A 245000-nucleotide genomic window follows, 5' to 3' on the forward strand; every position below is an offset into this window, starting at 1 on the left:
GAACAAGGCCCCATCACAATGAATGAAAAAACGATCCTCCCCAAAACCCGTCTCCAACAAAGTCTTGATCACTAGGTCTAAGTCATCTACGGCTCCTTTCACAGTAGTCCCTGCAGATAATCAAACTGTGACAGATCAACAAAACCATAAAAATAAATACGAACATGCGGAATATCCATTACAAAAAACACACCATTTCCCAAAACCTTACCAATGTTGACATTAAGGATTGCAGGTTTGTCGTTCCTCTCCTCCAGCTTTAACCTTAGATCAGTGCAATCAATCTCACCAGAAACAAGGGTGTCCACCTTGACTACTTCCATTCTGTACATCCGGGCAGCCTTGAAAACGGAGTAATGAGATTCTCGAGACGCATATAAGATTCCATCAGGAAACACCTCCCTCCTGTGCATAGTCAAAGATATTACACATAAAAAGCCGATTATTGGCTCAAAAGAAACAAAAAGAAGAGTGCAAACCGAACCAACTGAACTCTTCCGCCAAAATACAGGCCAGTCCTAAGTTGAGGACAAGCATTGTCCACCTTCTCTTCCTGTGAGGAGACATCATGCAACTTACCCAACAAGAATGCCATGAAGATTCCCCTCTGTGCCACAATTGGTAATATAACCCCAATACTCATCCTTTTCCAGCTCCCATAGCCGGGCAAACCAGTCAAGCACTCCAACCTCAAACTGTCTTGAGTGAACACCGTAGTTACTTTCAATGAAAGGATCCCCGAGATTGTTTATGGAGAAGTGTTGCAACTGCGCCAATGCTCCATAATCAAAATCCAGATTGTAAGGATACCCTGCCAAGGTAAGATTTCAGTCCTCGCATTATGTCCTTGTACATTCTCCTGTATGTAACATCTACTTGGTGTTCAATGCAGGAAAAAAGAGACGCAAGGTTATTGCAAATATCATTTTCAATAAGGCCTTGTCAACCTTAAGAGTTTTCAGCATCAAGACTTGTCTCAAGCCACTCAGATTCATCATCTGCCATGCTTCAGAAGAAGCCGATGGAACGTATACGTCATCACGTGCCACAATTGTCCAGACATAAGGTTTCATAGTTTGCCCCAGTGAGTCAACTAGAAAGTGCCGACTTCAGTTGTGTGCCAACACAGCCAGTGAGCAAGCAGGTACAAAAGCGAGCTTTTGTGAGTCCCATAATGACTTTTGAGCGTCGAGTACTTGGGTAATGGGGTGTGTGGTGCTGCCCCACAGCCAAAGATTGCCAAAGAATCACCCAGAGTGAAGGCAGCAAAAAAATCCCTCAAGGTGCATTATCAAGGCAATCCTTGAAGAAATCCTTGGATTCAAAGAGAGCTTCTTGATTCACATCAACCAGAACAGAGACCTCTTTGAAACATTTTATACAAGAATAGTAAGGCACCCAGAGCACCCCTTCCAGCAGCGGTGTCCTAGAGCTAGTCATTAGAACATGCATATCTGTTGATTCCTAGGTTAATTTGAGCAATCATCTTTCCCATGTGATGGGGCAACAAGCTCTACAATTTCAACCCAAGAGTGAACCAAACGCATGAAGTCATATGAGTGGAGGGTTGGCACACACCCTCTCCAAAAATTACAAGATCCAAGGAACGTGCCCTTCCTTGGAATAATACTTTTGTTCTTGTAAACATAGTACCATAGATTTGTGAGCTTGCTTTGAGTAATTGGATCCTCATATTTGTCGAGAAAAGTGGTGCCAAAGTGTACCACTGGGAGATTAAACCGGAGGTCTTCCGGTTTTGGGGTCTGGATAGCTCGACCAATTTGTGGAAACCCCAATTAAGTGCGCTCCCGGGACTTGGTCCCCACCCAATTTTTACAATAGTATGTTATATTTCTTGTAAACACACAATTATTAGCATGTAACTACCTCGCGTACACAGCACTTCTCTAGGCAGACGATGGCAGCCGTGTGTAGCCCAAAAGCTTGTAGAAAAAAATGCAAAGCAACCCCCACAAAAAAGCATGGCAGACTTCGGTTTAACAGCCTACGCACGAAGGTGGAAACGGTACAACTGTGCCCTAGTTGTAACACTTGTGTATATATGACCAAAAGCTTTGCAGCTGGATGTCAAAGCAACCAAGCCCTCCCCCCTCCTTCCACTTTCTCTCCTCCCAACTTGTGCTGCTGCACCCTCCAGCCAGCCCAAGCCTGTCTCCCCTTATGTCAACTCCTCTAGCTTTCTTCACCGGATTGGAATGTAAGAGAATGGCTAAGTAGGAGAGATTGAAAGTAGAGGGGCAGTGGACGTTGGTCGGCAATGAGCAGAGCAAAATCTAGAGAGAAGAAAGCGACCATAGAATCTTGCAGCTAAAAGACGACTTATGCTTATTTTAGGACTTGTGACTGGCGTTGAATTTTTTGCGCCTATGCTACCTCCGTCTTTACCCTAACATAATGTACGTTACCGCATCTCTCTCTCTCACACACACACAGACACACACAAGCGTACCAAGGTGATAGTTTGTTAGAACACACACACACACGCACACACAGAGAAGCGTACCAAGATGATCTTTGTTCGAAAACACACAGAGACAGAAGCGTACCAAGGTGATACTTTGTTCGATCGACCAGTGTGCGGCGGTAGCGGGCGAGGACGCCGGCCATGTAGGCCTCCTTGTCACCAGTGACTTCATCGTCGAGGTCAGGTTCAGTGATGGATAGGCAGTTATGGAGCATGTTGCGGCCCAGGGTGAAAGAGACAGTCTCATCGTTGCCATCGCGATGGCCATTGCTACTCCGATCTCCACCATCATGACCGTTTCTGTTCGAATATCCATCATTGCAGCCATCACCAGGACCACTTCTGTTCAAATTTCCATCACCGCAGCAATCCCCATGTACCTCTCTGTTCAGATCGCTGCATTCAACCCTTTTGAGATCTCCGTCAGCATTGCCATTGCTAATCAGATAAGCATCACTGTAAACATCGTTGCGGCCATTGCTGTTGAGCTTTCCGTCGCCGCCGCCGCGGTCTCCACTGCTGTTCACTACCAGACGGCACTCACAGAGAAGATCGGAGATGGAGGGCTCGGCAGGTAATGGAGAATGGAACGCCTTGAGATCCAAGCCCTTAGGGCGCGTGGTACTGTTCTCTGTAGCAGGAGCCATTGGGACTAACATGTGTAAGGGTATCAGAAGGCTTAGCTATACAGTAGTCTGAAACCCTTTGTTGGCGGTTTTCCTCTTGCCAGCTTTGAGATCAACGTGGAAGACTTAGGGTGTCAATATGGTACCCAAATTCTCTTTCACATTAATTAATTAGACAACGCAAGAGTAACCTTAGGCCAAATTTTTGTTAAGGTGAAGGAAAAACAATTTACTAATCTTATTAACCTCTTGGAATGTTCCGTAACCGCCTCATGCTGGCTATAAAAGGTGTTGGGTTGGTTTTTTGTTCTGGGCGAAAGCCCATGTGACAGAGGATGATACGATGAGAGGGACAGGGAGAGAGATGATACGCACGACCGTAGTGAGAGAGACGATATGTTGAGATGATGCGTTCAAAGGGAGAGCGATGATGCGCTGAGAGAGAGAGAATTTTTTTAATAATGTTGATTTAATAAGGTCGTAACTTAAACTATTAATTAATTAATACATGTGATAGCTTGCATTAATTAATTAATATAGGCAATGCCTGAATATGTGTAGTATAATGTGTATAAGTGATAAACCGAATTAAGGTAAATATGTATTGGAGTTATTAAATAAATAGTATCTCGGCTAAAAACCATCATCCTTCAATTCTCAAAACCATAGTTATTTTTACAAATGGCATGCACAATTCCATATTTAGTATGGATTCATGCATGCCATCTGTTGTCTTTTGTCAGAAGCTTCTCTCTGTCTCTAGATTTTCTTTCCTCTCTCTGTCAAATCACGTTTAAATTTTCTTTTGCTATCTCTCTCAACCCGCCTGCACACCGTAGTTGTGTGTCTTGCCTAGGAGAACCTCTTGCCTTCGCCTACGTCTGTTTCCGTGTGTGCCCTCTACCTTCGCCCTCCTTCGCGCAGCCTTGCCCCCGTGTATGCCCCTTGCCTTTGCCCTCCTTTGCGTAGTGTTGCCCCTACCTTCATCCACTTCCCCTCATTGGGGGGCTTTATCTAAGGTTATGAACCTTAGGCTCACCTAACGTGTGGGCATTAAATAATTAATGCCCATAATAGTAGGCATTTATTATTTAATGCCCCACGAATAGGTGAATTGACATCCTTGGAAGACTTAGGGTGTCAATATAAAGGGAATTTTTTGTGTTAATAGACTAAAGGAAATTTTTCCCTTTCTCCGGTGGGCAAGGACAAAAGATGGAAGAGGGAGACTCCCCATCCGTCATGGCTTTCAGTCAATCAATAAGGAAGCCTTCTTTTTGCTAAGAATGTTGGAGATGTCACCAACTTAGCCTGCATAATGCATTCCTCATAATGTTGACGTGGCATTTCAAAAGAAAATTGGATGTTGTTGTCGTATAGGCAGAATGGGCTTGTTATCATTGTCACTAGTCTATTTGAAGGTGTTGGCTCGCTCTCAAAAGCCATGACAGCTAGAAAAGGCCCTAGGTTGGCCTTTCTGTTTACAGTTATATATTTTATCATATTTTTGATGAATTAATAATCGAAGAAAAATATGCTTGATTTAATGTGTGCAGGAATCAGCTTAATGGAATGTGAAAATGTGCACAAAGTTATTTTATGTAACAAGGCCCACTAGCAATTATATTTGGACAAAGGTTTTTATATGTACAAACCTTAGGGATTTTCATGTGATTAAAAATATGTAAAGCAATATCCCAAAAGTGGGAAAAAGAAGCCCAATTTGTACGCTCATCTATTCTTAGCTCCTTGGGCTATTTTTATGAATAAAATTCTCAAAATACTCAAGTCGTGGAAGGGGAGCTACACACTTGAGGGGGGAGATTGCACCCAATCTGGTTTACTGTGTGGTATTCTCCACCCAATCTAGTTTACTGTGTGGTATTCTCTATCCTTTACTTTTGACGGTGATGTTATTCTAATTCTTTTGCTTTGTGTTATGCTAAGTTATTTAATTATCAATTTCAAATCAAGTCTTTGTTTCAATTATGATGTAATTTATGATATTTTTAATTAATTCTTCAAGAAGTACAAAGGGACCCGTGACACTTTCACTAGATGGGGGAGGGGGGGGTAACCACCACAAAGGCCTTTCACTACTCCATAAGAATAGGTGAACAAGACCTCCCCTTTTTGCAAGGATTATCCCCCTTTTCCATGTGTGTGTAAAGATACTTAGGGTCAGTTCATGAAGGCGTGGGTACTAGCCCTTCCAAGTTCCCACACACAAAGGGATTATGATGTTGAGATATCAAGCTCATCTAGTGAGGCGGTGGACACTGATGACCCGCCTGGGGGATAGGCCCTACACTTACACCACCACTGGCATGGTTGGTGAGATCATGGGTGATATGCGGCCAGTGGGATAACAGCCTGTGTGACATCCATTCTAGTTGTAGCGCCAGCTCATTTAGTTGGGTTCACACTATAGAGAACCCTAGTATGTATTTGGTTGAGTACCTTTTCATATGTGTGTACTCTTATCTTTGTATATGGTGTGTTGAGTGTTGAGTGAAGGAGAAGAAGATTTTCAGCCTCTCACCTTGTGTGTTCTCTTTTAGGGTTTTGTGAGTGTGTGTGTGCTTGTTGCAAGAGCTCAAGCTCTCTTCTCCCCTGTATCTTTTCATGGTATCAGAGCCTGGTTCATGCTAAGGGCTGAGCTGCAAGCAAGAGAAGCACAGGAAGCGATACGAGGGTAAGAGCTTCAATTACTCTTCCCTATTTGTGTTGGCGACTACACCCTTGTGTCGGGAGCTCTACGGGAGGCACCGACAAACGATCTCTGATTGAGGAGCTTTCTTCGTGGGATTTAAACTATAGGGCAACTATATTGTCCTATAGGACATAATTTTTCCTGGCCGAAAACGTGTTTCGGGCGCGTTACGACCTCCGTTTTTCAAAAAGCAGGCGATTTCTGCGAGTAGTCATCGATTCTCTGCAGAACTCTGTTTTAAAACCTGAAGGAAGATAGATTGGTTGTGCAGACATTGTGCAAGGAGGTCAACAGTTGCCACTGGGTGTATGTATGCACATTGAGGTCAACAGTTGCCACTGGGTGTATGTATGCACATTGAGGTCACTGGTTGTGACATTTGAGTGTACTACAGTACCGCTGCAGAAAATACAGCAGTTTGTGCAGGACAAATCAGAGTGCTGTTTCTGGTAAATTTGTGTGTCTGGCAAGATGTCAAATGATGGCATAAACCAGATTGTTGCTGAGAAGCTTGATAAGAACAACTTCCATGCTTGGAGGTTCAGGTTGACGAATTTCCTGATGGGAAAGGGTTATTAGGACTATATAATAGAAGGTGAGCATGAAGAGGCATCGGAGATACCGGAAATCAATCCGACTGCAGATGTGAAAGAGTTCAAGGATTGGAACCAAGGAGCCAGAAAAGTTATGTATTGGCTCTCTATCAGTATATAGGACACCATGATTGGGCACATACAGGATGCCAAGTCCCCCAAGGAGGCGTGGGACACCTTGGTAAAACTCTATGAAACCAATACCAAGGCACGAAAGATACAGTTGAAGAATGAACTTCATACTATGGAGAAAAAGAGTATGTCTGTGAATGACTATGCATTGAAGATAAAGGGTATTGTGGAATCCCTTGCATCTATTGGTGTTTCAGTAGATGATGATGATAAGGTGGAAGTCTGTCTACGTGGTCTCGGTCCACAATACACCACAATACACCACAATACAAGACGTTCAAGACGTCTATTCAGACTCGGGAAAACATTCCCAATTATACAGATTTGGTGTCTATGTTGATTATAGAAGAGAAGAGCTTGGGTGAAGACCAACAGTCTTCACAAAACAAAAACAGTTCAGAGCAATAGGCCTTCTACACAAGTTCAGAAAGAGGACGAGGTAGAGGAGGCCGTGGACGCGGTCAAGGAGGTGGCCGAACAGGTAATCAGAATTATGGCCACCAGCACCAGCAACAACAACAGTCCCAGCATTCACAACACTAACAACAACAACACGTAGGTGGAAGAGGCCAATTCACAGGTAGGGGGAGTCAAAGAGGTCGTGGAAATTGGCAAAGGTAGCATAATGATACACTTGCTTTTATTGTGGTAAGCCTGGACATGTGCAGGCAGATTGTTATAAGAAGTAGGCTGACATGCAAAATGGAAAATTGCAGCAAAACAACTATGCATCCTCGAGCAGAAACAATGAGGATAATGAAAGGTTGTTTGTTATGCAGCATGTCGTATGCCATGTTTGAAAATGTTGAAGCAGCACATAAAGATGACACATAAAGATGATGTATGGTACGTTGATTCAGGTGCTTCGAACCACATGACAAGTCATGGGGAGTGGTTCAAGAAGATGAAAAACCTTGAAAGACCAGGTTTTGCGGAAACAGGGGATGACACTGCTCATCCAATTGCCCATGTTGGAGATGTGCCATTGTCTATGCAAGATGGCAAAGTGAAGTACCTTGTAGATGTACTTCATGTTCCGAACATAATAAAGAATCTGGTTTCAGTTGGCCAAATGATTGAGCAGGGTTTGCAGGTTCGGTTTAATCTTGATGGTTGTTCTATTGAAGACTTTAAAGACAAGTGCAGGTTGGTTGCAAAAGGCAACAGAGTGGGCAGAATGTTTACATTGAATGTAAACATGCCTGAAGTGAGTGCTGCGATGTTTGCAAATGGTTCAGGAATTATTGCAGACACAGACATTTGGCATAAAAGAATTGGACATGTGAATGTGCAAAGAATGAAGTCTATGCAGACTAAAGGAATTGTGACAGGGCTGCCAAAGTTTAAAGTTGAAAGTATGCAGAAAATATGTGAAGCATGCCAATTTGGAAAGCAAACAAAGCATGTATTTCCACGTAACAGAAATGTGAGCAGAAATGCACTAGATATTGTGCATTCAGATGTATTGGGTCCTACGAAGACCATGTCTATGGGAGCCTGGTACTATGTGACATTTATTGATGACCACACAAGGAAAGTGTGGGTATACTTCATGAAGGAGAAGGGTGAGGTGTTCACTCACTTTCAGAATTTCAGAGCTATGGTTGAAAAGCAAACAGGGAAATATGTAAAGTGCCTAAGGTCAGATGGAGGGAGAGAGTACTTCTCCAATGAGTTCTCTGAATTTTTTAAGAAGAATGGTATTCGGAGACAGTTTACATGCAGATACACTCCGCAACAAAATGGAAATGCTGAGCGGAAAAACAGGCACATTGCTGAGATTGCGCAAGCATTGATGGAAGAGAAGAATATGCCGCATAGCTATTGGGCTGAGGCTGTTTCTACAGCTGTTTACATCATGAACAGGACTCCAACTGCAGCCATACTCGATGTAACTCCAGAGGAGAGGTTTACTGGTGGCAGAAAACCTGATTTGTCTCATCTGAAAGTCTTTGGATGCATTGCATATGTGCATGTGCCAGATGAGCTGTGAGAACTAAGCTGGATCCAAAAGCTGAAAAATGTGTGTTTATTGGGTATTCCCTTGAGCAAAAGGGGGCTGATGTGAGTGGAAATGTGGTTGCACAAAATGCAAGTCAGTAATCACAGTCTTTGAGTGGACCACGAGAGTCCTCATCTAGTGGTTCAGTTGATAGACCATGGAGTGGCAGGCTGCGTCATAATACCAGTCCTGCAAATGTGATTAGTACATCACATAAAGGCAAAGAGAAACTGGTTGAGCCCCTTAGTATGCCTGACATTTCTGCAGGGCATTCTCATGTTGATGGAGAGTCTAGTGGCTCAGAGATGAGCCTTGATGAGGAACTTGGGATACCAGCTATGAGAACACCTGGTGTAAAGAAGGCTATGGAAGCTATGAATGCAGCTGCGAAGATCTGGGAGAGTGAAGAATCCTGTGCAGAGATTTACCTATGATGGTTATGTGGCACATCACTATGCATACATGGCAAAAGTTCTGCAGGTTGTAGAGCCCACATGCATTGATGAGGCTATTGGAAATGTGTGTTGGGAGAAAGCTATGGATGAGGAGATGAATGCACTATATGGAAATGAGACTTGGGATTTAGTGCAATTGCCTGAAGGCAAGAAAGCCATTGGATGCAAGTGGGTGTACAAAGTAAAACATAACAGTGATGGAAGCATAAGCAGGTACAAGGCTAGATTGGTAGCCAAAGGATATGCGCAGACATATGGCATTGACTATGAGGAAACTTTGAGCCCAATTGCCAAGATGGCAACAGTGAGAGTTGTGATAGTAGTGGCTACGTCAAAGCAATGGTCTTTACATCAGATAGATGTAAAGAATGCATTCTTGTATGGGGATTTGTAGGAAGAGGTGTACATGCTGCAGCCACCTGGCTATGAGGATGTGAGCCACCTGGCTATGAGGATGTGAGTCACCCCGAGCATGTTTGTAGGTTGAAGAAAGCCTTGTATGGCTTAAAACAAGCACCGAGAGCATGATCTGACAAGATTTCTGAATATCTTGTCACTATTGGCTTTCATGTAGCCAATGCAGATTTCTTGTTGTATGTGAGACACAGTGATAGAGGGGTTGTGCTTGTTGTCATCTATGTAGATGACTTGATCATTACGGGGGACCATGATGTAGGAATCCTTGATGTAAAGATCTTGCTTAGACAGAAGTTCGAGATGAAGGATCTGGGGGAGTTCAGATATTTCTTGGGCATTGAGGTTATTAGGTCACCACATGGTATTGGATTACTGCAGAAATAGTATGGCTTGGACATGTCTAAGTATGGTATGACAGGCTGTAAGCCTATCTCAGTGCCATTGGATCAGAGAATGGCAAGTTGAGTGCAGATTCAGGAGAGATTTTGGAGGATTCTACTATGTATAGGCGCATAGTAGTAGGAAGCTTGATCTACATGACGATCACCAGGCCAGATTTGAGCTATGTTGTTGGGTTGGTGAGTCAGTTTATGCAGGTTCCTCGGAAGCCGCATTTGGATGCATTGAGACGCATACTGAGGTATGTGAGGTCTACTTTGCATTGTGGACTATTTTATGAAACTGGGACAGAGATATGTGTACATGGGTACACAGATGCTGATTGGGCTGGTAGTATCTCAGATAGAAGATCTACTAGTGGATTCATGTTTACTTTGGGGAGTGTTGCTGTGACTTGGAGTAGCGAGAAGCAGCCTACGGTTGCTCTATCTAGTACAAAGGCCGAGTAGAGAGGTGCTGCTATGGCAGCATGTGAGGTAGCTTGGTTGAGAAAGCTACTTGCAAATTTGGGTCTATCAGTGGATAGACAAGTTATCATTTTTTGTGACAACATTAGCAGTATACAGTTGGCCAGGAACCCAGTTTTTCATGCTTGCACGAAGCATATAGAGGTCCACTACCATTTTGTTAGAGAGAAGGTCTTGGCAGGAGACGTTGACCTTGTTTATGTGAGCACACAAGATCAGGTAGCTGACATCTTCACCAAATCATTGGGTACAGAGAAGCTCCGCAGATTCAGGGCTTCGCTTGGTGTATATGAGATGGAGTTGAGCTCGAGGGGGAGTGTTGAGATATCGAGCTCATTTAGTGAGGCGGGGTGGACACTGATGACCCGCTTGGGGGATAGGCCCCACACTGACACCACTGGCATGGTTGGTGAGATCATGGGTGATATGCGGCCAGTGGGATGATAGGCTGTGTGACAGCCATTCTAGAGACTGGCATAGTTATAGCACCATCTCATTTAGTTGGGTTCACACTATAGAGAATCCTAGTATGTATTTGGTTGAGTACCTTTTCATATGTGTGTACTCTTATCTTTGTATATGGTGTGTTGAGTGTTGAGTGAAGGAGAAGAAGATTTTCATCCTCTCACCTTGTGTGTTCTCTTTTAGGGTTTTGTGAGTGTGTCTGTGCTTGCAAGAGCTCAAGCTCTCTTCTCCCCTACATCTTTTGTGAGTGTGTGTGTGCTTGCAAGAGCTCAAGCTCTCTTCTCCCCTGCATCCATTCATATGAGTGAGCTCGCATCTACGGCTCAACCATTGGGTTATTCTTCCCACCCCACTCCATAAGGGAAAGGGTTTATTAGTGACAACTTCTTCCTCGTAAGAAAATAAAAAAGGATTATGAGTGAGGGACCCTATTCATATGCGTCTAGAGGACAACCTTGAGGAGAGCCTGCACATAGGCCTTGAAAGCTTAAGAAAATTGAGTAGCTTGTTGAAATCAAAGAGAAGTACATCGAATAGGAATCGCCAAAGTTCATTTCTCTCTTGTGAACACAGCTAGCTACACCCCCACCAACATCCAACAAATCATAGTGGCTAATCCACACAACAATGTCTTAGGCTCTCCTTAGGCTTAATAGAAGGAAGACTAGAAATGTTGATTACCAAGAGGTTGAGGTGTGTACCCCACACTAGGCCGACATGGCTATGGTATATTTAACTTTAGGTCAAATCACGTCACCATTACAATATGATGGTGACCTGATGAAGACGTCTTTGATCGAATTAGGTTGGACATTGCGATTGTAGATTGTTGATTTGTGTTAGTGGAGCACTCCATTGCGATTGTAGATTGTTGATTTGTGTTAGGGGAGCACTCCATGTTAGACAAAGTGGTTAGCATACTCCCCTTCCTAAAGTTGGTTAGTGGAGCACTCCATGTTAGACAAAGTGGCTAGCATAATCCCCTTCCTAAACTCGGTCACGTCTTCATGATCGGTTGAGAAGAGGAGTTATGATGATGATGATGTTGTAGCAAAGCAGTAGCAACTATGCAACAGTTTGTCTATGTCCCTCCTAAAAGAAATGGGGTGGGGATGTTAGTGATAAAGGAAATATGTTAGTGTGATAGGTCTTAGTGAACATATGGGGAATATTCAATCTTCTTAAGGGTAGACATTAATGTAAATAGTGATTCCTAGTAGATACTCATTTCTTTTGAGAAGATTCATTTTCTTATGTCCTGTCTTTCTTTTTCTTTTAAGGCCTCTTTGTGTTGCGTTATGCTTTTGCTTTTTTTTTAAAAAAGGCTTATGGAGTATCGATTCTAATACTTGAAGCAATCAATCACCAATTTCCATGTTAGTGTTTGAAAGGGTTAAGAAGGGGTGTTAATGAATATGGGAATAGAATTGTAAAAAGAAAAATGTTATTTGTGATTGATGTAGTGTGTTCTATTCTTCTTTTTTCTATCTCTCCATTATACACACACACACACACACACACACACACACACACACACACATATATATATATACATTGCCTTCTCACAGGACTAGACAAATATGTCTACAAGTGGGATGCAATATTGGACTTGAGGTACCGTTTATTGATGATATGAGAATTACTCTTGTTTATTGGGAATTATATTTCTTATTTTATATCAGGGACGCCCATGTGTGCAGTGCTTGTTGGTACGTGTAATTTGATTTTTATGGTTCCCGCCTCCTACTCCATGCTCATGTGTACATGTGTACTCCGTGGCTATGTGTGTAGGAGCATGTGTGTTTCTCCCATGTTAGCAAGGTGATGCTAACACAAACATACATGATCCATAGTGTAAACCCTTCTTCTCTTCACTTGCTGCACCATATAGTATGGAGTTTCTTACCGAACTATATAAGCTGACGCTATAACTATGCCATATCTTTTGTTCACAACACCCTTCTTCTCTTCACTTGTTGCATCATATAGTATGGAGTTTCTCACCCAGCCTAAGTTCTCTCACGCTTCTCTCTCTCTCATGCTCATGTATACATGTGTACTCCATGGCTGTGTGTAGGAGCATGTGTGTTTCTCCCAATGTATTTCCACGTACAGAAATGTGAGCAGAAATGCACTAGATGTTGTGCATTCAGATGTATGGGGTCCTACGAAGACCATGTCTATGGGAGGCTGCAGGTATTATGTGACATTTACTGATGACCACTTAAGGAAAGTGTGGGTATTATGTGACATTTATTTGATGACCACTTAAGGAAAGTGTGGGTATACTTCATGAAGGAGAAGAGTGAGGTGTTCACTCACTTTCAGAATTTCAGAGTTATGGTTGAAAAGCAAACAGGGAAATATGTAAAGTGCCTAAGGTCAGATGGAGGGGGAGAGTACTTCTCCAATGAGTTCTTTGAATTTTTGAAGAAAAATGGTATTCGGAGATAGTTTACATGCAGATACACTCCGCAGCAAAATGGAGTTGTTGAGCGAAAAAACAGGCACATTGCTGAGATTGTGCGAGCATTGAATGGAAGAGAAGAGTATGACGCATAGCTATTGGGCTGAGGCTGTTTCTACAGCAGTTTACATCATGAACAGGACTCCAACTGTAGCCATACATGATGTAACTCTAGAGGAGAGGTTTACTGGTAGAAAACCTGATTTGTCTCATCTGAAAGTTTTTGGATGCATTGCATATGTGCATGTGCCAGATGAGCTGAGAACTAAGCTGGATCCAAAAGCTGAAAAATGTGTGTTTTTTGGATATTCCCTTGAGCAAAAGGGATACAGGTGTTATAACCCTACTACACGTGAGTTGAGGGTAAGCAGGGATGTTGTTTTTGATGAGATGAGCAGCTGGTATGCTGCTGAAAAAGAAGCTGTTGGGGCTGATGTGAGTGGAAATGTGGTTGCACAAAATGCAAGTCAGTAATCACAGTCTTTGAGTGGACCAGGAGAGTGGACCAGGAGAGTCCTCATCTAGTGGTTCAATTGATAGACCATGGAGTGGCAGGCTGCATCATAATACCAGTCCTGCAGATGTGATTAGTACATCACGTAAAGGAAAAGAGAAAGTGGTTGAGCCCCTTAGTATGCCTGACATTTCTGCAGGGAATTCTCATGTTGATGGAGAGTTTAGTGGCTCAGAGATGAGCCTTGATGAGGAGCTTGGGATCCCAGCTATGAGAACACTTGTAAGGGTTGTCATAAAAAGGTTGACTTTTTTTATTCCTAGTTACCTTTTTGGAAAAATGTCCATATCTCCTTAATTTTAAATTCAAAAAATATCCCCCCGAAATTTCGTATTTCCCTCTAGGCTTAACTTCACGGCCTAAGGTTTCACGCCCTAGGAGTTTACGTCCAAAAAAATTTTGAAAAATGGTTCACGCCATGAACCATTCTGTAACTTCACAGCCTAAGGTTTCATGCCCTAGGAGTCCATGCCAAAAAAAAAAAATAACTTTTTCGTGAAGTCCACTAAGGGTTCACGGCATGAGACCCTTCATTCACACGGCAAAAATAAAAATAAAAAAATTAAATTTAACTTTTTCGTAAAGTTCGCGTTCACGGCGTGAAACGCTAAGGGTTCACGGCGCCTTCGTTCACGCGACAAAAAAAATGAATTTAACTTTTTCGTGAAGTCCGCTTCAAGGCGTGAAACGCTAAGGGTTCACGGTGTGAGACCCTTCGTTCACGTGGCCAAAGAAAAAAAAATCGAATTTAACTTTTTCATGAAGTCCACTTCACAGCGTGAAATGCTAAGGGTGCATGGCATGAGACCATTCACGCGGCCCCTAAAAAATTTGAATTTAACTTTTTTGTGAAGTCCGCTTCACGGCGTGACCTGCACCCTACTAGTTCACGACGTGAAAGGAGGTCTGTCGGCCAAAAAAATAAAAAAAACTCCTCTGGAAAACACCCCTGTTTGGAGACCCGTATCTCCTAAACCGTTATCTGATGAAGATGCTTTAGGGTTCATAGGAAAGCTGACATCGAGCTCTTCAACTTTGGACTCGGTCATCCAAAGTCAAAATCGATAATTTTGACCTCTGACCAGCAGCCTCAAAATTCGACCCGAAAATTGAGACAAAAAATAGCAAAAAAACCACAAAAAATCATAAAAAAACACATCGTGAAAACGACGATGAATATATTCGAGTTACATTTTTGAGGATCTAAACGACAAAATCACGGATGACTCAGGGAAACAAAGTTATACTCTAAAAATACTACAACTCTCTCATATAGAGTTTTTCAAAATTCCTTTTGGAACACCCTCAAAAGCATGCTACGAAACAGGGAAAAAAATCATGGGAAAATTTTTCGTCTTGGGACAGTGATGGAAAATGGGTTTTAGGACCTCTTCCATTTGGGAAGTTACTAGCATACACTTTTTTCGGAAAATTATCTCAGGTTGTTCACGTGCGTATAGTGCCTAATCTATTTAGGGCAAACGAACACTTTTTTGACCCAACAAAGAGTACACTAAGCCTCTTGAGGCTGTAACGAGCTGTGAGAGAATATAAAAAGCAAAAAAAAAAACCATGTGTTGCTCATTAAGGAGCACTGAGGCAATCAGACATGGCAATGATAGAGGGATTGTCAGGGATTACACAAGGAACTGAACCCGATGGCTGACATCTTCGAGCCATTGAGATCTATGCTGCAAATGCATCTCCCAATACCATTGGCCATGCCCATAATAAGCGTGTCATCGAGTTTTCTACCCCATGTCACTCCAATCCCACCAGGCTTTGGTCCCTTACCTACCATCTCCACAAATCCTATAGGTACCAACCCTTTCATGGATGCCCACACCTTGGACATATTGACTAGTCTAGGAAGGGGGTAGCCCAAGGACTCAGTGAGTCTCTCCCAACAAGAGCACTCACATATGGCCTCAGTGACATACAAAAATACGGTCGTACAAATTTTCAAAATCATGGACAAATACACGGAACACAGACCCTATTCAATTCATTCAAATATTTGAACATAAATGTGAAGCCTTTGGAAATCCCAATTGTCCCACCAAGGTACATGTGTTAACCTATGCTTAGAGGGAAAGGCTAGTCGATGGTTCATCACATTGATGCCGACAATCAAGACCAACTTCAGAACCTTGAAAAAAGCGATTACATGTTCCAAGATTTTCCAAGACGAGTTGCTTCAATGCAACTTGTCGCACAAAATACAACTCTTAACATCTTAAGTGTACAAAATAAGAAATTATCCACGATACCCTTGAAAGTGCTTACATGCTTTTTACAAGCCAAGGCACAAGAGACGGTCAAAAAGAATGCAAAGATAATACCTCAACATGGGTAGAAGAACATGCTTTAAAGCAGAACCCAAAAGAAAAAGCAAAACCTTCTAAACCCAAGAAAAACGAGGGACAACAAACTATCAAAACTAAGGTTGAATTAAAGGACAGGTAAGAAGAGCCTATGGAGGACATAAACCCAAAAGAGCCAAAGGCTACAAAGGATGCTGAAGCATCCACCTCAAAGGCCACCACCACACAAACCACAAAACCCATATCTGCGACACAGGATCCAAAAGCCCAAAAGAAAATTCGATCTCGTCACATGGGCAAACATAATGAAAAATTGACGATCCAAAGAATGTCAAAAGATGAAACAAGTTCTAGTACGTCACTTACTGAGGATGAAATAAGTTCTGATTCATCACTCAGTGCACCTCGTAGGTCAATCAAGAAACTAGAACCCACCCAACCACCCCAAATTGATAGTAATGTTCACATGACATATGTGGAATGCAAAAAGCAAGCTCAGGAGAGCATGCTTAGCTTGGTTGAATGTCTTACAAGATCACCAGTTATGATTGAGCCCTCATAATGCCAATCCTAAAAAAGCAACCAAAATACAAAGCCCAGAGGAGTACCGCTTCCTCTTTCAAGAGGAAGACATACTCTGTACAGAAGTCATTTGAGACAGATTGCACGAATTATATGCTTGAGAAAGCACGTGAGGAATTCGATAATTCCCTTACAAAATTAAAGCAATCTCTCAAAACCTCATTTAGAGGAATGCTATTATCTCATGGTGGTGAAGCCAGCATAACATCAGAACTTGCACCTTTAAGGGCTCAACATAAGTTATACCAAGACATAAGGAACTCCATAGAACAAGACTGTGAGGATTCGCAAGTTTCCAAACAGTCCTCATTTAGAATTGTCAAAGGACCAAGTGTACCAGTGTACACATTGGGTACTCTTGAAAAAGCTGAGAGCCGAAAGGAGGATGAAAGTGAATGGGAATATGAAACAGAAACGAGATCTGAAACTGAAACATCGATGGTTCCTTTGGAAGATTCTATCATGGTATGGTTGGATTTCCCTCAGGCAATGATGTTAAGCGCAAAGGCGTTTCAGTAAGATATGTTGGAAGTTTCACCTCCTCCAAGGTTTCTTCCTCCCGTAAAAATAGCAATTTTACATTGCTTGCAGGAGTATTCAAGGTGATTGTTTACATGGATTCATCTATTGAATACAATGATTCACCTATCCAAGGATGACATCATACTCAAGGAAATCTAGGATAACATGGAATGTAAATTCCATATCGCCACTGATTGTTTGAGTAGTGTAGCTAAAGTAACATGGAACTTCAATGTTTTGTCCATTGGCTCCTCTTACAAGACTATTGTCTATAGGGATGAGTTTAGGTTGTCCCAATGACACGCAAGTGTCGATTGGCTCCTCTTACAAGACTATTGTCTATAGGGATGAGTTTAGGTTGTCCCAGTGACACGCAAGTGTCTATTGTCATGATGTTACGACTAGCATGGGGACTAATTAATCCTACCATCTGCGTCAACGACCGACTCCGATAAAGCATCTACCCCTTCAAACCCATCCTCACCAGCAAAGTTCAATGCCAAAACCTCGCAATCAACAGCCATTCCCGAAGAAGTTCCCCCCCACGCAACCATCGATCTCTAGCAAGGAACTTAAAGGAAAAGCCCCAGAGCCTATGCCACTTCATCGACAAACCTCATCAAAGGAGACAACTACATGCTCGGAAGCCTCATCATGTCGTGAGACAGCCACTCCACAAGAGACTCTAGCCTCATCATCGTCAACAATGTCCATGAGTCTCAAACCTACATGCTCAGCACCAACCAAAGTCAAGAAGGGCCCCAAACCTTCCACATCAACCCAAAAGAAAACTCCACCATGACAACCACAGTCAAGGTATCTTAATAGTATCAAAATGTGGGTAGAAAAGGAGCTACTTTAGCTTAAGGCTACTATGAAGGTGCCAACCAAATTTGGGTTCCTCGACAGTCAAAGCATGTTCCTTAACACAGCACTTGGAGGCCAAGGAAAAAGAAAAGTACTTCACAACACCGTCCATAAAAGCCTATGCGAGTTCCTCAACCAGGTCAACAAGTGTGGGTACCAAAAAGATTACTGCAAGCACAAGGATACTACCAAAGTACTAACGAAGCTTGGATTCCCAAGTGCATCACAAAGTCCCCTAAGATTGCACAAAGAATGAAGCCTCAGCACCAAGCACATCCGCCACCTGTTTATAATGTTCATCAAAGATGGGTGCATGTACATGTGCATGTGCTTCAACAACAAGGATACTATGATGGCAATCCCATCGTATAGTTGCCAAAATCGAACAATGTGAAGAAAGCCTCACCACCAACTTCAACCCCAACAACTTCACCTAAAGTAGGACAAGAATGCAGGCCCAAGCAACAACAAGCAAATCACTCAACCACTCTCGTGCATTTAGCACCTCCACAAGAGCTTGTGTGTTCAAGCAAACAACCAGCAGTCTTGCCTATTGCCTCGACAACATTTGAGCAACAAATTCAAGAATCAATACCCATGTCCTACAAACGGAGGCTTATGAGTGCATCAAGGACAAAATAACAATGCTCTTGTCACCCCTCTGGATGTGAAAAATAAGTGCACAAGAACCTATTGCTCGCAAGTCATGCCCTAGCTGACCCATAAAATCAATTAAAATAAAAAACCATCGAGGTCAAAACCTGCAACTTCACGGGGTCAAAACCTACAATTTCACGGAATTCCATCTCACGAAATTATTTTTTGGACTCGAGTCACCATGTTCCTTTTAGACTGCTGCCTAGTCTACCTTCTACCCATTTTTGTTGCCTTCAGTAAAACCACTTGTAAGTCTATGTCTAGCCAAATAAACATTTGTTTCAACATTCTGTGTCTAGTCAAATGAATATTTATTAGCAAAGGAGTTGGGATTGGGAGAGGGTTGCTCCATATGCACTCGAGGAGTTGAGGGTGTTGAGCTTTTGAGATGGCTTTTGTTACTTTTGTCTCTTAGACTCCTCCTTGTAGGTTGTATTGTGTGCTCTCTATCTCATCTTCATCATTATCGAACTGCTCTTGCTGCCTTTGAATGTTTACCCATCTTAGAGTGTCCCCTCCTAAGGAAGCTATTTTTTGGGCTTAAGTCACCATGTTCCTTAAGATTTCTTCCCAATTTACCTTCTACCCATTTCTACTATCTTCTTTGAGTTATAATTTGATTTGTTGATGCTGGCATTCTTTGCTAATAGACACACCATATATAGGTAGAACCTTATCTATTTTTGGCAAACTTGGCCTTCTTTTATGGAGACAGAATATTCTCTATCGAATTTCGTGAGCTCAAAAGTAAATGTTTTCTTCTAATGCATATGCATTGGTTATGCCTTGAGATGGGAAATGGAGGGCCTTTGCCACTATCTCCTTAGTGATAGAGCACCGCCTCTTTTCTAGATATCTGTACCTTGTCATTCTTGGCCAGTAACTCCACCAGCTATTCTTCTTTCTTCCACATTATTTTCCACAGTGGGAAGGGAGCCATGATAGAGGTTTGGCACCTAATTGCCAATAATGGAAAATGGGGCTAAATTTGATGACATGGTCATCCTAAAAAAGATGGGGGAAAATTTGATGACATGGTCATGCCAATAATGGAAAATGGGGCTAAATTTGATGACATGGTCATCCTAAAAAGAGTGCCACCATAGGGTCATATACTCACCTTCCTCACTTTAGAGGGCCCTCTAGAAGGCCCGAGACCTCTGCCACAATAGGTGGTCCCTTACCATCCTCGCCAAGCTGCTTTCTGACTAACTAATAAATTGGGTTGAAGCCTTCACCATGAGCTCCATAGCTCTTGCAAGAACTAGGTATGCAAGGTACATTACATACGTATGCTCACTAATAAGAACCTATGCCATGCCATTAACAAAGAGTTTCCATCCCTAATGCTGTCTCAACCAACCCATTTCCAATCCTTTATGTGGTACAAAACCCTTGTCTTGGGGTATCACATATAAGCTTCCTAAAAAAAGATTCAAAGAAAACATAATGAAAAGTGTAAAAGAAAGTAGTATGTTGGTTTTCATCAAAAGAAGCTTTTCTATAGGGCACATCTTTTACCCAATGCCATACACACCACTTATAATATATACACGAGCTTTGCATGTAAAAGACATGTATGCACTGTTCTCATTGAGCCTCATTGTCAACACAACCATCTAGGTATATCTCTAGATAGGCAGACCATGGTGGTGGGCGCAAGCCTAGCCCATGATGGTAAATTCTTGACCTTCCTCAAATCAGCTCAAATTATCAAATACCTTTTGTAGCCTCGTCTTTGACCACACCACCCATTGATACCTTTTCCAAGTGTTAGTGAATGCTAAATCCATCAAGCCATAGAGGCTGCCTAGCTCCATTGAAGTTGTGGGCATAGCTAGGTGTAAAGTCTGCCTATGCCTCAATCTTGACTCCTTAAGAAAAATGATGTCAAAGAAAACAGAATAAAATGTGTCGAATAAAGCAGAATGTTGAAGTTTTCATCAAAATAAGCTTTTACACAGGCACACCTTCCGTCCATTGCCCATGCATGTCACCTACTTTTATTTCACTACGGGCATCATAATTTTTTTCACTTCTTGCATCTTATGGCATACGCAAATTTATATGCCTGCAACTAACCTCATGAATTCCAATGATACAACTCATTGCCTAGAGATCCCTCGACCTTGCTGCCTGCTACTACTGATACCTCCAACAAGATTCTATGCATGTAACCTATGATTCAACTCCAATTCTTAGCCGACACAACCTTGCCCTAGCTTATGTTTTTGCCACAAAGAAGCCTTATCTATCATCATCATGTTGTGAGATTAGGATCTACTCTCATGTCACCCCATAAGGATTTGGACCACCGTTTACCCATGTAAATCATTTCATGGTGGTCCTAGCAATCATTTCACCAATTATAGGGCATGGACCACTTTGATCACCTACCTAATGCGGAAGGGTCCATGCTAGTTCCATAACCAATGGAGGCCTAGCATGAAGTCCCTCTATATCATCTATCACTTTCCATGTCGTCTCACCAAGTTGCCTACCATCAGGGCTACCTAAAGCTTCCCACCACATTGCCCTACATCTAGTTGTGGATCAATCCCTAACTATACCAATTAACCTCGGCTCTGCCTACTTCATGGCATATCCTAGACTCTCCATACCTATCGACCCCGGTAGTAGTGAGTTGGGTGGTGCTAGGACATAATCACCATTAGGAAGGGGATATGTTACCACTCCATAGGTTAACGTGATTTCACTCACACGACCTACCGTAAGGCGCTTTGCCATCTTACCCGCTCAAATAGGAACTTATTTTGTAAGACAATGCTAGAACACATAAAGCGGCCTTACCTTATGGTTAATGTCAAATAGGGAAAGTCTAATAACCTAGTTTACATACTTGCTAGTAATAGAGGCCATACCATTTTTTAGTTGGTCAACCTAGTGTGAAAACTAGTCATTTGTATATAAGTAATTTTTAATAAGAAGTAATGGAAAACAAGTATTCCCTTGTGATAGTTTACTTATGACCTCCCCTTCTTCCCTCTTCTTGCTTATTTGCATGCTATTGGATTCTTACATGCTAAATGAATGCTTGTTTGAATAGGTTTAATTAAGGTTTTTCTCTTCCATTAGATTCTTCTTCCCCACCTTTTATGAGAGAGAACCATTGCAAAGTAACATCTCTTGTTGTTTCCATCTAGATATAGAGACAACTCTCCCTTCACCCAATTGGTAAAGGAGCATTCCGGTGTGATAATAAAGTGAGCTAGCGCACCCGCATGTCAAATGTAACCATTGTGGAAGAATAGGGCATATAATGGCCCAATTTCATTATCGAAAAGAACAAGCCCAAGCTTGTATATGATACATGTGGCAAGGTAGGCCACCTTGAGAATTATTGATCAAAGGAGAAGAAATCAAATGTAATGGTGGAGGCAACTCTTGATGAGGTTCTAAAAGAACATCTTTTCTAGATATGATGATGTCTATGATTACATTCTATGTCTATGTTCATGTTATGTCTCATGTCATGTTGATGTAATCACCTCTAGCCATACCACCAATGATGTAGTCTAAGTAATGTATATGTGTCTCCATGAAGAGGAGGTAAGTATGTCATGTTATGTATGTTACATCCTTATCTTGGGATGAAACCCATTTGGGCACCAAGGGGGGTGTTAAAAATGTGGTGCGGATATGCTATCATGTATGTGTCAATGTATGGGAGTGTGTGAACCTTAGGGAAAAGGTTGTCAAAGGTTAGAATGATGTGTGAATTGTAAATGGTGAAGAAGAGTCTAGAAGTAACTCAAAAAGGTGAAATCTTGATGATGTAAGGGGTGATGTATGTCATGTGGATGAGAGCAAGTGAAGGATATCTATCAAGTGGCTACAAATGGCTGTATAAAGCTCATTTTCATTAATGCAAGTCATTACTACTAACTTACATCTTAATCATTATAATTAAGGTTAATACTATGCTCTAACTATGTCTTTCTTCATCTTCATTCCACCATAGCCTTCATTTACAACCTTTATATATATGCTCTAACTATGTCTTTCTTCATCTTCAATCCACCATATCCTTCATTTACAACCTTCATACACTCTATAGCCATCATTCTCTTGCATTTTTATCTTCACTTCTATCATCACCCTATTTGTTGATGCATAGCTGCCTTATTGCAACTTTCCACTTGATATCATTCTACTTTTCATAGTAGACCTTTGCCATGTGTCCTAGTTCGCCACAGTAATAGTACTCTATACTATTTGCATTTTGATTTTTTTGCCAACCACCTTGGTTCTCTAGCTCCCCTTATCTCTAGAGTGGTTTTTTTCACCTATTTATACATTAGATTCCTATTGTTCTTATTGCACCCATGATTTCTATTTCCAAAATAGCTAAAACAGTTAGCACCTCAGTCTTAGATGATGATGATGATCTACCTCTATCTCCACCTATATTGAGTATAGAAGGCCTACTCATGTGAATTTGCAGAGGATAAACACCCATTATTCATTTGCTCAACGAATGAGGAGAGCAATCAATTCCTGAAAGTCAAGAAAGTTATCTTGAACTCCAATGGAGATTTGAAATGGGTTGTATTCCTTGGAGTTCTCTTGAACTCCAATGGAGATTTGAAACAGGTTGTTTCCTTGCCAAGACCATTCATCTCCTCACTGAGGGATAAACCCCCAATATTCATCTCCTCACTGAGGGATAAACCCCCACAGATGAGGAGAGCAATCAATTCATGAAAATCAATAAAGTTCTCTTGAACTCCAATGGAGATTTGAAATGGGTTGTATTCCTTGCCAAGACTATTCATGTAAATTTCGAGAGGAATATTCATCTCCTCACAGATGAGGAGAGTAATCAATTCCTAAAAATCAAGAAAGTTCTCTCAAACTCCAAATGGAGGTTTAAAAAAGGTTGTATTTCTGCACACTCTCAAAACAAAAGAACCCCTTTTAGTGCAAGAAAACTAAGAAGAGAGGGGAACGTCTACAAGAGAGAGAGGAGAGGAGAATTAATGTTGATGAGTAAAGAAATCTATAAGAAGCTCTTAATGTGGAGTATTTCATGAACACACACCCTGTGGATCCAAAGCAAGGGCATCTACAAGTAATCATTTATAGTTATCTTCCCTCGGATAGTCACATTATGCAACTCTTGCTTTAGCTACATCTTTCAAGCTTAAGTGCGTGTACCTTCAATAAGGTGTCCTAGCCTCCTTAGGCATTTGTGTATCCTATATGCACAATCATAAAGTCTGTCACACTGACAAGCAACCAGTACAACACCTTGCTGGCTCTTTCATGCCATGCTTTAACTTGTTGTGGGGTAGGACTTCCTTCAGCAATCTATGGTTCCCTTTCATCACCTATGAAATGAACTCCCAATATCCTTTCCCCATAAGGAAATTGGTCATTTTTTAGGGAAGTTATAGCTTCATAAATAAGCATTGTCTTCACAACAAAGAGTACAACCCTTCAAGAGCGTGTGAAATACATTAAACATGAGAATGGAAACCTCAAGGGGTGTCAAACCCTCAAGCTCTACCAATCCAATGTTTGGATCCTTGTAATCTAATCACTCTCATGAGGGAAAAGCTAGCAAGCTTCCTCTCTCTCTCTCTCTCTCTCTCTCTCAATCACACTCCATGCCTAGTTAGTCACAAGCAAGAATCAAGTAAGCTTACCTCAAGCACACACACACACTCAAGTACTCACACATGTAAGTAAGCAACTTATCAAGGTTCCATAGCTAATGACAAGCGTAAACATGAAAGCATGCCAAAATTAAGAAGAGATCAAGACAAGAAATAATAAAGGAGCTCCCAAGCTTGAGCTCAAATATAGATTGTATTATCAAAAGTGCCTTTACACACTTCCACAAGTCACTTATATACAATTGGGCTTTGTCCAACTACCCACACCCATGGGGTGCCCAAAACATGTTCTCATTATAAACTCAAGCCTTATATGGGCCAGCTTTTGTTTCAATGGTAGGCCTTGGTGGCCTCCTAAGCTATGGCATGGATTACAAAGAGTGTATAAAAAGGAGTAAACCCCCTGCCTAGGCTAGCTTCCATCCTCGGAAGCATTGAAGACCATTGGGTTAGCATAAAATTTATGGTCTTCTGAATTATGATGTTCTTCCAAAAAGAATCTCATCACTTGCCAGATCCAATCTTCATCAGCTCTGCCCGTGGCATTGATGGTAGCTTCAGAAGTTTACGAAATATTCATGAAATATTTATTGTATTAGTGAGTACTCACTCTAGCTATAGATCCTAGGTATTGGCATGTATTGTGGATCAATCATTTGGGCAATAGGGGCATTTCTATAAGTGTCTATAAAGGTGGCTCTTGCAGAACTAGGGAAGTCACCATAAGTGTCTGTATTGTGGATCAATCATTTGGGCAATAGGGGAATTTTTATAAGTGTCTATAAAGGTGGCCCTCGCAGAACTAGGGAAGTCGCCATCTTGGTGGATTTTGTATATAAATGTCTATAAAGGTGGCCCTCGCAGAACTAGGGAAGTCGCCATCTTGGTGGATTTTTATAAGTGTCTATAAAGGTGGCCCTCGCAGAACTAGGGAAGTCGCCGTCTTGGTGGATTTTGTATGGTGCATTAAGTATATAAATTCTCCTTTATGGTTTGCGTGAAACCCACCCTCATGTGCTTTAGATTTTTTTCCCACCATTCTTTCTAGTCCTACGCACTCTCTGACTATTTTGCAGATAATCACTGCCAAACATCTAATAGTGTCCATGCACTAATAATCCCCATGTTGGATGCAACTACGCTTCTCTTTCCTATAATCCACGAGATTGAGCGTTGTGTAATAGCTTGGTTAAAAATGTAGAAATGATGAAAAGCTCCCCAATTTTCTAGGCATAAAGTGACCTATCCACTTAACAATCAAAGTGTAGCACACACTCCAAACCACTACACCTGCAAAAGAGTATATACTTGCGATGTGCCCTATTCCTTGTGCACCCCATGTCTCCACCAAATAGATAGCCTAGCAATTAATTTTAACCACTACCGGAGAATCAATCCAATGAAGATAGAATAAAAAAATTACCTAGTAGTAGAGGTGAAGGTCGAGGAGACAATATGTAGTGAATCAAGGAAGCTCTACTCTGCACTCTTCGATCGCATTGCGAAGATCGCATAATAGTTGGCAAGTTTGGGTATTTATACTCAGCCAGATGATGTGGCATAATTGTAAGACAATCAATTTGGAGTCAGGCGATTGGATCACTCAGCTTAACTAGTGGATTTCACCATTGTATGTTGGATTGGCCGATTGGACTTGAGGTGATTAAAGACAACGATTGGTCGAGAAGATTTGATGATTGAAGTGGCCATCGATTGATGATTGGTCTTGTCGAACAATTGGAGGCCGTGCAATCCATTTTGGCAATTGGCGATTGGAGGTGTAGAATCGGCGATTTAAGAGAAGGATCAATCAATGGGAGAGTCACATAATCTGATTAGACCTTTTAATCGACAATCGGGCTCTCTTCTTCTTCTTCTTCTTCTTCTTCTTCTTCTTTGTTTTTGTTCTTGTTCTTGTTTTTTTAAGTGTCCAGATGCATATATCCTTTATTGTGGACGCTCCTATGTATTGTTTGAATGCATGAAAGTACACTTAGTTAGGGGGTCCATGGGCTTTTGATGGCTAGGTCCATGTGTGCTTTCTTTGTGTATTTTAAAGATGTAGCTCCGTTGCTCCTCCTGACTCATTTGGACTCGACTCTTATACCTACCACATCTCGCACATAGGCAACTTAACTGGACTCTTATGCTTGTCTCTCCAACACAAGCAACTCAACTTGTGAAAAAAGGAATTATGCACCAATGTACCAGTCATGTGGCTCCCAAAGGAATTATGCATGGGCTCATTTTGACGTTTTGTACCCTGACTCTTGACTCTTATTCCTTAGGCTCATTTTGGCTTTTGGTGATTTGACTTTTAAACTTCTATGCCATTGGTGCATTTGGCCTCCTTGGACTTAACTTAGAGTCAGATGCTACTTGATGGAATTCCCTTGTTTCTATGCTTTATGAAACGACACATTTAGCTTTATTATCCAAGTTAAGGGTGTCTATATTTAGGCAAGATGCAACGAGCGCATCATTCCTAAAAGATGGATCAGTCAGGGGGGGCTATCCAAAAATTATAGCATATACATAGTGATGTATGTGGTCCCATGAGAGGACACCATCAATGGAGGGATATCTCTACTTTGTACTTTTATTAAATGACTACTCTAAGCGCACCTGGGTGTATCCGTTGAAGATAAAGTTAGAGGTTTTACTATGCTTTAGACACTTTGTTTCTATGGTTAAAAATTTGTCTACATGTAAAGTTGGCACCCTTCGTACAGATTGAGAAGGGGAGTATATATCAAAGGTGTTTTATGTATATATGGCTTAAAGAGGCAAAAAACATCAATGCTCAGTTCAATAAAATGGTGTGGCTGAGAGGAAGAATAAATCTATCATGGAGATGGCATATTACATGGTTAAAGACCACAATTTACCTCATATTTTTTGGTTAGAGGCAATTATGTATGCTACTTATGTGCTAAGCAAATGTATGCTACTTATGTGCTAAGCAAATGGGCCTTGTAAACAATTACCCCTTATGAAGCTTAGAATGACAAGAAGCCTTTTGTGGCTCATTTATGTGTTTTTGCTTGTATTTCTTATCCTCTTGTACCTAACTGAGCAACAACATAATAAGCTAGATGATAAGGTGGTTAAATGTATTTTTTTGGGATACAACTCAAAAAAAAGCAAAGGGTATAAACTCTACCATTTGGTAGGAGATATTATCTTTGTTCAGTTCGTGCTTTTATGCAAAAAATAGCAAAATGTATGCTCATAAGCCATCTTGATACACTCCTACCTTTATACAATGCTCGATGGCCATATGTGGAGCAAATGAATGCTAAAAAATGTGTTGCAAATCAGCCCATACTAGTTCAAAATCAACTCGAATTTCAGCCCACATATTAGTCTATTGATGAGGCAATTATGGATGAGAAAAGGTAGCCATCCATACAGGCATCCAATAGTACCCTAAAATAGTTGGTGCAGATATTGTAGGACAACAAATTAGCTACTACTTTACCTAGTGGGACACGTGCAAGTTCTCATCAAATATCTCATTTTTTTATGGATCTTGCTTTCATTTCCAACATATGCAATGAAGAGAAACCTATTTCCTTTGAGAAAGCGCATGAAAATGATCATTGGATGTTGGCCATGCAAGATGAGTACAACTTAATCCTAAAAAATGACACTTGGTATTTAATAGATTTGTCTTCTGGGGTAAAAAGGCCATTATTATGAAGTGGGCTTATAAGCTAAAGCGTAAAGTTAATGGTTAGCATTGATCGCTATACAAGGTAAGGATTATTAGGATTATACTCAAGAGAAGGACATAGATTACGATGGTACATTTGCACCCATGTCTTGTATGACTACAATCAAAATGTATTATCGTTATTAGTAGTGCATCAAGTTCTATGTATCTCATCAGCCTTATGGTTTTGTTGAGAAGGGGTAGGAATCTAAAGTATGTAGGCTAAGAAAATATTTATATGGCCTTAAGCAGACTCCCAAAGTATTGTATGAGAATATACACATACTTAGTTACAAATGGTTTTTGCAACAATCCAAATTGAGAGTACCCTCTATGTAAAGAGGACTAAAGATTGTTTTTTGGTCATCGCTTTATATGTTGATGACAACTTACATGCTCTAATGAGAAGAAGATTTCAACCTTTAAGACTAAATCACATGTATCATTTAAGATGATAGATTTGGTCTTGTTGCATTATTATTTAGGCATACAGTTTATGCAGCGTGATAATTGTATTGTGATATACAATCAAAGTACATACAGAGGCTTCTTACATGGTTTCATCTTAAAGAATGTAAGCATGTCACTACACCCCAATACAGAGGCTTCTTACATGGTTTCATCTTAAAGAATGTAAGCATGTCACTACACCCCAATAGTAGAGAGACAGGTTTTAGGCTTAGTCTCCAAGATGTAGGTAAACCAATTGATGTATCACTTTATCAATAGGCTATTAGATGCCTTACCTATCTATGTAATATGAGGCCAGACATTCAATTTGGGGTCTCCTAGTTGAGCAGGTTTATGCACAGTCCTAGAAGTAAGCATTAACACACGTTACCAGGTGAGTATTCAGATACTTATAGGGTAATCAATCCATTGGCTTATTCTATGCTAAGGGGGGTGATATTAAGCTAAATGCTTTCAATGATTCTGATTGGGTTGTTTTTATGACATGCAAGTGTCCACTAGTGGTTTTTGCTTTCATCGTGGTGATTCATACATATCATTACTCAGCAAGAAATAGCCAACTTTAGCTGTGAAGCTGAGTATAGGGTAGCTTTTATAGCGACTGCAAAGTGTGTATGGCTTAGACGCCTTTTGGTATAACTTGGTGTTGGATAAAAGTCCAACACCAAGATCTTGGTGTTGGACAACAGTCCACCTCCATCTTCACTGACAGAGCCAAGTGCATTAGCCATTTTTGTGAGGAACCCAGTGTTTCATACTCGTACAAAGCCCATTGAGGTAGATTATTATTATGTTAGGGAGAGGGTCATTGTAGGAGAGATTAGCTTGGCTTATGTCTTTACACACGACAATGTGGTAGCAAATATGTTCACGAAGGCTCTCTTATAAGAAGCTTTTGGCAAAGCTTTGGGGTTATTGATTGATCAGCCCATAGGATCCTTGTACATATTCACACCATCATTATAGGGGGGATTTTTAACCATTTATATGGTAGTGATGTGTGGAGGTAGACTAATAATGGGATGGGGCATTTTTTCCCTCTTTAAAAGGTTTTTTCTCCCAAGCGTATATATGCACTCTTATGAGTGTGTGTAGGTACCTTATCATGTCACTTCACTTGTACTTCACTCATTCTCATCTATCTACTTTGAGCGTTGTGCTTCCATCCATCTCTCCTTGCTTGCTACATCTATGTGTGTGTTACTACATTGATCTCCATGCCAACACCAATATCGATATGTCAATCAAAAAATGTTGGTCTTAGTTGAAGTTCTTGCAGCTCAAGAATACATGCCCTTTTTATAACTTTTATGTCAAAGTACTAGATCCGTCGTCACCGTAATGGCCAACCTGCTACTTTTTAAAGCTTATTATCCTCATCTTAGCGAAGGTGCTGAAAGACGAATGGGCTAAGTATGAGAGCCTTATCTTCAATCTCAATGAAGACCCAATTTTAGACATAATAGGTAGAATAGTACTACGGGATGGTCAAATACTTCTATGGACACAAGATCATCACCTTCAAAGACATGTTGAACATAGGGTTCTAAAAGAGTCGCACTATCATGTGGCACATGAGGGCCTGGTGACTTTCTCACAAACCCTTCATCAACTCATTCCACAAAACCAATGGCATCCTCAACACCTCCAACTACTGGTGATGCAGTCACTTTTAGGAAGAGGGATATGTTAACCACTTCACTTAACATGGCCTCGCCTATCCTAGCTTTTGTACGGTGTTGCACCATCTTTTTGTACACGAAGCTTAACTTTTGTAAGATGACATTGGAACATCTTTTTGTACAAGACGCAATGGCATTGGAATATATAAAGTGGCCTTACTTTGTGCCTAATGCTAAATCCATAGATATACCTTTTTGGCTAGACTAGAGTGCCATGGCCTAATTTTAATCATGATCAACCAAGCGTGAACACAAGCCATTTGTATAATATAAGAAATTTTGACGTTAAGTAATACATGAAATCGTTCCTCTTGTAATATAATATAGGTGAGCTATAAGTCTGAGTACTACTCAGACCCAGATGATGACTCGGTGCTCCCTCCATGATCAGATGAGCTCACATCGGTCAGAATGTCCGATGAGTAGTGCTCACGTCCACCCTCTGCAGTGGCGGCGGCGGGTGGATCATCAGCAGCTTGTGCCTGTTCAAGTAATATATAGTATATAAGTATATATATATTTAATTCAATAAACTAAAATCATTCATTTAGAGTTTTCAAGTACCTGTCGACCGTATGGTCTCATGGCCATATCAAACTGCGCGTCCGTAATATGTCCCTCAGCTCTGAAGAGGGCCCACGTGTCACGTCTGCTATGTCAGGCGAGCATATCCAGTATCGTGGGCTGTGGGCTTCCTCCCCGTAACCCGTCGCTGTATCATAATCAACACAATTTGTAAGATTAAAACAATCATAGAATCAATGAATTAAGTAAACAATCAAAGAAAGTGGCAAGATACTTACGAATACTAGCTTTAATGTTAAAGCATAAGAGATACTAATAAAGTTTAAGAGACATTAATGAAATGCTAATCAAGCTAAGCACTAGAGAAAGAGAGAATGAAACCATGTATCTTCTTTCATAAGGGGGTATTTATATAAAAAAGGTAGGATTAGAGTATTCCCACTCAATCCTAACCCTAATCACCATAAGGGTATCATCTAGGGTGGTTCAGTGAGGGGAAGCTTTCTAGCTCACATCAATGAGAGCAACATGTGGGCTAGTGCTCATCGTCTCGCGATGCTATTAGAGCAGTGTTGGGTGGTGGTAAAGCCCATGATGGCCCCAGTGGAGGAGATGGTGTGGCGCTATAGTGGCAATGATGGTTGAAAAAAATGGGCAAACTGGGTGTTGCATAGGAGATAGCGACAACACGATGATGATGGCTTTAAAGTGGCAACGCTGTGGTAACTCTGGGGCAGAAGGGTGGCGAAATGAGCAAGCTTTAAAGTGGCAATGCTATGGTAGCATTGGGGTGGAAGGGTGGCAAAATAAGTAGGCTTGGGTGATGTTCTCGTGGTGGTGTGGCTGATGATGAGGATAGGAAGCAAAGGCTGTTCCAAAGGTGGAGGGGAGATGGGACTCACCCTGTAGAGGTGGATCTGTGTGGCCATGGTGGGTGGCAAGAAGTGCTACACGAGTGATGGAGAGCAACACTTGGCTCTAGTGGTAACATAATATGAGAGAGCCTATTGAGGCGGAACATAAAGGAGGAGGAAAGTAGGGGAGAGTGTGGGAAGGATTTTTGGATTTTTGAAAATTGAAATCAAGGTATAATTTTTCATGCTTGGGAAAGTATTTTTTGCTATATGGCATGGCCACAACAATGTGCGGGCCACCTACTTGTTAGTATTAAATGCCCTCCCTTCCCCCCTTGTGTTCCCTTCACCTTGATTGCCACGTGGCATCCCCCCCCCCCTCTCTCTCTCTCTCTCTCTCTCTCTCTCTCTCTCTTTCGATGATCCCATTTTGTATCATATAGCTTAGATTTGACATTCCCAACTCGTAGCTCTAGTTTTTGTTTCTTTTGTACCATAATGAGATTACATGGATGCTATTGTATCACTTTTGGTCTCATAGACCCATTGAGCTTTTGAAGACGTTTTCTTTCCCTCACACTCACCCTTTTGCTACCGTGTTCCAACTCGGCCATCCCTATGCAACACTAGCATGCCTCCATTGCCCACCCTTTTGCTACCGTGTTCCAACTCGGCCATCCCCATGCAACACTAGCATGCCTCCATTGCCCCACTTTATAATGTGTGTGTGTGTGTGTGTGAGAGAGAGAGAGAGAGAGAGAGAGAGAGAGAGAGAGAGAGAGAGAGAGAGATCTTTTAATGTATCGGAAGGCCAAAATGGCCTATGAGGCCCAATATATATAATAAAGACCATAACGGTCTAAGCCAAATTTACAATCCAGAACATGAAAGCATAGTAAAAAACGAAAAGAAAAATCCTAGACATCATCAACTATTACGCCCCTATGAGACATGAATAGATGGCAACTTTACTCATGATGATGAGATTTCATTGGTATTTGTTACCAGTTGGGAAACAACTGGTTTTGGCTTGTGAAAATCTTGGATGAGAGCTTTTCCATCGCAAAAACAACCCATTTGCCTTCTTGACGTGCCACTCAAACTTTTGCAAGTTCAACATCTTTTTGCTTTAGTTGTACTAGGGTAAGCTTAGATTTGGTATTGTAGGTCGTGATTGCCAACTGTTTCAATTTTTTGTTATTGTCTCTTCGGTGGTAGCACTCACCTTGCCCCGAAACATGTGTCATGGAAAACTTTACCAACCAGGAAACTTCCTATTGTGGGTGCATGCTAGCGTGTCGTTTGGATCTTCTCTCTATTGTCACACATCAGATAGCTCCATGCCAATGGGGTATGGAGAGAGAGCTTGATCTGCCATTGTAGATGGCTTAAATGGGTATCATGGGTCTCATTTAGATAGTTTTTGGTCTCTTCTGGTATCATTTAGATAGATAAATATGGGTCTCTTGTGTGGTATCATTCAAATAGACAAATACGAGTGTCTTGTGGTATCATTTAGATGGACAAATGTGGGCTTATGGTGATTAGGGTTAGGGATGAGTGGGAACACCCTAACTATGCCTTTTTGGTGTAAATATCTCTAAAAAGGATAAAATAAACACATGGTTTTGGTTTATTTACTTTGTTTAGTATTCTCTCTTGTGTAAGCTTAGTGTACATGTAGATCGTTTTTAGGTCTCTTGTGTTATCATTTAGGCAAACAAATGTGGGCTCATGGTGATTAGGGTTAGGGTTGAGTGGGAACACCCTAACCCTACTTTTTTGTATTAATATCCCCTTATGAATGAAAGAAGACACACATGATTTTAGATCATTTCAATCTTTTTACTCTAGTGCTTAGCTTGATTAGCATTTCATTAGTGTCTCTTAATCTTCATTAGTGTTTGTCATGTTTTGACATTAAAGCTGGTATGTAGTCTTGTCTAGCATCGTGTTTAACCATTGCTTAATCTTTATTAGTGACTTATGATTAATACAGTAATGGAGAATATTTTTAGAAATCAAAAGTTGCAAAATATTGATTGTATGTAGGTTCATGCTTGGAGCAATGGCAGATGACAATTTCAAAAGATGGATGCTGCATTGGCATCTTTATCGTCTATGCATGCTTCCATGATTCACAGCCCGAAGTCGTTTGCTGTAAAACTCGCCGTCGCCAACTCTCCTCGCACCATCTGCTGCAGCACGAAACAAAACAGAATAGATTTCTTACAGGTGTAATTGAGCACCGTATCATTCCGGCCTTGCATTCTCAAGCTCAGCACTGTAGTTTTCTGTGTTTCAGGGTTCGAGCTAGCAGATTTTAGGTTTTCATGTTCTTAATCATATTTTTAGGGTTTCTCAAAGGGTTTGGGCGTGCAGAGTTTAGAGGTTGAAAGGGTCTGAAGGTAAATAGTAACTTGGTTTGGTTTGTGAGTAGGTTGAAGGAGTAAGCTACCGCCCTCCTGGCACTGAAGTGAACCTGTTGGATCACGTGACTTTTCGCCTTCCTGAGAACAGGTCAGATTGATTTGTTTCTTTCAATTTTTTGGATACATTCTTATACATACATACATGTGTGTGTGTGTAATTGCAATGCTGTTATCTAGATTTTGTTCATTCATATATACATTCCGCTGAAATATATTTGCAGACTTCAACCTAAAGGATTTACATTTTGGCTGTGGCTAATTTTCCTTCTCAGTTTAGGCCTTATATTTGGACGCAGTGGAAGTGGGAAAACCACCCTTCTCCAGGCATGCTTCTATGGCTTGTTCATTATAAACGTTGTTTTAGATAAAAAAAAAACAGTTTTACTATGTCACAGGTTCTTGCTGGCTTGGCTAATCCATCTGAAGGCTTTGTGACCATAAACAAGCAAGCACAAAATGAGACCGAACAAGGGTTAACACAAGGAAACACCGGCATTGTCTTTCAATTTCCTGAGAGGTGATTTGCTCGAAACAAAGTGCTTTTTGAGGGTAATTTGTATAGATCTTGCTTGATTGGAGTATTTCTCATGCTTGGCTAGGGTGTATTGAAGAATGTCTTTACATTGTGATGTTTGTAGCTGTTTTCATTGTAGAGGCTTGCGGACCACTGTCATTGGGGTTTGCAGTTTTTGTTGTACAAGCATACCTAACATTGTGGCTAGGGGATGCTGTTTTTGTCATATAACCACGCCTCACATGGGGTATGCTGTTTTTATTGTCCTTTGGGCCGGAAGTGACAAAAGAGTAGCGTGGGCCAACGTTACATCCGGACAGGCCTAGGATTAGGTTTGGCAAGATTAGGGTTAGGGTTAACCCAAGATCAGAGGTAAGGCTTAGCTGGGGCGTGGGGACTTGGAGGGTGCACACGTGGCCTAAGGGTGCTAGCAAAAAGAGGTCTAGATTGGCTAAGAGCGTATAACTAATAGCCCAGGGCTAATATTGGCCAAAAGCTTATAAATAAAGCAAGAAAGCCAATAAATAAAGCAAGGGCCAATAATAGCTGGGTTACTACTATATAATTGATCTTGGGGTCGCTTATTAGACACACGAGGTCAAGTACTTAGTCACCCGGTGGCCTAGGACTAACATGGAAGCATGCGGGATCTTGAGGCCATGGGATTGCAAGGTGGGTGGTTTGGCCTAGTGGTATGGGACGTTAGGCTCGGGAGTGGTTTGAGGCATCGAACCTACAATTGGGTGGTGAGTCGCTAGCCACAATCCATTGTGGTCATGCGATGCGTTCCGCGCTGTCGGTGCAAAGGTATCCTCGTAGTCGATGCCTGGCCGCTGAGCATAACCTTTAGCCACAAGCCTGGCTTTGTGTTTGTCCACCGACCCATCAGACGCATATTTGGTCTTAAAGACCCATTTGACACCAATGACAGACCGTTTCGACGGCCTCGGTACCAACTCCCAAGTGTGGTTCTTCTCGATGGCATCAAGTTCCACCTGCATGGCTTTCCTCCAAGTATCCTGTGCAAGGGCTTCCTTTACGGAAGTGGGCTCTTTGTCCCGCATGATACGAGACATCAAAGCATAGTTCACCTGAAGAAGCTCTGCTGTGTTGCTTTTATCTCGGACTCTATGTGATCTTCGAGGGCCGTCCTCTGTGGTCCACTCGGAGGGTAGCTCCGTGACACCTGACTCCCGAAGGGTGTCTAACAACCACCTAGGTACTCGAACAGATCGTGGAGCCTCCTGTGGTCGCGGGGGCTCTACTCCGGCTGCGGGCTCAACCTCCTGTGATGACTGAGGTGGCTCAACTGGAATGATAGTCTGGGAATCATCATCAGACTCCTCTGGATCTCCAAGAAGTGGCAGCTCCTCGACAGTGGATGCTGGAACATGCTCGTCAAAGACCACATCCCGGCTGACAACAATCTCGTTCCTTTCTGGATCATACAACTTGTATCCCTTGGAAAGAGAGTTATACCCCACAAATACCAACTTGCGGGACTTGGAGTCAAGCTTCCCCCTCTGCTTCTTTGGAATATGTACATACGCATCACTCCCAAAGACACGGAAGTGCGAGACATCGGGTTTCCTGGCAAAGTATGCCTCAAATGGAGTCATATGGGGTACTGAAGTCGTCGGAGATCGGTTGATGGTATGGACAGCCGTTGCCACAGCCTCACCCCAAAGTGGATGAGGAAGATCACGATGCTCCAGCATGGTCCTCGCCATCTCCACCATAGTCCTGTTCTTGCGTTCAACAACTCCATTCTCCGAAGGCGATCCAGTATTGGCCAGTTCCCTTTTGATGCCATGATCTGCACAAAATCTGAAAATACAGTCGAGGAGAATTCACCTCCTTTATCAGCCCTGAGAGTCTTAACCTGAAATCCAGACTCTTTCTCCACCATCACGTGCCAATCCTTGAACCGAGCAAAAGCTTGGTCCTTCTGGGAAAGAAAGTAGACCCACGTGAATCTGGTACAATCATCAACAAGCAGCATAAAATAGAGAGATCCTCCCAAAGATGGTATCTGCTGAGGTCCACACAAGTCAGTGTGAATCAACTCCAATGGTTTCGAAGCCCGCCTGGAAACCTGCTTCGGAAAGGATTCCCTGTGTTGCTTACCACGTATGCAAGAACTGCAACGCCCTTGCCTACTGCCAACATCTGGCAAGCCAACCACCATCTGGTCCCGGAAAGCTCGCCTCAAAGCATCCACATTTAAGTGGCCAAAACGAAAGTGCCACAAATCTCCGACCTGAGAACCTGTCAATGAGGAGAGTGCAGAGAGCTTGTAGATACCATTCTCCACACCGCCTTCCCAAACAACCTGGCCAGTCTCACGGTCCCTTAGAGCAACTGAATGCTGCTCCTCAAATTCCATCCGAAAGCCAGTCTTGCATACCTCATGCACTGACAGAAGATGAAAACCCAGAGCAGGGACACAAAGAATACGGGAAGCATGCTTGCCCCCCTTGCCGTCGGGAATAATCTCCATCCGGCCCTCACTATGTATCGGAATAGTGGAGTTGTCGCCAATAAAGATGCGACCTGACTGCCGTTTCAGATCTAGAAAGAAGTCACGGGATGGAGTCATGTGCCTGGAAGCACCACTGTCGAGAATCCATTCCCGGGTATCCTTCGCGGTGAAGCCAACTGCCTTCTCGCTCGAAGATGATGAAGCATCGGAGTCCACCATCTCTAAGTGCACAAATGCCGGAGTCTTTGCAGCTGAGGCTGAGGAATAAGCACTCTTCCCTGTCCGCTTAGGGAACTTCCTCCAGTAGTGGCCTTTCTCGCCACAATCATTACAAGATCTTTCGGCCTTCAGCTTCTCTCGTTCTGAATAAGGCTTCTTCTCTGAAGACTTCTCCGTGAAGCCTTCCCTTTGCCCTTGTTGGTATTCCGGCCTTTCGACCGTTGGCCAGTTAAGGCCTTCGAACCTGTGAGGAGGGTTCGTGAAACGTTCCTCCTGGTCCAAGACCATTGGCACAAGCTCCTCCCAGGTTATGGTGCTGAGCCTGCCACTCGTAATCAACGAGGAATAGAAAGCAGAAATTGAGCCGGCAAATGGGAAAGCAAAGTGATGGCCATATCTTCAAATGATATCTCTTTCCCAGCCTGTAGGACTTCCCGTTGAAGGGCCTACAGCTTGTTGATGTGTTCCCGCATCGTCGAGGACTACCCCTTTCGGAGTGACTCCTGTCCCTTGAAGGACGGTTGGTTTTCAGCCTCCGGAAGCCTTCGGAAGTCTCCCACACACATAGTGGATGGTCAGATTGCGCTCTGGAAAGGAAGTGCGTTTTCCTCTATGGCGAGCTTTGACGACGAGAGAGACCAAGAACCTCGGGACCAGAGTGCACCAGGCAGCCCAGCTAGGGCACCAGGCTTGCGTGTTGCAGAGATGTTCCAGTAGATGATGCGAGCAATCGCAGACCAGACGACCAAGTTGGAAGAGCAGAAGGCACAGATTTTGGCTCTAGAAGAACGTACCCGTTCTCTAGCGTCGCGTTTTCCATCTCCTCCTCCCTCTCCTTCCGTATCCCAGATTCCAGATCCTCGACACAAGGACCCTCTCGTGGGGCCACAACCGCAGCCGAGCTCTTTGCTTCAGTTGCATATGCGTGCATTGGAGATCCGACAACGTGAAGACGAATTGCGACGCGTTGAGCACGAGTGTTACCTAGCAGCTTTGGACGCCAGATTTGACACCAGCGGTGCCCCCGACTCATTTTCCTGAGAAAATGAACTTCAGTAAGTATAATGGTAAACTCGATCCCACAACTCTTTATTCACGGTTACATCAGTTTGAAGCTTACTTTGCCGCAGTTAGAAAGACAGATACTGACATAGTGATCTTAGCTAGTTGGTACTTGGAAGGTGAGGCCATTCCTTGGTGGACTCAGTGGGCTCATGCCCACACCAGATTAGGTATGGCAGCTTATGTGGGACGAGTTTGTCCGTGACCTTAAGCAGCAGTTTCTACCGCCCCACTACCTTGAGTGACTCGAAGACGAGTTCAGGGGAGCGCGTTTTGACGTGCAACCAGTCCTTCAGTTTGCCAATAGAATTTCGACTTTATGTCTGCAATTAGGCTTATCTGATGCGGACAAGAAAGGACACTTTTTGTATGGACTTGACACGCAAATCCAGTGGGAGGTGCGTATGTTTAGGCCAACCACCTTCGAAGACGCACTCTCGCTTGCACAGAGTGCAGAAATGAAGCATAATGGTGGCAAGTCCAAGACTTCCCAGCCGGCTTCTCCCAAGGCTACCGCCTCGGGGGGCAAAGGCCAAAACTAGACAAGGTCTTCCCTAGGACAGAGCATGGGAGCCTCTGGCTCCAAGAACTCGAACAATGCGTCTAAGCTTACTCCAGACCAAAAAGCGGAGGCAGGCAAGACAGGTGGCAAGTTGAGTGCTGAGAGGAGCTTTCTCAGTACAAGGAGGAGGGTAGATGTTTCTTTTGTCATACAAAAGGACATACTTCTCGGGAGTGTCCTAAGAACCCTCCAAAGCTCGCCGTTGCTGCCTCCACAGCTTCTGTGGTGAGCACAGCTCCCACACAGACCCCCCTAGTTCTTCAAACCCCGGTGCTTCAGCTGGAGCAATTATTAGCCGGGAGCTCGAAGATAAGCAGAAGGGCGTCCATGACCAGGAGTATGAGCACAACGAATTGCTCAAGTCCTTTGGCTGCATAGGTGGCTAGAGAGTTGTTGTCTTGTTTGACAGTGCCAGTACGGAGGATGTGGTTATGGAACAGGCCACTAGGCGTGCCCGTTTCGTCCTGACTTTGGTGGACAAACAAGTTGAGGGTTTTAGCACAGGCATGACAACGAGCGTCAAGTATGAAGCTCTAGGTGTTAAATTAGTTATTCAGGGCATAGAATGTGTGCGTGAAAGAGGACAACAAAGGCAATTAGCATAAATCGGCTCGCTGAAGCTCCCGCCGTCACCCCCCTGCTCGCGCTGCTCGCCCCTCGCCTCCCCTTACTCGTGCCCTGTCCCCCGCCTACCAGCGCATTTGCGCCCCCCCCCCCTCTTCTCGCCATCGCGCCCCCCCCTTCTCCTCGCTTTCTGCGCTTCGCTCCCCCCCCTTCTGTTCGCCTTCGCTCCCCCCCACTTCATTTCGCCTGCGCTCCCCCCCCCCCACTTCATTTCGCCTACGCTCCCCTTCAGTTCGCCTTCATTGCGCCTACGCTCCCCCCCCTTCGGTTCGCCTTCACGCCCCCTCCCCTCGTCAGCGCCCCGTCCCCCCCCCCCCCTCCGCCAGCCCTCTCTCCCCCCCACCGCCTCTCCTTTCGCGTTGCTCCCGCCCCCCCTGTTTCTTCGTCGCCTTATCCCCCCCCGCTCTTTTTTCTTTTCCCTTCCTTTTTTTTAAAATTAAAAATTTTTTTAAAAAAAATCCTCCCGCCTTCCCTCTCTGCCCTTCGCGTGCAGCTCGGTTCTTGCAGGTATCGCATTCGCTCCGCCTTCGCCACAGCTTCAGACTCTGATGGAGGCTCCTCCCGCCCCACCTCAGAGGGACTCTTCTGTAGCCCCCTCGACCGCCCCTGAGGATACCCCCATCAGGCTTTCTCTTTCGCCAGAAGAGGAAGCGAGCCTCGCCGCAGAGGTGGAACGCCTCCAGGCACATTCCACCATCTGCCGTATAGTCGGCACTCGCCCCAGCATAGGGGAGATCCGGGATCTTCTTCAGGCCCGCCTTCTTGCAGATGTGGGCAAGATCCTGGATGTACAGCTATTGGACCGTGGACATTACCAGATCGAGTTCGAGGCCGCCCAGAGTGTTGCCAAGGTCCTTGCCATAAGTCCCCTTGACATCAGGGGTGCTCGGGCTTTCTTCAGACCTTGGCAGCATGGATTTGACCCAGCAGCGGCGGAACAGGGAGAGCGCCTTTTTCATGTTACAGTTTGCTTCCCTGGACTCCGCCGGGAGTATCTTCCGCTCCTCCCCAGGCTTGGAGCATTGGTGGGCTCGGTACTAGAGACTGGCCCCTCAGCTGCTTCAGTGGTGGCCAGAGCAGCTGGGCTACCTTCGGTCAGAGTGTTGGTGTCTGACATCTCCTCCCTTCCTAAGGTCATTCAGCTACCTAGGATAGGGGGGGGATGGATAGATCAGAGAGTGGAGTTCTCGGGGCTCCCGAATCAGTGCTTCATTTGCAGACAGGTCGGCCATCTGGCCAAGGCCTGCCCTCGCAGGAGACCCCGACCCTCACCACAGCAGGCTACTGATGGCCCGCCCACAGATTCGGCTCGGCAGGCTGCCTCCGGGACACCTGCTCAGGCCACAGAGGCCTCGGAGTGGCAGCCTGGACAGGGACGCCGCCGAGGGAGACAGCCACAGCAGCACGTCCAGAGACCGCTGCAGCAGCAGCCACAGTCTCAGCCTCACTGGGTTCCCGTGAGGAACAGCTTTTCTCCCCTCCAGGAGGAGACCCCCGCGGCGACGACTGAGGACCAGGAGATGCCAGCACCCCCTCCTTCACCCCCCCCACCCCCATCCCCCCCCCCACCGCCTCGCTTCCACCATCGCCTCCTCCCGCCTCCGCTCCGGTTTCGGCAGCGGCTCCCTCTCCACCCCCCTCGCCTCCCCCCCCTCCCCCTCCGCCCGCCTCACCTTCCCGGGAGGCCCAGGCAGTTCCCTGGCGTTCACCTGCAGTCCGGAGAGCGCTGAGCATTGACCTCGCTCGAGCATCACAGAGGAGACCTATGCCGATTAGGGCTTCACGGATTTCATCTATCCGCAGTCGGCTGAGTCGCCTTAACATTAGACAGCGCTCGGAGGCTTTTGATTATACCTTCACACGGCTTTTTGGAGCAGAGGGCCCCCATGAGCCAGCACCCATCCGAGTTCATGTAGTGATACCTCTGGCCCGCGGGGAGGAGGCATTAGACTCAGCGGTGGCCTTCTCGTTCCCTCTATGTGGCCCTTGCGACCGGGAGTGGACTCTAGAGCTCGCTCTCAGCACTTTGAAGACTCAGGCAGTTGAGTTTTCTCATCACATGAGCGATCTGGAGGTGACAGATGTGATAGGCCGACTTTGGGAGTTGGCTCATTTTTTCTTGGATCCCGGGAGTGTGGATACCTCAGGGATTCGGCATTTGGTCGTTCGCATAGTGGCAGACTTAGCACGCGACCCTGGATATGTGTGTATACACGAGGTTGCTTTGTCAGAGCGGGAGGCAGTCGCCATGGGCCACAGCCACTGGCGCCTGATCCGGGATTCTTGCAGCACACCGGGTGGGCAGATTCGCAGCCGCTCGGATGGGGACTACTCTCCATCCAAGCCGCTTGCGAAGGCCCGCCGTACGGCTGAGACAGCATCCACCTCAGCAGGGCATCCATGAGGATCATCTCATGGAATGTACAGGGCCTTGGCGGAGCACATTTTATACGCTATCGTGGTTGCTTGAGGCAGGAGCTTCAGAGATGCCTGGTTGGTGGCAGCATTGATATTTTGATGATGCAGGAGCACCACTTGGGTGAGAGCAGGATCCGGAGATATGGTTCGGTGATGCCTGGTAGATGGGACACTTTTTGGTCTGCAGGGTTTGGTCCTTTGGGTGGACAGGGAGGAGTATGCATGGTCATTGCAGATGTATGGCGGCAGGCCATTGTGGATCGAGGGATCATTGTGCCTGGTAGAGCGCAGTATGTCATTCTGAGGATGCATGATGAGCTATTGGGCGTGCTCAACGTCTATGCGCCCAATCATGCTAGTGCCAGAGCAGAGTTCTGGACCCAGGTTACGGATGCATTGCCAGAGGCCGCACATTGGTGTGTCGGGGGAGACTTCAACATGCTTGAGGACCCGGCAGATAGGGTGGGAGGCAGTCATGTTATAGTGCACGGCACGGAGCTTGCAGCTTGGGACCGGTTGTGCATGTCACTGAGGATCACTGATGCATGGCAGCATGGGGCTTTCTCCCGGTCTCAGGACAGTCTTAGTTTCTCCCGGTCGGATCGCCGACAGGGAGGGACTAATCTATCACGGATTGATCGCTTTTATGTGGGCGACTGGTTAGGGGAGCAAGGGGGCTTCGTCGGCATTCTCGCTGGCACCTCATTTTCAGATCATGCGCCAGTTATCTTGACATTGGAGGAGAGGACACGGGAGCCCAGCTTGCAGTTGAGGATCCCAGAGAGGGTACTTATAGATCCCAGTCTCGCTGAGGACATTGAGAGGATCTGGCATGATAGTCAGTGCTCTGACCAGGATGCAGCGGGCCAGTGTGCCCAGGGACTCATCGATCTTAGCTCTTTTTTGCATGCTGCAGCTTTGACACGGTTGGGAGAGATTCGCGAGCGGGAGCATCGGCTGAGACGCAGCCTTGCTTCGCTACAGCGCCTTCAGGAGCAGCAGCCTGCATGTGAGTGGGTGACGTCCCAGCTGAGCCAGGCACGCCAGGAGGTTCGAGAGATAGAGGAGCAGAGACATGAGTTTTACTATCGTCGTCAGGCCTCTCAGTGGACGCAGCTTGGCGATAGAGTGACTGAAGAGTTTTTTGAGATCACTGGGCCCCGTCATGCGCGAGCAGGAGTCCGCCAGCTTAGTAGACCGGATGGATCGGTAGCTACTGAGCTAGGGGAGATCAGAGCCATTGCCACTGCATTCTATAGAGACCTGCTTTCAGCGGAACCTGCCCACTGAGGATCGAGATGTTTGCAGACAGACTGTGTGGGCCCATGTGCAGAGGAGGGTCACAGACCGTATGCGTACAGTTCTAGGTGCGCCTCTGTCAGAGATTGAGCTTGCCGAGGCCTTGAGGGTCCTGCTGCGACATAGTTGCCCAGGGGAGGACGGACTGACGCCGGCCTTTTTTATGCGCTATTGGGACCTTTTGGGGCCAGGCCTCCGCAGGGGCTTTCAGCATGTTTTGGACATTGGGGTGATGCCGTAGAGCTTTTCAGAGGGCTTGATCTATCTTATCCCCAAGGGGGAGGGAGTATCAGTGATATTAGGCATTGGAGGCCTATTACGATCCTCAATACTGTCCACAAGGTCTTAGCAAAGGCCTTGAGTTTGAGGATCCAGCCGTTCCTGGGGGAGTTGATTCACGCTACTCAGACAGGATTTGTCAAGGAGCGCAGTATCCTTGACAACATCTTTACTTTCTGGGAGGCGACGGCCCGAGCTAGATTTCTTGGCGAGGACTTGGTCGTGATGCTTCTCGATTTTGAGAAGATCTCTCTCCCAAGCTCCTCCCATCTAGACCAGAGGACTACAAGATTGACCTCCTTCCAGGCTCGGAACCCCCGAGCAAGTTTTCGTATCGCCTTTCCAAGGCAATGGAATCGGAGTTGGACCTCCAACTCCAAGAATTGTTGCAATTTGGCTTCATCCGCCCAAGCGTGTCGCCATTTGCAACACCGATCTTATTTGCCAAGAAGAAAGATGGGTCTTCTCGATTGTGTGTTGATTATCGTGCACTCAACAAGCTGACTATCAAGAGTATATTCCCGATGCCTCGAATAGATTATATTCTCGAGAGGCTGAATGGAGTAAAGGTGTTCTCGAAACTTGATTTAAAGAGGGGGTACCACCAGGTGAGGATTGTGGAGATGGGACATCCCCAAGACAGCCTTCTGTACGGAACGGGCCCACTATACAAGGCAATAGTTGGCTGCCTCTTGCTGCTCCATGCAATAGCTCCTGAGCCAAGGGTAAATCCGTAGCTTGATGTAGATCTCCTCGTGTCTGTATCTCCTCCCCAATCTGAGTCACTCCAACGTGGAGTTTGACTCCATCCGTCATTCCCCCTCTAGTGTCATATTTAGAAGAGTCCAAGATCCTTCGTACCCTGTAGATACTGCAAAATCCCCAATCCTACGTCCCAATGAGTCTTCAAAGGCGTCTGCATGAATGAGCTCAACAGCTCCACTGGAAAGCTCAAGTCCAATCTGGTGATTAGCAACCAAATCAATGAACCAACAAGCTTCTGATACAAAGAGGCATTAACCTGCTCACAAGGATCATTAATTGTAACTTTGGTGTACTAAGTCATGGGAGCATGCTGAAGACCATACAAGGCCTTCCGTAACTTGTAAACCAACCCTTTGATTCCGGAACCTCAAAGCTTGGAGGCTGCTCAACATGCATCTCCTCCTGCAAGTCACCATCTGCCACTTGCATGGCTTTCCTCCAAGTCTCCTGGGAAAGAGCTTCCTCAACTGCAGTAGGCTCTTTGTCCCAAATGATACGAGACATCAAAGCATAGTTCATGTCACGTTTATCCCGCACTTGGATGCCACGTAGACATTTCTGTACAGAAGGTGCAAGACCTGGGATGGTGAACTGGTCCCATGTGAGGACTGTCCGGGACGAGTCAGCCAAGGATCCATTTGAGTCGTCCAAGGTCAGGTGTGCTTTGCCCTGCACATGAGTACAAGGTCAGGTGTGCACTGTCCTGCACATGAAACAGTGCCCGTCCGTGCTGTGAGTCTCCCTCTAGAATGATGTCAGTGGTTCTGTGTATCTGGTATGGTACCGGATGACAGATCACTGAGTAGATAGTGGTTAGGACAAGGGGCCAGCCCATAAGGCTACCCCGGATCTTAGTGTGGGCATTGGGGTGGTGTGAAACCACCCCCATGAGGGCGAGGAAGGCCCTGGCTGTACCCACCAGCCATGGGTAGGCCATGGGGGGGCTGTAGGACAGCCCCAGGGGCAGGCCAGGGGTAGCAGGCCAGGGGTAGCCGACTGCTTATCCAGCTCTTGGAGAGGTTTAAGGCAAGTATGGGGCAGCCCAGCCTCCAAAACAGGGGGCATTCAGTGCCCAGCCTCCTAGGCAGCAGGCGCCTAAGTGCCCAGCCCTGTTTCCCATGCGCATGAGTGCCCAGCCATGCATTAAAGTGATGCGCAGCAGTTTATGTATTTTTTCCAGCATTTAATGCTGTGATCTCAGTCGTGGGCAGAAATGGAACTGGCCGACTGCTCATGATTGGGTAGTATAAAAGGAGATGCCCACAATCCCATTCATTTATCTCATTCTCCACCAAGTGCTCAAGCAATCCAAGGGGCCAAGACAGCCAAGGGCTTGCTAACGCAAAGGGGTGAAGGACTGCAGGTCAAGGGCAGAGATTTCTCAGCCAAGAAAAGGTCCAAGCTTGCTGTATTTTCTTTCAGATTTCTCATCATTCTAATAAAGCAAATACACCATCCGTGGTGGGGGCCCTACGGAGGGTAATTGGGACCCAATGTTGTGTCCTCTCCATCTCTCCCTCTCTCTCTCTCTATTTTCTGCACATCTCCTTTCAGTTTGTGCGTTAATTTCCGTTGTGAAAAGAGTGCTGAATTTTGAGTTTTGAAGTTACCGATTCTTCTCCGAAGCTTCCGCATATTACAGTTCACCTATAAAGGCTCCTTTGACTGATGAACGCAAGAACTGGAATGTCCCTGCCTGTTGCTAACATCTGGCAAGCCATCCACCATCTGGTCACGGAAGCATGCCGTAGCATATCCACATTCAAGTGGTCATGATGAAACTGCCACAAATCACCTGTAAGAGAGAGTGCTGAGAGTTTGTAAATCCCATTCTCCATTCCGCCTTCCCATACAACTTGGCTGTCGCTTTGTCTTGGAGAGCAACAAAATGCTCATCAAACTCCACCCGTACGCCAGTCTTGCAACCTCACACATTGACAATAGATGAAAACCAAGGGATGGGACATAAAGAACTTGGGAGGAATGTTTCTCCCCTCTGCCATCGGGAACTATCTCTAACCTGCCCTCACTGTGAATAGGGCTAGTGGACTTGTCACCAATAAGGATGTGACCTGCGTGCCTTCGAAGATCGTGTAATAACTCTTGGGAAGGACGCATGTGCTTGGAAGCACCACTCTGTGGAATCCAGTCCCGAGCATCTCTAGCGGTGAGTCCAACCGCCTCCTTGCTCGAAGAAGATGAAACTTCGGTGTCCATAATCTCCAAGTGCACAAAAGCTAGAGTCTTCATGGTTACAGCTGAGGAATTTGTACCTTTCTTGGTGCTCCGTTGAGGACGCTTCCTCCAATAGTGGCCTTTCTCGCCACAATGGTTATAGGTCCGCTATGCCTTCAAGGCGTCACGATCCAACTCGGGTTCCTGCTCAGAAGACTTCTCTTGGGAAGACTTCCCTTTGCCCTTGCTACGGCCTTTCGACCGTTGGCCAGTCAAGGCCTTAGAACCTCCGCCTTGTGGAGGGTTCTTAAACCGCTCTTCCTGGTGCAAGACCATAGGCACAAGCTCCTCCCATGTGATGGTGCTGAGCCTCCCACTGGTGATCAAAGAGGAATAGAAAGCTGAATACTGAGAGCTCAGATGAGATAGCAAAGTGATGGCCATATCCTCTGAAGATATCTCCTTCCCAGCCTGAAGAACCTCTTGCTGAAGAGCCTGGAGTGTGTTGATGTGCTCCCGCATCGTCGAAGACTTTGCAGGATTCATCACTCGCATCTGCACTTCCAAGGAAATCCGCTTCATGGGTGATACTCTATTATACAGAGAAGCCAAGTGTTGCCAAATCCCTCTGGCCAGCGTCATGTGTTTGATATGATTAATCACCTGGGGTATGCAATTAAGGAAGATGAAAGAACGCACACGGGCATTGACACGATTCCATAACTGTACCTGAGCCTCCCGTTCTTTCCTAGTAGAGGGTAAAAGCTCCCCGTCCTCCAACTCTGGCCGTGGAACACCAACCACAATGAAATCAGCCAAGTCATAAGACTCTAATCATTACCTTCCAGATGCCATGGTTGGTCCTGTCCAACTGTCGATCCATCGGGAATGTGGGGAGAGTGGGGATCTTCACGTGCTTCTCAGCCATCCCAAGCAAATTTGCCATCTCAAGGGTTCACAAGGTCTTGTGAAGGAAGGGTGGGTGGGAAAAAAAATGAAGAAGAGGCTGCAAACACTATGCAAGGTGGCTGTCCAACAGTGATGGCTGCCTTTTACCCGTTCTCCAAAAGTCCCAAACAGCCCAAGAAATCTCCAATCAGCACCAAAAAACAGCAAACCCTCAAGCTCCCACTATCTTGAAGCTTTAAGCCACTTGGGGCTTTGATACCATGTCAGAATGCACAATGGAAAATGAGACAACTGCTGTGAGAAACAAAATGCAGAAGTGTAGAGAGGGAGAAGGTGTATAAACTCTGCTATACACACGAAGATCCGATACAAAAATGAGTGTGGGGGCAAGGGTGGTATTTATACTACCCTATGGTACTGGTCGGCCAGCCTAGAAACAGCTGGCAGGCTGATTGCATGTCCATGACTGGGTGGGAGCCAGTCAGCCAGCACAAGTACAGTCGGCCAAGAGAAAACAGGTTGGCCATGACAAAATGGCCAGAACAAGACAGCCCCCACGTCAAAAAAACAGGGAAAAAGACATGGAAAAATGGGGAAAAATGGAGAGAACTCCTGGGCGGGCACACCCACAACAAAGGCCCTCACTGAGTAATATGGTACAGACACGAGATGACTGCTAACAAGTAAAAGGTCAAGAATCAGAAGATTTTATAGATTTGCATCATTCTAATAAAGAAAATACATCATTCATGGTGGGGGCCCTAAGTGGGTATTCGGGACCCAATATTGTGTTCGACTCTCTCTCTCTCTCTCTCTCTCTCTCTCTCTCTCTCTCTCTCTACGCATATCTCTTTATCTTGTGCGTTATCTTTGTGACGAAAGATTGCCGACTCCGAAACCCTAACTGAGGGTGTCTTGAGAAATGTTATATGATGAAATGATAACCGTCCTTATAGATGAAGACTGCCGCCTCACAAAACAGGAGAAGGCTGCATTCTAGCCAGAGAATGCCATGTTTACATAGGGGAAAGGCAAAGGGAAAACATCTAGGTGCAACTTTCGTAAGAAGTTCAGACACATAGAGGACCAATGCTTCAAAAGGATAGCCAAAGAACAAGAAAAGACACATGCCAACCTTGTTCAAGAAGACAGAAGATGAAGATGTAGTAGCAGGTTTCACAGCAACAAAAGACAAAGCATTCACATCAATGGATAATCTTTCTCTTGACAAGGAAGATTATGATTGGGCCTTTTAAGTTGTTCTATGTATGTGAGTCAAGGGTTCTCTGTGTGGGAAGCCCCCCAAAAATTGAATTAAATAACCTCTGTGTGTGTTTTTCATTTTGTAATTTCTTAATGTAATAAAAGGCCTTGTTTCCGTGGCATACCCTGCTTAGAGCCAAGGGGTTTTACCTTTGGGTAGACTAATGTAGACACATTCATGTTTGGCCAAGCTCTTATATCAGGCTCAACCTGAGAGTTCGGGTGTAGGTACATTGTGTTCTTTTGTATCACATGTTGCAGTTTAGAGCCCAAATCACCATGGCTATTGAAAGTCTTCTCAAACATCTCCACCTTCGCTCCGAAGGGGGCTTTGTTGGGATTTAGAGTCTTATGTGTGTGTGAACCCTTGTTTGTGTATGTGTATGTGTGTGAACACTCACGTATGTGTCTAGGTGAGTAAGTGTGTGAACCACATTTGAGAAGGCTCAACGTCACAAGATGAAAGGCAAAGGGGCGGTCTATACAAAGTTGTTATGGTCTTTTCAAGGTTATGAAGAAGATTAGTGATGTGGTTTTCCGTTGCAATTGCTAGATGATTGGAGAGTTCACATTGCTTTTCATGTGAGTCTTCTAGGGAAGTATCAAGGACAAGGCTCCACTAGAAGCAGAAGACCAAGAAGAGATTATGGAAGCAGATTAATTTTTTTTTCATTGAGATTGACGAATGAAACAAGAAGCTTGATCAAAAGTTTCTTGTCAAGTTCATGAATCACGCCTCTACAGATGTAGGTTTCTTTCAAGGAAACACCTAGCAACGCTACATGATGTGACCTCTCAATTGTTGATTTAACGAGTAGGAGATAGTATGGTATGTGTGCCTTCACAAAGCATCGTATCCAGATTTCTGGAATAAAATAATGGACTTGTTATTGTTTAAGTGAATTATTAAGATCTTATAGAAAAACCCTGTCACAGAGAGGCTGCTATTCTAAAAAGGGAAGAAGACAAATTTGCATGCAGGGACATTGTGCCTCTGTTAAGCATTGTATCCACATTTCTGAATTAAAAAAAAAACCCGGGACTGGCCCATACTTTGGTCCCTAAGGCAGTGCCTGTGCACAATGCACATCCACATGCATAGAGAAACTATCCTTGCTTATCGTACTTGCATTTCTCCTAGTGAAGCTCCCAAGTCAAGGCTAACTTCATTCTTGACATTGGAGCATTGGCACGCAAACTTACCGTCTCTCCTTCAGACCATGAGCAGCCACATCAGCAAGTTCCTCTCCCTTCTCATCCAGCATTTGCTCTGCAGACAGAGGTTCTAGTGCAACTTGGCTTGACAGGGAAGACTTCCTTTAGTAGAGACTAGAATTTACTCTGATTTCAGCTGCAAGCAGATTTGACAGGCTTTGTAAATAGAGCTTCTGCCCAGCAATATAATAGAGAACAGTTGTTTAGGTATGTCTTGCTTGCATTTCTTGTTGAAGCCTTGTATTGTTCTTTAATCTCTCTCAAACACTTGCATTTGAGATAGATAGGCCTTACATCTGGTATTAAATCCAAGGTCGCAAAAAGCAGGTCTTCAGGCAAGTCTGGGTATGGTGATTGCCAACTGCAAATAGGGTATGTACTATGCCATAGACTGCTACCAAATAGGGTATACCATAAACTGCAACCTTCCTGCCGAGCTTGAAGTCCTGTATTGGTTTTTTATCTCTCTCAAACACTTGCATTTGAGATAAATAGGCCTTACATTTGGTATCAAAGCTAAGGTCTCAAAAAGCCTTGCTTCAGCCAAGCCCTGGTATGGTGATTCTCAAGAGCAAATAGGGTATACCATAAACTGCACCTCACTGCCAAGCTCAGTCAGAGGGAAAGGCGGATGCCCTTCACAATTGGGAACAACTACCAGTTTGCTCTTCTTTGTTTTGCTAGGGCTTCTCAAAATTTTTTTTTTTCTAGCGGTTCTTTGCTGCCAGTTGCCTATTTAGGGTCAACCGGTAGTGCTATGATAACGCTGTGATTAGGGACAAGTTTTCTTTTGCACCCTAGCCTCGTCTTGGATGTTGGGCCAATCAGACCGAACACAAAATTTTCCAGGGAGCTGAACCAAAGGCTCAAAAGGATCAGTCAGCCACAATCAAGAGGATTGAGTATAAGGACAATGAACAACAAGATGAGCAGCAAGAAGCTGAGCAGGATAAGCACTGAGTACTGTTCCCGGTCTCGTGGAAGGTGCTCATATAGACACCATTCCAGTCAACATGAACAATGATGCTCCCCCTCTTGCACTGGGGAAGGCTTTGTTAGCAGTCATCTCCTGTCTGTACCATATTACTTAGTAGGGAGTGAAGGCCTTTGTTGTGGGTGTGCCCGCCCGAATTAGGACTCCATTTTTCCTCATCTTCCGTGTTGTTTTCCGAGTTTTTTGTAGTCGTGGGGGACTTCTTGTGCTGGCCGACTGATCTGGTCCTGGCCGACCTGTTTTCTCTTGGCCGACTGGTTTTATTCCAGTCGTGGACATGTCTGCAGCCTATCGGCTGTTTTTGGGCTGGCCGACCAGTAGCCTAGGGTTGTATAAATACCACTCTTGCCCCCCACATTTATTTGTACCGGATCTTGATTGTATATAGTAGAGTTTATACAGCTTCTCTCTCTCTCTCTCTCTCTCTCTCTCTCTCTCTCTCTCTCTCCTCTATACTTATGCGTTTCCTTTCTCATGGCAGTTGTCTCATTTTCCGCTGTGCATTCCGACGTGGTGTCAGAGCCCTAGGTGGCTTGAAGCTCGGAGACAGTGAGAGCTTGAGGGTTTGCTGTTTTTTGGTGCTGATTGGAGAATTCTTGGGCTGTTCGGGACTTGGAGAATGAGTAGAAGGCCACCATCATTGTTGGACAGCCACCTTGCATAGTCTTTGCAGCCTCTTCTTCATTTTTTTTCCCACCCACCCTTCCTTCACAAGACCTTGTGAACTCTTGAGATGGCTGAGAAGCACGTGAAGATCCCCACTCTCCCCACATTCCCGATGGATCGACAGTTGGAGAGGACAAACTATGGCATCTGGAAGATAATGATTGGAGTCTTATGACTTTGCTGATTTCATTGTGGTTGGTGTTCCACGGCCAGAGTTGGAGGATGGGGAGCTTTTACCCTCTTCTAGGAAAGAATGGGAGGCTCAGGCACAGTTCTGGGATCGTGTCAATGTTTGTGTGCGTTCTTTCATCTTCCTTAATTGCACACCCTAGGTGATTAATCATATCAAACACATGACGCTAGCCAGAGGGATTTGACAGCACTTGGCTTCTCTATATAATAGGGTATCTCCCATGAAGCGGATTTCCTTGGAAGTGCAGATGCGAGTGATGAATCTTGCAAAGTCTTTGAGGATGCGGGAGCACATCAACAAACTCCAGGCTCTTCAGCAGGAGGTTCTTTAGGCTGGGAAAGAGGATATGGCCATCACTTTGCTGTCTCATCTGACCTCTCAGTATTCAGCTTTCTATTCCTCTTTGATCACCAGTGGGAGGCTCAGCACCATCACGTGGGAGAAGCTTGTGCCTATGGTCTTGGACCAAGAAGAGTGGTTTACGATTGCCCAGCGGTCGAAAGGTTGCAACAACAACAACAATAAGGGCAAAGGGAAGTCTTCATCGGAGAAGTCTTCTGAGAAGAAGCCCGACTTAGAGCGTGATGCTTTGAAGGCCGAGCGGACTTACAACCATTGTGGCCAGAAGGGGTCACTATTGGAGAAAGTGTCCTTAGTGGAGTACTGAGAACAGTGTTGATTCTTCAGCTGCTGCAGCTACAAAGACTCCAGCTTTTGTGCACTTGGAGATTATGGACAGATGCTTCATCTTCTTCGAGCAGGGAGACAGTTGGTCTCACCGCCAGGGATACTCGGGAGTGGATTCTTGATAGTGGTGTTTCTAGGCACATGACTCCTTCTCAAGAGTTATTACAAGATCTTCGACGGTAGACATGTCACATCTTCATTGGTGACAAATCCACTATCCTGATTCACAGTGAGGGCAAGTTGGAGATTATTCTTGATGGCAAAGGGGGGAAGCATTCCTCCCGAGTTCTTATGTCCGAGCTCTTGGTTTTCATCTTTTGTCACGGCATGAGGTTTGCAAGGCTGGCATACGGGTGGAGTTTGAGAGCATTTTGTTGCTCTTTGGGATAAAGCAACAGGCTAGGTTGTTTGGGAAGGCGGAGTGGAGAACGGGATCTACAAACTCTTAGCACTCTCTTCTCTGACAGGTACTCAGCTCGGTGATTTGTGGCGTTTCTGTTTTGGCCACTTGAATGTGGATGCGTTGCGGCGGGCTTTTCGAGACCAGATGGTGGATGGCTTGCTAGATGTTGGCAGCAGGCAGGGACACTATAGTTCTTGCATTCGTGGTAAGCAGCACAGGGAATCTTTTCCGAATCAGGCTACTAGGCGGGCTTCAAAACCTTTGGAGTTGGTACACACTGACTTGTGTGGACCTATGCAAACCCCATCTTTGGGAGGTTCTTTATACTTTATGTTGCTTGTGGATGATTGTGGCAGGTTTACATGGGTTTATTTCTTTCCTAGAAGGACCAAGCCTTTGCCCGGTTCAATATGGTGGAGAAGGAGTTTGGATTGCAGGTGAAGACTCTTCGGGCTAACAAAGGAGGGGAGTTCTCTTCTAATGCTTTTGTGCGGATCATGGCATCAAGCGGGAGTTGGCCAATACAGGTTCGTCTTCAGAGAATGGAGTAGTTGAGCGTAAGAACCGGATTGTGGTGGAGATGGCGAGGACGATGCTGGTGCATCGTGATCTACCTTGTCCACTTTGGGGAGAGGCTGTGGCCACGGCTGTCCATACCCTCAACTGATCTCCGACAACTTCAGTACCAAAGATGACTCCATATGAGGCTTATTTTGGCAGGAAACCAGATGTCTCCCATTTTTGTGTGTTTGGGAGTGATGCCTATGTTCACATTCCAAAGAAGCAGAGGGGGAAGCTTGACTCGAAGTCCTAGAAGCTTGTATTTGTGGGATATAACTCTCTTTCCAAAGGCTACAGGCTATATGACCCAGAGCGGAATGAGGTTGTTGTTAGCAGGGATGTTGTCTTTGATGAGCATGTTCCAACTTCCACTGTTGATGAGCCACCACTTCTTAGAGAACCAGATGAGTCCGAGGATGACTCCTAGGCTTAGTCAGTTGTAGAGGTTGAGCTCGAGGCTAGAGATGAGTCCCAGTAGCAGCAGGAGGCTCCGCGTTTTGTTCGAGTACCAAAGTGGATGTTGGACACCATTCGGCAGTCAGGTGTTACAGAGTATCCCTCCGAGTGGACCACGGAGGATGGACCTCAAAGATTGCACAGAGTTTGTGATAAAAGTCAATCAGAGGAGCTGTTACAGGTGAACTATGCTTTGATGTCTCGTATCATTCAGGACAAAGAGCCCACTTTCGTTAAGGAAGCTCTTTCCCAGGAGACTTGGAGGAAAGCCATGCAAGTGGAACTTGAAGCCATTGAGAAGAATAATACTTGGGAGTTGGTTTTGAGGTTGTCAAAATGGTCAGTCATTGGTGTCAAGTGGGTCTATAAGACCAAGTATACGTATGGTGGATCGGTGGACAAGCACAATATGCGGCTAAGGGCTATGTTCAGTGGCCTGGCATTGACTATGAGGATACCTTTGCACCGACAGTGAGGATGACCACGATTTGGACAGTTCTTGCTCGACTCTTCTTAGCGGTGGCCGGTGTATCAGATGGATGTAAAATCTACGTTCCTTAATGGTGACTTGAGGAGGAGGTGTATGTTAAGCAACCTCCAAGCTTTGAGGTTCCAGGATCAAAGGGGATGATTTACAGGTTACGAAAGGCCTTGTATGGTCTTAAGCAGGCTCCTAAGGCTTGGAATCAGAAGATTGATTCCTTCTTTCTACGGAAAGGTTTTCAGAGATCAGTTGTATATCCTAACTTGTACCTCTTTCGGGAACGCGGTATGGTCACTTTGATTATCCTTTATGTGGATGATCTTATTCTCACTGGCGGTCATGTGGAGCACATAGCTATGACAAAGGTTGTCTTGTCAAAGGAGTTTGAGATGACCGACTTAGGCTAACTCTATTTCTTTTTGGGATTGGAGATTTGGCAGACCCAGAGGGGGTTCTTTGTTTCTAAGCAACGGTATGTTCATGAGTTGCTAGAGACCTTTGGGATGGAGAACTGCAAGCCTATTTCTTCACCGATGGACCCGAATACCAAACTTACAGTAATGATCCTTGTGAGCAGGTGGAAGCTTGTTGATTCATTGATTTGGTTGCTGAACACCACATTGGACTTGAGCTTTCTAGTGGGGCTGTTGAGCTCATTCATGCAGACACCTTTGAAGACTCATTGGGACACAAGATTGTGGATCTTGCGGTATCTGCAAGGTACGAAGGATCTTGGACTCTTCTACGACACTAGAGGGGAATGAAGGACCGAGTCAGACTCTATGGTTGGAGTGACTCAGATTGGGGAGGAGATCCAGACATGAGGAGATCTACATCAGGCTATGGATTTACACTTTCATGCTGGCCGACTGATTTGGTCCTGGCCGACCTGTTTTCTCCTGGCCGACTGGTTTTATTCCGGTCGTGGTCATGTCTGCAGCCTGTCGGCTGTTTTTGGGCTGGCCGACCAGCAGCCTAGGGTGGTATAAATACCACCCTTGCCCCCCACACTTCATTTGTACTGGATCTTGATTGTGTATAGCAGAGTTTATACAGCTTCTCTCTCTCTCTCTATACTTCTGTGTTTCCTTTCTCACAGCAGTTGTCTCATTTTCCGCTGTGCATTCCGACAGCCTTCTTATATGCCCCATGCTTGCAAGTCAACGCTGTGATGCTGGTCAAGCTGCAGGTCAAGGCTTTCATGACTTGCGTTTAAAAAACACATCACAGTCAAGCATTAGAGTGTGTTCCATCTGTTTCACGTATGCCGCCTGGCCTACCTTCCCTGCCCACAGGCATTTCCTATCCTGGGCAGCCCATAGTGAGGTGTGTCACAAGGAACTGGTGTGGAATAGTTCAAGAGGAAGGGGAGATTGCAGAGACTCAAGCTTGATACCATTTGAAAGCACAGCACAGTGCACTCTATGAGAGCAAGAAGACACACAGCAACTGAATTTTATGTACTTCCATATGAAAAACAGTCGGGAAATAATTTAAGTTTTTCGCACAAGCACTTGCACAGTGGAGGTGTGTGTGCATGCGTGCGCACCCCCGTGCTAGATACTCAAATGTTTCTTAGCTCTTTATAGCTTTATAATTTCCAACTTTTCATTGAATTTGCCTTGACACTTTCCTAATATGTAAATAGCTGTAAACTCAAATAGACACAATTAATGCAAGACTTGAGAGTTGTTTTGTGCCATCATCTCAATGTCTGGGCTGTTTTCTCTATGTTCCGTTTGTGCAGGTACTTTTTAGCCGACTCTGTCTTGGAGGAGTTGACATTTGGACTGCCCCACCGATCCCAAGATCCTTTCATAGCACATCAGCTTTTTCTTCGGCTTCATCAGGTGGCTTTAGCGGTATGGTAGCCCCCTTATGCTTGTTGTCTCTACGAGGACTTATGAATGAACTGAAAGGTAATGGTAAATCATTTGAACTGAAGGTTGATTCTTGGTCAAATTCTGAGTTGAAGAATGTTATGGGTGCCTTGTTTAGCTAAAACACTTTGAATTACTTTTTGTTTTAGGACATCCATGACTCGTAGAATTGATTAAGATAAAGTAGTGACAAATATCAATGTCACTACTTGACTGTGGAGCTTTAGTAAGGATCATGAAAAACATTATGCTTTTTGACATACATCTGAAAAGGTTGTCTTATTATGATAATGCTTCTGTCAATGGGGATTTTAATCTTTCTCACCATGTTGATTAGTCTAAGTAATTTCAAGGTACATGAATGCTAGTGTTATTGGAGAGCAGCCAAATGTTTATGGAATAGGAGCATTTAAAATAGTTTCTTTCTCATAGTTACTAGTGCAAAAAAACCTGAGTTTAGTGTAATTGGAAAAAGAAAATGTACCCTTCAATTCCAATTTGAAATTGTGAGATTTTGAGGGATTATTATCGTCAAAGCCATCCAATTCTTTTAATTTCTTTTGTTCAATAATGGGGAATGAAGATACAAGGTAATGTTTAAACCTTGAAATTGTTAAAAATCAATAAATTGCGTCCTTGTTGATCCAATAGGTTGGTCTTAGTGGGATTCCATGGGATGCAAACCCTCGCTCTTTAAGTGACGGTTACAAGCGCCGTCTTGCATTGGCTGTGCAGCTCGTAAGTGTTGTGATATTTTACCTCACTTCTAATCATGCTTTGTAGTATTATATGGCATTTAACTTGCTAAATTTCTCTTCAAAAATGTTGTGTCTATGTAAAACTCATCCATCTATACATGCTCATTGCTTATACAATGTAATTATTATCCTGATATTGTTTTATGTAATGTAGTGGCATAATTGCCAGTACCTGGAAAGTAAGGAAATTCAATTAAACTCTAAATTTATCCTTTCGGTTTCAGAATCTATCTGGTGGAGTGTGATGGGTTGTTGCCATGATTTTTTGTAGGTACGCAAGCCGCATCTTTTGCTACTAGATGAGCCTCTTGCTGGTCTAGGTTGTTTTCCCCTCCCAATAACAATATTTTTGTTTGGATAGTGTATCAAGATAATCAAATTTTTTGAACTGTGATTATATGGTTTGGTGTATGGAACAATTTTTCTTCAGAGGGGTGATTTCCTGCTGATCTATCTTTGTTGGAATCTGTAATTTTTATGGGCAGACTGGAGAGCCAGAACTGATGTTGCAAAAATACTTGCCAGCCTCAAGCAAGAATTAACACTAATTGTTGTCAGTCATGACTTGAAGTAAACATTCTTATTTTTAATTCTCTGTTCCAGTAATACTGTGATGTATGATTAATGCTAAGGTCCCCCATAAGACATTTTACACTAGGTGGCATTGTCTGTGCAGAGAGCTGACTCCATTTGTGGATAAAGCTTGGCGCATGGACCCTGGTGGTCGGCTGACTGAGGCATCTGTACCTTTGTAATAGCAAAATAAAGGACAAAGTAACTTGTCAATCTGTTTTCAGAGAGAGTAATAAGGTAAACAGTGAAGAGGAACTGTGGAGAAAGAAACTGTGTAAATATTATAAAGGTGGTTTGCAACTCCTGTGGCGTTTGCAAAGATTTAATGGTCCTTCGCACAGGGGAGGTGAACAGTAGTGCATGGTATGAAGCACAGATTTTAGGGCCTGTTTTTTGAAGTCAATGTGGAGGAAGCTTTTGTACCTGCTGGAATAGCTTCAACTCAAGGAGAGCTCCTCTTTAAGCAACAACAAAGTGATCTGAGGATGTCTACACATTTTCCAACTCGGTGTGATTATCTTTATTAAGTTTCTCCAGTGTTAGCTTAATGGATGTGAGTGTGCTTATTTGTCACATGCATGCCTTAATCTGGATGCACATGGACATGCTTCTTGGTTGCAGTTGCCTGAAGCGTGGGTAGACTTGGAATGCGATAGCCCAATAGAAGTGCCCTGCACGTGCACCAATGGGCATAGTTTGAACATGTTTGTTTAATGACATTAATGATAATATTGGGCATAGCATGAACATGTTGAATGCCATATATGATAATATTTTGTGTCTGAAAAGTGCTGGCCAAGAGTATACAACCAGCTTCTCAGATGCTTATTTATAGGTAAATTCAGGGTCATGCATGGATCATCTTCCAAACTTAGAGACACGGTTCTCAGTCAGAGCTCCTCCAGTAGCATACATGACATTTGGAGCAGGAGGCAGCCTTTTCCACAAGTGTATCTCATGTGTAGTGGAAGACATGCACATCATGCAGAGTAATAGACTTCACACAAAATGCGTTTGCAGAGTCAATGTGGATCTGTAATCATCATTGGATACATTCATATTTCGAGCAATATACAATAGTTTGAATCGGATCTCAACTTCTCTATTGTGTTTTGGGAAATCTTTATCTGCCTAGCATTAATCAAGGTTAGCTTTTGCATCCATGTCACGTCATCATTATGAGCGTTATGAATTTTCTTACTTTATGTGTGTGCATAATTTGCATATGGGTGTGGGCACTTTGTGAGGCATGCATAAGCTAGATCTCTTATCTCATGTTGAGTCACGGTGCTTGGATAAAACTTATCGGTCAAGCCTCAAGGATACAAGTCAGCAAAGCAGCTTACATAGGAATGTACATGCAGGAAAGATGAGATCACATAGGTATATATAGAGAGAAAAATGAGATCAAAGATATTTGCATCATAACTTAAACTTGGTAAACAAATGTGACACCCAAGATTTTGTCATTTTCTATCTGGTGAAATTATATGTGAAAGTGAAGTGAAAGAAATGAAAAATTACAAGTAATTTGTACTAGAAGTTGTGGTACATCAAGAAGAAACCCATGTGGGGGAAAAAGAAAGGAAGGAAGATAGTATCAATGCGTGCCAAAGACTTGTCAGTCTACGGGACCGAAGGTGTAAATGAAGATATTATCTATGTGTGCCGAAGACTTGTTGGTCTGCGAGACGAAAAGTGTTACATATGTTCCATGTGTAAATGGAAGAACATAAACATGGAAACCTGCCATAGAACAGCATTGCCTCGAATATTAGACATTGTCCCCTTGCATGTTGTCATAATAGAGGACAATGACACATGATGAGCCTCACTATCCTCACTCACTTTACTACTTACTCCCTCCGTCCTTTATTGTCAGCTAAGGCGATCTAAAGAAGTATGTAATGGAGGTTTGGCAACATACCAAAGGAGAAAACAAAACCCAAGCACTTGGTTTTGGAGAAAATAACATTTTATTATTTAATGATATGTGTCTAACGACTTAATAGTATATGGTATATTTTTTTTTTCAAATCATCTCTTTGTATTCATTCACACTGAGAGAAAACAATGGTGGTTACTCAAAGGTGCCCTATCTAGGAGGATAATTTGACTTAACTCTCTCTCTCTCTCTCTCTCTCTCTCTCACACACACACACACACACACACACACCCCCAAAGGAGTTCTTAACTTCGCGAGAGCTCGATCCATTCTATGAGCCAAAACACCATGCACCCAAAGCTTCAGGACCCTCCACCACAAACATATATGGAAGTTTCTCTACTGACATAACATGCTCTCATCATAGAGGCCTCACACACTTTTTCCCAAAGACTAGTACTACCTGAGGAGGGATCTATATCTCTTTTTTGAATGTATACACACATGAGTGTGTTTTTTTCATTTCTTTTTCAGTTCTTCTATGGTCACATAGACCCTTGGGGTCTTCCATAGGCATCAATATAACTTTTTTTCTTTATTTCTTGTTCACACACACACACACACACACACACACACACACACACACACACACACACACACACAAGGATTATAAACAAAGTTACTTTTGGGGTGAAAATCAATAATTTAGCTTATTGGTTCAATGAATGAGTTTTTCAAAGCTTTCCGTGCATTTAGATAGGCAACCTTCATAAGGTATCTATTGCTTGAAATCATGGAGGAAGGAAAGGCCATTGGGGATGCCTCTTTTATAGTGAAGGGAAGCAGAACCATGGCCATTCCTCACCATCGAGAGGGTTGAGAATTATGCACTAATGATGACTAGTACTCTCTAGCATGCTAGAAAAACTCGTATATTTGCACTAATGGTGACTAGTACTCTCTAGCATGCTAAAATTCTTGTGTATTTGCAATGAGCTAGGGGTCCTTTTATACTTGAAAATGATGGCCAGGCACTACCACTACACTCTCACAAGACTAATGCATGTAGCCCGCCAAAAATCCATGTAACTAAACCTTAATATTCATGTTGTTGCTCATTTTTCATGCAATTAGCAACTCCCACATTTAACTCTCATATGCATCTCGATCTTACACCAAGTTAACTCCCTCTCTCATGCACGGTTGGAGTTTTCTAGTAGTTCCAAAGTTTATCTCATTTAATTCACACCCAAAAATTAAACCATAGGCTTTACACCTTATCCGTTCAACCTTAGCCTAAATAATGTGCACTCTCCCATTTACAAGTCCCAATTGCTTTCACTCTAAGCATATGCTTTATTTTTATTTGCATAGAGAGATTATTTTACTTACTAATTTTTTTTGGATTAACCCATTTATTTATTTCATAATATTTTCTAATGACAATTTTCTATAAAATGTGTTAGGGGGGTGCATGTACACATGGGAAGAGGCCCTAATAAATTCTGTGCTCACACTAGGTTGGGGCCGTCCCATGTGCAAATTATGTGCTCACACTAAATTGTCCAAATAACTTAAATTATTTACCTTATTTTATTTTCTTGGATTCTTAAGTTTTTCTCATTAAATGCACATCTTCTCTCTTTAAACTTGTATACTCTCACTAGAATGTGCACTATAGAAAACAATACTTTAGGTTAATTTGTTACATAGGAAGACATATCTTACACTTTCTTCTTGGATAGACAAATACCCTTCTTTTGATAGGTAAATATGTGTACTCTTTCTCTTTTAGTGGATGCCCCATCCCTTTGATCAACCAGTGAAATCTTTCTTCTAAGTCAAACATACCCTTCTTTTGATAAGTATGTACGTGCACTACTTCTTCTAGGATAGGCATCACCTTTGTGTTCGAAAGAGATGTTTTCTTTTTTTGATAGGTTGATGCACTTACTATTAATCTTTTAATCAATTTACCCTTCCTTTCACAATTTAATATAAGTACAATTTCTTCTAGGTCAAATGCTTTGATAAGTTGGTATGCATATTCTTTCTTCTAGGCAAACGTACCCTTCCTATACAAAAGCAATATGCATACTCTTCTTGTGGATCAATATAGTGTACTTTGGTTTGAGATTTAGTTTTTTTTCTCTAGTCAAGAACGAATGTACTCGTCTTGATTGGGTAGACGTACTTATCTAAAGTGGCATTCCCATCTTTCATGAGATACACTATTCTTCTAGGGTATATGTACCCTAGAGACACACTTATCTAAAGTGCATTTTGATTGGGTAGATGTACTTATCCAATTGCATTCCCATCTTTCATGAGATGCACTATTTGTTTTATGGATTGATGGATGTACTATTCTTCTAGGGTATACGTACCCTTCCTTTGATTAGTCAATACACATACTCTTCTTTTCGAGATGGATGTACCTTTCCTTTGATAGCCCGATATGTGTACTTTTATCATGGATCAATGCAATTTTCTCTCCTTTTTGTATTGGTACTTACATTCTCTTCTCTTGATCGATTTTGGTACATGCATACATTTTGACTCGAGTAAGTATTACAAGCTATATCTTAAAGCTTCTAACCTCCTTAAAGCCATCTATTTCCTTTTGACCTTAGCAAACTATAGTCCTCTACTTTATATATACATGTATGCTTAAATACTTATTTTTACAAGTCGAGAAAATTAGTATAGATCACATTGAGTAAAATACAAGGAAAAAATTAATAACAAAATAGAAATTTTAGTCTTCAAATGCATTATTGGCCCCTCTATCATCCTTCAGGACAGACGATGCAATAGAGTGGAAATTGTAGTCGTTCAAACCTTGTGTTCATAGCCTTATCAAGGCACATCATAGATTAAGCTAGTATATACATATATATATACTATTAAAATAACGATTGCTTTGCCAAAAGAAACTTAAAAGCTTTCATTTTGAACCATTTGTATAAGACTCAGGTCATCTATATTTCCTTGAGAATATGGGTGTTGATGGTTAGTAAGAGACCTTTAGATAGAGATACTAATGACTTTAAGAGGTTTAACGTTTATGTCTATTTAAATTCCCTTCAATAAAACCCCATAGGAACCAAAAGACACTTCTAATGTAGCGTGGGGGGCAACACATGTAAAAGAGGTTCTAACCTTTACTTGTTCTCTCGGCTTACACAACAAAATGTGGATTTTGATGGAACCTTGTTAGCACAAATTTCATGAATGGAACTTTGCTTTAAAGATCATACAAACCTTAAAGTTTGACCTCTTCTCTTGATCAGTTTTGGTACATGCATACATTTTGACTCAATTGATTGGTGCACACATATGCTTTTTTTGGATTGGCATTGCTTCACTAGAATAGAATTAACACATTGATTACTTTTCTTTGGGGATCACATGGACAAATCAAGGTAATCTCTGTACAACTAATTATTTACCATAATAATAATATAACTTAGCTATGATTAGGGTTAGCAAGATAAATATTCAACAAGCTTAAATGAAGTCGCATAAATTGGTACTAATAAAACTGAGAAAACATTATGACAGCTATCTAAGCACTCTAGTTCTACTAATAAAAGGATCTTATTTGGAGAAATGAACACTATTGTTTTATGATATAATAGTACATGATATTTTTTTCTAATCGTGTCTTTGCATTCTTTCACAATGAAAGAAAACAATGATGGTCAAAGGTTCCTTTATATTCATTCACAATGAAAGAAAATAATGGTGGTCACTTAAAGGTTCCTTGTTTAGGACATTTTGACCTTCCTTTGTTTCTCTCTCTCTCTCTCTCTCTCTCACACACACACACACGCACACACACACACACACACACACACACACACGCACGCACGCACGCACGCACATGTACATGCACCTACACACATACATGCACGTGCACACTCCCACACACACATGCACATGCATGCATGCATATGTTCTCTCTCTCTCTCTCTCTCTCTCTCTCTCACACACACACACACACACACACACACACACACACACACACAAACTATAGACTTCTCAGGTGAAAACCAATTATTTAGATTAATTATTCAATGAGTGAGTTTTTAAAGACTTTTCTTAAATTTAAATAGGTAAACCCATTGTCATATTTATGAGGTATCTATTGCTATAGATCTAAGGAGATACATTGTTTACACCGATTTGAGAACATTGAGCCTTGAACAATAGAGAGAGGAAGAGGAAGAATGCAAGGGTCTCACTAGATTACACCTCTAGAGCCACTCTTAGTAGAGCAACCCTCTCTTGTGGAGCAAGGAGAGAGAGAGTTATGGAAAGATAAACCTCTACCTCAATATCTTGGTGAGTGTGAGAGCATAGGGGACAAAGGAGAGAAGGAGAGAGAGAGAAGAGAACTAGAATCATCACACCATCACTCACCTACACAGTCCTCAAGCAAGCATGCAATAAAGAAAAGAGAGCATACAAGCAAGCATCAATCACAAGAGCAAAAGCCTCATATTTACAATGCTGACCACCCAAGTAATGTATGGGGGCCCAAAAGTTAGTCTAGGCTAATTTTCTAGTCTAAGCATATACTACAAGCATTACACAAGTTATAAGCTCGATTTTAACTATCTTTCAGCGCATTATATAAGTCGTAAGCTCATAGATTTCCCATAATCATTTACATGAAGTGTTTTTGCATGGTACAAAAGATATGGCTTGAAAACGTTGTTGCACATTTGGAGTAATGTTAACCAATGTGGTTAACATACCCCCCTCCCAATCATGGTTTCGTCCCCAAATCAATAGTAACCTCAATGGGGGTTAGTGTGGTAGAAGTCCCTATTGCTACTGAAGCTCAACTAGAAGTTGAACCGAGACTTCATATACTAAGTGGTGTGGTGGAAAGCTTTGTAGGATGTCTAGAAGACGATCTTGAACATGTAGTCGAAGGTCAGTAGCCCACCAACCTTGCCTACATTGGACTCACTTGTAGTAGTTGAGTATCTATTGAAGAGTGGGACCTTTGTTGATGTCTGAGGCCATGCCCTGGAGAACATAAAAAGATGTCAATTCAAAAAATCCGCTAGTAGGAAGAGGAGGAGGAGGAAGAAGTGAATGGTGATGAGAATGTCAGGGTCAGACACCTCGTCATAATCTTGGATGAACTTGTGCATGGTGCAAAGTATCTAGGCTTCATTAAGAAGGAGGGGTGGTTGAGGTGGAGGTATCTGGGGGAAGTTGAACTAGGTTCTTCTCCAGCTTTTTGTCAAAGAGATCCCAACCCAATCTTTGTTTGATGGGGGAATATATATAAGATTGATGTGGAGGTACTTGGGAGCATAGGTAGCAATATTCTTTCCAATATTTGGGTTGGACAAGGTAAGGCCGCACTGCCAAACATATTGTTTTCCCATGAGTTCACTCACAATAGGGGCAGCTCTAGCTTGTGGCCTTATGTATCCATCGTAATCCCTTTTATGATGAGCCCTCGACCCCATTGGTCGAACTGTTCTTCAAGATAAACTTTCATCATGGAGATGTCTAGGTAATCTGTGTTTCCATTAAGATTTAGCATGGGGTTGGGGTTGTGTTCTTTGCTTTAGGATTCAAATGGCTCTCAACGCTGATCCCATCTAGTGGGTCTCACCAGTGAAAGGACAGCCAGGGGGAACATCTGTTTATGCTCTCTGATTGGGGGTGGTGTGATTTCTCCTTCGTCTAATACTCCCAAAAAGTGAATCTGTTGCATGTGGGGTGGTAATCTTGCAAAATGAAGGCCTTGGTCAGCCCATTTAGGGCATCCCCCCTAAGGAGGTAAGTGGTGGGGGTGGTTTGAGAGACAAAAGGGGGGATTGTGGTGTTGGAGAGGCAAGGGGTGTAATCATGGGAGGAGTGGTGGGTGTCAAAAGCGGAGGCGACAGGAGGGGAGCTAAGGTTGAGCATTGGGTGTGAAGTTCTTTGGTTTTGACTTTGGAAAAAGCTTTTGGAGTGTGTGTATCTGAAGATGGGCTTGATGAGGGGAATGGTCTTGGAAAGCCTTGCTCGGGCCCCACCAGCTTTTGAACAACCTGCTGCCAACGTGCTTCTCTGCTAATTTGGTCCTTGTTTGTTGCTTGACTCTCATATCCTTTATCTTTTTCAACTTCTCCAGTGTCACTAGTCTCCTCCTCTCTTCCTTCATAGAGGTTGTTGGTCTCATGGACCTACAGAACTCATGAATGTCTTGGGGGTAGGCCACATGGATGGTCACTGGGCTAGTCTTCATGAGCTAAAGTTGCTTCCAAATCCTATGGTACAACACCAAGATGCTAATAGGCCTACAAACTACACCGCTTCTGATGCCTATATGTACTATCATCTATACTGTGCGTGCCACCCATTGGTGTGCACCACTGGATGATGTTGGTGATGAGGGGGTCATCGATGTTGGGTAGGGGGGCAGAGGTCTTTGGGGATGAACAACTCAATGAAATCGCCCTCTTCTAGTAGGCAGTTGGAGAAGGTGAGGACATGGCACCATGATTGGAAGTTGAGGCATAGGACATGATGGGGGAGATGGAAGATGGTGAAGGTCTCTCTCCTCTGAGTGGGATTGTGTTCTAAAAAAATAGCATGATGATGGTGGGGTGGGAGGCCCATGGCAATTTGGAGAGGATGGTCTAGAAAGTTGACATGGGGATGTCCTCATCTATGCAGATGTTATGCTGAAGAAGGTTGAGCTAGAGGCTACAGTGCTATAGCTCAAGGAGGCCAAAAGCTAGTCTAGGCTAGTTTTTTAGTCTAAGTATATACTACGCACATTACACAAGTTATAAGCTTGATTTTAACTATCTTTTAGCGCATTATATAAGTCGTAAGGTTGGAGATTTCCCATAATCATTTACATGAAGTGTTTTGCATGGTACAAAAAGTATGGCTCGAAAATGTTGTTGCACATTTGGAGTAATGTTAGCCAATGTGGTTAACATACCCCCCCTCCCAATCATGGTTTTGTCCCCAAATCAATAGTAACCTCAATGGGAGTTAGTGTGGTAGAAATCACTACTGCTATTTCCACTAGAAGTTGAACCGAGACTTCATATAGTGAGTGTGGCGTGGTGGGAAAGCTTTGTAGGATGTTTAGAAGACGGTCTTAAACATGTATTCGAAGGTGAGTAGCCCACCAACCTTGCCTCCATTGGACTCACTTGTAGTAGTTATCTATTGAAGAGTGGGACCTTTGTTGATGTCCAAGGCCATGCCCCGGAGAACATAAAAAAGATGCCAATTTGGAAAATCCGCTCTTGTAGGACGATGAGGAGGAGGAAGAAACGAATGGTGATGACAATGTCAGGGTCAGACACCTCGTCATAATCTTGGATGAGTTTGTGCATGGTGTAAAGCATCTAGGCTTCATTGAGAAGGAGGGTTGGTTGAGGTTGAGGTATCCAGGGGAAGTTGAACTAGGTTCTTCTCCAGCTCTTTGTCAAAGAGGTCCCAGCCCAATCTTTGTTTGATGGGGGAATAGATATAAGATTGATGTGGAGGTACTTGGGAGCATAGGTAGTAGCAATATTCTTTCCAATATTTGGGTTGGACAAGGTAAGGCCACACTGCCAAACATTTTGTTTTCCCATGAGTTCACTCACAATAGCGGTAGCTCTAGCTTGTGGGCTTATGTATCCACTGTAATCCCTTTTACAAGATGAGCCCTCGACCCGATTGGTCGAACTGTTCTTCTAGATAAACTTTCATCATGTAGATGTCCAGGCAGCAATTTGTGTTTCCATTAAGATTTGGCGTGGGGTTGGGGTTGTGTTCTCTGCTTTAGGATTCAAATGGCTCTCAATGCCGATCCCATCTAGTGGGTCTCACAGTGAAAGGAAAGCCAAGGGGAACATTTGTTCGTGCTCTCTGATTGGGGATACTGGGATTTCTCCTTCTTCTAATACTCCCAAAAATTGAAGCTATTGCATGTGGGGTGGCAATCTTGCAAAATAGAGGCCTTGGTTAGCCCATTTAGGGCATCCCCTAAGGATGTAAGTGGTGGGGGTGGTTTGAGAGACAAAAGGGGGGATTGTGGCATTGGAGAGGCAGGGGGTGTAATCATGGGAGGAGTGGTGGGTGTGAAAGTGGAGGCGAAAGGAGGGGATCTAAGGTTGAGGGTTGGGAGTGCAGTTCTTGGGTTTTGACTTTGGAAAAAGCTTTTGGAGTGTGTGTATCTGAAGATGGGCTTGATGAGGGGAATGGTCTTGGAAAGCCTTGCTCGAGCCCCCACCAGCTTTTGAACAACCTACTGCCAACATGCTCATCTACTAATTTGGTCCTTGTTTTGCTGCCTGACTCCTCTCCTTTATCTTTGTCCTTCTCTAGTTTCACTAGTCTCCTCCTCCTCTTCCTTTACAGAGGTTGTTTGTCTCATCATGGACCTATAGAACTCATGAATGTCTTGGGGGTAGGCCACATGGACAATGTCGAATGAATGAGCTAAAGTTGCTTCCAAATCCTATGGTACAACACCAAGATGCTAATAGGCCTACAAACTACACCGCTTCTGATGCCTATATGTACTATCATCTATACTGTGCGTGCCACCCATTGGTGTGCACCACTGGATGATGTTGGTGATGAGGGGGTCATCGATGTTGGGTAGGGACAGAGGTCTTTGGGGATGAACAACTCAATGAAATCACCCTCTTCTAGGCAGTTGGAGAAGGTGAGGACATGGCACCATGATTGTAAGTTGAGGCATATGACATGATGGGGGAGATGGAAGATGGTGAAGGGCTCTCTGAGTGGATTGTGTTCTAAAAAAATAGCATGATGATGGTGGGGTGGGAGCTCCATGGCAATTTGGAGAGGATGGTCTAGAAAGTTGACATGGGGATGTCCTCATCTATGTAGATGTTATGCTGAAGAAGGTGGAGCTAGAGGCTACAGTGCTATAGCTCAAGGAGGCCAAAGGGTAGCAGAGGGATGGCTAGGTTCAGGATGTTTGTGGTTGCATCCATTAGGATATCAACCTTCTTTTTGAATTTGTGGCCTAGATTTTTCTTTTGTCAGTTGTGCTGGTCCAACTATGCAATGGTTGTATCCTTGGCTTTCATGGCTCTCCTAAAATACTTGTGCTGTTTAGAAAGTCTGTTTTAGAATTCGTCCACAAGCTTGAGCCTTTTTGTGCACTAGGGTGTCTCGGTGGTCTCTTGCAGTGCAGTGTGCTTGTGAGCTCTTCTTATTTAGGAATGTGCCATTGCTCTAGCTCCCTCAACTTTTGTGTGCATAAGTTCTAGCTCTCTTGGTCTACGGGATGGATCTTGGAGTCAACCTCAAGATCTTGTACATACCACCTATTCATTGAAACCTGTTCATTGAGTGCAAAAGCCATGTTCCTCTGTGTCTCCAGCTTGGCACATTTGGCTTGGGGCAATGAGGAGTGCTTGTTGGGCCTCATTAGTTTTCTCTTTCTATCATGCCATGAATTTGATCAATTGAAAGCTGCTAGGAAATTTGGGAGGTGGCCATGAGAGTTGGCCTTCATGGATCCACTTGTGTGTCTCTATGATGTTCTATGCGTGGCTTCATAAGAACTCAAGAATCTGGTGCACTCACGAACACCTTCAGGCACCTCTAGGGCATGGCTTCCACTTGCATTAGCCGTCCAACTAGAAAACCACAACCTAACTTCCACTTGCATGAATAAGACTCCGCACTGATGTTTGCTTCATATAACAAATATAATTATATTATGAAATTTTCTTCTATTCTCTTATCTTCTTTACAACCATAAACTAAAAAGATAAGAGTACATATTATAAGAGAAAGTACTCTCCTACTATAACATACAAAGGTCGGTCCATAGTGTACTATAACATACAAAGGTCAGTCCATAGTGTGAACCCCACTACATGAGCTGGCACTATAACTATGCCATAACTCTAGTACACCAAAGTGGCTATTTCTGATAGGAGATCTACCTAGCAGTTTTATGTTTCTTTTGGAAGTGATGCTATGACTTGGAGTAGCAAGAGATAGACAATACTTACCTTGTTGAGTACAGAGGTCAAGTATAGGGGCGGTGCTGCTACTATGGCAACTTGTGAGTAGCTTGGTTTCAAAAGCTATTAGATGATATTGGTGAGCCCGTGGGGTGAACGATAGTGCCATTGTCATTTATTCTGCTCTGTTAACAACATCAATACCATACAGCTAGCTCATCATCCACCAGCCTATCATGGTAGGACGAAACACATTGTGGTGCATTATCATTAAGGTTCTAGCATGTGATATGGATCTGGTATATATCAGCACAGAGGATCATATGGTTAACATCTTCATGAATGCACTAGAGGTACAAAGAAGTTCCACAGGTTTAAGAGCTTACTTGGAGTACAATGTGTGGAGTTGATCTCAAGGAGGAGTGTTGAGATATCAAGATCAAGTAGTGTTGCAGGCGGTCGTCTGGGTGATAGCTTCCCCACACTTACACCACTAGCATGGCTGGTGAGATTATGGGTGAAATACTGTTAGTGGTATACTATGTGACCAGTCAGCCATCTGTATACCCATGTAGCTATACCTCTATGCCAACCTCATAGAAAAGTCCATACTCAATAGTAGACTTTATGTATATGAGAATTTGTCTAGCCACACCCAAGTGTGGCTTCTTGGGAGCTTACATAAAGTGACTCACAAGTCCAACATCATAGCTCAGATCTAGCCTAGTAATGGTCATGTAGATCAAGCTACCCACCCACTATGTGCGTGTACTGACATGATTTTCATGTAATGATATGTACTGACGTGATTTTCACCTGAGAAATCATGTTTGGCTTGCTTATTACCGAGTTGGCATGCTTCATATACTTTGTACATACCGTCAACCTTAAACTTTGGCAAACTTGCAATAATATTTTGGACTTGTATAGAGTTCAGCTTGCTACGCTGGTTGTATATTCATATATGACCAATGTGCTTATGCTATATGTCAATATTTGTAATGACACATATCCCATGTGTAAACATGGTTGCCTTCACCTTAAGCATGGTAACATCCCAAAAAAGTAAATATCTTGCTATTTATGTTATCCTTTGTATCCAAGAAACACTTATTTTTGTGGTCTTCCATAAAGCACCCTTGACAATTGAACCTCATTTTGCAGACCTCAACCATCCGTCCAGTGAAAACTAGGTTTTTTGTAATATTAGGAACATATAATATATATGTGAAGTAATCCATTTTACAATTGTACATAGACAATGGCACTTTAATAACATACATAATGGTGTGTAAGTATCATTACATGTTTCCACATGTCCTTGTTTTTTCATTTTTTATACATCTCTAAACTACTCACCCATGATTGATCATGGGGTTAGAGGTGCTAGAATCCAAATACCAAATATCTCTCGCTCCTGGCACATCACCTGTCATGGAACTAAGCATACACTATATGACAAATAACTACTTACTTCTATCATCACCCTATTTACTTGATGATATGCATAGTTGCCGTGTAACTTTTCACTTTTGATATCATTCTACTTTCTATAGCAATTCTTTGTAATGTGCTCTGTTTTGCCATAGTAATAACACTTCATACTATTTGTATTTCAATTTCTTTGCCGGCCTTCTTGGCCTCTTTGGTTTACCATAGTAATTGCACTCCATGCTATTCGCATTTTGATTTCTTTACCAACCACCTCACCCTCTTAGGCTACCCCTATCTCTAGAGTGGCCTCTTAGACCTATATGAGATTGATTTTCTAATTATTGTTGTTGCTTCTAGTTTTGATTTCCAAATCAACCATCACCACAGCTTCTGTGTGATGACGATCTGCATCTACCTTTAGCTGAATCTGATTAGAAGGAATGCTCATGTGAATTTTCAAAGATTGAACCCCTAATATTCATCTCCTCATCATGAATGAGGAGAGCAATCAAATCTTGAAAAATTCTTTACTCTAAGCCCATTCAAGGTCACCGATACCATCTAACTAGTGATCCAATAGAAGTAAGGGCATCTACAAGCCCTTTAACCTCTTTACTAAAAGTAAACATTTATACTCATCTTCCCTCTGGTCACATTATGCAATTACTGCATTAGCTGCATTTTCCAACCTTAAGTGTTTGCATTGTATATCTTCACCAAGGTGTCCCAAGTCTCCTTAGGCACTTATGCATCTAGTATATGCATAATCATAGAGTCTATTACGTTGACAATAACAATACATCACCTTTTTGGCTCTTTCATGCCATGCTTTATATGTATGCACACTTGTGGTGGGTGTGGGATTCTCTTTAGCAAACTTTAGCTCCTTTTCTCATCACATTTGTGATGAAATCCCAATATCCTTTTCCCATAAGGAAATTGTTCATCCTTAAATTCCAAGCCTGAAAATTATTCTTGTTTAGTTTCTTGTTCACAAATTGTGACATGGTATCAGACATCTTTATCTACAGTGCTTATAAAAGCTTCTAATACTCACAACAGACCTACAATCTCCAACACATCTTGTCGTAAACTTGTTATACTATAACTATATATGGAACAATCACACAAACATAAATCCAATAACAACTTGTAAATCCCATATTCTTTGCACAAATTATCATACAACCAAATTTATGTTGTAACTGCATTGAACCAGAAATTAGGCATACACAATCGAAATTGACACTTTTACAGACTACTTGCGAAAAACTTGCAGAACTAAAATAAGGTCTAAAATGGCCTCGAATCTAAATTATTGAGGTCCTATACAATTCTCCTGCACAATATAGTGCCTCTTTGCGTCATGGTGAAGGGCACCTTAAGATGTGACAGTGTAAGTGTGTATGTAAGAAAGCCCCTAGTATATAAGTGAAAGCCTTAGCAACTACCTATAGATATTTACTTCCAAATCAAAGGGAAAGAGATGAAGTTACCCTTACCTATGTACTGCTTACTTTGCTTGCCTCTTGATCTCTTCACAATACCGTGAGAAGAACATGGCGAAGAGGATGAGCTTGAGATCCTTGTAAGCAAACATATATACACACAAGAGTAGACAAGCACACAAGAGAGATGAATGGCTGAATTTTTCTCTATTATCTTGTCTTCTCTAGAATCATAGATAAAGAGATAAGAGTATATTCATAAGGGAAAGTACTCTCCTATCATAACAAACGTACAAAGGTTGGTCCATAGTGTGTAAATGAGTTGACACTATAACTATGCCATAACTCTAGTACACTAAAGTGGCTATCACATGGCCTATAAACCATTGGTGGCATATTGCCCATAATCTTACCAACTCTGCCAATGGTGTAAGTGAGAAGCTATCACTCGAATGGGCCATCAATGTTCGCAGCACTAGTTAAGCTCAATATCTCAAGACACTGGGAAGTCAAAGTGGGAGGCACAATGGCTGAACGCAGCAAGTGTAAGCATGGTGGGGGTTAGCACATAGGTCGTAGATGCATTAAGTAGCATAATGATAACAAGGAGTAGCAGAGAAGTTAAAGTGGTGCCTTATCAAATTATTCTTAGAAAATTTTAATTAGTCAAAGTTAGATGTCGATAGTGAATATTTTCTCCCAAGTCTTCATAAAGTGAGATTTAATGTTATACGTGGGATAAAAGCCTAGCCAATGATGGGACCTTGTCAAATTATTGTTAGATAATTTCAATTATAATCAAATATGTAGACGGTGATTAATTTCTCCCAAGTCTTGATAAAGAGCTTTTTTAAAGTCAATAAACAAGTTTCTCTTAGTACTGCATGAGCTTGGGCATTACAAGTACTAAAGATATGTCAACATAGTATGTTGATCATTTACCAAGATTAAATCATTCATATAGATTATTGGAAGACCAAGTTACTTAAGAAGATTATTGGAAGGTCATCTCACATGTAACTTAAACTTGCTAAGATGTCTTTTGAAAGGTAGCACTATGACAAATGGTCTCTAAGTCGTATGTACAACATCTCACCTTTTAGGTCACCATCATGAGTGCCATTTTCTCAACCATGGCTACTTGTAAGAATGGGAGCCATACAAACATGAGGGAGCCAATGCCTAGACTTCATGAGGGTAGAGCATTGATATTCAACAAGCTTCTCTTTAGAGTCTAAGATTGTGAGAAATGATCATGGTGGTCATGGGCTTTGCACCCAATATTATAAGAAATGATCATGGTGGCAATGGGCTTTCCACCCAATATCTTGAGCATATATTAAGGATTTGAACAAAACTAAAAATATGCCTCACTAAAAATGGTAAGATTATCTCATAATATCATGTCATTTCAAAATTATTTACATATTATGTAGCTATAATAATTCAAAAATATTCACATATCATTCATGTAGCTAATATTTAAAATGTGAAATACATTGCTTGAATATTCTAAGGTTACCAAGTCTTTAACTAGATTTCAAGTTTGTAAAATGTTTATCATCAAGACACATATCCCTTCATTTTAATTGTGGTAGCTTATTCAACTATTTATGCCAAAAAAGAGAGACCATGTAACTTTTCTTGCATGGTTAAGTAGTGAAGCAAGATGAGGCTCTACACTCAACCTACCTACTAAAAAACCATAAACATAGCACTACAAGCCAAGTTATTGTGAACATTTCACTCATTTTACTAGCTCTCATTATCTTAAATCATTGGATTCATGAAGAAAATAACATAGCCAAGTATTGTGTGGGTAGGTTAGAAGACTCTCCAGGCTCACTCAATACCTATGATTAATGCTCTACATGTGGGTAGATTATTAAAAGACTCTCATAGGTCCACGACGCCATATGTGTGGGTCTGTGATGGGGGTGGGTAAGCATAGTTCCGTTTAAAATTTTACTTTTCTTGGATAAATATGCTTATAGAAGTTTGCTAGTAAATCAAATTAAAAAGAGTATTATATGTTTTGCATTTTATTGGGGAGATGGGTAAGGATTATCATTTTATTTCATTCTACAAGCATGAGAAATGGAGATGTATACAATGGACAAGCTAAATACATGAAAAGTGTAAAGTAGAGATAGTAAATGACGAGACTCAATGAGTAAATACGAACCTTGATGAAAGTGAATAAACGTGAGTTTGAGTCGGTGGGATTGAAAAGCATAAAGGAGGAGGAGGTTAGTTAAGTAAGCTCCTTTTTCGAGCTTACACAACGACGTGGAAATGCAAAGTCATTCAATTTAAGGTGGTGTGTTGTGTTTGGACTAACACTATAATTTCTCCTTTATGTTTGCATTTTAATATTCTAGACCTTACTCTGGAAGAAATTTGCTTAGATATCTTATCCATTATTAGATTTACAGCAAACACAAGGTACAATATGTAGGATCTTTCACAACACAAAATCTGCACAATAACAAATATAAATAATAATACTTTATTGCCAATGTGATATTGTGGATGGCAAAGCCCCATACTAGTGTGCTCTTCTGAAGAAAGCTCTGATAGTTGATGCAAAAATGCTGAGATGAAGACAATACTAATACAAGTTGAAAGGTAAACTCACAGTGATGAGAAGGGATTGATAGTGTCTCTATAAAGGCCTGGAGTGCAAGGTGTAGGTACAGAGTGTCGAAGTGCAAACTCTATGTACTCCTCTATGTGGAGACAATTATGGGATACTTTCTCTATGTGCAACATGTAGTCTTTTTGACACTATGGCAAATCTTATCTAAGTTGTCTCTACAACATCTAACCTTTTAGGTCACCATCACAAATGCCAAGCACCATGTTGCTCAAGCATGGCTGCTCGTAATGGGAGCCATACAAACATGAGAGATTCAACGCTTCGAAATCATGAGGGTAGAGCTTTGACATTAAACATCGTTCCATTTTAGAGTTTGAAGGTGTGGTGGTTAAAGGAGGAGATCAAGGTCGTGACAAATGATCATGGTGGTAACGGGCATATATTAAGGATTTGAACAAAAGTAGAAAGATGTTTCGCTAAAAATGGTAAGATTGTCGTATAATACCATTTTATTTCAAAAGTATTTACATATCATGTAGCTAATATTTAAAATGTGAATTGTATTGCTTGCATATGCTAAGGTTACCAAGAGGGTATTTAAGTATATTTCATGTATCCCTTCATTTTAATCTTGGTAGCTTATTTAACTTTCTATCATCACAAAAAATAGGGAGATCATGTAACTTTGCTTACATGGTTAAGTAGTGAAGCAAGATGAGGCTCTACACTCAACCTACCTAAATAATCTTACACATCATACTACAAGCAAGTTATTGTGAACATTTAGCTTGTTTGATTAACTCAAATGGCCTTAAATCATTGGGTCCATGAGGAAAATAGCATAGCCAAGTTTTGAAGAATCATGTGGCTACGTGATCAAGCCTTATTCAATGTAATGCGTAAGTAACCAAGGACCCTAGCTCACCCCCACAATGTGGGTGGTTATTTGCCTTTATCCAACACTCCCCCTCAAATAATTATCCACAACAACTAAACAAGAAGTACTCCAAAAATTAGAGCCATACAACAAGACTTATTTGGATATTTACCAAGCACACTTTTAACTTTGGTTTCATTAACTTCACCAAACAAGGAGTACAACAAACAACTTGGATAAACAAGGAGTAGGGAGAACTAAGGGTGGCAAAGCCTTTAAAAAAGGCCCATTTCCTTTTGACAAAGTTGGCCTCTTCTTTGAAGTCTGGATCTAAATCTTCTTCATCAGTTTTGCAAAGCTTTCTTTTGACAACTTCTTCTTTAATTAACAATCTTTTTCTTCATGATTAGACTTTCCACCAATGATTACACTTTTTCTTGTTATAACAATCCTTTTCAATATGACCAATTCTGCCAAAAGAATGCATTTTTTACCTTTGCCTTTAAAAGAACCTTTGTTGGTGTAGAAAGCTTGATTTGCACCTTTTCCTTTGAGCTTCTTTTCTTCTTCTGGAGGGAGCTAATGGTCCCTTTAAGAGGTTGGAGAAGACAAATTCTTGAGAGAAGTGACAAGATTGTTATACTCTTCATGCATGCTCTTCAAGAGATGCACAACAACAATTGTCGTGGGGATGAGCCAAGGTCCTCAATTTTCGGTCGTTATTTATCCCACATGGGAGTCTTTTGATGTCTATATAAAGACCATTTTTCTAATGGAAAAGTAACAAAGTCTTTTGGTCATTTTGCATATGCTCACTTGTGAAACTCTAACTCTCTCTCTCTCTCTCTCTCTCTCTCTCTCTCTCTCTCTCTCTCATGTTAATCACATCATTAGTGTTAAAATCTTTATTAATCACCATTGCTAGTTATCAATTACTTTCTACCCTAAGATCCTCAAACCATATTTTCTATATGGTATCAGAGCCTTGATGCCTAATTAATCCATAATCTTCACTAATCCCTCATCTTCCCTTTCTTGCCAACATGTAGTTTTTTGCTCTCTCTCTCTCTCTCTCTCTCTCTCTCTCTCTCTCTCTATATATATATATATATATATATATATATATATATATATATATATATATATGTAGTTTTTTGCTCTCTCTCTCTCTCTCTCTCTCTCTCTCTCTCTCTCTCTCTCTCTCTATATATATATATATATATATATATATATATATATATATATATATATTGGTGGTGTATCAAATCCAAAAAAAGTAGCTCATGTTGTGCTAACATAGAGTGCTATCTACACCGAATAGGGCTTGCCCTCTTAGGCATAGCTTAGCAATGGTAAGATCTACTTGATCAAGAAATTGGTACAAGGCTTCTTAGGCATGGCTTAGCGATGGTAAGACCTACTTGCTCATGAAATTTCTTGCCAATTGGTGCATAGTGGTAGCCAGGAGTAGAACAATACAAATGCAAAAATAGCCATCTCTGCTTCAAATTGGTTGAAGTCCTTTGGAGTGCCTACTACACATGGTATAAGCTACACACAATTCAAATTTCAAGGTGATCCATCTACCACACATTGGTGAGATTATATTGTTTCCCCAAATTCTAATGTTTTTTGGTAATTATAATAATTAATACTAACTGCAATACTAATCCTCACCATTGAGGGTTCAATCTTGCCATGGGATACTGCTCCATCATTATTTTGCTTGATTTCATAAAACCCCTTTGATTTGGTGCATGAACTGCATCCTTCAAAACCCATTGGTTTTTTGCCTATTCTAATCAAGGGGGAGAAATTGCATAATCATCTTGTTTGGTACCTTTTAACCCATTAATCTCTGTTATAAAGGATTAGACACTGGCCCACTTAGCATAACTAGAGGGTAAGATCTTCCTTCATCTTTAGAATGGCATCTCAGTCCATGAATTTAGATAGATTTGATAGAAATGGGTTCCACACTTACTAAATAAAGGCCAAGTATTATCTAATGAGGGAGAATCTTTCGAGTGTGGTCAATGCAAAGGAGAAAATGCCTTCTACTAGAGATGTTGAGCTTACATGGATCCCTAGAGATGATAAAGCATTGGCTATTGAAAGAACTCAAAGATTGCATTGCAGATTGAGTTTTTTGAGTTAGCTGAAAAAATTGAATTCAGATGTCTTTTTCTACTTATTTCAATCATATGATGAGTCTTATGACTCAACTCTTGTCCATTGGAGCACTAGTTGTGCCCTTGAAGAGCATACCTGAGGAGTATGATGACAATCTTGTCACTACTGTCAAGAATCTATCTTCTCTAACCCTTGATGAAGAGACCATCAACTCCCTCTAAAGAGAAGAAAAGAGACTAAAGGAAAAGGTGCAGATCAAGCTTCTTTATGCACCAACAAAGGTTCTTTTAAAGGCAAAGATAAAAAATGCAAATTTTGTAGTAGAATTGGTCTTGTTGAAAAGGACTGTTATGACGAGAAGAAGTGTAACCATTGGTGGAAAGTCTAATCATGAAGAAAAATATTGTTACCTAAAGAAAAAGTCGACATCAGCAAACTTTGCAAATGATGAATAAGATCCAGATCTGACCTTCAAAGAAGAGGCCAACTTTGTCAAAACTGAACGGGTCTTTTAGAGGCTTGGGTGATCTTGGCCACCCTCAGTTCTTCCTACTTCTTATACGTACAAGTTCTTTGTTGTACTCCTTGTTTGGTGAAGTTGATGAAACCAAAGTGAAAAGTGACTTGGTATATCTAAATAAGCCTTGTTGTCTGTCCAGGGTTTGGAGTACTTGTTTGGTTATTGTTGTGAATAGTTATTTGAGAGGGAGTGTTGAAAGAAAGCAAATAACCATCCATGTTGTCTTGGTGAGCCAAAGTCCCCAGTTTTTGGTCATGTTATTTGTCCCACATGGGAGTCTTTCAATGTAATATTTTACTACCTATATAAAGGCCAATTTTCTAATGGAAAAGTAACAGACTATGCCAGGAGGAGGTTGAGAGTGAGAAACATTATGTATGCAGATACAGAGCATATAGTGTCATTAGAGAGAGATACACCACCATCTTCAGTGGACATCCCTCACTCTGCCAGATCATAGAGTCTGCAGACCAATGCAGATTTGGCCAGTTCTTGCTAGAGACACAACGCCACAGAGAGACACTGTTACGGACTCATACCACAGGGAGAGGTGGGCAACAACTCCAGCTCACTGATTTCTTCCAGAGATCTATCCCAGTGTCTATCCTGACATAAGAGGGGATTACACTTCAACGCGCTACGGACCTCCGAGCCAGACGAAGACTAAGAGCACCAGGCTATCATACTCCCAGACTACATTAGAGGGAGATCACAGAGATACGAGCTCGACATCAGCACCATATCCAGGAGCGGCTAGCCCACTTACACTCACACTCGGAGATCATGCTCCGAGGTATTTTTGCCTCGCCATCGCCTATGTATCACATATTACAACCCCATTATGGTACTGGTTAGAGCTAGACAGATCTGCATTGCATTCTTATATACCCTGCGCATATAGGTTGCATACTGAGCCTCTAGCAGTAGTGCTCCATCCGTCACACCCCCCCACTAGCTCAGTACTTTCATAGTTTATTTCATGTTCATTTAGTCCTTTTTTTTTGGACATCCAAAAGACATTGACAGTTGTACATTGATTTTGTCTCATAGGTCGAGTTCGACCTCTAGTAGACGTTAATACAGCTTTCTTCTTCTTCTTCTCTCATGTTAATCATGTCAGTGCTAATCTCTTTAATAATCACCATAACTAAGCATCATTACTTTCCATCCTAAGATCCTCAAACCATATTTCCGACATGTATCACATAATGATTTTATTTTTTGCTACATTTATTACACATGTATATATTATAATTTGTAAAATTCTAAATATACTACAAGTAATAGATTTAATCATGTAATATTTTACCATGGTAAAAATATTTTTGAAGACCTATAGCTATCATGAGTTTTTAAAAAATGTATACAATGACAAAACCTATTATCAATGGCAACTTGTGAAAAGCAACACTTGGTGACGTATTGGAGTTTTTGTCATACTTTGTGAAATTTTGAATACACTATAAGAAATGAATTTAGTCATGTAATATTTATCCTGGTAAAATCATTTTTGAATATCTATAACTATCATGCATAAAAGGTTGTGTACACAATGGCTGGACCTATTGCCATTAGCAACTTGTAAAAAGCAAGACTTGGGTATTAGAACTTTTGCAAACTAAAACATTTTTTTAAATATTTTTTTTCTTGCATTCACAAAAGGATCCATGCATGAAGCTTGTTCTCCATGGGCATACTCGATGGCATGAGTAGTAGGTAACACATGATTGTCCTTGGTTGTCCCAACATATATTTACACACACACACACACACATATGCATGTGTGTGTGTGTGTGTATAGCGAAGGCAGGTCCCTAGAGAGAGAAAGAGAGAGAGAGAGAGAGAGATTAACATCTTCAAAAGACCCAAAGGATTTATGAGACCAAAGAGGAATACAAAGTGCCAGTGGGTGAGGGGAGTGCATATGTCATCGAATAATAGTACAATCCTCCTGCATAACAAAGTGTGGTGTCCACCTCCTATGATTGGACCTCTCCATGTGGCATGAATATGTTGTGAATCTGCAACTTGCAGCTAGAAAGACACACTCTATAGGAGTGGGGTCGTCCAGCTCTCAAGAGGGATCGTGGTCTCTCTAGTAATTCCACGAGTTCATGGGGCCGAAGTGTGTCCTGCAATCTGGTATGTAGTCAATGGACTATGTGGTCATGTTATCTTTGTGGAGCCTCAGTGGCATCCTCAGTCACAAGCAGATGCAATCAAAAGAAATCCGTAACGGAGGTCTGGGAAGCATCTCGGCAGTTGTGACTCCCTCTACACATAACTTCCTCTTGATGATGACGAAGCCCCACTAAATACAAACTCAAGCATGTCTGATTCTCATACTGCATAACTTGTGAGAGTGTCAAATCCATCTCTAAAAAGACAAATCAAATCTCTGACGTATCTCATAGTAGGGTGGTCCTCTTCTGCACCTCCCTTATCATGCATACACGTACCTCTTAAGGAATGCTCTCTGCTCTACTATACTCAATCCATAGATTGTGAGATGACACTCTCAACTGTAGCCAATGGCAATCTACATAGCATGTGACATGTGCTTGTGAATGTATTTAGAGCTCACAATGTATATATCTTCAAAAACGTGCAAGAAGTGTTCTCTATAGAAGTGGAGCTTCATAGGAAGCTTTGGTGGGGACAACCAGGCTCGGTTTGTGTGAAGCCCTATGAGGTAGAGATGAATAAGATGATTGACCTCTTGCCTAGAGCAATCCAAAAAGGAGTCCAGAATATACAAAGAGGGGAGGTGGTCCATGTGAAGGCCATTTTGGTCAAACAAGTCAACTACCCATGAGTAATAAGACCTATTATGTCGCTCGTGTAAGCTACATGGAGGACTCAAGGGCCAATAATGGAAGGCGATCAGCACCCAAAGTATACACACAGCGTATGTGGTCACATGGTCTCAAAAAGTGCATCTATGGGGGATGCTTCATACTCAACCAATACAATGTCATGTGACATTGATGTCTTACTATGGAACATGCATAAAAGCCTCATCACCTACAATCTCTATATCCCCCTCCAATCATTCTCACCTAGCTATGGACCCTTGGCACCATATATCACTGGAAAGCACACCAAAGTGTCGAAGAACCAAAGTGGGCCTAGAATAGTATCTTTTCAGACAGGCTAGAGCCACATATCCTCTTGCAAAGCAGGCCTGGGTAGTTATTCTCATGGAAAAGATCGAGCCTATAAAGGTCCACTCCAAGGTAAACGTAACATAAGACGATCTCCTTGGACTCCTGTATATATGAAAGACTGGCCAGCTCTCACATGGTAGGAAGTGTTAATATCATAATCTTGGTTTTGCCAAGATTAACTGTGAGTCTCTCTCTTCATAAAACATCTACAATGCATCAAGATGTCTGTGTACCCCCTCTTTAGAATCAAAGATCATGACTATGTCATCCGCATATAACAAAATGACAGTCTTAAGCCAACCGTGAAACTATCCTTTGGACCTGTCCCACAAATAATGATATCTCATCTATATAGAGCCCAAACAATCAGAGACTCCTTTTTGACCCCAACAAAATGTCTCCCAGGAGGCCTCTTGGTGCCTGGACCCCACTACTCACGACCTCATATAAAGCCATCAACCCCCAGATCATGTTGAATGGAAACTGTTGAAAGCATCATGTGCATTGCTATTTTGTGGACTTCAAGAAGGCATTTGATTCGGTCCCTCGAATCTGACTTTTACATGAACTTGCCCTCGCTTCATCAATAATGGCTCTAAAAGTGAAGACATAATCCAAAGGAGAGTTGCTTCTACTGAAGCATGGCTAGCATGGGACTCTCTGTTCCTATCTCTCTGCCACAAAACTAATCTTAGCCTCCAATACTGCCCCAGTAATCTTGGCCATCGCATGGCCAATCATAATGGTCCTACAGTTATCAGGGTTGATCAAGATTATGCTTTATAGGTAAGGACCATGGTGTTGGTGATCCAAGAGAGGGGGAAAGCTTCACACAAGACTATTGAAGGGTCTTGCAAGAATGGAAGCTAAGATGTTATGCCCGTGTGCAAAGTGTTCCGCATGGAGATTCTCATGATCCTTAGCCTGGCGATTATGCAACTTTAATAAGTCCCTGGTGACATTAGTGGCATTTAAGAGGATGGCTGATTTAGCACATCATTTTTCAGGGTTAGTCCATAGGCTTCCCATATCAGACGATCTGTGATGGGTATGGATGATTTTGTTTCTTCAAGGATGCATCATGCGTTTAAATTGTTATCACTCAATACGAGTTGATGTAACTCCGCCTCACATTTGGCCAAGAACACATGCCTCTTTTGGACGAGTAAGGCGGCAAAAGGATCTCTACATTTTACATATAAAGAGGAGGCGAAGTCATCATACCACTCATTTTTGTGGCTCTAGACCCCAGGAGGCTGTTAGCAGTCATCTCTTGTCTGTACATTATCACATCAGGGCCATTGTTGTGGGTGTGCCCGCCCATGTAGGTAGTTCTCCATTTTTCTCATTTGTCCATTTTCTCTGTTTTCTGGCTGTGGGGGAGTGCTGTCGGCTGTTGTATTGCTGGCCGACCTGGTATGCCCTGTTTTTTGCTGGCCGATTGGGTTTGCCCCAATGCTCAATGCTGGCCGACTGGAGTTTTCTCCCAGTCGTGGGCATATTGGCTGTGCTATCGACCTGTTTTGGGCTGGCCGACCAGCAGCCTAGGCCATATATATAGATGGCCTTGCCCCCACACCACATTTGTATCATATCATTGGATCTACTGTATATAGCAGAGTTTATATAGCTCCTCTCTCTCTTTTCTGCGTTTTGCTCTCTACAGCAGTTGTCTCTCATTTCCACTGTGCATTCTGACATGGTATCAAAGCCCCAGCTGGCTTGAAGCTTGGAGACAGTGGGAGCTTGAGGGTTTGCTGATTTGTGGTGCTGATTGGAGATTGCTTGGGCTGTTCAGAACTTGGAGATCGGGTAGAAGGTGGCCATCACTGTTGGACAGCCACCTTGCATACTATTTGCAGCCTCTACTTCATTTTTTTTTCCTAGACATCCTCCCTTCACAAGACCTTGTGAACCCTTGAGATGGCAGATTTGCTTGAGATGGCTGAGAAGCACGTGAAGATCCCTACTCTCCCCACATTCCCGGTGGATCGACAGTTGGACGGGAACAGCTACGGCATATGGAAGGTAATGATGGAGTCTGTCTTGGAGTCTAATGACTTGGTTGATTTCATTGTGGTTGGTGTTCAATGGCTGGAGTTGGAGGACGGGGAGCTTTTACCCTCTACTCGGAAACAATGGGAGGCTCAGGCACAGTTGTGGGATCATGTCAATGCCTGTGTGCGTTCTTTCATCTTCCTTAATTGCACACCACAAATGATTAATCATATCAAGCATATGACACTGGCCAAAGGAATTTGGCAACATTTGGCTTCTCTATATAATAGGGTATCACCCATGAAGCGGATCTCCTTGGAAGTGCAGATGCGGGTGATCAATCCTGCAAAGTCTTCGGCGATGCAGGAGCACGTCAACATGTTGCAAGCTCTTCAGCAGGAGGTTCTTCAGGCTAGGAAGGAGATATCTTCAGAGGATATGGCCATCACTTTGTTGTCTCATTTTCCCTCTCAGTACTCAGCTTTTTGCTCCTCTTTGATCACCAGTAACAGGCTCAGCACCATCACATGGGAGGAGCTTGTGCCTATGGTCTTAGACTAGGAAGAACGTTTTACGAACCCTCCACAGGGTGGAGGTTTTGAGGCCTTGACAGGTTAGCAGTCGAAAGGCCGTAACAACAACAACAATAAGGGCAAAGGAAAGTCTTCATCGGAGAAGTCTTCTAAGAAGAAGCCCGACTCAGACCGTGATAAATTGAAGGCCAAGCAGACCTATAACGATTGTGGCGAGAAAGGCCACTATTGGTGAAAATGTCCCGAGCGCAGTACCGCGAAGAGTGCTGATTCTTCAGCTTTACCTGCAAAGACTCCAGCCTTTGTGCACTTGAGATTTTGGACACACATGCTTCATCTTCTTCAAGCGGGAAGGCAGGGAAACTCGGGAGTGGATTCTCGATAGTGGTGTTTCCAGACACATGACTCCTTCCCGAGAGTTTTTACAAGATCTTACACGGCAGTCAGGTCGCATTTTCATTGGCAACAATTCCACTATACCAATTCACAATGAGGACAGGATGGAGATCATTCCCAATGGCAAAGGGGGGAAGCATTCCTCTCGTGTTCTTTACGTCCCCACACTTGGTTTTCATCTATTGTCAGTGCATGAGGTTTGCAAGACTGGCTTCTGGGTGGAGTTTGAGGAGCATTCTGTTGTTGTATGGGACAAAGAAACAGGCTAGGTTGTATGGGAAGGCGGAGTGGAGAACGGTATCTACAAACTCTCAGCACTCTCTTCTCTCAGCACTCTCTTCTCTTATAGGCAGTCAGATCAGTGACTTGTGGCACTTCCGTTTTGGCCACTTGAATGTGGATGTGCTGCGACGGGCTTTCCGGGACCAGTTGGTGGATGGCTTGCTAAATGTTGGCAGCAGGCAAGGATGCTGTAGTTCTTGCATTCGTGGTAAGCAGAACAGGGAATCTTTTTTGAAGTATGCTTCTAGGCGGGCTTCGAAACCTTTGGAGTTGATACACACCGACTTATGTGGACCTATGCAGACCCCATCCTTGGGAGGTTCTTTGTACTTTATGCTGCTTGTTGATGATTGTAGCAGATTTACATGGGTTTACTTTCTTTCCCAAAAGGACCAAGCTTTTGCTCGGTTCAAGGAGTGGCATGATGAAGGAGTCTAGATTGTAGATAAAGACTCTTCGGGTTGACAAAAGAGGAGAGTTCTCTTCTAATGCGTTTGTGCGGAACATGGCACCAAGCGGGAGCTGGCCAATATAGGTTCGCCTTCAAAGAATGGAGTGGTTGAGCAAAAGAACCTGACTGTGGTGGAGATGGCGAGGACGATGCTGGAGCACGTGATCTTCCTTGTCCACTTTGGGGAGAGGCTGTGGCTACGGCTGTCCATATCCTCAACCGATCTCCGACGACTTTAGTAGCAAAGATGACTCCATTTGAGGCTTATTTTGGCAGGAAATCAGATTTCTCCCATTTCCGTGTGTTTGGGAGTGATGCTTGTGTTCACATTCCAAAGAAGCAGAGGAGGAAGCTTGACTTGAAGTCCCAAAAGCTTGTATTTGTGGGATATATATCTCTTTCCAAAGACTATAGGTTGTATGATCCGGAGCGGAACGAGGTTGTTGTCAGCAGAGATGATGTTTCTGATGAGCATGTGCCAACTTCCACTATTGATGAGCCGCCACTTCTTGGAGACCCAAATGAGTTTGAGGATGACTCCCAGTCTATTGTTCCAGTTGGACAGCCTCAGGCAATCGTAGAGGTTGAGCCCGTGGCTGGAGATGTGAGCCCCTGCAGCAACAGGAGGCTCTGTGTTCTGTTCAAGTACCAACGTGGTTGTTAGACACCCTTCGGAAGTCAGGTGTTACGGAGTTTCCCTCCGAGTAGACCACAAAGGACGGAGCTTGACGATCGCACAGAGTTCGTGACAAAAGTCATTCAACAGAGCTCTTACAGGTAGACTATGCTTTGATGTCTCGTATCATTCGGGACAAAGAGCCCACTTCTGTGAAGGAAGCTCTTTCTCAGGATACTTGGAGGAAAGCCATGTAAGTGGAACTGGATGGCATAGAGAAGAATAAAACTTGGGAGTTGGTTTCAAGGCCATCAAAACGGTCAGTCATTGATGTCAAGTGGGTCTTGAAGGCCAAGTATTCGTCTGATGGGTCGGTGGACAAGCACAAAGCCAGACATGTGGCTAAGGGCTATGCTCAGCGGCCTGGCATCGACTATGAGGATACCTTTGCACCAACAACGAGGATGACCACGATTCGGACCGTTCTTGCCTTTGCCTCTTCTCAACGGTGGCCCGTATAACAGATGGATGTAAAATCCACGTTCCTTAATGGTGACATGCAGGAGGAGGTGTACGTTGAGCAGCCTCCAGGCTTTAAGGTTTCGGGATCAAAGGGGATGGTTTACAGGTTGCGGAAGGCCTTGTATGGTCTTAAGCAGGCTCCCAGGGCTTGGAATCAGAAGATTGATTTCTTCTTTCTACGAACAGGATTTCAAAGATCAATTGCAGATCCTAACTTGTGTCTCTTTCAGAAACGCGGTTTGGTCACGTTGATTATCCTTTATGTGGATGATCTCATTCTCATTGGTGGTCATGTGGAGCACACAGCAGTGACGAAGGCTGCCTTGTTAAAAGAGTTTGAGATGACCAACTTAGGCTTACTCCATTTCTTCTTGGGATTGGAGATTTGGCAGACCCAAAGGGGGTTCTTTGTCTCTCAGTAGCGGTATGTTCATGAGTTGCTTGAGGCCTTTGGGATGGAGAACTGCAAGCCTATTACTTCACCGATGGACCCGAACACGAAACTTACAGTGAATGATCCTTGTGACAGGTTGATGCCTCTCTGTATTGGAAGCTTGTTGGTTCATTGATTTGGTTGTTGAACACCAGATAGAACTTGAGCTTATTCATGCAGACGCCTTTGAAGATTCATTGGGACGCAAGATTGCAGATCTTGGACTCTTCTATGACACTAGAGGGGGAACAACAGATGGAGTCCAACTTCAAGGCTGGAGTGACTCACATTGGGGAGGAGATCTAGACACAAGGAGATCTACATCATCAGGCTATGGTTTTACCCTCGGCTCAGGAGCTATTTCATGGAGCAGCAAGAGACAGCCAACTATTGCCTTGTCGTCTATAGAGGCAGAGTACCAGGGTGCTTGTGGTGCTGCTTGCGAGGTTGTGCGGCTGCGGAGGTTGCTTGGCGACATTGGGTTTCCACAGAAGGAGCTCACGGTCATCCAATGCGATAACCAGAGCTGTATCGCTATTGCTCGGAACCCAGTCTTCCATGCCCGGACCAAACACATAGAGATACAATATCACTTTGTTCGTGAGAAGATTTTGGTTGGGGACATCTTGCTAGAGTTCTGTCCGACGGAGGACAATGTGGCGGACCTCTTCACGAAGTCTCTACCTCAGGCTATGCTCTGGCAGCACTCCAGCTCACTGGGGTTGTTTCCAAATCCACGAGCTGAGAGGGGTGTTAGCAGTCATTTCCTGTCTATACATTATCACACATCACGGTCATTGTTGTGGGTGTGGCTGCCCATGTAGGTAGTTCTCCATTTTTCCTCATTTGTTCATTTTCCCTGTTTTCTGGCTGTGGGGGAGTGCTGTCGGCTGTTGTATTGCTGGCCGACCTGGTATGCCCTGTTTTTTTGCTGGCCAACAGGGTTTGCCCCAGTGCTCAGTGCTGGCCGACTTGCACTATGCTGGCGGACTGAGTATGGGCTGGCCGACTAGAGTTTTCTCCCAGTCGTGGGCATATTGGCTGCTGTTGGCCTGTTTTGGGCTGGCCAACCAGCAGCCTAGGGCCATATATATTGATGGCCTTGCCCCCACACCACATTTGTATCATATCATCGGATCTACTGTATTTAGCAGAGTTCATACAGCTTCTCTCTCTCTCTCTCTCTCTCTCTCTCTCTCTCTCTCCCCACCCACGCTGCGCTGCTGTTGGCATCCGCCTTCTGTTCGCTTCGGGCCGGTTCTCCCACCCACCCTTGCTCAGGCCCCCAAGGCAGCAACATAACGCTCTCTCTCTCTCTCTCTCTCTCTCTCTCTCTCTCTGTGCCCCCCCCCCTCCCGCTGCCTGCCTGCGCCCCCCTTCGCTCTCTCTTCCGCTGCCTGCCCTTCGCCCCCCCCTCTCTCTCCTGAAGGTCAGCACCATGTTGAGACCAACCCTGGTCTGCTGAAGTAACAGTCACAGCCCACAAGGATTAACGACAGAAGAAACGTCATGGAGGCACGTATGGAAAAGCTCGAAAAGATGCTGAAGGATTTGAAGAAAACCACGGACAGCAACCTCAACACTGTCCAGAAGAGCCTCCTCGATCGCATTGTCAAGCTGGAGACCGAGGCAGAAACATGGAAGAAAGAAAAGGAAACAATGCAGGAGGAGATTGCCCAGCTTAAAGGCCAAGTAGCTTCACTGCGTGAACGCCCAGAAGAAGGGGAAATCGTCGAGGCAGACAAAGAAGCCATGAAGGAGGAGCTCACCCAGACGATTACCAAAACCCTGGAGGGCAAGATGGAAGCAGTAAGAGAAGGATGGGTGGAAGTGGTCAAGAAAAACATAAAGAAAGAAGTACAAGAGGACACGCACATGGTCCAATCCACACTAGATGAAGAGAAGATGAGGAGAATCCGTCACCTGAACATACGCATGACAGGTATTCCAGAGACAGAGGGGTGCACCCCTGAGGCGGACAGCCGAAACTTATGCATAAAATTAGGCCATGCGGAGGATGCACCACTTCCATTCACCAAGATATGGAGGACAGCCCCACCCAAGGACCCCACCCAAAGTAAAGCCCTAGTGCTACAGTTCACAGACGAAGTGAGCAGGCAAACCTTCATGAGAAAGAGAAATATTCTGAGAAACCTACCAGGGGACCCCATCTACTTTGATGATGACCTAACTTGGATGCAGAGACAACATAGGAAATCATGCATGCCACAAATTAAAGCAACACGTGCTGAAGGGAAAAAGGCACATTACAGAGACGGCCATGTATACATAGAGGGCAAGCTGGTGGCATAGCGCCATATGGCCTATGGGACACAGAAAATTATCAAGAAGCACAAGGAGATATATGCAGCAGTTTGGAACTGCAATGGGGCTCTACGGACACATCCAGGCAGACTAGAGGAGGTTATGGAGAACTGGGACATCATGTTTCTGACAGAGACACATGAAAGCCCAGAGAGAGGCTTACCACGGGTAGCAGGGTACCAGTGGGAATCAGTGTATAGACAAGGGATGCGACAGGGCACTTCCAGAGGCTCAGGTGGGATCGCTATACTATTCAGACGAGCACTACACCAGCGTATCAGGGTGGTGTCGAGAGACCCAGAGGCACGCTGCATGTGGATTAGCCTACAGCTCTCAAACTGAGAACAGTTTACTTGGCAATATGCTACTTCCCGCCGAAGGGGTCGAGATTCAACACAGGTCACATGGAGGACCAGATTGGAGGAGGAGAGGAGAGAGGGGCCCTTCCTAGTGAGTCTCCATACGCCACTCTATCCGCAGATATCCTACACTATTCGACCATGGGGGAGGTTCTCCTGATGGGGGACTTCAATGCACGCACACAGAATCGATAGTGTGAATCATTCGACTTCACAGATCCCCTCATCCTACAGGCACTAGACGATGTAGATGCAGGGACCATGAGGATGTCAGAGGACAATGGGCTAGCCAGTACAGGTTATGGGCAACACCTTCTGGACCTGGGAGCTAGACATCATCTCGTTATTTATAACGGGATGTCACAATGGCCAGAATCGGGAAGACTCACATGTTTCCCATCATCAGGAGGCAGCAGCACTGTGGACTACATATTGGGCTCGCGGGAGAGCACAGACCTGATAGACTCTTTCACTATCCTGACATGCCCCATTGGTGCGGACCATACTTATTTGGCTTTTTCTCTTAGGAGCTCTCTTGATCTGCCACCCCCGACCACTCGGGCATCTCGTACCATCTTCCACTTTACCCGGGAGCTTGGAGACGTTTATGATTCAAAAGTACATGATGGCCTCTTTGGTATGGACCCTACAGCACCCATCGATGTACTGACGGCCCAGCTTTCACACACACTGCACACAGCAGCTAGCCACAGCTTTCCACACCATCTCCAGACAGGGAAGCCACCTAGATCCGGGGACATGCCCCAGAATAGATGGTATGATAATGAGTGCAGAGAGCTTCATCGACATCTCCGAGCCCAGATAGCGAAAGGGGAAATAAAACAGCAGCAGGCCAGTAGACAGATGCAGTCTCTTACACGCCGTAAGCGATGCACATATGAGGAGGCTCAATACTGGGACATCTACCACATGCGCATGAGCAAAGATGCAGCCACTGCTTGGCGACGACTCAGAGAGCCACGCCCCCCCACCCCAATTATTGATCCTCAACACTGGCAGAGTTGTGCAGAAGGGCTTTATGATGTTCCGCACCAGCCACTCATCCCTCGCCCCACCGAGACTCCACCGACCTCATCGGTTTTCTTTACTACCGATATGGTATCTCGAGCTATACATAGATTCCAACATGGGAGAGTTGAGGATCACACCGGCTTACAGGGTGAGCATTTCATTTATGCAGCTGACACACTCTCTCCTTTTATTGCTTACCTCTTTAACAGGGCTCTGGTAGAAGGTTTCCTGGCTGAGTGGACGATGCACACTATTGTACTGATCCACAAAGTTGGGGACATGTTGGACCCCGGTAATTACAGGACTATCATGATTGGTCATACCTTGGCCAAACTCTATGGGGCTATCTTGGAGGCAGAATTGAGCACACATGCTGAGAGGGAGGGGCTTCGAGCCCCTGGTCAGGCAGGTTTCGACGAGCCTCTCTACTATTGATCACATTTTCACCTTGAGATGCCTGATTGTTCAGCATATAGAGATGCATTAGTAGCCCTAGTACTCCATCCACACCCTCTCGTTTGTACACCACCATTGAGTCCCCTATGGTCATGTTGTCATACTTGTACATTTTATTCTCACTCCACATTTTCCTCTTGATGACTGGAGGAACATCATTGTACTACTTGTTTGTCTCATAGGCCAATTTCGGCCTTTTGCAAACGTTAATATATCTTTCTTTCTTTCTTTCTTTCTCTCTCTCTCTCTCGTTTCTGCGTTTTGCTTTCTACAGCAGTTCTCTCATTTCCGCTGTGCATTCTGACAGAGGCTTGGCAATGGAGTAAGCAATGTGCAAAAAGCTAGCATGGGTTGATTGAGAGATAACGATATGAGGGTGGGGATGGGCAACATGAATCCAAGTGGGAGGTGCAGCAAGATAGCTGGTCCTCATAGCCAGAATCTAGGTCGGGATGAAAATGAATACGGGCGAAAGTAGATACGGGGGGGGTTAAGAATGTGTTGTAAGGATGTGCAAGAGATAATGAAAGTGAGGAATGTGTGCCAACAGGTGGTGGTGGGATGGTAAAGTCACGTCTCACAAAGGAGCAAGACCCCATTAAAAAATCCATAGTGCTCACCCCCCTCCATAGGGCGAAAACAAGTAAGTTTGTCCAATGTGGGCCAACATGACACTGCATTAAGTAGCGCATAAACTGCTCCGAAATCCTAAAAGTATAAACTATGTGGTAACATATCCTGTATCCTGAGATTACCTCTATGGCCCCATCTCTCGAAGGTCCATCTCTGAAAGCATGACTAAGTCTACATGGAAATCATACATGTGAACCTGCATCCCAGATGTCCATACTTTGTCACCCAACACAAACACACATGTGCGAAGGCGCCAAGGGATAGAGAGAGTTGGGGCCGCGGGGGGGGGGGGGGGGGGGGGGGGGGGGGAGATTGAGAGGGAGGGGGAGGAAAGGGGGGGGGTCTTCTTTTGGGCTTAAACATACAATTTTTGAACACAATTATTTTTCTTAAGCCTTTCTCAAAGCAAATATTAGAGGATTTCGTAGTCCTACCTTTCACAAAGGCTGGCCAAAAAGTGACTAGTCCGTGGCCGGAAATGAGCAAGACAAATGAACCCACTCTGCGAGCTCTGAGTGACTGATTTCTGAACAACATGCGTTCATAGCAGGCGCAAAAGGATTTGCCTCGCCTTATGGCGTTTGAGGCGAATAGCCACCTTGCAGGCGACTGAGGGAGGGAGGAAAAGGAAAGGGGGGAATCTTCTTTCGGGCTTTTACATATATTTCTTGAGCTGTTCTAAGCGAATATTAGAGGATCTCTCAGTCCTACCTTTTACAAAGGCTGACCAAAAAGTGACTAAAACCTCTCTCTCTCTCTCTCTCTCTCTCTCTCAAAATCCCCCCAACCCAACAAAGGCAAACCTCTTATTTTTTTTTCAAAAAGTATTTAATCAACATTGCCTGCTCATCAGAAAGATTGAAATCAACTGCTGCACCTTCAACTCTCTTAGAGGAAACTTGGAAAGTAACAAATCCAATGGCTTGAAAATTTGAGAATAAAGCACTTGCGATGAACCATGTGTTCCCTGCCTATCAAAAATTGTACAATGTAAACCTTGTCACAAAATAGGAATGGGATCCCAGAGAAGTAGCATAAAGCAGACCCCATAATCCAAGGTGAAAAAACTAGTTCAAGTATAAAACCAACATGTATGATGAAAAGTTGGCCACTATATGAGAATATATATGTCGATCATTCAGCCATTGTTTCAGGTTGCATGCTTGATATGTTTGGCAATATTTTGAGGTACAGAGTCAACAAGCACCTGCACACCAGAAAACCAAAGATAGGGTGTTAAATGCATCCATATAGCACCAAGAGGGTCATCACTTGAAACATGCAGGCATGTGGAAGCACGGCAAGATGATGCCAGAAGAGTAGCCTCCTAAGAGGAGAGAGAAATGTTGCAGGGCATCATCTGATAACAAAGAGGAGGTACACATGTTAAAACGTTTTCCTAGCCCATTTCCACAAAACGTCGAAATATTTCATGACCCTAGAGTGCCAAAAAGATGTGGGGGAAGGGGCCTGTGGTGGTGCACTGCGCTGGGGGGTGGCACAAACTACAATACAGAAATGGCGAAACAGCATGGCCTTGGCTTTTCCTCTATTTGTGATGGCGATTTTTTAAACATTTGTCATCCAGATGTGTAACTTCAAAGTTTATATTGCAACTCATGGAGAAGTGTGGCATGTGCTGGTCAAAGAAACCTTTTTTATTTGATTTTGTAGAGTTATTACATGTAGTTTGCATTAAAAAAACTTCCATAGAATGCTGCTCTCCCTTTCTCCTTTCCCAACAGGGACCATCTTATTATCGTTTCTCTGTTCCTTTCTAGCAACTATGGCAAGGGGTGCTGTCTTAGATGAAGGCAGGGAGGACAGGCCCCACAATCACTGGGTGGAAATGTCTAGTCTGCACAAGTGCCATGAAATAAGCCAGCAATGCCATGGCTGCCCTACAACGTGGACCTACTGTCCTTGCCTATCTTAATGCAGCCATATCCACCTGAAGATCAGGGTTATAGCATGAAGAGGGGATTTTTAGTGCCATCTTCATGCTGGCTGACACACCTCTATTGTTTGGGGTCCACAATCTTCCTCCATCAGGGTCCTGCCCTCTCGTCTCCACCCTGTTTTCAGACAAAGAAGGGAGGGGGAGGGGGAAGGATTTTGTCATTGCAAAGGCTACACCAAAACATACAGTTAAAAGGTGTGGGTAGTCCACAGCCTATTAACTGATGAGATGCATGCTACTCCCTTTTACAGCAGTTGGACTGGAGCAATGCATTTTTTGTGATATGCTGAAGGTTAATGTCTCAAGCCCCAACCACAACAAGAAACAGGGCAGAAAAATGGATGGGCAGGAGCAGGGGAGCATACAGGCTGCATGTCAGAAACTCGCTTTGGTGGCCAAGGAGAACAGATGCAGATCATGTGAACTAAACATGCCTGCATTTTTTAAAGTAATATATCATGGATTTCTGGAGAGATTATTTCCACAAGAGCAATAACTAGGTTATATTCTCTTAAAAAATAAATATGATTCAAGTAAAAACTTGCACTTACTCGTCCATCATATGAAACAGAGGCAAATATCCATGGCTCTCTGAAACTCCAAGCAATGCCTGATACAAATCGAATGAAAACAAAATCAAAAATAAAAATTAGGTAGTTCAAAAATGAAAACTGTGAACACAAAATGGTGGTGTTATACCAAACATGGCATACCATATACACTATCTTCATGTCCATTATAAGATCGCAGGAGTGGATCTGCATGAGCCCTTGGCGAATCCTCAGGGCTGTTGTACCAAAATGAGGAAATCAACTAACATAGAACAAGCAATTTATGTGCTAACTACATAGGAGTTCAACTTAAAAGAAGTTGTCAAGGTGCAACATGATGGGAATCGGAGCTTCATGTGTATGAAACAGCCTTTGAACATGTGTGTGTGTGTGTGTGTGAACCACCTCTAGTGTGTTAGTGTGCTTGTGTGTGTGAACAGCCTCTTAAGGGTAGATTGTGTGTGTGTGTGTATGTAAGCAATGATGTCATAGCCCATGCCATGTGTCATTGTCTGTGTGTGTGAGACTTAGTCAAAGGATAAGGGTCTAAGCCCATAAAAGTGTTGTACTTAGTGAAGGATTTACATATCATTAATCTAATTCTCATTAAGTCATCCAACATATTCTCTCTAGAGCTTTGTTCTCTCTCTATCTCTCTCGAGTCTCTTCTCTCACTGCACACGCACACCATGGATATCTTCCATCCCACATAGCTCCTCCTAGATTCTGTGCAAACCCTAGGGTCAACATTAGCTCAGCATCTATCATAGCATCTCATGAATTTATTTGTCTAAGAGCTGGCTGACAACAGGAACATTTGGCCGACCAGCAATCCTTCATCATATATACACATAAGTCATTCATTTGCATATTCATTCAGCACATTCAGTAAGGTGTGTAAGGCACTATGCATTGATGTTTTATGCCATATAAACATAAAACTCCTTTGACATATATTCCCATCTTTATGACGGGTGCCAACTTTATATGCAAACACATTTTCAGCCATAGGAACAAAGTGTCTGAAGCATGTAAAAACCTCTGCCTTTCCTTTCAATGAATAAATCCAGGTGGGCCTAAGTAGTCATTAATAAAAGTCACAAAGTAGAGATATCCCCTAATCGATGGTGTCCTCATTGGATCACATATATCACTATGCATAGGCTGTAATTTTTGGACCGCCCTTTTACTAATCCATCTTTCAAGAATAATACTTGTTGCATCTTGCCCAAAATGCACCCCTCACATACATGTTTGATAGGGGACTTAAAGCTTTGGCAACTTTGACACCATCTCTTGCCTTTTAAGATGCAACAAACTGCCAAAATTCAAGTATCCAAAGCAGGCATGCCATAGCTCCGCATCACTTAGTACGTGTGGCAATAATTGAACAAGCATTATGTGCCAATCTCTCATACCTATATGCTGAATATATATAGTGGCAATGTGTAAAAACCATGTATGAACCCTCCCTTAGGCAAAATATGTGTAAGTGTGTGTGAACACACACGTGTGTAAATGTGTGTGAATACACCCTAGTATTATCTAGATTTTATTATTTTGTGTGACGTAGACCTCTCATTTGTGTCGACTCACTCTCCTCTCTCGTGGATCTTCACCCCCTCAACTCACCCAATAGTGGTATCAAAGCTTCTGACCCTGGCCTCTCTTCTGCTCGCCACTGTCTTTGAACTGCTACCCTAAGTGCTTGTGTCAATAATTATGGCCTCCGAGATTCTTGGATTTCTTACAACTGAGGACGGGTTGGATGGCACCAACTTTAGCCCATGGAGTTTTATGCTCCACAATATCCTCGTCGCCAAAGGTCTTTGGGGGATTGTCTCTGGCAATGAGCCTCAACTCTCTTGTCTAGTTCCCAACCACCAAATAAATGAAGGAGAAAACCAGCTACTTGCATTAACTATCTCTGAAATACCTGTCTATCAAATCCACGAAGTCACCTATCAAGGAACTAGCTCAACCAAAGCTGTTGTTCCTCCAACAATGATCATGGGAACAAGACAAAAAATAGAACCTTGTCAGGTCCTTGACGTAACCATCCTTTAATCCTCCAACTCATTGAATTGGAAACCTTAAGACGCCGAGACAAATATTTGCTAGCTGTAACATAATATCCATCCTTTTCACGATCTGGTAAATCCTCGTACCTAGGGGATATCATACCTCCCTCTCAAAGACTTCTAACTATCAGGCACCACAACCGTGTCTCCTTCAAGCTATCAAAGTCTTGGGGAATCTAGGGTTTTAACCCAACCCCTAATAAACATATTCTAGCTATTGCTAGAACCATATGCTCAATAGCACCATAGGCAAACTTGACCATAGGGATGTACCTCTTCCAACAAGTGGTCGCTTGGAGCTGTATGCACAAAGCATAACCTCCAAAACTTGAACCCACCCTCTCTGTCTACCCATCGGATTGAGGATGATCAGAAAAACACAAGTCCGTTGAATCTTCGGATGACTTGTTGTAGGAGTGTTGCAACAATCATAAGAGATCACTCCCCTAATCTTGGCACAATCTGTTACACAGACTAAATCATCACAGAACAACAGCCGGTTCCGAATACAGTATTGACTACCTTCCACCCTCACAAGTGGAATGATCCCGGAGTCCTCGTCTAAATCAATGGACTTTCCCGCCTGGACCTACTGCCAATACCGAATGAAATGCCCATTGGCCCAATATAGCCCTCTCAAGGAATCATATAAGTTAGCACAAAACTAGGTAAAAGATTCACCCACCCAATCCTAGCAACCTCATCCAAATTACCCTTCTAATTTCTTTGTCAAGTCTTGCATAACTCTGTCTACCGTAGGGTAACTACCCATACCACTAGGATACATACCATAAAAAGTTCCCTTGAGACTTTTAAAACCGAGTTAGGGTGATCAATCCTTTCCCAACTAAGTCTTGGTTCACTACACCTCCACTCCATGTTACAGTCCACCCTAAAGGTAAACCATTGGAATAACAATGAAATGATTCACACAAGTCCACACATCCAACCACTCTCATCCTAATGGAGCTCCCATAGGGAAATTGTATGATCTCTCCAGCAGTCAACCTAATACACAAGCATAAACAAAATTAGAGAAACCAAATAAAAGGGGTGCAAGCAAGCTCACCACCCAACCGTAGGTTCGCGTCCACAAACCTCCCCTGAGCTAGGGGCTAAGGTTCCACTCCCAGAGGTCCATGCCAATCATCCCTAGCGTCCCATACCACCAAAGCCTCCTTCCCACAAGGGCCCTCAACAAGACTACCCGTGATCTGCCATGTCCATAGCAAGAGCAGCCCCTTGGTCTAGGTCTAGACCACGATGATCAATAGTAATCCAACACTCACTTATATACTGCTTATTGTTGCTATAAATAACAATCTAGTCATAAATATCCAATAATCTTGGATTTATTAATATTGAACCTTGGCCCACCATCCAAGCTTGCTTTCCCTAATCCCACGGCTCCCCTGACCTTGCTGGATTAGTCCCTAACCCCAAGGGTTAGTGCTAGGTACATAACAGAGCTCTTGGAGTTTGTAGCTATGATGGAACTCCTTTATCATGCCTTGTTGACCTGAGGTCCAAGTGTTGGCAGAGTCTGGGGGGCATCATTGTTGTTGCTGGAGGCCTTCTCAAGCACTACACCCCATTTGCTCCAAGGGGGGGGGGGTTGATAGGAATCAGAGCTTCATGTGTATGAAATATCCCTTCGTATGTGTGTGTGAACTACCTCTAGTGTGTAAGTGTGCTTACGCGGTCGAGCGAGAGAACCTGTCAAGCGTCTGTGCAAGAGAACTCTGTGCAGCTATGTGCAATCACATGCACGCGCACGCGTGCAATCACATGCACGCGCTCGTGTGTGTGTGTTGTGTGGAGATAGTCCCCTATCTGCTCCTGTTCGAATACCTTTGCCAGGCTCAGCACTTTTCTTAGTCCGCCGTTGCCATTGTGCCCCCTGTCGTCTTCAATCCCCTATCCTAGTTGCCTTTTGTGGAGAGACGTGTAGCCTCTTTTCTACGTGCGTGTGTGTGTGAGAGAGACCCGTTGCCCTCTGCCTCTTCGCCCATGCTGTGTGTGTGTGTGTGTGTGTGTGTGTGTGTGTGTGTGTGTGTGAGGGACAAGCCTGTCTGAGTGACAGTTTTGTCAGAGTGAGGGATTCTCTATGTTTTCATCATGGGTGATTCTAGCAATCAAGTTTATTCTCCTCGTGAAGGAGAACACAAGAATAAGTAGCTATGTACAGACAAATCGGTCAATACAAAAGTGGTTGTTTCTGCTTTTAATGATGTGCTTGTTGAAGGTTTTGTAGATAACAGAAAGAAGTGGAAACGTCCGGTGCTTGAGCATCACTATGACATACTTGTGCCTTCGATTGTCACCCATCTCAAGCGTTATTCTGAAAATGCAGTTGTGATTTTCTTCCCTGGGAAAATGCCTCGGGCTCAAGAAGTGGCGCAATGGTTGAAATCAGTCCTACAAGGGGGTTTTGTTGATGGGGTACTAGGCCTCTTGTGGCTTTTTTGAAGTGCTTCTCTCAGATAGCATGCATGGTGCTACGCTATTGGAAATGTCGCCATTGATGTATGGCACACAGACGGTGCATGTATTGCCCTGGTCACCTAATAAGAACTATCAAAATGTGATTAAGCATAAATGCTAAAGTGGGTGGAAGTGGTGCACTTCCCACAAGAATTCAAGGCTCATCTCCCACGCATAGCAACATCGCTAAGTAAGGTTATATGCCCACCTAGACCCACATGAAATGAAAATCGTTTTTGTATTTTGTGGGACATTGATTGATAAACAAACTATCCCTCACATTTCTATGTTGGCTGATGTGAGTGACCTCTGCAAGAGAACACACACAAAGACACACAGAGTCGAGCTCAGAGAGAAACGTGAGAGTGAGACGTGCTGGAAAAATGTACTTGATGATAATGAAAGTACAAAGTACTAAGTACTAAATACTCTAAGGCTCAAGGCCCAACACACAAGGGTGTGTTCCCACGAGAAAAAACCTCTGTCCAGCCAGAGTTAAAAGTGCTCGTGGATAGAGGTGTTCACACCACGACTTCTGAAACCGATCCCGTCAAGTGGGAAAGACTCCGTTGGACACCCACACGCTTAATAGCACAACTTTAAAACCACAAATTTGAAATGGACAACTTAATACAACTTGAAATTTAAATGAAATGAAATGGAAAGATGGACACCAGCACTGGGGCCGGAACGGGCCGATCCCCCCCCTCAATATATGATATATTTATTGGGAGTATTTAATGAATACAATGCTCCATGGGTTCCAAGAACCAGATGATGTCCATGTACATATGAAAACAGTACCAAACAAATAGGCTCGAAGTCGAATTTCGATGTAGAAGCTCGAAGCAGAACGACCACTAGTGTGGTCCAATCTCTATGGTCCTGTGCTTTCACTAGACTCCGCGGAGAGCGCCTCACTGGTGTTCCGAGACCACGCACAAACAGGCGCTCTTGTACTAACGCATGGCTCTCCCGATCTCAGCACCTTTGGACCGAGGTTCTCCAATAAAGCTTGGACAACCCGGCACCGAACGGGTGTTGGCCGTATAGGGAGTCGGGAATCCCTTACCAGATTTAAACACAAAATACTTTACTTAAATCTGAAATTCACTTACTTGTGGATAGCTGATAGAGAACCAATACCCGTGGTATGATGAAGCCACCCAAGAGATGTGAAGTCCCCTTGTAGATCGCCAGTGGAGAAGATGTGCCACCTCTTTCAAAGTAGAAAACAGAGTGGTAGCTTTAGAAGATATAACACCTTGATGAAGACACAATCACCTCGTGGAGAACCATCAAGACAAGTACCACCGCAAGAGACCACAGCCGCCTGCTGTGAAAGGAGGAGTACCCACTTGCAAGGGAGAGGATACCCGATTGCAGTGTGGAGGAGCAGTCGGTTATGAAGAGAGTGTACACACACAGCTGCCTGCAAGAGAAAAAGGGCAGCCAACTAAGAAGATAGTGGGCAACCCTGCAGGTAAAACAGGCGCAGCCTGTAGAGGGTGGGCAGCCTGCAGGTAACGCCAGCGCAGAGGAGAGGACAACGCGGCTTGCTGGTATTCAGTCGCCTGTGGGAGCAGCCGCAGCAGTTCAGAGTCGCCTGGAAGGGAGTACGCCTGGCTGCTGTACACAGGCGCAGCCCACCTGTAGGAGGGTAGAAGCAGCCGCCTGTAGGAAGTAGGAACAGCTGCCTGTAGGGAGGTGAAAGCAACCGTACAGTAGCATGCGCAGCCTGTATGGAAGAGTCAGCATGCGAGGAGATGGTCGCCGGTTCCCCCACGCAAAAAGGTTGATCGCCGGGTGATGAACAAACGCCAGATAGAAGCGATTGGTGTCCACGCTTGAAGGAGGGAGCCTTTTTAATAAAATTAAAGTGGAGTCTTCTCTAGTGAATTCCACGCTTGCATGTGGGGGGACTAGTGTGGGTAGGTGACCATGCCCACCCCCACACTCACTTAAGTGGGGCTCCTCACCTTGGCCCCTAAGGGGGTACCCAAAGGGGTGCCCACATTTAAGTGAATGTGAACACTTAACCTTCTAAAACTAAAGGTTAGAAATGAAATAATAAAAACAACATGTACCATATACTTACCACCTGTTCACATGCACTAAAACTCGTCAGAATACAACGCAGACTTCACGACTCACTGGCAGGCGTCCCCGCTCAGTAAGTAACACGTCAAGCAGGCAAACACACAAATACATGTCATGCGAAAACAGTTTCAAACATGCAAAATATGTGTGCATGTGCAAATAGTAACATGGACATATCTCCCGTTCATGGAACAAGTACAAAATATCTGTCGGCACAAAACTGGCACGACATAAAAAACATAAAAACCTGGTCTTCCTATGGAGTAACAGTCCCATAGGTAAGACACAGTTCCAGGCACAAGTCTCCCTATGGTGTGACAGTCCCATAGGCAAAACACGGCACAAATACTGGCTCTTCCATGGCATGACAATCCCATGGGTCGAACACATTCCAGGTCATACACGGGTGGCACTAGTCTGGCTCCCGTCCATACGACACCATCCTGCTAACACACGGGTGGCACCAGTCTGGCTCCCGTCCATGTCAGCAAAATACTGGCCTCTTCACATGAGACACCGGCCTGGCCTCAAGTGAACGAGACGCAAAAACTGGAGATGGACCAAATGGTCGGCCAATTGGTGACAACTTCCCAGAGGCCAAATGGCTAACAAATCCCCCTGAAGCGAATGGTGTGAACGTGTACAGGGTGTAGCAGACTACCCTGGTAGAGGTAATAAATTTAAAGCTTTGTGGAAAGCTTCAAACTTCTCTCTCGAAAGAGACTTGGTAAACCCATTTGCCACATTTGCCTATGTAGGCATGTAGGTCACAGCTATCTCTCCTCCATGGAGCCTCTCCCTCACATAATAATAATGCACCTCAATGTACTTTGTCCGCGCATGAAAAAACAGATTCCGCGCCACTGCCAATGCACTCTGGCTGTCAGTGAAAATGGTGGTAAAAGACAGTTGTCTAATACCAGGATCTGCCAATAGACGGCGGAGCCATACACATTCCACATTAGCTGTCTGCGAATGCTGCCCTATACTCAACCAGTGGCCGCTGTGGCTGCTTCTTGCTGAGCCATGAAATGCATGAACTTCCAAGAAGGAAACAATTACCACTAGTTAACACCCTAGTGTCATAACATCCTGCCTAGTCACTATCAGTGTAGGCGGTCAAGCATAAAGAAGACGCATTGCCATAAAACAATGCAAAGTCCTGAGTGCCTTTAAGATAACGAAAGACACGCTTCATTGCTTGCCATTGCCTAGTGCCAGGGCAATGCATAAATCTGCTCAACTGTGACATTGCATACTGAATATCAAGACGGGTAGAGCATAGGTAAATAAGGCATCCGATAGGTGGCAACATCAAATGGCTCGGAAGAGTCCTCGAGTGATAGTCGTAAGCCTAGTTCCATAGGCGTAGAAGCAGGTTTGCAGTCTGTCATTTGGAACCTTTCTAAGAGCTGCTCAATGTATCTTCTTTGAGATAGCATGATGCCCCCACTGGGCCTTTTGAAGACGTTTAATATAACTTTTCTTTCTTTCTTTCTTTTTTTTCCTCTCTCAGAGGGACTGCAGAAGCACATGGATGCCCTATAGGACTTATGTTTGCAAACGGGCTTGTCAATTAACCTTGGTAAGACCAAGGTCATGGTATTCTATACTTCCCCTAGTTTGAGGAAACATACAGAGAGCACCTACATGAGCAGCCGTGTGGAGGTAGCAAACTCATGTCTACTTGGGGGTCACTTTCACGAGCTCCAGCAGACGCTTCTTCATGAGACACACATCACAGGACAGATTTGACTACGGGGTACGCTGCACTTGCCCTCCTAGAGAGATAGTGCTACCAGACACACTTCCAAGAGCCCAAGACGAACGGCTGGCTTTTTGACACACTAGTGACTCTGGCAATGATGTATGCATCCCCATTCTGGGCACCAAGCTTATCAGCGGCAGTTTGGCAGTGCATAGAACATTCAAAGATTTTGATGCTATCCAGATTGATACGCAGCAAACCATCTCTGTCCCTCACCATATCATTCGAGCAGAATTTGCTGCAGCACCTATGGTGGTAGAGGCCTTATTCCAGACTGTCACGCACATACGGAGGATATTGGCGATGGATTCGTCACGGTTGCCATACCTGGCACTACAGTCTTCTCAAGCGATAGCGGAGAGAGGAGTGCATCCACCCTAATATGCTTCTATCCTCACATGGTTCACCACCATGGACTACAGATTAGACGACTACCCCCATTTCAGTATGAACCCAACTCCCCCTACACCGGACTCACACGTGGATAGGAACCGGGTAATTCGATATGACTTGCTACAATTACACATTCAAGATACATGGATTACCCCAGGGGAGCCCCTACCACCCAAGATGCAGTACTACAATAACCATTTTCTGAGGCTTATAGAGGATGGATTCATACAAAGGCCACGGTACCTGAGGCTTATAGAGGATGGATTCATACAAAGGCCACGTTACCTGAATGTTTTCATGTCACATGCCATGAGGATAGCATTTGGTTACCTCAGGGCCTCATCCCATAGGCTCGAGACTGAGGTTGGCAGTGTAGCAGGGATCCCTAGAGAGAGCAGACTATAGATTATGCCATGGAGGAGTAGAGTCTGGGGAGCACTATATTTTTCAGTACCCAATGTCTTATGAGATCAAGGGGAGATTCTACTGCCTATTCAGAGAGGGGTTTGGGCCATTATCTCGGGTTATGGAGTATCTGTAATATTGTCCCTTTTTTTCCATCATGAGATTCCATGGACACATTGTACATCTTTTGTCTCATAGACCCGTTGGGTCTTTTGCAAGATGTTAATATATCTTCTTCTTCTTCTTCTCTTCTGCACACGCACACCATGGATATCTTCCATCCCCCATAGTTCCTCCTAGCTTCTGTGCAAACCCTAGGGTCAAGACAACACACAAAACATTGTGTTTCTAATCACAATGACCAGTCTTGGATCCCGCCCATCGTGCCTAAGCAACCCAGCAGCAGTACTGAGCCCGAGGTGGCATTCATGCCTCTTAACAAGAGGACATGAGATGACGTGGAGACCTCCCGTGAGAACCCCTGGGATAGCATTCATCTTCCTCTGCTAACATAGTGGTAGGGTGCTGTGAAAGTCACCAGCTATCACCTTCTCACTAAAATGAGCGTCTGCCCCACCATTTTAAGAGATGGCGGTGCCCAAAAATGGCTCTGTACGGCTGCTTCCCCTGACATGTGTCCTCCCACTGAATGCAGGGCGCAAGGAGAGTTTCAGGTTGCACAAGAACAATGTGATGAAGTGGTGGGAAGTTTCAAAGCTGACAGATTTACTGGCCACGCTGAATTATATCTTGGCTATACCGGCTGAGCTTACTGTTATCTAAAAGTTTGATATGCAGTTTCTAAACAAGCATAATACTTATCTAAACATTGCTGAATCTGTACCTTCTGGTTCCTACGTCTTCACCTTGAAAGGCCCCAACCATCCACAAGTTCACCAAAGAGTCTGTACCTGAGCTCTACCACAAAAAGAACACATGAAGATAGACAAGGAGCCGTTATTAGAAGAAGTGGAGTTCAGTGGAAATATTATTTCAATGACAAAGAAAAACCTCTTAGTAAAGGAAATTTAACTTTTTGTAATAGCTTTGCATAGATAAAAGAGCATAAAGCTGGCTACTTTGATAACTTTTTCTTAAAGGAAAACTAAGTTTTCATAATAGCTTTGCATAGAAAAGAGCACAAAAGCCAACCACTCTGATAACTTCTTCTCGAAGGAAAACTTGGAGCAAAAATTTAATCCTTGTTTTAGCAACCCAAAAGATGATGTTCAAGGTAGAGCGCACACACGCACACAAATAGTTGTCAAAATGTTTCAATGGAATCCCAGTACCATGTCATCATGAGACATCATATATTTAATGTATGTGCAAGGTTACAATGCAAGAACGAACTAGTTGACGGCACATTGCACACCACAATGTCAATGGCATCGCTATGCTTTCACTACGCTTACAATCTTTCCATTGACAACTAGGTAGGGCATAAATCCAAGCTTGATGTGATGTAAAATAAGGCTCACAAACATAAGTGGACTGAATACTGAGTACAGCAGATTATGATTTGCCAACCATTAATGCTCATCATTTGCCTAGTATATAGTGCTAGCCTAAGCTACCAGCCTAGGTGGTGAGTTGGTACATGAGCATCTCCAATCACACCTACTATGATTACTCACTGACTAAGGTGGCCACTAATCATGAAGTTAAATTTCTCCCCCTAGAAAATTTGTCATTTTGTCCTTATAAAGACTTTTGGTGAAGATGTCCGCCACATTGTCTGCATTAGGGCAATAAATGAGGTTGATGTCACCTGCTTGCAACCTTTCTATAATCTAGTGATAGTGGACTTCTATATGCCTAGTTCTAGCATGAAAAATTAGATTGCCTACAATCACAATAGCACTCTGATTATTACAAAAGATAGGAGTTGTAAGTTTTTGTGTATGCCCAAAACTATGCATCAACTTGTCAAACCGAATGCATTCTATAGTAGTCAAAGTGGCTGCCGGTATTCAGCTTCACTTGATGAGAGAGCTACTATGGTTTGTTTCTTACTAATCCATGAAACATAACTAGAGCCTAGTGAGAAACAAAACCCGGTCATATACCTCCTAGTCTCCATCACTTGCCCAAACTGAATCTGACTAAGCAAGAAAATGTAGATTATCTACATGGTTAAACTGTAAACCATATTGTGAAGTATCATGTAGATATCTGAAAACCCACTGCAGTTGTCCAATGGGAGACCCATAGACTACTCATAGATGCCAACAATATACCGCCTTATTTAGGCTGCCCGCAGCTTGTCTATATAGAGTTGCATTTACTAACTCTTCCATCTCTTCTTGAAGCTTAAGACCACTTTCCATATGTATTGCTACCAGTTTGCTATTTCGCATGTTGTATTAGAGCCACCATAGTTCGTTTGCAACATGAATACACCTTCCTTGGCTTGTAAAAAATCATTTCCCAAGCCATAATGCAATTAACCCAAATATGTCGTCGCAAAAGTGGAAGAAAAATCAGCCTTTACTATTGCAAAGCAATCTTTATTGTTGCCCAAAAGGATAATGTCATTCACATAAAGATCGACAATCACCGAACCTGACCCATCCTTAAAAACATAAGAGTGTAGACTAAATGGGATTGTTTGTAAATCCCTTTGAAAAAAAGTAAGTGTATATCTTTTGATACCAAGATCTTGGAACTTGCTTGAGCCCATAAAGTTCTCTCTTGAGCTTGCATACCTTACCTTCTTGTCCCACCACCTCAAAATCGCTTGCCCCACAACCTCAAAATCAAGTGGCTGCTCCACATAGACTTCTTCCTTGAGATCATCATTCAAGAAATGTAGACATCTATGTCATGGCAATCCAATAGGACGAGCCAGGGCACTTTTTACCCTCCATAAGAGGGATTTTTTTCCCCGTGCAATCTAGGTGTGAACCCACCCTTATTTCATTATAGGGTTCATTTTATGTTGTACATTTGGCACTTATCATTGGGTCCGGCCTAGTGGTCCATTTTATGGATGACAGCTGCACTGTACATGATTGCAGTGATGGGGATATTATTGTTACCTCCGATACATTATGTCATGGTCTTTACATACTTGATGCATATGAGAGAGTTGCATGTGTCTAGTACATCCAGTGTGACAGATGCAAAGCTATGACATGCTCGGTTTGGTCACCTCAACTTTGCTACTCTGTTATGCCCACAAAGGCATGCTATGGTCTCTGCATTGCCGCCACTTGATGCACCTGTCAAGCATGTCCATAGTTGTCAGGTACAATACCGTATAGTTTGTATGACACGATACCGTACGGAAAAATACGGTACAATATAAATTTTTTTCTTATCATACGATAAAATACGGTGTGTTAAAAAAATACTTATAAACTTAGGTATTTCCAAGTCCAGATATGGAGTAATTTAGAAAGGAGGGAAGCATCATAGTACAGAGGAAGCTCAAACAGCCATAGATAAGCAAAAGAAAGACCATTACCTACCAAAAAAAGTTTTTTTTTTTGTTGGCAATAAAAGAAAATGAAAAAAAAAATCTAAAAAAATCGCATGAATCCGTACGATATGCCGTCGTACGCCGTACGGAAACAACCATGAGCTGCATGTCTGTGAGGGTTGCATTTTAGGCAAGATACATCAGGCACCATTCCCCAAGGATGGTTCAGTGAGGGCTGCCCAAAAATTGCAGCTTATACATTGTGACGTATGTGGTCCCATGAGGACATTATCCATTGGAGTTTCCCTCTACTTCATTACGTTCATTGATGACCTTTCCAGATTCAGCTAGGTCTATGGTATGAAGCAGAAGTCAAAGGTACTTATGTGCTTTAAGCACTTTCAGCACATGGCTGAAAATGTATTTGGATGTAAGATTCACAATCTATGTTCAGATAGAGGGGGGAAGTACATGTCCGAAGAGTTTAATGCATACTTGTTGGAAAGAGGCATTTAGCATCAGTGTACCGTGCCTTATACACCTTAGCAAAATGGTGTTTCTGAGAGAAAAAATAGGTCTCTCATGAAGATAGCACGATGTAAATTTGCCTCATAAGTTTTGGATGGAAGTTGTTATGTGTGTAGCATATGTGCTTGATAGGTGTCCAACAAAGGCTTTACAGACCATCACTCCTTACGAAGCTTGGCATGATAGCAAGCCATCCGTGGCTCATATGCGTGTCTTTGAATGCTTGGCTTATGCTCTTGTGCCTGAGCAGCATCACACAAAGCTTGATGATAAGGCAATGAAATGCATTTTTGTGGGCTATAGTACAAAGAGCTAAGGGTGCCGTCTCTACCACCCTGCCTCATAGCGGATTATGGTTAGCAGAGATGTGGTTTTTGTTGAGAATTCATTGGCTCATATGCGTGTCTTTGAATGCTTGGCTTATGCTCTTGTGCCTGAGCAGCATCACACAAAGCTTGATGATAAGGCAATGAAATGCATTTTTGTGGGCTATAGTACAAAGAGCTAAGGGTGCCGTCTCTACCACCCTGCCTCATAGCGGATTATGGTTAGCAGAGATGTGGTTTTTGTTGAGAATTCATCACAGCACTTGCTTGAGTGAAAAGATCAGCCACATGTAGGCTCACAGATATCAAATTGATACTCTTCTTCCTTTGTATGGTACACATTCACCAAGTGTTGGTGGGCATTTGAACACAGCCTATGGCACCTATGGCTGGAAATCAGCCCATACATGCTGAAAATCAGCCCATAACAGCTCAAAATCAGTCGTGAGACATGCCTGATCTTGAGCCCATTGGTCACATAGATGTTGATGATGCAATGGCAAAGGAAAGGAGAGCTATGCATGAAGCTAAAGCACTGCCTCGTTGGCTATCTGAACACTCTCGTATGACCTTTGGAAGTGTTCCTATCAAGACCCTGTCTAAACCAAAACACCCATGATATAACTCTTCTATTGTACCATATCCTCTGCCAAATGCACAACTATAGAATTGGCAGTTCAACAAGTCAATTCTTTCTAGGACTACACCTAGAACTACATCTTCAAGTTCTAATTCTCAAGGGAAACTTGGGTTGACACCCATACCAATATTATCATAGGTAGATCCTAGCGAATTAAATGATTTCTTGGTGTTGAACATGTGCAATGTTCCACCAGAACTGATTTATCCTCTCTAATGCACAACAAATTGAGAACAATCATCATGAGTAGGAACCTACTCAGTCTTTGACTGCCTGAAGTATCAAGAAACTTCAAGTTCCAACTCAGCCTATTGGGTCAAGGTAATGAAGATGAAAGCAAAATCTGCCAACTGTTAGCCTTTGGCCCCGGGAAGTCCTTGTGTGCATAGTCACTTACACATGGGCACTTTTTGCCAAGTACTGGCTTGGGTTGTGTGAACACACCCTTGGTGCATTGGGACACTTATCCCTAGGTGTATAGTACCTTGTACTTCCACTCATCTATAGTGTACTTCTAGCTATCACATCACGTCTCTCTCTCTCTCTCTCTCATGCAAGAGGAGTGGGAGAAGGAAAAGCTCGCCATGCAGGAGGAAATCAACCTTTTGAAGGGCGAAGTGGCATCCTTACGCGATCGTCCACGGGAGGAAGGAGAGACTCTTGAGGTGGACAAAGAGGCGATCAAAGAAGAGATCACCAAAACCCTCACCCACACAATCGAGGGGAAAATGGAGGCGGCCCGCGAAGGATGGGTAGAAGTGATGAAGAAGAACATCAAAAAGGAGATGCAAGAAGATGTACAAGTGATGAAGAAGAACATCAAGAAGGAGGTACAAGAAGATGTACACATGATGCAGTCTACTCTTGATGAAGAGAAGATGCGACGGATCCGGCGCCTCAACATCCGAGTCACAGGGATACCAGAGAGCACTACCTCCACGCCCGAGATTGACGGGCGGAACCTATGTACCAAGCTAGGACTAAAGGAGGATGAGCCGATCCCATTCACTAGAGTATGGAGGACAACCCCAAAGGACTCCACCAAAGGCAAGGCCTTAGTGCTACAATTCCCGGATGAGGAGAGTAGGATGAGCTTTATGAGAAGACGGGCTATCTTGAGGAGCTTGCCAGGGGACCCCATCTACTTCGATGATGACCTCACATGGATGCAACTAGAGCATAGAAGATTATGCATGCCGAAGATCAAGGCGGCACGCAAAGAAGGGAAGAAGGCACATTATAGGGATGGTCACATCTACATTGATGGGAAGAGGGTCGAATAGCGCCATCTGGCCTATGAGACACGGAGGAAACAACATGAGGACAAAGAGATACACATAGCAATCTGGAACTGTAATGGAGTCCTATGGACACATCCAGGGAGACTTGAGGAGGTGATGGAGGGCCGGGATATCATCTTGTTGACAGAGACACATGAGAGCCCGGAGAGGGGCTTACCACGGGTTGAGGGTTATCAGTGGGAGTCAGCTCACCGACAGGGGATGAGACAGGCCACCTCCCGAGGTTCAGGGGGTATTGCAGTGCTTTTCAGGCATGGGTTACATGAGCATGTTCGAGTCGTAGCACGAGACTCGGAGGCGAGATACATGTGGATTAGCTTACGCCTCTCGGCGACCAGATGGATTTATATCGCCCTTTGCTACTTTCCTCCGAAGGGGTCGCGGTTTGCCACCACCGAGGAGCCGAGTGGAGGAGAGGCTAGTGAGTCTCCATACTCTGTCTTATCTGAGGAGATCTTACACTATTCGACACTGGGAGAAGTCTTCTTGATGGGGGACTTCAATGCACGGACTTAGAGCAGACAGTGCGAGATCTATGACTTTGAGGATCCCTCGAGACTAGAGCCGCTAGCTACAGAGGATACAGGGACCACTCGGATCTCCGCTGATGGAGGAGCTGACAGCACTGGATATGGGCAACATCTGTTGGAGCTTGGGGCCCGACACCATCTCGTTATTTATAATGGGATGACTCAGTGGCCAGATTCAGGTGGGTTGACTTGCTTTCCAGTGGGAGGCGGCAGTAGTACAGTGGATTATGTGATGGGATCCTGGGAGGCAGCAGATATGGTGTCTCACTTCACCGTACCACCATGCCCCATTGGGGCGGATCATACATACCTATCCCTCACTTTCAGGAGCTTATTGGAGACCCACCCACCCATCATACAGCCACCACGCACTATTTTTCACTTCACTCAGGATCTAGCCGAGGTGTACGACTATCATGTTCATGATCAGCTATTTGCCTTAGATACATCGGCACCCATGGCCATGCTCACCTCCCAGCTCTCACATGTACTTCACTCCGCAGCCGCGAGGAGTTTCCCATACCACATACAGACAGTACATCTGGGAGCATGCCCCAGAACCGATGGTATGATGATGAGTGCAGAAACCTTTACCGCAGTCTCCGAGTGCAGAGGGCTCGCGGAGAGATCACCCGGAGGCAGGCAGGCAAGAGGATGCATACTCTCACCCGCCGTAAGCGGCGAGCTTATGAGGAGGCTCAGTACTGGGACACATATCACATGCTCATGAGCAGAGATGCTGCTGCTGCTTGGAGGAGACTCAGAGAGCCCCGTCCTCCCACACCTATTGCCGATCCTCAGACCTGGCAGACATATGCAGAGAGACTTTATGATGTGCCTGCACAGCCCCCTATACCACAGCCCACAGAGCCATGCCCCACAGTCTCCACCTTCTTCACCCCACCTATGGTTAGGAGGGCCATATGCCGACTCCAACATGGACGGGCAACAGATCATACAGGATTACAGGGAGAGCATCTCATCTATGCTATTGATACATTGGCACCATTTCTTGCTCATCTCTTCAACAGAGCTCTGTCCGAGGGGTTTCCGGCGGAGTGGACGATGCACACTATTGTGCCGATCCATAAAGCGGGAGATGTACTAGACCCCGGGAACTACAGGACCATCATGATTGGCCATATATTGGCCAAACTATACGGGGCAGTTTTGGAGGCAGAGCTGAGCACTCATGCAGAGGTTGGGAGATTGAGAGCAGCAGGCCAGGCAGGCTTCCGTCGAGACTTCTCGACCATCGACCACATTTTTACATTGAGGTGCCTGATTGATCAGGCCAAGGCACGGAGGCAACGGCTCTATTGTTGCTTTGTGGATTTCCGCAAGGCATTTGATACTGTGCCCAGAGAGCGCCTCTTTCGGCGACTACAGACACTAGGCATACCTTCAGACATGATGTGGGGCACATACAGGCTATATGAGCAGGTCTTTGGGAGAGTCCGATGCCCAGGAGGCTTGTCCGACACAGTTGCTAGCACCATTGGTGTGAAGCAGGGGTGCCCGCTCTCCCCCACGCTCTTTGGGCTCTATATTGATGAGGTGGTCGACTACATCACACAGGGAGGAGGCTCTGGGGTTGAGCTATCAGGTATTACTGTCCATGTTATGCTTTATGCTGATGACATCATCTTGGTATCCGATACGCAGGTTGGGCTTCAAAGACACCTTGTGGCTCTTGATGACTTCTGCGCACAGCAGGGGCTCACAGTGAACCTTGGGAAAACCAAGGTTATGATCTTCCACACTTCACCCGCTGTCAGGAGCCACACTACTCTCACATTAGCAGGAGGGCGGGTCAAGGTGGTGAGCTCTTATGTTTACCTTGGCATCACATTTACTAGCTCAGCTGGACGCTTCTCCATGGCTCAGGCAGTCCGAGACAGAGTGACCCGGGGGTATGCAGCTCTTGCTGGCCTTGAGCGTCAGTGTTATCAGGCACATTTTCAGGAACCCCGCACGAAGGGGTGGCTCTTTGATACATTAGTGACACCAGCCTTGATGTATGCAGCAGCGGTTTGGGCACCAGGGCTTGCAGCCTCCACATGGGTACAGTTGGAGAGACCACAGATCTTGATGCTCTCGAGGATGATACGCAGCAAACCATCCGTCCCGCACGACATTGTTCGAGCTGAGTTTGCTGCACCACCTATGGCAGTGGAGGCATTGTTCCAGACGATCTCCTTTATATACAGGATGAGGGAGATGCCCATGGAGAGATTATCCCGCCGAGCTTTTGAGGCATCCAGACAGCTGGCCGAGGCTGGACACACTGGATCTTGGTATGCACAGATGCTACAGTGGTTCTCACATCATGGTATAGACCTTGAGCGGTTGCCACCTTTTCAGTATGATCAGTCTGCTCCACGGGGTTACCTCTCTCTCAATGAGAGGAACAGAGTGATGAGACAGGACATATGGCAGCACTACATACAGGAGACATGGATAGCACCAGAGAGCCCACTACCACCGAAGATGCTGTACTACAGACACCACTTTATGAGCATCTCAGGGGATGGGTTTATACATCGACCGCGGTACATGGATGTATACATGCCACACAGCTCTCGCGTTGCTATTGGACAGCTACGAGTCTCATCACATCAGCTAGAGATAGAGGCTGGGAGAGCGGCACGGGTTCCTAGAGCTAAGCGGATATGCAGATTGTGCCGCGAGGAGGTGGAGACTGAGGATCACTTTGTATGTAGATGTAGAGCCCACCAGGGGGTCAGAGATAGATATGCGGGATTGTTTGAGGAGCTCTCTTCACTACATCAGTTGATGGAGGCCTCGGACCAGCGACAGCTTGGCAGACTACTACTAGAGCTTCATAGTTCTCGAGAGAGACTCCTCCAGACACCCGCTCCCACTAGGGGTGGGAGACAGTCCCAGCTCACAGATTTCTTCCAGAGAGCTATGCGAGTGCCAGCTGATGTACCACGTGGGGTGACCGCACAGAGAGCAGAGGAATTGAGAGCCAGGAGGAGACCTAGACAGACTGGATATAGAGCACCCCGACTCCGTCACCGAGAGATAGCAGCTATCCGAATGAGACACCAGATGGAGACACAGGAGAGGCTAGCTCGCTTTCATTCAGACTCAGGGTACATGTTCATGCCATTCACAGCCTCAGCATCGGCGATGTATGATATCTTATATCCCTCTTATGGCACTGGATGGAGTTAGACATAGATCTGCATAGCATGCTTGTACTACCCCTTCAGCATATAGAGATGCATCTTGCCTTAGCACTCCATCCACATCCCCACCCCCCTTATATTGTTTGTATATGGGCTCCACCGATCCATGATGATTCACAGTTGTATCCAGACACATGCACACTTTTTCTTTTGTTTATTTTCTTCCGATGACCGGAAGAACACAGTTGTATTATTATTTTTTGTCTCATAGGCCGACTTTGGCCTCTCGTAGACGTTAATATATCTTTCTTTCTTTCTTTCTTTCTCTGTCTCTCTCTCTCTCTCTCTCTCTCTCTCTCTCTCTCTCTGTGCTATTCTAGAGGAGAGAGAGCAGTTTTATCCCCTCCATCCAGACATCATTGAGTTCTCACGTTTAGGCAAAGTTCTCCTTTTAAGGGACTTCAACGCCAGGACTCAGAGCGAGCAGGCATCTGCACATGATCAGGAGGAGCCGACCATGCAAGAGATAAGACTCGGAGGAGATTGGCATTCAGCAAGCATCACAGGACAGAGAATACATTACAGCATCAGGGAGAAAGTTCCTCATGCTGGGGACCACACATGGCTTAGCCATCTTCAATCAAATGTCCCATTGGCCATCTTCCGGAGCTTTCAAATGCTTTCCACATGGTGGAGGCTCGAGTACAGTGGATTACTTGATGGGATCTTCGGCTTTAGCCTCCCTTGATCAAGCATCCATACCACACAGGGTGTGCTTGGATCAGATCTATCACTAAGATAAAGATGCCCCACAGACTATAAAATGTCATACAAATGTAATGTCACCAACGAATGTAGCATGCTGCCACTCATGCTTATTTGATGAAGAAGTCCACAAAGGTCTTGAATATGAGCATGTTGCCACCCATGCCATCTTCAAAAAAAAATCATCACAAAGAAGTCACCAAGTCGATGTAGGCACCACCAAGGTAGTCATCATGAATTAAGTCCCATCTAGTATATAAGAATGGAACCATCACCAAGATTTGATCTCCATCAAGAAGTCGAAGTTCACCACCACAAAGGATCATGATCTCACATAGAGACCATAAAGGATTATCACCAAGGATCTCAACCAAGGAGATGTGCACAATACATGTGCTCACATAGAGAATGTACCACAAAGGTAACATAAGGATAACCACCAAGTAGAACTCACAAGGTATGCAAGTGACCTCTATCTCACACATGGAGAATATCACATGCATTATCACAAAGATTGATCCAAGTCCTGTATAACATGAGGACATTATAGAATGTTGTTCAAAGGGTTCACATGGTGATGACAAAACCACTTCCCTCTCACACATGAAGTGCCTAGAGCCACCATGATACTCACGAAGTAGAACCACCACTAAGAGAGCATGACATAGATGCATGGCCATATAGATGAGGTCACATAAGCTCACAAGGATAAAACTCACACAAGCCCTTATGCCAATCACAAAGAAATGGAAAGCTCTTTATATCACTAGGGCATGTACATAATGCTTTTCACAAAGAATGCATAGATATTTACTTTTCCACAAAGGTGATGAAGAATATGTCAAGGTTTTTAACACAAGGTTTGAAGGGTTATAACCACTATGGTTTAAAATTAGAAATTTTTATTTGAATTTAAAACCCGGTTCCCTCTTCTCAAGGAGAGAAAAGAGGTGATTTCCCTTGAATTCTGCACCGAACCTTGAGCAAACCCTTGTGCACACCGCACGGATTAAGGAGGCGGCACCATTTGCTGAACAGTTTCCACCGTGATTAGCCACCATCTACCACTACACCGAAGTGCCACATGCAGATTGTTCACAAGCCTAGGGGAGAAACAATAGCTCGAATAATGGCCACTTTGTTGTTGACACAGGAGACTATCGCTGTTTTTATACCACCACAAAGGTTCACTGCTGAGAGTATGCAGCCCAAACAGTAACCGTCAGTTGGTTGTGCTGCTACACTGATGCTTCACCAAAGGATCCCCAGCTGCTCGGTCATGTCGAGGAGGTTGACCTTGCTGAAACTCTATAAGCTAGATGCGCTAGTTTGACTGTTTCCAGAAGCCCCTCCCTAAAGCTAAAGATTGAACACCAGCTTCAACCAAAGATTGGCTCAAGAATGAGCTGAGGATGAAGCTCTCACTTATGCAGTCCAAAAATCTGTAGATTTATTTCTCTCATTCTCTTTTACTCAATAGTAATCCTCCTCCTCTCCCTTCTCTCACACAGAGACACTTGCTCTTACTCAAGGATCTCTCTCACACGCAATGAAGGAGTAGTGATCCTTTTACAAAGTTAGTCTTCAACACCCACAATGGTGTTTCCTAACAAGTGTTATCCCTCTCTCAAACTTACAATGGAATGGAACCTCTACTTAAGATGCTTCAATGATGCAACTAGGTGCTTCACACTTTGAGCTCACACAGAATTTTCAAGCATCATAGCTCCCACACACCTCAAAGTGCCACTCAAGATGAAGAGATTAATGCTTTCCCTCCCTCACTCCTATGTATGCCACTTACACAAGCATAAAGGGGAATGCAATGTCACAAGCAATGCTTCACTAAGAAGTTAAATTTGTTGGCCTTCTTGATGCTTCAAAGTGCCACTCTAAGAAGCAAGAATCAGCCCTTAAATGCATCAGATGCAACAATGAGTCTCTCACCAAAAATGCCACTTATTGATAAGAGAGAATGTTTGTGAACAAATCACACATATACCCAAAACCACTAAGATGTATCCTATCAACACATGAAGGACTACACTCCCATGGATAGGAGCTCTGATACCATGTTAAAAGGCATGGTGTGAGCTTAAGCTTGACAATGATTGAATGAATCAAAAATGGAAATGATTATCACTTAAGCAAACTCACACCACTGGAGCAACACATGCCACCACTTAGATAAGAATGAGATGTAACCAATGAACACTAGAATGTACTCAAGGTCACCACCACTTAGATAAGAATGAGATGTAACCAATGAACACTAGAATGTACTTAAGGTCACCACAAAACATCACATAAACACATGCTAATGAAAAATGCAAAGAGGAAAATATTTCCACAAAGGACCACTTAGTATATTGATCACTAAGCGAGTACACAAAGCATGGGCATTACACTCTCCACTTAGCACTCTACTTAGCACTAGAGAGTGAGTAGTATACTCTATTTATATAGGCTCAGGAGAAGGGGGCGCCTAGAACCCATGAATCTCTCCACCTCCCTTAGATTTCTCACTAGTCTCACCTAAAAGGTGATGCCTCAATCATAGGAAAGTATCTACTAGCCCTACACTTAGTTACTCTAGTAAATGAGCCTTCTAACCTCAGAACAAGACACCCTAAGGTATCACTAAGGATCTCACACTAAGAATGGATGCTAGATCACATATTTTCTAACAATATAGACCCCAATCTCCCACTAACCGACCTCACCTCTCAGCTCACCACAATCTTACATACCTTTGCCATAGCCGCATTCCCATCCCCAACCGATCTACCACAAGATCCCCCAACCAGCACCATGTCCCAGAATGATTGGTATGACGAGGAATGCCGCACAACACGTGAGCGTTTGTTACACGAGGTTACAACTGGCCAAATCCGAGTGTGAGATGCTCAAATGATTAACCAATACACAACCAAACGTAAGAAACGAGCACATGTTAAGGGCCAATACAAGGACTTATACCAATCTCTCAAGGGTGTGAACTGTCCTGAGGGCTGGAAGAAAATCCGGGAGAAACGCCCACCCACACCCATCACATCTCCATCCATATGGCACACATATACACAATCCCTATACGAAGTACCAGATCAGCCCCCCATCCCACCACCATCACATCCACCTTCACACCTCACATGGTAGCCCAAGCCATCCGGAGACTCAAAAACAGTAGATCACAGGACCACGAGGGCCTCTTGGCAGAGCACATCTCCCATGCGGAGGAGACTTTGGCACCTCTCCTAGACCATATGTTCAACCAAGCTCTTTCGGAAGGCTTCCCATCCACCTCGAAAGCCCATATCATCACACCCATCCATAAAGCTGGAGATCCTATGGACCCAACAACTATAGGACTATTATGATTGACAGCGACACACTAGCCAAACTTTATGGGTCAGTACTTGAGCTTGAGCTCAACACACTAGCAGAGAGACATGGGCACAGAGCATCAGGGTAGGCAGGCTTCCGCAGGTCATTCTCTACTTTGGATCACATCTTCACCCTTTGAGCCATCATAGAGGAGGCCAGAGCACGACACCAACGGGTTTACTATTGCTTTGTGGATTTCCACAAAGCATTTGATACAGTGCCTCGAGCCAGACTACTGTAGAGAATCCATGATTTGGAGGTACCATCAGACATGATTTGGGGATCATGGCAATATATGAGTCGGTCCTAGGAGGATTATCAAAGGAGATCTCCAGTACCATTGGAGTGAAGCAAGGATGCCCATTGTCTCCCACTCTCTTTGGCCTCTACATCGACAAGATTTCGGCCTTCATTAATAGAGGAGGGTGAGGTGGCGTATCACTAGCAGGCATCCCTGTTTCCATACTGCTTTATGTTGATGACATCGTGCTTATTGCAAATTCTCCAGAGGCTCTCCAGAGGCATCTTGACACGTTACAGGGACGTTTGTGCACAACGGGATCTCATAGTAAACCTTGGGAAAACCAAGGTTATGGTCTTCAACACATCCCCTCTTTTCACATCTCAACTGAGTTTCACCTACATGGGCAGCCCAGTGGAGATTGCATGCTCATATGTGTACTTGGGAGTCACTTTTACAAGATCGGTTTTCTTGATGAGCCATGCTATAGAGGTTAGACTGATGCGAGGGTATGCTTCTCTTGCTCACATGGAGAGAGAATGCTTCCAGGCCCACTTCCAGGAGCCGAGGACAAAGACGTGGCTATTTGACACCTTGGTCACTCCGGCATTGATGTATGGAGCACTCTTCTGGGCACCTAATTTTACAACGGCCAAATGGCTGAGGATAGAGAGGCCTCAAGTCATGATGCTCTCCCATATGATACACAACAAGCCATTGGTCCCACATGATATTATCCTGGAAGAGTTTGCTACAGCACCCATGGTAGTAGGCTATAGCACCCATGGTAGTAGAGGCACTCTTCCCAAACGGTCACATACATTCACAGGATCAGTGCCATGCCCCCTGGAGACTCCCGAGGCTCGCCCTACAGCCTTCCCAGTAGCTAGCAAAAGATGGGCACCAATCATGGTATAGCCAAGTATGCACCTGGTTCACGAGGCAGGGACTCACGATGGATCACCTCCTAGGATGACAGGAACCGGGTGATCAGATATGACTTATTGGGACTATACATGCAAGACACCTGGATCACAACACATGAGCCACTCTCACACAAACGGCAGTACTACATGGATACTTTCATGAGGCTTACAGAGGATGGTTTCATACTGAGGGCCAGATATCTTGACATATACATGTCACATGCCATGTGGATTGCAGTGGGCCAGTTGAGGGTGTCATCGCACCACCTGAGGGTCAGGGAGAGCCATGCCGATACCTTGTGAAGAGAGGATATGCACTATGTGCCAGCAAGAGGCCGAATCAGAGGAGCACTTTGTTTGTAGATGCACCGTATATTATGAGATTCGAGGGAGGTTTCATTGTCTCTTCAGAGAGGGGTTTGGACCCTTATCTAGGATCATGGATTACCTCTTCCTACTAGAGCTTCACTGCCACAGAGACTCATTGATTAGGGAATTGAGACCCAATGGGAGACACCCACCCCGGCCCCAAGCGACCATCACTCAGTTCTTCCGACCATGAGAGGGTGCCCCACCAGCTATGAATGACATATCCGCCACAGCCTCATCAAGCCACACATTCTTGAGTGCCTGACCTCCGCCAGACCCCCCTCTCGCATGACTCTAGACTAGGCCACGGCATTACAGCAAGCCTAACACCCCAGACTCCCTGGATCTCGCCAGCAACACAGACATCAACCCCATCTTGAGGAGATCTTGGAGAGGCATAGAGCCACCTTCCCATGCCCGGCGGATCTGCAGAGCCTTCTACAGGCTACCCCATGCTCGATATCCTTGATGGCCCCCTCCTATAAGGCACGGATGCAGCTTGCAGTCTGGAACTGCAATGGATGGATGGATGATGTGATCAGGAACAGGGACATTATTTTCTTTACAGAGACACACCAGAGCCCTCAGAGAGGTCTGCCACGTGTAACAGGATTCCAGTGGGAATCAACTTTCAGAGGGAGCACACGGAGAGCAGGTAGAGCTAGAGGATCGAGAGGAGTGACCACTCTATTCAGAACTTATCAACAAAGACCCACAGGCCCGTTTTATGTGGGTGAGATTTCAGCTGACTGAGGCCAGGACTATGTACATTGCTGTGTGCTACTTTCCACCAGACACCTCACATTATGCCACGAATACAGAGGAGATAGGAGGAGATAGAGTATGGAGAGGAGACAGAGGAAGAGGTGGAGGAGAGGAAGGAGACCGGAGGAGCTACATCACTATACAGTGCACTCTCAGATGAGATTACAGTACCTCAGACTGGGAGAGGTCTTACTAGTGGGAGACTTCAATGCCAGGACGAGGAGCAGACAGTGCACTGCATATGATTTTGAGGGAGATCCCATACAGCTACCTACTATAAAGGACGAGGACTCTGGATCACAGAGGGTGTCTGTAGATACTAAGCCAGTCAAATACTATGGACGGGAGCTTTTGGAGCTAGGATCACACCACCGTCTCCTCATCTATAACGGGATGGAGAGATGGCCACAGTCAGGAGGACTTACATGCTTTCCACAATGCACATGGAGGTGGAAGTAGCACAGTGGATTACATCCTACGTTCCCAGGAGACAGCTCAGCTCATACATGATTTCTCAGTACCCCTCATACCCATCGGAGCTGATCACACATACTAATCTTTCCCCATGACACCCCCCCCCTCCCCCCCGCCTCAGCACCCACCTCCACCCATCCAACCACTGTTCACTTCACTCATGACTGTGATCACATATATCAGGATACCCTTTACCATGGTCTACTTGACATGGATCCCGTGGCACCTCTGGAGATACTCACATCACAGTTGACTGATCTACTCCACTCCTCTGCCATTGCCAGCTTCCCTCATACCACCCATACCCCCTCTAAAGCTAAAGTAGGAAGCCCCCGAATGGTTGGTACGACTACGAGTGTTGTGAGAATCATGCTTGCCTCAAACAACAGAAAGAACTAGGGGAGATCTCTCTGCGTAAAGCTCAAAGATTAAACCGAACTCTGACTTGTCGGAAGAGGAGGAAACACGAAATTGAACAATACTAGGAGTTGTACTAACTATTCTTGATCATTAACTCGAAAGAGGCTTGGAGACGGTTTCGTGAGCCACGACCACCCACACCCATCACTGATCCGACCACCTGGCATGATTATACAAAGTCCCTCTACCGTGTACTAGATCAGCCCCTGTTACCCTCTCCACCTGATCCTCGACCCACCACCTCTACTTTTTTCACTTCGAGTATGGTAAAGAAAGCTCTTAAGAGGCTACATCATGGGAGATCCGCAGATCATACAGGGATACGAGGTGAGCACTTCTCTTATGCCTTTACCACCATAGCTCCTTTCCTTGCACATCTCTTCAACAGGGCACTTGTAGAGGGCTTCCCACACACATGGAGCATGAATATCATTACCTCCATTTTCAAATCAAGTGACTCGATGGACCCCGGGAACTATACGACTCTCATGGTTGGCCATATTATGGCCAAGATATATGGATCAATACTTGAGACAGAGCTCAGCTCTCTAGCCAAGAGGGAGGGTCTTTGTGCTCCAGGATAGGCTAGGTTCCGCAGTAACTTCTGTACACTGGATCATATCTTCACCTTTAGGAGCCTGATTGAGCAGGCCAAGTCACAGGAGCACAAACTCTATTGTTGCTTTGTGGATTTCCGCAAAGCATTCGACACAGTGCTATGGGACGGGCTCCTACAGAGATTCCAGACTCTCCGGGTGCCTTCAGATATGATCTAGGGAATCATTGCTTAATATGAGAGGGTGACGGGACGAACCAAATGCCCAGGTGGTCTGTCAGAGGAGATACATAGTGGTGAAGCAGGGCTGCCCACTCTCCTCGACACTCTTTGGCCTGTACAAAGATGAGGTCACGGACTTCATAGACAGAGGAGGAGGGAGTGGTGCATCACTCTCAGGGGTTTTGGTCACTTTACTACTCTATGAGGATGACATCATTCTGATATCTGACTCGCAGGAGGGACTACAGTGCCACATGGACGCCTTAGATGATTTTTGTACACAGAGAGGCCTTTCAGTGAACCTTGGGAAAACCAAGGTCATGATCTTTCACACTTCCAGACGGGTTATGAAAGATACAATGATCACATATAGAGGTAGCTAGGTGGAGGTGACAGAATCATATGTATACATGGGTATTACCTTCACTAGTAATGGGAGCCGTTTCTCCATAAGACACGCATCGCAGGACAGGCTCACCCGAGGTTATGCTGCCCTTGCATTGATGGAGCGACAGTGTCATCAGGCTCACTTCCAGGAGCCCAATGCATGTTGGGTGTGCTACATAGGTATGCTGATAGCTTCCAATGCATGCCGGTAACTACCAGTGCATCCGACATGCAGTGCCCCCCATGTTGGTAGAGGCTCTATTTCATACCATAGCCTACATCAGACGCATCAGAGCCATGGGTCTAGAGAGACAACCCCGCTTAGCCATGGAGTCCTCACAGAGTATTGCCACAGAGGGTGGGGATGTGGATGGAGTGCTAAGGCATGGAGTGCTAAGGCAAGATGCATTTCTATATGCTGAAGGGGTAGTACAAGCATCCAGTGCCATAAGAGGGATATAAGATATCATACATCGCCGATGCTGAGGCTGTGAATGGCGTGAACATGTACCCTGAGTCTGAATGAAAGCGAGCTACCCTCTCCTGTGTCTCCATCTGGTGTCTCATTAGGATAGCTGCTATCTCTCGGTGACGGAGTCGGGGTGCTCTATGTCCAGTCTGTCTAGGTCTCCTCCTGGCTCTCAATTCCTCTGCTCTCTGTGCGGTCACCCCACGTGGTACATCAGCTGGCACTGGCATAGCTCTCTGGAAGAAATCTGTGAGCGGGGACTGTCTCCCACCCCTAGTGGGAGCGGGTGTCTGGAGGAGTCTCTCTCGAGAACTATGAAGCTCTAGTAGTAGTCTGCCAAGCTGTCGTTGGTCCAAGGCCTCCATCAACTGATGTAGTGAAGAGTGCTCCTCAAACAATCCTGCATATCTATCTCTGACCCCCTGGTGGGCTCTACATCTACATACAAAGTGATCCTCAGTCTCCACCTCCTCGCGGCACAATCTGCATATCCGCTCAGCTCTGGGAACCCGTGCCACTCTCCCAGCCTCTATCTCTAGCTGATGTGATGAGACTCGTAGCTGTCCAATAGCAACGCGAGAGTTGTGTGGCATGTATACATCCATGTACCGCGGTCGATGTATAAACCCATCCCCTGAGATGCTCATAAAGTGGTCTCTGTAATACAGCATCTTCGGTGGTAGTGGGCTCTCTGGTGCTGTCCATGTCTCCTGTATGTAGTGCTGCCATATGTCCTGTCTCATCACTCTGTTCCTCTCATTGAGAGAGAGGTAACCCCGTGGAGCAGACTGATCATACTGAAAAGGTGGCAACCGCTCAATGTCTATCCCATGATGTGAGAACCACTATAGCATCTGTGCATACCAAGATCCAGTGTGTCCAGCCTTGGCCAGCTGTCTGGGTGCCTCAAAAGCTCGGCGGGATAATCTCTCCGTGGGCATCTCCCTCATCCTGTATATAAAGGAGATCGTCTGGAACAATGCCTCCACTGCCATAGGTGGTGCAACAAACTCAGCTCGAACAATGTCGTGTGGGACGGATGGTTTGTTGCGTATCATCCTCGAGAGCATCAAGATCTGTGGTCTCTCCAGTTGTACCCATGTGGAGGCTGCAAGCCTTGGTGCCAAAACCGCTGCTGCATACATCAAGGCTGGTGTCACTAATGTATCAAAGGGCCACCCCTTCGTGCGGGGTTCCTGAAAATGTGCCTGATGACACTGACACTCAAGGACAGCAAGACCTGCATACCCCCGGGTCACTCTGTCTCGGATTGCCTGAGCCATGGAGAAGCGTCCAACTGAGCTAGTAAATGTGATGCCAAGGTAACGTCTTTAAAAGGCCAAAGTGACCTATGAGACCAAAGTTACAACCATGTAACATCTGATACACTGTCTGGAAAAGAAATGAAAGAACTGAAGGTAAGTATCTAGCCCTACAATACATCAGTAGGGAGCATCCGGAAGCAGCAACTAGGGAGAGTGGGAAGCTAATGCTACTAGTCAAAATGGGGTACATGAGTATATGGATACATGAATACATGAATATGGGGGAGTACAAAAGTGACAATGAGTACAATAGTATATGGCTGGAGTGGTAATCATCCTAGGAGCTCTAGCATGGGTCTCTGAGAGAGAGAGAGAGAGAGAGAGAGAGAGAGAGAGAGAGAGAGAGAGAAAAGAAAGAAAGAAAGAAAGATATATTAAGCGTCTACTAAAGACCCAATGGGCCTATGATACCAAAGTGATACAATAATGTCCATGGCATATCTCATCATGGAATGGAAAATAAAACAGAAAGAAAACATAAACATAACTATATCACTGGGGTGATACAAAACTGTCCACGGAAACTCATCATGGAATACTAAGAACATAAAAACATGGGAGCAACATCAGCTCCGAGTAGATGGTATACCACTCTCCAAAATGTCAAGCATGGGGCTGACGAGTATGGCCGAGAGGTCTCCCTTAGCTATGTCACGTGGAAAGGTAGCTCGATAGCGGTGGAGCATGTCCTGCATCTAGAGCTGATGAGGTGATCGTGGCCGATGGGGGGTCGAGGGCGTCGGGCACGCTGGAGTGCAGAGGCTCGGTCTGAGGTAACTCCTCTCGGGCGAGGTAGGTCCAGAGCAGCTCGTGGAGGGTCCACAAGATCCACTATGTCGGTGTCCTCTACCTCGTGGGTCCGGAAGAAACTAGTGATGGTTGGCTGCCGAGGGAGGGGGCGGGGTGGTTGGGGCCTGTGTCTCAAGAAGGTGTTCCTGTGTCTGTGGAGCTCAAGCAGGAAGAGGCCCAGGCAATGCTGGTCCTAGAAGTCAGTGATCCCGGAGAGTGGACCAAATCCCTCAGGAAATAGACAGTGAAACCTCCCGTGGATCTCATAGTATACTAGGCAGCGGCATATGTAATTCTCCTCCGTCTCAACCTCTGTGTGGCATAGTCGGCAGATCCTCTCCTCTCTGGTGTCTGTACGAGCTTCCCGGCTCTAAAGATGCGCTTAGCTCTACCTATCTCCACTCTGAGGCGGTGGGAAGAAACCTGTATCTGGCCAATCGCAATCCGCATGGCATGGGACATGTGAACAATCAAGTAGCCCAGCTGCTAGATGAATCCATCCTTAGTGAGTGCGAGGAAGTGGTCTCTGTAAAAGTGCATCTTCGTGGGGAGCTCCGGGGGTGTGATACATGTGCAATGTGTGTAGAGGCTAAGAAGATCTGACCGGATAACCCGGCTGGTATCCTCGTGAGACAGCCGGAAAAAAGGGGAGTCCAAACTGTACTGAAGGGGGGGTAGGCGGTGCATGCAGAGCCCGTATACTGAGAACCAAGTGGAAACCAGTACATATCATACTCCAGAGTGCCCCTCAAGTGCTAGTTGTTTGGAGGACTCCAGGGCAAGCCTCGGGTACCTGTGGCGATCCATGTGATTGATGCGATGAAGGTACGTGACTGTCCGGAAGAGTGCCTCCACTACCATTGGGCCTGCAGCAAACTCTGCCTGGATAATCTGGTGTGGGACTGATGGTTTGCTGCGCATCATACGGGAGAACATCATGACCTGGGGCCTCTCAACTCGCTGCCAATCCTCATCGGATAAATCTGGCCCCAGAAAGCTTCTCCATACATCAAGGCTGGTGTGACGAGAGTGTCAAAAAGCTAGCCCTTCGTCCTGGGCTCCCGGATGAGGAGCAATCCGAACCAAGGGGAAGAGGAAGGCGTTGAGGCGGAGGAAAGGAAAGGAGGGTGGAAAAGGAAACAGCAAAAAGAAAAAGGGAAGCAGGGGGAGAGGCTGATATTTTAAAGGAAGAGGGGCGGGGGAGGGCCAGCACAACAGCGCTGCGCTGAGGAAGGATGGGAGGCGATTAGAGGAGGGGAGGCGAAACGATGAACAGGAGGACTAGGGCGGGCAAAGGCAAGGAGGGGAGGCGGAGGAGGAAAGGGGGCAAAGCAGGAAGAGAAGCGAAATGGCGCAGCGAAGGAAAAAACGAGGAAGGAGGGGGCAGCGATGAGGGAGGGAAGCGAAGGCAGAGGCGGAAGGGAACGATTCAGGCGATGGAGGAAGGAGGGGCGCAGATCGGGGAGCTCAGGAAAAACGAGGAAGAACGAGGCGGCAGCGATGAGGGAGGGAAGCGAAAGCAGAGGCGGAAGGGAACGATTCAGGCGATGGAGGAAAAAGAGGCGCAGCGATGGAGGAAGGAGGGGCGCAGTTCGGGGAGCTCGCGGTTTCCTTGACCATTCATGTCTTAGTGCAACAGGTTTGGAAAAGGGTTCTTCGCTTCTTCACAACGCATGGGACTATTCCCCGCATCATCTCCTTAGGGACAGTGGCCTGGCTAACAAGAGTCAAGGTCCACCTTGCATGAGGCAATAGGCAAGTAGTCGAGCCCATGTTCTTAGAACCACTCATACCATGATGAGTGATTATATTGTTTGTATATGGGCTCCACCGATCCATGATGATTCACAGTTGTATCCAAACACATGCACACTTTTTCTTTTCTTTCTTGGACAGTCCATGCCACATGTTAGTGGATACCGATGGGAGACAGCTTGTAGACAGGAGACTCGTTCAGAGCATAGAGGACGGGGCTCAGGAGGAGTGGCAGTATTGTTTAGAGAGGAGCTACAGCCACTGATACATATAGTCCGCAGAGATGAGCAGGCTAGGTACATGTGGGTTAGATTGAGGGCAGAGACCGGCAGATATCTCTACATTGCTATATGCTATTTTGCTCCTAGTACATCAGTGTATGCATCACCTAGCGGGCAGTCTCCCTTTTCTATTTTGGATGATGACATTTGGGAGTTCTCCAGGGATGGTGACATCATTCTCCTGGGGGACTTCAATGCTAGGACCGCCCATAACCAGACAGTATTTTATGATACCTCAGAGGAGATGTTGAGGGAGCTTGATGTTAGGGATATGGGCCTATCTAGACTCTCACAGGATGAGGAACATACAGTGTATGGGCGGTATTTGATAGACATGGGGACTGCACATGGATTGGCCATCCTGAATGGCCTACAGAGATTCCCGACATCGGGCGGTTTCACTAGCTTTCCACATCGGCATGGTGCTAGTACAGTGGACTATGTTATGGCTCAGCCCAGTCTCATTCCCTCTTTTCAGGATTTTATGGTAGGCACTAGCCGGTTGGAATAGCAGTGGATCATGCTATCTTGTCCTTCACTCTCACATTTCAGTTCAGCACCGCTACATTGGGACAGGTCTCCACACACACTCGTTATACCTTTACGAGGGAGACGGACACCGTATACACGGATGAGATATACAGACACCTATGTGCCGAGGAGCCGGGACGGCCATTAGATGAGCTCACTCAGATATTGATAGAGACGCTTCATGCTGCAGCATCAGAGGCATATCCCCATAGTCAGCCTACACGGAGACGATCTGGGAACATGCCCCAGAACAGTTGGTATGATGAGGAGTGCAGAGAGATGAGGATCAGATTACAGAGAGAGGTGCTCATGGGTGTTACCACTCACAGACAGTCACGGATTACCTTCCGGCACCTAGTGCGACGGAAGAAGAGAGCTTATCTTGCTCAGTTAGAGAGGGATTTGTACCAGTTATTTATGAGTCAGGACTCAGGCGAGGCATGGAGACTATTCCATGAGCATTCACCATCACCAGCCATTACCTCCACAGAGATTTGGGGTGAGTATGCAGCATCCCTGTACACAGCACCAGGACAGCCGCCCCTGCCAGACCCATCGGAGCCATGCCCAGAGACATGTGCTTTCTTTACTGCTGAGATGGTAAGGAAAGCTATTGACAGGATGAGGACTGGGAGAGCATATGATCATGATGGTTTGGTAGCAGAGCACTTTATTCATGCCAGAGATATGCTTGCAGAGCTTATTGCTATGATGTTTAACCGAGCCATGTGTGAGGGTTTTCCTGAGACTTGGAATATGTCCACGATTGTGCCTATCTTCAAGTCAGGGGATCCCATGCTTCCTGGGAATTATCGTACCATCATGATTGGTCACACATTGGCTAGATTATATGCATCTGTTCTTGAGCAGGAGTTGAGTAGATGGGCAGAGAGAGAGGGCATACGTGCATCAGGGCAGGCAGGGTTCAGGAGAGGTTTCTCCACTCCTGACCATATCTTGACACTCAGAGCTATTATTGAGGAGGGCAGTTTATATGGCAGGAGGATTTATTGTTGCTTTGTGGATTTCCGCAAAGCTTTTGACACAGTACCGAGAGCCAGGCTGATGCGCAGACTACAGGAGATGGGAGTGCCCACAGAGCTGATTTGGGGAATCATGGCTTTATACAGGACAGTTGTGGGGCAGGTACGTACTACCCAGGGTATATCTGAGATGGTTCACTCCACTGTTGGGGTGAAACAGGGCTGCCCCCTTTCCCCCACCTTATTTGGGATGTATGTGGATGAGGTTTCGGACTATGTAGAGCGGGAGGGTGACAGAGGAGCACAGCTAGCAGGGACATGGATTCCGCTGTTATTGTATGCTGATGATATTGTGCTGATCTCAGATTCTCCAGAGGGGATGCAGCGTCATTTGGATGCATTGCACATGTTTGCAGAGGATAGTGGATTGTCTGTTAACCTTGGTAAAACCAAGGTGATGGTGTTTAACACCACAGCACAGTGGGTTAGGAGGTCAATGCCCACCTTTACATATGGTCAGGAGACAGTGGAGTATACAGATGCATATACTTACCTTGGTGTGGTTTTTAGAGGCCCACTATTTTCCTTGAGGAGAGCAGCGGAGACCAGATTGACCAGAGCTTATGCAGCATTGGGGAGACTAGAGAGGATGTGTTCGCAGGTTCAGTTTCAGGAACCTCGAACAAAGCTCTGGCTCTTTGACACTTTCGTCACTTCAGCCATGCTGTATGGAGTGGAGATATGGGGACCCTCAGTGGATCACCACAGCCGAGCTGGTAGCACTGATGGATGGAGACGTATGGAGAGGCCCTTGGTTTCTATGATTTCCCGGATGATTAGGGCCAAGGCCTCCGTACCACATGATATTATCCGTGCAGAGATGGCTGCCCCCCCATTGGTAGTAGAGGCACTCACTCGATCAGTCTCCTTTATACATAGCACTTGGGCTCTCCCTAGAGACAGATATGCTTAGCCCTGGAGTCTTCACGACAGTTGGCATCACAGGGAGACGGATCATGTTGGTATGCACAGATGACAGATTGGTTCCAACTGCATGGCTTTAGTATGGACGGGCTACCTCCATTTCAGTACTCCCTGGATGCACCCTCCCTCTCTCTCACACGGGCAGAGATTACCAGGCTTATTAGGCAGGACTTGACTCAGCTGGACACTAGGAGGACATGGATACAGCCGACACACGAGCTTGGTACGAAGATGGCTTTCTATAGAGATCATCTTCTACAGCTCACGGAGGATGGGTTTGTGATTAGACCCAGCTACATGGATACTCATCTTTCTCATGGGGTACAGTGTGCTATTGGTCAGATGCGCACATCCTCACACCAGCTAGAGATTGAGACTGGCAGATTCAGAGGAGTACCAGCTGAGGCCAGGATTTGTCAGCTGTGCCAGATGGAGCCAGAGACAGAGTTACATTACATATGTCACTATCCAGTATATTATGAGATACGAGGCCGTTTCCACTGCCTGTTCAGAGAGGGCTTTGGACCACTTTCTAGAGTCATGAGATACCAGGATCAGAGATGCCTTGGATTGTACTTGCTGGAGCTGCGTAGACATAGAGAGGGTCTCCTGAGAGGGAGGGGATCAGAGAGGGAGAGACACCTACAGAGGCAGATTACAGACTTCTTTCGACCAGAGATTGAGCAGTCAGGTCAGCAGGCATTGCAGCTAGCCCCAGAGCACAGCCGCACCAGAGGTACACTGATTGATCGGGCTATAGAGCTGGGGCGGTCCAGGCGCCCCAAGATGAGAGGCCCATCTCGACACCGGCGGAGACTACAACAGAGGATCAGGACCATACTAGCACGGCATGGGAGACGTCCAGTCAGAGTACTCACCATGGAGGATATTGAGGAGATCCGCCAGCGTCCGATGCGGCACATATTATGAGATGGAGGCACCTCCATAGTGTACCCCTCCGTCCCACATGGTATTGTATCCCCTCACTATATTCCACTCACCTCCATAGCGTACCCCCCCCCCTCACTATATTCACACCCTATAAGGGTTTCTGTTTACCTTCCATTTCCAGTTTCATTTTCTAGGTGCCTGTAGTATCATCTTTATTTTTCATTTTCTGGGTTTTTTTATCCAGACATTGTATCAGATCCACCATGATGTAACTTTTGGTCTCATAGGTCATTATGGCCTTTTGAAGACGTTAATATAACATTTCATTTCATTTCATCTCTCTCTCTCTCTCTCTCTCTCTCTCTCTCTCTCTCTCTCTACTGATGTATTGTAGGGCTAGATACTTACCTTTAGTTCTTTCTTTTCATTTCCAGACAGTGTATAAAATGTCACATGGTTGTAACTTTGGTCTCATAGGTCACTTTGACCTTTTGAAGACGTTAATATAACATTTCATTTCATTTCTCTCTCTCTCTCTCTCTCTCTCTCTCTTGGATCTGATACAATGTCTGGATAAAAAATCAGAAAATGAAAAATAAAGATGATACTACTGGCACCTAGAAAATGAAACTGGAACTGGAAGGTAAACAGAAACCCTGATGTAACTTTTTGGTCTCATAGGTCATTATGGCCTTTTGAAGACGTTAATATAACATTTCATTTCATTTCATTTATCTCTCTCTCTCCAACTTTCTTTCTTTCTTTCTCAAGGAGATAGAAGGAAAGAACAACAGGATTGAAGAACTGACAGCCCAAGTGAACCACCAGGAAGAGGTGATTCAGATGTTGAAAGAGACCCAGCTGCAACAAACAGGAATGCAAGAAGCTGCCCCAACGATAGGGGAACTCCGGGCAGAAATGGAAGCCCTAAAGGCTACGGTCAAGGACCACACAGTGGAGGAAGGGGAACTGAATATTTAGGAGGGTTTAAGGACTGACTTGGAGCAGTTGAAAGCTGCGGGAAGAACTGCAGACCACGAAGAAAGATTGGGTGGAGGTGGTGAAGAAGCACAAACCCACGCAGAGCATCATACATGAGACTCTTGAGGAGGAGAAACGCAGGAAGGATAGGGCCCTCCATGTGCGAGTACGGGGGCTACAGGCACGGGCTTCCCCAAAGGAGGATGCCATGACACTTTGCCAGATGCTAGGAGTGGACGGGATCGCCCCCCCCTTTGCAGACACATGGAGGGCAGGAAAAGATATCACACGAGAGCGACCCCTCATCACTAGATTCCTTGAGATGCCACCAGCAGACAGGCCTTCTTAGACAAGCGGGCCGCCCTCAAGGGCACACAGGTGTACATGGGAGATGATCTCACTCCAGCAGAGGTGGCACACCGGTGTGAGGCGATGGTGACTGTTCATGAGGCCCGCAGAGCAGGCAAGTGGGCTATCTACAGAGATGGTAGAGTCATTATCACAGAGCGCCGTCCCAAATAGGGATGCGGGGTCTATGAGACCAAACACCTGGGGTTGGCAGTATGGAACTGCAATGGCATGCTGTGGTCGAATCCAAGAGGCTTGAGCGAGATTCTCACAGGCACAGGGATATCATTTTTCTTGCAGACACTCATCAGAGCCCTAAGACATCAATGACACAGGGCTGCAACGATCATCACAGGACTGTGAGGAGGTCACAGTGTCCAGGAGATATTTCTTAGAGCTGGGAGCTACACATGGTCTCGTTATCTATAACGGGATGTCTCGATGGCCCTCCTCCGGCGCCCGTGAGGAGGTCACAGTGTCCAGGAGATATTTCTTAGAGCTGGGAGCTACACATGGTCTCGTTATCTATAACGGGATGTCTCGATGGCCCTCCTCCGGCGCCCTCACCTCCTTCCCTCGCTCAAGAGGTACTAGCACTGTGGACTACCTTATGGGATCTCTAGCTTTGGCACACCCTATCCCCGACTTCTCCATTCCGCCACCCCCTTTTGAAGCTGACCATGCCTACCTCTCTTTCACTCTTACTTGCACACCACCCGTCCCTCCACCACCTCCCCCCATCTCACATTGCACTCAGGTCGAGCGTGACCTTGTTTACTCCAACCACATCTACCGCCAACTCCAGGATGTGGAACCTATTGTCTCCCTATCCACCCTCACAACACAACTCACCACCATACTCCACACATCCGCCACAGCTTCTTTCATTTGCACGCGGCGATCTACCGCCAAGCCACCTTGCGGTTCCATGCCCCATAACTGTTGGTATGATGACGAATGTCGTGCCACACGCTCCCCTCTTAAGCATGAGGTACGGATTGGGAAAATCACGAAGCGCCAAGTGCAACGGATTTCTCAACGGCTCAACCAACGCAAGAAACGGGAGTTCTATGCTCGGAAGAGGATGAGCTATACCGACTTTTCTTAGGGCCGAACTGCAAAGAGACATGGAGGAAACTCCGAGAACATCGCCCTCCCACACCTATCACCTGCCCAGACACATGGCACTCCTATGCTGCATGCTGCCTCTATCATATCCCCCATCAACCACCCCTACCCCCACCACCAGACCCCCGCCCCACCACCTTCACCTTCTTTACAAAGGGCATGGTCCTCATGGGCATTCGTAGACTACGCAATGGGCGAGCCCAAGATCTTGAGGGATTCACTGCCGAGTACATCTCGCATGCCCATTATACCCTAGCGCCCCTACTAGCCTACATGTTCAATAGAGCCCTTTGTGAAGGATTTCCACCCTCTTGGTCCACCAACACCATCACCCCCATCCTCAAAGCAAGAGATCCACTTGATCCTAATAACTACAAGACGATCATAAATGGCCACACATTGGCCAAACTCTATGGATCAATGCTAGAGGCGGAGCTCAATTCATTTGTAGAGAGCCAGGGATGCAAAGCCTCAGAGAACAGGCTCGCTTTCGGAGGAGCTACTCTACCCTTGACCACATCTTCACCCTCTGTGCCATCATCCAAGAGGGTAGAGCACGACACCAGAGGATTTACTGCTGCTTTGTGGATTTCCGCAAAGCTTTTGATACTGTACCCCAAGCCCGCCTCTTACACCGTCTACAGGAGATCGGAGTCCCATCATCTGACATGGTTTGGAGCATCATCGCCCTCTATGAGTCCGTCACCGGACGAGTGAGAGCCCCAGGAGGTACATCACAGGAGATTTCCAACACCATTGGGGTGAAACAAGGCTGCCCTCTATCACCCACTCTTTTCGGCCTCTACATTGATGAGATCTCGAGCTTCATTGATGGATTAGGCGGGGCTGGTCCCACACTGGCAAGCATATTGATCCCCATACTACTTTATGCAGATGACATCGTCCTCCTCTCAAACTCAGCCGAAGGGCTTCAGAGACAGTTGGATGCCTTACATGACTTTTGCACTCAGCGGGGCCTCTCTGTTAAAACCAAGGTAATGGTCTTCAATACCTCTCGCCCCGTCACATCCAGATTGAGCTTCGCATATAGAGGGGATGCTGTGGAGATTGTCTCATTCTATGTCTACCTTGGTGTCACTTTCAGTGGCCCACGCTTTACCATGCTTCCCGCAGCACATACTAGAGTGACACGGGGATATGCAGCCTTGAGCTTACTTGAGCGGCAGTGCTTCCAGGCACATTTCCAGGAGCCCAGGACGAAGGGCTGGCTTTTTGACACCCTCGTCGCACTAGCCTTGATGTATGGAGCAGCTTTCTGGGGGCTAGATTTGTACGATGAGGATTGGCAGCAAGTTGAGAGGCCCCAAGTCATGATGTTCTCCAGTATGATCCGCAGCAAACCATCAGTCCCACACCAGATTATCCGGGCAGAGTTTGCTGCAGCCCCGATGATAGTGTACCTTCATCGCATCAGTCTCCTGGATCCCCACAGGTACACGAGGCTTGCCTTGGAGTACTCCAGACAGCTAGCACTTGAGGGACACTCTCGAGTATGGTATGCACTAGTTTCCACTTGGTTTTGAGTATATGGGCTCTGCATGGACCGCCTACCCCCCTTCAGTACAATTTGGACTCCCGTTTTTTTTGGATGTCTCAAGAGGATACCAACCGGGTTAACCACTCAGATCTTCTTAGCCTCTACACACATTGCACATGGATCACACCCCCGGAGCTCCCCACGAAGATGCACTTTTACAGAGACCACTTCCTCACTCACTGAGGATGGATTTATCCAGCAATCGGGCTACTTGAGTGTTCACATGTCCCATGCCATGCTGATTGCGATTGGCCAGATACGGGTTTCTTCCCACCGCCTCAGAGTGGAGACAGGTAGAGCTGAGCGCATCTTCAGAGCCGGGAAGCTTGTACGAGCACCCAGAGAGGAGAGGATCTGCCGATTATGCCACACAGAGGTTGAGACGGAGGAGCATTACATATGCTGCTGCCCAGTATACTATGAGATCCGCGGGAGGTTTCACTGTCTATTTCGTGAGGGATTCGGTCCACTCTCCAGGATCATTGACTTCCAAGACCAACGTTGCCTGGGCCTCTTCTTGCTTGAGCTTCGCAGACACAGGGACACCTTCTTGAGACACAGGCCCCAGCCACCCCGCCCCCTCCCTCGGCAACCAACTCGTCAACCCCATGCTTGACATTTTGGAAAGTGGTATACCATCTACTCAGAGAGCTGATGTTGCTCCCATGTTTTTATGTTCTTAGTATTCCATGCAACCGAGGGATGCAGCACATGCATACTTGGCTCGTACCGAGGATGCCTATGCAGAAAAGGTAACCATCCCACATGTCTTCGAATCCCCACAGGTGCCCGAACAAGAACTTATGTCTAAGAGGATGAATCTCCATGCTATGGGAGAGGAACAATCAGTGACTTCACGCCATGTAGGAATACCTTATGTAGCCCGTGAAGCACACAATGTTTATGGCAGTGGTCAAAATGTATGTCAAATGCCATTGCCGGCTGAAAATGTGCATGCACAACACACGCAACATGGGCTGCAATTTTCTGTTGGTGCAGGTATTCCGCGTATCTTTCATGCCACTCATGCCTTCGAGTGTGCTCGTGAGGGAGAAGCTATGGCTGAAAATGTATCAATGCATGTTGAGAGGCCAACCATGCCTCATGCTTACAGTGCACATATATCTATGCCTTATGCATCACCTTTTGGTCCTAAAATGATGCTAGTCACAGGAAAAAAACATGTTGAGATGCAAGCATATGCATCAAAGTCTTGTGACTTCAAAGCCGGAGACAAATCTGTGAAGTTTGACGCATATCAGGAATATGATGCATCAAAGGCACTTGCCTTTATTGCCCAGTTTGATATTGCTTTCAGTGATGAGGATTTCACTCAGAAATCCATGATCCGGCATGTAACCATGTTCATGAAAGGCACCGCTGCCCATTGGTGGCTCACGGAGAAGCTCTCACCGAATCCTGTTAGATCATGGGAAGAGTTCAAGGAGAGGTTCTATGCTCAATTATTGCCTCCCAACGCATTGAATGAGATAACAATGAAGTGGGATTGGGTGAAGTAAAATGAGGGGAAATCAATGAATACATATGTACAAAAGTTTTGGAACGTGCTTTTGCAGGTGTCTCCATTTATGCATGTCAACGAGGCGGAAAGAAAGAGAAGGTTTCAATCGAGGATTGCAATCCGTGTACAAAGCGGGACTACAAATGTATCCTAGTCACACCTGACAACAATTAATCGCAGCCACCACTGCCACCGAGCAAATGGAACTCAAATTGAGTCGATCCAATAAGACTAAACCCTCATTTCAAGGCAAAGAGAGGGCTGTCCAAAACCTTCAAAATAATGGACAGCCACCTAAAAAGGACCAAAATCAAGATAAAAATAGTCCAAAGGATGAAAATAACACTACCCAGAAGCGTCCCTTCAAAGTGAGAGACTATGGTCTCACTCCGGGGAAGAAAAAGCAATATATGAGCGAGGGGAAATGCTTTACTTGTGGTAGCACCAAGCATATTGCAAAGGCATGCCCAAACAAGAAGAAGCGTGATAATGCAAATGCATCAAAGCCTATGTGCATATGGTTTCGGATGTGCAGGGCAACACTTCACATGATAGCAAAGACAGGGTTGTATGTAAAGCTTGGGGACAGCTTAAGGATCAGCCCGCTTTGTTCATGTTTCATGATTGTGCATCTAAGAATTTCATATCTACACAGATGGCAACTACTTTGGGTATTGACGTGGAGGACATGGGTCCTCAAATTGTAGCAGGGGCTGCCTTTGTTGGTACAAAAGTGCAGGTTATGCCTATTATTGGCAAGTTGCGTATACACATTCAAGGCTATGTGGAAAATGAGGATTTTCTTGTTGCACCTTTGAATGGCCGTGATGTATTGCTTGAAAAGCCTTGGCATACACGTATTGATCCGTGCAAGGCTTACAAGACCAACAAGGTCACCTTCATGCAACTACTCATGGTCTAGTGTTGATCATTCCGGATTTGCAAAAGCCTTTTAGTGTGGAATGTGATGCATCTGGAAATTGCATAGGAGCTGTCTCCTAAATCAAGAGGGGCATGCCGTGGCTTATGAGAGCCGTAGATTGCATGATGCAGAGCTATCTCTTGGCATTTATGAGAAAGAGCTCTTGGCTGTAATTCATGCACTTATTATATGGAAACATTACCTTCTTGGGACTGATTTCACTGTGAAGACAGATCACCAGAGTAGGTATTTTCTTACCCAAACTAAGTTGTCAGAGAGAAGCATATGAGTATGGCCAATTTCCTCTCTATGTTTCATTTTCAGATCTTGCACACCCCAGGAAAGAAGAATGTAGTGGCAGATGCATTGTCACAAAAGCTGTATGTAGTAGCTATCTCGATTTCCTCTCATGGGGATGCATGATTTGTATCATACGGATGCTGATTTTGCCACTATTTGGGCTGATTTGATGGCTGGTCATACACATGCCTCATATGTGATCAAAGAGGGTTATCTTATGAAAGATAATTGCCTATGTGTGGTGTCAAACATAAGGCAAAAGGTTCCATGCTCCTCCATATGCTGGTCATAGAGATATAATGCCTACTACGCACATGATTGAGCGGTATTTCTTTTGGCCAGGTATGCGGAAGGACATAGAGGCACATGTACGTGCATGTATCACCTCTCAAAAGGTGAAATTTGATAGGCAAAAGGCACCAAGTTTGCTTCAGCCATTACCTATTCCCACGCAGCCATGGGAAAGTATTACAATGGATTTCATTATGGACTTGCCATGGACCCAACAGGGTAATGATCCCTCATCCTCTTGAAGACTTTTGTCGCAAAGAAATGCGACAAATCGAAGATCTCATCATTCCAAGGACTTCCATCACGAAGACTTCCGCTGTCATCAACTCTACTTGGAATTGGTAAGCTTTTATGCTTAAATATGGAAGCACGTAGCAGGAGGGAGGAACCAGTTTACAAGATCACATACCCTGTGTAGTGTTCTCTTGTCCTACGTGCTCTCTTGCAGATTGTTGCTACCATGTGTTGGTGGAACAATAGAGAGCAGATGGTAGGGAACATGGGCACTTGAGAGGGTAGTGTGAGTTGCAAGTCTACATCGACAACCACTTGTTTGCAATATTGTATTCATATGCATTGGTATAGAAATCTGGTCAAAAATGCCCATGACACTATGTACTTGATTCTCCTATATCAATATACTTTATTTGAGGGAGGGGTCGGCCATTCCGGTTCATTATGTGTCTCTTGTCAATTCAGCAAATTACTTCTTGTATTGAGCATGTGTCCATCAAATCTTAGTGTATTTAAGTGTATTGATTAGCATTGTGTTCAACCAAGTTACAGCGTCTGCCATATGAAAGGCTAGTGCACTCACTCCATGAACTAGGCATCCAGTAATCCTAAGTTCTGGATAACTATCCTATCAGAAGCTACAACATCTCCCTCGACGAAACCCTATAAACCCGCACATGTGATACATCCTAACGTCCCATACCACCAAAACATGCCCCATATACGTCTTACAATCCATTACTCCTCAACGTGCAAGTCTTCCAAAAAAATTCGAACCACCCCTGAGCCATGGGCTAAGGTATGACTCCCACAGATCCATGCAAGTCCTTCAGCATGCGGATCTATGCTTTGCCACATGTGTGGCCAGAGTCTTGGTTGAACTCTAACCAATAGTGAAGTTATAACACCAATAATCCACGTTAAACTTATATAGTGCCCACTATTGCTATAAATAACCAAACTATTATAAATTGCAAGTACACATGGATTTATTAATAATAATCTTAGCCACCCGTATTAGCATGCTTCCTCCTAATCCTAGAGCTTCCCTAACCCTACCAGATTAGGCCACTAATCTCAAGGATCATTACTAGATACATAACATACCATAACCCATAGGTCCTAGGATCAAAATCTAGCTCTGATACCAAGTGTTACAACCCCACGAATCTCCTAAACACAAAGCACAAGTGATTAGTACAAACCCCCTAAGCTCTGATACCAAGTGTTACAATCCCACGAATCTCCTAAACACAAATCACAAGTGATTAGTACAAACCCCCTAAGCGGGGTGCATGCTAGCTCACCTCCCAACCGTAGGTTCTATGCTTCAAACCACCCCTGAGCCAAGGGCTAAGGTCTAACTCTCACAGATCCATGTCATTCCTTCAGCATGCCAATCTATTCTCTGCCACGTGTAGCCGGAGTCTTAATCAAACACTAACCAAAAGTGAGGTTATGACAACAATAACCCACGTTCACTTATATAGTTAGTGCCCACTGCTACTATAAATGACCAAACTATTATAAATCGCAAGTACACGTGGATTTATTAATAATAACCTGCTATCCCGTATTAGCATGCTTCTTGTCACATGCGGAAGCTCTGGGAATCTTCTTTCAGCCCTAAACACCTTTCAGGAACATCTTGATGCAAAACGCAAATATAAGAAGAAGAAATGAAATGAAATGTTATATTAACGTCTTCAAAAGGCCAAAGTGACCTATGAGACCAAAGTTACAACCATGTGACATCTGATACACTATCTGGAAAAGAAAAGAAAGAACTGAAGGTAAGTACATAGCCCTACAATACATCAGTAGAGGGAGCATCTCGAAGCAGCAACTAGGGAGAGTGGGAAGCTAATGCTACTAGTCAAAATGGGGTACATGAGTACATGGATACATGAATACATGAATATGGGAGAGTACAAAAAGGAGTATAATCTGGCTAGACATAGGCTCCCCCATAAAAGGTTAAAAACCCTAGTCTAAACCTAGTCTAAGACCTAACACCCCAACAAGATGAGAGATGCCTCACAATGAGCTATGCGCTGCCTTTTATACCGTTGGACTGGCTGACTTGCTATCGGCCAGGTCCCTGGACACAACAATATATCTTGCTACAGTCGACCCAAGATCTCCTCTTTATCTTCTGGCCAACAGCCTCTTGGTCCATCCAAAAGTCTTCCTTGCCCCAATACTAAATGCACTAGCTCCTGAATCTAGTTTTAAATATGATCTTTAGGTGTTGCCCTTCAAGGATTAGCTGTGGGATTAGCATGCACATGACATCCCCTTCTGCTAAACTTGATGAAGGGATTCCAACTTCTAACCCTGGATGACTGTCATCATCCCCTTGTCTCCTCATGGACTCTCCAACTTGTCATCCTTCCCTTCCTGGCAACCTTTTCACTAAAAACCCTACTCTGTCTCTGACTCCACTCCAAACCTAATGAATATCTATGCATATGTTCTACTTTGTTCCCTATCCCTTCATGCCCTGGCCCTGAACACTTTCTTTGGTCTTCTTTTCTTGAGTATTGAGTCTGGCACTCTCACTCCACTCCTTGGAGGATCATCCTCCCTTGGAACTGTTGCCTAAAAGCCTTACCTGGTATGCCCCAAGTGGCATCCGACTCACAGGATTGCCATTCCCCTTGGGTCTTGTGGAACACCACCAACCAAGCTCCTAGGAACTTCTTCCATGTCTTGTGTTACTCTCCTTGATTGTGCACCTTCATCTGTGACACCATCGGTGTTTACGCTATTGAACCTGATACTGATACAATGGTGCCCACTGCCTAGTCCTCACACCACCAAAAGATCCAAGACATGTGCGATGGTTTCATCCGTGGGCAATGCAGTAAGGGCAGGTGGGACATGGGCAGCAACAATATCTCAGAACCAGCCTGAAGCTCTGATACCAATGTCACATGCGCAAGCTCTAGGAGTCTTATTTCAACCCTAAACACCTTTTAGGAACATCTTGATACAAAACACAAACAGAATAAGGAGAGGAGAGAGAGAGAGAGAGAAATGAAATGAAATGAAATGATATATTAACGTCTTCAAAAGGCCAAAATGACCTGTGAGACCAAAAAGGTTACAACAATTGGTGGATCTGATACAATGTCTGTGTAAGGAAAGCTAAAAACAACTAAACAACTAACTGAAACTGAAACAACTATGAGGAAAAATACGGTACCAGGAGCTCCTAATGGATAACATCTGAGAGAGAGAGAGAGAGAGAGAGAGAGAGAGAGAAATGAAATGAAATGATATATTAACGTCTTCAAAAGGCCAAAATGACCTATGACACCAAAAAGGTTACAACAATTAGTGGATCTGATACAATGTCTGTGTAAGGAAAGCTAAAAACAATTAAACAACTAACTGAAACTGAAACAACTATGAGGAAAAGTACGGTACCAGGAGCTCCTAATGGATAACATGTGGGAGGAAAACTCCAGCAACAAAGGTAAGCATCATACACATCACTATCCAAAGATGTCTCTCATCAGTCGTTGGCGGATATCCTCAATGTCCTCCATGGTGAGTACTCTGACTGGACGTCTCCCATGCCGTGCTAGTATGGTCCTGATCCTCTGTTGTAGTTTCCGCCGGTGTCGAGATGGGCCTCTCATCTTGGGGCGCCTGGACCGCCCCAGCTCTATAGCCCGATCAATCAGTGTACCTCTGGTGCGGCTGTACTCTGGGGCTAGCTGCAATGCCTGCTGACCTGACTGCTCAATCTCTGGTCGAAAGAAGTCTGTAATCTGCCTCTGTAGGTGTCTCTCCCTCTCTGATCCCCTCCCTCTCAGGAGACCCTCTCTATGTCTACGCAGCTCCAGCAAGTACAATCCGAGGCATCTCTGATCCTAGTATCTCATGACTCTAGAAAGTGGTCCAAAGACCTCTCTGAACAGGCAGTGAAAACGGCCTCGTATCTCATAATATACTGGACAGTGACATATGTAATGTAACTCTGTCTCTGGCTCCATCTGGCACAGCTGACAAATCCTGGCCTCAGCTGGTACTCCTCTGAATCTGCCAGTCTCAATCTCTAGCTGGTGTGAGGATGTGCGCATCTGACCAATAGCACACCGTACCCCATGAGAAAGATGAGTATCCATGTAGCTGGGTCTAATCACAAACCCATCCTCCGTGAGCTGTAGAAGATGATCTCTATAGAAAGCCATCTTCGTACCAAGCTCGTGTGTCGGCTGTATCCATGTCCTCCTAGTGTCCAGCTGAGTCAAGTCTTGCCTGATAAGTCTGGTAATCTCTGCCCGTGTGAGAGAGAGGGAGGGTGCATCCAGGGAGTACTGAAATGGAGGAAGCCTGTCCATACTAAAGCCATGCAGTTGGAACCAAGCTGTCATCTGTGCATACCAACATGATCCGTCTCCCTGTGATGCCAACTGTCGTGAAGACTCCAGGGCTAAGCGAGCATATCTGTCTCTAGGGAGAGCCCAAGTGCTATGTATAAAGGAGACTGATCGAGTGAGTGCCTCTACGACCAATGGGGGGGGCAGCCATCTCTGCACGGATAATATCATGTGGTACGGAGGCCTTGGCCCTAATCATCCGGGAAATCATAGAAACCAAGGACCTCTCCATACGTCTCCATCCATCAGTGCTACCAGCTCGGCTGTGGTGATCCACTGAGGGTCCCCATATCTCCACTCCATACAGCATGGCTGAAGTGACGAAAGTGTCAAAGAGCCAGAGTTTTGTTCGAGGTTCCTGAAACTGAACCTGCGAACACATCCTCTCTAGTCTCCCCAATGCTGCATAAGCTCTGGTCAATCTGGTCTCCGCTGCTCTCCTCAAGGAAAATAGTGGGCCACTAAAAACCACACGAAGGTAAGTATATGCATCTGTATACTCCACTGTCTCCTGACCATATGTAAAGGTGGGCATTGACCTCCTGTGCTGTGGTGTTAAACACCATCACCTTGGTTTTACCAAGGTTAACAGACAATCCACTGTCCTCCGCAAACATGTGCAATGCATCCAAATGACGCTGCATCCCCTCTGGAGAATCTGAGATCAGCACAATATCATCAGCATACAATAACAGCGGAATCCATGTCCCTGCTAGTTGTGCTCCTCTGTCACCCTCCCGCTCTACATAGTCCGAAACCTCATCCACATACATCCCAAATAAGGTGGGGGAAAGGGGGCAACCCTGTTTCACCCCAATAGTGGAGTGAACCATCTCAGATACACCCTGGGTAGTACGTACCTGCCCCACAACTGTCCTGTATAAAGCCATGATTCCCCAAATCAGCTCTGTCGGCACTCCCATCTCCTGTAGTCTGCGCATCAGTCTGGCTCTCGGTACTGTGTCAAAAGCTTTGCGGAAATCCACAAAGCAGCAGTAAATCCTCCTGCCATATAATCTGCCCTCCTCAATAATAGCTCTGAGTGTCAAGATATGGTCGAGAGTGGAGAAACCTCTCCTGAACCCTGCCTGCCCTGATGCACGTATGCCCTCTCTCTCTGCCCATCTACTCAACTCCTGCTCAAGAATAGATGCATATAATCTAGCCAATGTGTGACCAATCATGATGGTACGATAATTCCCAGGAAGCATAGGATCCCCTGACTTGAAGATAGGCACAATCGTGGACATATTCCAAGTCTCAGGAAAACCCTCACACATGGCTCGGTTAAACATCATAGCAATAAGCTCTGCAAGCATATCTCTGGCATGAATAAAGTGCTCTGCTACCAAACCATCATGATCATATGCTCTCCCAGTCCTCATCCTGTCAATAGCTTTCCTTACCATCTCAGCAGTAAAGAAAGCACACGGCTTTGGGCATGGCTCCGATGGGTCTGGCAGGGGCGGCTGTCCTGGTGCTGTGTACAGGGATGCTGCATACTCACCCCAAATCTCTGTGGAGGTAATGGCTGGTGATGGTGAATGCTCATGGAATAGTCTCCATGCCTCGCCTGAGTCCTGACTCATAAACAACTGGTACAAATCCCTCTCTAACTGAGCAAGATAAGCCCTCTTCTTCCGTCGCACTAGGTGCCGGAAGGTAATCCGTGACTGTCTGTGAGTGGTAACACCCATGAGCACCTCTCTCTGTAATCTGATCCTCATCTCTCTGCACTCCTCATCATACCAACTGTTCTGGGGCATGTTCCCAGATTGTCTCTGTGTAGGCTGACTATGGGGATATGCCTCTGATGCTGCAGCATGAAGCGTCTCTATCAATATCTGAGTGAGCTCATCTAATGGCCGTCCCGGCTCCTCGGCACATTGGCGTCTGTATATCTCATCCGTGTATACGGTGTCAGTCTCCCTCGTAAAGGTATAACAAGTGTGTGTGGAGACCTGTCCCAATGGAGTGGTGCTGAACTGAAATGTGAGAGTGAAGGACAAGATAGCATGATCCACTGCTATTCCAACCGGCCTAGTGCCTACCATAAAATCCTGAAAAGAGGGAATGAGACTGGGCTGAGCCATAACATAGTCCAATGTACTAGCACCATGCCGATGTGGAAAGCTAGTGAAACCGCCCGATGTCGGGAATCTCTGTAGGCCATTCAGGATGGCCAATCCATGTGCAGAGAGAGAGAGCTGAGTTTCAGCATATTCAATAAAGTACAAAAAGGTGTACAATCTGGCTAGCCATAGGCTGCCTCATAAAAGGTTGAAAACCCTAGTCTAAGACCTAACACCCCAACAAGGTGAGAAATGCCTCACCATGAGCTATTGGCTGCCTTTTGTAGACCTTGGAAGCACCATTGGACTAGCCGACCTGCTGTCAACCAAGTCCCTGGACACAACAATATATCTTGCTGTAGGCCGCAAGATCTCCTCTTTATCTACTTGGCTAACAGCCTCCTGGTCCATCCAAAAGTCTTCCCTTCCAATACTAGCTGCAGTAGCTCCTGAATTTGGTTCCAAATCTGATCTTTATGTGTTGCCCTTCAAGGATTAGCTGTGGGATTAGCATGTACATGTGCATGCACATGACATTCCTCCTAATCCGAGGGCTCCCTACCCTTGCCAAATTAGGCCACTAATCCTGAACATTAGTACTAGGTACCTAGCATACTTCCCCTCCTCAAATATTTCCACTCTTGGAAACAAAATCTGTCTAAGAAAACTCGGAACCCTATGCTGTTAACTAGCAATTATTTTCGATGTCGAAGGGGAAACCCAAACTACATCAGACAACTAACTCCATAATTTGGTTCACCACTCATGTACTTTCCATTGATAACTCTGCCATAGGAACTAACTAAATCTGCAGCCAGTGTTCCTACAACTATCACAATAGAACTAAAAACAAACCGACTCCAACCAATGTTCCTACAACTATCTCAGTAGAACTAAAAACATACCAACTCAAACCAGAGTTGTGAGGATCACAACAATCCCTCAATCCAACTCCCAAGGAACCGGATAATCTGACATCATATAGACAATTGTCGTAGCCAATCAAATTACCTACCCTATCAGGATTGGGTAATTCCTCCTACCTAAGGGATATAAAAAAATATCTTCCCTCTCTAAAAAATACATTATTGTACCACATCCTCTACCAAATGCACAACAACGGAATCGGTTCTCCAGCATGTCAATTCTTTCTGGGACTCCACCTAAAACTACATCTTCAAGAACTTCTCAACAGAAACTTGGGTTGACACCCATATCAAACATAACATATTCTGTATTATCATAGGCAAATTCTAAGACCAATCGAATGATCTCTCGATGTTGAGCATGTGCAATGTTCCACCAGAACTAATTTATCCTCTCTGTTGCCTCTGACAAACTGAGAACAATCATCATAACTAGTATCGAGAAACTTCAAGTCCCAACTCAGCCTACTGTGTCAAGGTAATCAAGATGCAAGAGAAATCTGCCACTATCAACACTCTCTACTGGAGTTGGGTCCAAGTAGTGTAATCCCACCAACCAATACCTTGCTACACAACTCTGAACAACAACCATAAAAGCTGATAACCTGGATATATGCCACATCATAGGCGTGGCCCATAAGCCATACATCTGCCACATCAAAGGTGTGGCCCATAAACCATAGATCTGCCACATCAAAGATGTGACTAATGAATGGGACATCTTCCATATCACAGACTAGTGCACTCACCCATGAACTAGGCATCTAGCAATCCTTGGTTCTGGATAACTATCCTACCAAAAGCTAAAACATCTGCCTCGACGGAATCCTAGCATCCCATACCACCAGAACATACCCCATATACGTCTTACAATCCATCACTCCTCAACTTGCAATACTTCTGAAAGATTTCAAACCACACCCGATGTAACTTGGTTGAACACAATGCTAATCAATACACTTAAATACACTAAGATTTTATGGACACTTGCTCAAAATACAAGAAGTAAATTGCTGAATTGACAAGAGACACACAATGAGACGGAACGGCCGACCTCTCCCTCAAATAAAGTATATTGATCTTGGGAGGATCAAGTACATAGTGTCATGGGCATTTCTAACCAGATTTCCATACCAATACATATGAATACAGTATTGCAAACAAGTGGTTGTCGATGTAGACTTGCAACCCACACTACCCTCTCAAGTGCCCATGTTCCCTACCATCTGCTCTCTATTGTTCCACCAACACATGGTAGCAACAATCTGCAAGAGAGCACGTAGGACAAGAGAACACTACACAGGGTATGTGATCTTGTAATCCGGTTCCTCCCTCCTGCTACTTGCTCCCATATTTAAGCATAAAAGCTTACCAATAGCAAGTAGAGTCGATGACAGCGGAAGTCTTCGCGATGGAAGTCCTTGGAGTGTTGAGGCCTTTGATTTGTCGCATTTCTTCGCGACAAAAGTCTTCAAGAGGATGAAGGGAACCTTGGGAAAGCTTCCCCTATGGTTCAACTTGAGAAAGGAAGACTGAAATTAGGGTTTTCAGCAAAAAGACCAGAAATTACAGCAGAAATGAGAGCTGTTTTGCTGAATTTCAGTCATTGGGAGTGAGTAGGAGAGTGATTAGCACTTGGAAACACTCTTGGAAGCTTGGAAAACACCCTAGCAAGTTGGGTATGGCTATGGAGAGCTTGGAAATGGAGAGAATGGTGGAAAAACAGAGTTTTCAGTCTCCAAATTCTTCATGAAGAGAAAACACGAATTTTCTCTTAATAAGTAAGTGAATTGGGGTCCAATCAGGTGAAGGGACATGGAGAGATGCCCATTTATGAGTAAAAGGGGAGGATCAGGTCCTGGAAATTAATTTATAGGTGACTTTTGGTCGCCCAAAACTTAATGAAGTGGGAACGCACTCACTTATAAATATTGGCTAAGTCCTAAGGGCTATTTGAGCCTAGATTGGGTAATACTTACCACCTGTTCACATGCCACACAACCATGTCAGCAGACAGTTTCACACGCACGATTCAGGGGCGAGCGTCCCCTTACCGGAACTACACATTGGTCAAGCAAGCATGAAAACAGCATGCAATTTCAATTTGCAAGCAAGCACATGAAGATGCTATGCAATACAACATTAGTATGGACAATCCCCATTCATGCAATTTCAATTTGCAAGCACATAAAGATGCTATGCAATGCAACATTAGTATGGACAATCCCCATTCATGAGACTATACCAAAATAGACGTGCTCCAGGCAAGTACACGAGGTACCAGATCCAATGGAACACCAATCCACCAAGCATTTCCGGGCATGTACACGGAGGCACAAGTCCCAACGGAAAGCCAAGTCTACAGTATCACATGAGTGGCATCAATCCCCGGCATAAACAACTCCCATGGACACCAGTCCAAAGTACATACATGATAAGAAAGCACGGGTGGACCAATTGGGTGGCCAAATGGTGACACCCAAGCCAGGGCTAAGGTCTAACTCCCACAATCCATCCATGCTAGTCCTTCGGCATGCCGATCTATGCTCTGCCACATGTATGGCCGGAGTCTTGGTCAAACTCTAGTTATGACAACAATAACCCATGTTTCACTTATATAGTACCTGCAGATATAAATAGCTAGAACACATGGATTTATTATTAACAACCTTAGCTACCTATATTAGCATGATTCCTCCTAATCCCAGGGCATCCCCTAACCCTGCCAGATTAGGCCACTGATCTCGAGGATTAGCACTAGATACGTAACATATCATAACCCACAAGTCCCAAGATCAAAACCTAGCTTTGATACCAAGTGTTACAACCCCACAGATCTAAACACAAAGCACAAGTGATTAGTACAAACCCCCTAAGAGGGGTGCAAGCTAGCTCACCTCTCCACCGTCGGTTCTATGCTTCAAACCACCTCCGCAAACCACAGGTTAAGGTCTAACTCACATAGATCCATGCTAGTTCTTCGGCATGCTGACCTTTGCTCTGCTACATGTGGCCAGAGTCTTGGTCTAACTCTGACCAATAGTGAGGTTATGAGAACAATAACCCATGTTTCACTTATATAAAGCCCATTGCTACTATAAATAGGCAAACTGTTATAAATAGCCAATACACATGGATTTATAAATAATAACCTTAAGCCACCCATATTAGCGTGCTTCCTCCTAATCCCAGGGCCTCCCTAACCCTGGTAGATTAGACTACTAATCTCGAGGATTAGTACTAGGTCCGTAACAGAGGACTAGGGAAGGCTACGTGGAAGAGTATAGATAGATCCATGCTAGTTCTTCGGCATGCTGACCTTTGCTCTGCTACATGTGGCCAGAGTCTTGGTCTAACTCTGACCAATAGTGAGGTTATGACAACAATAACCCATGTTTCACTTATATAAAGCCCATTGCTACTATAAATAGGCAAATTGTTATAAATAGCCAATACACATGGATTTATAACCGTGAGCCATCCATATTAGCGTGCTCTCCTAATCCCAGGGCCTCCCTAATCCTGCTAGATTAGACTGCTAATCTCGAGGATTAGTACTAGGTCCGTAACAGAGGACTAGGGAAGGCTATGTGGAAGAGTATAGATATGCTACAAGTAATGATGCTATCACGCATGATAAGAAGTAAGATGCCAACGCCTAGGAGAGTTTGAGGTGGCCCCACTAGCCATAAATGCCCTCTTTCAAACCATCACCTACATCCAACATGTAGACACTCTCGATAGGGATCATCTTTCGAGGCTAGCACTAGAGTCATCTATTTATTTACACTAGGAGCGGGAGCAGGAGCGAGAGCGGGACTACCCTCCACCTCATGAGCATCATTATCCTCGCGAGCATGGTATCCAAGGTAGTCAACTAGTTTGATGCACAAGGCCTCCAGATGGACCATCTTGTCAGGATACTCTAGACTCTCCATTCTTGAACCTCTCATAGTAGGAGATCAAACACATTATCCAGTTGGATCTAGTGCATTTTTAGTACCCATGATGATGTATTTCACGGACATGATGTAACCTTTTGGTCTGATAGGTTATTCTGGCCTTTCGTAGATGTTACTATAACTTTCTTTCTTTCTTTCTGTCTCTCAACAAGGAGATGTTATCTTGTTGGGTGATCTTAATGCACAAACAGCAAAGGAACAGATCCCGATGTATGATTTCCAAGATGATGCCATCATGTTGTCTGAGATTGATCTCAATGAGATCGGTTTGCAACAGGCCTAAGGATACAGCATAGGTCCATATGGGATACACTTCCTAGAGATGGGAGCCATGCATGATTATATACAATGGGATGTCCCGTTGGCCTACGTCAACAGCCCTACTTGCTTCCAACATAGTGGAGGTTCTAGCAGAGTGGATTACCTCATGGGGTCTCCTGCTCTCATACCATATGGGCTGTCAGCCTCAAAGTAGGTAGTATGATGAGGAATGCAAAGCCACAAGGCTCCATCTCCTACGCAAGAGAGAACATAAACAATTTCTTTTTACTTATTCATTCGACCTTAATATTTTCCTCTACACTAACCCAACCATGCATAACTCTATTTATCCAATCAACACCCACTGCAAATGAAAATCATTTCAGCTCCTCTTTGTTTTCCCAAATCTTATATTGTGAATGTATTTCACATGAATAGTTGTATTTTATTTAAGGAAAAAAGTAGAGGTAAAGTAGGGGCTCCTGTTGCCAAATAAAATGTATACAAGAATGCGGGACAAAAAGTAAAAAATTATTGACACTACGGAAGATTAATCCCATACTAGCAAATATTCATCGCACTTGGGGTTGTATCGTACTCGCCAGGTCCTGCAATAGATCATCACTGTCATTGATATGAGGTAACATTCTAATCATTTCAAAGGGCGTAACAATCCTAAAAACCTTTGGGCATATGAAAATGCTGTCATGCACCTCCAACAAACAACCTTGCAGAGTCCAGCAGCAAGGATAGATGCTAACACAACTGGTTTGATTCTAAATTGAAACATGCATATGATCAGGATACCTGTTGCACAAACACATAACCAAATATGAACACATGTAGACTTACCAATGAGAGTGACCAGGCAACTCAAAAAGAGAAGTACTCGACATTCTTTTATCCCAAACATGAATTCGGGACTCATCTCCAACCGTTGCCTGCAAAAAATAAACCCAAAACAAAACAAAACAGAAGTAAGAAAGAAGCATGTTATGCACCAGTGCATGCTACCAGTCGTGTGACCTGTCTATAATTGTTTTACACAATTTGCTTGGTTCTCTAACCTTAATTTACATAATTTGCTTGGTTCTCTAACCTTAATTTACATATTATGAAATAACATCTGATTAAACTTTGCAACTGGGACAATATCCCAGAGCACCATAGGAAGAACAACAACATTTGAAAAAGAATGACAAACATGAGGAGGTTCTCACAAAAAGATGTTGCTTCTTAGGATTGTAGTCTATATCGTGTGCATGTGCATGTTCTATTGCTTGTGTCTGCCTGTATCAACCAACACAAATTCTGTTAAATATGGCATTTTCCCATTATCAGTTGCTAACACTTGATTTACAACAAGAATACATTGATAGAGAACATCCGAGTTATGAAAACGTCCATGCGTGTGCATCTGAGAAAGACAGAAAGTTATACTAAACATCTCCAAAAGACCTCATGGGTCTATGAGACCAAAATTCCAAATGTAGCACAAAGTGTCCAGGATGAATAATGAACCATAGAAAAGAAAAAACTGTGAAAAAATAGCTACAGAAGCTAGGGTAGCCATGTGGTCACACAATGAAACCATCCTCCCATAAAGCCACGGCAATAGCAATGGCCTGGGGACGAATCTCTCTATGTCATCTGAAGATGTCGTGGACCTATATCTGCGGGTAGAAGGTTGCCCCTTCGGGGACGTCTGGCTCTCAATATAAGTTGAGCTCACAATTTGGTCTTCCCTTGAGCGCTAGAGGTCAATTGAAGCAGGCTTTTAGCCTGATCTATGGTCCTCCCAGTAGAAAGACGGGAGAAGAAGTCAGTGATGGAGGCCTAGGAGGCATCCCTGTCACCTTGCTCTTGGGGGTGTTGTCTTAGTAAGCCTTCACGATATATATATATAGGTGGCCGTCCCTGCTCCTTTCTACATGGAGGCAACTCTGGTGAGCAGGGCCTCTCACTCTCTCTCCCCCCCCCCCGCCTACTGCCCTCTCTCTCTTCGAGCCTGTGTCGCCTCCCTCTCCCGCCTACTGCCCCGCTTGCTGACTCTCTCTCTCTCTCTCTCTCTCTCTCTCTCTCTCTCTCGCCTCTGCTCTCGCCTCTGCTCTGCTCGCTACTTCGCCTCTGCCCGCCAGTTCGCCTGTGGCCGCCTCTCTCATTTCGCCTGTGCTCTGCTCCCTATTTCGCCTCTGCCCGCCAGTTCGCCTGTGTAAGCCATTTCGCTGCTGCCGCCCCTTTCCACAGTTCGCCTCTGCTCTGCTCGCTACTTCGCCTCTGCCCGCCAGTTCGCCTGTGTAAGCCACTTCGCCTGTGGCGCCTCCCCTCAGTTCGCCTGTGTAAGCCACTTTCGCCTGTGTAAGCCATTTCGCTGCTGCCGCCCCTTTCCACAGTTCGCCTCTGCTCTGCTCGCTACTTCGCCTCTGCCCGCCAGTTCGCCCATGTAAGCCACTTCGCCTGTGGCGCCTCCCCTCAGTTCGCCTGTGTAAGCCACTTTCGCTGCTGCCGCCCCTTTCCACAGTTCGCCTCTGCTCTGCTCGCTACTTCGCCTCTGCCCGCCAGTTCGCCCGTGTAAGCCACTTCCCCACCCACCCACCCTTGCCCAGGCCCCCAAGGCAGCAACATAACTCTCTCTCTCTCTCTCTCCTCCCTGCCTGTGGGAAGGACTGCAGAGTGATTTGGAGGAATGGCCCCGAGTCTCCAAGAGAAACTCGAGGCCCTCGAGATGGCAATGAAGGCACTAATCAAGGAGAACAAGAAGACAGCCGATTCCAACCTCAATGAGGTGGAAAACAAACTACATCGGCACATCATAGCTCTCGAAGCACGGGTCACAAACCTCGAACAAGAGAACACAGCACTCAAGGAGGAGGTGAGTGCATTGAAAGTGGAAATGGTAGCCATCAAGAATGCTGAGAAGGAAGAAGGGGAGATCAATGACAACACTCTCACGGCCATCAAAGAAGAGATCTCCAAGGAGATCACAAAGGACATGGAGGGAAAGCTCGAAGCCAAGCAGTCAGGATGGGTCGAGGTGGTGAAGAAGAACATCCGAAAAGAAGTGAGGGAGGAGACTCAAAGGGAAGAACACCAAATCATTCACACCACCATTGAGGAGGAGAAGATGAGGCATGCTCGCCGCCTCAACATTCGAGTCACAGGTATAGCCGAGACACCCGACTCCACCCCCGAGAAAGATGGACAGCTTCTATGCATGAAGCTCGGCTACAAGGAAGAGCACCCTCTCCCCTTCACCAAAGCGTGGAGAGCCGGGAAAGACTCAACACGCAAGCGAGCCCTCATCCTGCAGTTTGCAGGAGAGACGGAGAGGGTCACCTTCATGAGGAAGAGGGTCGTACTACGGGGTTTAGAGGGAGCTCCTATTTTCTTGGATGATGATCTCACGAGGATGCAGCTTGAGCATAGGAGAACTTGCATGCCACGAGTCTTACACGCGAGGAGAGAAGGCAAGAAGGCCTTCTATCGAGATGGTCGGGTCATCATTGATGGCCGGCCCATGGATTAGCGGTTTGGGGTCTATGGGACACAGACCAGGCCACTGACAGAGATACACATGGCAGTATGGAACTGTAATGGTTCACTATGGGTGCAGCCTGGACGACTGGAGCATGTTATGGTGGGGAGAGACATCATACTTCTGACAGAGACACATCAGAGCCCAGAGAGAGGGCTACCTCGAGTAGAGGGATTCCAGTGGGAGTCAGCATACAGGAGGACCACACGCCAGGGTACCTCGAGAGGGTCGGGGGGAGTAGCAGTCCTATTCAGACGGGAGCTACAGGGGAGACTGAGAGTGGTAGCACAGGATCCAGAGGCTAGATACATGTGGATCAGCTTACAGCTCTCACAGGACAGGGTTATATACATAGCTTTATGTTACTTTTCTCCATCAGGATCCTCCTATGTCATTACAGAGGACATGCCACAGGAGGAGGAGACAGGAGCCTCGCCATACACTTGTCTGTCAGAGGAGATTATGCATTATTCTACACTAGGGGAAGTATTTCTTACGGGCGACTTCAATGCCCACACACAGAGCAGACAGTGTGAGGTGTATGACTATGATGACATGGAGATCCTCCACCCTGTGGATCCAGATGAGATAGGGGCTAGTCGGGCATCAGAGGACACTGGACCAGATAGAGGACATTATGGGGACCACTTACTAGAGTTGGGAGCCAGGCATCGTCTCGTTATTTATAACGGGATGCTACAGTGGCCGGGATCAGGAGGGCTGACATGCTTTCCACATGGGGGTCATACACGGACCGGAGGCACGGTGGTAGACTACATTATGGGGTCTTTGGAGGCATCACAGCTTGTCACCTCATTCTCCATTCCACCTCGTCCTATTGGGGCAGATCATACATACTTGGCATTTTCACTAGCCGGATCACCAGTATCACCAGCCCCCCACATACCGACGCCACACACTACCATCTACTTCACACATGACATGGCAGACATATACACTGGCAGAGTAGAGGATGGGCTCCTACTCATGGATCCCCTGGCACCTATGGATACCATTACAGCCCAGCTCGCATCACTCCTACACACGGCTGCATTACAGAGCTTCCCACATCGTGTACACTCAGGAGAGCTTGCGAGACCTGGGACTATGCCCCAGAACAGATGGTATGATGACGAGTGCAGAGCCCTATACTCACGGCTGCGCATACAGAGAGCCTTGGGAGCCATCACAGAGCAGGAGTCGAGGAGAGAGATGAGGAGACTTACTCGCCGCAAAAGGCGGGCCTTCGCAGAGATACAGGAGCTAGAGATCTTTCATTTCTTCATGAGTAGAGATAGCCCTGTCTCATGGCGGCACTTTAGAGAGCCCCGAACCCCGACACCTATTGCAGACCCACAGACATGGCACACATATGCAGAGGGACTATACCATGCCCCACAGCAGCCACCTATACCTCAGCCACAGGAGCCTCGACCTACCACAGCTAGCTTCTTTACCCACTCGATGGTACAGGAAGCTATCCGCCGCCTACAGCATGGACGGGCCGCCGACCATATGGGCCTGCAGGGTGAGCATCTCATATATGCAGTAGATTCTTTAGCTCCTTTTCTTGCACACCTGTTTAACAGGGCACTAGCAGAGGGTTTGCCTGCAGAGTGGACGATGCATACCATTGTGCCGATTCACAAAACAGGGGATATGCTCGATCCGAGCAACTACAGGACGGTTATGGTTGGCCACGTGCTGGCCAAACTGTATGGTGCAGTGCTGGAGCAGGAGCTTAGCTTATATGCTGAGCGAGCAGGTTTACGCTCATCAGGGCAGGCAGGCTTCAGGAGAGCTTTCTCTACCACCGACCATGTATTCACTTTGAGATCTATGATTGATCAGGCCAGAGTGAGGAAGAGAAAGCTCTATTGCTGCTTCGTGGATTTCCGCAAGGCATTTGACACAGTACCACGAGAGAGGCTCTTTCAGTGCCTGCAGTCTCTTGGCATACCAGCAGATATGACATGGGGCATCTATGCATTATATGAGCAGGTTTTTGGGCGAGTCAGATGTCCAGGAGGTATGTCTGAGACTATTGCTAGCACCATTGGTGTGAAGCAGGGATGCCCACTTTCCCCCACGCTATTTGGGTTATACATTGATGAGGTGGCTGACTTCATTACACGGGGAGGCGGAGATGGAGTTGATTTAGCAGGTACCTCAGTACATATTATGCTCTATGCTGATGATATTGTATTAGTGTCTGAGTCTCCAGGTGGTCTACAGCAGCATTTACATGCACTCCATGATTTTTGCACACAGAGGGGTCTTACTGTGAACCTTGGGAAAACCAAGGTTATGGTCTTTCATACATCGAGACAGGGCAGGAGTCAGCTGACATTTACTCTCGCAGGATGCCAGGTGGAGGTGGTGACATCATACGTGTACCTAGGGGTTACCTTCTCTGCAGTAGCCACACGCTTCACCATGGGTTCAGCAGCCAGAGCTAGATTGACACGGGGATATGCAGCATTGGCTATGCTAGAGAGACAATGCCACCAGGCGCATTTTCAGGAGCCCCGGACGAAGGGGTGGCTATTTGACACATTAGTCACACCGGCATTGATGTATGGAGCAGCGGTATGGGCGCCAGGCCTTGCTACCCATTGGTGGACACAGATAGAGAGACCACAGGCCCTCATGATGGCACGCATGATACACAGCAAATCGTCAGTACCTCATGACATTATCCGAGCAGAGTTTGCTGCGCCTCCTATGATGGTAGAGGCCATATTTCAGACTATATGCCTGCTAGACAGATTCAGAGAGATGCCACAGGACAGATTGTCATACAGAGCTTTTGAGGCATCTAGACAGCTGGCTGAGGCAGGAGACAGAGGATCATGGTATGCACAGGTCACACATTGGTTCTCACAGCATGGCCTAGACATGGATCATCTACCACCATTCCAGTATGATAGGGATGCACCACATATCCGTCTCTCTCATAGTGAGAGGAACAGAGTATTGAGACAGGATCTATGGCAGCTCTATACACGAGAGACATGGATATCGCCTACACAGCCTCTTCCACCGAAGATGCTATACTACAGAGATCACTTCATGAGTATCACTGATGATGGATTTATAGAGAGGCCTAGATACATGGAGGGCTTTTTATCACACGGCTCCCGAGTGGCTATTGGTCAACTCAGAGTTTCATCACACCGATTGGAGATTGAGACTGGCAGAGCAGCACGGATCCCCCGAGAGGAGAGGGTATGCAGATTGTGCAGAGAGGAGGTGGAGAGTGAGGAGCATTATGTATGCAGATGCAGAGCATATACAGCCATCAGAGAGAGATATCCCATTCTATTCAGAGAGCCACGTTCCCTACACCAGATCTTTGAGGCAGCAGACCAGCGCATACTGGGGAGATACATTCTAGACATACAGCGCCACAGAGAGACATTATTACACGCTCAGACAGCTCCAGAGGGGGGGAGACAGACACAGATTACTGCATTTTTTCAGAGATCCATCCCCCTCCCAGCCCCTACACGGCAGGGAATTACTCTCCAGAGAGCAGAGACACTTAGAGCCCACAGGAGACAGAGGGCACCTGGCTTTCGGACACCACGCCTATACCAGAGAGAGATGACAGAGATCAGAGCTCAGTTTCACAGAGAGGGTGCGGAGCGACTGGCTCGCTTCAGAGCACACCCAGGCATGTTCTTCAGGGAGCTGTGGACACCCCCTTCACTGATGTATACCATTCTATACCCCCAGTATGGTACAGGATGGAGCTAGCTAGGTTGCATATCATGATTGTATACTCCATGCATATAGCTTTGCATTTTTCTCCTAGTAGTAGAGCTCCATCCCCCGCACACCCAGATTCAGCCTTTTTTTTTGTTCAGTACTTTTTCATTTTGTTGGGATGACAGAGGATACCCCATACAGGTACTCCGATTTGTCTCATAGGCCGAGTTCGGTCTTTTGGAAGACGTTAATAAAATCTTTCTTTCTTTCTTTCTCGATGCACACAGAAATGTAAAAAGAGATGCAAAAATGGAAGGATGACATGCTCCGAGAGATTGGCACAACAGTTGCATCATACGAAGCCACTTTGAAGACATGTATGGCTGACCGCGAAAAAGACATCACAGAAATGCAAAACACTTTGGAATCATGTAAGGCAAAAGTGGCTGCAGGTGAGAAGGAAATGCATTCATGGGCTGAAATTGCCAGTGCCACAAAATTGAGGAAGTCAACCCATGGATTGAAGTAGTAAAAAAACAGAAGGATACACCAGTCAATAAAGTAGAGGTGATGAATGCTACATTGGAAGAGGAAGCCAAGAGACGGGCACATGCCTTACATGTACAGGTAGTTGGGTGGGAAGATAAGGGAAATCCCCAAGAGGATGCAAAAGCTCTTGCAACAAAAATTCGAGCCACTAATGTACCCATTACCAGAGCATGGCGAGTAGGTAGAGATGAAAACAGGGCAAAGATATTGATCATCAAGTTTGGTGACTTGGAGAAGAAGAAGGCCTTCCTCTCCAAAAGGATGGCCCTTAAGGGGGAAAAGATTTATTTGGATGAGGACCTTACACCGGCACAGATAGCACACCGGAAGGAACACATGCCGCGTGTACTTGAGGCAAGGAAAGAGGCGGTATGCCGAGTCATCATTACGGAGAGGAGGCCCGCTTGACAGTGCGCAGCCTATAAGACCTTGCAATTCATGGTGTGGAATTGCAACGGAGCCCTTAGAACAGATGCAGGATACTTTGAGGATACTTTCAGACAGAGTGTATTGCTATGTATACGGAGACCCATCAGTGCACAAACAAGCGGCTTCCTAACGTCCGGGGTTATAGATGGGAATCAGTTTTCCGCCCTCAGCCACACACAATGGGAGGTACTAGAGGATCTGGAGGAGTGGCAATACTTTACAAAGGAGCTTTGTGACAAAATACATGTGGTAGTACATAGAGATGCAGATGCGAGGTACATGTGGATCCAAATATGCAGAGAGGGGCTCCGCGAGCTATATGTGGCGGTATGCTACTTTCCCCAAGCCCACTCCAGGTTTGCACCATCAGGAGAGTCGCCCTATATACCACTATATGATGATATCATGAGGTTTGCCAGCATGGGAGACATATTACTATTGGGAGACTTTAATGCACATACAGGCACAGAGCAAACAGAGTTGTATGATACTCAAGAGGCTATGTACCGGGAGATCACGGCAGAGGATGTAGGATTGCAGAGATCAGCACAGGATGAGGGGGAGATTACAGATTATGGCAGGCATTTTCTCACACTCAGGAGTGCACATGGGTTGGTCATATACAATGGCTTATCGAGATGGCAAGGATCAGATGATCTCACACATTGGAACTCTAAAGGGGGAGCGAGCACAGAGGACTCCGGATGGGATCTCCTTCATTGATACCTGATGTGCGGGGTTTCGCGATTTCCAGTAGGCCCATTGGCATAGCAGCCGATCATGCATACCTGAGTTTCACACTAGTAGGTAGATCCCCGAGAGATGGGCCAACCACTCATCTACCTAGGCACCCGAGATATCAGTTTACACGTGAGACAGTTGGGGTCTATCGAGATGCAGTATCTAATGGCTTGTTCGCTTTAGACCCGCATAGCCCTCTGGACGAGATCACGAGAGGATTGGCGGGTGTACTACATGCATTCCCTGCACTATGATCCCTTCCACCCACCCCCGCAGCACTGCCCCACAGAACAGTTGGTATGATGATGAGTGCCGTGAGACACGAGCACTGCCCCACAGAACAGTTGGTATGATGATGAGTGCCGTGAGACACGAGCACAGCTACAGCGTGAGATTGCCATTGGGTCTCACACGCATAGACAAGCCAGGATGATCTTTCGGCGCCTTGTGCGGAGGAAGAAACGAGCCTATCTAGCTAAGCTAGAGGAGGAGATCTACCAACTCTTCCTCTTGGGGAAGGACAGCAAGAGGGCATGGAAGATGTTTCAGGAGAGACAGCCCGGTACTCCGATTACTACACCTGAGGCATGGCATACTTATGCTAGAGAGCTATATGATGTACCATGACAGCCCCCCACCCCCCCTCCACTGGGAGCTAGACCGACTAGCAGCACCTTTTTTACTATGCGGATGGTGCTAGATGCGATAGACAGGTTACAGAATGGAAAGGCACAGGATCGTGATGGGCTAGTTGGAGAGCACTTCTCATATGCACAAGACACTTTGGCTCCGCTTATCGTACACGTGTTTAATCGTGCCATTAGTGAGGGTTTCCCAACAAGCTGAACAAAGCATATCATTGTACCACTCTTTAAGAGTGGGGACCCCATGGTACCAGGCAACTACAGGACGATCATGATTGGTCATTACTTGGCCAAATTATATGGCTCTATATTGGAGTCGGAGCTGAGCCGATGGGCAGAGAGGCATGGTCATCGAGCACATGGTCAAGCTGGCTTCAGGAGAGGATTTACTACCTTGGATCACATACTGACACTTCGGGCACTTATTGAAGAGGGCAGGGCACAGAAGAGAAGGATATGTTGCTGCTTTGTAAACTTCCGCAAAGCCTTCGATACCATACCACGTGCCTGGCTTATGCATGACATTGAGGTACCCAAGATATGCAGTGGGGGATATATGCTTTGTATGATTCTCTGACAGGCAAAGTCCGCCGAGCTCCACGCGGACTATCTGATAGGATGACCAGCACGATAGGGGTGAAATAGGGATGCCCGCTATCGCCCACCCTCTTTGGACTGTACATTGATGCGGTCTCTAATTATGTAAACAGATTGGGAGGCCCAAGGGCATGCCTGGCAAGGGTGTTGATACCCATCTTGTTATATGCTGATGATATTGTTCTAATCTCAGACTCTCCGGAGGGATTACAGAGACACCTGGATGCATTACAGGCTTTCTGTGCGGATAGAGATCTGACAGTGAACCTTGGGAAAACCAAGGTTAATGGTGTTTAACACCACACAAGCATGGGTGACGAGATCAGAGCCTCAGTTCACTTTCCGAGGGGGAGTTACTTTCACAGGACCGCGTTTCTCCCTGAAGGAGGCAGCAACAGCTAGATTAGCTCGAGGGCATGCAGCCTTGGGGGACTTGAGAGGCAGTGTACACACATACAGTTTCAGGAGCCACGCACCAAATTGTGGCTATTTGATACGCTTGTCACACCGACCCTCCTGTACGGAGCTCCAATTTGAATGACTCCACGAGTGTTGGAGGCATTCAAGAACCTCAAGGTGGCTTTATCACAAGCGCCTTGTTTAGCACTTGCCTCGTGGGACGAGCCATTTCAGGTGATCACCGATGCGAGTAGCATCGCAATTGGAGTTGTATTACAACAGAACGGTCATCCAGTAGTTTACATGTTTGGTAAGTTACTACCCGCAGAGAAGAATTACTCAGTCTACGATCGTGAACTCCTCGCAGTAATACAGGCCTTGAAACATCGGAAACATTTTCTTTATGGCCGCGACTTTGAGGTTCGCACTGACCATCAGGCATTACGTTGGATTCAGACAATGCCAAGTGCACAGTGGAGTGACCGACAACACCGTTGGAGCCAGATATTCCAGCAATTTCGTGGTATGATTGAGTACCTTCCAGGAAAGGCCAATCCAGTGGCTAATGCTTTGAGCAAGAAGGGACAAGTGACTTTGATTCAGACCACTAGACTCGACCTACGGGACTAGACGGCATGAAGCACGCGTACACAGATTCCGAGAAATTCGGTACACAGTGGGAACAAGCATTGGATGCCACAAGACCATGCCACTTTTTGGTACGCTATGGTTGGCTTTTCTACAAAGGCCGACTATGTGTCATGAAGTCATTCAGGGCAGCTCTTCTCCATGACACTATTACTGGTGGTCATAGGAGCATGAATTCGACTTTGGAGAAATTGGAACCGCAATATTATTGGCCAAAGATGAGGCGAGACATGTTTTCATATGTACAACACTGTGATATTTGTCAAAAGGTGAAAGCTCCTCATGGAAGGAAGATAGGGTTGTTACAGTCCTTGCCAATTCCTGAGGGACCTTTCCAAGATATTTCGATGAACTTTGTCACGAATCTGCCTCCCAGTCCGGGTAAGCGTGATACTCAGTGCTTGACTATAGTTGATAGATTTAGCAAATTTGTTATGCTTATTCCATGCAGGGCCAATATGACCGCTGAGGATGTTGCCCAGTTGTTCATTCGGCATTGGTAACCGATTGGCAGAATTCCTAGGACCAGTGTCAGACCGAGATGCCAAGTTTACCAGTCTTGGAGGGCATTGTTTGATAACTTTGGTACTAAATTGAATTTTTCCAGTACATTTCACCCATAGACAGAGGGCCAGACAAAAATCTACAACCAGTTGGCCTTTTATGTGCTGAAGTGTTATGTCCACGATCAGCAAGGTAAGTGGGAATCATATTTGCCTTTAGTTCAAGCTGTTTTGAATGATTCTTTTTCTTCAGCTAGTGGCAGGACTGCATACGATGAGGCAACGTTTGGAAGACCATTCCAATCGCTATTGACCAGGACCTCGTCTTCAGTACCTGAAGTGAATAGATTGACGGAGTCTTACCATGAGATTTTGGAGTCAGTAAAGGACAGGTTGACTAAAGCACAAGAGGCCTACACTCGACAGGTCAATAAAGACCGAAGGGATATGAAGTTTTCGGAAGGGGATTGGGTGTATCTTCGGATTATGAAGCAAAGGTTGAAACGGGTGGGCAAGCGATGCCCAAAGTTGTCATTCAGGAGCTTCGGACCTTTTCTGATCCAGAGAAAGATTAATGAGGTTTCAATGAAGTTGAAGCTACCTCCGAGTTGGACTATGCACGATGTGTTCCACGTCAGTTTGTTAAAACCATATGCAAGTCCGATCCCTTTAGAAGTTAAAGACGAGGCAGAACCAGATATCATTGATGAAGCTGAAGTTATGGTTTCAGAACAGATCCTTTTGCACCGCTTCAAGCATGGCTCAGGCCGAAGACAAAGACAGTTCCTCACGAAGTTTCAGGATCGAGGGACCCACGAAGTAGTATGGCTTGACAAAGAGTTTTTCCACGACTATCCGGCGTTATTGACGGATTAGGCTATGCAACTTCCATCAAGTTAAGCAGAAGGGGATGTCACGTGCATCCCACACCTGGATGCCACGTAGACATATCTGTGCACAAGGTGCAGGACCTGGGATGGAAAACTGGTCCCATGTGAGCCCAATCCAGGACGAGTCAGCTAAGGTCCCACTCCAGTCGTCCGAGGTCAGGTGCGCATTGTCTTGCACATGCATCCAAGGTCAAGTATGCATTGTCCTGCACATGAAACAGTGCCAATCCGCGCTGTGAGTCTCCCTCTGAAATGATGTCAGTCATTCTGTGTATCTGGTATGATACTCGATGCCAGACCACTGTGTAGACAGTTAGGGTTTGCATATAGGAAAGGGGCCAACCCATAGGGCTACCCCAAGGACAGATATGTGGGTATGGGGGAGGTGTAGAACCACCCCCATAGGGGCCAGGAAGGCCTTGGTTGTGCCCACCAGCCATGGAAGGGCTGTAGGCCAGCCCTAGGGCCCCTGGACAGGCAGCCGACACGAGGCACATGGTGGCCAGCACCCAGGTGTGATGCGCAGGGATTTTAGCATTAAATGCTGAATTTACAGGTCGTGGGACTATTTTTAGTCAGCCGACTAGTTTTAATCCAGCCGACCAGCACCCTAGAGGGGTATAAATACCCATGGCATATTTTCAAATCATTCATCTCATATTTCACGGAGTGCTGAAGCTGATCAAAGGGCCAGGACAGCCAAGGATAAGCTAGCGCAGAAGGGGTGCAGGATAGAAGGTCAAGGGCAGAGGATTCTCCTCGGCCAAGAAGGTTCACGTTCAGATTCGGTCTTTTATTTCAGTTTTGCATCATTCTAATAAAAGCAAATACACCATTCGTGGTGGGGGCCCTACAGAGGGTATTCGGGACCCAATATTGTGTCCTCTTCTCCCTCTCTCCCTCTTCGACAGGAGGAGGAGCAACATAAAGAGAAGACATCTTCATGGGTGGAGGTGATCACAAAGACACAAAAGAAGATGGACGAGGCGGCGAAATGGATCGAGGTCGCCAAGAAAGGGAAAGATAAAGAATCGCCACCCGTCCCCACTCCCACCATCATCAACATGACCCTTGAAGAGGAGCAAAGGAGGAAGACCCGGGCCTTACATGTACGAGTGTCCGGTCTAAAAGACCGTGATGATGCGGAAGGGAGCTCTTCTCTATGATGGGCATTGAAGCCACGCACACAAAGGCATGGAGAGTGGGAAAGGAGAGAAGGTAGTGGCGAACCTTCTAAGGAGAGAACACTTATCATTCGTTTCCCCTCCGTGGAAGCGAAGGACTTCTTGAAGAGACGTCCTACACTCAAGAAGACGGGAATATTTCTTGGAGATGACCTCACACTCTCGCAACTTGCCCACATGAAAGAAGTTATGCCCGAGATAAGGGCAGCCCGAAAGAAAGGGAAAGTGGCCTTCTATAGAGATGGTAGAGTGGTGATTATGGAGAGGCGCTCTTCATGACGGCGCGAGACCTATGGGACTACACTCAAAGTTGCTACTTGGAATTGTAATGGATCTCTACGCCTTGATGTAGGGGCTTTTGAGGATAGTTTCACTGGGAGGGACATCATCTTCTACTCTGACACGCATCAGGCTCCTGGACAGTCCATGCCACATGTTAGTGGATACCGATGGGAGACAACTTGTAGACAGGAGACTCGTTCAGAGCATAGAGGACGGGGCTCAGGAGGAGTGGCAGTATTGTTTAGAGAGGAGCTACAACCACTGATACATATAGTCCACAGAGATGAGCAAGCTAGGTACATGTGGGTTAGACTGAGGGCAGAGACGGGTAGATATCTCTACATTGCTATATGCTATTTTGCTCCCAGTACATCAGTGTATGCATCACCTAGCGGGCAGTCTCCCTTTTCTATTTTGGATAATGACATTTGGGAGTTCTCCAGGGATGGTGACATCATTCTCCTGGGGGACTTCAATGCCAGGACCGCCCATAACCAGACAGTATTTTATGATACCTCAGAGGAGATGTTGAGGGAGCTTGATGTTAGGGATATGGGCCTATCTAGACTCTCACAGGATGAGGAACATACAGTGTATGGGCCGTATTTGATAGACATGGGGACTGCACATGGATTGGCCATCCTGAATGGCCTACAGAGATTCCCGACATCGGGCGGTTTCACTAGCTTTCCACATCGGCATGGTGCTAGTACCGTGGACTATGTTATGGCTCAGCCCAGTCTCATTCCCTCTTTTCAGGATTTTATAGTAGGCACTAGGCCGGTTGGAATAGCAGTGGATCATGCTATCTTGTCCTTCACTCTCACATTTCAGTTCAGCACCGCTCCATTGGGATAGGTCTCCACACACACTTGTTTTACCTTTACGAGGGAGACTGACACCGTGTACACGGATGAGATATACATACGCTTATGTGCTGAGGAGCCGGGACGGCCATTAGATGAGCTAACTCAAATATTGATAGAGACGCTTCATGCTGCAACATCAGAGGCATATCCCCATAGTCAGCCTACACGGAGACGATCTGGGAACATGTCCCAGAACAGTTGGTATAATGAGGAGTGCAGAGAGATGAGGATCAGATTACAGAGAGAGGTGCTCATGGGTGTTACCACTCACAGACAGTCACGGATTACCTTCCGGCACCTAGTGCGACGGAAGAAGAGGGCTTATCTTGCTCAGTTAGAGAGGGATTTGTATCAGTTATTTATGAGTCACGACTCAAGCGAGGCATGGAGACTATTCCATGAGCATTCACCATCACCAGCCATTACCTCCACAGAGATTTGGGGTGAGTATGCAGCATCCCTGTACACAGCACCAGGACAGCCGCCCCTGCCAGACCCATCGAAGCCATGCCCAGAGACATGTGCTTTCTTTATTGCTGAGATGGTAAGGAAAGCTATTGACAGGATGAGGACTGGGAGAGCATATGATCATGATGGTTTGGTAGCATAGCACTTTATTCATGCCAGAGATATGCTTGCAGAGATTATTGCTATGATGTTTAACCGAGCCATGTGTGAGGGTTTTCCTGAGACTTGGAATATGTCCACGATTGTGCCTATCTTCAAGTCAGGGGATCCCATGCTTCCTGGGAATTATCATACCATCATGATTGGTCACACATTGGCTGCATCTATTCTTGGGCAGGAGTTGAGTAGATGGGCAGAGAAAGAAAGAAAGAAAGAAAGATTTTATTAACGTCTTCCAAAAGACCGAACTCGGCCTATGAGACAAATCGGAGTACATGTATGGGGTATCCTCTGTCATCCCAACAAAATGAAAAAGTACTGAATAAAAAAAAGCTGAATCTGGGTGTGCAGGGGATGGAGCTCTATTACTAGGAGAATGCAAAGCTATATGCATGGAGAGAGAGGGCATACGTGCATCAGGGCAGGCAGGATTCAGGAGAGGTTTCTCCACTCTTGACCATATCTTGACACTCAGAGCTATTATTGAGGAGGGCAGATTATATGGCAGCAGGATTTATTGTTGATTTGTGGATTTCCGCAAGCTTTTGACACAGTACCGAGAGCCAGACTGATGCGCAGACTACAGGAGATGGGAGTGCCCACACAGCTGATTTGGGGAATCATGGCTTTATACAGGACAGTTGTGGGGCAGGTACGTACTACTCAGGGTATATCTAAGATGGTTCACTCCACTATTGGGGTGAAACAGGGCTGCCCCCTTTCTCCCACCTTATTTGGAATGTATGTGGATGAGGTTTCGGACTATGTAGAGCGGGAGGGTGACAGAGGAGCACAACTAGCAGGGACATGGATTCCACTGTTATTGTATGTTGATGATATTGTGCTGATCTCAGGTTCTCCAGAGGGGATGCAACGTCATTTGGATGCATTGCACACGTTTGCACAGGACAGTGGATTGTCTGTTAACCTTGGTAAAACCAAGGTGATGGTGTTTAACACCACAGCACAGTGGGTTAGGAGGTCAGTACCCACCTTTACATATGGTCAGGAGACAGTGGAGTATACAGATGCATATACTTACCTTGGTGTGGTTTTTAGTGGCCCACTATTTTCCTTGAGGAGAGCAACGGAGACCAGATTGACCAGAGCTTATGCAACATTGGGGATGTGTTCGCAGGTTCAATTTCACGAACCTCGAACAAAGCTCTGGCTCTTTGATACTTTGGTCACTTCAGCCATGCTGTATGGAGTGGAGATATGGGGACCCTCAGTGGATCACCACAGCCGAGCTAGTAGCACTGATGGATGGAGACGTATGGAGAGGCCCTTGGTTTCTATGATTTCCCGGATGATTAGGGCCAAGGCCTCCGTACCACATGATATTATCCGTGCAGAGATGGCTGCCCATCCATTGGTAGTAGAGGCACTCACTCGATCAGTCTCCTTTATACATAGCACTTGGGCTCTCCCTAGAGACAGATATGCTCGCTTAGCCCTGGAGTCTTCATGACAGTTGGCATCACAAGGAGACGGATCATGTTGGTATGCAGAGATGACAGCTTGGTTCCAACTGCATGGCTTTAGTATGGACAGGCTACCTCCATTTCAGTACTCCCTGGATGCACCCTCCCTCTCTCTCACACGGGCAGAGATTACCAGACTTATCAGGCAGGACTTGACTCAGCTCGACACTACGAGGACATGGATATAGCCGACACACGAGCTTGGTACGAAGGTGGCTTTCTATAGAGATCATCTTCTCCAGCTCACGGAGGATGGGTTTGTGATTAGACCCAGCTACATGGATACTCATCTTTCTCATGGGGTACGGTGTGCTATTGGTCAGATGCGCACATCCTCACACCAGCTAGAGATTGAGACTGGCAGATTCAGAGGAGTACCAGGTGAGGCCAGGATTTGTCAGCTGTGCCAAATGGAGCCAGAGACAGAGTTACATTACATATGTCACTGTCCAGTATATTATGAGATACGAGGCCGTTTTCATTGCCTTTTAGAGAGGGTTTCGGACCACTTTCTAGAGTCATGAGATACCAGGATCAGAGATGCCTCGGATTATACTTGCTAGAGCTGCGTAGACATAGAGAGGGTCTCTTGAGAGGGAGGGGATCAGAGAGGGAGAGACACCTACAGAGGCAGATTACAGACTTCTTTCGACCAGAGATTGAGTAGTCAGGCCAGCAGGCATTGTAGCTAGCCCCAGAGTGTAGCCGCACCAGAGGTACACTGATTGATCGGGCTATAGAGCTGGGGCGGTCCAGGCGCCCCAAGATGAGAGGCCCATCTCGACACCGGCGGAGACTACAACAGAGGATCAGGACCATACTAGCACGGCATGGGAGACGTCCAGTCAGAGTAGTCACCATGGAGGACGACATTGAGGATATCCGCCATCGACCGATGAGAGACATCTTTGGATAGTGATGTGTATGATGCTTACCTTTGTTGCTGGAGTTTTCCTCCCAGATGTTATCCATTAGGAGCTCCTAGTACCGTACTTTTCCTCATAGTTGTTTCAGTTTTAGTTAGTTGTTTAGTTGTTTTTAGCTTTTCTTACACAGACATTGTATCAGATCCACCAATTGTTGTAACCTTTTTGGTCTCTTAGGTCATTTTGGCCTTCTGAAGACCTTAATATATCATTTCATTTCATTTCATTTCTCTCTATTTTTCTGCACATCCACATTCAATGTTGTGCGTTAATTTCGTCGTGACAAGTGTGCTGTTTTTCTGAGCATTGAAGTTACCGATCTCCTCCGAAGCTTCCGCATGTTACATGAGGATTTCACTCAGAAATCCATGATCCGGTATGTAAGCATGTTCATGAAAGGCACTGCTGCCCATTGGTGGCTCACGGAGAAGCTCTCACCGAATCCTATTAGGGAGAGGTTCTATGCCCAATTTTCGCCTCCCAATGCATTAAATGAGATAACAATGAAGTGGGATTTGGTGGAACAAAATGAGGAGGAAACAGTGAATGCATATGTACAAAGGTTTTGGAAATTGCTTTTGGAGGTATCTCCATTAATGCATGTCACTAAGGCAAAAAGGAAGAGAAGGTTTCAATCGGGATTGCAACCCGTATACAAAGCGGGACTGCAAATGTATCCTGGTCACACCTTACACCAACTAATCACAACCGCCATTGCCACCAAGCAATTGGAACTCAAATTGAGTCGATCCAATAAGGCTAAACCCTCATTTCAAGGCAAAGAGAGGGCTGTCCAAAACCTACAAAATAATGGCCAACCACCTAAAAAGGACCAAAACTAAGATAAAAATGGTCCAAAGGCTGAAAATAACTCTACCAAGAAGCGTCCCTTCAAAGTGAGAGACTATAGTCTCACTCCAAAGGAGAAAAAGCAATATAAGAGCAAGGGGAAATGCTTTACTTGTGGTAGCATTGAGCATATTGCAAATGCATGCCCAAACAAGAAGAAGCGTGATAATGCAAATGCGTCAAAGCCCAATGTGCATATGGTTCCGGATGTGCAGGGCAACACTCCACATGAAAGCAAAGACAGGGTTGTATGTAAAGCTTGAAGACAGCTTAAGGATCAGCCCGCTTTGTTCATGTTTGATGATTGTGCAACTGAGAACTCCATATCTACACAAATGGCAGCTGCTTTGGGTATTAAAGTGAAGGACATGGGTCCTAAAATTAAAGCAGAGGCTGCCTTTGTTGGTAGAGAAGTACAAGTTATGCCTATTATTGGCAATTTGCGCATACACATTCAAGGCTATGTGGATCATGAGGACTTTCTTGTGACGCCTTTGAATGGCTGTGATGTATTGCTTGGAAAGCCTTGGAATAAACGCATTGATCCATGTAAGGCTTACAAGACCAACAGGATCACCTACATGAATAAAGGCCGAGAGCATGTAATTGTTCCCCTTGTATCTCATGTACAAATTAAGAAAGTATAAAAGAGTGTTTTTGCGTACTTGATTTTTGTACAAGATCATGTTGAGGAAAATAATGTGCATGTAAACACTCTTAGTAATGATAGGCTGAAATTCTTGCAAGAGTACAATGATTGTTTTACTGATGAGTTACCAAATGAGTTGCCATCCATACGTCCAAAAGATCATCGCATTGATCTTGTGCCAGGTAGCTCACCACCTAACAGGCCAACCTATCGTGTAAGTGCATCCCAAAAAGAGGAGATCATGAAGTAGGTAAATGAGCTTCTTGAAGAGATTGGTTGAGCCAAGCTCTTCCCCATATTGTTCACCCGTCCTCTTTGTTCAAAAGAAGGATGGATCCTTTCGTATGTGTGTGGATTATAGAGCTTTAAATAAGCTCACCATCAAGAATCGGTTTCTGATTCCATGCATAGACGACATCCTTAACAAGTTGGATGAATCAGCATGCTTCAGCCAAATTGATCTCAAGAGTGGGTATCATTAAGTGCGTCTAGTGCCTGAGAATGTACATAAAACTGCTTTCAGGATAGCATTTGGGCTTTATGAGTATCTTGTTATGCCTTTTGGTCTTACGAATGCCCCGGCTACATTCAATAGAATGATGGATCACATATTCCGTGGGTACAGAAAATTTACAAGTGTCTTCTTTGATGACATCCTAGTCTTCTTGAAGATCGAAGAAGAGCATAGAGCTTATTTGGCTATTGTTTTTGAAGAACTCCGTAAGCATAAACTCTTCATAAATGCAAAGAAGAGTGAGTTTTTCTTGTCAAAGATACATTACCTTGGGCATATTGTGTCCAAAGATGGAGTGTGGATGGATCCTGCAAAGATTGATGCAATTTGGAAATCGCCTGAATTGAGTTCAGTGCATGAGATTCATAGTTTTCTGGGATTATGCTCTTTTTACCGCAGGTTCATTCGGCACTTTGCATGGATTGCTTCTCCTTTGCATGATTTGACAAAGAAGAAGGCTACATTCAAATGGACCAATGTAGAGAGGGATGCATTCCTCAAATTGAAAGATGCATCTACTCATGGTCCAGTGTTGATCGTTCCGGATTTGCAAAAGCCTTTTAGTGTGAAATGTGATGCATCTGGAAATTGCATAGAAGCTACCCTAAATCAAGAGGAATAAGCCGTGACTTATGAGAGCCGTAGATTGAATGATGCGAAGCTCTCTCTTGGCATTTATGATAAAGAACTCTTGGCTGTAATTCATGCACTTACTATATGGAGACATTACCTTCTTGGGGCTAATTTCACTGTGAAGACAATCACTAGAGTTCGAGGTATTTTTTTATCCAAACTCAATTGTCGAAGAAGTATACGAGGATGGCCAATTTCCTCTCTATGTATCATTTTCAAATCTTACACACCCCAGGAAAGAAGAATGTAGTGGCAGATACATTGTCTTACGAAAGCCGTATGTAGCAGCTATTTCGGTTGCCTCTCATGGAGACTTGTCTGCCATGCATGATTTGTATCATACAGAGGCTGATTTTGCTACTATTTGGGCTAATTTGATGGCTGGTCATGCACATGCCTCATATGTGATCAAAGAGGGTTATCTTATGAAAGATAATTGCCTATGTGTGGTGTCTGACATGAGGCAAAAGGTTTTGCCATGCTCCTCCATATGTTGATCATAGAGGCATAATGCCTACCACACACATGATTGAGTGGTATTTCTTTTGGCCAAGTATACGGAAGGACATAGAGGCACACATACGTGCATGTATCACCTGTCGAAAGGTGAAATTTGATAGGCAAAAGGCACCAGGATTGCTTCAGCCAGTGCCTATTCCCACACAACCATGGGAAAGTATTACAATGGATTTCATTATGGACTTGCCACAGACCCAACAGGGTAATGATGCAATTTGGACAATTGTGGACAGGTTTAGCAAGCAAGCTCACTTCTTGCCGGTCAAAAAGACCATCGAAGCTGAGCATATGGTTAAAATATATCTTGCAGAAGTGTTAAAGTATCATGGAATGCCGAAGTCCATTGTGGGGGATAGAGATCCCGGGACTACAAGGCTCTTTTGGCGGGCCTTATTTGATAACCTGGACACCAAATTGGACTTCTCATCAACTTAGCACCCTCAAATGGATGGACAAAGTGAAGCTGCAAATTCAACCGTGTTGGATCTCTTGAAATGTTATGTGGCGGATCAAAAGTCTTCTTGGGAGAAGTACTTACCACTTGTGGAATTTGCATACAACAACACGGTGCATGCATCTACGAAAAAGGCCCCGTTTGAGTTTGAGATTGTTTATGGTAAGGTGCTTTTGCCACCCATCCTTCGCACAAAGGATGAGATATTTGCAGCTCATGAGTATGTAAGAGACTTGGATATTGCTTTTGCTCAGGTGCGGACAACCATTGCAAGGTCACAACACAAGCATAAAAAGATTACTGACAAGCATAGAAGGCAGTTGGATGTTAAAGAGAATGATTAGGTATTGCTGAAATTTGAGAAAGCAAGACTTGCAACAAAGAGGCCTGGCAACGAGGGTGCATATCCTAAGCTTGCAACCAGGTACTATGGGCCTTTTTGAGTGATTCGGAAGATCAATGAAGTGGCTTTCAGATCGGCATTGCCTAGTCATTGGCACATACACAATGCTTTTCATGTGAGTCTCCTTCGCAAGTATGTAGGACCAGAGCCCAATGAAACGATCGTTGAGGATCCACCAGAAGTGGATGAGCTTGAGGAGATCTTGCAGCCAAAGCAGATTGTGTATCACAAGGAACGCAAGCTTGCTGCAAGCAAAGTTGTCAGGCGTTACCTTGTGAAGTTTGAGAACTATCTTCCCATTGATGCTAAATGGGTAGATGAAGAGTTATTCAGAGATTGCCCGCGTATGCTTCAGACATATTTGGATGCTTTTCAGTTGCAGACAACTCTTTAGAAGCCGAGAGGAATGTCACCATTTCGCCACCAATTGGTCCACCCATGCTTTCTCATCATGTATGTACATTGGACTGGTGTCCATGCCAGTTGTATATGCCGAGGATTGATGCAACTCATGTGATACTATGGAATTGGCTTTCCGTTGGGACTTGTGCCTCTGTGTACATGCCCAGAAATGCCTTGTGGATTGGTGTTCCATTGGGTCTGGTACGTCGTGTACTTGCCTGGAGCAAGTCTATTTTGGTATAGTCTCATGAACGAGGATTATCCATACCAATGCTGCATTACATAGCATCTTTATGTGCTCGCTTGTAATTGGAATTACATGTTGTTTTCATGCTTGCTTGACCAATGTGTAGTTCCGCGTAAGGGGACGCCCGCGCCCGTGGACCGTGCGTGTGAAACTGTCTGCTGACATGGTTATGTGGCATGTGATAGGTGATAAGTATCAGTCATAAACCTAGCCTTAGAAATTAGCACTAATTTATAAGTGAGTGTGTACACACTTTATTAAGTTTTGGGCGACCAAAACTCACTTATAAATTATAACCAGCCCGGTATTCACACACACTGATGTCCCGAGGTGGACAAAACCCAATGTCCACTGCCCAGACCTTATCCCCTTTGTACAAAGGGAGTAACCAGCCATGTGTCTGTTCTAGCTTGCACCACATAGCATCTACATGACACCTAGAGTGAACAACTAACCACCTCACTCTTCCCTCTCTCTCTAGAAGTAGGCGCCTCCTTCATGAGGCCTCTTGGGTTGTATTTTCTGCACTTTCTTCTTCCCAACTCCATATCCATGCTTGCTAGGGTGTTTCCCAAGCTTCCAAGAGTGTTTCCGGGTGCTATTCACTCTCCTACACACTCCCAATGACTGAAATTTAGTAAAACGGCTCTCTTTCTTGCTGTAATTGCTGGTCTTTTTGCTGAAAACTCTAATTTCAACCTTCCTTTCTAAAGTTGAATCATAGGGGAAGCTTTCCCATGGTTCCCTTCATCCTCTTGAAGACTTTCATCCCACGAAGGCGACAAATCGAAGATTTCAACACTCCAAGCACTACCATCGCAAAGACTTCCGCTGTCATCGACTCTACTTGTAATTGTTAAGCTTTTATGCTTAAATATGGAAGCAGAGGGAGGAACCGGATCTCAAGATCACATACCCGTGTAGTGTTCTCTTGTCCTACATGCTCTCTTGCAGATTGTTGCTACCTTGTGATGGTGGAACAATAGAGAGCATATGGTAGTAAACATGGGCACTTGAGAGCGTAGTGTGAGTTGCAAGACTACACCGACAACCACTTTGTTTGCAATATTGTATTCGTATGCATTGGTATAGAAATCTGGTTAGAAATGCCCATTACCCTATGTACTTGATTCTCCGAAGATTAATATACTTTATTTGAGGGAGGGGCCGGCCGTTGCGACTCATTGTGCATCTCTTGTCAATCCAGCAAATTACTTCTTGTATTGAGCATGTTGTCCATTAAAGCACCCTTGCAGACTATTTAGTATCATCCATGGAAAGCTGGTAGAGAGCGATTCCGGGGACACGGGAATTCTTTTCTTTCTGAAGACTTGGTAAACACATTATGGCCAGCCATTCAGACCATTCTATGGAGGATTCTATCACCCGTATTCGCCGCATGCAGGAAGAGGATAGAGATAGGGACCAAGTTGGGACTTTGGCAGGTAACGATCCACAGTTTATCTACTAGGAATGAGTATAAGCAGGATCTTGATGCTTTGATGAATGAGCTTGAAGAGCTCGGTGCCTTGCAAAGGGACCCGGATGGACAGAGGGTTATTGAATCCAAGTCTCAGGTTAAGGCAAATGTGGTCACTTTTGATGCAATTGTGCAATAGATGGGGATTGAGAAACCTCGAGAGTTGGTTGTTGCTTTTTTGAAATGTCGTGGCGATGTTGTTTCTGATGATGAGGGCAAGTGGATCTTCACACGACAACCTCACAGGCAATCCCGTGAAGGGAATTCTGATGATGTTGTGAGAGGGCATGCAGCCCGAACCAATAATGTGAGAGGGCATGCAGCCGGAGCAAGTGATGTGAGTGGGCATGCAGCCCGAACAAATGTTATGAGAGGGCATGCAACCCAGACAACTAATATAAGAGGGCATGCAGCCCGAGAGAATGATGTATATTGACATGCAGCCCGAGCAAATGATGAAGGGTTTTCAGCCCATATGAGAGATGCGGAAGATCTTAATGCATTGTCGGTGACATCTTCACCACCTAGGTATGTTCCTGATCCCAAAGTTCCATCTCGAGTGGAGGGTTTTGCACGGGAAATCAGCCCTAGATTTGGGCATCGCAACCATTGTAGACATGACGAAGGGGATGATGTACAAGAACAACGGGATGCTCTACACAGCAAGAAGGCCAAAGAGTTTACGTCAGGGGACAAGGACATCGAATTCGAGAGCTATACTAGAAAGCAGAATACCACTAAGGCACTTGCATTCATACGGCAATTTGAAATAGCCTTTTGCACTGAGGACTTCACAGGGAAAAATATGCTCAGGCATGTGGGAATACATCTTAAAGAGACTACAAGAGATTGGTGGATGGCAAAGCTCTTGGATAGAATAGTTGCTCGTACATAGAGTACTTTCAAAGAGCAATTCTATGATCAGTTCCTTCCTCCCCACTTCCAAAAAGATGTACAAAAGGAATGGGATTGGTTCACACAGAACGAAGGTGAGTAAAATACTTCATGTCTCAAAGTTTTGGCGGATTCTTCTCAAGGTCACACCTTTCATGACGATTAGTGAGGACGAGAAGAAAAGAAAATTTGTGTCAGGGCTGCAACGAATCATCCAGAAGAGCCTGGCAATGTATCCCCACAACACTTTACAGGAGCTAATATATTCAGCTACTGTTTCAGAGGAACTACATGGCAAGGGAGCATCAAAAAGACAAGAATTCAGCTCATACAAGGGAAAATTTAGAGCTGGAAAGCAGAAAAAGGATGGACAGCCACCTAAGTTTATGCCCAATGAGTCCAAGGATACAAAAGGGGGCTCTGAAAAGAAGCTGGGGGGTAAAAAGGATGATCCTAAGCTGTCCAAACAACACATTTTTTATTACATGAAAGAGGGAAAGTGCTTCTCATGTGAGAGCAAGGATCACATGAAATCTCAATGCCCCCAAAATGCCAAAAGGAAAAATGTACAGTGTCATGTGCACGCTAGGGGCAGGCAGATTGACGAGCTAGAGTATGATATGTTGTGGGCGGACATGTGCTTTTTGGTCCGCTATTGATAGCGTGTGCTTTTTGAGCGTTCCTTCCCTATTTATTGGGGGGAGGGGTACCAGTTGGGCACACCGACAGATGGAGCACAGTAGTGCAAAGCGCGTGGAGCAGGAGCACCATCGCGCAAGAGGCCGACGACCTTGGGGGACAACCCCAGGTGGTAGAGGACACCAGACGAGGACGATGGCATGGCACTCATGAGAGCATGACGCTCTAGCTCGTGGCTCGGTGGGGACAGCCAAGTCTTGTGGGCTTGCCCACGGCTATCATGGTTGGGTGGCGAGTATGCCTGCACCCAGATATGTTTCTTCCGCTTTGCCTTCTAGGATTAGGGTTCGTTGCTTTGTCTTGCTTTTCAGGGCTGTTTTGCAGATTTCCCTCACGGAGAGATCTCCGGATTTGACAGTGGTACCAGAGCCTCTCCGGGAGGAAGATGCGAGCGGGACACCTTCGGGTGAGTTCTTTCTATGCTTCCTGCAGCGTACATGTGTAGGTTTATTGCAAGATAAAGAAAGAGAGAGAGAGAGAGAGAGAGAAAGCTGGCGGGTGTGCACCATAGATGCACGTGGTTTCTATGCCGTGGTTGCTGTAAAAAAAATTAAAAAAAACGCCATGTTTGCCCGTGATGGCTGCGTGTAGAGCTCCTCGGGATTCGTGTGACATGAACTGTCCTCGATTTGCTGCTGCGTTGCTTTTGCTGTTAGAAGTCATCTCCTGTCTATATTTATACACCAGGGCCTCTGTTGTGGGTGTGCCCGCCCTGTATAAGGTGTTTTATCATTTTTCCTCACTCCCCGTATTTTATCCCTATTTTTCCCATTTTTTCCAGTGGTGTGGAGGGATGCCAGAGGTTGGCAGGAGCACCTAGGGCTGGCCGACTATCCCATCTGCAGTCTTGTGGCTGGCCGACTGCCCAGACATCAGTCGTGGACTTCTGTATTGCTGGCCGACTGGATGTATGCAGTCGTGGACTTCTTTTTGCTGGCCGACTGCTCATGCAGTCGTGGAGGGACACCAGTGCTGGCCGACTGCTCACATGGGGCATATAAATAGGCCCCATGCCCCCACCACTTGCTCATTCTGCGGGATCTTGTGAATAGAGAAGAGTTTACACACCTATCTCTCTGTGTTTCTTGTGCTGTCTATTTTCTGCATTCTACTTGCTCTTGTCTACCCAAGTTTGGTTATCATTTCCGCTGCATATTCTGACATGGTATCAGAGCCCTAGGCTCGTGATAGATCTTGGGAGTTTTTCTAAGCAAGAGGGGGATTGTTAGGTTGCTGATTGGTGGACTGTTTTGGACTGTTTGGGAAGAGAAGGTGCAAGAGAAAGGCGGGCTAAAGGTGTTGGACAGCCACTTGAAGGTTTTACAGATTTTTTTTTCCCCACCCACCCACCCTTTCAGTTTACTCCCCGCAGATATGGCTGAGAAGCACGTGAAGATTCCGACTCTCCCCACGTTCCCAGTGGATCGTCAGTTGGACGGGTCCAATTACGGCATCTGGAAGGTCATGATGGAGTCTGTGCTGGAGTCATATGATGACCTTGCTGATTTCATCATCATCGGGGTTCCACGGCTGGAAGCAGAGGAAGGGGAGTTACTATCGACGAGGAAGGACCGAGAGGCACATGCACACATGTGGGATCGTGTCAACGCCAAGGTCCGGTCATTTATTTTCCTCAACTAAACACCACAAGTGATCAATCATGTAAAGCACCTAACGCTGGCGAGAGGCATATGGGAGCACTTGGCTTCTTTGTATAACAGGGTATCACCCATGAAACGGATCTCCTTGGAAGTGCAGATGCGGGTTATGAACCCTGCAAAGTCCTCGACGATGCGGGAACACATGGCCGGAATAACAACAAGGGCAAGGGGAAGGCTTCACCGGAGAAGTCTTCTGAGAAGAAGCCTGATACAGAACGAGAGAAGCTGAAGGCCAAAAGATCTTGTAATGATTGTGGCGAGAAAGGCCACTATTGGAGGAAGTGCCCTAAGCGGACAAGGAAGAGTGCTGATTCATCAGCCTCAGCTGCAAAGACTCCGGCATTTGTGCACTTAGAGATGGACTCCGATGCTTCATCATCTTAGAGCGAGGAGGTAGTTGGCTTCACCGCGAAGGATACCCGGGAATGGATTCTTGACAGTGGTGCTTCCAGGCACATGACTCCATCCCGTGACTTCTTTCTGGATCTGAAACGGCAGTCAAGTCGCATCTTTATTGGCGACAACTCCACTATTCCGATACATAGTGAGGGCCGGATGGAGATTATTCCCGACGGCAAGGGGGGCAAGCATGCTTCCCGTGTTCTTTATGTCCCTGCTCTGGGTTTTCATCTTCTGTCAGTGCATGAAGTATGCAAGACTGGCTTTCGGGTGGAATTTGAGGAGCATTCAGTTGCTCTACAGGACCGAGAGACTGGCCAGGTTGTTTGGGAAGGCGGTGTGGAGAATGGCATCTACAAGCTCTCTGCACTCTCCTCATTGACAGGTTCTCAGATCGGCGATTTGTGGCACTTTCGTTTTGGCCACTTAAATGTGGATGCATTGAGGCGAGCTTTCCGAGACCAGATGGTGGTTGGCTTGCCAGATGTTGGTAGTAGGCAAGGGCACTGCAGTTCTTGCATACGTGGTAAGCAGCACAGGGAATCCTTTCCGAAGCAAGCTTCCAGGCGGGCTTCGAAACCATTGGAGTTGATTCACACTGATTTGTGTGGACCTCAGCAGACACCATCTTTGGGAGGATCTCTCTACTTTATGCTGCTTGTTGATGATTGTACCAGATTCACGTGGGTCTACTTTCTTTCCCAGAAGGACCAAGCTTTTGCTCGGTTCAAGGATTGGCACGTGATGGTGGAGAAAGAGTCTGGATTTCAGGTCAAGACTCTCAGGGCTGATAAAGGAGGTGAATTCTCCTCGACTCTATTTCTCAAATTTTGTGCAGATCATGGCATCAAAAGGGAACTCGCCAATACAGGCTCGCCTTCGAAGAAAGGAGTTGTTGAACGCAAGAACAGGACTGTGGTGGAGATGGCGAGGACCATGCTGGAGCATCGTGATCTTCCTCGTCCACTTTGGGGAGAGGCTGTGGCAACGGCTGTCCACACCCTCAACCGATCTCTGACGACTTCAGTACCCCATATGACTCCATTTGAGGCATACTTTGGCAGGAAACCTGATGTCTCGCACTTCCGTGTCTTTGGGAGTGACGCATATGTACATATTCCGAAGAAGCAGAGGGGGAAGCTTGACTCCAAGTCCTGCAAGCTTGTATTTGTGGGGTATAATTCTCTGTCCAAGGGATACAGGTTGTATGATCCAGACAGGAACGAGATTGTTGTCAGCCGGGATGTGGTCTTTGACGATATTCCAGTTGATCAACCTCAGTCAGTACAGGAGGTTGAGCCCGCAGCTGGAGTAGAGCCCCCGCGAACACAGGAGGCCTCCACGATCTGTTCGAGTACCTAGGTGGTTGTTAGACACCCTTCCGGAGTCAGGTGTCACGGAGCTACCCTCCGAGTGGACCACAGAGGACGGCCCTCGAAGATCACATAGAGTCCGAGATAAAAGCAATACAGCGGAGTTTCTTCAGGTGAACTATGCTTTGATGTCTCGTATTATGTGGGACAAAGAGCCCACTTCCGTAAAGGAAGCCCTTTCACAGGATACTTGGAGGAAAGCCATGCAAGTGAAACTTGATGCCATCGAGAAGAACAACACTTGGGAGTTGGTACCAAGGCCGTCGAAGCGGTCGGTCATTGGTGTCAAATGGGTCTTTAAGACCAAATATGCGTCTGATGGGTTGGTGGACAAACACAAAGCCAGACTTGTGGCTAAAGGTTATGCTCAGCGGCCAAGCATCGACTACGAGGATACCTTTGTACCGACAGCACGGATGTCCACGATTCGGACCGTTCTTGCCCTTGCTTCTTCTTAGAGGTGGCCCGTGTATCAAATGGATGTAAAATCTGCGTTCCTTAATGGTGACCTGCAGGAGGAGGTGTATGTTGAGCAGCCTCCAGGCTTTATTGTTCCAGGATCTGAAGGGATGGTTTACAGGTTACGTAAGGCCTTGTATGGTCTTAAACAGGCTCCCAGGGCTTGGAATCAGAAGATTGATTCCTTCTTTATTCGGACTGGATTTCAAAGATCAGTTGCACATTCGAACCTGTATCTCTTTCGGAAACGCGGCATGGTCACGCTTATCATCCTTTATGTGGATGATCTCATTCTCACTGGCGGTCATGTGGAGCACATTAGAGTAACGAAGGCTGCCTTGTCACAGGAGTTTGAGATGACCGACTTAGGCTTACTCCACTTCTTTTTGGGATTGGAGATCTGGCAGACCCAGAGGGGGTTTTTCGTCTCTCAACAGCGGTATGTTCATGAGTTGCTTGAGGCCTTTGGGATGGAGAACTGCAAGCCTATTACTTCGCCGATGGACCCGAACACAAAGTTAACCATTACTGATCCTTGTGAGCCAGTTGATGCCTCACAGTACCAGAAGTTGGTTGGTTCATTGATCTGGTTGCTGAACACCAGATTGGACTTGAGCTTCTCCGTGGGACTGTTGAGATGCAGACGCCATTGAAGACTCATTGGGACGCAGGATTGCGGATCTTGCGGTATCTGTAGAGTACGAAGGATCTGGGACTCTTTTACACAGGAGGGGATGGAGTCAGGCTCCTAGGCTGGAGAGACTCAGATTGGGGAGGAGATCCAGACACGAGGAGATCTACTTCAGGATACAGTTTTACCCTCGGCTCAGGAGCAGTTTCTTGGAGCAACAAGAGGCAGCCAACTATTGCCCTTTCTTCGACAGAGGCAGAGTAACGGGCTGCTTGTGGTGCTGCTTGTGGTTGTATGGCTGCGGAGGCTGCTAGGCGAGATTGGGTTTCCACAGAAGGAGCCCACAGTCATCCAGTGCGATAACCAGTGTTGTATAGCTATTGCTCGGAACCCGGTCTTCCATGCCCGGACCAAGCACATAGAGATACAGTATCACTTTGTATGTGAGAAGATCTTGGCTGGTGACATCTTGCTACTTTATTGTTCGACGGAGGACAATGCTGCGGACCTCTTCACGAAGTCTCTACCTCAGGCTACGCTCAGGCGGCACTCCAGCTCCCTTGGGTTGGTTTCAAGGCCAGGAGCTGAGAGGGGGTGTTGGAAGTCATCTCCTGTCTATATTTATACACCAGGGCCTCTGTTGTGGGTGTGCCCGCCCTGTATAAGGTGTTTTATCATTTTTCCTCACTCCCCGTATTTTTTCCCTATTTTTTCCATTTTTTCCAGTGGTGTGGAGGGATGCCAGAGGTTGGCAGGAGCACCTAGTGGCTGGCCGACTGTCCCATCTGCAGTCTTGTGGCTGGCCGACTGTCCCATCTGCAGTCTTGTGGCTGGCCGACTGCCCAGACATCAGTCGTGGACTTTTGTATTGCTGGCCGACTACTCATGCAGTCGTGGACTTCTTTTTTGCTGGCCGACTACTCATGCAGTCGTGGAGGGCCACCAGTGCTGGCCGATTGCTCACATGGGGCATATAAATAGGCCCCATGCCCCCACCACTTCCTCATTCAGTCTTCTGCGGGATCTTGTGTATAGAGAGGAGTTTACACACCTATCTCTCTGTGTTTCTTGTGCTGTCTATTTTCTGCATTCTACTTGCTCTCGTCTACCCAAGTTTGGTTATCATTTCCGCTGCATATTCTGACATTTGCTCGCGTGACTGTGGGCGGGTTGGTGGCATGGTGGCCAGCCTAGTTGTGGGGCCAGCCAACCTTGTGTGACCAGCAGCCAGCCCACGGCTGTGTGGCTGGGCTGCAAGGCGGCCAAAGGCCAGCCCACAAGGCGGCCATGTTTAGGCCTGTGGTGGGCGGCCAGCCCAAGGCACACAGGGCAGCCAGGTGGGACGGCCAGCGAGCAATAGGCCAGGCAGCCAAGCAGCGCAAGCAGGCCGAGGTGATGGGCGCAGCGAGATCTGGAGGGGATTCCCTTCTCTCTATTGCGCAGGTAGGCAGTCAGGAAAGCAGGCGAGTTGCTTTCTCACGCACCAGTTTTTTTTTTTTTTAAGCAAGGGTTTTTTTAAAAACTCACCTGGCCATTAAGAAGGAGGATTTTTTTTTTTTTAAGCAAGGGGGTTTTTTCTTGATCAGTCCAGCAACGAGTGGGTTCCCATGAACCCTTTCTTCTCTTGAATTTTTTCTTTCCCTTGTCTTGCAGAAGTTTGAACTGTTCTTCACAGATTTGGGGGTTAAGTTTTGACTTTCATCTCAAGGTGAAACAAGACAAGCTCGTGTACAGGAGACTAGTGTTGTGTTCCACTTAGTTTAGGCTTCAATAGTAGGTTCTGGGTTTTCCCAATTTTGTGGTTTTTTACAGACCAGATTTATAAAGGACATCAAGATGAAAGCATGGTGGTCAAATGGAAAATACTTTTGGTTTCGAGATAACTTTTTAGGACAGTGGTTGCTTACTTCTGGTACCGGTAGCATCGCTCCGGATTAGGCTTTTGTGACTAGGAATTGACGCTCATGTGATGTTACTTGAGCAGGTCGATCTCTTTGTCAGATTGTCCTTGAGACTATTGGTTTCGACCAATATAGGGTGTTTCTCTGGTGTTGCGAGTGTGACAACTTCTCCTTGAGTTCTTTTTCTTGAGCTCAAGAGTGAGCTCTTTTGAGGAAGGGGAGTATGTCATGTGCACGCTAGGGGCAGGCAGATTGGCGAGCTAAAGTATGATATGTTGTGGGCGGACATGTGCTTTTTGGTCTGCTATTGATAGCGTGTGCTTTTTGGGCGTTCCTTCCCTATTTATTGGGAGGAGGGGTACCAGTTGGGCACACACCGACGAATGGAGCACAGTAGTGCAAAGCGCGTGGAGCAGGAGCACCATCGTGCAAGAGGCCAACGACCTTGGGGGACAACCCCAAGTGGTAGAGGACACCGGACGAGGACGATGGCATGGCACTCACGAGAGCATGACGCTCTAGCTCGTGGCTTGGTGGGGACAGCCAAGTCTTGTGGGCTTGCCCACGGCTGTCATGGTTGGGTGGCAAGTATGCCTCCACCTAGATATGTTTCTTCCGCATTGCCTTCTAGGGTTAGGGTTCGTTGCTTTGTCTTGCTTTTCAAGGTTGTTTTGCAGATTTCCCTCACGGAGAGAACTCGGGATTTGACATGCAGGATGCAAAACCAAGTGTGAATGTTATACCCAATGTACAGGGTAATATTGCAGATGAGCCAAAGAGCAGAATTTTATGCAAGGCTTGGGGCAAGTTAAAGGATCAAACAGCTTTATTCATTTTTTATAATGCTTCTATAGATAACTTTATATCCATTCAAATCGCTACTGTTCTTATAGATTGAAGCACAAGGAATTGGGCATGGACTTTCATACAGATGCCACCTTTGAGGGCAAGGAAGTCAAAGTCACTCCGATCATCGGAAAGCTTCACATACATATTCAAGGATATCTGGATCATGAAGACTTCCTGGTAGCACTGCTTACGGGATGTGATGTGATACTTAGGATGCCATGGCATTATCGTTTGGATCCCAAGATTTTGCACAAAGAAAAGAAAGTAAACTTTACTCATACCTAATCGATCCTTTGGCTTCTCCTACTTGGGGTCAACACTGGGGATTCACTTGGATTGGTCGTGGGCAAACTACTCGCTATTTAGGTTTCCAAGTTGGCCCTTGACATATCGGCAGCCCAGCAGTTTGTTCCAGTGTTCTCTATCAAGAGAAAGTTGGCTTTTTGGAGTTCAGCTAGACTTTCTTTGGCTGGCAAGGCCTTGGTAGTTAATCAGGTTCTCCTGGCCATGGCTTGGTATGTCGCTTCTTGTTGGTGCCTTTCACGCTTTCCCATCTCTCGATTTCGACAATTAATCCGAAATTATTTGTGGGCTGGCTCAAATGGCACTTCGGATACGAGAGCTAGAGTGGCTTGGGATACAATCATTCTATCGACACATGATGGGGGTTTGAGCATCATAGACCCTGAGACAGAGCAAGGCTTTACTAACAAAATTCATGGTTTGAGGCCTCACTCCAAGAGACCACACCTGGAAGATCTTACTTCGGGATGGTGTGTGTCATTGTCACCCTCGCCTTGGTGGAGATTGGAAGCCTTCTATCATATGGATTTTCATTGCTGTCAGCTATCAGCCGCCTCGTTCGGCACCCAGAGCCCACTCTTACAGAGGCAATTGAGCCACAACCTACCTTATGGAATCCCTACATTAGAGACGCTTTTGGGCACATGATCGGTGAGCAATCTTACATCACTTGGGCTCGCTGGGATGCAGGTCCTGCTCACTCTGTGCGGACTTGGAGATCTGCATTCGGTGACATCCAACCCTGATCTTGCCCAGCACGTTGGAGGAGGTCTCACTTCCGTGCATGCTCACCGGACCAAGATTGAAGAGGCTATCCATTTACAGTGGCTGTCTAGAGATCATCACTTTGAGGGGGATTCCAAGCCTTGTTGGCAGGCCCACTTCTCACCGACAGGAATTCCTCTCATGGTTACTCGAGGAGTTGCTGGTTATGGCACCTCTTACTTCTGGGTGGGTGACAGAGGCCAGTTACATAGGATTGATCCTCCTTCAATCCCAGAGATTGATACTCTTAGATGGCAACGGATTAGGCTGGTTGCATCTCACGGCAAGGGGCGGTTTATTGACCCTGTGCTGATTGATTCCAGTTTATGTGAGTACAAACTGTGGATGTGGGAGAACCGACCTTTGGCAGACTTAGATTGGGATCCACATGAGTGGTTTTGGCTTTCATTACGGCAAGGCCAAGAGCCGGTTCCCTTCTTTCAGTAAACTACCAAGATTGGGCATCACGCATTGCTCAGACAGTCCACACACCCCCCTTCTAGAGCCCCTCATTGCTATGCAGAGGGGATTTCTCCTACTCTCTTGGAGACATTTTGGAGGCAGCTTTGGGATTCGTGGAGACCACACAGGACGACATACTTTATGTGGATGCTCGCACATGCTGGTCTACCGGTGGGCAGTGGCTAGTGCAAATGGGCATTCCTGGCACATGCTCAATTTGCTCAAATGGGATCCTGGAGACTCCTCATCATTGTCTTTGGTCCTGTCACTCCTCTCAGATGGTGTGGCCAGGTGTTTCTCGCCAACAAATTTCTCTGGACCTCCGTTACATTACTTGGGGTGCATTTTGCTGATTGCAACCAAATTTGGTAGGCCGACATCTTGGATACGAGGCTGCTCCGGGATTCCACATCAAGCATGGGATCTCTGCTCGCATGCGTTTTTCTGATATCCCTCGTCATGTTCTGCATTCTCAGGAATCATCGAATCCCTCAGAAACCTTTAGTATCATAGGCGCTATTACTGGCTGGTGCATTTGGAGGGCCAGATGTTGCCACACTCTTGGAGGAGAATCTTCTTCCACTCATCAGATTTTGGCAGATATTTCACACGCTTTGTAGTGAATGGGACTATTTCTCCTCTCGGTCTGCCGAGAGGCAGAGAGAACATTTCGTGGAGACTTGGAGTCATCACCAGATTTTCTTCCACTTGCAGGGCGGTACCCCACGGTGGAAGTACATTCCTCCACAATGGTTTATGTCCCACATCTCTTATCTCCCTCCCTAAGATTTTGTATAGATTTTGTTTTGGCATAAATTTTGCCTTTGAGTGCAGTTGGTTGCACTTGTATCTTTTGGCGCTTTAGCGCGTGTTTGTATAATCAGCCCTGTTTTACTCAAAAAAAAGAATATATGCTTTATGGATTTGAAGCATTATTCAATGGATGCTGGCAACTATGCTATTGTTGATACTAATGGATGGCCTCCCAATCTTCACATGTGTTTCCTCACAACTCCACATGGGATATCTTCTAGAAAACAACAAGGCCATGCTTTTCCATTCTCCCCCCTAGCCCAATGTGTGACAAGTGGCACTACTAAACCACCTCTTATTTAATACCTCAATTATAGCCTTGGGTCTAATCCCTATGAAATTATTCATTTAATTGGGTCTAAAAACCATTCCTTGGCCACATGCACACATTAGCGAGCCCTCTAGGTTGCCTGGCTTCATAAACGCCTTGAGCATCCTGTCACTATAGGATATGTAACACTCCTTTAGAGCAAATGACACACATTGCAACCTTCCATATGAAATCAAGTATACAAAATTGCACTCATTGCAAATGTTCTGTGTCAATACTTCATTGAGCGAAGATCCCAGAATTGCACAGATGATTCGCAGACAGTTGCAGCACTCCCAACATCATGTGGATCCCAGGCACCACTCGCCATGTGATGAAGCATTCCAGGAGACATTTTCCTATTGACCTGGAATATGAGAAAGACAACCATTAGCACTGCTCTGCAACTCATCCACCACTCAAAGATGTAAAAATGTACTACTTGAAATAGACCGCCTGACACCTGCAATAAAAACACGTGCATGCACACAGTTTGATCCGATTGCACCCCCTCAGGTTTCTTCCTATATCAATCTCTTTTCTGAAACCATCCAAATAAAAGTGAAAATTGAAGATTCACACACCTGCACTGACCTCCCTGCTGCATCAATATCCCACACATATAGTGTCTCCTCATCAATGCTCAATAACTGATTATGTTTCTCACCTCCTTGCCACCATAGCGTACTGCCATTGGAATATCCAAGTGAAATTTACTCAGCATTCCAAAATTATAAAATTCCTGCTCCTCTCAAATCTAAGGAAAAGAAGCTAAGGCATGCGATTCTCCATGATTTTACAAACCAAAAACCAAAAAATATCCATATTTCTCATACAGTCATACCTAAAAAGTATATTTTCATCTTATTGAGTTGTTTTTTTTTTTGACAGGTGAGAGATGTCACAACAGGAGCTCCTTAATTCATGAGATATTTGACAATAGTCCCAACTGCCCTATTTATAGGGGACTCGGGGCTGGGGGCCGGTCGACCAGCTCCCACGACCTGAAAATCCTTTTTTTTCCACAATCATGTTCACACATGGCTACCCACTACAGTGGTGGCGAGCCCACACTTAGGTGCCCAGAATCAGCTGTCCAGGCCACCCAAAACACAGCCCAAAGCCCTGTAAAACAAATCATACTTGCAGAGACACACGTATGTGACCTTATGTTTATTATGGGAAGTTTTTATGTAGGCCTGTGCTTGTTTGTGCTGGAGTTGTGGAGGGATTCAGAAGGTCTAAAGAACATTTCTTGGAAGAGGCAGAGATCCCCTAAGTAAACTGCTGACATTGTGGCCTTTTTAAAAAAAAGCTCTACTTGGGAAGATGCTGCAAGAAAACCGAGGGGCAATGAAGAGCAAGAGTGAGTGATTAGAACAACAGCAACAGTGGAGCAATGAAGGTGACAGCGCCCATGCAGACCACTTGGGAGATGCGCAAACCAGAAAAGTTTCACATAATGCAACCATGGTGTCCAGGAATCCCATTTTGCCTCACGCCCATTCTGGAAGAACAGAACTTTGACCAGTGTATGCAGGACATGTCAACCCTTTATGTAAACACTACGACTTAGAAAGATCAAACCTTATTACTAACCTTTCTGACCCCAGGCTGATTAACCGACTAATACCAAGGGCCAACATTTGTCAGAGCCATGATGGACAAGACATCTATATTCCCACCGAACTATCACCTCCTGTGTAAGTTTGATCAGTCCACCAAGCTAGCATTTACAACTACACAGTTCCTCCTGTATTTATAGGGTAACCCCAAAATACGTCTATCACCCAACCACATGTGGAAATATTCAGGAGCCATCCCTCCCCCCACCCCCAAAACAGGTTTAAAAAAACTGTTTCATCTAGCTCAAAGAGAGGCACTAACAATTCTTAAAAAACCCAAGAGTACAGGATACTGTTTATACCATTTAATCTTCTTCGTGTGACCATCCAAGTCTGCCACCTTTTCCAACTGACTTGAGCTCTCTGAATGTTCGGCCATTCTCCATAGAGTTGCTCCATACTCTCCACCTGTAAAACGATTCACTTGGCAAACACACTTATTCAAACGAGAACAATCACTGCCAGGCTAGCTGCAACTTGGCCAGCAATTTCTGATTGATTTTTGCAGGTCAACCACAATACCCGATGCATGCACAGTCGAGAAGATTAAAGGATCAAATGGGCAGCTTGCTAGGTCCCAGATCTCGTGTTGATGAGGATAAAGGCCTTCACATGTCACATCCCCATTGTTTGCTGAGTATTTAATTAAGTGAACCTGTGTCAATATTAGAACTCGCATAAATGCCAATCTTATTTATTCATGACAAACCAAATAGTTGCTCTCATATTCACGCTTCTGAAAATTTAAGCTAAGCTTCCAGAGTCTTATCCAATCAGAAGCCCCCATCTATCTCCAAGGCAATAGCAAAGTGGTAATGTGGTTAGAGCCCACCACTCAATGGGGCAGTTGTGGGCTTGAGTCAAAACCCATAGAGAACACCCACCCCTTACAACAGGGGGTTCACATGCTCATGTCTGTACCCTGGAGGTGAGTACATTGGATGTCATCATCTACTCTCCATCCAAGGCGTTCATGTAACAACAACCACGTGCAATCTGGCTCCTCCAAGCTTCAACATCTCAAACGCAGAGACCTCGGTTGCTTATTGCAATCAAAGATTATTTGGCTCTGCTCTGACACATGGTTCTTTTGACAACTCTAAACGGCATTCATTCAAACCAACTGAGCGGCTGTGGGGATTTTCCCGTGGCTTGTCCACTGCCTTGACTAACAAAATTTGAAAGGGTGGTACCATCTTGTCGCAAATATTTGTGAGGGTGGTACCCCCTTGTGGCGCGCAGGTGTGTGAGTGTGACTTCCTTGAAGAAAAGAAAAAAGGCAATACCATGCAAATGTTTGAAATTTTATATTTTGCTCAAATTGTGCATGCCCATGTGGCAGTTTAAAGTCCGATGAAATAGTATAGATAACAAAACAAATCATCCAACAATCACACGATATTACCTCTTACAAAATATCATTTTACTTCCTACCTCTTCGAGGTGATATTTACTGAAAATATAACACGTGGTACCAGGGTATGTACCTCGTTCTCTTCTCTGAGACTCAGTGTGCCTACCAAGAAACATGTTTGCTGCGAATCTGCAGTCAAAGCAGATATGCACCTTGCCTGCACAATCCCATCAACCAATGACTTTAGATATTAGAGCGACATCACTTAATAAGTGAGCAACGTGACTTAATAAGCATACTTAATGGGGCCATACATAGAAGACTGGGTGACAATTGAAAGGGCATTTTTGCGGTAACTCTGTCTCATCTCCAACCCGCTCGCTGAAGCTCCCGCCTCCACCCTGCTCTGCGCACCCTCGCTCCCCCCCCCTCCTCGCGCCTGTTTTCCTTCCGCCCCCCGCTTGCTTCCCTCTGCTCGCCGCTGCGCCCCCCCTCTCCTTCCTCGCTGCTGCGCCGCCCCCCCTTCCTTCCTCGCCGCTGCGCCCCCCTCTTCGCCATTTCGCCACCCCCCCCCCCCCCCCCCGCTGCCGCCTGTTCGCCATCCCCCCCCCCGCTGCCGCCTGTTCCCCCCCGCTGCCGCCTGTTCGCCTTCCCCCCCGCTGCCGCCTTTTCGTCATCCCCCCCCTGCTGCCGCCTGGTCGCCCCCCCGCCTCTTCGCCTCCTCTCGCCGCCTCCGCTCCCTCCGTCTCGCGTTGTCACCGCCCCCCCCCCTCTGGGCCTCTCCTCCCCTTTTTTCGCCGCCCCCCCCTTCCCTCCTCTGTCGTGCTGCTTTTCACCCCTAGGGGGTTTTTGTTTTTTTTCCCCTCTTCGTCTTCCGTCCTTCCGCCTCTTGGTGTGCAGCCCGCTTCTTGCAGGTTTTCCGCTTTCGCCTCGCCTTCGCTTGAGCTTCAGACTCTGATGGAGACTCCTCCCGCCTCGTCTCAGAGGGACTCTTCCGCAGCCCCCTCGCCCGCCACCGAGGTCATCCCCATCAGGCTTTCTCTTTCGCCGGAAGAGGAAGCGAGCCTCACCGCAGAGGTGGAACGCCTTCAGGCTCACTCCACCATCTGCCGTATAGTCGGCACTCGCCCCAGCAGAGGGGAGATCAGGGATCTACTTCAGGCTCGCCTTCTTGCAGATGTGGGCAAGATCCTTGATGTACAGCTCTTGGGCCGGGGACATTATCAGATCGAGTTCGAGGCCGCCCAGAGCGTTGCCAAGGTCCTTGCCATGAGTCCTCTGGATATCAGGGGTGCTCGGGCTTTCTTCAGACCTTGGCAGCATGGATTTGACCCAGCGGCGGCGGAGCAGGGAGAGCGCCTCTTCCATATTACAGTTTGTTTCCCTGGTCTCCGCCGGGAGTATCTTCCGCTCCTCTTCAGGCTCGGAGCACTGGTGGGCTCGGTTCTTGAGACGGGCCCCTCAGCAGCTTCAGTGGTGGCCAGAGCAGCTGGGCTACCTTCGGTCAGAGTGTTGGTATCTGACATCTCCTCCCTTCCTAAGGTCATTCAGCTACCTAGGATAGGGGGGGGGTGGATAGATCAGAGAGTGGAGTTCTCGGGGCTCCCGAACCAGTGCTTCATTTGCAGGCAGGTCGGTCATTTGGCCAAGGCCTGCCCTCGCAGGAGACCTCGGCCCTCACCACAGCAGCAGGCCACGGATGGCCCGCCCACAGATTCGGCTCGGCAGGCTGCCTCAGGGACACCTGCTCAGGCCACAGAGACCTCGGAGTGGCAGCCTGGACAGGGGCGCCGTCGAGGGAGACAGCCACAGCAGCACGCCCAGGTACCGCTGCAGCAGCAGCCACAGTCTCAGCCTCACTGGGTTCCCGTGAGGAACAGATTTGCTCCCCTTCAGGAGGAGACCCCTGCAGCGACCGAGGACCAGGAGATGCCAGCTCCCCCTCCTTCACCTCCCCCACACCCATCCCCTCCCACCGCCTCGCTTCCACCATCGCCTCCTCCCGCCCCCGCTCCGGTCTCGGCAGCGGCTCCCTCTCCTCCTCCCTCGCCTCCCCCTCCTCCCCCTCCGCCCGCCTCGCCTTCCCGGGAGGTCCTGGCAGCTCCCTGGCGCTCACCTGCAGTCCGGAGGGCGCTGAGCACTGACCTCGCTCGAGCATCACAGAGGAGACCTATGCCGATTAGGGCCTCACGGATTTCATCTATTCGTAGTCGGCTGAGTCGCCTCGGCATTCGACAGCGCTCGGCGGCGTTTGATTATACCTTCACACGGCTTTTTGGAGCAGAGGGCCCCCATGAGCCAGCACCCATCCGAGTGCATGTAGTGATACCTCCGGCCCGCGGGGAGGAGGCACTAGACTCGGCAGTGGCCTTCTCGTTCCCTCTTTGTGGACCTTGTGACCGGGAGTGGACTCTAGAGCTCGCTCTCAGCACGTTGAAGACTCAGGCAGTTGAGTTTTCTCATCACATGAGCGATTTGGAGGTTACAGATGTGCTAGGCCGACTTTGGGAGTTGGCTCATTTTGTCTTGGATCCCGGGGGTGTGGATACATCCGGGATTCGGCATTTGGTCGTGCGCATAGTTGCAGATTTGGCGCGCGACCCAGGATATGTGAGCATTCACGAGGTTACTATGTCAGAGCAGGAGGCAGTCGCCATGGGTCACAGCCACTGGCGCCTGATCCGGGATTCTTGCAGTACACCGGGTGGGCAGACTCGCAGCCGTTCGGATGGGGACTACTCTCCATCCAAGCCGCTTGCGAAGGCCCGCCGTACGGCTGAGACAGCATCCACCTCAGTAGGACATCCATGAGGATCATCTCATGGAATGTACAGGGCCTTGGCGGAGCACACTTTATACGCTATCGAGGCTGCTTGAGGCAGGAGCTACAGAGATGTCTGGTTGGTGGCAGCATTGACATTCTGATGATGCAGGAGCACCACTTGGGTGAGAGCAGGATCCGGAGATATGGTTCGGTGATGCCTGGTAGATGGGACACTTTCTGGTCTGCAGGGTTTGGTCCGTTGGGTGGACAGGGAGGAGTATGCATGGTTATTGCAGATGCATGGCGGCAGGCCATTGTGGACCGAGGGATCATTGTGCCTGGTAGAGCACAGTATGTCATTCTGAGGATGCATGATGAGCTATTGGGTGTGCTCAACATCTATGCGCCCAATCATGCTAGTGCCAGAGCAGAGTTCTGGACTCAGGTTACAGATGCATTGCCAGAGGCCGCACATTGGTGTGTTGGGGGAGACTTCAACATGCTTGAGGACCCGGCAGATAGGGTGGGAGGCAGTCATGTTACAGTGCACGGCACGGAGCTTGCAGCTTGGGACCGGTTTTGTATGACACTGAGGATCACTGATGCATGGCAGCATGGGGCTTTCTCCCGGTCTCAGGACAGTCTTAGTTTCTCTCGGTCGGATCGCCGGCAGGGAGGGACTAATCTATCTCGGATTGATCGCTTTTATGTGGGCGATTGGTTGGGGGAGCGAGGGGGCTCCGTCGGCATTCTTGCTGGCACCTCATTTTCAGATCATGCGCCAGTTATACTGACTTTGGAGGAGGGGACACGGGAGCCCAGCTTGCAGTTGAGGATCCCAGAGAGGGTACTTGCAGACCCCAGTCTCGCTGAGGACATTGAGAGGATCTGGCATGATAGTCAGTGCTCTGACCAGGATGCAGCGGGCCAGTGTGCCCAGGGACTCATTGATCTTAGCTCTTTTCTACACGCTGCAGCTTTGACACGACTGGGAGAGATTCGCGAGCGGGAGCAACGGCTGAGACGCAGCCTTGCTTCGCTACAGCGCCTTCAGGAGCAGCAGCCTGCATGTGAGTGGGTGGCGTCCCAGTTGAGCCAGGCACGCCAGGAGGTTAGAGAGGCAGAGGAGCAGAGACATGAGTTTTACTATCGTCGTCAGGCCTCTCAGTGGACGCAGCTTGGTGATAGAGTGACTGGGGAGTTTTTTGAGATCACTGGACCCCGTCATGCGCGAGCAGGGGTTCGCCAGCTTGCTAGACCGGATGGATCGATAGCTACTGAGCTCGGGGAGATCAGAGCCATTGCCACTGCTTTTTATCGTGACTTGCTTTCAGCGGAGCCAGCCACTGAGGATCGAGATGTATGCAGACAGACTGTGTGGGCCCATGTGCAGAGGAGGGTCACAGACCATATGCGCACAGTTCTAGGTGCGCCTCTGTCAGAGATTGAGCTTGCCGAGGCCTTGAGGGTCCTGCCGCGACATAGTTGCCCAGGGGAGGACGGACTGACGCCGGCCTTTTTTATGCGTTATTGGGACCTTTTGGGGCCAGGCCTCCGCAGGGGCTTTCAGCATGTTTTGGACACTGGGGTGATGCCGCAGAGCTTTTCAGAGGGCTTGATCTATCTTATCCCCAAGGGGGAGGGAGTATCGGATGACATTCGGCATTGGAGGCCTATTACGATCCTCAATATTGTATACAAGGTCTTGGCAAAGGCCTTGAGTTTGAGGATCCAGCCCTTCCTGGGGGAGTTGATTCATGCTACTCAGACAGGATTTGTCAAGGAGCGCAGTATCCTTGACAACATCTTTACTTTCTGGGAGGCGACGGCCCGAGCTAGGTTTCTTGGCGAGGACTTGGTCGTGATGCTTCTCGATTTTGAGAAGGCATACGATAGAGTTGATTGGGGATTCTTAGAGGGCACTATGCTACGCCTGGGCTTTGAGCCAGGATGGATCAGAGGGGTGGCAGCTTTGTATTCCACAGCTCGCAGCCAGGTGCTGATTGCAGGAGGTCGGGGGCCGAGTTTTGAGCTGACCAGATCAGTCCGTCAGGGGTGTCCTCTCGCCCCTTTCCTTTTTCTCTTCTTTGCGGAGGCTATGAGTATGTATTTGACGGCAGAGGAGGTTGGTTTGAGAGGACTTCAGCTCCCAGTCCGGGGGGAGGATTTGCTTGATGCTGAGTTTGCAGACGACACGGGCTTATTTTTGCATGGCCAAGAGGCCAATCTTATTCGGGCAGAGCAGTCGCTCCAGGTTTTTAGTGCAGCTTCGGGAGCATTGATCAATTGGCGCAAGACAGTGGCCTTTTGGATCAGTAGTGGTCCCACTCCGGCATGGAGTCCGGACCCCGGTTTTAGATGGATTCCTCCCGGCACAGCAGTGCGGTATTTGGGATGCTAGATTGGCCTCGATTTGTCACCTGAGCAGCAGATTGCCCCGCTTCTTCTGAGCATTCGGAAGAAGCTATTGTATTGGAGTACAGCTCGACTATCCTTGGCTGGGAGGGTGGTGGTGGCAAATCAGGTGCTGTTAGCGACTATGTGGTACATTACGTCTTGCTGGATTTTCTCGAGCTCTTGCATCAGCCAGGTACAGAGGCTGATCAGGAACTTTTTGTGGTCTGGGCGGGACGGTCAGCCAGCTCGGGCAAAGGTTGCATGGGCAGTTATTACACTTCCGCTGGCTCAGGGCGGTTTGGGCATTATAGATCCAGTCGATCAGAGTAGAGCCTTATTGGGGAAGCTTATTGTTCGGGGGTTGCTTCCAGGCGCTGAGCCTTGGAAAGAGCTCCTCTTGCAGCGATTGCAGGCCCGGGCGCCTCCTGCAGGGGGTACTTGGGCACCAGAGATTCGCTGGATATTCATAGAGATGAGGAGGACAGGCCTCAATAGAGGATGGGAGGACAGATTTGCTTTGAGTATCCTGAGAGCTTGGGAGCTGCTGAGACCGGGGCTCTCTCAGCGGCCTCCGTCTTGTGTTGAGGAGCGGGCCAGGCAGCCGCTCATCTGGAGCCCAGCGGTTCGTACAGGGCAGGGTCATATGCTGGGTTCTCGGCCTCGTCTAGCCTGGGGACCTTTAGCGGCAGGCCCAGCTCGTAGTTTTGGAGACTGGCAGGCTTTCTGCAGTCTACCAGAGGAGACCCAGGTGGAGAGGCTGAGCCACTTCAGAGGGGGGTTGATTATGAGGGATGATATTCAGGAGGCACTTACAGAGGAGTGGTTCACACCTCTCGAGCCAGTGGCCCCACGGTGGATGGGTGCCTTCACACAGTTGGAGATCCTGATTGCTGTCAGAGCTAGCACTGAGGATGGCAGATGCCTCTATTATGAGATTCAGGATGAGGGCCGACTCCAGAGAGTGGAGGTGGAGTCGCCTTTGGTTGCAGAGTGCACCTTTCAGAGGATTCGGGTAGTGGCTGCCGCTTCTCGGAAGTGGCATATTGACCCCGACCCTGCTGACGTGCTCCCGGATTGGCGTATATGGGCATATGCAGCGCGCCCCTTGGCCCGGCTACAGTGGGACCCCGGAGAGTACGAGTGGCATGATCCTTATGCATCCCTTGAGGCCACAGAGATCACATTTTTCCAGTATACGGTTCGGCTGGGACGGCATATTTTGACGGCGAGGAGGACGGTTTCTCCAGCGGCAGCGGGGCATTGGCGATTGCAGGGACTATCACAGGAGTTCCTGGAGGATTTCTGGGCTCGACTCTGGGCTAGTCGACAGGCCCGCAGGATCTCGGCTTTTCAGTGGCTGGTCGCCCACAGGGGCTCAGCAGTTGGCACTTGGCTTGTTTATAGCGGTCTTCCAGCGGCCTGCGTCCGATGCGGCCACCCTATGGAGACACAGAGACATTGCCTTTGGGACTGCCCTCAGGCACAGCAGATTTGGCTGCGGATGCTGCGTATTCTAGCCCCCCTCTCTCCAGAGGGTATGTTTACGTGGGGTGCCGCTGCTTGGTCGACTTCGTCAGGGCCTGCTATGGGCTATGAGATGGAGCAGGGCAGTCAGGCCATCAGATTTATTAGGGGCCAGCCTCGCCTGGTTCCGGCACCGGATTTCTCGTCCGCCAGCTGGACACAGGAGAGGGATTTACGATGGGAGCTCCTCAGCAGCCTCACCATCTGGTTCACCTGGAGGGCCCGGTGCTTCACGGCCTTTGAGGGGAGATTAGAGCCACCAGCAGAGACTGTTCGGGGGATTTGGCAGGAGTTGATCCACACCCTGCGAGGACAGTACGACCGCATCCGGGGAGACTCGGATGAGGCGATTTTACGGTGCCAGGCCTTTCATACCACTTGGCGCTGCGGCCCGTTCTACACCCTACACACGGGATCCCCCCGTTGGCACTACAGGCCACCTGTTTGGCTCTTCCCCCCCCCCATTGTATGATTTAGCCGCTCAGTCCTTTAGACTGATGCTTGTATTTTGCAGCACCTAGGGAGAGTCTCCCGGGCTGCCATGATGTATTCACTGCTCTTCTCTTTGTTAGGAGCAGGAGAGATCTCTTTTGTAGCCCTACGGGCGTTTTTTACATAACTAATGAAAGGATCTTTTCTCGGAAAAAAAAAAAAAAAGAAGACTGGGTGACAACCCATATTTATGAGCACCAATAAATCAAGGGGTCTTACTCAAATTAAATGAACAAGAATTCATCATTCTACCAACAGTGTACACATGGAGCACACAAGAAGAGATTGTTAAGATAGCCACCTGACCATAGAGTAATTGGAGAAGTTGCAAAATTTCCCACCAAACTACAAAAACCTACATACGCATCAACACATAGACCCACCTCGTCATCACTCGCGGCATTTCTTACCACCCTACCACCCTAAACCCCTCATGGTGCAAGGCTTCCTCCTCACCAAATGACACCAAATGATTGAATGTAACATGCGGAAGCTTCAGAGAAGAATCGGTAACTTCAATACTCAGAATTCAGCACTCTTTTCGCGACGGAAATTAACGCACAAACTGAAAGGAGATGTGCAGAAAATAGAGAGAGAGAGAGAGAGAGAGAGAGGGAGAGATGGAGAGGACATGATATTGGGTCCCAATTAACCTCTGTAGGGCCCCCACCACGGATGGTGTATTTGCTTTATTAGAATGATGTGAATCTGAAAAGAAAATACAGAATTCTTGACCTTTCTTGGCTGAGAAATCCCTGCCCTTGACCTTCAGTTCTCCACCCCTTTGCTTAGCAACTCCCTTGGCTTGTCTAGCCCTTGATTTGCTTGAGCTCTTGGTGAATAATGAGATGATTGAATGGGATTGTGGCCTCCACTATTTATCCTACTTTCCAACAACAGTCGGCCAGTAGATAAACAGGCGGCCAGTTCTAAATGTCTCCCACGACTGAGATAACAGCATTAAATGATGGAAAAATCACCTAAAATTCTGCGCATTATTCCCTAGATGACTGGGCATCATGCGCTTGCTTCCAGAGGGCTGGGCACAGCCTTTGCCCACATTCCAAGGGCTGGGCAGCCTGTATGGGCTGCCCCATACCTGCCCTACAGCCATGTAAAGGCTGTAAACTCCTGGAATTTGCCTTATTCTTGCCCTAGGGCTATCCCACAGCCCCTCCATGGCTGGTGGGTTCAGCCTGGGCCTTCCTGGCCCTCATGGGGGTGGTTCCACACCATTCCCATGCCCACGCTAAGATCGGGGTAACCCTATGGGCTGGCCCCTTGTCCTAAACACTAACTACTCAGTGATCTGGCATCCGGTACCATACCAGATACATAGACTCGATACATAGACTCACTGACATCATTCTAGAGGGAGACTCACAATGCGGACTGGCACAGTTTCATGTGCAAGACAGTGCACACCTGATCTTAGACTCCTGTGCAGGACAATGCACACCTGACCTCGGACAACTAAGATGGATCCCTGGCTGACTCGTCTCGGACTGGGCTCACATGGGACCAGTTCACCATCCTAGGTCCTGCACCTTCTGTACAGAAATGTCTACCTGGCATCCAAGTGCGGGATGCACGTGACATCCCCTTCTGCTTAACTTGATGGAAGCTGCATAGCCTCCAAATAATCCGTCAATAACGCCGGATAGTCTTTGAAAAACTCTTTGTCGAGCCATACCGCTTCATGGGTTCCTCGGTCCTGAAACTTTGTGAGGAACTGTCGTAGTCTTCGGCCTGAGCCATGCTTGAAACGGTGCAGAAGGATCTGTTCTAGAACCATAACTTCTGCTTCATCAACAATGTCTGGTTCCATTTCGTCTTTGACCTAACGTCGGAGGAATCCGATCCGAATTAGTAGTGGACTGAAGGGGGTGGACCTGCATATGGCTTTAACCAACTGACATGAAATACATCGTGCATAGTCCAACTCGGAGGTAGCTTTAACTGCATAGACACCTCATTAATCTTTTTCCTAATGGGAAAAGGTCCGAAGCTCCTGAAAGACAACTTTGGACATCACTTGCCCACCTGTTTCAATCTTTGCTTCATAATCCGAAGATAAACCCAATCCCCTTCCGAAAACTTCATATCCCTTCGGTCTTTATTGGCCTGTCGAGTGTAGGCCTCTTGCGCTTTAGCCAATCTGTCTTTTACTGACTCTAAAATCTCCTGGTAAGACTCCATCACTCTGTTCGCCTCCGGTACTAAAGACGAAGTCCTGGTCAACGACTGGAAAGGTCTTCCAAACGCTGCCTCATATGGAGTCCTGCCAATAGCTGAAGAAAAAGAATCATTCAAAACAGCTTGAACTCAAGGCAAATACGATTCCCACCTTGCTGATCGTGGACATAACACTTCAGCACATCAAAGGCCAACTGGTTGTATATCTCTGTCTGGCCCTCCGTCTGTGGGTGGAATGCACTGGAAAAATTCAACTTAGTACCAAAATTATCAAACAATGCCCTCCAAAAATGACTGGTAAACTTGGCATCTCAGTCTGACACTATGGTCCTAGGAATCCCGCCAATTGGGTACCAATGCCGAATGAACAACTGGGCAACATGCTCGGCAGTCACATTGGCCCTGCAAGAAATAAGCATAACAAATTTGCTAAACCTATCAACAATAGTTAAGCCCTGCGTATTACACTTACTCGGACTGGGAGGCAAATTTGTGACAAAGTTCATCGAAATGTCTTGGAAAGGACCCTCAGGAATTGGCAAGGGCTGTAACAACCCTATCTTCTTTTCACGAGGAGCTTTCACCTTTTGACAAATGTCACAACGTTGTACATATGTAAACACATCACGCCTCATCTTTAGCCAGTAGTATTGCCATTCCAATTTCTCCAGAGTCGAATTCATGCCCCTATGACCACCTGTAATGGCGTCATGGGCATCATGGAGAAGAGCTGCCCTGAACGACTTCATGACACATAGTCGGCCTTTGTAGAAAAGCCAACCATCGCGTATCAGAAAATGGCATGGTCCTGTGGCATCCAATGCCTGTTCGCACTGTGTACCGAATTCCTCGAAATCCGCGTACATGTGCTTCATGTCCTCTAGTCCTATACCAACAAGATCAATTCTAGTGGTCTGAATCGTAGACACTTGTCCCTTCCTGCTCAAAGCGTCGGCCACTGGATTGGCCTTTCCTGGAAGGTACTCAATCATCACTCCCTTTAGCAGATCGGTGAGATCTACCGAGAGGTCAGAAAACTTGTCGATGTGGGTGGAATATGCCTTGCATATACCCACAAATGATCTGATGTCATAGGCTGTCTGAGGTACTTCCCAGTTGACAATCTCGGCCACTTTAGCCGGATCAAGTCGAATGCTTTCAGCACTAATTATATATCCCAAGAAATGCACCTGGAACAGATAAAATTTCAACTTCTTTTCATTGACGTAGAGCTCGTTGCTTTGCAGCAACTTAAGGACTTTCTCCACATCAATGTCATGCTGCTCAACCGTAGCTGAAAATACGAGTATGTCGTCCAGAAATATGAACACACACTTTTCAATCAAATCCCGGAAAACACGCATCATCATGCAGTTAAATGTAGCTGGGGCGTTCATCAAGCCAAATGGCATAACCACAAATTCATAGTGGGCCCGTTCCGTACGGAAGGCTGTCTTGGGGATGTCCCCCTCCACAATCCGTACCTGGTGGTACCCACTCGTTAAATCCAGTTTTGAGAACACCTTTGCTCCATTCAGCCTCTCGAGAATATAATCAATTCGAGGCATCGGGAATTTGCTCTCTTGATAGTCAGCTTGTTGAGTGCACGATAATTGACACACAAACGAGACCATCTTTCTTCTTGACAAATAAGATCGGTGCTGCAAATGGCGACACGCTGGGGCGAATGAAGCCAGATTGCAACAATTCTTGGAGTTGGCGGTCCAACTCCGATTCCATTGCCTTGGAAAGGCGATACGGAAACTTGCTCGGGGGTTCCAAGCCTAGGAGGAGGTCAATCTTGTGGTCCTCCGGTCTGGACAGGGGGAGCTGGGGAGGGAGGCTGTCCCGAATAAAAACCTTTTGGAACTTTTCATGGAGAACCGAGTACTTCTCAGAAGCGCTGGACACCGTCTGGGCTGTCTGGATGTAAATCATCGCACACTGTGCACCTTTCCTGACTGCTCGCTTAGCCTGTAAGTGGCTTATGAGCGGAAAGTTCGGAATTCCTGGCTCACACTTAATGGTCACACTAGGGCATTTGATACATTCCGATTGATCTGGAATGTGTGCTTATCCCACTTGACATTAGGAAGAAACTTGTGAAACCACTGAATACCCAAAATTATGTCTGCTCCGACAAGAGGAGCAACCATAAAGTCACGCACAAACTCTATGCCTTGAATCACTAACTTAGCACCTAGAGCTTCATACTTGACGCTCGTTGTCATGCCTGTGCTAAAACCCTCAACCTGTTTGTCCACCGAAGTCAGATCGAAACGGGCATGCCTAGCGGCTTGTTCCGTAACCACATCCTCCTAATGCTACTGTCAAACAAGACAACGACTCTCTGGCAGCCAAAGGACTTGAGCAATTCGTTGCGCTCATACTCGTGGTCATGTGCGCCCTTCTGCTTATCTTCGAGCTTCCAGCTAATAATTGCTCCAACTGAAGCACCGGGTTTGAAGAACTAGGGGTAGCCGCTGGGGTCTGTGTGGGAGCGGAGCTCACCACGGAAGCTGTGGAGGCGGCGGCGGTGGGCTTTGGAGGCTTCTTCGGACAATCCCAAGAAGTATGTCCTTTTGTATGACAAACGAAACATCTACCCTCCTTCTTGTACTGAGAAAGCTCCTCAGCACTCAACTTGCCACCTGTCTTGCCTGCCTCCGCTTTCTGGTCTAGAGTAAGCTTAGACACATTGTTCGAGTTCTTGGAGCCACAGGCTCCTGGGCTCTGTCCTGGGGAAGACCCCGTCTGGTTATGGCCTTTGCCCTCCAAGGCGATAGCCCTGGGAGAAGCCGGCTGGGAAGTCTTGGGCTTGCCACCATTATGTTTCATTTCTGCACTCTCCGCAAGCGAGAGTGCGTCCTCTAAGGTGGCTGGCCTACACATACACACCTCCCATTGCATTTGCGTGTCTAGGCCATACAAAAACTGCCCTTTCTTGTCCGTATCAGATAAGCCTAATTGCAAACATAAAGTCGAAATTCTATTGGCAAACTAAAAGACTGGTTGCGCGTTTTGACGCGCTCCCCTAAACTCGTCTTCGAGTCGCTCAAGGTAGTGGGGCGGTAGAAACCGCTGCTTAAGGTCACGGACAAACTCGTCCCACACATAAGCTGCCATACCTACTCTGGTGTGGGCATGAGCCCACTGAGTCCTCCAAGGAATGGCCTCACCTTCCAAGTACCAACTGGCTAAGATCACTCTGTCAGTATCTATTTTCCTAATTGCGGCAAAGTAAGCTTCAAATTGATGTAACCATGAATAGAGAGTTGTGGGATCGAGTTTACCATTATACTTACTGAAGTTCATTTTCTCGGGAAAATGATTCGAGGGCGCTGCCGGTGTCAATCTGGCGTCCAATGCTTTGAGGTAATGCTCGTGTTCCCCACGTCGCATGGCTTCGTCTTCTCGTTGTTGGATCTCCAATGCAGGCATCAGCAACTCAAGCAAAGAGCTTGGCTGCGGCTGTGACCCTATGAGAGGGTTCCTGAGTCGAGGATCTTGTATCTGGGATACGGAAGGAGAGGGAGGAGGAGATGGAAAACGCGACACTGGAGAGGGGGTACGCTCCTCCAGAGCCAAGATCTGCGCCTTCTGCTCATCCAACTTGCTGTCTGTTCTGCGATTGCTCGCATCATCTATTGGAACATGTTTGTGACACTCAAGCCTGGTGCCCTAGCTGGGCTACCTGGTGCACTCTGGTCCCATGGTTCTTGGTCTCTCTCGTCGTCGAAGCTCGCCATAGCAAGAAAATGCACTTCCTTTCCGGAACGCAATCTGACCATCCACTATCTGTGTGGGAGACGTCCAGAGGCTTCCGGTGGCTTCCGGAGGCTAAAACCAACCGTCCTTCGAGAGACAGGAGTCACTCCGAAAGGGGTAGTCCACCAACGTCTAAAAACCAACCACACGAGCGAGAAAAAAATTTATGGTTTCTTTGCTGAATCTTTGTACTTGAAGTAGGCTCTGATACCACTGTAACATGCGGAAGCTTCGCAGAAGAATCGGTAACTTCAATACTCAAAATTCAGCACTCTTTTCGCGACGGAAATTAACGCACAAACTGAAAGGAGATGTGCAGAAAATAGAAAGAGAGAGAGAGAGAGGGAGAGATGGAGAGGACATGATATTGGGTCCCAATTACCCTCTGTAGGGCCCCCACCACGGATGGTGTATTTGCTTTATTAGAATGATGTGAATTTGAAAAGAAAATACAGAATTCTTGACCTCTCTTGGCTGGGAAATCCCTGCCCTTGACCTTCAGTTCTCCACCCCTTTGCTTAGCAACTCCCTTGGCTTGTCTAGCCCTTGATTTGCTTGAGCTCTTGGTGAATAATGAGATGATTGAATGGGATTGTGGCCTCCACTATTTATACTACTTCCCAACAACAGTCGGCCAGTAGATAAGCAGGCGGCTAAATGTCTCCCACGACTGAGATAACAACATTAAATGCTGGAAAAATCACCTAAAATGCTGCGCATTATTCCCTAGATGACTGGGCATCATGCGCTTGCTTCCAGAGGGCTGGGCACAGCCTTTGCCCACATTCCAAGGGCTGGGCAGCCTGTATGGGCTGCCCCATACCTGCCCTAAAGCCATGTAAAGGCTGTAAACTCCTGGAATTTGCCTTATTCTTTCCCTAGGGCTATCCCACAGCCCCTCCATGGCTGGTGGGTTCAGCCTGGGCCTTCCTAGCCCCATGGGGGTGGTTCCACACCATTCCCATGCCCGCGCTAAGATCCGGGGTAGCCCTATGGGCTGGCCCCTTGTCCTAAACACTAACTACTCAGTGATCTAGCATCCGGTACCATACCAGATACAGACTCACTGACATCATTCTAGAGGGAGACTCACAGCGCGGACTGGCACTGTTTCATGTGCAGGACAGTGCACACCTGACCTTAGACTCCTGTGCAAGACAATGCACACCTAACCTTGGACAACTGAGATGGATCCCTGGCTGACTTGTCCCGGACTGGGCTCACATGGGACCAATTCACCATCCAAGGTCCTGCACCTTCTGTACAGAAATGTCTACGTGGCATCCAAGTGCGGGATGCACGTGACATTGAATAATCACCACCCTGTTAGAGAAAAAAAAAATGGCAAGTAAATGACCTATTAAGTATGACCAAATTAACAAAAAATCCATATTAAAGGCTTGTAAAGCCTCGTACACAATCATGCGAAAAAAGAAGTGACCCTATCGTAACCAAACCAGAGAGTAGAAATGCCATGAAGGCTTTGTGGCTGTTTACGTGAAGAAAAGACCATGGTCCCACTATCTTATGAATGAAGCTCTCCGGACCATTGTGGCCCAAGAGAAGCCCTAAATCCTTCCCCACATAGCCATGAGGGTGTGAACAATATCATGCCAAATTACTAGGAGTGACACAAAAGCTTAAAGTCTAAGTTCCATCTCGGAACTCTATGCATCCCGATCTCTAGATCTGCCATGCAGTAGGGCTGTCAATGATTTCCGAAGCCAAGTCTACAAAAGGAGAATGAGATCGATGTATAGATATTGGTACCGCATCTGGGGTGAAAGCTTGAGGAACTCCTCTGTGGATCAAAATGGCCTTGTCTTAATCTGCTCCCTCCTTAAAAACTTGAGAGCCTAACTGTGTAAGCCAAGCCAAGACTCAAGTGATGTAGATGTCACCATTTGGCCGCCCAAATGGTCTTCCCCTATTTTGTGCCAAGGTACGAGAGGCCAGGGAGCTTCGTGTCACCCATACTGAGGCTAGGACTCACGTCACTCTACAGGGGGGCCACACCTCATGTCACCCACAGTGTGCCAAGACGTGGAAACCATTGTCAAGGATCCTAGTTTAGGCTTCCCATTGAGCCAGTTCCGTGCTCGGGAAGACCTGCTATTTACAAGTTCCAGGAAAGGGAGATATATCCATTGCAGAATGTATATGCACGCATCTCTACTTGCTTGAAATTGTTTCACGTGGCTTGTTTTCGTGTGATTGCCTGCTATGACATGTCCAGTTCACGCACATGGGATGCCTCCCGTGAACCATGCGAATGTCCTGTATTATTCTAGCATGGTTTGTGGCGCGTGAACACATGGTAAGTATTAATCTAGACCTTTATTCTTTATTGTAAAGGTTTTATAACCTTTACTGTTCACATTCATTAAAGTCGGGCCCCAAGCACTAGCCAATGCCCAAGGCCAAATAGACCTTTGTGTGGGCAATCCCAACCTGTGGGCACCCTTAGCCATATAAACACACATTAATGTGTGAACTATGAAAAGAGGTGCCCACCCCAGTTTGAGGTAGGCTGGGCCACTTGGCACCTAGGGGTTGGACCCCTTCCACCTCAAACCCACCAACCTCTCCCACGATTGCTCTCTCTCCTCCTATCTCACGTTTGGCAGCTGGCGCATCTCTCCCTATCTCACAATCTGCAAGTCGACTAGCTCTAGGTGCTTCTCTCTGTTACCGGTAACCGTACAGTGCTACCTGTTGTACCCGACCTAGTACGTGCATTGTACCTTCTCTCCCACGCCGCCACCGTGCACTGAAGATTGCGTGCACAAATCTTGACCGTCCATCTTTAAAGTAAAATCAGCCCAATAAACTCGGCCAAGTAAACTATGTCAGCGCACCACGAAGTAATATAATGGCCTGACACCATGTGGTTCCATTGCTTGAAGGTATAGTGTAGTGGTAAGATGTTTCCATTGGAAACCCAAGGTCTCAAGTTCAAATCCTCTTTTGCACATAACATCTTGCTCCAAATTTTTGTAAGTCCCAAACCCAAAGTTACCCTCATCCCATGATGTAGTTTCTTGTCCGAGTTTACTTACTATGATCGCTTAATAAACTATAAAGTAAACTAAGATGGAATGTTCCCAGTTTTTTTTAGTTTGCTCGGCATAGTTTACTTTATCCAATGGCCCAAAAAAGGCGTCACGATTTTGATCAATGTCATCCATTGATTTCACCCGACAAGGGTCTTTAAGACCCCGCGGGAGAGAGTGTTGAGGCCTTCCCTCTTCCTGTTGTAGTTGTACCCGACTACTGTACCTGCAAGTACATGCTGAAACCCTAATTGTACCTACAAGTACATGCTGAAACCTTAACTGTACCTGCAAGTACATGCTGAAACCCTAACCATACTTGCAAGTACATGCTAAAAACCCCTATTGTACCGGCAAGTACATGTTGAAAACCCTACTGTACCAGCAAGTACCTGCTGAATATCATCCTATATCTACAGTACCATATGTACGTGTTGTGAACCGGCACCAAGTGTACCTATTTGAGTACCTGCTATTGACACCACGTACCGGTACCTGTTTGTGTACTCGTACCACGAAGGCTTGAGCCACGGTCTCCGTGTGGGTGTGAGCCAAGCTCTAGTGCGAGAGCACATGTTTGTGCAGCACCTAGAAGACGGCTTCAGCAACCAGAAAAATCAGCAATCTTTGCTGAAAATTCAGAAATACAACAGTCCCAAGTGTCAGATGAAGAAAACGCAGCACTCTTAATGAAGCCTCTGCTCCCAAAAAAAAATGCAGCACCTTCTACGCTGAAATGTGCAGAAAACGCAGCAAACTATCAAAGCCTCTGCTCCAAAACAGAAAACGCAGCTCTCTTCTCCTCACAGGTCAGCGTTTTTCTCTGATACCATGAAAGAAAGTGAAGCAAATAGAAAACACAGATGTAGGCCCAGGTACTAGACCTGTAAATGCTGGAAACTAATGTTTATTGCTGAAAATTGAGAACGAGGGAAGCCCGTAGGTGCTGTACAATGGTAAGAAGCAGTAGCAGCTGCTAATGACCTCAACTGAATGCTGAAAAATGAGATGTGCTGGGGGAAAGGGAGTCAGCCCTTATATATTCCCCCAGGATGCTGGTTGGCCAGCTGTAGCACGCCGACACCAAGACAGTATCATAAAATGCTACAAAAATGCCTAAAAATACCAAAAAAATGGTAGAAAAATGCTAAATAATCTCTGCTACGATATGCCAATGCAGGGCCTCATAAATGGCCAATACAAGCATGAAAAAAGGTGATGTAGACCCTTTGGAGATGATATAATCCAACAGTGATAAAAGTCATTCCGAGGAGCTGTTACAGGTGAACTATGCTTTGATGTCTCATATCATTCGGGACAAAGAGCCCACTTCCATGAAGGAAGCTCTTTCTCAGTGTTGGGGTAAAGGCATTATGCCCACCCTTATAGTGTGTACAAGCCCATAAGTTATAGTACATAGTACACTTAGTACTTTTAATGTACTAAGTGCACTATGTGTACTAGTGCAATATACATGTGTGATAGGGGAGTCACACACTCAATTCCCATGAGTTGACTTATCCCCACAACTCTCTCGCTCTCCCCCCCCTGTCTCTCTGTGTATGTCTCCCACATGAACTCTAACCCTAATTATCACTCCCATTCAACTGGTATCAGAGCCCTGGTTTTAGGGTTTCTACATCGAAGGTCAGCTAGGGTTTGTGCAATGTGCAGTGACTGTGTGTCCCTGCTGTTGAACCAGTCGTATGCAGTGAGCGAGGCAGGAAGTCACCTAGGTTCTGCTTTGTGCGAATTCTAGTCGCCTGTGCGCCTACAAGCAAACCGTCGGTGTCAGCGCTGAGCAGCACACGTCTATACATTGGGCGGATAAGCGCATGCGAGGCAGGCGAGCGAGGAGTAGCCGCAGTGTCAACAGCATTGTGGTGCGTGTACCAGCAACGAAGCCCAGGCAGAACGTGCCCGCTGTGTCCACCGTGGGAACGTCCACCGACTGCATCCCGCCTAGCGCATAGCACGTGTCAAAGAGCGAGAAGCTGCCTGCCAGCAAGAGATTGGAGGCGCCCGCCGCAAACGCATCCCGCATACGCCGGCGCAACCAGCTCGACGTAGTAGAAGGCTCCCAGCCTTGGATTCTTGAGAAGAAGCGTTGGGCAACACTGTGTGCCCCTCTCCTGCGACCTTCAAAGGCCAATCAATATTTCAGACTGAAGCAGCATCAGCTCCTTCAATTGCCCACCTGCACAGCAGCAGCATCATCACCCCCTTTTCCTGCAACAAAAAGAATAAATCAAAAAATTACCTGAGGTATTTGCTTCATTTTTTTTTTGAATTTGCATGTCCAATTTGCAATTGAGCAGGTACAATCATCAATTGAGCAGGTCAGGTGCCGAATTGCTCAATTTTTGAGCAAAATTGGCAAAATTGGGTGACATTGGTCACAATCAGGATCAATTTGCAGGAACTTGGATGTCAAAATTTGGGGCTTTTGATGTAATTGTGCAATTAAGCATTCATACATGCCGTATGATGTGAGAAATCGCACATTCGGGCAAAATTGCAGTGCAAATCAAGGGGCTTTTGTGCCGATTGGATTGATTTGCATGCAGGCACTCGTATTTGATGCTTTGGGCAATGTGTTGATGCCTGACAAGCACTCAATGTGCCTGTAAATCAAGGGGCTTTCATGTATTGGATGTATATGTGGCCAGGGGGAAGCATCGCGAAGACTCTGGATGCCTTCATGTGCGTTAATGTACCATGTATGATCAGAAATTGATCTTAAATCAAGGGGCTTTTCAAGATTTTATGCTTGTTGAGCTTGGCAAAGCAGCAAGCAAGACTTTTATGCCTTGAATCCTCAGAAATCAGCTTGCAGTCAAGGGGCTTTTGCCCAATTTCTGTTCGGGACTGTTGTATGCAGTGTTCGGGACTGTAAAAGTCTGATTTTCACTCATTTGGACAGCCAGGAGAGCATTTATTGCTACTGTACCTGTTGGTACAGATGTACCTGTTGGTACAGATTTGGCATAGCTTTGTGCAAGTTTTGGCATGGCTGCACATTGATTTGAGTGAGGAAAAGGCTCAATTTCAGCTGTTGTACTTGCCGGTACAAGTTTGGTACATCATTGGTGAGCACTTAGTACTGCTGTACAGTACTTTGGAAGGGGGACAGAGCACATTTAAGGTGCTGTCCTAAATCTGCAGCAACCAGATTTTGGTGATTTCATCACATACAGTGGGAGTAGAGTTGCATTTGTGCTTCCGCAGTGGGAGATAAAGCTTGGGAGAACAACTGTGAGCACTGTGTGCTTTTGGTGCAGTGTTTGCACATTTTGCAGGGAGTCAGGGATTGACAGGTTGCATATTGCTATGGCAACCACAGGTGAGAGCTCTTCATTGCTTCACATCAAGAAGCTTGAAGGCTCACATAACTATGATATTTGGCAAACCCAGTGCTATAATGTGTTGCTCCAGAAAAAGCAGCACAAGCCTATCAAAGGAAGGGGTGTAATGCCCGCTTCTCTTACTGCTAAAGAGTGGGAAGATATGGATGAGCTGGCAAGATCTACTATCATGTTGTCTGTGTCAGACTCTTTACTTTTCAGCATTCGTGAAGAGAAGACAGCTTGGGGAATGTGGCAGAGATTGCACAACTTGTATGCCCAACAAAGTGCCTCAAGCAAAGTGTATTGGTTGAAGAAACTCATAGGTCTTCAGATGAAGGAAGGGGCGTCTATGACAGCCCATCTAAATGAGTTTAATGGTATTGTCAGCCAAGTTATTAATCAAAAGTTGGCAATGGACGATGAGTTCAAAGCCACTTTTCTCTTATGCACTTTGCCAGAGAGTTGGGACACATTCAGGACAGCCACTAGCAATTCGAATGCTATGCTGTCATCTGCAGATGTTGAGGGTGCTCTTCTTCAAGAAGAGATGAACAGGAAAAACAACTCTGTTGGAAAGTCAAATGCAATGAATGCACGTGGGAGATCCCAGCAAAGGGGTAAAAGCCAAGAACGGGGAAGGAGCAAGTCCCGCTCCAAAAAGGACTTGGAATGCCATTATTGTGGCAAGAAGGGACACATTAAAAAGCAATGCTACAAATGGAAAAATGATCAAAAGGAAAAAGGAAAAGGCAAAGGCAAAGACAAAGATGAAGCCAAAGATGTAAAGCCAAAGGGCAAAAGTGGAGTCAAGATTGAAGAAATCAATGTGTCACATGCAGGTGACAGTGAGGATGAGGTCCTATTCACGTCTTCACTTGATGCCCGTTCACTTCTTACAGGAGATGGTCATGGTATGCACTCATGGATCATTGATTCAGGTGCCTCCTTTCATGTCACAGGTTGCAGAGACTTGTTTGTCAGGTATACTGCTAGCAATGAAGAAGTAGTTTATTTGGGTGATAACCATGCATGCAAGATTCTTGGCAGAGGTGATGTGAGGCTTGTGTTTTCAGATGGTTCACAGCTTATGCTCCATGATGTCAGGCATGTGCCTGAGATCAAGAAGAACCTGCTTTCTACTGGACAGCTTGATGATGCTGATTATGTTACCACATTTGGTCGTGGAAAGTGGAAGATTAGTAAGGGCTCACTGGTTGTTGCCAGAGGCTCTAAGGTGGACACTCTTTATTTCATGCATGCAGGTGTTTGTCACCATGCTAATGTAAATGCAACCGAGCTGCCGGAAATCTCTATGTGGCATAGCCGGTTGGGACACATGAGTGTCAAAGGAATGGAGCAATTGTCTCGTTTGGGTTACTTGCCTTCTCTAAAGTTTTCAAGTTTTCAGTTTTGTGAGCATTGTATATATGGCAGGCAACTCCAATGCCCCCACAAGAAAGCTCTTGGAGAGAAAAATGCTCAGTTAGAGCTTGTGCATACAGATGTATGTGAGATGCCTCAGCTTTCTTTGGGAGGGGCAAAATATTTTGTGTCTTTTATTGATGATGCCACACGCAAGGTGTGGGTTTATCCTCTTCGTTTGAAGAGTGATACATTCTCAGTGTTTCAGAAGTTTGTTGCTCTTGTTGAGAATCAAACCGGCAAAACACTGAAGGCTTTGCGTTCCAACAATGGTGGAGAGTATATGTCCAAACAGTTTCAGGACTTTTGTGATGCTAAAGGCATCAAGAGGGAGCTCTCTACTCCTTATGATCCTCCACAAAACGGGACAGCAGAGAGGATGAACAGGACCATTCAGGAGAAGGTCCGTTCTATGTTGTCACATGCTGCGTTACCTCATGGTTTTTGGGCTGAAGCTGTTATGACAGCCGTTCATCTTATAAACGGGTCACCTAACACGAGGCTTGGTGGGAAAGTGCCAGAGGAAGTATGGACAGGGAAGCCTCCGTCATACAAGCACTTGAAAGTGTTTGGTTGCGTTGCGTACGTGCACATACGCAGGGAAATGCGCACCAAACTTGATCCTAAGTCTCACAAATGCATATTCCTAGGATATGGTGACGAAGGTGAAATGGGGTATAGACTTTGGGATCCCGTGAATAGAAAGATTATCCGCAGCAATGATGTCATTTTTGATGAAACATGCATGTATAAGGAGCCTGCAAGGCAACAGGAGCCTGGCAGAGTCATCTTTGATGATGATGGACATCATGGACAACAACCAAGGGCTGTAAATCAGCCATTACAGCAGCAAAATCAGCCCTTAAATGGTGCTGAAAATGGTCCAAATGGACAGCCAGAGATGGCAGAAGATATCCCTATCGATATGCCACAGTTAGAGGAGATACCGGGCATGAATTTTCAGCCTTATGGCATGGAACATGAGCCACCAATAGGTGATATGCAGGCTGGACAGCAACCTGCAAATGATGGTCATTGGGTACGGAGGTCCACTAGACCCTCCAAAGCCCCTGACAGGTTTGTTCCAGGGGTTGACTACTTGATGCTTACTGACTGTGGGGAGCCCATATGTTACAAGGAGGCTTTACAGAGGGCAGACAAGGCTCTTTGGGAGCGTGCCATGAAGTCAGAGATGAATTCTCTGCACAAAAATGAAACATGGAAGTTGGTGCATTTGCCTGCAGGCAAGAAGGTTTTGCCATGCAAATGGGTTTACAGGCTCAAAGTTGCACCTGATGCAAAGCCAAGATACAAAGCCAAGTTAGTGGCTAAGGGCTTCAAGCAGGAATATGGTGTGGACTTTGATGAAATCTTCTCTCCAGTGGTCAAAATGACCACACTTAGAGCTGTGTTAGCTTTGGTTGCTCATGATGATCTGGACTTGATTCAGATGGATGTGAAGACTGCTTTTCTTCACGGTGATCTCCATGAGGAGATATATATGCAACAGCCAGAGGGTTATGCAGTAAGTGGAAAGGAGAAGCTTGTATGCAAGCTGAAAAAGAGTCTTTATGGGCTCAAACAGGCACCAAGAGAATGGTATCATAAATTTGATACATTCATGAAATCCCAGAAATTCAGGAGAAGTGACATCGATCACTGCTTATACACCAAGAAAGCTTTGGATGGCAATCTATTGATACTCATCTTGTATGTTGATGATATGTTGATTGCCGGGAAATCTCGTAAAGAGATGGATGCCTTGAAGAAGAAGCTGCATCAAACCTTTGATATGAAGGATTTGGGTGATGCAAATCACATTTTGGGTATGCGGATACTTCGGGACAGAAATCAGCTATGTTGTATTTGTCTCAGAAGGAATACATTGGCAAAGTTTTGCAGAGGTTCAATATGGACGGGGGAAAGAAGACTAGTACTCCTTTGCCTCCATATGTGAAACTCAGTGCTATGGACAGCCCACAGTCAGATAGTGGCAGGGCTGATATGGCCAAGATTCCGTATGCTTCAGCTTGTGGCAGTCTCATGTATGCCATGGTTGCTACTAGGCCGGACATTGCATTTGCAGTGGGAGTAGTTTCTAGATACATGGCCAACCCTAGCAAGAAGCATTGGGAAGCAGTGAAAGGTGTCATGAGATACCTAAAGGGCACACAGGATATGTGCATATGCTTTGGCAAACAGGATGCATTAGTGCATGGTTACACCGATTCGGATTATGCCGATCATCCAGATAACCGGAAGTCTACTACTGGTTATGTGTTTACATTCACAGGAGGTGCTGTGTCATGGATATCCAGGATGCAGAAGTGCACTGCCTTATCTACTACAGAGGCCGAGTATATTGCAGCCACAGAGGCTTGCAAGGAAGCATTATGGCTATCTCGGTTAGTGGTTGATTTGGGATATACAGGGGATATTCCATTGTTGCATTGTGACAGTCAGAGTGCCATCCAGTTGGCAAAGAACCCTGTCTTTCATGCAAAGACGAAGCATGTGGATGTGAAGTATCACTTCATCAAAGAGGTGATAGAGAACAAGCAAATTCAGCTTGTTAAGATTCATACGGATGACAACCCGGCTGATCTGTTGACAAAGAGTTTGCCTCCGGAGCGGTTTGCTCATTGCAGACACTTGATGGGCATTGGATGAGGCCAGTTTCAGCCTTGATATGGCCTTGTATATTATTATGCTGATTTTTTCTTTTCCTTCATTTAAGGGCACTTTACCTTTAAGTGGGAGGTTGTTGGGGTAAAGGCATTATGTCCACCCTTATAGTGTGTGCAAGCCCATAAGTTATAGTACATGGTACACTTAGTACTTTTAATGTACTAAGTGCACACTGTGTACTAGTGCAATATACATGTGTGATAGGGGAGTCACACACTCAATTCCCATGAGTTGACTTATCCCCACAACTCTCTCTCTCTCTCTCCCTTGTCTCTCTGTGTATGTCTCCCACATGAACTCTAACCCTAATTATCTCTCCCATTCACTCAGGAGACTTGGAGGAAAGCCATGCAAGTGGAACTGGATGCCATAGAGAAGAATAAAACTTGGGAGTTAATTCCGAGGCCGTCAAAACAGTCATTCATTGGTGTCAAGTGGGTCTTTAAGACCAAGTATACGTCTGATGGGTTGATGGAGAAGCACAAAGCCAGACTTGTGGCTAAGGGCTATGCTTAGCGGCCTAGCATCGACTATGAGGATACCTTTGCACCGACAGTGAGGATGACCACGATTCGGACAATTATTGCCCTTGCCTCTTCTCAACAGTGGCCCGTATATCAGATGGATGTAAAATCTATGTTCCTTAATGGTGACTTGCAAGAGAAGGTGTATGTTGAGTAACCTCCAAGCTTTGAGGTTCCGAGATCAAAGGGGATGGTTTACAAGTTGCGGAAGGCCTTGTATGGTCTTAAGCAGGCTCCCAGCGCTTGGAATCAGAAGATTGATTCCTTCTTTCTACGGACAAGATTTCAGAGATCACTTTGCAGATCCTAACTTGTCTCTCTTTAAAAAACGCGGTTTGGTCATGTTGATTATCCTTTATGTGGATGATCTCATTCTCACTAGCGGTCATGTGGAGCACATAGCAGTGACAAAGGTTGCCTTGTCAAAGGAGTTTGAGATGACCGACTTAGGCTTACTCCATTTCTTCTTGGGATTGGAGATTTGACAGAACCAGAGGGGGTTCTTTGTTTCTCAGCAACGGTATGTTCATGACTTGCTAGAGACCTTTGGGATGGAGAACTGCAAGCCTATTACTTCACCGATGGACCCGAACACCAAACTTATAGTACATGATCCTTGTGAGCACGTTGATGCCTCTCTGTATGGGCTTGAGCTTCCCCGTGGGACTCCCCGTGGGACTGTTGAGCTCTCATTCATGCAAACACCTTTGAAGACTCATTGGGAGGCAGGATTGCGGATCTTGCGGTATTTGCAGGGCACGAAGGATCTTGGACTCTTCTATGACACTAGAGGGGAAAGACGGATGGAGTCCGACTCCAAGGTTGGAGTGACTCAGATATGGGAGGAGATCTACATCAGGCTACGGATTTAGGCTCAGGAGCTATTTCATGGAGCAGCGAGAGGCAGCCAACTACTGCCTTGTCATCTACAGAGGCAAAGTACCGGACTGCTTGTGGTGCTACTTGTGAGGTTGTGTGGCTGCAAAGGTTACTTGGCGAGATTGGGTTTCCACAAAATGAACCCACAGTCATCCGATGCGATAACTAGAGATGTATAGCTATTGCTCGGAACCCGGTCTTCCATGCCCGAACCAAGCACATAGAGATACAATATCACTTTATTCGTGAGAAGATTTTGGCTAGTGACATCTTACTTGTTTATTGTTCGACGGAGGACAATGTGGCAGACCTCTTCACGAAGTCTCTAAAGCTATGCTCCGATAGCACTCCGGCTCACTAGGGTTGGTTCCACATCCAGGAGCTGAGAGGGGGTGTTAGTAGTCATCTCCTGTCCGTACAGTGAGGGCCTTTGTTGTGAGTGTGCCCACCCAGAGCTTTTCTCGTTTTTTCCATGCTTTTCCCTATCTTTTTTCTAGTAGTGGGGCTGACCTGTGTTGGCCAACTCCTCCTAATCTAGCCGACTCCATGTCTTTTGCTGGCCGACTGTTTATGTGCTGGCCGACTGGCTTTCTTCACTCGTGGGACATGATATGTAGGTTGTCGGCTGCTTTTAGGCTGTCCGACCAGCACTAGAGGGTGGTGTAAATACCACCCTTGGTCCCCCACTCCATGTTGCACCGGATCTTGTGTATATAGCAGAGTTTATACAACCTGCCTCTCTCTACACTTCTGCATTTTGTTCTCTACAGTACTTGTCTTATTTTTCCGTTGTGCATTCTGACATCGAAAGGACAATTTCACATTCCCCTCCCTCCAAGTTGTGTGCCTAGGGATTCACCACCCATCTGCACCTGATTGCTCCAAGTACAACCAAATGAAAACAAAACAAACAAAGATTCGAAACAAGTGCTTCCACTCCGTGCTGTGTGCCCTGGACGTGTTGCTTCACAAATATTCTTGCCCTGCAGAAGTTCTCAATAGATCACATGCCCTGCACAAGTACTCTCTCTAGATACCACTGCCCTGCAGAATGGTCTCCAACAACTGCTTTCCAGCTTTTCTCCAGAGATATATGTGAAGGTCTAAAAATGACTTGACATCATTAGTAATTACTATGATAAACAAGCTAAGTGTATTCAATGATCAACCATGTTGGCCAACCCATTAAGCAAAAGCAGGCTTAGATATCTCCAGTGTACATGAAATCTTTAATTAGAAGATCAAGTACAAAGGAATGTTCAGTGAGCTTTATCTCGACTCAAGCTGTAATGAGGTAATAAGAATCACGTGCTACCTCACAGAACTTGACGAATATAAATGACTCCAGCATATATGGTAACGGTTTCCTCAATTTCCTTGACAGCTTTTTGTACTTCATGGAATGAATTGTCTATACAAAATGCATCACTTCATGAAAAAAGTGATGACCTGATTGTGCTCCCATGTACTAGTGCTGCTATGGCATAGTACTGAGTTTTGGTTGTGCTCGACCATCGGTGTGTGTAGCCACAATCACACCCTGGACCAAGTGAGGAAGGAGAGAGTTCTTACTTGCAGGAAACATTGATGTGAACTTCTCATGGCAAAAACCAAACTATATGGAGTGGAGCAAATGCAAGTCTTGGATGTAATAGAACCTTGAGGCATGTATGCATGGATGCATGCATGAAGATATGTATGTATGAACGTACCTACATACGTATTTATATAAATCACACACACGTACATATATATGTGTGCACAATATATACTTGCATGGGAGTAACAAAGCCTGCAATCTCTGGAAGAGTTGGCTTGGAAATAAATCAGATGAATGATATTGGATTAACTTCAGATCTGAGGAGTTAAAGGTGTGTTCCTAGGAACACTAGCTGCAATAAAGCACAGGTGTAGCCAAAGCATGTGCAGGTCGAAAAGCTTTAATACCTATTTAATTTTGCGTGTCTACCTGGTACTTGACACCGTAAGCACTGCCACCATGCGCACCGCCCTGAATCATCTTCACCTTGTGATAAGCCAATCAGCTCTCGATCCCGATCTAGTTGCTCATTTTGCTTTGTTTTTGTGATTAGTTACTAATGCGGTCGCCTTTTTAAGCAACCCGGCATCGAGTTCCTGCGAGTTCAAATATATATGTTGGTTTTATTACATTAATTAATTAATTACCGTGGGCGAGGTTTTATTAGAGACAACCAAGGCACAAAGAGAGGAGAGAAAAGAGAAATTCTTGATTTTTTAAAAATAAGAGGAAAAAATCCTTTCAATTGACCTTTTTATTTCTATTTCCATTCTTGCGTTTCGCTTCTTAATGTCTTTTACATACTACAACAACGGGCGGGTTGAGTATTAGTTTTTTATAAACTGCACACGAATAGCGTGGCAAAGTGGAGACATCTCCACCTTTCCTTGGAATACATGAGCCTTCTAGATAGTTCAAGGGCAGCTTATAAATGACATAACACTCGGGGGATTGCCCACAGAGAGAGAGAGAGAGAGAGAGAGTCTCAAAGCTGCATTGATGGTCTGAGAGAGAGATGCATGTTTTAAAAAAATATTGATTTGTTTTTTTCTCTAATCGATGAGAGAGAAACAATATGGGTAATGCAATCTCTCAAAGAGTCATATGGCTATGAATATGATGCCAGGGATTTTTTTTTTTCATGCGCACGATAGAGAAATGATGCAAACGATTTATTTTTATGAGGCAAAGGCTGAGAGAAACAATTTTTTAAATAGCAAACGATTTATTTTTATGAGGCAAAGGCCCTGAGAGAAACAATTTTTTAAATAGCAAGGTATTAGACTAACTTAGTAAATTACACTAAGGTTTAACACCTTTGACTGCACTAAAGTATTAATTAATACCTATGTAGTGAATAATAGCATGATCATACAAATTATAAGTGGTAAACACTCTTTCATCCCTTTGTGGAGTGAGGGGGGAGGTGGGCTAGAATGGACCCACTTCCTGAGAGAAGAAGAGTGTCACCTTAAACACCCAAATATAATATGTTGAAAGACTCATCATCATCCCCCTCTCTCTTTATATATGTATTACCACTCTAGACAACCCCATGCATTACCAATTCAAGGATTGACTACTCATCATAGATGACATTTGGCTCATATACATCCGTAGAACATCGATACAACTAGATACCTTAAAGTGATTTTATAAGTGATAAGTAGGAAGTCTTCATCACATGGTCTCAAAGGTATGTTGAAAGATTCATCATCATCCCTCACTCTCTACATACACATTGCCACTATAGACAACCCATCACTAACCCTGCCATTCTCGAGTGCACATAGCAATGATGCATGGCCTAAAATACTTGAATGATGACCATCACTATAGACAACCCAACACTAACCCTAGAATTCTCGAGTGCACATAGCAATGAAGCATGGCCTATAATGGCCACCCACCCCTATCACTAACCCCCCTCCCTAACGTCCTCGGAATCGGCAATGATGCTCAATGGGAGGCTAGTGGTAGAAGCCATTGGAGTTCCATAGAAAGTCAAAACAGGACTTCGTGTTGAGTGAAGGCCTTGCAGGATGTTCTGAACATATCTTTAAATGTGAGCATTTTCTAGCCTTGCATCCACTATACCCACTTGTATTAGCCAAGTATATAGCAAAGAGTCTAGCCCTTGTTAATGTCGAAGGCCATGCCCTGGAGAACTTCATCAAATACATGCCATTCTGGAAATTCCACTAAGAGGACTATAATGAGTCCAAAAAAAAAAGCAAATAGTAAATCACCATGTTGGGGTCAGGCACTTCATCATAGTCCTGGGGACATTATGCAAAGCATCCATTCTTCATGGAGAAGGAGGGTTGATCGAGGTGGAGGTATCTAAGGAAAATTAAATTGCACCTTCAAGTTCTTCTTGCTCGAATAGGTACCATGCCCATCTTCATTTGATTGGGAAATAAATAGGGTTGACTATGACTCCAAGAGCTACACATCTTTGATTAAGCAGTTGTCTTTGTAGGCTTGGAGGTGCCTGTAAGGTGCGAGTACTTTGTACTATAGTTTTGCGGACAACATCGCATTTTGGGTGCGCGTTAGTCTCCTTAGTTCACTACAAGGTGTTTTTGACACTTTCGAGAAGTTCTGGTTGAGAACTATCTCTAGTCGAAATCTAGTTATTGTAGTGCAGCAATGTATTTTGGGAGTGCAAGCAATGTTTGCACATGTATTTTATATCTTGGGTATACGTACATGTACTCTGGTCACAAGATACTATTGTGTTACAAATTGCATATAGAAATTATCAGTTTGCAAGTTTCTAGTTATTGTTTGCAGGCAAATATGTCTGTTGATAGACTCAATCAGATTGTCAGTGAGAAGTTAGACAATAACAAATTACATGCTTGGAAGTTCAAAATAACCATTTTCCTGATGGGTAAAGGATTTTGGGACTATGTTGAAGTAGATAACGAGGAGCCTCTAGAAAAAGAATGCCACTCTAACAAATATAAAGGCATTCAAGGACTGGAACCAGGGTGCAAGGAAAGTCATGTATTGGCTTTCAATCTGTGTCATAGACACAATAGCAATACTCCTTCCAATACTTGGCCTAGAGAAGGTAGGGTCACTACCACATAGCTTGTTCACCCATGAGTTTTTGTGTGATTGGGACAGCTATGGCTTGCAGTCTCTTATAGCCCCCTCAATCCCTCTTGTGATGACCACTAGTTGAGAACTTATGTTCTAAATAAATTTTGATGAGGCATATGTCAAGGCAATCATTGATCATGTTTATATCAAGGGTGGGGTGTAGGTGTTGCCTCTGTGCCATGATGCTAATAGCTCTATCAATGTCAATTCCATCGAGAGGATCACACCAATTGAGGGTTAGGGGGGTTCATCTATTGCTCTCCGATGGGGGGTGCTTGGATCTCGCTGTCTTCTAAGACACCCACCACAGGCAAGGCTTTGGTGTGTGTATAGCAAGAGAGGGGCGATGCTCAACTTACAAAGTTATGCTTTGGTGATTCCATTTAGAACGTCCCCTAGAGAGGTAGGTGTTGGGGGTGTTTTGGGAGACGAGAGGGTTGATGGTGGTGTTGGCGAGGTAGGGGGTGCGATCCATGGAGGAGTGACAGTAGGTGGCGAGATTAAGAGGGGGAGTTGATGTTGAGGATTGGTCTAGGGAAGCTAATGTCGAGACTTGTTGATGTGCCTTGCATTTGGCAGAACTATTTGGATCTTATGCAGCGTGTACACACGTTCTCAAGAATGGAGCCTATGAACGTATGTACCCACCTACGTATGTATGTTCCTAAGAAATAGCTAGAAATAGCTATAAAAACAAGGGCTCCCCCTCTCATTTTCTAGCTAGCCAAACTCTTGCAAATTTTATTAAGAATTCTCTGAGTCTCTCAACTCTCTATCTCCCCCGCTGTCATGGTGGCAGTGTGCAAAGCAAGGGCATCAAAGACCTCCTCGAACACAATATTGCTCACACCCACCAAGAAGAGGAGGGGTTACCCTCTTTGTTTGGTTGGTTTTGACTACCCTACCTTGGATAGCCAAAGTTGTGTGTGTGACCTGTATAGTAACCTTGGGCTTCCAACAACTCCTTTTTGATAAACCATGTTTGTCTTTTGTAAAAAAATCTGTGAGCTATACCATGCCAGTATTACATTAAAATAATGATATTTTTTATTATCCCTTAAAACACTACCAAACAAGCTGTTATCTCTCTCAAACCCTACCACACTACCACACCAATTGAGATTAAATAGCACACACAAGGGCTCGCATCAACAAGAGAAGAGAGCTCAACTTTGCACAATGAAAAATGTATCTTCTCATAACACAAAATTGACCTATATACATGACTCTTTGATTGTGCCTGTAAATAAATAAAAAAGGCTCTAATAAAATGAAAGCTAGGCAAGACAAGGTGCACAACCGCCACATCTCCATTAATATATCATTAACCTTCATTTATGCATGAGGCCTTATGCATAAAGCATATGCATAAAGCTGTGCATGAGGACTTATGCATAAAGCTGTGCATGAGGCCTTATGCATAAAGCTATGCATGAGGCCTTATACACGAGGGCTTATGCACAAATCTATGCATGAGGCTTATGCATAAAGCTTATGCATAAAGCATGCATGAGATTATGCATAAAGCTTATACGCAAACCTACAAAGTTATGCATGAGGCCTTATGCATAAAGCTATGCATGAGGCCTTATGTATAAATCTTATGCATAAAGCTATGCATGAGGCCTTATACGCAAACCTACAAAGTTATGCATGAGGCCTTATGTATAAATCTTATGCATAAAGCATTATGCATAAGGCTTGTGTGTCCACCCTCTTCTTATTAGTACTTCTATAGGCTTTCTACCTCTCTACTAGTGTGCTGAAGAAGTGACCTTGGCAAAAACTTTGAAATGCCAACATTAGTGATTTCTTCCCCTCCCCTTTTTATGGTAGCTTGTTATTGTTGTTGAGGAAAAATTACTCATGCATTAGGATGGATGTATATCATGCCTTGTTCATGTATTATATGAATAGACTTATATCCATAATAATATCCTATGGTATTTCTTGGTGGCCATTTGTAGATTCTGATTATCATGATAGAGGTTGTTCTAGTGGTAAAAAGGAGACTTGTTCTCATTCTTTGAAGATGTCTATTTAACACCCCTACTATAAGTCACTTACACCCCTTCTAAGATATATGTTTATAATCCCTATTATATGTCACTTAACACTACAAGCTAAAAAATGAAACATCTCATATAATTGTAAATAATATAAATATAATTAATAAAAAATTATCTCTCACGTGCACCAAGAGATAATATCATACATTTTTTCAAGTGACACATCAAAGCCATTGTCTCCCAACTCTCAAAGGCTTTTGACAAAGTAAAATAATTACACATTTACACCTCCTCTTCTTTTTGGACTAAGAGGTGAAAGATAAGATGATGTGGGTTAGGCACACAAGAGGCACACTATTTGTTCTTTTTTCCATTAACAACTCATCTTTTCCATACTCATAAAAATATTTTCTCTCTTTTTGATGGTCCTCCTTATTTTTGAAATTTCTAAATCATTTCATACCACCCAATAAAACATCCAAATATGATATTTAAGTGGACTAGTTTGGAAACTTCCCCCTCATGATTTGGACATGTGCCATAAAATATTATATAATAAAGACCCTCGAGCTAAATATAAAATCATGTGAGATCCTACTTTGATTTTGTAAGTTTGTATTTCAAATTAGCGGCATTTATCCAAATGTCACTAACATATTTAAATTAGCAATGTCTATCCAAATGTCACCAATATATTCAAATGAAGTATCCTAAATATTATGATAAAAAGAGAGATCTATATTTTTAATATCTTTTTTATGATAGTTAAATTTTTATTCTAGAAAGAACTCCGCAAAAAAGGTTATAAATTTCTTAGATTCTTGGAAAGATGTGTTTACAATCATGCATAAAAATCCTTTTTTAATCCCTTTTTAAGAATGCTATCATTAATAAATTAAGCTTAACATCTATTTTCAAATCATCGCCACTTTTTCTGCCCAGGGGAGCTTGCTTACTAATTTTCGTCACCGGAAACATCACCCAGGAGCTTCCCAGAGTTGCTGCGCAGCCATTCCAGCCTGCTGTCGACATTTTCCAGCCCTACTCAGGGTCCAAACTGCTGAAAACAGCTGCGCAATACTTCCTTGCAGCACGTGGGTAAATAAAAAATCATTTTTTATCAGTTTCCTCCCTTCCAGAAGCTTGTGGGTACCTGCAGGTGTCCATTCCAGGCTTGGAAATTGGAGATTTCTCCACCCGTGAACTGCTATAGCAGAAATTGGTGTGTGTGCAGCAAGAATACACTCTATTGGTTGAGAAATTGCCCTCCAATCAAGGGGCTTTCTGCGTTTTCTTGGTTGTATGCCTTGTTTATGCTTGGTACAGCAAGGAAAGTGCTTTTTCACTCAAGCATTGAGTGTATAAATTGGGGATTTTATGCCTAATACAGTTCAGCAGTAAGAAGGTGCATTGGGAACAATACATTGGATGCTTTGCACTCAGTTTGAACACTGAGAAGGGAAATTGCAAATTTGGGACAATTTGTGGATGCATTGACACTACTCTTGTGCAGTGAGTAAGAGTGAAGAACAACTATTGTGCCTATCTCGGAAGAGACTATTTGCTTGGGATTTTTTTTATTTCCTATTTCTTTGCAGGTGATTTGTGCAGTGACGCATATTGTCATGGGGAAAGACGGTGTTCTTGATTTGCTTTCAGCCGAAAACAAGCTTTATGGCAGTAATAATCATCCTTTGTGGTCTTATATGATAAAGCACATACTTGTGGCTAATGGGCTTAGCAAGATTGCTGATGGTACTAAGGTTAGACCCGGTACACGTGCTACACCACCTGATGATGACTCTGCCACTACTTCTACTGTCACACATAGTAGAAGAACACCTCCTTCACCACCAGTGCCATCCACTGAGGCTCAACAAAAGTGGTATGAAAAAGATGCAAAAGCACATGCAATGATTGTATTGTCTGTAAAGACTGGTATCATACCGCACATACGGTCTAGTCAGACGGCAAAAGATGCATGGGATTGCTTGGCAAATTTGTACCAAGTACGAAATGAAGCCATACGGTCTAGTCAGACGGCAAAAGATGCATGGGACTGCTTGGCAAATTTGTACCAAGTACGAAATGAAGCCAGAGTTGCCTATCTTAAAAGGCAATTGGAGCATCTTGTTATGCATGAGGGAGAGGCAATGGATGATTTTCTCACCAAGTTCAAGGACTTGCATTTTGTGGATACCACACTTTTGGCTCTCTCTCTCTCTCATTTTTGTGTGTGAGCTTCTCTACCCTGCACCTAACCCAAAGCGACGAGAAGCAAATGTTGCAGTAACGGATACCCATGCAAGTGAGAAGCAGGAAGTAGCAAACTACACTCACATTACTCATGATGATGATTATGATGAGGAGTGGGCATTTATGGTAGTTTGCAGCTATGATCCTTCTATGCATGATGATGTGTGTCTCTTTGTGGCTAGTACTCAGGAATGGTACTTTGACAGTGGTGCTAGCAAGCACATTACAGCACACAGAGAGCTATTCTCAGATTGTGTGACTACCTCACAAAGGGGTATGGTCACATGTGCCAATAACTCCAGCTATCCAATGTAGGGAGTTGGCAAGGTTGTGTTGAATTCAGCCCACGGTGGTTCTTTCACCTTGAGTCACGTGTTGTATGTGCCAGGTATCAGAAAGAATCTTATATCCATCCCTGCAAGTTGCCTTGGGAGGATTGGATGTGAAATTCTCAAGACCAAAATGCACAGTGCATGATCTTGAGGATGCAGGCACCATAGTGGCTTCAGGCACACTCCGCAAAGGATTGTATAGGCTGGATCATTATGCAGCAAGTACACATGATGCTATGGCAGTGGTAAGCACAGAGGAGAGGGCCAATGCTGAATTATGGCATGCACGGTTTGGTCACTTAAACTTTAAGAGCTTACAGAGACTCCATGCATATGAGATGGTGTTAGACATGCCACAGATACATGCCGCTGGAAGACATGTTTGTGAGGGGTGTATATTAGGAAAGATGCATAGTACCTTTCAAGTACCTAAACACCCGTTTTACTGCTTGCCAATGTTTTGTTCCTGGGCAGTGCATAAACCTGCTTAAGAGAGAAACCCCATATTGTATGTCAGGCCTAGTGTTGCACACATAAAGCAATGATCCCACAGCCTACATGTAAAGAGTGCCATCAAATGGCTCCCCACCTGTACTCATTCTCTTGCATCCATATCCATCAGGCTTGGGCGAGCCCACCAATTGTAGGCATAAGCCTCGTGGTTAAGCTTGCTAATGCCACCATAGTTCATGATCATTTCCCTTTGCCTTACACCGACCACATGTTAAAAAAGGTCAAGAAAACCCTTATAACTTCTTGGATGGCTTCCTAAGGGGGGTGGGCATGGAGTGGGTTTCACCGAGCGAGGTTTGGAGCGGGTTTTTTTTACAACCACCTCTCTCTATACCCATGTCTTCTCTTTGTTCTCCCCTTCTCCCTACTCCTACTCCTAGCCCTGCCTAGCCCACCTCCTCCCCCCACCAACCCAGCCCCTCCCTCCTCTCCCCCCCTCATATTCTCTCTCTCCCCCTCCAACCCACTGCAACCAACACACTCTCCCTCTACACACTTTATCTCTCTCCCTCTCTTTCTCTTCCTCCTTCAACACACACCCTCATGCTCTCTCTCCCCTCCAACCCATTGCAACCAACATGCCCTACCTCTACATCCTCTATCTCTATCCCTCTCTTTCTCTTCCTCCTTCAACATGCACACTCATGCTCTCTCCACCTCTGTCTATCCACCTCGTTTCTCTAATGTCCTACTCTCTCTCTCTCTCTCTCTCTCTCTCTCTCTCTCTCTCATTGTTGCCACCGTACACTCTCTCCCCCTATCTAGCCCTCTCCCTCTCTCCCTCCCTCCTTCTCTCCCTCTCTCTCTCACTCTCCCTCTACACACTCTCTCTCCCTCTATAGTCTCTCTCCCTCTACACACACACACACACACACACTCTTTCTCTACCTCTCTCTCTATTTCTCTTCATCCTTTAACATGCACCCTCATGCTATCTCCACCTCTGTCTATCCCTCTCCCTCCCTCCCTCTCTCTCTCATTCCCTCTCCCTCCCTCCTTCCGTCTCTATATTTATGTATTTTGAGAGAGTGGGAGAGGGAGAGGGAAAAAGGATCGATCCCACCAATATCTCTTCTGCTTTCTTGTAACTAGTCACCCTCTTTCTCGCCACCAAACTCCATTAACCTCCTTGTCACCCTCTTCATCCAAAACCAAATTTCATTCGACAGCCCCACCATCCTCTTCACCCTCCCCATCCATTCTCTCACTGCCAACCCCTCCAATTAGACCAATCTCCTGCAGCATGGATAGGCCACTGAGACACCGATGCCTCTCTTGAACTCATCATACCCATTGGTCTCTGTCCGTACTCCTATGCCTCTTCCAAATCTATCACCGCCATCGCTTACTTAGACCAACAAGGCAAGGCCCTCCACCGTGACCTTGAACCCTACTCCCCCCCACAGCCTCCTTGTACTCTACACCCAGATTTACTGCAATTGGAGGTCATCCCCGCTACCGCCACCACCATCTTGAATTAGGGAGGGGGGGTATATTAACCACAATGGTTAACATTACTCAAAGCATGGCTGCACTTCATGTAATTTATTCTTATGCAAAACTGTACCAAGCACTTCATGTAAAAAGATATATGATGATCAAGTTCGCAACATGTGTAACGTTAGCCAGGAGCAACAAAGCCTAGGTGTACATAGAGCTAGAGAACAAGTTTGGGTCCCCAATTGTTAATGGACGGCCGGCCATTGTAAAAAGAGAGCTCATGTATATAAGTGACTCATGAAAAGGGACAATCCCATTATCATAATTGAGTCTTCTTCTCCTCCCTTCTTGCTCTCTTGTGGCTAAGGCGGTAAGCTTGTGTGTTGATGCTTGCTTGCTATATTGTGAGTGTGTGCTTGTAGGTGATGCTTCCTTCCTTCCTCCTCCTCCTTCTTCTTCTTGGTCTCTCTCTCTCTCCCACTTGCAAGAGAACAAGTTTGGGTCCCCAATTGTTAATGGACGGCCGGCCATTGTAAAAAGAGAGCTCATGTATATAAGTGACTTATGAAAAGGGACAATCCCATTATCATAATTGAGTCTTCTTCTCCTCCCTTCTTGCTCTCTTGTGGCTAAGGCCGTAAGCTTGTGTGTTGATGCATGCTTGCTTGCTATATTGTGAGTGTGTGCTTGTAGGTGATGCTTCCTTCCTTCCTCCTCCTCCTCCTTCTTCTTGGTCTCTCTCTCTCTCCCACTTGCATAGATGAAGGCATTGAGTTAGGAGTAGAGATCTCCATAGCTCCTTCTCTCATTGCTCCCTACCTAGCTCAAGGAAAGCTCCACTTGGGTGACACAAGTGGTGGTGGGGTGAGCCCATAGCAGCTTCACATCGAGGAGTTAACCCTCCTAAGTTTGGCTAAGTGCATGTTTGGCTAAGTTTGGCTAAGTGTATGTTTCCAAACCGACCCTTGCATCTTCTCCCTTATCTTCTCTTCTTCCTCTCTCATGCAAGGCAAATGCTCATTTAGATGAACATACCCATGTGGCACACACCACACCATCCCTTCAGCGACTTTGTTAACAACTATACGTTTTGATGCTCATGCAACAATCCAATATACTCAGGAGAATCCACATATATGATTGAAAGAAGCACGATGTATCATTTAACTAGAGATTTGCGATTAAAATAGCATGCAATAATGGGATCCAATGTCAGAGTGGCTTGATAAGGTGTGGTTTAGACCATTGGGGGCGATCGACAAAAGGCATGGGTGCATGGATTGGTGCCAAAAAGACTACGAGGCAAGTGTGGTTTATACCATCAGAGGCAATCAACAGAAGGTATGGGTGTGTGGATTAGTGCTCAAAAGACCACAAGGCAGGGAGGACTATTCAGGCATATGTGTGTAAGTGCCAATGGGGCAAAAGAACGTGAGTGAAGAATCCTCTCTCACTATCAAGCTTTCTTCTCCATTCTTCTTCTCAAGCTTTCAAGCTCTCTTAATATGAAGCTTTCTTGCCTCTTGCTCTAGCCATTAGGTATGCCATTGGAGATGAGACACTTCGAGTGATGACATCCATATCATAAGTAGGCTCTTTTGCTAGCTATTGTTATTTTGGAGTTGAATTACAACTATGTCCCAACATTGAAGCTCCAAAAATTAGTTGGAAAAGGGATGCATGCCTCCATAATATTATAGAAAGCATGTGACTTAGGACTAGCATGGCCTCCCACCATTAACCTGTTAAAAGTGGATGATGTGTGTCATACCTTATCTTGCTTGCACGGTGATGCCGAGTTCAAACATGCTTGATGGAAGAAAAAGCAAGAAGTTAGAGAAGTCACACACACACACACACATACCTTATTCTATGACTATTGAATCAATATTGAATCAAATGGGAACAAAGAGGACTTATTGAAGGTCTGTGGAGCAAAGGACATTTGAAAAAATTGGTGCTTGTGGTTTCTCCTTCAAGCACCCGGGTGCAAGTGGTGATGAATCTTGCTCTTCTAACCTTTTCCCTTCTAGTTAGAGTATTTCTTTTAGTAGCCATCCTATCGCTAAAAGCTTCAACCCAAAGCCTTTGAAACTTGTCCAAATCATCAATTCCTAAAAGCACCATGCTGCGTTTAAATTTTTGGGTTAGCTTAGCTAGTATACGTGGCGTAACCAAAAGAGCAAGATAAGCTTGAAATTGGCCAATGTCTCCACACAGACAGTCCATCTGTGTGACCAAGAAGTGTTCGGCACCATAAGAGGAAATGGCCAGGTAGCCATTGTATACATTTGGATTTTGAATAAAGAAAAGTTACTTTAAAAAAATTGTAATGATTTACTTATCATATTATACACCCTTTTTAACCCACCCACGGGCTCTATTTGAACTCGTGTCTCGACGAGAAGCGTACCCAACTCTATCATTGGGCTATTGTATCCACCCCAAAAGTTGTTTTCTTTGCACATGTCTTCTTTTTTTGCATATACCATCATTCCACCTACCTTTTGTCGATCGAGATTTTGTATTTTAAAATCTATTGAGAGCATAGAATTTGGTTTTTCCAACTGGCATTAAAATTTCCACCAACAATAATTCTATATCATGAAACCCTAAACAAGCTTCGAGTTCGCCATAGCCAGGCCTTCCAAATCTTTGAGGTCCTCCTCTGGTGCTCTCTGCTAGCCCTAATTGGTAGTACTATTTTCTACACAGCCCTACTGTAGGTATCAAGATGAGCTTTGATGGAGGCTCATAAGCGAACTCCTACTGTAGGTATCAAGATGAGCTTTGATGGAGGCTCATAAGCGAACTCCCGAATGTTATCATCGCTCCATCCCCATAACCGCCTACGAATCCCATGGAAACTCACTTTGTTTCTAGAAGGTAAGGGTTTCTTGTGCTAAGGTTTCGAATCTATAATTTGAGTGTAGGTTCTAGGGTTTTGATTTTGTCCTTACTGTGCATGAGAAGAAGAATTAGTGTTTCATGCCCTCATTCTTTAACATTTAAGAGGAGGACAAGGTACTTTGTATTTATGCACATAAAATTTTGGGGTTTCCATGCGATGGTTGTAGATAAAAAAGGGCTTGTTTTGCACGTGATATTTCGACATGTGATTGCTCTTTTGGAAAGAAGAAGAGTTAGGGTTTCCTCATGATAAAGTCTCATGATGATGAGCTTTTCCATCTCAAGGGTGTAGCTGTTAAGGGCGATCTCTTCCACTTAGTTTCTGGCATGTGCAAAAGGGGGGGGGTTGGGCATCGGTGCCCATATGTGTGTTGAGAAGTGTGGTGCCATAGAGCACATGTAGAGGCAGGGAGCGAGTAGGTGAGCATGAAGCATATGGCAAATTAGATTATCCCACATGCATGGAACAAGAAAAGATGTACTCTACCTATATAGGTGAGCAAAAATATGGAAAAGGGGGGGTTTGGGCGTTGGTGCCCATATGTGTGTTGAGAAGTGTGGTGCCATAGAGCACATGTAGAGGTAGGGAGCGAATAGGTGAGCATGAAGCCATATGGAAAATTGGACTATCCCACATGCATGGAACAAGAAAAGATGTACTCTACCTATATAAAAGGGGTCATTTTCAAGAAATGAAAGCACAAGAACTTGCACACATCTCAAGTCTCTCTATGAGTCCAAGCTAATCTTTTTTGGAAACTAATTGATTTGAGTCTATTGTACAGACACATCGTCATGGGTGTAATTAGACACCATCCACCTTAGCTTAGTGTAATCATTTATCATTAGCATGTGATTAGCTTAATCTACTTGCATTAGTGAAGGTACCATAGATTTCAACATGGTATCAGAGCTTCCCTAACCCTCCATTGCATTAATCCCAGCCTATATTAGCACTAATATCCCATTAGCTCTACTAATCTTGTCTTATCCTCTTCTCCCCTATTTGTGGCTAATTTTTGAGCACTTCATTCTTCCATTTCTCTTCACCATTTCCCAAGCCACTTTAGGGGCCTCTTGATTGGTCCATTGCTAAGCTATAACTCAAGGGAATTAGCCAGTTTTGCCGCCAGCAACCCGTAAATCGTGGAAAAGTGCTAATTGTATTTCTTCATCATTCGTCCTCTATGTTCACAATTAGGGCAAGACCTCTTAGATGTGGTATAGAATTGGTATGAGGAACCTAAATATCAAGTTTCATGCTGCCAAATGGTCCGCTGCTTGAGTCACAACAACAAACAAAAAACTAGTCAGGTGATTTCTATTAGATTTAGGAATTTTTTGATGTTTTGAGCTGTTTTTTGTGCTTAGGCCACTCAGTCTCATCAAGGGCAAGAGGCCTATGTAAAAATACCCATCAAATTGGTTTTTCACAAGCTCAATTTGAGCCTCCACTTTCTTGACCGCTTACTCAAGGTGGTCGGATGTGAGTTACAACAAACATACACCCCCTGTGCTTAATTGGCCACTCTCAGGTGGTCAAGTAGATATACACAACAAATAAGATGAAATGATAAGATGGGTGTCTACTCATATATGGTGATCCATATTTTACAACATATGGCTAGGGTAGTGGTGGTGTTTGCCTCCTTGCTCTCTAGAAGAGATGATCACTAGGGATGTCTTCGTACTTGGTGGTTGAAGTAGTCCCCATAAAGTTGCCTTCACTTTTCTTCAATCTACTTTCTTCTTATTTGTGTGTAAACTTGCAGTGATTACACTTTGGCTCATCTTTGAACCTACATTCATTTTGGAAGTGTCCTTTCCTGCCACAATTGTGACACTTCACATTGCTTTTGTTGAACAATGCATGGTCAACGGTGCTAGGATTGCTTCCTTTTAATTCTCTCTCCTTCTCCAAAAGGGAGGAGACACTTCCATCAAATGTTGGCTCTGGTAGGTTGTGACAAGTGCATTATATTCCTTTGGCATGATTTTTAAGATTATTGCAAGTGCATCTTTATCTCCAATCTTAGCATCTATGCTATCTAATTGGGTCATGATGTTTTTTATTTTACTGTGACAAATTGAGCCAAAGACTCATTGAAGTTAATTTTTAGACCATAGAATTCAATTATTAAGTGAATTTCCTGGTTCACCTTAGCTCCAAACACGAGATTTAATGTATTCCATGCATCTTTTGTGTGTTCCTTAGAGTCAATGTGATGAATAAGAGTAGTGCCTAGGTGTAAACCAATAACGGACAATGACTGCTCATCTTTTTTAATCAACCCTTCACTTGGTTCATCCAGAACATTTTCCTTAATGATTTTCCATAATTTCTTATGCATTAGAAGGTACTTCATCTATGTAGCCTAGGTGTGGAACCCTTCCCCAAAATTGAACTTCTCTACATGGGAAGTGATGCTTTTGTTGATGTTTCCATAATAAGAAGGTCTTACCCAATAAGTTTATGATGCTTCAATTGGCAGTATCTATTCTTGTACAAGTTGACAAATGTGGGTGCTTTAAACAAGATGAAATGCAAGTAGTGCATGTGCTTCAAATTTTTAATTTTTGCTTCTAGAGCTTCTTGAGGATAGCCCTAATGCAAAGTTAGTGCTCTTGATGTGTAAACACACTAAAACTAATTGCTTAATTGTATCCCCAATTGCACCTAATTTTTACTAATTACCTATTAATTATCTTGATTAATCTTAATCATAGTGATATCGAGGGGGGGTTTTGAGAAGTGTGGTGCCATAGAGCACATGTAGAGACAGGGAGTGAGTAGGTGAGCATGAAGCTATATGAAAAACTAGATTATCCCACATGCATGGAACAAATAAAGATGTACTTTACCCATATAAAAGGGGTCATTTTCAAGCAATGGAAGTACAAGCACTTACACACATCTTAAGTCTCTCTATGAGTCCAAGCTAATCTATCTTGGAACTTAATTGATTTGAGTCCATTGCACACACACATTATCATGGGTGTAATTAGAGACCATCCACCTTAGCTTAGTGTAATCATTCATCATTAGCATATGATTAGCTTAATCTACTTGCATTAGTGAAGGTACCATAGATTTCAACAATGCGTCGCCTCCCAACCCCATTTTTTAACCTTTGAAATCCTCTCCGAACAACATCAGGTCCTAGGCATGGTCCTCTATCACCAAATAAAGATAAAGCTTCTAGGTTGAACATTTAACTTCAATAGACGTCTTTGTTTAAATACTTAACCAACCAAGTGTGGAAGGGTGGCAATTCTTTATCGTGTATGTGGTTTCATAAACAAACCAAGATAGATAGGCGATGTGGAGGAAAGACTCATTTAAGATATAGATGAAGGTACTATGTACAACTTAAAAAGTAATCCTTATATTGTTTAAGTGTAATACACTCAATTAACTTGCACAATGTTTTTCTTGGAACTTAGGAATCCCTTTGTATAACAACGAGGAAGGTGCACATGGCCAAACAAGTGCAAGCATATCCATATTTATTGACGAGGGGCCACCTAGAGATTGCACATGTAATATCGGCATACACTATTAGTATTGAATCCATTGCATAGACTTATGTCACTCTCATGGTTTTGAATTTTATAGTGTTATTTGACTTTGGAAGAATAATAACGGTGCTTGGAAATCCTGTTGACATGGGAAGGGCATTTATAAATAATATAGTCCTTGACAAATTTGGGCGCCTTCGTGATGCAAGGTATGTGTGCCACAAATGACACGTTCAACAATTCAAGGCATTCCTTCTAACGTTGGGTGCCATGCTATTATAGCGAGCTACCCACAGGTGGACCTATTTTTGGGTTAAGTGAAAGTAAAGTCCTAGCATGGAACGTCATAGACAGGTGAGCCTTAATGTTCAACACTTTTAAGTTAGCATTACCTCTCCCTCATCACTTCTTTAGGTCTTTACTGCCACTTCCTCGAAGGTGAATTCCATTGGGAATGCCACGTGTGAGTCGTCAAACTGGCATATTCATGTGGCTTCCATGACCTCCATTTTCTCATGACATCTATGGTAAAGTATCAGGAGGCCAGCCGTTGAATAAGGGTGAAGGGCGTCAGTGTGGAGGGAGTGGTAGGCTTCATCGATGATGTGCCATCCCCTACTATGTAGATATTATAATGCTTCAATCGTCCTCTGGGAGAGGTAGGGGTATGGACACAGACCCTCGAGAATGGAGAGGTGAATAACTTCAACAAGGTTGGAGGAGTAGACGAAGCAAAGGAGGTGACTCCAGCTAATTAATATGGCTTGGAGAGGGTGGGGAGGTAGCTCATAGAAGTCGTGGGGTGGATATGAGGCCCTGGGTAGAAGTGGGGGATGAGGGTGATGCTGGTGAGAGGGAGCTTGGTGAGGATATATGTGTAGGTTTGGTAGGAGAGTGGCTCATCCAAAAAGATGTTGTGTTGGAGTAGGTTAAGCCTGATGCTCCTGTAATGGAGGTTGATGAGCTAGAAGGGGTTCTGTGGGGGAAGGGTGAGTACTGGCAACTCTGTTGCTATATCCATAAGGGTGTCTACTTTTAGATCTCTGGCGCTGGAGCAGAGGGAGTAGGTGGTGGTTGTGCAGCTTTGGCTTTGGCTTCTCCCAGGTGTTCCTCCATCTCATGGATGGTATCCTCCGAGACCTCCCAGTATCTTTGGAAATCCAGCGTTGTATGTGCAAGGGCCTCCTCTCCACAGCAGCTTGTATCAGGCAAGGGTCTCTACTATAGAAAGTTCATGGTGGGCTCGCTGTGAGCAGCTTCATGGGCATGTTGGTGGAGCTGTTATTAGAGTTCTGTTATCTTGGCTATGGCTTCCCTGAGCTGTTGCTCCTTTTCATCGAGCTTATTCTACAATTGGAGATTATGCATATTGACTTGGTAGAGATCTTCGGAGACCTGTCTCTCCTGCGCCTTTGCCAACAACATCTCACTTTGTGAAACTGCGGCCACCTCCTGTTGACGATACAATCTGTCATCTGAGTGAGTAACTCTCTGGCCATGTGAGAAAAGCCTAGTGGAAAACTGGGTGCATCGTCGTGGGCTACATGCACACTCTCTGTGTATGCCTGGTTGGACCTGAAACCTGACCACGCCCAACAGAGAGTCTTAGCATGTTGGCGTGAGATTCTTGAGGGAGGAGGGTCCAGCCTCGGTGAAATGAGGGGGGAAATCTGTAAAGTGCTCTGGGGGTGGTGTCTTGAAAAGGTTCTACTAGAAAAAATCATGTGTTTGCTTCTCCTCCTCCTCGGCCTTTCTTCTTGCTTCCTCAACTGCCAGTTCCTCTTGTGTAGGGCCTGAAGAACTGGGAAGTGGGGGTACTTGCTCTTTGCCCCTAGGTTTCGAGTGGTGCCGCTTAGTTGTGGTGGGGAGATGATTGTGGCGGGGGCATAGATATCGGCATCGCGTCTAGGCCACTTGGCTGGGGATGGCACGGGGTAACTCCTCCCACACTGCCACATGATAAAGCACCTTGGTGGTCAATAAAGTGGCCGTTGCCAACTTCCCCTCCTGCGGGTTAGAACATATTGCATGAAGTTCTTTGTGCAAGACTATGCCCAATTGACCATCTATCCTTGGTGCACCGAGGCGCGAGGGGAGACATGTTGCACCTTCTAAATTTGTCTATCCCCACCAGCGTGTGGTGAGAAGAAAGTTTAGGGCTCAGGCTAGTATAATCAAATCTTCCCACTCCACCCCGTCTTTGTTTGTGTTTCCCCAGTATGTGCTCGTAGTTAGCTTGGGGGCATTCATGTGCCTAACATAGGGCTGGTCCATGTGGGGGAGTTGTAAGGCATCTCTAATAAGCTTCACACGCTGAGTTGTACCTGTTTGCACATGGCCCTCATTGTCCAAGACTTCCCCGGTGTGCATGTTGGCATCATATGTCTCAGTGAAATATAGACTGTTGTATAAGTTTGGCCCCCATGGCTCCAGAGTGGGCAAGCCTCCCAGGCCCTGTTGCTCCAGCTTTGTTTATGACCGCAGGGTCAACTGCTATACTACCTTGTAGCATGGCCCTGTGAAGTAGAGGAGCTTGTGCTCCACCTTGTGGTTGTCCTTCATCATCAATGAGTGTACTGTGTGGCCTCCCACCTGCCTCATGAGGGCCTCCCCAAGATGTGACAAATGTGTGGGGTGACAGCCATACTCTTCAAAGCGGGCCCCCATTGGACGCTTCCTCCTGATGGTAGTGTGGTGGAAGACCTCCCTAGATGAGTCTAAGGTGTCAGTCATTGGTTGCAGAGAAAGTGTGTGAGAATAGAGGAGCTTGTGAGAAAAAAACAATGATAGTTTGGCTACACAGGAAGGTGAAAGTCAGGAAATGAGGGGGTGGGGCCCATATTTATACATTTCCTCTAGAAGGACACGGCCGTGGCTTTTCGATGGTATGGGTGTGGCAGTTCCAATGAAAGGGCATGGCATCTTGAGCGAACGGCCATGGCAACCTTGGTTTGGATTGGGTACATTAATACGTGGCAGTGCGTACCAAGCTTGGGTGAGAAGGGAACGGGCATGGCACTTCATGTGTGGGAATGGTACGGCCATGGCAGTCTGATCAAGAGTTGGAACTGCCATGGTAGTTTAGGAATGGCCGTGGAAGTTTGGTTCGATGATGGAACGACCGGGGCACTTCATTCTATGGGTTGAAACAGTCGTGGGGCAAGTTAATCAAGAGTTGGAATAGTCGGGGAAAATTGGAAGCTCTACTTGGTGCGGCCGTGGCAAATTGGGGACACAAATGGTACAACTATGGTAGATTTGGTACAGCTGTGGCACTTTATGTTTTTTTGGGGGCACCCTGAATCGGGTTTTGTACCCATGGGCTATGTTGCCAGCACCCCATTGTGGGTTTTGTATTGACTGCATCCCCAATTCACTAAGGTTAGGAGTAGGTTCCAATTGGGTGATGGCATGGTGGGGACATCCAATTCCTATGGTGGGGATACAGAGGCTAACGACAAGAAGGGAGTACTTGAAACTGAAGAGGTTTAAAATGGCTTTGGAGTAATCCGAGGTAGCCATACCATAATGGGTGGAGGAGTTGCCGATGTTGAGGGTATATCATAGGTAATGTTTGTCGAGGAGAGCAGAATGGGGGTTAGAATGTCTTTGTGAAGCTTCTGCTTTCCTTTGTCCTGGGCAGTCTTTGTGGTGGAGGCCACCTTGGTTTTTCATTGAAAGGTCAGTGACTACTAAGTCGCAGGAGGTGGGAGTTGGAGTTGGGGTTGGGGTGATTTGGGGATCCAGAGTAGAGATTTGGTGATTTGGGGATCCAAATATGTCGGGGTTTCCCTCGTAGAAGTGTTGGGCTTGCAGAGTAGAGGTTTGGGGATGCACTTGAAGGTTGGTTGTGGGCATGACGAAGGGTTTGATTGAGGACAGGGATGCCATGTAGAGTTTTTGGATCGGCATCTGTCCTATACCCTATAGGCTTGTGGTTGGTGAATTGGTTGTCTGTGCGAGGGGGATAAGTTTTGTGTGCTGGTGGATGAGGGTGGGATTTGGATCGTCGAGGGATCCACAATGTATATGTACCCTCATAAAAACCATGTGCAGTTAGGAGCTTATTAGGTACCCAAGTCGGAGAAGGCGTGCCTGTGCGTATGTTAGTATGGTTAAAAGTGTTAATGTGGTTAGTTTTTGGAAGCTTGTGTGATTGCGGGGATGTTGGAGTGGGTTGTTGCCGAGTGTGGTGGTGGGGAGGGTGTGAGAGGCAATGATGTGGTTGGAAGTGTGAGCGGCTTCTTTTTGAGTGGGATGGATTTGTGGGGGTGTGAAGGTGGAATGATGGTGGGGGGTGTAGGAGGGATGACTTTTTGGAATGTGGGAGCAGCGGATAGGGGCTCTTCATCTGTCATGAGGATAGTAACTTGGCTAGAGACCACCAGCTATAAGGTCGTTGTTCATGTATCCCAATCGATGTTGCATTTGTTATGTCCCATCCAACCTTGTCCAAAAAGGAGCATTTCTTCTCGCATCATTCCTACAGGCATCACATAGAACTTCCCTTCCAAGGGATTATTTCCAATGTGGAATAAAAGTGTAACTGTGCCTAAACAATGAACATGTTGTGATGCCACTGTGGTGACTGTGGAAGGGGTATCTTTTAGTGCAAGTTCCCTGAGGGAACACCATCTTATCAGACATTAAATTATAATTAGCCCCTGTGTCTATAAGAGCTAATTTTTGGACAAAGCTCATCGTGGGGTGGTCACTCCTAACCACAATCGAGCAAGCTTCACCTCCCATTCCTCTTCTTCGAGGTCGACCACTTAGTCCATGTTGACCATAATTTGTCTCTACCGAAGCTTGGCTTTCCTCTCTTTGGCCTCTTGTTAGGCGGCTTGTTTTTTCACGTTGGCCTCTTGTTGGGCAGCTTGTTCATATTCTTATGGTCCTTTTTGCGTTGTTTTTTTATCATGGATGGCTCTTAAGGTGGCCTCGATGAGAGGGCCATAGTAGCATTTTAGTTTGCTACCATTGAAATAACTAACCATTTTGACACCATCAAGTGTCTCGATGCACACAACACCTTGCTGAGCTTCAGCTTCTTTTTGTGTGTCTTTGTACTGAATAAGAGGACCATATCGCCCTCATTCATTTGTTCATCTTTTAGCTGGTCGTCGTGTCGAACCATTGTTTGCGCTTAGCTTCTCAAACGATCATGTTGTATACTGCTAAAAGGTGTGTTTCATCAAGCTTTTCGAGCTCAAAAAGGCGACAACCTAAGATGTTTCCTGTGAGCTTCTCATGTATGGCGATGTGTAAGTTGGGGACCAAGAACTCCATTGGCATGACGACTTCAGTACCATAGGTTAAACTGAAGGGGGTGGCATTGTTTGCTACCTTGTAGGAAGTTCTATAAGCCAAAAGGGATGGGCAAATTTTGTTCCCAATCGTTGTGGCTGGCCTCCACAGTTCTGGTCAGAATGTTATACAAAACTTTGTTCATGCTTTCTGCTTGGCCATTCTCTTTGTGGGTAATAGGGGGAGGAATTTCTGTGAGTGACAAGAAACTCTTGCAAGAGGAATTGGATTACCTCATTAATGAAATGTGTCCCATTATCGTCCAACTGACGAGCTCAAGGGGACAACCGAAGCATGCGATGTGACTGATTCGTAAAGGAATTTGGCAGTCGATCGTGCATTAGCTTTACGCGTAGCTCGACCTTCAACCCACTTACTATTATAGTCTGTGAGGTAGCAATTATATATCTATCTTGGGTGTATTTGGCTACTAGATTGATGGGTCCAATGAAATCGATGCCCCATTTTTCAAATGGTTGCAAGGATACTACAGGATTTAGGGGCATATTATCCTTAAAGCGGGGAATGACCACACGTTAGCACTCGTTGCACTGCTTGTTGACATACTCAGCTACATCCGCCATTAAGGTTGGCCACCATAACTCGGTTGTTAAGACCTTGCATGCAGTGATATCTGTTGTAAAGTGCCCACCAACACAGGCAGAGTGAGACTGTTCTAGAAGGAAGACATATTCGTCTTCACGGACACAACGTCTAAGAATCTTGTCCTTCCCCTACTTATAGAGTTGACCTGCAATGAGTTGGTAGGGGGTTGCTTATTTAATTAGGTGACGAGCATGGTCTTTGTTTAGGAGGGGATCCACTAGTAAGACATTGGCTAAAAAGTGTGTTACCTCCTCGCCTATTCAGGAATTACGCATAGTTAGAACAAGGTGGCATATGGTAAATCATCTTTGACTCCCATGGGTGGCTCATCGTTAGGGATCCGTGACATGTGGGTCTACAAGAACATGATATAAGCCTTTCCTCACTATAACAGTGAAGTCACACTCAAGCAAGATCAGCAACCACTTGGTGATTCTGCCTGTCGTACAAGGCTTGTTTACCATGTATAGAAGAGCTTGATGGTCCATGAAGAAAATGAACTTGGTCGCCAGAAGATAATGGCAAAACTTCTTATTAACAGTGTAGACCATTGCCAACCCTTCTCTTTTGGTTGTGGTATAATTTCTCTCAGCATCATTGAGTTGGCGGGTTGGTAAAGCTGATGTGGGAAAATCCATCTTGTGTTCACACTGAGTTGGGCTAGCACACATCCAATAGCAAAAGTGGAGGCATCGATGTGGACATCAAAGATATTGTCCTAGTTGGGGGGGAACTAAGAGTTGGAGCACTTGCCAAGGCTTTCTTGAGCGTTGTATAGGCCTGTTGACATTCCTCCATCCACTCGAAAACTATCAAAAGTCCATAAAAAGGTCGAGCATTATCAGCATACATAAAAATGAATTGCCTATAGTAGTAGCCGACATGTCCCATGAAGCGTTAGACTCCCTTAAAGTTAGTGGGTAGGGGCATCTCAAGGATGAGTTGCTCTTTGCTATCATCTGTGGAGATACCTTGCCTAGAGACAATGTGTCCCAGGATCACTCCATGTCTAACCCAGAATTAACATTTGAGTGTGTTTAATGAGATGTGATACATCCTGAATTAACATTTGAGTGTGTTTAATGAGATGTGATACATCCTGCATCTTTCTAACACCTTACGCAAATAGTCAAAAGGTGTGCCTTCCAAGAGGAGTTGATACAAAGGTCATCCATAAAGACCTCTAGGAATTTGCAAAGATATTCCTTGTAGACAGTGTACATTAAACACTGGAAGGTGCTAGGGGCATGACACAGTATGCATATGTGGCGAAGGCTTTTTTGTGCTGATCCTTTGGGTCTGGTTGTAGCCAAAAAATCCATCAAGGAAGCTATAGGCTTCCTTTGTCACTACTCATTCTAGCACATGTTCTGTGAACATTAAGGGGGGTAATGGTCCCTTATGGTGGTGGCATTGACCTTTTTGAGGTCTACGCACACTCTAACTTTCCCATTCTTCTTGGGCACTATCACAATGGTTGATACCAATTCCGTATGCTCTATCTCATAGATGAATCTGGCATCAATGAGTTTGTCGATCTCTTCTCGGACCATCTTGGAATATTTTGGGTTCATAGGATATGCCCTTTGTTTGACCGGCCTTGCTCCATCAACCATCGGAATGGTATATTTGACTACTTTGAGAGGTTCACCCTTCATATTTGGGCGAAGCAATCCTATAATTCTATAAGCAGAGTAACAAGCTCGATCTCTTCCTTTGTAGAGAGGTCTTCACGAATGTATATTGCCTTGGGTCTTCGCCCAGGCCTGCCAGGTTTATTTCTTTGACCTTGGCTGGACCGTCATATGAGGTCCCTGGTTGGCCATTGTGAAACCTTTGGGCCGTGTCATATTGGACGAATCTATTAGCTATCTGAAAGGTCTTGAAATGTTTAGGCGCCTGTTTGGTCTCTTTGGCTTTAGCGCTTTCTTCTTCCACTAGCCTTTTGACTTCTTTTTCTGCTAGCGTTGGCTTTTATTGGCAAGCTCTCTGTGTAGAACAACAAAGTTTTTTTGGTTCTACTGTGGGTTAAACAATTTCAATTAGCTTTGGGGTGGTCGTGTGGACCAGAAGGGAGCTATTGGCAAACTCCTTTTGCCATATATCATTGAAGTGGTAATGTGCTTCAACAGCCCCAACATACTTCAGCCAGTGGTGTCTGACTCATTTAGAAAGATATATCGTTCTGGCCTTGGGAATTCATCAGGCTTGCGAGTCCTGTGGGAGCATGTGTCCCTTGATGGTTCCGCTCTAATAAATAGCACGTTCTATTTCTTGGGCGGCAACGCTAGGCAGGTATGCTGAGCTAATCATGTATAGAGATATGATCTCCTGCCCTTAGCGAACCTCGTGCCAGTGCATCTAGGAAGGATGTCCAGGGTGGCAAGGATATGCATCCATCTCTCAGAGTCTTCTGGCTCCGAAAGAGGTGCACATTCCTCACTATCCTTTTCATCCTCATCGAGTGTTTTGTGGCACCTTTGACATAGATGGACTTCAGTAGATTGGGTTGTGATTGAGTCCTTTACGAATGGTTTGCCACTCATTGGGTGTACCTTTCTTTGATTCTCTCATGAATGGTTGTCCAAAGATGCAATCATAAGAAATAGGCTTATGTCCAAAGTTCATCACCACAAAGGTGTGCTGGGGTACGTGGTTCCAAGGATCTTTATCTTCGAATACTTCAGTAGACCAATGGGTCTAGTTATGGCTCCATCAACGAGTTTGACTAGTAATGTGGTGTCATCCATGGCAGGTGTTTCCCATTTTTCCCAGCATTGTTTTATAACAATGCTCACCCCTGCTCCCTTGTCTAGGATTGCTATGCCCTGGATGTCATCTAAGGTTATCAGTAAAGCCGCATTCACTTCATCTCCTTCGAAGTACTGTCCAAGCTTATTTATCGTGGAGGTGCCAATTATTTCATGGGGTATAACAAGTTCATCTTCCTCAAATTCATTAGGGCTATCTATCTCCATGGATTCTTGCATGCCTTCCCCTAGGCATCCCTCCATCTAGTCCTTCTTCATATATTTCCATAAGCTTGGGCTACCTTGAAGCAAAGTGCCGATAGGGATCTGGATTTGAGAGCAAAGCAAGGAAGAGAGACCAACAATGTCTCTCGGAGAGAAGGTTGTTCTGTGTGAGGAAGGTTTCTCTAGCTTAATCTTAAGCTTTTATGTATGTACGGAATGTGGTGGATAGGGATTTCTGTATCGATTCTCTTAAGGTGGTCTCAAGGACGTTTGCTTGGCCCTGGTCTTATGAAGTTGATTCATCTGCTAACAGCATGAACCACGGCTCTTTGTCTATTTTATAATTAAGTTATTGCGTTGGGAGGGACGGTGCAGAGATGAAGCCATCTCTTACACTTAACATGCTAATGCTAGTGCTCATTAGATTAGCTTCATGAGCCTTCCCCATTGTTCCAAGTCTTAGACAGACAATCTTTATACATATGGTCGATTCCTCACCCAACACACAAGGGAGTTAATGTGAGAGCACTTACAAAGGTACTCACCATCCCTTTCTTCATAGGACACTTAACCACTCGATGAGGTCCCGCGCAATGATAGCACTACATAGGTGGTTGTTTTGCCATTGTATTCATGTCTTTGGCCCGTGGCATTGGGGGGCAGCTAAGTACACTGGGTACATTTGGTCTCCCTCCATAAGATAGTGGCTTAGAACTTAAGAGGGTGGGCTTGTTGGCTCAAGGGTTTCATAATTAGGGATTTACGGAATTTCCCCTTTGTCCCCCTCTTCGAAGATTTCTATCAGGGTTAGCTGACAAACTGGTGCAATTCGCGAGACAATGGGGAGGTTGAGGTGGAAGAATGAAGGGTGGTAAGGGCATTTCAGGTACCTTAAGGATTTCTCTTTAGGCCATTTCTTGGCCTGGCTGAGGTGCATTATGATGAGCAAGTGTTGGCAAAGCCAACAGTTGCCTTGGGTTGGCTGGCGAGGCCTAAGGTAGAGCATGAGCTTGAGCAGCCTCTGCTGATAGCAGTTTGTGATTTTGTGCTTACCCCATCTTTGGCAATATGTGAAATAGAGGTTTGGAAAAGGCCTCAGATTTTGACACTCTGTGCTAGTATGGTTTGCTTGACAGATCTGGCACCATATAAGCTCCCTCTTTGGATAGAGATGGGGTTGGCCGACCTGATCCTGACCTTGGCCAGTTCTCCAATGTTGGGTCATTTGATGCATTAATGTAGCAAGGCCAATTAATCAACTTGCTATGTGCTTGTGGATTCTTTGCTCTTTCTATCAGACTTCGTATTAGTGGTCTTGAAAGAGGCTTCTGATGTGCCCTCATGAAGTTCACGGGAACGTGTTCCCTTGAAATTATCTTCAAAGTCCATGACACTCCTACAACATTGCTTGAAGGAGGTATGGGCCATGGCATATAATGAATTGTGCAAGGGTACTTCATCCAGACCTTCCAGGAATCTCCCTACGAGTCTTTCATCATCGCATTGAGAATGGAGATATCTAACTCTATTGATATAATCTCGGATGGTTTCACCATACCTTTGTCTAACATTGTGTAACTGCTCGACTAGACTCTATCTGGTGCCTTGGTGAGAATATCCTACCTTGGAAGCCTCTTTCAAGGCTTCAAAGGTGGCCTTATCCTCAGCTTTCAAGGACCTAAACCATTGGCCTGCTTTACCATTGAGGGTGAGGCCGAAGGCACTCACCTTAACCTGATCTTCTACGTAGCAAAAGGCTTCACAAATTTGATTAAACATCTCCAAATGTGGGATGGGATCTCTAGTCCCATCAAACTTAGTGATAAGCTTTGAGATGTTTGCTAGCTTGTTTTGCTCTAATCTTGGTGTAGGCGCAGGTTGCATTGGTGGTGGGGATGTGATGCCCGCAGCCACCCCCTCCCTATTTCCATGGCTAATCTTAACATTTTTGGGGTTAGCCTTGCCATGGATGGAGCAGGTTTAGGTTGAGGAAAGGTTGGAGGAGGAGCGGGGCCAAGAGGATAATATACCATTGGAGGCCCTTGCCTACCATAGGTGGGTTAGATTGTGCCCCTTATGGTCCCATGTGTACCCAGAGTATGCTCCCTGTGGTGGATACTATTGATATATAGGCGGATTGGGCTGATGTGAAGGGCGTGGGTAGACCCTCTCTCTTTGGTATGACGTCCTAGTCCTTGAGAAGATGGACTTGGCCCTAGGTTTTGTACAGCTCTTTGGGATCTGTAAGAATCAGCCACACCTTAAACAAGCATGGCTATCCAGACTGGTGGTTTAGTATGGGTTTGATGGTTGTTCTGCCCTACTTCCGCTCTAGGATCTAGAGACGGCGTGGGCTCACTTTCTTGTGGATGGTGCATACCTCTCACCCTGGGTTGAGGTTCTTCTGACTATGTGTTTCCCAAGATAAAATTGCAAAGCCTCAAAGCAAGGCTTCTCTGTGAATGTGTGGAGGTAGGATCTTGCTCTTGGATAGGTAGTCTGTCCATGCACTGAGGTTCAAGCTCTCCTGTCTCGAGGTCAGGAGTTTCTCATCCCATACTAGGGTGGTCTTCGCATTTGTTGGTGCTTTCAAAGACGACCACCATTTGACTCCACGTGGTATTGAGCGATGGGTCCAACCCTATAAGCAAGGGAGTTTCGAGAGAGTTTACATCATTAAAAAGAGGGTTATTTCGCACCAATTTGCCCACGAACGTGCATGGAAATGTTGAACTGCTGTGTAGAACCCCTATGAAAAGACTGTTTATATGTTTTTTTTTGTGTGGGAATGGTACATGCGTATGCTTTCTAAGGCTGAAGGGAATGGGTGTACGCTTCTCAGAGGGCAGATGACACAAATGTTTGCTTTCTAAAGGACACAGGCGTGGCTTCACAAAGGAACGGGCGTGCAGTTTGAAATGGAGAAAGTATGGGCGTGGCAAATGAAGGGTACGGGCATGGCAAGTCTCCACGGGCGTATGCTTCAGGAAAAACAAGTGGTACAAGCATTCGCTCTAGACAAGACAAGTGGTACGAGCGTGGCACAAGTGGAACGGCGGATGTATGCTGTTTGAAGCTAGTGCAAATAAGAATGGCACAGGCGTGGCAAAACTGACATAGCCATGGCAAACACAATGAATGTTTTGGAAGGGCGTACCCTTTGGGAAGGAACGATCGAGGCAGAGAAGGAACGACTGTGGCAAATGTGGAACAGCTGTGGTACTGCCTAATTTAGAGATTTTTCCAGATTTATTAGGGGATTTCAAGGAATTTAAGGCTACAAATCTGACGGTCACCCACTATATTCCTTGACAAATTTAGTTATACCTACTTGGTTGAATGTAATTGAATGCTCTTTATTGTTGAAATATGCAAGTGAATGGGTGTGTGCGGGAATAAGCCCTTAGCAAGAGACTATAAAAGGGAGTCTGTAATTAAGTGGGCAGCAGTGAAAAGGTGAGAGGAATCTACTGATGAGAGAATCAAGGGTAGCATGAGTGAATATAGGGGTTTGGAAAGATTCTAGGAAAAGGTATCCCCCAGATGTAGGGGAGGTGGCACAAATCAAGGAGAAATCAGTGAGATTGGATGCTTGGAATCTTGTGGATGTAAAACCTATAAATTGAGGCATTGGCCTAATGAGAAATTGCTGGTTTTTGAGTATCCATGAGATTAATTGTGCACTAATCTCATCTTAATCATCTACTAATTATTTGCTAATCATGTTGATCCTTGCATTTGATCCACCATAGCTCATCACATTGCTACAAAATTAACTTTTATGCCCATTTAATGCAATTATTCCCTTTTTAATGCAAACTGCCACATTCAGAGCTAAAGATCTTCCTAGATTTGGCCAATGAGAAGGGAACGAGCATGGAAAAAGTGCCATGGCCATGGCTTGTAAAGGAAATGGCCGTTTGCTTCTCAGAATTGCCAACAGAATGTGATTTTTGCCTGGATTTTTCCTCAGATTCCTGTTGATTCATGTATATTTCCACCAATTTTTTATATATTTTTTTAATAGGGAGATAGAGCTAGTCTCAAGCTATCTATTGATGCTTATAATGCCTAATGAAAACTAACTAATTAAGACTAATTTGTGGATTAAACTAAGGTGCAAACTTAATGAAGAAAAAACAAGAAAGAACAAAAAATCAAAGAGTTACATGAATGTCAAGGGCAATGTTGAGCACTTACTTACTTCTCCCGCGCCGCTCGGTAAAGATCTCAATGCTCTAATGCTCGATCAACCTTCAATGCTCCATGGAATCACCATCAACAAAAAAAAACAAGCACAAAATCAAGCAACTAACCAGTGGATTTGCACTCCAACCGGGCCAAACAAGGACTCTAGCAAATGAACAAAGTGGAGGACCCTAAGCTAAATGCATTCCCCGGAAGTGGTGCCAAAGATGTTAAACCTAACATACTACTTTGCACACAAGAGGGAGAGAGAAGAGAAGAGAGACAACATGCAAGAGTCGAGTTTGGAGAGTTGTACTTAGCCAACCCTAATGAGGGTAAGCTCCTTGATATGAAGCTGAGGGGCTCACTCCACCTCTACTTGTGTCACCCAAGTAGAGATTCAATGGCTGGGTAGAGAGAAAGAAGGAAGGAGCTATGGAAAGCTCAACCTTCACCTCATGCCACATGCATGCAAGAGGTACTTGGTAGAGAGCAAAGAGAGGGGAAAGAAGGAGAGAAGCTAGAGTATCACCATCCCTACAAGCACACACCGACAATCAAGCATGCAAGCAAGCATACATCCATAAGCTCAAATGAGAGAGAGAGAGAGAGAGAGAGAGAGAGAGAGAGAGAGAAGAGGCAAAACTCAAATGAGACTAATGGGATTGTCCCTTTTCATATTTCATAAATGTCTTATATACAAGAGCTTATAGTTATAATGGTTGGCCACCCATTTATAATTGGGGGCCCAAAACTAGTGTTCCTAGCTCTATGTAAAACTATTTCTCATGATGACTGGCATTACACAAGCCATAAGCTCGATCATCCCATGTCTCTTTTACATTAAGCGCTTAGCACGGTTACAAAAGATGAGTAAACTAAGTGTAGCCATGCTTGCAAAAGTAATGTCAACCAAAGTGGTTAACACCTACTGATTCCCTGCTTCTGGTAAGTTTGCACATCCCTCTACATACATTTGAAGTACTTTGACTCCCTTGCAGCAGCAGGTAATCCCTGTGTCAGATATACGATAGAGAGAAAATCTATATGCATTTTTGACCCATGTCAAGGATCTATGGGAACAATTGATCAATATTGATGAGGTTATTCCATATAGTTCTCTTGTTTCTACCATTCTCAAACAATGGCTTGCTTGAATCATATCAAGGATTTGCTACCACTTTGCCTCCTAATAAAGAGCAATTCAAAATTGTATACCTTCAATGAGTTGGTGTAGGAAGTGCTTATGATAGGAGGTTTACTTTGTTGTGTGAGTTGGACTAGCAAGAAGCAACGCATAATTGCATTATCTAACACATAGGTAGAGTATAGCCACCATGGCCACATGTAAAGTGGTTTGGCTAAAGAAAATGCTTAAGGATTTGGGATAGCATCATGATGGAGGAGTTATTATACACTATGATAACACGAGTAGAATAGTTGATCAGTAATATGATATATCATGCAAGGACAACATCATGATGGAGGAGTTATCATAAATTGTGACAACATGATTAGTATAGTTGACAATAATATGGTATATCATGCAAGGACTAAACATATAGAGGTCCACTACCATTTCATTAGAGAGAAGGTGTTGGATGGTCCGGTTGATCTAGCTTATATGAGGATTGAAGAAGAGGTTTGCCAACATCTTCAGAGAGAGAGAGAGAGAGAGAGAGAGAGAGAGAGAGAGAGAGAGAGAGAGAGAGAGAGAAGATGATTTACCTATGCCTAACATGCTCTACGCCCCTACTTCTCCCTATGTTTTTCTTCTTCGTGCTTTTTTCTTCTCCTCTGCATTTTGCTTCTCTACACCGTAGATGTAGAGCACATAATTTTTTTAAATTTTTGGGCCAAATCTTGTGAAATATCGACCTTTAATGTTAAATCAAAGGTCCATCACACATTTTCTTTTCTTTTTTTTTTTGGGTTGCGTCCCCACACACACACACAACCATAAGCATAATTTTCATAACTAGCTATATTTTGAATTTTTCCA

The 245000-nt window shown here is 45.3% G+C and overlaps 3 protein-coding genes across 12 annotated transcripts in view; 1 reads left to right on the forward strand and 2 right to left on the reverse strand.

The window, feature by feature from the left end:
• Positions 1-3197, reverse strand: part of LOC147635647 (serine decarboxylase-like) — an 18263-nt gene extending 15066 nt beyond the window's left edge. Inside the window, exons 1-4 of the mRNA XM_086803023.1 lie at positions 2568-3197; positions 580-811; positions 212-405; positions 1-110 (exon numbers count right to left, since the gene is read on the reverse strand). The exon at positions 1-110 is cut by the window's left edge and continues 27 nt beyond it. Of these exons, the coding sequence (XP_086659149.1) occupies positions 1-110; positions 212-405; positions 580-811; positions 2568-3144 (1113 nt within the window). The 5' untranslated portion in view covers positions 3145-3197. The remainder of the gene's footprint in view (positions 111-211; positions 406-579; positions 812-2567) is intronic.
• Positions 3198-33593: 30396 nt separating this feature from the next.
• ABCI11 (non-intrinsic ABC protein 14) lies at positions 33594-57950 on the forward strand. Of its 5 annotated transcripts, none has more exons than XM_086803024.1 (9): positions 33602-33808; positions 34014-34093; positions 34227-34329; positions 34401-34522; positions 55983-56097; positions 56767-56853; positions 57145-57193; positions 57359-57443; positions 57550-57950. In XM_086803024.1, the coding sequence occupies exons 1-9, from the start codon at positions 33665-33667 to the stop codon at positions 57626-57628; spliced, it is 864 nt and encodes a 287-aa protein (XP_086659150.1). In that variant the 5' UTR covers positions 33602-33664; the 3' UTR covers positions 57629-57950. The 5 variants fall into 5 exon arrangements, with proteins under 5 accessions (XP_086659154.1, XP_086659153.1, XP_086659150.1 ...); XM_086803026.1 differs by having other exon boundaries at positions 34283-34329; positions 34432-34522; XM_086803025.1 differs by having other exon boundaries at positions 33607-33808; positions 34278-34329.
• A 34358-nt stretch (positions 57951-92308) lies between these two features.
• LOC147635649 (WD repeat-containing protein DWA2-like) lies at positions 92309-214463 on the reverse strand. 6 transcript variants are annotated; one of them, XR_015266689.1, is made up of 14 exons: positions 214262-214463; positions 187372-187455; positions 186407-186539; positions 186187-186292; positions 184844-184946; positions 184499-184626; positions 149793-149862; positions 149425-149513; positions 149135-149180; positions 104100-104173; positions 94187-94260; positions 94025-94083; positions 92603-92720; positions 92309-92480 (listed from the first exon to the last, which is right to left on the reverse strand). XR_015266689.1 is itself a non-coding variant. In XM_086803029.1 (13 exons), exons 1-13 carry the CDS (start codon positions 214310-214312, stop codon positions 92664-92666), a joined length of 1074 nt encoding a protein of 357 aa, XP_086659155.1. In that variant the 5' UTR covers positions 214313-214463; the 3' UTR covers positions 92309-92663. The 6 variants fall into 6 exon arrangements, 2 of the variants coding, with proteins under 2 accessions (XP_086659155.1, XP_086659157.1); XR_015266688.1 differs by having other exon boundaries at positions 92309-92484; XR_015266691.1 differs by lacking the exon at positions 94187-94260.
• Positions 214464-245000: the final 30537 nt, after the last annotated feature.

The sequence above is a fragment of the Cibotium barometz genome, chromosome 9 (genome assembly GCF_041138505.1).
Source record: "Cibotium barometz isolate CiBa-2024 chromosome 9, ASM4113850v1, whole genome shotgun sequence".
NCBI classification, from domain to species: Eukaryota; Viridiplantae; Streptophyta; class Polypodiopsida; order Cyatheales; family Cibotiaceae; genus Cibotium; species Cibotium barometz.

Bases quoted from the DNA above. Each gene is read 5' to 3' on its own strand.
- ABCI11 (XM_086803024.1), top strand. From the start codon at position 33,665: ATGGATGCTGCATTGGCATCTTTATCGTCTATGCATGCTTCCATGATT. The intron at 33,809-34,013 runs GTGTAATTGAGC...GTTTGTGAGTAG, and splicing joins ACAGAATAGATTTCTTACAG to GTTGAAGGAGTAAGCTACCG. The intron at 57,194-57,358 runs GTTGTTTTCCCC...TTTTATGGGCAG, and splicing joins TGAGCCTCTTGCTGGTCTAG to ACTGGAGAGCCAGAACTGAT.
- LOC147635649 (XM_086803029.1), bottom strand. From the start codon at position 214,312: ATGATTCAGGGCGGTGCGCATGGTGGCAGTGCTTACGGTGTCAAGTAC. The intron at 184,947-186,186 runs GTATAAACAGTA...TTCCAATGGCAG, and splicing joins CACACGAAGAAGATTAAATG to TACGCTATGGTGGCAAGGAG. The intron at 149,181-149,424 runs GTAAGTCTACAT...GATCTATTGCAG, and splicing joins TTGCCTGGTCACTCTCATTG to GACCTGGCGAGTACGATACA.